Here is a 288,358-nt window from a genome sequence, read left to right on the forward strand (position 1 = left end):
AATTCCTCACAATGATGGGTTGCAAAGAACTGAACTAAATAGTGTGTGATAATTTTTTTTTTATTTTTTATTTTACCTTTATTTAACCAGGCAAGTCAGTTAAGAACAAATTCTTATTTTCAATGACGGCCTGGGAACAGTGGGTTAACTGCCTGTTCAGGGGCAGAACGACAGATTTGTACCTTGTCAGCTCGGGGGTTTGAACTCACAACCTTCCGGTTACTAGTCCAACGCTCTAACCACTAGGCTACCCTGCCGCGAAATATCCAATAATGACATACAGGTGATCAGAATTCAGGTGATTGGGATCTGGAGAGTGAGCTGCGTTCAGGGGATCTACAGTGCCTTGCGAAAGTATTCGGCCCCCTTGAACTTTGCGACCTTTTGCCACATTTCAGGCTTCAAACATAAAGATATAAAACTGTATTTTTTTGTGAAGAATCAACAACAAGTGGGACACAATCATGAAGTGGAATGACATTTATTGGATATTTCAAACTTTTTTAACAAATCAAAAACTGAAAAATTGGGCGTGCAAAAGTATTCAGCCCCTTTACTTTCAGTGCAGCAAACTCTCTCCAGAAGTTCAGTGAGGATCTCTGAATGATCCAATGTTGACCTAAATGACTAATGATGATAAATACAATCCACCTGTGTGTAATCAGGTCTCCGTATAAATGCACCTGCACTGTGATAGTCTCAGAGGTCCGTTAAAAGCGCAGAGAGCATCATGAAGAACAAGGAACACACCAGGCAGGTCCGAGATACTGTTGTGAAGAAGTTTAAAGCCGGATTTGGATACAAACAGATTTCCCAAGCTTTAAACATCCCAAGGAGCACTGTGCAAGCGATAATATTGAAATGGAAGGAGTATCAGACCACTGCAAATCTACCAAGACCTGGCCGTCCCTCTAAACTTTCAGCTCATACAAGGAGAAGACTGATCAGAGATGCAGCCAAGAGGCCCATGATCACTCTGGATGAACTGCAGAGATCTACAGCTGAGGTGGGAGACTCTGTCCATAGGACAACAATCAGTCGTATATTGCACAAATCTGGCCTTTATGGAAGAGTGGCAAGAAGAAAGCCATTTCTTAAAGATATCCATAAAAAGTGTCGTTTAAAGTTTGCCACAAGCCACCTGGGAGACACACCAAACATGTGGAAGAAGGTGCTCTGGTCAGATGAAACCAAAATTGAACTTTTTGGCAACAATGCAAAACGTTATGTTTGGCGTAAAAGCAACACAGCTGAACACACCATCCCCACTGTCAAACATGGTGGTGGCAGCATCATGGTTTGGGCCTGCTTTTCTTCAGCAGGGACAGGGAAGATGGTTAAAATTGATGAGAAGATGGATGGAGCCAAATACAGGACCATTCTGGAAGAAAACCTTATGGAGTCTGCAAAAGACCTGAGACTGGGACGGAGATTTGTCTTCCAACAAGACAATGATCCAAAACATAAAGCAAAATCTACAATGGAATGGTTGAAAAATAAACATATCCAGGTGTTAGAATGGCCAAGTCAAAGTCCAGACCTGAATCCAATCGAGAATCTGTGGAAAGAACTGAAAACTTCAGTTCACAAATGCTCTCCATCCAACCTCACTGAGCTCGAGCTGTTTTGCAAGGAGGAATGGGAAAAAATGTCGGTCTCTCGATGTGCAAAACTGATAGAGACATACCCCAAGCGACTTACAGCTGTAATCGCAGCAAAAGGTGGCGCTACAAAGTATTAACTTAAGGGGGCTGAATAATTTTGCACGCACCATTTTTCAGTTTTTGATTTGATTTGTAAAAAAAGTTTGAAATATCCAATAAATGTCGTTCCACTTCATGATTGTGTCCCACTTGTTGTTGATTCTTCACAAAAAAATACAGTTTTATATCTTTATGTTTGAAGCCTGAAATGTGGCAAAAGGTCGCAAAGTTCAAGAGGGCCGAATACTTTCGCAAGGCACTGTATGTGTTTGAGAGTGTGAGCTGGAAAGTGAGCTGGAAAGTGAGCTACATTCAGGGGATCTACAGTACGTGTTTGAGACTGAGTTGGAAGCAGACGTTACAACAGTATAGCTGCAGATGGTTGGTTCGGTTCACAGGTAGAATATTGTAATTTACCAATTTACAAATTTACCATGACAACTCATCTTGCCTCAACAAGGCCACTGGGCTGTGCATCAGATGAGAACAGCCTACTCATAGCTCTGAAAAGAAATCTGCATGGGGTGATTACTTCACAGTGGAGATGGGTAGATTATTTTAATTTACCAAGATGGCAGGTTCATCTTGCCTCAGTGAGGACACCGGGCAGTGAGTAAATGGTAAATAAGACTACTCATAGTTCTGAGAAGAGATCTCGGTATGTTGCAATGCAGTTTTGGGCCTCCCGAGTGGCGCAGCAGTCTACGGCACTGCATCACAGTGTTTGAGGTGTCACTACAGACCAGGGTACTATTCCAGGCTGTGTCACAGCTGGCCATGACCAGGAGACCCAAGACCCAGGTAATTGGACCAGCATTGTCTGGGTTAGGGGAGGTCCTTGTCCCATTGCGCTCTAGTGACTCCTTGTGGTGGGCCGGGCGCCTGCAAGCTAAGCTGGATGGTATTTCCTCCGACACATTGGTGCGGCTGGCTTCTGGTTTAAGCTTCTGGCTTAAGCAAGCAGTGCGGCTTGGGGTCATGTTTTGGTGGACGCTTGGCTCTCGATCTTTGCCTCTCCCGAGTCTGTGGGGGAGTTGCAGCGATGGGATAAAACTGTAACTACTTGGATATCATGAAATTGGCGAGAAAAAGGGGTTAGAGTACAAAAACAAATTATATCTATAAACATTTCCCATTTACCAATATGGCAGGTTCATCTTACCTCACCGAGGCCACCGGGCAGTGAGTAACATGGGAAATAAGCCTACTGCGGATTTCTGAGAAGCTGTTTCAGAAACAGGCTGACTAGAAAGGGCACACACTAGATAGCTTGCTGTTGCTAGCTAATTTGTCCTGGGATATAAACATTGGGGTTTTACTATACCAAAAATGCACAAGGTCATTTTTTTCTGGATCTTTGTAGAATTTTGACCCATTTTGAGTCGCACAAAATTGTGTGTTCTTTTCTCTGACAATTAATACACAGATGAAAGGGGAAGCCTAATTAGTTTCTTGTAATCTCTCCTCCTTCAGTATTCTTCTTCTGTGGACTTTAGATGACGGTTGGCAACCACCTTTAAGGTGCATTCTGCCATCAACTGACCTTGTCTAGAAAAAAACGTGTATCTTGACAACAAAAAAACACTCACAGAGTGTTCCCTGGTCAGATGTTATTGTTAGGGAAAACTCATGCCCCTAACCATTCTCAATTTCTGGATTAATGTGTTGCAGCTATACAATAGGATCTACAGTAGAGTCTAAGTCTGAGAGAACAGGTTGTTACTTATATCCTGAGGCTATGTCTCTGTCCTGGAATCAGAGTGGACCTACTTTTCTAAAGGAACACAACAATAGTAAAGGGGGCAGGATTGGAGGGTTTTTGTTCTGGGTAAGAAAGTAGCACCCTGTCACTTTGAGGGAAGCCTTTTGTTTGTGTCATTCCTATTGTACACACCCAGGCATGTGCGCACGTACATGAGCATAAGAGGTTGGTGGCACCTTAATTGTGGAGGACGGGCTCGTGGTAATGGCTGGAACGGAATAGGTGGAATGGTTTCCATGTGTTTGATGCCATTCCATTTACTCTATTCCAGATGTTATTATGAGTCGTCCTCCCTTCAGCAGCCTCCACTGATTCCAGGTGTTTTCAGATGGGATGGGAGGATGTTACAAAGTATTCCCTTGGAGAACTATTAAAATCACTGTGTGAGGTCAATTGTTAGCTGAGTGATGGTGGTGATGTGATGTGTGTGCATAATGGTGGTTTCATTGGTGTGCTGTAGAGATAGAGGAAATAAGAGTTGGTGATGTAACTGTGAGGAGACACATGCACACCCACACTGGCATATTGTACTGGTATTGGATTTTCTCTCTATCATGGTCCCTCCACACTATCTGTCCAAGTATTCAGAGCTGGCCAGCTTCATATCGCCTATGTTTTTCATCCAAACATTCCACCTCGTCAGACCACCACTTAGAATGAAAGAGAACTGTCTGCTTTATTTTACCAAGCATTATACCATACCAACATGATATTTCACACTGTGCTCTGGATTTCATTGCCAGCAGATTTTTACAAATCATACTTGATAGTCTGTGTAGTCTCAGTTATTTCTGGTTATAGCCTTTTATGGTGAACAATACAATGGAGGTTCGTAAAAGGTTGTTGGCAAACTTTCCCCTTGACACTGCAGCAGTCCAACTCAGCAGAGATAACCTACTGCATCCACTCACAGGGTATTCAGGGTTTGGCTCCTTTGTCTCCTCACATACAAACACCTGATATCAGACACTGAAGTGTGTTATTCATGTAGACCTCTCACAAACTCTAATCTGTGGATTAGAACCCAAACTAACACACTCCTCAGTATCTCCTCTGCAAATACAAAAGCGATATACAGATCCTAAAACAAATGAATATGAAGGAGAATGACTCCGGTTGATGCTTGATGGAAATTTGTGTCAGGAACATGCTGATTATGTTTTTGTTCACACCTACAGAGCTGCCTAACTTGGTGTCCCTGCCAAGGCGAGCTGAGCTGTCTGCCTGTTTCTGTAGCAGAGCTGATTCTGCGTTTCAAATGGCATCCTATGCCTTACATAATGCACTACTTTGGCTCTGGTCAAACATAGTGCACTATATAGGGAATAGGGTGCCATTTGCGACTCATGTGAAGTCTCCTTAATCAAGCATTGCCTGGGACCTGCGATAGTTATAGGATATCAGCTTTCCAATCTCTCTCTATTCTTGCCCTCAGATAAAGTAGGTAGGAAGGTGTGTTCTTTGAATATAAAACCATTTAGGCTGGATTACAGTCCATTTCAGACAGAACACAGAAAAGAGGTTACATGCACACACACAGATGTAAAGGCACAAATAAATACAGACTAGGGCTGTGACTGTCATGAAATTTAGGATGTTCGATTATTTTTCTGCCAAATAACTGCGGTCACCGTCATAACCGTTCAAATAGCAAATCAATTAAATTACAACAAAGGCTCACATGTTCTTCCCTCCTCAGCTCCTGACTGTCACAGTGTGCACTGTTTTTGGTAAGCCATTGGATGCATGTATTTCATGATACACCATGCTGAAACAAGGAGATACAAAGTCCATGTTACCATGAAAACGGACAGCTGCAGGAGTCTTCAGTCAGCTACTTCTTCCACAACACAAAACTGGCTAGTTGTATCTTCTCTCATCTCTTCTTATATCGGTGGTTGGAGGTGAACCAGGCTTACTTTTACTTTCCTGCTTTTGGGTAAAGTTTGTCAATTTGAAAATGAAGTTCAAAACAAGGAAAGTTGTAATTAGGTCATGGCGGTCTTCATACATTTTTGTCGGTTACAAGTTTATACAATTTCGGTGCCTTAAAAACCTCTTGAAGCTAGGGGGCAGTATTTTGATGTTTGGATAAAAAACATTCCCAAAGTAAACTGCCTATTTCTCAGGCCCAGAAACTAGAATACGCATATAATTGGCAGATTAGGTGTCACGAGTCCGACCGAGGGTGGCTTCCCTTCCCGGTCGGGTGGCGCTCGGCGGTCGTCGTCACCGGCCTATTAGCTGCCACTGATTGTCTTTCCTCCCCCTCCTTGTATGTTTATTGGTAGCACCTGTTTGTGAATGATTAGTTGGGCTTTATTAGACAGCCGGCTCGCCTGTTTTTTGTGCGGGATAAATTCTTGTGACCTTCGGTTCTGTAGTAGAGGAACGTGTTTGTTCCTGGTCGTGTATTTCAGTTGTACATTTTTCGTCCCCCGTGTTTGGGGCCGTTATTGTTGTGAGCACCCTGTGGTGCGTTTGTGCATTAAAGAGCACAGCATTGCACTCTCTGTTTCCTGCGTCTGACTCCACACCCACGACAACACTCTAAAGTAAAAAAATGTCAAAATATTGTCTGTGAGTACAACAGAACTGATATTGCAGGCGAAAACCATTTAAAGGGATATCAACCAGATTCCCTTCCCTATGGCTTCCACAGGGTGTGAACAGTCTTTAGACATAGTTTCAGGCTTTTATTCTGAAAAACGAGTGAGAATGATCACATTGCGTCAGTGGATAGCCAGATGTCCTTAGATTTGTTCATGCGCGTGCCTCTGGAGAGAGACCTTTTCTTTCTCTCTTGTATTAAAAAGTTTACCGTCCGGTTGAAATATTATCGATTATTTATTGTAAAAACAACCCGAGGATTGATTATAGAAAAACATTTGACTTGTTTCTACAAACTTTACGGATACTATTTGGAATTTTCGTCTGCCTGTTGTGACCTGCACGAGCCTGTGGATTGCTAAACAAATTGCGCCAAAAAAATTGAGGTTTATGGATATATAGAGAATCTTTATGGAACAAAACAAACATTTATTGTGTAACTGGGAGTCTCGTGAGTGCAAACATACGAAGATCATTAAAGGTAAGTGATTAATTTGATTGGTCACAAAAGTCAGAAAAGCAATCTATTTTGCTGCTAGCTGTTTGTAATGTTTTGTCTGTTGAGAGCTGTCCTCACATAATCGCATGGTTTGCTTTCACCATAAAGCGTTTTGGAAATCTGACATGCCAGGTGGATTAACAACAAGCTAAGCTGTGTTTTGATATATTGCACTTGTGATTTCATGAAAATGTAATATTTTTAGTAATTTAATTTGAATTTGGCGCTCTGCAATTCACCGGATATTGACGAAAATGATCCCGCTAAAGGGATCGGTGCGCCAAGAGGTTAATTAACCAGTTGGATTTAGGGGGCGCTATTTAAATTTTTGGATGAAAAACGTTCCCGTTTTAAACAAGATATTTTGTCACGAAAAGATGCTCAACCATGCATATAATTGACAGCTTTGGAAAGAAGACACTCTGACGTTTCCAAAACTGCAAAGATATTCTGAGTGCCACAGAACTGATGTTACAGGCGAAACCCAGATAAAAATCCAATCAGGAAGTGCCGCATTTTTTGAAACCGCCTCATGTCAATGACTCCTTATATGGCTGTGAATGAGCTGCGAATGAGCTCACGTTTTCCACATTTTCCCCAAGGTGTCTACAGCATTGTGACGTCTTTTTAGGCATTTCCCTTGAAGAATGGCTGTAAGGGACCACATATGGCATGTGGTCACATGGTGTCTCCCGCAGAAAACCTTGCGTAAAATACTGAGGTAGCCACTTTTCCAATCGCTTCTTTTGAGAAACCAACTGCCTCGACGGATATATTATTGAATGTAATTGTTAAAAACACCTTGAAGATGGATCCTAAACAACGTTTGCCGTGTTTCTGTCGATATTATGGAGCAAATTTTGAAAAAAGTTTGCCGTTAATAGTTGTAGCATTTTAGGGTCGGTTTCTCAGCCAAGCATGATGAACAAACGGGAGCTATTTCGCCTACAAAAATAAGATTTTTGGAAAAAAGGAACATTTGCTATCTAACTGGGAGTCTCCTGAGTGAAAGCATCTGAAGTTCTTCAAAGGTAAATTATTTAATTTGGTTGCTTTTCTTATTTTCGTGAAAATGTTGCCTGCTGCCAGCAGAGCCTAGCATAGCATTATACCATGATAAACTTACACAAATGCTTGTCTAGCGTTGGCTGTAACGTATATTTTGTTGTTAACAAAAGGCTAAGCTTGTGTTTGAATATATTTATTTCATTTGCAATTTTCATGAATAGGAAAAGTTTATAGGGATATTTATGTCCGTTGCGTTATGCTAATGCATTTGAGGCTATGATTACGCTCCCGGATACGGGTTTGCTCGTCGCAAAAGGTTAATAGAAATTGCCAAATTGTGCATGTGGACAGACAGACAAACGGTCAGACAGACAGATGGTGAATCTTTTGTCTGTGTGAAATTAGTATACAATATAAAGTTGTGTATTTCTACCCTGCTCTAGGTTTGTGATGATAGCCAGTGCCGTCATTATAACTGGACTTCCGCGGCTTCAGCCCCCGATGGTCTTGATCCAGCCCCGAACATTTGATGGTCCAATAATTTAAGAAAAATTATGTATAAATATACTTTCTTTTCAGTATGATATGAGTTTTAATAACCAAGCATCACTTGCGCTATGCAGTATGCTGTACGTATAGTTGAAGTTGAAAGTTTGCACACACTTAGGTGGTAGTCATTAAAACTAGTTTTTCAACCACTCCACAAATTTCTTGTTAACAAACCATAGTTTTGGCAAGTCGGTTAGGACATCTACTTTGTGCATGACAGAAGTAATTTTTCCAACAATTGTTTATAGACAGATTATTTCACTAATAACTCGCTGTATCACAATTCCAGTGGGTCAGAAGTTTACATATAACAAGTTGTCTGTGCCTTTAAACAGCTTAGAAAATTCCAGAAAATGATGTCATGGCTTTAGACATTTCTGATAGGCTCATTTACATAATTTGAGTCATTTGGTGGTGTACCTGTGGATGTACTTCAAGGCCCACCTTCAAACTCAGTGCCTCTATGCTTGACATTATGGGAAAATCAAAAGAAATCAGCCAAGACCTCAGAAAAAAATTGTAGACCTCCACAAGTCTGGTTCATCCTTGGGAGCAATTTCCAAACGCCTGGAGGTACCACTTTCATCTGTACAAACAATAGTATGCAAGTATAAACACCATGGGACCATGCAGCCCTCATACCGCTCAGGAAGGAGACGCGTTCTGTTTCCTAGACATGAACGTACTTTGGTGCGAAAAGTGCAAATCAATCCCAGAACAACATCAAAGGACCTTGTGAAGATGCTGGAGGAAACAGGTACAAAAGTATCTATATCCACAGTAAAACAAGTCTTATATCGACATAACCTGGAAGGCCCCTCAGCAAGGGGGCTGCTCCAAAACCGCCATATAAAAGTTTGCAACTGCACATTGGGACAAAGGTCATACTTTTTGGAGAAATGTCCTCTGGTCTGATGAAACAAAAATATAACTGTTTGCAAGCCTCCCGCTTTTTCCTCCAAACATAACGATGGCCATAATGACCATCGTTATGTCTGGAGGAAAAAGCGGGAGGCTTGCAAGCCGAAGAACATCATCCCAACCGTGAAGCACGAGGGTGGCAGCATCATGTTGTGGGGGTGCTTTGCTGCAGGAGAGACTGGTGCACTTCACAAAATATATGGCATCATGTGACAGGAAAATTATGTGGATATACTGAAGCAACATCTCAAGACATCAGTCAGGAAGTTAAAGCTGTGTCACAAATGGGTCTTCCAAATGGACAATGACCCCAAGCATACTTCCAAAGTAGTAGATAAAATGGCTTAAGGACAACAAAGTCAAGGTATTGGAGTGGCCATCACAAAGCCCTGACCACATTCCCATAGATCATTTGTGGGCAGAACTGAAAAAGCGGGTGCGAACAAGGAGTCCTACAAACCTGACTCAGTTACACCAGCTCTGTCAGGAGGAATGGGCCAAAATTCACCCAACTTATTGTGGGAAGCTTGTGGAAGGCAACCCAAAATGTTTGACCCAAGTTAAACAATTCAAAGGCAATGCTATCAAATACTAATTGATTGCATGTAAACTTCTGACCCACTGGGAATGTGATGAAAGAAAAGAAATCTGAAATAGATAATTCCCTTTAATATTATTCTGACATTTCACATTCTTAAAATAATATAGAATAAAGTGATGTCAGGAATTGTGAAAAACTGAGTTTCAATTTATTTGACTAAGGTGTATGTAAACTTCCGACTTCAACTGTATATATTTTTTTTACTGACCCATTTTTATGTCAGAAATAAACAGTACAACATGTTCTGTTGGCCTCTCAATGGGCCTCAGGATCTCATCACTCATTGTGCATTCAAATTGCCAATCGATAAAATGCAATTGTGTTCGTTGTCCATAACTTATGCCTGCATATATACCGTACCAAAGCTCCACCGCACTCTGTTCATAACGTTAACGTCAGCAAACCGCTCGCCCACACAACGCCATACACATGGTCTGAGGTTGTGAGGCCAGTTGGTCTTACTGCCAAATTCTCTAAAATGACCTTGGAGGCGGCTTTCACTGGCAGCTGCTCTATGGATTCTAATTACTGCAGTGTGGGTGTGGGTGTTTTGGTACTATTGTAGTGAAGTCATTTTTGATATGGGTACATTATATTTACCTCACATGTGACCCATAATAAAACTATGCAATTAGCCTATTAAAATGTTTATCTGACTCCGTAAGACGATTGAGCAATACGCAAAAGACTATGGTTGAGTTACAGTAATAGGCAATCAAGAAATGTCTGAGACTGTCATTTTAAATACATGTGTATTTAGTTACTTTGTAAAATGAATGGATTCACATACAAGGCATAAAGCTTACGTTACAAAGCATTAACAAGCGTTACAATGTAAAACTTTAGGCATGATCAGAGAGAGAGAGAAAGTCAAAGCCCAAAGCTCATGGGAGAGATAGAAAGAGAGAGTGTATCTCACCACAGCAGGTCATGAACAAAAAAAGAAAAAGAGACAATGAATCTAAAACCTTTTATAAGCATCTGAATTGTTTGGATTCAAAATTTGTTGACAAACAGCATTACAGTAAAGTTACCCTCCAATCAGATTTTCTCAGAGGCGTGACAATGGGGGTTGGTAAGATAACACAGAGAATGCTTGCATATTATATTCAACATCATTTCTACACCTCTACACTGTGGGATTCTTTAATCAGTTTGTCTCACTGGACATATCAGTGTCTATGTTCAAAATTGTTGAGTGGTATGGAGGTTTTTGGCAATACCCTGTACAGTAGATGTAGGTTTTCCAGAGTAGAGAGTAGAGAGTGTTCCAGAGTAGAGAGACCCACAGTAGCTACTGTAATTGAGTACTGGCAGTGTCTGCTGTGGCAGGTGCGAAGGTGCGAAGGTGCAAGTGAACTGAAAAATATTTAATCTCTCAATGTTCTAATCTCTCAACGTTAATCTCAAAGTCCACCAAATTCATGCATTTAGCAGTGGAAATTCCTTTTTTGGGGGCCGAGGGCGGTGCCCCAAGACCCCCCTACTAGCTTTCGCTTAAGCTGCTAATGTCTTCATATGCCTCTGACGATAACCTGTAGTCCTTACCAAAATCGATTGATTTAACACTGGCTGTATCCACCTCCATTTCCCCCTCAATTTACCGTAACTAACCAGTAGGTGGAAGCATTTGACACCAACTGAAATAACCACCAGACTCCAGATCAGCACCATGGTGGTGGGTGACTATTCATACACTACAACCCTCTGGAGCGGCTATCTACAGGCAGGCAGACTGGCACATTGGCAGTCCCATGGGAGCGACACACAGAGCAGGTGAAGTGTTAGGGCCCAGACGGTGATATGGACACAAGCCATCTGTCCCCATGACTGTCCCCACCTTGGGGAGGCTACTGTACTACCAGATAGGTGAATTTCAAATAGAGGAGCAAGAGGATGTGTCATGACAGCCAGTCTGTTAGTTACAGCTCACACTTTCAACTGTCACCTTCCATAATGTTTCAAGGCAGAATTCTATAAAACGTTATTCTACGTTATTGAAGATACTTTTTGGACACTGTCTTGTGTTCATTGAAACAGGTGTACAATGAAGAAATTGTCTACTGTAGTACTTTTCCTACCACTACTTCCATCCCAGTAGTACATCACTGTATCGCCCATTTCACACCAGCACAACAGGCATGGCCCTGTAGCTGACATTCTTCTGAACAATACGGGGAGGGAAAAACAATACTGACTTTAGATCAGTGACTGTGGTAGCCTGATGACTCACACTAAATTCTTCCACTGCTCTGTTGTTCTGCTACATACTTTAGTCTGAGACTGCCATCGTTGAAGATGTTTGTGGTGATGAGCGGTACGAGGGCCATTGTACAAATCAAACTCATCAGTAGGGCTGTGGCATTTTGTCATGACATTTTGTCAGCCGTTGATTGTCAAGCATTAATCTGCCGGTTTCATGGTAATTGATTGTTAATTAACATAAACATATTTAGCATCTCCTGGCTTCCATGCATAGCCTACAAGCCACTGATGCAGATCTTTGGAACATCTACATTTTAAAAAGTTGAATAAATCCATGTAATATGTGACTTTCAGGAAACTAGGCGTACAGTATGTCGCGGGTCACTACTTCACAAGAGAGCCATTTGAATGTAAACTTGTTTTTTTTATCAAAGTGCATTTTTTTGGCAGAAATGCCTTATGGAACATGTTAACTTTCATGTGCCCTAATAACAAACTTGTATGCCATCTGTAAATACGAATAAAATTGTTACATTTTAAAAGCCTAGTTGATTTAGCCACAGAAAAAGTGAGCAACCTTCCCGCTAGCCATGATTGGCTGAGATAATGAGTGGGTTTGATATGCCGAGAGATGAGTTCGGATTGGTTTGCCATGTAGCACACATCTGTCTATTTGAGCTGGTCAGTATGTGTAGGTAATCCTGTCTCCACTTCCCGGAAAACCGAGTTTTGAAATCAGTGGAATTAGAGTATGATAGCTAAGGAAATGGAGAAAACACCTGTCTCCGGATTACATCTTCAAACTAAGTATTGGTCAACCATGGTATCTGTGACAGGGATAATCATCCATTTCATGTATACAGGTAAGATAGTCTAGCTAGCTACCATTGCAGATATTACACATTTGTAATTTTGCCAGAAAGTAGTTTTCATTTCAAGTTAAAGTTGTGGGTTCGCTAGCTAACGTTACATTTATGATCTGTGTAGTAATATTATTCGTATCTCAGAGCCATTTGCTTTGCTAGTTATAGCCTAATATTAGCTAGCAAACATTGAACATGGTTGGTTAGCTACCTGCAGATTCATGCAGGGTAGTAACGTCATGAGTTGGGATTATGGTTCATTGTTTAACTAGCTAGCAACATGTCTTAACAAAAGACTCCACTGTGTATGTAAACATTTTCGAACTGTAGATAGACATAGCTGGTAAATTCCTTCTGGCTATCTACTCCAATTTCAGAGCACTCTCGTCTGAGTGTGCCAGAGAGCAGAATAACTGACAAGTTTACGAACGCTCAACAACCATTGAATATGGCTGATGTCAGTAAACTCTGGCAAAAAAGTGTAAATTGTTGCCAGCAGCACAGTTGCAGTCACCAACGCTCCGGATAACATAAAAACAGCCTAACCAGCTCCGCTAGGGCGAATAAAATGGTCAGTGAGCTGTTCTCTTATTTGTGTCTGGAAGTAGCTAGCAAGCTAGCCAACGTTAGCCTGTTAGGTTGCATGCTTGACTGCTGTTGTTAGGACAGAATGCTCAGATCGATCATTAAAGAGATGGGTGCGGCTAAATTAAGAGGATGTGAACAATGGTGAATGAGTGTAGACAAAGAAGAGCTCTCCAGTAGGTACTAAAACACTCAAAAGCCATTTTCGCAAAAGTGAGGATACGAGTTTATCAACTTTCAAAGCAGAATTACTTCTCCATTGTTCCTCAGCTGTAGTGTATGATATACCATTTTCTAGTATTTAATTTTATCCAACGTAAAAAAAACACCACTTCGAATTTTGCTACATAAGACCAAATCGAGCCAGTCGGTCACATAAATCCATCATTTATTTTAGACAGGTCTAAAGAAACATGATATGAAGAAAATGTAGTCTATTTCAGAAGAAGAAAATAGCATACTCTGAGTTGTCCTTATGTTAAGTCCTGATGGAGCCAAAGAGGTTGGTTGACATTTTACAAGCTCCTACCCAACTGTGCTATTTTGTTCGTTTTTTTGCGTTGTTTTTTAAACTTATTTTGTACATTATGTTGCTGCTACCATCTCTTATGACCGAAAATAACTTCTGGACATCAGAACAGCGATTACTCACCACAAACTGGAAGAAGCTTTTTCCTTTAACGAGTACGTTGAGAAGGATATACTGCTTTCCCGGGAACAGGCCCAAATCCCTGTAATTTGCATGAAGAAATTATTAAGGAAAAGGGGGTGCAGGTCAGGCTGCCTTCTGAGAATCAGTAGGTGAGTGAGTAAACTCCGTCTGCCATCAGTTCTACTGACTAACATTCAATAATTGGAAAATAAAATTGATGACCTATGATTATCCTACCAACGGAACATTAGAAACTGTAATATCTTATGTTTCACCGAGTCGTGGCTGAACGACGACGCGGATAATATAGAGCTGTCAGGATTTTCCATGCACCTGCAGAACAGAGAATAACCTATGTCTGGTAAGATGAGGGGTGGGGATGTGTGTCTTTTTGTCACAGCTTGTGCGCAACATCTAATATTAAAGAAGTCTTGTGGTATTGCTTGCCTGGGGTAGAATACCTTATGATAAGCTGTAGACCACACTACCTACCAGGAGAGATCTCATCTATATTATTCGTAGCCGTCTATTGAACCCCACAGACCGATGCTGGCACTAAGACCACACTCAACCAACTCTTTAAGTCCATACGCAAACAAGAAAATTCAGAACTCATCCAGAAGCAGTGCTCCTAGTGGCCAGGGACTTCAATTCAGACAAAATTAAATCAGTTTTACCAAATTTTTACCAGCATGTTACATGTGCAACCAGAGGGAAAAAAAACTCCAGACCACCTTCACTCCAAACACAGAGATGCAAACAAAGCTCTCCCGACCTCCATTTGGCAAATCTGACCATAATTCTATTCTCTTGATTCCTGCTTACAAGCAAAAATACCAGTGTACCAGTGACCTGCTCAATATGGAATTGGTCAGATGACGCGGATGCAACGCTACAGGATTGTTTTGCTAGCACAGACTGGAATATGTTCCGGGATTCATCCAATGGCATTGAGGAGTATATCACCTCAGTCATCGGCTTCATCAATAAGTGCATTGACGAAATCGTCCACACAGTGACAGTATGTACATATCCCAACCAGAAGCCATGGATTACAGGCAACACCCGCATCGAGCTAAAGGCTAGAGCTGCCGCTTTCAAGGAGCGGGACACTAATTTGGATGCTTATAAGAAATCCCGTTATGCCCTCAGACAAACCGTCAAACAAGCAAAGCGTCAAAACAGGATTAAGATTGAATCCTACTACACCGGCTATAATGTTAGTCGGATGTGGCAGGGCTTGAAAACTATTACGGACTACAAAGGGAAACACAGACGCTAGCTGCCCAGTGACCCGAGCCTACCAGACGAGGCGAGCAACACTGAAGCATGCACGGGAGCTCCAGCTGTTTTGGATGACTGTGTGATAACGCTCTTGGTAGCCAATGTGAGCAAGACCTTTAAACAGGTCAACACTCACAAAGCCGCAAGGCCAGATGGATTACCAGGATGTGTACTCAAAGCATGCGTGGACCAACTGGCAAGTGTCTTCACTGACTTTTTCAACCTCTCCCTGACCGAGTCTGTAATACCTACATGTTTCAAGTGGACCACTATAGTGCCTGTACCAAAGGAATCGAAGGTAACCTACCGAAATGATTACCGCTCTGTAGCACTCACATCGGTATCCTTGAAGTGCTTTGAAAGGCTGGTCATGACTCACATAAACACCATCCTCCCGGATACCCAAGACCCACTCCAAGTTGCACACCGCCCCAACAGATACAAATCTCAATCGCACTCCACACTGCCCTTTCCCACCTGGACAAAAGGAACACCTACAGTTGAAGTCGGAAGTTTACATACACTTAGGGTCATTAAAGTTTGTTTTTCAACCACTCCACACATTTCTTGTGAACTAACTGTAGTTTTGGCAAGTCGGTTAGGACATTTACTTTGTGCACGACACTTTTACTTTGTGCATGACACAAGTCATTTTTCCAACAATTGTTTACAGATTATTTCACTTATAATTCACTGTATCACAATTCCAGTGGGTCAGAACCACGCAGGACCACGCAGCCATCATACCACTCAGGAAGGAGACGCATTCTGTCTCCTAGAGGTGAACGTACTTTGATGCGAAAAGTGCAAATCAATCACAGAACAACAGCAAAGGACCTTGTGAAGATGCTAAGAAACAGGTCCAAAAGTATCTATATCCACAGTAAAACGAGTCCTATATCGACATAACCTGAAAGGTCACTCAGCAAGGTAGAAGCCACTGCTCCAAAACTGCCATGAAAAAGCCAGACTATAGTTTGCAACTGCACATGAAGGCAAAGATCTTACTTTTTGGAGAAATGTCCTCTGGTCTGATGAAACAAAAATATAACTGTTTGGCCATAATGACCACTGTTATGTTTGGATTAAAAAGGGGGAGGTGTGCAAGCTGAAGAACACCATCCCTACCATGAAGCACGGGGGTGGCAGCATCATGTTGAGGGGGTGCTTTGCTGCAGGAGGGACTGGTGCACTTCACAAAATAGATGGCTTCATGAGGTAGGAAAATTATGTGGATATATTGAAGCAACATCTCAAGACATAAGTCAGGAAGTTAAAGCTTGGTCGCAAATGGGTCTTCCAAATGGACAATGACCCCAAGCATATTTCCAAAATTGTGGCAAAATGGCTTAAGGACAACAAAGTCAAGGTATTGGAGTGGCCATCACAAAGCCCTCACCACCTTCCTATAAAAAATTTGTGGGCAGAACTGAAAAAGTGTGTTCAAACAAGGAGGCCTACAAACCTTACTCAGTTACACAAGCTCTGTCAGGAGGAATGGGTCAAAATCCACCCAACTTATTGTGGGAAGCTTGTGGAAGGCTATTCGAAATGTTGACCTAAGTTAAACAGTTTAAAGGCAATGCTACCAAATACTAATTGAGTGTATGTAAACTTCTGACCCACTGGGAATGTGAAGAAATAAATAAATGAGTCATTCTCATAAATAAATAAATCATTCTCTCAACTATTTTTCAGACATTTCACATTCGTAAAATAAAGTGGTGATCTTAATTGACGTAATACAGGGAATTTTTGCTGGGATTAAATGTCAGGTATTGTGGAAAACTGAGTTTAAATGTAGTTGGCTAAGTTATATGTAAACTTCAGAATTCAACTGTATGTAGCCTAATGGTGGTGTGGGCATGAGAGGATGTAACCAAAATCCATATAATCTCTACAACACTTTTACATGTCGGCTAATTATTTATGTAGATACTGTATATGCATAACACATTTAAAAGTTGGCCTTTTTAGAGGCATTTTTTTAAAGTGAATTTCTGGCTCAGTTGACAGCCTGTTAGCCTTTTCAATCAATGTGAATGACCTAGGTCCTAGAGTAGACCCATGTCTAAAAACATAAAGAAAATTCACAGGAGAGAAAGAGAGTGGCGTGAGGACAGAGAGGAACTGACTAACTTCGTTACTGACTATCAAATTATAATAGTAGTGATTGATTGATTAAAAGTAGAATAAACTCTCTTGATGTACTGGACTCATAATGGATCTCCTCACTCTCGTGCCTTTCTATTTTGCTCCAGCGGGATGGATGACTGGGTCATCAGGCTGCCTGCAGCCACACATGAATTGACATGTTTTCATGAATTGACATGTTTTATAAATTAAAAGAAACCAAAACACAAATGGTTCATAATCCAGTTGAAAATAAGATTATTTTAGAGCAATGTGAGTTGTATTAAGACTATTTCACAATGTTTAACATTGTGTTAACATCATTTCATAATAATGTTTTCAGAAAAAAAATACATGTTAACCATTCACTATCAATCACTTCTATAGATCAGATTAAATCATTTGGTGTGATGAACCAATAACAAAGGGAGAAATTTAGAGAACAAAGTAAAGCAATTTTACCAGTTAAATTTAGATTGGCATTATGGAGACACCTAAATGTGGCAACTCCTCTCTTGCTGCAAAATGAAAACACATTTTTGGGCACGTTTTCAGGCCCTGTGGGCGGGTTTGAGTCGGGCTAAATATTTTAGCTAGACATGGCAACCCTGCCCCTGAAAAACATACTCCCTGATCCATCTGCGTCTTATCATGGCATTGTATCTATGCTTAATGATGTACAATATTTGTGTGGATGGGTGGATGTACTTTCTACAAGGCTGCTTGTGAAAATTAAGTTAAGTAAGATGAATTATTTTAAAGGGAATTATTTTAATATGTAACCCCTTTGAGAGGGCACTAAACTACTTCCATATATACTGTAATGCTTTGTATTCAGAAGAAAAAGTGTATTTCTTCGACACATTTTTTGCAGTATTACTTATGTTCCTTGTTGCAAACAGGATGCATATTTTGGAATATTTGTATTCTTTACAGGCCTCCTTCTTTTTACTCTGTCGTTTAGATTAGTATTGTGGAGTAACTACAATGTTGTTTTCTCATACAGTGGCTTGCAAAATTATTCAGCCCCCTTGGCATTTTTTCTATTTTGTTGCCTTACAACCTGGAATTAAAATATATATTTTTGGGGGGGTTGTATCATTTTATTTACACAACATGCCTACCACTTTGAAGATGCAACAATTTTTTTATGTGTGAAACAAACTTGAGCGTGCATAACCATTCACACCCCCCAAAGTCAATACTTTGTAGAGTCACCTTTTGCAGCAATTACAGCTGAAAGTCTCCTGGGGTATGTCTCTATAAGCTTGGCACATCTAGTCACTGGGATTTTTGCCCTTTCAAGGCAAAACTGCTCCAGCTCATTCAAGTTGGATGGGATCCGCTGATGTACAGCAATCTTTAAGTCATACCACAGAATCTCAATTGGATTGAGGTCTGGGCTTTGACTAGGTCATTCCAAGACATTTAAATGTTTCCCCTTAAACCATTCAAAACCGTGTTGCTTTAGCACTATGCTTAGGGTCATTGTCCTGCTGGAAGGTGAACCTCTTTTCCAGTCTCAAATCTCTGGAAGACTGAAACAGGTTACCCCTCAAGAATTACCTTGAGGAAGTTGAGGGTTGGTATGTGGAATTGGAGACAAGTGGGAGTGGAGTTGGTCAAAAGATAAAGGGGGAAAAAAGTAAAAATATAACATAATAAAAGTTCATTTGAATGACACTGAGTGGCAGTATTTTAACAACTAATGCCGGTTTGCCTGAAGCTGATGCCGTGCAGGTGTTTGTACACACGCATATACACACACTCTCATTCAAATTAACACATACAAGAACACACACATACATGTAATAGCCAGACATGCACACAAACATATACAGTTGGCATTGCTGTTGTGATTTCAGTTGTCCTTGTTGTCCTTTGTTTTAAATGTATTATTTTTTATATATATTTTTGCATTGTTGTTTGCTGTTTTCTTCTGTCTTATCCTTTTTTCTCTTAAGTTCATTCTCTTGGTTGTTGGTGCATTCGGGGCTTCTTGGAGGTGGGGAATGGAATTAAATGTATTTTTTTCTTCCGGGTGGGGGGAGGGACACTGTGGGAGGGACTGGAATTGGGAAATGTGGGGGGATCTTGGAAGGTTTGGGTTTCACAAGATTGTGATCATGAAAAAGGAAACTATGACATATATTTTATATCACTATCATGCACACACACCCTCACACATAAGGATGGCTCTGTTGCAGAAAGACTGATATATGTTTGATAGTGTCTTGATGCTGTTTTGTTTGTCCTTCATGTTCTAATACTTTGATGTTACCCCTTCCTTGTGTTTTTGTAATAAATAATAAAACATAAATAGAATTTCCCTGTATTTTGCGCCATCGATCATTCCTTCAATTCTGACCAGTTTCCCAGTCCCTGCCGATGAAAAACATCCCCACAGCATGATGCCAACACCAACATGCTTCATTGTGGGGATGGTATTCTGTGGGGGTGATGAGAGGTGTTTAATTTGCGCCAGAAATAGCGTTTTCCTTGATGGCCAAAAAGCTACATTTTTGTCTCATCTGACCAGAGTACCTTCTTATGTTTGGGGAGTCTCCTACATGCCTTTTGGCGAACACCAAACGTGTTTGCTTATTTTTTCTTTAAAACTTCTTCAGGATCGGTGTCCCTTCCACTGGACGGTTGAGCTAACGTAGGCTAATGCGATTAGCATGAGGTTGTAAGTAACATCAAAATTTCCCTGGACAAAGACATATCTGATTTTGGCAGAAAGCTTAAATTCATGTTAATCTAACTGCACTGTCCAATTTACAGTAGCGATTATAGTGAAAGAATACCATGCTATTGTTTGAGGAGAGTGCACAATTTAGAACATGGAAAATTATTCATAAACAAATTAGGCACATTTGGGCAGTCTTGATACAACATTTTGAACAGAAATACAATGGTTCATAGGATCAGTCTAAAACTTTGCACATACACTGATGCCATCTAGTGGCCAAAATCTAAACTGCACCTGGGCTGGAATAATACATTATGGCCTTTCTCTTGTATTTCAAAGAAGATGGTACAAAAAATATTCAAATGAACGGTTGTTTTTTTCTTTGTATTATCTTTTACCAGATCTATTGTGTTATATTCCTTTCACATTTCCATAAATGTCAGTGTTTCCTTTCAAATGGAACAAAGAATATGTGTATCCTTGCTTCAGGGCCTGAGCTACAGGCAGTTAGATTTGGGTATGTCATTTTAGGCAAAAAAAATTCTAAAGTGGCTAATCCTTATTAAGCAATGGCTTTTTTTCTGCCCACTCTTCTGTATAGCCCAGCTGTGTAGAGTGTACGGCTTAAAGTGGTCCTATGGACAGATACTCCAATCTCCGCTGTGGAGCTTTGCAGCTCCTTCAGGGTTATCTTTGGTCTCTTTGTTGCCTCTGTGATTAATGCCCTCCTTGCCTGGTCCGTGAGTTTTGGTGGGCCCCCTCTTGGCAGGTTTGTTGTGGTGCAATATTCTTTCCATTTTTTAATAATGGATTTAATGGTGCTCAGTTGAATGTTCAAAGTTTCTGATATTGTTTTAAAACCCAACCCTGAGCTGTCCTTCTCCACAACTTTGTCCCTGACCTGTTTGGAGAGCTCATTCGTCTTCAAGGTGCCGCTTGCTTGGTGGTGCCCCTTGCTTAGTGATGTTGCATACTCTGGGGCCTTTCAGAACAGGTGTATATATACTGAGATCATGTGACAGATTATGTGACACTTAGATTGCACACATGTGGACTTTATTTAACTAATTGTGTGACATCTGAAGGCAATTGGTTGCACCACATCTTATTTAGGAGCTTCATAGCAAAGGGGGTGAAGACATATGTCATAGTTTCCTTTTTCATGCATTTTCCGTTTAGAATTTTTTTGAAAAAAATATTTTTCCCATTTCACTTCACCAATTTAAACTATTTTGTGTAGGTCCATTACATTAAATCCAAATAAAAACCTAATTAAATTACAGGTTGTAATGCAACAAAATAGGAAAAATGCCAAGGGGGATGAATACTTTTGCCAGGCACTGTATCACAATCATTAAACTCTGCAACTGTTTTAAATTCAACATTGGCCTCATGATGAAATCCTTGAGCAGTTTCCTTCATCTCCGGCAACTGAGTTAAGAAGGACGGCTGTATTTTTGTACTGACTGGGTACTGTGCTTAAAATAAGTCAGATGTCTCCAACTCGATTATAGATAACAGCCTGTATGGCTGCTATATTAGCGTCAGCTTGGCCATACCATCATCCGATAAGGAGAAATTATATAGTGTCAATGCCCTCTCAGCCAATAAATAGTTGTATCATGTTGTTCGCAGTTAATAAATCAACTGTAGCAGCTAGAAAGAGAAGATACTTGAAGTATCGGTTCATATTGGGGTCGGTGTGCATGTATCCTGATGCAAACTGTAGAATTGACCAAGTTCCATGAAGGGCAATAGGGGTAAAATGGTGTATAGATACACTATCCAAAGTGTAATTAATAACTTCACCATGCTCAATGTGACATTCAGCATCTGCTTAAAAAAAAAAAAATCCACATCTACCAATAGGTGCTCTTCTTTGAGAGGCATTGAAAAACATCCCTGGTCTTTGTCTTCTGTGCTTGAAATTCACTATTTTACTGAGGGACCTTATATACTGAACAAAAATGTAAATGCAAAATGTAAAGTTGGTCCCATGTTTCATAAACTGAAATAAAAGATCCCAGAGATTTTCCATATGCACAAAAAGCTTATTTCTCAAAAATGTTGTTCACAAATTAATTTACATCCCTATTAGTGAGCATTTCTCCTGATAGGTAATAGGCTATCCTTATACCTGATAGGTGTGGCATATCAAGAAGATATTTAAATAGCATGATCATTACACAGGTGGACCTTGTGCTGGAGACAATAAATGGCCACTCTAAAATGTGCAGTTTTGTCACACAACACAATGCCACAGACGCCTCAAGTTCTGAGGGAGCCTGCAATTGGCATGGTGACTGCAGGAATGTCCACCAGAACTGTTTGTCAGAGAACTGAATGTTAATTTCTCTACCAAAAACCATCTCCAACGTCGTTTTAGAGAATTTGGCAGTACGTCCAACAGGCCTCCAAACCACAGACCATGTGTAACCATGCCAGCCAAGGACCTCCTCTTCCGGCTTCTTCACCTGCGGGATCGGTTGAGACCAGCCACCCGGACAGCTGATGAAATTGAGGAGTATTTCTGTCTGTAAGAGGAGCCAATTGAATCCATTACTGACTATCAAATTATAATAGTAGTGATTGATAGTAGACTAAAACTATCTTGATATACTGGACTCATGTCATGATGGATCTCCTCATTCTCTTTCCTTTCCATCTTGCTCCAGAGGGATTGATAATTGGGACATCAGGCTGCCTGCAGCCACACATCATTTGACATTTTTTTTAATGAAATTAAACAATCCAAAAAACAAACTGTTCATAATCCAGTTGAAAATAAGATTATTTTAGAGCAAAGTGACTTGTATTAAGACTATTTCACAATGTTTAACATTGTGTTAACACCATTTCACAATAATGTTTACTGAAAAAAACATACTTCTTAACCATTCAGTATCAATCACTTCTATAGTTTAGATTAAATAATTTGGTGTGATGAACCAATAACAAAGGGGGAAATACAGAGAACAAAGTAAAGGGATTTTACCAGTTGTCATTATGGAGACACCTATTGGATAAATGTGGCACCTCCTCTCTTGCTGCGAAGAAAACAAACATTTTTGGGCTAATTTTCAGGCCTTGTGGGTGAGTTTTGAGTGGTCATTGGGTTCAAAAATGTTGCTAGACCTGGCAACCCTGCCCCTAACAGACACACTCCCTGGTCCATGCAAAACCGACCTTAGATCAATGTTTAGGGAAAACTCTCTTCCCCCTTTTACACTCCCTGATCCATCTGTGTCCAAGCAAGACCTGCTACCATGGTGACGCCATTATCACTGCTGAGTTGCTTAAGACAAAGAAAAGGAGAGCCGGACACTCTAGGAGCTCAGATTAAATAATTTAATAACAAAGTTTAGACTGTCAAGCTGTCTTCATCAGCTTGACAAAAAAAAAATGTTCCCTTGGCTTTCTTTAGCCGGTGTTAGTAATATTGGCTGTATGATTAAAAAAGGTTTGATTTTCATTGGCATGTACAGGTCTAGGATCTTAATCCTAACAGCAAAATAATACTGCAGCTACAGGATTTGAACGTTTAGTCCATAATGTTGCTTGATCGGTGGTTAGGCTATTAGCTGCCCAACAGTAGGCTACATAAAAAGTGCAATACTGTTAATTTAACCATGTGTTAATGTGGATTTTCAGTGAATTTATGTAAATCACAAAGCTCATCTTTATTTTCTGTGGTTCAGAAAAATTCTCAGCAACAAAATAGTGATCAAATTATGATCCGACATCTGTAGCAATGAAAATCATAGTGACCTTTGTTTTTCTGAGAGCTCAATCATGAATACTGCAGTGTGTCCTTGCAATAATTTCCCTCTGTAACTGGCTGTGTAATAATGTGAAGACAAAAGGTCAAGGCAGATGTATCTCCCTCTTGCTGTGTGTGTGTGTGTGTGTGTGTGTGTGTGTGTGTGTGTGTGTGTGTGTGTGTGTGTGTGGTGTGTGTGTGTGTGTGTGTGTACTGTACTGTAGACTTACATGTTGTTCATGTGGATTTGTTCTGTGTTTCATTGCACTGCATGCATTGTATGTTGTATATCATAGGTGTTCCTTATTGATTATTTTGTAAGAGTTGCGAGTGAGTGCATGTGTATGTTATGTGTGTGAGAGAGTGTGTGAGATGGAGTGAAGCTTAAGAACTGTTGCCCTGATTAATGTTTATTAGAGTTAGTGGCTATTGAGTGCTGCATCACAGCCCATATGACAAACACACACGCACTGATTAATTCGCAACTTTCAACATACTTTTTCTACTTGCAATACAAAAGTCCCCAATGTGATCCAACATCCATGAAATTACTATCCAACAAAGCGCCTATTTAATGATTGTAGAATTACTCTTCACTTCATAATGCACATACACTGACAATGGACTTCATGAGTGGATAAATGAAGAAAGAGTTTATTTAAAAAATGCCATACCCACCAATTTTTCACATTTGTGTTTCTTCATTAGAAATGATTGCTTATGGGTACTTTTATACAGAGGCACAACTTTGGTTTTAGAAGTGTGTGGGGGGGGGGGGGGCATAATCATTATTATTTTAAAAATAATCCAGTCAGATAAACATTCCAAACAGCCTACCCAACTGCTCGGAGGCGTCCGCATGGTCCTAAAGCACACTTGTATATTTTACTGTGATATGTGGTTGTCTCCCTTTGCTATCTTAAGATGAATGCACTTACTGTATGTCGCTCTGGATAAGAGCATCTGCTAAATGACTAAAATGTCAAATTTAAATGTTTTAGATACAGATGATATATTACTATATACAATTTGTACATATATATATATATATATATATATATATACATATATATATATATATATATGGGATTTGTTACATTTGACCATGTAAAACCTAGCAGCATAGCTTATCTCTCTGCGAGGTGAGGCAGATATAAAGCATTTTGCAAAAAAATGATTATCTGTCTCTGAAACCATCAAGTGATAGATTTTAAACAAAATAAAGTACATGCCTTTCATTTTCAGGACACAACCCCATGCCAGGATTAGATAGTGAAAAAACACACCAAGCCCTTTTATAATTTTATTAAACAATAAAAGCTAATTCACCAACATTTCTGAAAATGGATATATAGCGTTTAGGAATGAAACTCTTCAAATATTGACTGTATTTCATGCTTTGGTTTCTTCTCAGGAGTTGACACATTGTTGAATTTCATTGTGATCTCGGTCACATGTCGATTTTACAGTACAATGGAAGATGAGTGAATGGTTTTGATATTCTATCAAGCATGTAACATTGTGATGACTCCATTGTGTACAAGAATGAAAATGAACAATTATGTAATTTCACAGAAGCCGCAAACACACATACATGCATGAACACGCACCCACGCACAAGCACGCACACACACAAACATAGCTGTAGCTCCCCTAACTGTGCAAATGTTACTTCTAAAAGGTGCAAAGAAAGCTGAAGAATGCACCTACATGTCAAATCAAATCAAACCTTCCGGTTCGAGAGGAGGCCATTGCAAGTCGTCAAGACCTATCAAAACCTAGTCAATGGGACTATTGACAGAACTGTGTAGAGATCTCCAGTCCAATAATTACTACTAGAAGGCATGTGGAGCGTTGTTTTTCATTGACCCTACTGAGAAAGACTATGCATTCAAATAAACCTTTGTTGAATCGTATGAATGGTAGTTCTTGGTACCTTGTGTATTGGTCTTGGCACTTTCATTCAAAATTAACACAAGGGGGTGGGGGGTTACAATTGTAATTCCATGGATCATATTGCTATTTGATATAGAATTTTAGGACCCCTATAAGTGTAAAACAAGTACAGTGCCTTGCGAAAGTATTCGGCCCCCTTGAACTTTGCGACCTTTTGCCACATTTCAGGCTTCAAACATAAAGATATAAAACTGTATTTTTTTTGTGAAGAATCAACAACAAGTGGGACACAATCATGAAGTGGAACGACATTTATTGGATATTTCAAAATTTTTTAACAGATCAAAAACTGAAAAATTGGGCGTGCAAAATTATTCAGCCCCTTTACTTTCAGTGCAGCAAACTCTCTCCAGAAGTTCAGTGAGGATCTCTGAATGATCCAATGTTGACCTAAATGACTAATGATGATAAATACAATCCACCTGTGTGTAATCAAGTCTCCGTATAAATGCACCTGCACTGTGATAGTCTCAGAGGTCCGTTAAAAGCGCAGAGAGCATCATGAAGAACAAGGAACACACCAGGCAGGTCCGAGATACTGTTGTGAAGAAGTTTAAAGCCGGATTTGGATACCAAAAGATTTCTCAAGCTTTAAACATCCCAAGGAGCACTGTGCAAGCAATAATATTGAAATGGAAGGAGTATCAGACCATTGCAAATCTACCAAGACCTGGCCGTCCCTCTAAACTTTCAGCTCATACAAGGAGAAGACTGATCAGAGATGCAGCCAAGAGGCCCATGATCACTCTGGATGAACTGCAGAGATCTACAGCTGAGGTGGAAGACTCTGTCCATAGGACAACAATCAGTCGTATATTGCACAAATCTGGCCTTTATGGAAGAGTTGCAAGAAGAAAGCCTTTTCTTAAAGATATCCATAAAAAGTGTTGTTTAAATTTTGCCACAAGCCACCTGGGAGACACACCAAACATGTGGAAGAAGGTGCTCTGGTCAGATGAAACCAAAATTGAACTTTTTGGCAACAATGCAAAACGTTATGTTTGGCGTAAAAGCAACACAGCACATCACCCTGAACACACCATCCCCACTGTCAAACATGGTGGTGGCAGCATCATGGTTTGGGCCTGCTTTTCTTCAGCAGGGACAGGGAAGATGGTTAAAATTGATGGGAAGATGGATGGAGCCAAATACAGGACCATTCTGGAAGAAAACCTGATGGAGTCTGCAAAAGACCTGAGACTGGGACGGAGATTTGTCTTCCAACAAGACAATGATCCAAAACATAAAGCAAAATCTACAATGGAATAGCTCAAAAATAAACATATCCAGGTGTTAGAATGGCCAAGTCAAAGTCCAGACCTGAATTGAATCGAGAATCTGTGGAAAGAAAAACTGCTGTTCACAAATGCTCTCCATCCAACCTCACTGAGCTTGGGCTGTTTTGCAAGGAGGAATGGGAAAAAATGTCAGTCTCTCGATGTGCAAAACTGATAGAGACATACCCCAAGCGTCTTACAGCTGTAATCGCAGCAAAAGATGGCGCTACAAAGTATTAATAACCTGTTGGATCTATAGGGGCGCTATTTCATTTTTGGATAAAAAACGTTCCCGTTTTAAGCGCAATATTTTGTCACGAAAATATGCTCGACTATGCATATTATTGACAGTTTTGGAAAGAAAACACTCTGAAGTTTCAGAATCTGCAAAGATATTGTCTGTGAGTGCCCCAGAACTCATTCTACAGGCGAAACCAAGATGAAACGTCAAACAGGAAATGAGCAGAATTTCTGAAGCTCTGTTTTCTAATGTCTCCTTATATGGCTGTGAATGCGACAGGAATAGGCTTAGACCTTCTGCCGTTTCCCCAAGATGTCGGCAGCATTGTGACGTATTTGTAGGCATATCATTGGAAGATTGACCATAAGAGACTACATTTTCCAAGTGTCCGCCTGGTGTCCTGCGTCGAAATTGGTGCGCAACGCCAGGTGCAAGTATTTTTCCATTTGATAGAGAGGAGAAACCATGCTTCCACGAACGATATATCATCGAAGAGATATGTGAAAAACACCTTGAGGATTGATTCTAAACAACGTTTGCCATGTTTTCAGTCGATATTATGGAGTTAATTTGGAAAAAAGTTCGCATTTTGAGGACTGAATTTTCGTTTTTTTTTTGGTAGCCAAATGTGATGTACAAAACGGAGCTATTTCTAATACACAAATAATCTTTTTGGAAAAACTGAGCATTTGCTATCTAACTGAGAGTCTCCTCATTGAAAACATCCGAAGTTCTTCAAAGGTAAATGATTTTATTTGAAGGCTTTTATGTTTTTGTTGAAATGTTGCCTGCTGGATGCTAACGCTAATGCTAAATGCTACGCTAGCTAGCTACTTTTACACAAATTATTGTTTTCCTATGGTTGAGAAGCATATTTTGAAAATCTGAGATGACAGTGTTGTTTACAAAAGGCTAAGCTTGAGAGATGGCATATTTATTTCATTTCATTTGCGATTTTCATGAATAGTTAACGTTGCGTTATGGTAATGAGCTTGAGTCTGTATTCACGATCCCGGATCCGGGATGGGGAGATCAGAGAGGCTTAAGGGGGCTGAATAATTTAGCACGCCCAATTTTTCAGTTTTTGATTTGTTAAAAACGTTTGAAATATCCAATAAATGTCGTTCCACTTCATGATTGTGTCCCACTTGTTGTTGATTCTTCACAAAAAAATACAGTTTTATATCTTTATGTTTGAAGCCTGAAATGTGGCAAAAGGTCGCAAAGTTCAAAGGGGCCGAATACTTTCGCAAGGCACTGTATTTGATCTAACATTGAATTTGGCCTTACTGCTATTAGACCATAGAAATGCATTGAATAACATATTCATATATGGCAAAACAGATAGTCACATTTTTTAAAAATTGAAGCGTCTTCATGAAAATCTCAGCTTTTGTTGTTTGGGTCATATTATTGTAGCCCAAACAGTTAGAAGGCTACAGACAGAAGTTGGCAGAACAGCGGTTTCGACTTCTGACGAGTCCTGTGATCTTGCGGGGGTTGTAGAGCAAAACAGTTAAGAGAAAACACCGCTGTAGCTCTGCCACCTTGTAACGGTTTTGACTTGAGGTTATTATTTATAGGGGTGCCAGGTAGGTTGTGCCTACCAGAGAAAGCATTGGTTTCTCCTTTTGGTTTGGGAGGGAATGAGTCCCATCTGGTCCGTCAAGTCTACACCAATACAAAGGACTTATGTAAAAGTCAGGATGGAAATAAACTTTTCATAAACCCTTAAAACATTGGAAAGAACTTCAAAAACAACTGTATTATTTTGCGTGGGTTGTATTACCAACAAATAAATAAATAAATAAAGGAGTTCAAGGAACTCAAGTGACCTTAGTCATGCAACGTTTGTCCGTTCATTCAAGTGTAGCGTAAACCCAGTATTAATCATACAATCAATCTAACAATTATTTTACCACAGAACTTTAAAGCGTATCAACTCTTACTAAGTCCTCAACAACAACTAACTACATAAATCATCACAGTATACATCACATCAAAACAAATGAAAGACCGTATACAAAAAGGTTGTGGTCAGTCAGACAATCCAATCCGCTAACAGATCTCCAGCGAGAAAGTCTACGAAGAACAGAGAGGTGTAGTCCACGGAAGCAAAGAGTGGATCCGATCCTGGGTAAACTCTATCAGGCTACAAAACACAAATTTAAACGTAACAAAACATACGGAATAGAGAAGCTTCGGGAACTGAGGGTTGAACACATCCTCATTCACGTCTCCATCACAACCCCACTTTTGGGCAGCTGATGCTGGCTATTTAATTGGGAATTAAAGGGAAAGCACCCTATTGGAAGGAGAAGCACTGAGACGGTTCAGAAAAAAAATCAGGGCTTTCACAACCTTCCACCGCATATGTGGAAGGCTGACATCGGTGGTGGTGGTGGATTGAGACACAGCCCATGCAAAATATATATTTCTAGTTTAAACAGACGGATTTTGATGGGGATTTTAAAAATCTTGCTAATTAGATATCCGCGCAGGTGCGGAGATTGATTCTAGGGATGATATTATATATCCTGTATTTCATTAAATATGTCTCACAACAACCAAAACGTACATATGGGATGTAAAAATATAAGATTATGTTGCCCAGGTAGCCAAACAGTGTTTGCTATAGTCAGGGCTGCCCTAGCCTATTGGGGGCCCTGAGCAAGATTTTGTCAGGGGGTCCCACCAACCCATTGGCAAAACACATTTTTTGTTTTAAAGTTAACTTCCTGCAATTCTACACATTTTACCAAGTGACGGAGAGAACATTTTGCAATTGTATAATTTACTTCATGCAATTATACTCATTTTGGCATGGGGCAGAGATAAATTTTACCCATTTTGCCAAGGGGTGGAGACATTTCTGCAGTTTAAAAGCTATTTTCCCACAATTCTACACATTTTGCCACGACTTATGCCATGTTAATATAGCATCTGAGTGATAGTGAATAACAAAGTCAAGGGTCTCCCTGGAGGTCAGGGCCACGGAGCACGTTCCCTGTGTGCCCGGTCAATAATTTGGTCATCATTACTACAAGGTATCGATAGCTTGCTAGACTAATTTATCAATCCATATATTTTTTTGCTGACATGGGCTAATTGAGTGACTGTCATTGGCTGACATAGCAAGAGAAAACCTGCTGATGCACAACCAAATTTCGAAATTGCACTTTGTTCATTCTACTATTCTAACTCTCAACAATACGTTCAGATCCCAACTGAGATCCACATTTTTTTATGTGGCTTATGACCAGGGCCGGCCCTGCTATAGTCCATGAGAGCCACAGGGTGTGAAGGTTTTTGTGCCTGGTCTGCCCGAACACACCTGCTTAACCAATCAACTAATGACTAAGATCTTGATTAGCTTATTTAGATCTTGTTTATTAGTTGATTGGTTTAATCAGCTGTGTTAAGGCTGTCCTGGCACAAAAGCCTGCACACCCTGTGGCTCATAAGGGCGAAATCCAACACATTGTTGAACAGAATCTCATATTTTTTTTGTCACATCAATGTTTTGGTTGTTTATTGTTTGCACTGAAAACCATGACATATTTACATGTAGTAACTGTAGATAAGGCTGCAATATCAGATACTCCACAAACCTATGGAGAAATAGGGAATTTGATAATCATTCTAGGACTGAGAACCAAACTGTCACACCCTGATCTGTTTTGTGCTTGTCTCCACCCCCTTCCAGGTGTCGCCCATTTCCCCCTGTGCATTTATACCTGTGTTTTCTGATTGTCTGTTGCCAGTTCATTTGTCACGCCTACCAGCGTGTTTTTTCATACTCCTGTTCACTTTAGTTCTGTTTTCTAGTTATTCCGTTTTTGAACATTCTCCCTGACTCTGAGCCTGCCTGCCGTTCTGTACCTTACGGATTCTGCCCTGGGTTACCGACCTCTGCCTGCCCTTGACCTGTCGTTTGCTTGCCCTCTGTCCTGTAAATAAACTTCTGTGATTTGAACGGTCTGCATCTGGGTCTTATCCTGAGTTCTGATAGTATGAACTGGTCATGACTGACCCAGCAGACTCGGACCAGCTCTGCAACGCCGTCTCCCAAGGGGCCACCAACACGTTCCCCCACGGATTATCGGAGGAGGTTAAAGACAAGCTCACAGCCTGACAGCTGCCTACAGACCTCGACTCGCTCATCGCCTTAACCATCCGGATCGATGGGCGGCTACAGGAACGTAGGAGGGGTTTTAGGTCTGATTCTGGTCCCACTTGCTCACCCAAGGATCCCACTTCGCCTCAGAGGAATCCCGGAAGTCTCCAGCGTCTACGTTTCCGAGAGAATCCGCGGTTGTCCAAGTGTCCCCGAGTTTCTCCGAGGTCTACCGACTCGCCTCTTCCGGAGCCGAAGCAACTCGGCAGAGCTAGGTTGTCTCCAACCGATGATTACACAGACCTAACACCAAGAGTTGTTTGTATTGCGGGACTACCGGTCATTACATGTCTACCTGTTCATTAAAAGACCAGGCTCATTAGTAGGTATGAGTACTCTGGTGGGCCATACGGATCATTTTCCTTCTCCTGTTACTCGTACCCCTCACCATGTCATCCTACTTTGGGGCGACCAGTTGAAATCTCTCCTGGTACTCATTGACTCTGGGGCCGATGAGAGTTTCATGGACACTACCATGGTGTCAGAGCTCACCACAGTGAGACTATGCAGTTCATGCTCACCAAGACTACTCGGGTACCCGTGGTATTGGGGTTTTCATGGCTCCAGGGTCACAATCCCCTCATCGACTGGACTGCTGGTGCTATCATGGGCTGGAGCACGTTCTACCCCACTCCTTGCCTGAAGTCGGCACAGCCTGCACAGGGACGTCTTACCGTGGGCTCGGAAGAAGTCCCGCCTCCAGTGGGAATCTCATGTGGCTTTGGCCTTCGGGATATGTGAACCAAGTGGTGAATGTACCCTAACAATAGAAAAACTGTTTCCAGATATGATAATCCAGACAATCTCAATTGATTGGATATCATCATCTCAGTCAATTGAATAAGTTAAATTGTCGAACATACCTTAAGGTTCTTCCAATTAAATGAGACATTTTTAAACTTTCCAATAGTAACCTAGATGAACCAACTCAGGTTAATTCAAGTTTAATTCCCAGACAGCCTATCTGTAATGGCCGTTGGTGGTGGAAGACGAGGAGGAGCAAGGTGCAGCGTGGTATGCGTCCATATTTATTAAATTAACAAGGAAATAACAAGAAAAACAAAGAGAACGACCGAAAACAGTTCTGGCTGATGCAGACACACAACAGAAAACAATCACCCACAACTCAAAAGTGAAACCAGGATACCTAAGTATGGTTCTCAATCAGGGACAACGGTTGACAGCTGCCTCTGATTGAGAACCATACCAGGCCAAACACAGAAATTCCAAAACATAGAAAAAGGAACATAGATATTACGGCTTTCTCCTACTGAAAGAGAGGCGGACCAAAATGCAGCGTGGTTATTTTGATTCATGGTTCTTTAATAAAGAAACTACACATGAACAAACTAACAAAACAAGAAACGTGCCGTGAAACCCTAAACAGCTTTATCTGGTGCAAACAAACACTGAGACAGGAACAATCACCCACGAAACACTCAAAGAATATGGCTCCCTAAATATGGTTCCTAATCAGAGACAACGATAAACACCTGCCTCTAACCCCACTATACCACAATCCCAATAACTACAAAAACCCCAAGACAAAACACACCACATAACAAACCCATGTCACACCCTGGCCTAAGCAAAATAATAAAGAAAACACAAAATACTAAGACCAGGGCGTGACAATAGACAACCCACCCAACTCACGCCCTGACCATACCAAAACAAAGACATAAGAAAAGAACTAAGGTCAGAACGTGACACTATCCAGGTATGATTAATCATTATCATTGACTAATCAATTCAATTTGCTTTTGCAAATTCATTCACGTCCAACTCACACATTACTGGTACAGTACTGATGGTTCATTAATGTCTATAAATAGATTAAAATCGTCTTTGCAGCTTCCAAAGTATTCCAAAACCAAACTTTGGAAAATGTTTCCTTTCAAATGTTCTAATAATGTGCAAGCTATCAGAGGGAGTAGTCCCCACTCGCCCGCTAATTAGTGAACCTCCATCCATAAATGGATTGATCTCTGACCTCAGAAGCAATACCAACCCTAATTGTGCCATTAGCGGAAAAACAACAGAAATGGCAAACAACGCTCTCCAAAAATCAACCATCTGGCGCAGGCCATGTAAAGGTTCTCTCCAGTCTAGCCCTGATGTCTGGCCATTGGCATCGAGCAATACCGCAGTGCACAGCTGAAGCAAGAGCAAGTAACGGTCGACATAAAGGGACAGGTGGAGAGAATCGGGAAAACTGATGACAAATGCAGTAAAGGGAAAAATTCTGCTAGCTATGGAACTGCGTTTGAAAACTGAACAATTTAATGTAGATGCAAAAACGTATGATGATGAACGAGCACAAACTCTTCAACAAAATCGCCTTCTACTGGAACAACTCGATTTAGCCAAAACTAAATACGATGATGTCCATGCCAAACTGGATAAATCTGATGAGTTAAACAATCTATAAACAGGCCAGTTCAACTTGATGACATGCTGTTTTGTTGAACGTTACTCAAAGTAACACTGTTCTACTTCAAATGCTGCAGACCAAAGACAATCAGTTATTAAGAAACTATAGTTTTGGAAAGTCGGTTATGACGTCTACTTTGTGCATGACACAAGTATTTTTTCCAACAATTGTGTACAGACAGAGTGAATGAATTTATCACAATTCCAGTGGGACAGAAGTTTACATACACTTAAGTTGACTGTGCCTTTAAACAGCTTGGAAAATTCCAGAAAATTATGTCATGGCTTTAGAAGCTTAGTAGTGTAAGTGAGTGTTTGCGTGCATAAATGTGATAATGAGAGATGTTGAAAGGTGCCAACACAAACAAACAAACAAACAAAACGGCCACAAAAATGCCACAACCAAAATCTATAAGTGTGTCTGCATGGAGAGTCTCCTCAGTGAATGGGGAAGTGGTGCATTTATCCTTGGACACACCCAGGCCCAGGTGTGTCCCAGGTCGCTGACGACCCTCCCGGCTCCGCCCACCGGAATCCTAACAAGGAAAACAAGAGCAAAGAGAAAGAATACGGTAGATAGAGTGGGAGAATCGTCACAGTTAGGACATTTACTTTGTGCATGACACAAGTAATTTTTCCAACAATTGTTAACAGACACATTTGTTCACTTATTGTGTGCCTTTAAACAGCTTGGAAAAGTCCAGAAAATGATGTCATGCTTTAGAAACTTCTGATAGGCTAATTGAAATCATTTGAGTCAATTGTAGGTGTACCTGTGGATGTATTTCAAGGCCTACCTTCAAACTCATTGCCTCTTCGCTTGACATCATGGGAAAATCAAAAGAAATCAGCCAAGACCTCAGAAAAACAATTGTTGACCTCCACAAGTCTGGTTCATCCTTGGGAGCAATTTCCAAACACCTGAAGGTACCACGTTCATCTGTAGAAACATTGGAATGCAAATATAAACACCATGGGACCCCGCAGCCATCATACCGCTCAGGAAGGAGACGTGTTCTGTCTCCTAGAGATTAACGTACTTTGGTGCGAAAGGTTCCAATCAATCCCAGAACAACAGCAAAGGTACAAACGTATCTATATCCACAGTAAAACAAATCCTATATCGACATGACCTGAAAGGCCGCTCAGCAAGGAAGAAGCCACTGCTCCAAAACCGCCATGAAAAAGCCAGACTACGGTTTGCAATTGCACATTGGGACAAATATCGTACTTTTTGGAGAAATGTCCTCTGGTCTGATGAAACAAAAATAGAACTGTTTGGTCAAAATGACAATCGTTATGTTTGGAGGGAAAAGGGGGAGGCTTGCAAACCGAAGAACACCATCCCAAACCTGAAGCACGGTGGTGGCAGCAGACTCAGTTACACCAGCTCTGTCAGGAGGAATGGGCCGAAATTCACCCAACTTATTGTGGGAAGCTTGTGGAAGGCTACCTGAAACATTTGACCCAAGTTAAACAATTGAAAGGCAATGCTACCAAATACTAGTTGAGTGTATGTAAACTTCTGACTCACTGGGAATGTGATGAAAGAAATTAAAGCTGAAATAAATCAATCATTCTCTCTACTATTATTCTGACATTTCACATTCTTAAAATGAAGTGGTGATCCTAATTGAACTAAGGCAGGGAATTATTACTAGGATTACATTTCAGGAATTGTGAAAAACTGAGTTAATGTATTTGGCTAAGGTGTATGTAAACTTCTGACTTCAACTGTATGTAGAATACAGTCCAATTAGATGATTTTGGTGTGATAACTATATTTGGTATATCTTCTGTTTATGCTTTCATTCCTTTTCGGTTCAGTTCCTTTGACACGTAGGAAGTGATAGAGCATTAACAAAATCCCCATACAACCATCACTTAGTACCACAACAACGGGCAGTATCTTGACGTCCGGATGAAAAGCGTTCCCAAAGTAAACTGCCTCTTACTCAGGCCCAGAAGCTAGGACATGCATTTAATTGGTAGACTTGGATTGAAATCACTCTAAAGTTTCTACACCTGTTAAAATAATGTCTGTAACTATAACAGAACTGATATGGCAGGTGAAACCCCAAGGACCAACCAACCCCTACAAAAAATAAGTTTTGGGAAAAATGACCCAGAAATTGTAGTTTTTCTTGGTGGCTCCCATTTTGGCTGTAGTGTTTCCAAGCACGTGGAAGAGAGCGCGTTCTTTGGTATTTTTCTCAGGTAAAGACAATAACGATTCTGTCTTAAAATGTATCGTTTATTTACGTATTAGGGTACCTAAGGTTTGATTATAAACGTTATTTGACTTCTTTGGAAAAGTTTATTAGTAACGTTTGGGATTCATTTTGTAAGCATTTTGATGGAGGGAAACTGGAAACTGGGTGGATTATTGACAGCTAAACTGAGTTTTTATGGATTTAAAGAAGGACATTATCGAACAAAAGGACCATTTGTGATATAACTGGGACCTTTTGGAGTGCCAATAGAAGAAGATCATCAAAGGTAAGGCATTTTTTTACATTGTTATTTCTGACTGTCTCACCCGCATGGTTGAAATATGTTTTTCATGTGTTTGTTAAATAGTTATAATACTGTAGTTTGAATTTCGCGCCCTGCAATTTCACTGGATGTTGGCCAGATGGGACGCTACCGTCCCACCTGCCCATAAAAAGTTCAAGAAATTTACATGATTGGTTTAATTGCATGATAATAATAATAGAGAATTGATTTGATAAAATAACATTCTTCATATTTAATGATACTAAAGACATGACACCACTGAGCTCATGAACATGTTCTCCTTGTCCGACAAGTCTTTCCGTGTCTCCTGGAGAACCATCTTTTTGTGACAGCAGAAAAATGTGAATTAATTCACTCCACCGTCTCCTTCCTTGGATATATCATTGCTGCTGGTAATGTGCAGATGGATCCGGGAAAGGTGAGAGCTGTAGTGGATTGGCTCCAACCCATGTCCAGAGAGCAGATGCAATGCTTCCTGGGATTTGCCCATTTCCATCGACATTTTATCTGGGGTTACAGCACCCTGGCTTTCCCCCTTTCAGCACTCACCTCTCCCAAGGTCCCGCTCACGTGATCCTCAGCTGCTGACAGGGCATTCCTTTCCTGGACCTTAAGAACCTCTTTCCCACAGCTCACATATTAATTCATCCGGACCATATCCGTTAGTTCGTGGTGGAGTTCGATGCTTCAGACGTCGGATTCGGGGCTGTCCTGTCTCAGCGGTCTGCCCTGGACCTTAAGATGCGTCCTTGCGCCTTCTTCTCCCGTCGTCTTATTGCCACAGAGAGGAATTATTTTACATGTGAATAAAGCAGTAAATAAATAAATAATTACCACACAAAACATTTTCTGATAGTGATTTATTGATACATTTATTTAACTACACAAGTCAGTTTAGAACAAATTCTTATTTACAATGACAGCCTCCCGGGGAACAGTGGGTTAATTGCCTTGTTCAGGGGCAGAACAACAGATATTTTTTTTACCTTGTCAGCACAGGGATTCAATCCAGCAACCTTTCAGTTACTGGTCCAACGCTCAAACCACTTGGCTACCTGTCAATCTAATGGAAGCAGATCGACAGTGGATCCAGTACAGGAGTCCTGTGGTAGCTGGAAGGCCCCCGGCCATTTCACCCATCCTAGCCCTGCTGTTTGCTTTGATGAGTCCCATACTGGAGTGCAAAGCCCCTTGCCATTTCCCTCTGATGCAGAGTGCTTCAAGCTGTTTCTGACAGAGGAGCTGGTGAGAGATATAGCGGAGGAGAACTATCACTATGCCTTGGAGCTACAGGAGTAGAGAGAGTCATGAGTAAGGGGGAAACTCCCTAAGTGGGTGACAACCACAATTAGAGCAACGTATACCTTTCTGGTGACAGTCCTTCTTATGGGGATAGTAAAGAAGAACTCCATAAGAGAATATTGGAGCACAGATCCTATGTTTGCAACTTACTTCTTTGCCACCCTCTTTTTCCAAAACTGCTTCCTAGTTCTGCTGCGATGCCTGCATTTCGTCAACAATGCTACCTCCAACCTAAATGACCCGTTACACAAAATAAGAAATGTTCTTATCAGCCTGAAATCAGCAATTGGTCGGGTCTTTGTGGCATACAAGGACCTATGCATTGATGAGGCCCTGATGTTATGGAAAGTTAAGCTGGCGTTCCGTCAATATATTCCCTCCAAAAGGCACAGGCTGGGGTCAAGTTCTTTGTCATGTACGACGTGAAGACAAGATTTGTCCAGGACATTATAGTCTACACAGGGTCCACCACTGACATCCAACATTATGAGGGGTTTGAGGACACGCTTTGTACGTGGAAAATTGGTACAGCATTCACATACTCTTCCAGCATAGTGAGGTTGTGAGGTCAAACAGGAAGAGGATGCCGGCATTCGGATGCAGGAAGATGCAGCGATGGGAGGTGGAGTTCAAGGAGAACGGTCAACAGCTGGCAGTAAAGTGACATGACAAACGAAACATCCATGTCCTCTCCACTGTCCATACAGCAATCATGTCGGCCACCTGACTGGAAGGTGGACCACCTGACGGGAGAGAGAAAGATCAAACCAGACTGTGTGCATGACAATAACCTCAAAATGGGAGCAGTGGATAAGGCGGGCATGATAAACAGCTTTGTGGAATGCACTCGGAAAACTACCAAGTTGTATAAGAATACTGCTGCACTCAATAGCCACATAATTCACCACCAACTAACAGGCGAGATGATTACCGAACAAGGTATTTCTTTGTAATTGGACGTACAGTTCACATACAAATCACATACGGTCACTATAATTGCATAATGGAACTGTATCTCACCCACCTACCTACTGCCTCATCATCCTCTCCCTTCCCTCATCCTCCCCACAGGTAAAGTAATTACCTACCAAAAGTACAGCAAAAACCTCACGAGAGAGCTGCTGGAGGAGCCCCCACCCCTCGATGCCCATCCACTGGGGGCCGTCCTGCTGCAGACTATCCCCTACGCCTCACTGCATGGCATTTTCCCTGCAAAGTCCCTCAAACTGCTGCTCAAGGTAGTCGCACACGGAAGCACTGCAAAGTCTGCCTGTCTGGAACCAGGGTAGGAAGCAGAGGAGGTTGACAAAGTACCAGTGTTTAGCTTGTGACACGCCTCTATGTGTTTCATCATGCTTTGGGCAGTATCATATGCTCAAGCACTATTGATCTGCAGCAATTAGTGACTGACTGACCTGACAGGTGACTTGACAGGTGACCTGCCATGATACTCTGCCTTTAGAGGTGGGGGGGTGGAAATGCAGTTGTTGTTCAGTCGCTGCATGAATATGAAATATAGGTAAAAACACGTTTTTGTTGTTCAACCACCACCAATACTGCAATAAGATAGACGACTATTACATATTGGCCTATGTGTTTTCTCGCTGTTTTTTCTTCCAGTGAAACTGTTAAGGAGTGTACACTAGCATACAAAAATCTCCATCTTCAGCTCCAAACATGTCCAGTTCCAGTTAAGATATTGGTAAATACTGTTTGTGGTTTCTGAATAAAATAATACAGAATAAAGAATACAGAATAAAGAGGAATGATTAGTAATTAGAATACAATATCAGGATATAGCAACAAAACAATATTACAAAGAAGTAACATAATAAACACTGCTACAAAAATAATATATTACATTGACAAAATCACAAATATGAGATAACTGCAAGAAACAGTAACTGTTGAGCTCCACAATGGCAGGGCAGAGCAGAACAGAGCTATGCTAAATAGGCCACATGAAAACCAACCATGGTCATAAGGCCTGGGTAGCTTCAATATACACCACAAGCTAATACTTCACTGACGCAATTAGCATTGTTTTACAGAGCTGATAGAATAATGTAGTTTATTTGATCTTGCTTACGTAGCTATAACACCATAAAGGTTATATGAAATTAATAACGTTACCTTGCGTGTCCGCGGTTATAAGGAATACACACAAATATATTATACACCATACAGACAGTGAGCTACAGTAGTAACAACATAACACGACACACAGGAACTATTGTAACGTAATAAGACACTTACTTTGATATAAACACACATTTCCAAAGTTATTATCATGTAGTAATGAAAACAACAATGAATGCGATGCGGGCACCAGACGGAAAATGTGAACACGTGTCTGCAGGTCTTGATTTGACTGGAGATGCACACATTTCTACAGACTTGATTTGCGGAAACAATTGGTGTGTGGAAAAGTTTGTCCAGGTTAGTAATGCCTAACAAAATAAATTGTCTGCAAAAGTGAAATGGCCTACTTTTATGTGAATTAATGATGAGGCGGAACACACCTCAATTCAAACTGTTGTTAGAAAATTAAAACTTGTTAGAAAATAATTTGAAATTGACAAATTGAAATAAAAAACAAGCAGTGTGCCTTGGTTTTGTTGCGTAACAACCACATTTTGGAACAGTGAGCGCATTCTGACATCACGTGCATAAAAACGACCATTTGAGATATTTGGAACTCACATGTGGAAAGGTTAACCCCAGCTGCAAGGCCAAGTTCGCTTTAGGTAATTAGCGTCTTCGTACACATAAAAGCTCCCTTCCTCACATAAAAGCTCCCGGATCCCTGAGTTGACAAGGTAAAAATCTGCTGTTCTGCCACTGAACAAGCCAGTTAACCCAATGCTCCTAGGATGTTATTGTAAATAATAACTTGTTCTTAACTGACTTGCCTAGTTAAATAAAATTTAAAAAATGTCACACTCCTAATCCTATCACCCAGCAATACTGTAGCCTACCCATACTGTCAAGGCTTATCGTCTATTTACATTCAAGCACTCTTGGCTATTGAAGGAGCAATTGATACTTTATATGGTTGCCTACTATTTGTTGTGTAACATAAATCATTTAAACCAGTTATGTCAGGAAAGGAGAGATGTCCTTAAATATGATTATTATTTAGGCCTATATATTAAAAGTGAAATAAACATATTAAAATGACATGCTGCTATGCGAACTCCTTATCAAAGGATAATGCATCTGTTTTATCATTAGGCCTATGTTTTAATGTTTTTATTAGCCATTATTATAATTCACATGCATCAAACACCTCTCATTTCCCACAAACAAACAATAAGCCTATTTGCTTGCAATACAGTTGATCAACCTTCTAGCAGTTGTGCGCTTGAGATTTGCGTGGAGATAGGCACACTTTCCCTTCAAGTTCAAAATGGATAAATACCAGCCTCTGCAGGAAAACGGACATCATTACGGATGCAGGGGGAACCCCTGCTGCATGTCGGAACACTGCTATTTAGAGGTGCATTGGCCATGCAGCATTTACAGTGATAGGGCCTCTGCGGAAGCGGAGTAGGAAGTTGTCAAGGAAGTGAGTTTGTGTGTACACAGGACCTTCCGGCCCCAACCTACCTTCAACCAATCATGTGAATGCGGAACTATACGGAACCCTCCACATTGTTACAACATTTGGGTACAGAGCTCAATTTGGCCTCTGCACTCCTCCGGAGGCTCCCGCAATTACGTCACACCACCCATACAGAGCTTCCAACCACATTTTCAGATCGAGCATAAATTGCCTCTTAACTGACTGCTACATCCCCTGGGCAGTGTATATTCATTCCCTTGTTATGCCTCGATCACACCGATAGTGGTTGTATTTTGTGACACCAGATGTACATTCATTGCCAATGCAATGCTGCATTTGCCTTGCAGCATTGCGTTCCAGAGGTAGTTGCAGTGCGTTCTGTGTAAATCAATTGGATTTATCGAACATATGCATCAAACTGTATGCGTAGACCAGCTTGACAGAAATTGTATCAGAAGGTGAATGTTGAACCTTTGTTGCACACATATCCAGATGATGCTGAGAACCATTTTGTGCAATGACACTGTCGGTGTGATCGAGGCGTTATGCACCATCGATTGCATTGCGCACTGCCAACATGTTAGGCAGTGAGCTCTCTGTCCATCTTACTCACTCTCTCTCTGTCGGTCCTCCCCGGAGCAGCTCAATACTGTCTGTATTCCTGGCTTACCATTCACATTTAATTAACCTGGGATCCCAGTCCTTCAGTCGATATGCAGATCAGGGCCGACAAGGAAAATAACAAGAGAAACTGTCACCGGTTGACAGTGTTGTGAGGCGTTGGTTTGAGTTTGTTTTTTTGTGCAACAACAACAACAACAAGAACCTTGATTTATGACAAGGCATGAAGCAATATGTTGGGTGATGATTGTGAAAGAGTTGACTTGATGCCACAGGCTATCAGACATCATTTCTTCATCAGGGGACCAATCATGATATTATCACCGGTCTCTTCTAGTCAATAGTGAGCTGAAGTACTGACATGATTGCAGATAATTAGATGTAAATTTAAATTGAATGCTGGTGTTGTCTGTTGTTGCTTCAGGACATGTGGTATCTGAAGACCATTGTCCTCCTATATATTCGTTTTTCTGTGTATTGAGGCAAACATAACAGAACAACTATTTTTGCAAGCAGACATACAGTAGATGCATCTTCCCACATTGCACCTTTGCCTCTGACATCTGTTGGCCATACAAAATGTTTTAGCTTCACTGGACAAATAAATGTGTAGGGGAGTGTAACATGATGTGTGATGAGTTTACAGTGTTATCTTCCCTCTGCACACAAACACATACTACAGCTGAGTCTCAGACTGTACAGTGGCTTGCGAAAGTCTTCACTCCCTTTGGCATTTTTCATATTTTGTTGCCTTACAACCTGGAATTCAAATAGATTTTTTGAAGGTTTGTAACATTTGATTTACACAACATGCCTACCACTTTGAAGATGCAAAATATTTTTTATTGTGAAACAAACAAGAAATAAGACAAAAAACGGAAAACTTGAGTGTGCATAACTATACACCCCCCCCCTCCCCCAAAGGCAATACTTTGTAGAGCCACCTTTTGCAGCAATTACAGCTGCAAGTCTCTTGGGGTATGTCTCTATAAGCTTGGCACATCTAACCAGTAGGATCTTTGCCCATTCTGCTCCAAATCCTTAAAGTTGGATGGGTTCCGCTGATGTACAGCAATTTTAAATCATACCACAGATTCTCAGTTGGATTGAGGTCCTGGGCTTTGACTAGGCCAATCCAAAACAATTAAATGTTTCCCCTTAAACCACTCAAGTGTTGTTTTAGCACTATGCTGAGGGCCATTGTCCTGCTGGAAGGTGAACCTCCGTCCCAGTCTCAAATCTCTGGAAGACTGAAACAGGTTTCCCTCAAGAATTTCCCTATACTTAGCCCCATCCATCATTCCTTCCATTCTGACCAGTTTCCCAGTCCCTGCCGATGAAAAACACCCCCACAGCATGATGCTGCCACCACCATGCTTCACTGTGGGGATGGTGTTCTCGGGGTGATGGGAGGTGTTGGGTTTGCACCAGACATAGTATTTTCCTTGATGGCCAAAAAGCTCGATTTTAGTCTCATCTGACCAGAGTACCTTCTTCCATATGTTTGTGGAGGCTCACATGTCTTTTGTCAAAACCAAACGTGTTTTGCTTATTTTTTTCTTTAAGCAATGGCTTTTATATGGCCACTCTACTGTAAAGCCCAGCTTTCTGGAGTGTCAGGCTTAAAGTGGTCCTATGGACAGATACTCCAATCTCCGCTGTGAAGCTTTGCAGCTCCTTCAGGGTTATCCTTCAGGGTTATCTTTGGTCTCTTTGTTGCCTCTCTGATTAATGCCCACCTTGCCTGGTCCGTGAGTTTTGGTGGGCGGCCCTCTCTTGGCAGCTTTGTTGTGGTGCCATATTCTTTCCATTTTTTAATAATGGATTTAATGGTGCTCCGTGGGATGTTCAACGTTTTAGATATTTTTTTATAACCTAACCCTGATCTGTACTTCTTCACAACTTAGTCCCTGACCTGTTTGGAGAGCTCCTTGGTCTTCATGGTGCCGCTTCTTGGTGGTAACCCTTCCTTAATGGTGTTGCAGACTCTGGGGCTTTTCAGAACATATACTGAGATCATGTGACACTTAGATTGCACACAGGTGGATAATATTTATCTAATTACAGTGGGGCAAAAAATTATTTAGTCAGCCACCAATTGTGAAAGTTCTCCCACTTAAAAAGATGAGAGAGGCCTGTAATTTTCATCATCGGTACACTTCAACTATGACAGACAATTATTTATTTTTTTATCCAGAAAATCACATTGTAGGATTTTTAATTAATTAATTTGCAAATTATGGTGGAAAATAAGTATTTGGTCAATAACAAAAGTTTATCTCAATACTTTGTTATATACCCTTTGTTGGCAATGACAGAGGTCAAACGTTTTCTGTAAGTCTTCACAAGGTTTTCACACACTGTTGCTGGTATTTTGGCCCATTCCTCCATGCAGATCTCCTCTAGAGCAGTGATGTTTTGGGGATGTTGCTGGGTAACACGGACTTTCAACTCCCTCCAAAGATTTTCTATGGGGTTGAGATCTGGAGACTTGCTCCCACTCCAGGACCTTGAAATGCTTCTTACGAAGCCACTCCTTCATTGCCCGGGCGGTGTGTTTGGGATCATTGTCATGCTGAAAGACCCAGCCACATTTAATCTTCAATGCCCTTGCTGATGGAAGGACGGTTTCACTCAAAATCTCACGATACATGGCCCCATTCATTCTTTCCTTTACACGGATCAGTCGTCCTGGTCCCTTTGCAGAAAAACAGCCCCAAAGCATGATGTTTCCACCACCATGCTTCACAGTAGGTATGGTGTTCTTTGGATGCAACTCAGCATTCTTTGTACACCAAACACGACGAGTTGAGTTTTTACCAAAAAGTTATATTTTGGTTTCATCTGACCATATGACATTCTCCCAATCTTCTTCTGGATCATCCAAATGCTCTCTAGCAAACTTCAGACAGGCCTGGACATGTACTGGCTTAAGCAGGGGGACACGTCTGGCACTGCAGGATTTGAGTCCCTGGTGGCGTAGTGTGTTACTGACGGTAGGCTTTGTTACTTTGGTGCCAGCTCTCTGCAGGTCATTCACTAGGTCCCCCCGTGTGGTTCTGGGATTTTTGCTGATCATTTTGACCCCACGGGGTGGTCAGTGGTCTTGTATGTCTTCCATTTCCTAATAATTGCTCCCACAGCTGATTTCTTCAAACCAGGCTGCTTACCTATTGCAGATTCAGTCTTCCCAGTCTGGTGCAGGTTTACAATTTTGTTTCTGGTGTCCTTTGACAGCCCTTTGGTCTTGGCCATAGTGGAGTTTGGAGTGTGACTGTTTGAAGTTGTGGACAGGTGTCTTTTATACTGATAACAAGTACAAACAGGTGCCATTAATACAGGTAACGAGTGGAGGACAGAGGAACCTCTTAAAGAAGAAGTTACAGGTCTGTGAGAGCCAGAAATCTTGTTTGTAGGTGACCAAATACTTATTTTCCACCATAATTTGCAAATAAATTCATTAAAAATCCTACAATGTGATTTTCTGGATTTTTTTCTCTCATTTTGTCTGTCATAGTTGAAGTGTACCTATGATGACAATTACAGGCCTCTCTCATCTTTTTAAGTGGGAGAACTCGCACAATTGGTGGCTGACTAAATACTTTTTTGCCCCACTGTATGTACTTCTGAAGGTAATTGGTTGCACCAGATCTTATTTAGGGGCTTCATAGCAAAGGGGGTGAATACATATGCACACACCACTTTTCAGTTTTTTTTTCTCATCACCGATTTGGACTATTTTGTTCATTACATAAAATCCAAATAAAAATCAATTTATTTACAGGTTGTAATGCAACAAAAAAGGAAAAATGCCAAGGGGGATGAATACTTTTGTAACCACCTTTAATATGGACACACATCCCTACTTTCAAAGCTAATTGAATCACACATAATTTAAAATCACATTTCATAGTGAATGTTACAATCTGGACTATACAGTTGAAGTTGGAAGTTTACATACACCTTAGCCAAATACATTTCATCTCAGTTTTTCACAATTCCTGACATTTAATCCTAGTAAAACTTCCCTGTCTTAGGTCAGTTAGGATCACCACTTTATTTAAAAAATGTGAAATGTCAGAATAATAGTGGAGAGAATTACTTATTTCAGCTTTTATTTCATTCATCACATTCCAAGTGGGTCAGTAGTTTACATACACTCAAATAGAATTTGGTAGCATTTTTTTAAATAATTTAACTTGGGTCAAACATTTCAGGTAGCCTTCCACAAGCTTCCCACAATAAGTTGGGTGAATTTGGGCCCATTCCTCCTGACAGAGCTGGTGTAACTGAGTCAGGTTTGTAGGCCTCCTTTTCTCGCACACGTTTTTTCAGTTCTGACCATACATGTTCTATGGGATTGAGGTCAGGGCTTTGTGATGGCCACTCAAATGCCATTAGTAGATGCCCTAACCGACTTGCCAAAACTATAGTTGGTTAACAAACAATGTGTGGAGTGGTTGAAAAACGAGTTTTAATGAATCCAACCTAAGTGTATGTTAACTTCTGACTTCATCTGTGTGTAGTAACCTACTGGGTAATTGGGTCTAAATAGGCGTTTGGTAGTCTATATTCAGTGAATTTGACTTTAACTGATATTTCTCAGTCTCAAAAGCATCTGCATTCCCCATTGTTTGTGTGGTAATCCTTAGAAGTGTTCTCTAGAAATATACATAGGGAAATGTTGTCATTTTTATTCTAGAAAACATTTTCTTTAGTATTTTACAGATAGAAAGATTAAAAAAGTCTATATCCACAATCTTCTATGTATACAGTAAGTCCGGTCTTGGAGTGTCAAAATGAAACCAAAATATTTAGGCTAACTTCATCCCGTTTCCAGAATTTTGTGTGTGTGCGATATACAAGTACACACACATTTTAATGAGATATCAATTCAAATTTGCATATTTTCATACAATATTTTATTGTAATACAAAAAAAATATTTTATTTGTGTCCACATTCAACTGGTAAAAGTTGATTCTGATATGATTAAGGTATTAGGGTGTGGTTCCTGGAAATAGTCCCAAAATGTTTTGTTCCTGGAAATAGTCCCAAGATGTGTGTTTTCAAGATATATAACTTTCAAAAAAACATAAATGATCCCTGTATGATGCATTTTGACTGTTACATATCTTGAAAACTTGATTGCTGACGAGCAATGACAAGCAAAACATTTTGGGAATATGTCTAAAGATACAATGGACTAATGATACAAATACCAAAAGAGAGTTTTTGGGTGGAATTTCATTTAATACTGCTGTATAGTTTTCTGTATAGGCATGCTGTTTACCCAAACATGGTGAGCTGCTAACCCTTGGGTCATAAGGTTATGGACAAAATAATATTTTCTTTATCACAAATGTTATTTTGTCTTATTGAGCTCCCAAGGTGGACATTACATTGTTGTGATCCACTCTCTAGGGTCACAATCCACCATAAAACAATATGAAAAGGATTGACCATTATTAGATTTTGATAAAAAAAAAAAAAAAGAAGGTTTATCCAGTAAGCACACAGGTTATATCTGGGGGGATTTTCCAACCATCCCTAACCCCTATGGACTATTATGAGATCCTTGCTCCCAGCTGCAGACGGCTACCAATCATACCGTCAGGCCATTCATAATGGGATTCCTGATACGAGATCCGGCGCAATTCATTACAGATTAGGCGGAGAGCGATGGTTATCGAAGACCTCTGTCTGCATTCAGAAGAGCCTGAAGGGGGAGGAGGATAACAAGGGACTTGGGACAGAAGTGCTTGTTGCTGGTCTTCATTTTAGTCTGTAGCTCTATATACTCAACCTAGTTCAGCGCAGAAAAAAAGGGTAATTAACTACAATGACCCTAACACATTGAGCCTGTTTTTACTGACTTGGAAAGAGGCGGATGTACAAAGACCTCATGAGAGAGGAATAAACCCCACAACGAGAGGGATAGAGACAGTTTGTGACTTAGCTCTACCCAATTGATAGTTGTAGTAGTTGGTAATAAGCAGTCTTGAACGTGTGCTTTATCTACTTTGAAGAACTACTAAATGTATTTCCTCAGATAGCTCTTCAGCACAGCTACTAGCCTAGCCAGCAGATCTGACAAGCTTCCTTACAGCTGCATTAGGGTTGGACATGTTTCCTGTGCAGATTAACCACAGAGCAGGCGCGAGATGTGGCAATTTTTTTTTACCTCAATCCAGGGATGAGAAATTCACAGTTCTCCGAATTGTCCATTGTCCCAACTGTTACATCGAGAAGATTGAACGACTGTTAACCTAAAAGTAGTCTTTTACTCTTCAGTCTTCTCGCTGTAACAGTTGGGATAATGGGACAATTTGTATTACAACACATTTATCATCCCTGGATTAGAGGTATGTTTTCCGAGCCATATGTCACGCCGGCTCCGCAGTGACTTAACCTCTACGGGATCGTTGTCCCCCCGCGGGATGGTTGAGCTAACGTAGGCTAATGTGATTAGCATGAGGTTGTAAGTAACAAACAAAAAAATCCCAGGACATAGACATATCTGATATGGGCAGAAAAATTACATTCCTGTTAATCTAACTGCACTGTCCAATTTACAGTAGCTATTACAGTGAAAAAATACCATGCTATTGTTTGAGGAAATTGCACAATTACAAACTTGAAAATGTATTAATAAACCCATTAGGCACATTTGACATACAACATTTTGAACAGACATGCAATGGTTCATTGGATCAGTCTAAAACTTTGCACATGCACTGCTGCCATCTAGTGGCCAGAATTTAAATTTCGCCTGGGCTGGAATAATACATTATGGCCTTATGACGGTACAAAAAAAAGACAACAAAAAAACATGTTTTTTTCTTTGTATTATCTTTTACCAGATCTAATGTGTTATATTCTCCTACATTCATTTGACATTTCCACAAACTTCCAAGTATTTCCTTTCAAATGGTATCAATTTCAATCAAATGTATTTATAAAGCCCTTCTTACATCAGCTGATGTCACAAAGTGCTGTATAGAAACCCAGCCTAAAACCCCAAACATCAAGCAATGCAGTTGTAGAAGCAGGGTGGCTACGAAAAAACTCCAGAGAAAGGCCAGAACCTAGGAAGAAACCTAGAGAGGAACCAGGCTATGAGGGGTGGCCAGTCCTCTTCTGGCTGTGTCGGGTGGAGATTATAACAGAACATGGCCAAGATTTTCAAATGTTCATAGATGACCAGCAGGGTCAAATAATAATAATCACAGGTTGTCGAGGGTGAACAGGTCAGCACCTCAGGAGTAAATGTCAGTTACTGTTTATAGCCGATCATTCAGAGTATGTCTACTGCTCCTGCTGACTCTAGGCAGTTGAAAACAGCAGGTCTGGGACAGGTAGCACGTTCGGTGAACAGGTCAGGGTTCCAAAGTCGCAGGCAGAACAGTTGAAACTGGAGCAGCAGCATTACCAGGTGGACTAGGGACAGCAAGGAGTCATCAGGCCAGGTAGTCCTGAGGCATGGTCCTAGGGCTCAGGTCCTCAGAAAGAGAGAAAGAAAGAAAGAAAGAGAGAAAAAGCGAGAGAAAATTAGAGAGAGCATACTTAAATTCACACAGGACACCGGATAAGAGATTAAATACTCCAGATATAACAGACTGACCCTAGCCCCACGACACATAAAATACTAAACATTTTGAGAGGAATGGGAGATTCGATATAGGTATTTTTCAAGAGAGGCTTTATTACTGCCACTTTTAGTGACTTTGGTACACATCCGGTGGATAGAGAGCTGTTTATTATGTTCAACATAGGAGGGCCAAGCACAGGAAGCAGCTCTTTCAGTAGTTTAATTGGAATAGGGTCCAGTATTCACCTTGAAGGTTTAGAAGCCATAATTATTTTAATCAATGTGTCAATAACTATAGTTCTATTTATTTTTACCTTTATTTAACTAGGCAAGTCAGTTAAGAACCAATTCTTATTTTCAATGATGGCCTAGGAACACTGGGTTCCTGCCTGTTCAGGGGCAGAACGACAGATTTGTACCTTGTCAGCTCAAGGATTTTAACTTGCAACCTTCCGGTACCCTGCCGCCCCATAGTACTAAGGATCAAGAGGGTCTGCCTTGATCCTAGGTCCTGGCTGAGTTGTGAAGACTCAGGACAACTGAGCTTTGGAGGAATATACAGATTTAAAGAGGAGTCTGTAATTTGCTTTCTAATGATCATGATTTTTTCCTCAAAGAAGTTAATTAATTTCTCACTGATGAAGTGTAAGCCATCCTCTCTTGGGGAATGCTGCTTTTTAGTTAGCTTTGCGACAGTATCAACAACACATTTTGGATTGTTCTTATTTTCCTCAATTATGTTGGAAAAATAGGATGATCGAGCAGCAGTGAGGGCTCTTCGATACTGCACGGTACTGTCTTTCCAAGCTCGTCAGAAGACTTCCAGTTTGGTGTAGCGCCATTTCCGTTCCAATTTTCTGGAAGCTTGCTTCAGAGCTTGGGTATTTTCTGGTGGATATTGGGTATTTTCTGGCGAAGGGTGTCTGGAAGGGCATCTAGGAATCTTTGGGTTGTCTGAGAATTTATAGCACGACTTTTGATTACCCTTGGTTGGGGTCTGAGCAGATTATTTGTTGCGATTGCAAATGTAATAAAATGGTGGTCCGATAGTTCAGGATTATGAGGAAAAGCATTAAGATCCACAACAGTTATTCCACTGGACAAAACTAGGTCCATAGTATGACTGTGGCATTGAGTCGGTCTGGAGCCATGTTCGACAAAAGTCGATCATGGCTCCGAAAGCCTTTTGGAGTGGATCTGTGGACTTTTCCATGTGAATATTAAAGTCACCAAAAATGTGAATATTATCTGCCCTGATAGGAATTCCGTCCGATAGGAATTCAGGGAACTCAGTGAGGAACGCTGTATATGGCCCAGCAGGCCTGTAAACAGTAGCTATAAAAAGTGATTGAGTAGGCTGCATAGACTTCATGACTAGAAGCTCAAAAGATGAAAACATCAGTTTTTTTTGTAAATTGAAATTTGCTATGGTAAATGTTAGCAACACCTCCGCCTTTGCTGGATGTGCGGGCGATATGGTCACTAGTGTAACCAGGAGGAGAGGCCTCATTTAACACAGTAAATTCATCAGGCTTAAGCCATGTTTCAGTCAGGCCCATCACATCAAGATTATGATCAGTGATTAGTTCATTGACTATAACTGCCTTAGAAGTGAGGGATCTAACATTAAGTAGCCCTATTTTGAGATGTGAGGTGTCACAATCTCTTTCAATAATGGCAGTAATGAAGGAGGTGTCACCCCCTGACCTGAGAGAGCCTTTTTATGTCTCTATTTTGGTTTGGTCAGGGTGTGATTTGGGTGGGCATTCTATGTTTTGGTTTCTATGTTTCGTTATTTCTATGTTTTGGGACAGCTGTCTATCATTGTCTCTGATTGGGAATCGTGCATAGGTAGCCCTTTTTCCCTCCTTCAGTGTGGGAAGTACATTTTTTTTTTAGAGGCATCATAGCCCTGTTAAGCTTCACGGTCGGTTTGTATTTTATTGTTTTTGTTGACGACATTCTAGAAATAAAGGAATATGCACGCTCACAACGCTGCACTTTGGTCCACTTCTTACGACGCCCGTGAAAGGAGGTCTTTATTCCAGTGAGATTGCTAAGGCAAACACCGCCATGTTTAGTTTTGCCCAACCTAGGTCGAGGCACAGACACTGTCTCAATGGGGATAGCTGAGCTGACTACAGTGACTTTGCTAGTGGTATACTTCACTAATCTGTCAGGCTGGCTAACTGCCTGGCCTGCACCCTATCTCATTGTGGAGCTACGTGAGTTAGAGCCCTGTCTATGTTCGTAGATAAGATGGGAGCACCCATCCAGCTAGGTCGGAGTCCGTCACTCCTCAACAGGCCCGGCTTGGTCCGGTTTGTGGGTGAGTCCCAGAAAGAGGGCCAATTATCTACAAATTCTATCTTTTGGGAGGGGCAGAAAATAGTTTTCAACCAGTGATTGAGTTGTGAGACTGCTGTAGAGCTCATCACTCCCCCTAACTGGGACGGGCCCAGAGACAATTACTCAATGCCAACACATCTTTCTAGCTGATTTATACGCTGAAGCTATGTTGTACTTGGTGACCTCTGACTGTTTCATCCTAACATCGTTGGTGCCGACGTGGATAACAATATCCCTATACTCTCTACACTCGTCAGGTTTAGCTTTAGCCAGCACCATCTTCAGATCAGCCTAAAACTTTCTAGAACACCGTTCCGCTAGCGGAACCCCTCGCCAAAAGCCAATGAAATTGCAGGGCGCCAAATACAAATCAACAGAAATCTCATAAAATCATAAATTTCTCAAACATACAAGTATTAGGCACCATTTTAAAGATAAAATCCAGCCACAGTGTCTGATTTAAAAAATGCTTTATAGCAAAAGATCCACAAACGATTATGTTAGGTCACTTAGCTTCTCCCGTGACTGCCGCTGTTGAAGCTGAACAATTTGTTTGTGTGCTTAACAAAAGGCTAAGCTGTGTTCCAATATATTTCACTTGTGATTTTCATGAATATGAATATTTTCTAGGAAGATTTATGTCCGTTGCGTTATGCTAATTAGTGTCAGATGATGACAACGGTCCCGTTCACGGGATGGGGTGTCACCACAGGTTAACTCTGTCTGTAAACACGCTGGATGATTCAGAATCCATTGAAGAGCTTGAACGATTCAGTGACGAGAGATACTTACGAACTCAAAGAAACATGTCGCTGGTTTCGGAGGATTCAAGCATTGTTAAGGACAACCAACCAAATCAACAAAACAAAACCAGGTTGGCCAATAGGTATCAACGATGGAACCAAACCATCCCCAAGTAAGAGGGCACATGTGGCGAGTGGCGAGAGGTTTACTGATATGGATGTTGACTTGTTAAAATCCATCAATGAAAGGCTTACCAAACTTGATATATTACGAGAGGACATCAATGCATTATGTGCTAGTCTCAAATTCAGCCAATGTCAGATTGATGATATAAGGAAAGAGAACAATGCGCTGAAAGGTACTGTAGACTCTTCATAGCAATGTGGAGGTGGTGCAAAGGGAGAACAAACAACAAAGAAACCTTGCTTGATGTACAGTGTCGATCAATGCGGAACAATCTAATATTCTCAGGGGTACCGGAGAATGACAACAGCAGAGGCTGTGAGGACACTATGTCAACTCAACTAAACCTGCCCACTGATGTTGTGCGTAATGCCACTTTCTCCAGAGTCCATAGAATAGGTAAGGCCTCTGGAAATAGGCCACGGGCTATTATTGCATGTTTTGATCAATTTAAGCAAAAGGAAATGACGAAGAACATGGGCAGAGAACTCAGAAACACTGATTTTGGAATGAATGATCACTTCCCCACCGAGATCAATGATCCCATCATGAAGGAAAAGCGTTGCCTGAATCAACGAATCTCCATGGTGATGGATGAACTTTATATCAACGGGCAATTGTATCAGGACTCTAGAGTAACTCCCTTGTTGTTTAAATGTAATGTTTAAAACTGAGTTTGTGTGTTGTAGTGTATCATGACAACTTCAACTATAACGAATACATGCTATATTGATCTCCACTTGATAAGGAAAGGGCTGCATATAGCTAAGGTTAATGTATGTAGCCTTCCTAACAAAATACATGAGGTTGTTAACTTGGTCAACATAAATAATATTCACATTTTGGCTTTGACCGAAACGCATTTAGATGCATCTGTAAATTATGGGCAAATTAACATTCAAGGATATAGTCTACTGAGAACGGACAGGAATAGGAATGGTGGCGGTGTCGCACTGTATATTCAGAATCATATACCTTTTAATAAGAGGAGGGATGTCCTTAATGTAGGTCAAATAGAGGCACTATGGGCTCAAGTACATCTGCCTCACCAGGCACCCATATTGGTAGGATGTGTGTATAGACCTCCTAGCTCTAAGCTGTCCTATCTGGATGACTTATGTACTGGGTTTGACCAGGCCACAGATAGCAACAGAGTTGTATTTATCTTGGGTGATTGTAATATAAATTGGAAGGATCACAATAATTTGAATAGAACAAAATTGATGAGATATGCTAAGAACTGTGGTTTGAAACAAATGGTTAATGATTCTACTAGATCTTCAATTAAGTTGGGTCATCGTTCAGACACATGCATTGATCTGATTTTCTGTAATATACCATTGCAATGCTTAAAAGCCAGATCAATGCCAGTGGGCTGGACATACCATAATATTGTGACCATAACCATAAACACTAAGGTTCCAAAGAAACCCCCTAGGATTGTGGTCAAAATACATTTTTAAACATTTAATCATAAGTTATTTCTGAATGATTTGGCTGCTGTACCCTGGGAGCTGATTTATCTAGAGGATGATTTAAATCATGCTACAGAATGTTTTATTGATTTGCTCATGGAGGTAATGGACCATCATGCCCCTATAAGAAAGAGTACAGTTGGTGCCCGTCCATCTACATGGATTGATGATGAACTGGGTGAGGCTTTTTCTCAAAGAAAATGGCGAAAGTTTTAGCAGCCAAGTCAAAATGGGAAATTGACAAACAGAATTATAGAACATTACGTAATTATGCAGTTAAATTGAATCAAAAGAAAAAAAAGTGATTTTACAACAATGCTTTTATTGATTGTAAGAATGGTTCTAAAAAGGTATGGAGCACAGTTAAAAAATCTTGCTCCTACCTGAGACGCAGATGTCTCAACTAGACACCTGGAAATGCAAATGCGCTACGCTAAATGCTAAATGTACTCGTTAAAACTCAAACGTTCATTAAAACACACATGCAGGGTATTGAATTAAAGCTACACTCGTTGTGAATCTGGCCAACAAGTCAGATTTTTAAATTGCTTTTCGGCGAAAGCATGAGAAGCTATTATCTGATAGCATGCAACACCCCGAAATACCTGAAGGCGACGTAAACAAAAGAATTAGCGTAGCCGGCGCTACACAAATAGCAGAAATAAAATATAAAACATTCATTACCTTTGACGAGCTTCTTTGTTGGCACTCCTATATGCCCCATAAACATCACTATTGGGTCTTTTTTTCGATTAAATCGGTCCATATATACCCAAAATATCCATCTATGGAAACTGTGATTCAGAAAAAAACACAGTTTCAAAACGCAGCGTCATTTTTTTAAATTAAAAAAGTCGACGATAAACTTTCACCAAACACTTCGAAATACTTTTGTAATCCAACTTTAGGTATTAGTAAACGTTAATAATCTATCAAATTGAACACGGGGCGATGTGTATTCAATAGCTCCACGTCTTCAAATCATGTTTGGGAAATCTCTCTTCCAAGACGTCCTGTCGGAGACCGGATGGAATGGAATCTCTCTCCTTTGTTTGACCAAGAAATAACTCCCAGGAAATTTACAAGAATGGCGACATCGTGTGGAAGCTGTAGGAATTGCAATCTCAGCCCCATTTAATTTGGTGTCCCTTAAACAATACATGCAAGTGGCGCATGGATATTTTTTTCAGTTTTCAGTGACCAGTTTTTCTTGCGCTTTTCGATGAAACACACGCTCTGTTATAGTCACAGCCGTGATTTAACCAGTTTTAGAAACTTTAGAGTGTTTTCTATCAACACATACTAATCATATGCATATACTATATTCCTGGCATGAGTAGCAGGATACTGAAATGTTGCGCGATTTTTAACAGAATGTTCGAAAAAGGAGGGGGTAGACGGAAGAGGTTTTAACCTCTTGGGCTTACTTGGTACATCTATCTCATCATGCCCATCTAGTGTGGAGGTTGACGTGAGAATAATAACAAAACCAGTTGGTATTGCCATTCATTTTGCAGATTTTTTTACACAGAAAATGTAATTACTGAGCATCAATGTAGACATACATTCTTCCAAACAAGCTATTGGATTGATGATCATATTATGAGCAATAATACAAACGGTGTCAGTGGAGGAGGTGTTAAAACTATTGAAGTCATTACCTGATGGTAAATCTACAGGTTATGGTCCTATGGACAATTTTTTGCTTCGCTGTGCTGCTCCTCAGATTGCAGTTCCACTGAGATACATATTTAATTGGTCACTGGAAAAGGGGATGTTTGCAAATGTATGGAAGCATGCGAAACGGTGTCCTATTCCGAAAGACAGCAAAGAACCCATTACTCCTGCCAATAGTCGACCAATTAGTCTACTCCCTACACTCAGTAAGATATTGGAGGGTATTGTGCGTAGACAAATGTGGGAGTACATGGAAAAGAATGATCTGATTACAGCCAATCAGCATGCTTATCGCAAAAACCATTCCACTTCATTGGTTGACATGACTGACCAGTGGCTCAATGCTATGGATAATGGCAAACTTGTAGGTGTACTATTTTTAGATTACAGTGCAGCATTAGATTTTTTTAAACCTTTATTTAACTAGACAAGTCAGTTAAGAACAAATTCTTATTTTCAATGATGGCCTAGGAACAGTGGGTTAACTGCCTGTTCAGGGGCAGAACGGCAGATTTGTACCTTGTCAGCTCGGGGGTTTGAACTTGCAACCTTCCGGTTACTAGTCCAACACTCTAACCACTTGGCTACCCTGCCGCCCCAAGGGGATTTAGTGGATCATTAAATAATTTTGACAAAATTAATGCATTATGGTTTTAATGAGGTAGCATTGAATTGGGTACAGTCATATCTAACTGACAGGAAACAGTCCACCTATATCAATGGTTCATTTTCTTCCCCTAACGTGTTAAACTGTGGAATACCGCAGGGAAACTGCCTTGGGCCACTTCTTTATTTAATATATACCAACGACCTTCCCTATGCCTTGGTTGGAACTCAAGCTACTATATTTGCAGATGATACTACAATTTATGCAGCAACACAATCGGTTCAACAGGTACAGCAGGCTTTACAAGGAGATTTGGAGAATATCAGGAAGTGGGTTTGCCAAAACAAACTTGTTTTAAACACCAAGAAAACCAACTAGGAAAAGGCCAAAACAGCATGGGATACAATGGGAGGAGTACAAATTGAAGAATTGGCAGAAACCAAACTATTGGGCGTGCAACTAGACGACTGCTTATCATGGTCGTCTCAAATACAGTGGGGCAAAAAAGTATTTAGTCAGCCACCAATTGTGCAAGTTCTCCCACTTAAAAAGATGAGAGGCCTGTAATTTTCATCATAGCTACACTTCAACTGACAGACAAAATGAGAAGAAAAAAAAACAGAAAATCACATTGTAGGATTTTAATGAATATATTTGCAAATGATGGTGGAAAATAAGTATTTGGTCACCTACAAACAAGCAAGATTTCTGGCTCTCACAGACCTGTAACTTCTTCTTTAAGAGGCTCCTCTGTCCTCCACTCGTTCCCTGTATTAATGGCATCTGTTTGAACTTGTTATCAGTATAAAAGACAACTGTCCACAACCTCAAACAGTCACCTCAGATTTCCCTCTTCCTGTTTGGATTTTATCTCAGGGGTTTGCCTGCTATATGAATTATGTTATACTCACAGACATCATTCAAATAGTTTTAGAAACTTCAGAGTGTTTTCTATCCAATACTAATAATATGCTGCCCCCTATCCCAAATAAATGCTGCCCCCTATCCCATACAAGTTAATGGGGAGAACCGGTTGAATGTTTCTGTCGGCTGAATGAGCGACACCGGTTGCGCATTCCAACAGCATTTCCTTCCAGAAGCCATGAGAAAATGTTCCGGCTGCGGGGACTGTGCGAGGGGATATATACTACTATCTGTACTTGCTGATGGCACAGACACTGTTTCATACTTTCCTACACTTAAATTACCCTTGTGTCTGAAGCTGGGCTTGCAGCACAGCTATCCTCGCCATAAGGCGATCGTTCTCCAGTATATTATGAGTACAGCGACGGCAATTTGATGGCATCATGTTAATGCTACTACTTAGCTTCGGCTGGTGGAGCTCCTGACGAACCACGTCCTTAAGAGGTTCTACACAGGAAGCCTGTCCGACCCAAGAGCAGCTGTAATCAAGCAGGTCAGATCTGATGGCTGCTATTAGCCTAGCTACACCGAACAAAAATATAAACACAACATGCAACAATTTAACATACCTTGAAAAAAAGTAGGGGCGTGGATCAGAAACCAGTTATTATCTGGGTTGACCACCATTTGCCTAATGCAGGGCTGTTCACCTCACATATTTGAATGGGCTGTTGATTGTGGCCTGTGGAATGTTGTCCCACTCCTCTTCCATGGCTGTGCAAAGTTGCTGGATATTGGTGGGAACTGAAACACGCTGTCATACCCATCAATCCAGAGCATCCCACACATGCTCAATGGGTGACATGTATGCACATTTTCAGCTTCCAGTAATTGTGTACAGATCCTTGAGACATGGGGCAATGCATTATCATGCTGAAAGATGAGGTGATGGCGGGGGATGAACGGCACGAAAATGGGCCTCAGGATCTTGCCAAAGTATCTCTGTGCATTCAAATTTTAATTGCTAAACTGTAATTGTGTTCATTGTCCGTAGCTAATGCCTGCCCATACCATAACCCCACCTCCACCATGGGGCACTCTGTTAACAATGTTGACATCAGCAAACTGCTTGCCCACACAACGCCATACACGCTGTCTGCCTGGTACAGTTGAAACCGTGATTCATCCGTGAAGAGCACATTTCTCCAGCATGCAGTGGCCATCAAAGGTGAGCATTTGCCCACTGAAGTCTTTTACAATGCGGAACTGCTGATGAGCTTGCCTAAGACGATTTCTGACAGTTTGTGCAGAAATTCTTCAGTTGCGCAAACCCACAGTTTCATCAGCTCTCTGGATGGCTGGTCTCAGATGGTCCCATAGGTGAAGAAGCTGGATGTGGAGGTCCTGGGCTGGCGTGATTACACATGGTCTGTGGTTGAAAGGCCGGTTGGACGTACTGCCAAATTCTCCAAAACAATGTTGGAGGCGGCTTATAGTAGATAAATTAACTGTCACTCCTGCTCCAGCTCCTCTTCTCGTTGGACTCACTTGAATTCCATCACTTATTGATTGCCTACCCTCTGTTTTGTTTCATGTTAGTTATTTATTAAATATTCACTCCCTTTACTTGCTTCTCGTCTCCCAGCGTCTGTCCTCACAGAATGCTGACACCAATATTGGAAGCTACAGGGAGTTATTTGGTTCATGTTGGTGACGTCGGGTCCGGGTGCCGCTTCTGAAGGAACCGGGGGGGCCTCAGCTGGCTTGTCAGGCTTCCATGCTTTAGCTGGCTCGAGAGGTTTTCTTGTCACCATCTTTTTGCGCTTCAGCGCTTCATTGGACTCACCTGGACTCCATCACTTATCACTTATTGATTGCCTCCCCTATATCTGTCTATTCCTCAGTTTCATAGTTATTTATTAAATATTCACTCCCTGTACTTGCTTCTCGTCTCCCAGCGTCTGTCCTCACAATAACATTAAATTCTCTGGCAAAAGCTCTGGTGGACATTCTTGCAGTCAGCATGGCAATTGTACACTCCCTTAAAACTTGAGACATCTGTGGCATTGTGTTGTGTGACAAAACTGCACATTTTAAAGTGGCCTTTTATTGTACCAGCACAAGGTGCAGCTGTGTAATGATCAGCTTTTTGGTATGCCGCACCTGTCAGGTGGAGGGATTATCTTGGTAAATGAGAAATGCTCACTAACAGGGATGTAAACAAATTTGTGCATTTTTGAGAAATAAGCTTTTTGTGTGTAACATTTCTGGGATATTTTATTTCATCTCATGAAACATGGGACCAACACTTTACATTGTGCGTTTATATTTTTGTCTGACTGGCTGCTACCGCCTGAGCAGAGATGAGATGATGACTTTAAGTAATTCAATTATAAAGTCATCAAATAAAAACAAAGTAATATACACAACAGACATATTTTATTAAATTAAAGTAATATGAATAAATGATGGTTAATAAGTGATAACAAGTACAATAATGGCCAGTTACTACCATTGTGGGGGTTATTAATTGTTTTATTCTGTGCTGTTACAGCATACAACCCCAAAAATAACACAAAAAATATTTGAAACCTAAATCAGAAATCGTGATTTATTTCATAAAAACCTGTCTCTTACTTCAGGGGATGGCGTGATGGCTGTTCAACAGTCTGAAGGCCTGGAGATAGAAGCTGTTTTTCAATCTTTCAGTCCCGGCTTTGATGCACTTGTCCTGTTTCTGTCTGCTAGATGTTAAAGGAGTAAACAAACCGTGACTCGGGTGGCTGAGGTCCTTGATGATCTCCTTGGTGTCAAAGGAAGGCCAAGAAGATCATCAAGGACCTCAGCCACCCGAGTCACGGTCTGTTCACTCCGCTACCATCACACACAAAGACACGCACACACTTTAAACCCTCTATGCTCTTTTGAGACCCAACTTTCCAAGTCACTGTGATCTCTTGTTTTAGACATGGAAGCCAAAGTAATGAACAACTGAGCATTTTTATACAAGACCCTAAGCATGTTAATTGCTTGATTAGCTCCTGCTTTTGATATACTTTGTAACCCTAATTTACTCAAGTGTTTCCATTATTTTGGCAGTTACCTGTATATTCCATTGTTTTTGTCAAAATTGCTCTAGCTCTAAATCTGGTTGAGAATCATTGATGGACATTAATATTCAGAACTTGTTTCTGATTTGTTAAGCAGATTTAAGTCAACACCTCATGGAAAGCCATTCTGGTGTGTCTTTGTTATATACAAAAAATGTACTGTCCCGTAGAAAAATACAACTCTATCCCAGGGTTAGGTTTTCAGAAGACGGAGGCGGCTTTTCCTGCAACTTTATATCTGGGCTTTGGTCCTTTAATATTTTGTTTGTGTCACGTTCTGACCTTAGTTCCTTTTTTATGTCTTTGTGTTAGTTTGGTCAGGGCGTTAATTGGGGTGGGTAGTCTATGGTATAGTTCTCAATCCGAGGCAGCTGTCGATCGTTGTCTCTGATTGAGAATCATACTTAGGTAGCCTGTTTTCCCCATTTTGGTTGTGGGTGATTGTTTTCTGTACCTGTGTTTTCCATACAGAACTCTTTCGTTTTCATTTTGTGTAGTGGTCAGTTTTAATTAAAAAGATGACAAACACTTACCACGTTGCGTTTTGGTCCACCGATCCATCCTACTCCTCCTCAGAAGAGGAGGACGAAACGTTACAGTTTGATCCTAACAAAATCCCCAGTCCCAGTCGGTGACAAGCATTACCATAACAGGATGCTGCACCACAATACTTGAAAATACAAAGGGATCAACAACATTTAGTTCAATCCACATTACTGGCTTGTATGACAAATTGAAAAGAAGGAAGCCTGTGTTAAAGGACAACAACTTCTCCCTCGAAGTCAACAAGACAAAGAAGCTGATCATGGACTACAGGAAACGGAAGGGTGAGCACTCCCCCATCCACATCGATGGGACTGTAGTGGAACGGGTCGAGAGCTTCAAGTTCCTCGATGTCCACATCATTAAGGAATTAGCATGTCCACACACCCACACAGATGTGAAAAGGGCACGACAGCGCCTCTTCACCTCAGGAGGCTGAAAAGATTTGGCATGGGCCCTGAGATCATTAAAAAGTTCTACAGCTGCACCATTGAGAGCACCTTGACTGGCTGCATCACCGCTTGCAACGGCAACAGCAATTTTTACTTGTTATTATTCATTATTCCTCGTGTCACTTTCTATCCTTTTAAAAATAATGTTTCTATCTTAATCTTTAACTCAGCATTGTTGGAAAATTACACATAAGTAATAATTTCATCATTGACTTGAGTATCATGTAATGATGACTTGCCACTGACCAGCAGGAAATGCCGTGCAGGTTTTTCAGAACAAGTTGTGTTGTCCATCTTTCTTAAGACAATTTACAGACAAAAATGCTGTTTGGGCCAATAATGATAATGCTTACAACAAGTGAGAGGTGGAGGTAGAAAGAGGGGCCAAAACACAAAACTAGGAGTTTCCTTCCCTCCTTTTCTGTTTGTGCCAGGCCTGTGAGTGTTCTGCAGGAAGAGTCCTGAGGGAACAACACACACACACACACACACACACACACACACACACACACACACACACACACACACACACACACACACACACACACACACACACATCGATATTGTGTGCCAGGCAGGTTCCTGACCTTAGGAAGCACTTTAGAGAAAAGAAGGGTACCATCAGCATTCCAAACTCACATAAACCCCAACCCTTACTGATGGCTAGTGTGGGTCACTACTCTCTCCAAATGGTGCCTTTGAGCTTGCATTGTTTTTCTTCCTTGGATTTTGCTACTTCTCCTACACAGGTTCCATGGCACTCACAGGTAACCTTACATATCTAAAGTTACTTTCAGAGGATCTAGTCTTCAGTAGAACCTTTATTTAAAAATGGAAGCAATCGGGATTTTGAGTGGTGACCACTTGTCTTTGGATGGCACTTGGAAAAAGTCCCCAAAACAGATTTACTTGTCTGTATCCTATCTTGTCCATGATTTACACAGAAAACACATTTTCTTATTTTATTTTATAAGGATCACAATTAGCTAACAGCTAGTCTTACTGGGGTCTGACACATAATGAAAAAGACATTACAAAAGACTTTACAATTTACATAAACTCAGCAAACAAAGAAACGTCCTCTCACTGTCAACTGCGTTTATTTTCAGCAAACCATGTGTAAATATTTGTATGAACATAACAAGATTCAACAACGAAGAAAAAAAACTGAACAAGTTCCACAGACATGTGACTAACGGAAATTGAATAATGTGTCCCTGAACAAAAGAGGGGTCAAAATCAAACGTAGCAGTCAGTATCTGGTGTGGCTACCAGCTGCATTAAGTACTGCAGTGCATCTCCTCCTCATGGACTGCATCAGATTTGCCAGTTCTTGCTGTGACACGTTGGGTTTGTGCCCACAGGCGACATTGTTGCCGTTGATGTCTGGTGAGGACGTGCCTTACATCAGGCCTACAAGCCCTCAGTCCAGCCTCTCTCAGCCTATTGCGGACAGTCTGAGCACTGATGGAGGGATTGTGCATTCCTGGTGTAACTTGGGCAGGTGTTGTTGCCATCCTAAATCTGTCCAGCAGGTGTGATGTTCGGATGTACCAATTCTGTGCAGGTGTTGTTACACGTGGTCTGCCACTGCGAGGACAATCAACTGTTCATCCTGTCTCCCTGTAGCATTGTCTTAGATGTCTCACAGACATGGATAGAGATGGGCATTTGGATTTGTGGTTTTGACTTAATTCTCTGTACAGGCCAATGATTGTGACGGCGATTCTGATCAAACCATAAATGAACATGTTGTGCCACTGGCCTGAGACGATTTAAGTTCAATATGTAGCCTAGATGTAGCGCAGTAGGCTAACATTAAGTAGCTAGCTAACTTAGCTGGTTCATTGTTGCCCATGCCAGGAAGTTAGGCTAGCAAGCATTTTACCTAGGTAGCCTATGACAACAAAAACTAAAAGTGTACTGAATGAAAGTGCCACAGACCATTTTGCCAACATGAAAGAGAGGAGGATCACATTGATGTTCAACTAGTCTACAAGTAGGGTGAGTCAACATGTTTTGTTTTACTTGCGTGCGAAAGCACACACAGACAGAAATCTGTACTATGGGGAGCCACATGATATTTAGCAACATTGATTGAACTAAATAGTTTTTGGAATCTCGTACTACACTAAACATATATAGCCTTGTTAATTTGTAACTGTTTGTTACGTGCAATATTTGCTGTGTAGTTGAATTTATTTATTATATTATATTATTTATTTATTTATAGTCACTATGTGACTGTTGTCTTTTTGCTGTCACAGCCTTTCACTGGCTTGGCTTTGCTTCCTCAGTCAGTTTGCCTACGCACCACTACTGGTCATATACAGTATGTTTTGATAGTTGATAATTGCACAACGATGTAAATAGAAAGACAGCCACTGCAGTTCAACTCTAGTAGAATGCAATGATTATAACAAGTCACACTAGGGAAAATATTATTTTTGCACGGTGAAGTGAAACGTGTAAGTAAGAAACCTATCCATATCAATCCATGCACTGTATCTTCAAAATATTCCACTCTTTAGTCTCATCCCTGCAGGTCTGAGATGTCGTCGTGCAGTTGAAGGTCAAGACTTGCCTATCAGATCCTGCGATAAACCATGATGAAAAGAGAGAGCTGAGATTGCAATGCCTGTAATATTGGAATGTTACTGCTATGCTGCGTTCAGACTTCGATAGCAGTGTGTCTCCATTTATTTTGGGGCTTTGAAAGTCTGATAAGTTTAACAGTGATAAGTTGTGGGCATCATTTTATTCCCTATCAGGAATTCAGATGTAATAAAAAAAAGTTGCTCTTGTACGGCCTTTCATATACAGTTGAAGTCGGAAGTTTACATACACTTAGGTTGGAGTCATTAAAACTCGTTTTTCAACGACAAATTTTGGAAAGTCGGTTAGGACATCTACTTTGTGCATGACACAAGTATTATTCCAACATTTGTTTACAGACAGATTATTTCACTGTGCCTTTAAACAGCTTGGAAAATTCCAGAAAATTATGTCATGGCTTTAAAAGCTTATGATAGGCTAATTGACATAATTTGAGTCAATTGTAGGTGTACCTGTAGATGTATTTCAGGGCCTACGTTCAAACTCATTGCCTCTTTGCTGGACATCATAGGAAAATCAAAAGAAATCAGCCAAAACCTCAGAAAAAAATGTGTAGACCTCCACAAGTCTGGTTCATCCTCGGGGGGAATTTCCAAATTCCTGAAGGTACCACGTTCATCTGGACAAACAATTGTACGCAAATATAAACACTATTGGACCACGCAGCCATCATACCGCTCAGGAATGAGACGCATTCTGTCTCCTAGAGATGAATGTACTTTGGTGCGAAAAGTGAAAATCAATTCCAGAACAACAGCAAAGGACCTTGTGAAGATGCTGGAGGAAACAGGTACAAAAGTATCTATATCCACTGTAAAACAAGTCCTATATCAACATGACCTGAAAGGCCACACAGCAAGGAAGAAGCCACTGCTCCAGAACCGCCATAAAAAAGCCAGACTAAGGTTTGCAACTGCACATGGAGACAAATATTGTACTTTTTGGTGTAATGTCCTCTGGTCTGATGAAACAAAAAATATAACTGTTTGGCCATAATGACCATCGTTATGTTGGGAGGAAAAAAGGGGGATGCTTGCAAGCCGAAGAACACATTCCCAACCGTGAAGCACAGGGGTGGCAGCATCATGTTGTGGGGGGCTTTGCTGCAGTAGGGACTGGTGCACTTCACAAAATAGATGGCTTCATGAGACAGGAAAATTATGTGGATATATTGAAACAACATCTCAAGACATCAGTCAGGAATTTAAAGCTTGGTCGCAAATGGGTCTTCCAAATGGACAATGACCACAAGCATACTTCCAAAGCTGTGGTAAAATGGCTTAAGGACAACAAAGTCAAAGTATTGGAGTGGCCATCACAAAGCCCTGACCTCAATCCTATAGAAAATGTGTGGGCAGAACTGAAAAAGCATGTGCAAGCAAAGAGTCCTACAAACCTGACTCAGTTACACCAGCTCTGTCAGGAGGAATGAGGCCTACAAACCTGACTCAGTTACACCAGCTCTGTCAGGAGGAATGAGGCCTACAAACCTGACTCAGTTACACCAGCTCTGTCAGGAGGAATGGGCCAAAATTCACCCAATTTATTGTGGGAAGCTTGTGGAAGGCTACCGAAATGTTTGACCCAAGTTAAACAATTTAAAGGCAATGCTACCAAATTCTAATTGAGTGTGTGTAAACTTCTGACCCACTGGGATTGTGATGAAAGAAATAAAAGCTGAAATAAATCATTCTCTCTAATATTTTTCTGACATTTCACGTTCTTAAAATAAAGTGGTAACTGGTCAGTGATAACTGACCTGGTCAGTGATAACTGACCTAAGAAAGCAAATTTTTACTAGGATTAAATTACATTATAGTTTCTACTTTGAGAAACAGACGCCTCACAAGTCCTCAACTGGCAGCATCATTAAATAGTACCAGCAAAACACCAGTCTCAACGTCAACAGTGAAGAGGCAACTCTGGGATGCTGGCCTTCCAGGCAGAGTTTCTATGTCCAGTGTCTTGGTTCTTTTGTACATCTTAATCTTTTCTTTTTATTGGCCAGTTCGAGATTTGGCTTTTTCTTTGCAACTCTGCCTAGAAGACCAGCATCCCGGAGTCGCCTCTTCACTACAGCTGCCCACGTCCTCCTCCGACACCTTTTGGCAGGACAAAATGTTTTGGCATGACATGCCCTTCCCAAAAATGCAGAGGTTAAAATGTATGATGTGTAACAACATGATGTGCCAAATTGATCTGTGATTTAGTGCATTATTATAGCGTAAGCATTAGAATAAGCCCCCTCAATATTTATAGCCATCTCTCTGGGAGCTGATCCGTCATCAGCATAGTGGAATCATTCTGTTCGAAGGTAATATTCAAATGGAGAAAGTTGGTCAGAGAGCAGCGCTGCCTTTCTCTTTATCCTATCAGTATCAACACATGATAAAACGAGCGAACATTCTTTCTGCGTGGTGTTTTGGGAAACACGTTACATCTTCGGCCATTGTAAAATACTCGTAAGCCTAAATTCCATCGCTAACTGGACACCGGGGCCTGGGCTATTCATTATGCAAACATATAATTTACGACTTTGCAACTTTACAAGAAGAATATCATCTTTTGAATGAGATACTTTTCTTGTTTACTGTCTTGTTTACTGTATCATGTTGCAATCAAACACACAGTAATTGTGCATCATTTGCTGGGTGGTCAAGGCCATAGACCCATTTAGGAGGAGTTACATGCGTCATCAAACCTCAAGGGCCAATAATTGACTGTTTATACTGACAGAGAGGTCACAGCCTAGCACTGATGCAGTCTAATGTTATTCAACTTGACTAATGGAATATTCTTAAATGTCTTTTTACAGGATGATTGAAACAGTTAGATGAAGTGAATAATTTGTTTCTGTGCTGAAACAAATGTGAGATCTGCTTAACTAAACTTGATAGGTGTGTGGGTCTCGTAGAAGCCATCAATTACTCTGTTCATTGCAGTACAAACACATTTGACAATTTCAAGCAGCAAAATAAAACTCATAACAGCATTACTGAAACAAATTAGGCACTTTTAATGCTATTTTACATAATTAGATATGTTTAAGTTTACAAAAACTGCACGTTTTCACAGTGTTGTCATAACAACTAGGGGTATACCTACCAAAATGATATAAATGGATACCTGTACTACATTTTAGGCCAGGCAGCCTCATAGGAAGCTGTGTATGAAAACCTACATACTACAGAAAAATAGGGCATGATTGAGATTCTCACAAGCTACATCCCAGCTAGCACGTTTGGTTCCTTGGAAGTTGTGGGAACATATGTTTTGGTTTCACATTGGTTTTGTGAAAATGTTTAAACGTTCTGAGAAGAAAAGTTAACATTTTGCCTCTACTGGAAATGTTTATTTTTAGGTTGCAGAGAGCTTCTGAGAACTCTGCTTCCTTTAAATATGTCCTATGGGGTTTTATTAACGCTATGAAAATAGAAATTGTAGGTTATTTGTAGGTTTTTGAATAACTTCCTTAATACTGAATGTTTCAATATGACTTTAATAACACAACAAACGTATTTTGAGCTCCAAGCACAGACTGCACACATGTAAATTAATTCCCTTAGGCACATTTATTTTTTCTTGTGACACAGCATCAGTGAGATTCTAACCTCTCTATCCATGGAATTAGTCCACTGAGCCACCAGGATGGAGCTTTATGTTCTGAGAACGGAATGTATATGTTTTTAAATAACATTATTAGAAAGTTCTTTGAATGTTTCTAAAGTTTTCATTTGGTTTTGAGAACATCATTTAGTTTATTGATGTTAATGTGTACAGTTACTTTAATGTGCCTTAATAACAAACTTTTAGGCCATCTGTAAATACAAATACATTTGTTCAATTATGAGACAAGTTGGTTTAGCCAAAGAAAAAGTCAGGAACCTTCCCGCTCGCAATGATTGGCTGAGGTAATGGTGGGCTGCACATGCCGAGAGATGAGTTTCTGATTGGTCTGTGGTGTAGCATCTTGTGTCTTTAAAATGAGCTGCTCATTATGCGTAGATAATCGTTTATACTGCAGTTTTTTTATATATTTAATATATAATGTTGGCCATGCTCTCAATAACATTGCTGCCCTGGTCACTGGGAAAAAGTTGTGATTGACTACTTTCTGGAAGACGATCGTACCATGCTGACTCTGAAAATGAATCAGACGATGAGGAAATTCCTGATTTAGGTAAAAACATTCTCATCGAAGAAGACATTGTAGAGTCTTATGATGACGGTGATGGAGAAGAAACGTCGATCAACAGTGTTGCTGTCACAGAAGATGTTGACCGAGTTTTGAAATCAGTGGAATATCTGTACAAACTAAATGTAAACGACACAGGACGTCCCATTTAATGAAAAGGGTTGCAGTCTGTCGTGAAGCTTTCATTCATGTATACGGAAATATATATAGTATACGGTAAGAGTCTAGCTACAGTTTAATATATTATACAGTGCCTTGCGAAAGTATTCGGCCCCCTTGAACTTTGCGACCTTTTGCCACATTTCAGGCTTCAAACATAAAGATATAAAACTGTATTTTTTTGTGAAGAATCAACAACAAGTGGGACACAATCATGAAGTGGAACGACATTTATTGGTTATTTCAAACTTTTTTTTAAAAATCAAAAACTGAAAAATTGGGCGTGCAAAATTATTCAGCCCCTTTACTTTCAGTGCAGCAAACTCTCTCCAGAAGTTCAGTGAGGATCTCTGAATGATCCAATGTTGACCTAAATGACTAATGATGATAAATACAATCCACCTGTGTGTAATCAAGTCTCCGTATAAATGCACCTGCACTGTGATAGTCTCAGAGGTCCGTTAAAAGCGCAGAGAGCATCATGAAGAACAAGGAACACACCAGGCAGGTCCGAGATACTGTTGTGAAGAAGTGTAAAGCCGGATTTGGATACAAAAATATTTCCCAAGCTTTAAACATCCCAAGGAGCACTGTGCAAGCGATAATATTGAAATGGAAGGAGTATCAGACCACTGCAAATCTACCAAGACCTGGCCGTCCCTCTAAACTTTCAGCTCATACAAGGAGAAGACTGATCAGAGATGCAGCCAAGAGGCCCATGATCACTCTGGATGAACTGCAGAGATCTACAGCTGAGGTGGGAGACTCTGTCCATAGGACAACAATCAGTCGTATATTGCACAAATCTGGCATTTATTGAAGAGTGGCAAGAAGAAAGCCATTTCTTAAAGATATCCATAAAAAGTGTTGTTTAAAGTTTGCCACAAGCCACCTGGGAGACACACCAAACATGTGGAAGAAGGTGCTCTGGTCAGATGAAACCAAAATGTAACTTTTTGGCAACAATGCAAAAAGTTATGTTTGGCGTAAAAGCAACACAGCTCATCACACCATCCCCACTGTCAAACATGGTGGTGGCAGCATCATGGTTTGGGCCTGCTTTTCTTCAGCAGGGACAGGGAAGATGGTTAAAATTGATGGGAAGATGGATGGAGCCAAATGCAGGACCATTCTGGAAGAAAACCTGATGGAGTCTGCAAAAGACCTGAGACTGGGACGGAGATTTGTCTTCCAACAAGACAATGATTCAAAACATAAAGCAAAATCTACAATGGAATGGTTCAAAAATAAACATATCCAGGTGTTAGAATGGCCAAGTCAAAGTCCAGACCTGAATCCAATCGAGAATCTGTGGAAAGAACTGAAAACTGCTGTTCACAAATGCTCTCCATCCAACCTCACTGAGCTCGAGCTGTTTTGCAAGGAGGAATGGGAAAAAATGTCAGTCTCTCGATGTGCAAAACTGATTGAGACATACCCCAAGCGACTTACAGCTGTAATCACAGCAAAAGGTGGCGCTACAAAGTATTAACTTAAGGGGGCTGAATAATTTTGCACGCCCAATTTTTCAGTTTTTGATTTGTTAAAAAAGTTTGAAATATCCAATAAATGTCGTTCCACTTCATGATTGTGTCCCACTTGTTGTTGATTCACAAAAAAATACAGTTTTATATCTTTATGTTTGAAGCCTGAAATGTGGCAAAAGGTCGCAAAGTTCAAGTGGGCCGAATACTTTCGCAAGGCACTGTATATTTCTAATTTTGTCAGAAAGTTATTTTTATTGCAAGTTAAAGCTTGCTGTTAACTAGCCAGCTGAAGTTCAATAACTAACATTAAACCTATTTGGTTAACTTTAGCCAGCTATGACAATCGGTTTGTACTGGGATTATGGTTATTTGTTTAGCTGGCTAGCTAGCTAAACAAAAGACCCCAAGTTAAAGCTGGTTGTTAGCTAGCTAACGTTAGCTGACGTTCGATGGCTGGTAGCTAGCTAATAGCTAGCTACCAGCCATAGCTAGCTAATATTACGCGTATGAACTGTGTGTAACATTTAGTTATTTTTTTTCAGAATGCCATTTTGCATTGCTAGTTATAACCTAATGTTAACTAGATAACTATCTGACATTGAACCTATTTGGTTAGCTTTAGCTAATTATGACAATTGGTTTGTATTGCTAGTACTCTATGGATTGGGATTATGGTTCATTGCTTAGCTGGCTAGCTAGCTTCATGTCTAAACAAAATACCCCAAGTAAAAGCTTGCTGCTACCTAGCTAGCTGATCTTAGATGGCTGGCTGGCTTGCTGCTAACATTACATGTGTGAGCTGTGTGTAGTGATATCTCAGAATGCCATTTCGTATCTATTGTATAATAATGCTACAATATTCGTACCTGGAATTTGTCTTTCAGCATCAATAGAACACGCCTGACACTCCTCCACCAGTCATACAAGGATAATGGTCTAATGCCTTCCATCAAAAAGAGAGCTGGCCCATACAAGCACAGGTTACACTTGAAGCATGAGGACTTGCAGGGAGTGGTGAACTTCATCAACAACAACGCAGAAGATAATGCAATAGTATTACCATGAAGCCACCCAAGACACACACACTTTAGTGGAAAACTGCTGCCATCCCATGTGACAAAAGCAGCAGTGTGGTGTCTCTTCAAGGAATTGATGACAACACTTGGTATGTAAACCATGAAAATGTTTTGATTATTTAATTGACCTCAAACATGATTGGCACTACCTTTGTTTGTTCTCACAATATTTCTGTATATTCAGGTCTGTTCAACGCTGGTCCGACCAACCTGATTCCACGCTTCAAGACTGCTTCGATCACGTGGAATGGGATATGTTCCGCATTGCGTCCAACAACAACATTGACGAATACGCTGATTCGGTGGGCGAGTTCATTAGAAAGTGCATCGGCGATGTCGTACCCACAGCATCTATTAAAACATTCCCAAATCAGAAACCGTGGATTGATGGCAGCATTCGAGCGAAACTGAAAGCGTGAACCACTGCTTTTAACCAGGGCAAGGTGACCGGAAACATGACCGAATACAAACAGTGTAGCTATTCACTCCGCAAGGCAATCAAACAAGCTAAGGGTCAGTATAGAGACAAAGTAGAGTCACAATTCAACGGCTCAGACACAAGAGGTATGTGGCAGGGTCTACAGTCAATCACTGATTACAAAAAGAAAACCAGCCCCGTCGCAGACCAGGATGTCTTGCTCCCAGACAGACTAAATAACTTCTTTGCTCTCTTTGAGGACAATACAGTGCCATGGACACGGCACGCTACCAAAACCCGTGGACACTCCTTCACTGCGGCCGACGTGAGTAAAACATTTAAACGTGTTAACCCTCGCAAGGCTGCAGGCCCAGACAGCATCCCCAGTCCCGTCCTCAGAGCATGTGCAGACCAGCTGGCTGGTGTGTTTACGGACATATTCAATCAATACTTATCCCAGTCTGCTGTTCCCACATGCTTCAAGAGGGCCACCATTGTTCCTGTTCCCAAGAAATGTAAGGTAACTGAGCTAAACAACTACCGTCCCGTAGCACTCAGTTCCTTCATCATGAAGTGCTTTGAGAGACTAGTCAAGGACCATATCACCTCCACCCTACCTGACACCCTAGATCCAAATCCAATTTGCTTACCGCCCCAATAGGTCCACAGGCGACGCAATCGCAACCACACTGCACACTGCCCTAACCCATTTGGACAAGAGGATTACCTATGTGAGAATGCTGTTCATCGACTACAGCTCAGCATTTAACACCATAGTACCCTCCAAACTCGTCATCAAGCTCGAGACCCTGGGTCTCGACCCTGCCCTGTGCAACTGGGTACTGGACTTCCTGACGGGCCACCCCCAGGTGGTGAGGGTAGGTAACAACATCTCCACCCCGCTGATCCTCAACACTGGGGCCCCACAAGGGTGCGTTCTGAGCCCTCTTCTGTACTCCCTGTTCACCCACGACGGCGTGGCCACGCCTCCAACTCAATCATCAAGTTTGCGGGATGACACTACAGTGGTAGGCTTGATTACCAACAACGACGAGACGTGGCGTCGGAGTGTGGCGTCAGGAAAATAACCTCACACTCAACGTCAACAAAACAAAGGAGATGATCGTGGACTTCAGGAAACAGCAGAGGGAGCACCCCCCCTATCCACATCGACGGGACAGTAGTGGAGAGGGTAGTAAGTTTTAAGTTCCTCGGCGTACACATCACGGACAAACTAAATTGGTCCACCCACACAGACAGCGTTGTGAAGAAGGCGCAGCAGCGCCTCTTCAACCTCAGGAGGCTGGTGAAATTCGGGTTTGTCACCAAAAGCACTCACAAACTTCTACAGATGCACAATCGAGAGCATCCTGTCGGGCTGTATCACCGTATGGTACGCCAACTGCTCCGCCCACAACCATAAGGCTCTCCAGAGAGTAGTGAGGTCTGCACAACGCATCACCGGGGGCAAACTACCTGCCCTCCAGGACACCTACACCACCCGATGTCACAGGAAGGCCATAAAGATCATCAAGGACAACAACCACCCAAGCCACTGCCTGTTCACCCCGCTATCATCCAGAAGGCGAGGTCAGAACAGGTGCATCAAAGCAAGGACCAAGAGACTGAAAAACAGCTTCTATCTCAAGGCCATCAGACTGTTAAACAGCCACCACTAACATTGAGTGGCTGCTGCCAACGTACTGACTCAACTCCAGCTCGTTTCAATAATGGAAATTGATGGAAATTGGTGTAAAAAAAATTATCACTAGCCACTTTAAACAATGCCACTTAATATTACATTTACATACCTTACATTACTCATCTCATATGTATAGTATGTACTGTACTCGATACCATCTACTGCATCTTGCCTATGCCGTTCTGTACCATCACTCATCCATATATCTTTATGTACATATTCTTTATCCCTTTACACCTGTGTGTATAAGGTAGTAATTGTGGAATTGTTAGGTTAGATTACTCGTTGGTTATTACTGCATTGTCGGAACTAGAAGCACAAGCATTTCGTTACATTCGCATTAACATCTGCTAACCATGTGTATGTGACAAATGAAATTTGATTTGATTTATTTTCCAGAGGTACCTGTAGTAGGGCTGTCTTCCTCCAGGAATCTGTGGAGAAAATTGCTGCCCCACATCTCAAGCACTAAGCCCTGGACAGACCTGTGCTGACAGTGCCAGAAGAACAACTATCAGGTCTTCCAATCTGCCAATCTACCAGAAGCTGTTAAGTCAGCCAAGCTGAGGAAGCAAGAGCAGCATCTCCTTCTTGTTCAGAGTGAGCGGTCTGTCTACCAGAAGATGGTTGCTGACTGCAAGACCACCTGTCAAGACCTGCAGTTGTCTCTGGGGGCCCCTACTGAACCAACAAGCATAGACATCAGTGTGCATTACAGCTTTGATTTTGCTCAATAAGTTAGCAACATTTCCTTCTTTATGCTGATTAAGGACATAGATGGATAGATAGATATACTCACATTTATTTACATATGTACAGTGGGGAGAACAAGTATTTGATACCCTGCTTATTTTGCAGGTTTTCCTACTTACAAAGCATGTAGAGGTCTGTAATTTTTATCATAGGTACACTTCAACTATGAGAGACGGAATCTAAAACAAAAATCCAGAAAATCACATTGTATGATTTTTAAGTAATTAATTTGCATTTTATTGCATGACATAAGTATTTGATACATCAGAAAAGCAATTACAGAGATCATACGTTTCCTGTAGTTATTGACCAGGTTTGCACACACTGCAGCAGGGATTTTGGCCCACTACTCCATACAGACCTTCTCCAGATCCTTCAGGTTTCGGGGCTGTTGCTGGGCAATACGGACTTTCAGCTCCCTCCAAAGATTTTCTACTGGGTTCAGGTCTGGAGACTGGCTAGGTCACTCCAGGACCTTGAGATGCTTCTTACGGAGCCACTCCTTAGTTGCTCTGGCTGTGTGTTTTGGGTATTTGTCATGCTGGAAGACCCAGCCTCGACCCATCTTCAATGCTCTTACTGAGGGAAGGAGGTTGTTGGCCAAGATCTCGCGATACATGGCCCCATCCATCCTTCCCTCAATACAGTGCAGTCGTCCTGTCCCCTATGTAGAAAAGCAACCCCAAAGAATGGTGTTTCCACCTCCATGCTTCACGGTTGGGATGGTGTTCTTGGGGTTGTACTCATCCTTCTTCTTCCTCCAAACACGGTGAGTGGAGTTTAGACCAAAAAGCTCTATTTTTGTCTCATCAGACCACATGACATTCTCCCATTCATTCTCTGGATCATCCAGATGGTCATTGGCAAACTTCAGACGGGCCTGGACATGCGCTGGCTTGAGCAGAGGGACCTTGCGTGCGATGCAGGATTTTAATCCATGACGGCGTAGTGTGTTACTAATGGTTTTCTTTGAGACTGTGGTCCCAGCTCTCTTCAGGCCATTGACCAGGTCCTACCGTGTAGTTCTGGGCTGATCCCTCACCTTCCTCATGATCATTGATGCCCCACGCGGTGAGATCTTGCATGGAGCCCCAGACCGAGGGTGTTTGACCGTCATCTTGAACTTCTTCCATTTTCTAATAATTGAGCCAACAGTTGTTGCCTTCTCACCAAGCTGCTCGCCTATTGTCCTGTAGCCCATCCCAGCCTTGTGCAGGTCTACAATTTTATCCCTGATGTCCTTACACCCTCTCTGGTCTTGGCCATTGTGGAGAGGTTGGAGTCTGTTTGATTGAGTGTGTGGACAGGTGTCTTTTATACAGGTAACGAGTTCAAACAGGTGCAGTTAATACAGTGGAGAACAGGAGGGCTTCTCAAAGAAAAACTAACATACCTGTGAGAGCCGGAATTCTTACTGGTTGGTAGGTGATCAAATACTTATGTCATGCAATAAAATGCAAATTAATTAATTAAAAATCATACAATGTGATTTCCTGGATTTTTGTTTTAGATTCCGTCTCTCGCAGTTGAAGTGTACCTATAATAGAAATTACAGACCTCTACATGCTTTGTAAGTAGGAAAACCTGCAGAATCAGCAGTGTATCAAATACTTGTTCTCCCCACTGTATATATACACACCACTGTTAAAACATTTGGGGGTCACATAGAAATTTCCCTGTTTTTGAAATAATCACTAGAAAACCCTTATGCAATTATGTTAGCACTGCTGCAAACTATTGTACTGATTAAATAAGCAATAAAACTGGCCTTCTTTAGACTAGTTTGAGGATCTGGAGCATCAGCATTTGTGAGTTCAATTACAGCCTCAAAAAGGCCAGAAATAAAGAACTTTCTTCTGAAACTCATCAGTCTATTCTTGTTCTGAGGAATGAAGGCCATTCCATGCAAGAAATTGCTAAGAAACTGAAGATGTCATACAACGCTGTGTACGACTTCCTTCAGAGAACAGCGCAAACTGTCTCTAACCAGAATAGAAAGAGGAGTGGGAGGCCCCGGTGCACAACTGAGCAAGAGGACAAGTGCCTTAGAGTGTCTAGTTTGAGAAACAGATAAGTCCTCAACTGGCAGCTTCATTAAAAAGTACCAGCAAAACACCAGTCTCAACGTCAACAGTGAAAAGGCGACTCCAGGATGCTGGCCTTCTAGGCAGAGTTGCAAAGAAAAAGCCATATCTCAGACTGGCCAATAAAAAGAAAAGATTAAGATGGGCAAAAGAACCCAGACACTGGACAGAGGAAAAAATATCAAATTTTGCTACATAAGACCGATTTCAGACTGTCGGCCACATTAGGACAACCACGCTTTCTCCAATCTCTTAGAAGCACATGATTGTCAGAATGTTATGTGCTAGCTGGTAAAGGCTTACAATATTACATCATCATGTATTATAGACTCCAGTGTGGTATTATGCCTCAATGCATGAAATGGTATCTGGCAACATGTATAATAATTTTTTTAAACTACGCAATTCAGTTAAGAACAAATTCTTATTTACAATGACGGCCAAACCCAGACAACGCTGGGTCAATTGTGCACCACCATATGGGACACCATTTGGGACCAGGTATTGTAGTGATGCTTCTTGCACTGAGATGCAGTGCCCTAGACCGCTGCGCCACTCATGTTTAAGTTTACAAAAACTCTGCAAGTTTTCACAGTGTTGTCATGACAACTGGGGGTACACCTACCACAATTAGGTAATTGGTACCTGTACTGTATTTTAGGCAAGGCAGTCCCTCATTGCAAGTTGTGTGTGAAAACCTACATACTAGAGTGTCATTCAGTGGGGATGAGGAGAAGTATGTTGAAGGATTAATCTCAGAGGTCAGTGGGAATGTCATGATGTTTTCTTGTGGTGACTATCCATGCCAGATGGACTGGAGTGACCCTCTTCACAGTTCACAAAGTCCCCCAAGGGGAGATAGAATATTTATTTTTTCTATAGTGACGGTAGATAGAGAACTAGTGGGAACATATGTTTTTGGTTTCACATTGGGTGTGTGAAAGTTTTTTAAATGTTCTGAGAAGAGAAGTTAACATTTAGCCTGTTCTGGAAATGTTATTTATTAGGTTACAGAGAGGTTCTGAGAACGTTTTACTCTGATTCCTTTAAAGATTTCATAGGAGGTTTTATTAATGCTATGAAAACAGAAATGGTAGGTTATTTGGAGGTTTTTGAATAACTTCCTTAAAACTTTAACTGAATGTTTCAATACGACTTTAATAACAGCTCTAACTTATTTTGGATGACCTTTTTTGAGCTCCAAGCACAGAATGGACACATATATATGTTAATTTCTTTAGAAAAAGGTTAATTTCTTTTGGCATTAATCATGCAAACACATGCATTTTTTGTTGTGACACAGCATCAGTGAGATTCAAACCTCTCTATCCATGGGATTAGTCCACTGAGCCACCAGGATGGAGCTTCATGTTCTGAGAACGGAATGTATATGTTTTTAAATAACATTATTAGAACGTTCTTTGAAAGTTACTAAAGTTTTCTTTTGGTTTTGAGAACAGCATTTTGAGTTTATTGATGCTAATATGTACAATTATATTTGTTTATGTTCCCAGAATATTGCCAAGAACTGACATTAAAAAAGAACCGTACATGGTCTGAATGTTCTGAGGACATCGCTTAAGTTACTTAATTTATTTGAACGTTCCCAGAATGTAGTTAAAATATGAAAATAGAACCACATGGACATGTGTGTGGAATGTTCTGTGGAAGTACTGAAATTCCCACAGACTAACATGTTTTCTTAACGTTCTCGCAACAATATGAGAACATTCCCAATGTCAAACCAGTTGGAGAACATTCCTAGAACATTACCAAAATTTTAATTAAATGGAATCATGTTTAAACTTTTCGGAAACGCTCTATTAAATTCCTGAAATACCAAGTTCCTTAAATGTGCTGAGAATGTTCCAAAGCAAGCAACTTTTCTGCACCAATCCCAGAAATGTGTAGGAAGGTTGTATGTAATATAACCATAGGACAAACACGCTCTCACCAAGCTCTTAGAAACATATGGTTGTCAGAACGTTGTGTGCTAGCTTGTATAGGCTTACACAATTTCATCATCATGCATGAAACACTCCATTGTGGTGGTATTATGCCTCAATGCATGAAATTATGTCTGGCTATATCACATCACCTCTTAATCATGAGCTTCTATGTCAACCATTCCAAATCTATCCTAAAACTTGGCCCCAACGTCCCGTCTCCTCTCCACTGCTGCCTCAGTCTGGAAGGTGAAGACATGTCCTCATCCCTGGGTCGGATTACAGCAGCAGAACGCCTTATCGCTCGCCATACGACACATTTGTTCCTAACACTATACTATAGTCTGGTTACAAAGCTCAAGGTCGATGGGAGAGAGGCCATGTTGACATTTTATCTCTGTCCCGAGTACTTCTCACTGAAATCTGCATCATTCGATCTCCCTCTAATAGATCCCCGGCTCCTATCTCTCTAGATTAAAACGACTGATGGCTCCTCCAGCAGCATGTTATTGAGAGAAGAGAGCCTTTGGAGGAGGGGATGAGGAGGAGGAGGGAGGGAGGGGGGCGCCTTCCTCAGAGGGCTCTGGTGACAGGACAGAGAAAGAGAGAGCTCCATGTATCCCTGATAAAGTTACTAAAAGAGGGATGCAATGTATGGAAGGATGCCCTTCTTCTCATCTTGGACTACAGGCTCTTTGGTGGCAATAAAATGGATGTGTTAGATTAGAAAGAAGAGAGGGAAAGGGAAAAAGAAGGAGAAAAATACGTGGCTGTTGTTGAAATGGAGTAGGGAGGGCGAGGTGATACGCAGCAAGGGACCATGGGGGACTCTACTGTCCAGCAAGCTGCTGTCTGTCTGTCTGTCTGCTCCTTGTCTGGTGCCAAAGCATTTCAGAGGCAGACTGCATGGCAAAGAGATGAAACTGCCCCCTGGGGTTTCCTGCCTCTGTAATGGAAACCACCCCTGTACCACTGACACGGGGTTCGGTGTCATGTTAACAACAACACTTTATACTCCCCAAGCTGTAGCACACTAACCCTTGCCCTACCAAAAACCATGGCTTTGGTTGTGCAAGAGCGATACTTGATACTTAATACATGCTGTTGCCCTTCCTTTATTGGATTAATGAGTTGTTTGTGGTTGTATTTTTCATATCGCTCTCCTACCTCGCTTCACAACCCCTCTATCCCTGCTAATCACTCCAGGTCAACAGACCCACCATGTTTCCATGATGCCCTCTCCTCTGGCTCTTTCTCTCTCCATCTATCCATTTCTCCTCCCAATGACTCCTCTGTAGGTTAGTAATCCCCACCAGGATAGAGAGTGTCACTCCAGGGTTTGCTAAAGTAATGACTGTCCTCCACAGGGGAGTGTGTGTGTGTGTGTTTTTGCAGAAGTGTGTGTGTATGGGCGTATGTGGGTGCTTGTGTGCGTCTGTATTTGTTTGCAATGCATGTGTGTGCATTTGTGTGTGTAGACTCAGGCTAATTGGTCATCTGCACTCTGGTCAGCCATTCATTGTGAAGCTAAAGGAGCTTCATGCACCCTGACGGACAGCCAGCATAGCTATAGGGAGCTAAAGGAGGGTCATATAGCACACTTTCATTATACGGTGTGACACTATTTCAGGTCTCTCTGAAGGACACCTGCTCTGTGGTAGACTATCTGTGAGCTGTAGGGTAACCTTGTGGTCGATTTATGATTGTAGTACAGTGGAGTGGGCCTGACCAGCCATGTGGGTTACAGTTTGCAACTGTATTTAAAAAAATATATATGTTTTTTATATTTAAATAAAATGTTTAGATAGAACAGTGAAGTGAAGAGGAGACAGAAAAGGTAGGAGAGGTTGCGAGTCAGAAGGCAGTAACCACTGGACAACACTGGTCGCCACATTTCTCAGATGTAATGAGTGTTGTTCCTGTGATTGTTGTTGTTGCCTATGTATTGCTGCAGTGAGAAATTAACAGAACACCAACTTGTCAATGGTAGAAGAAGGAGATAGTTGTTTCTTTTTTAACTAGCTCTTCCAGAGCTGGCCTATCATTTCATATGACTGATTCTTAATGGAAATGCAGCTCAACAAGTTACCATTTAATGGGGAGACTTTATTTCCAGGTAATGTCAATGTGATAATAACATCTCGGAACACTTATTAGGCAAGTCAGTTAAGAACAAATTCTTATTTACAATGACGGCCTACTCCAGCAAAACCCGGACGATGCTGGGCCAATTGTGTAGCCACCCTATGGGACTCCTGATCACGGCCGGATCTGATACAGCCTGGAATCGAACCAGGTACTACAGTGGCGCCTCTTGCACTGAGATGCAGCACCAATCGGGAGCCCATTACTGAATTACCTGATAAATACATTGCTCTCATATCAGGGGCATCATGCACCCATTCTTTTAGAGGTAAGTAATTGAGCATGGAGGGAGTGGAATTCTTAGAATTTAGCATTTTTTTAAACACCTGAAACAGCTTTTTAAAATGTTTTTTTTTTGCAAATGTATTACAAATAAAACACCTAACCGGACCCGTTTTACTGCCGTTGCGGAGCCCCACCAGGCCTTCACGACTGGAATACCGACGTTATCTGCACGATGGAGTTATTCAACTGGCCCCTCCATCGCGACGTAACCTGAACGCCCATCTGCTAACTGCGGCCCGCTAATCGTTAGCTGTCTTGAGCATATCGGCTGCTATCTGAACAGGTGTATCGAACAATCTTCTTGGGCCATTATAACTATTTTGACAATTGGATTGGTCCCCTCTACCACACGGAACCAACTAATCTACCGACGGAAACGCATGGGGTGGCTAAAAACAGACCTCCATCTTCTGTTAGCTTGCTCGGCTTGGCTCGGCTGGCTGTCTGAATCGCTGTGACCCCAACCAACCTCACTACTCACTGGAACCTTATGATCACTCGGCTAAGCATGCCTCTCCTTAATGTCAATATGCCTTGTCCATTGCTGTTCTGGTTAGTGTTTATTGGCTTATTTCACTGTAGAGGCTCTAGCCCTGCTCATTATACCTTATCCAACCCTTCAGTTCCACCATCCACACATGCGATGACATCACCTGGTTTCAATTATGTTTCTAGAGACAATATCTCTTTCATCATCACTCAATGCCTAGGTTTACCTCCACTGTATTCACATCCTACCATACCTTTATCTGTACACTATACCTTGAATCTATTTTATTGCCCCCAGAAACCTGCTCCTTTTACTCTTTGTTCCGGACGTCCTAAACGTCCAATTCTCATGGCTTTTAGCCGTACCCTTATCCTACTCCTCCTCTGTTCCTCTGGCAATGTAGAGGTGAATCCAGGCCCTGCAGTGTCTAGCTCCACTCCTATTCCCCAGGCGCTCTCTTTTGATGACTTCTGTAACCGTAAAAGCCTTGGTTTCATGCACGTTAACATTAGAAGCCTCCCTAAGTTTGTTTTATTCACTGCTTTAGCACACTCTGCCAACCCGGATGTCTTAGCCGTGTCTGAATCCTGGCTTAGGAAATCTCCATCCCTAACTACAACATTTTCAGACAGGATAGAACGGCCAAAGGGGACGGTGTTGCAATCTACTGCAGCGATATCCTGCACAGTTCTGTCCGACTATCCAGGTCTGTACCCAAACAATTTTAACTTTTAGAAATCCACCTCTCTAGAAACAAGTCTCTCACCGTTGCTGCCTGATATAGACCACCCTCTGCCCTCAGCTGTGCTCTTGATACCATATGTGAACTGATTGCCACCCATCTACCTTCAGAGCTCGTGCTGCTATGTGACCTAAACTGTGACATGCTTAACACCCTGGCCATCCTACAATATAAACTTGATGCCCTCAATCTCACACAAATTATCATTGAACCCATCAGGTACAACCCCAAAGCCGTAAACACGGGCACTCTCATAGATATCATCCTAACCAACTTGCCCTCTAAATACACCTCTGCTGTTTTCAACCAAGATCTCAGCGATCACTGCCTCATTGCCTGCATCCGTAATGGGTCAGCGGTAAAACGACCTCCACTCATCACTATCAAACGCTCCCCAAAACACTTCAGCGAGCAGGCCTTTCAAATCGACCTGACCCAGGTATCCTGGATATATTAACCTCATCCCAATCGGAAGAGGATGCCTGGTTATGTTTTTTAAATGCCTTCCTCACCATCTTAAATAAGCATGCCCCATTCAAGAAATTTAGAACCAGGAACAGATATAGCCCTTGGTTCTCTCCAGACCTGACTGCCCTTAAACCAACACAAAAACATCCTGTGCGTTCTGCATTAGCATCGAACAGCCCCCGTGAAATGCAACTTTTAGGGAAGTTAGAAACCAATATACACAGGCAGTTATAAAAGCCAAGACTAGATTTTTCAAGCAGAAATTTGCTTCCTGCAACACAAACTCAAAAAAGTTCTGGGACATTGTAAAGTCCATGGACAATAAGAGCACCTCCTCCCAGCTGCCCACTTCACTGAGGATAGGAAACTCTGTCACCACCGATAAATCCACTATAATTGAGAATTTCAATAAGTATTTTTCTACGGCTGGCCATGCTTTCCACCTGGCCACCCCTACCCCAGTCAACAGCACTGCACCCCCCACAGCAACTCGCACAAGCCTTCTCCATTTCTCCTTCTCCCAAATCAAGTCAGCTGATGTTCTGAAAGAGCTGCAAAATGGTCTGCCGAAATTGTTGCAACCCCTATTACTAGCCTGTTCAACCTCTCTTTCGTGTCGTCTGAGATTACCAAAGATTGGAAAGCAGCTGCGGTTAACCCCTCTTCAAAGGGGGGGACACTCTTGACCCAAACTGCTACAGACCAAAATCTATCCTACCCGCCTTTCTAAGGTCTTCGAAAGCCAAGTTAACAAACAGATCACCAACCTTTTCGAATCCCACCGTACCTTCTCCGCTATGCAATCTGGTTTCAGAGCTGGTCATGGGTGCACCTCAGCCACACTCAAGGTTCTAAATGATATCTTTAACTGCCATCGATAAGAAACAATACTGTGCAGCCGTATTCATTGACCTGGCCAAGGCTTTCGACTCAATCAATCACCACATCCTCATCGGCAGACTCAACAGGCTTGGTTTCTCAAATGATTGCCTCACCTGGTTCACCAACTACTTCTCTGACAGAGTTCAGTGTGTCAAATCTGAGGGCCTGTTGTCCGGGCCTCTTGCAGTCTCTATTGGGGTGCCACAGGGTTAAATTCTTGGGCCGACTCTCTTCTCTGTATATATCAATGATGTCGCTCTTGTTGCTGGTGAGTCTCTGATCCACCTCTACGCAGACGACACCATTCTGTATACTTCTGGCCCTTCTTTGGACACTGTGTTAACAACCCTCCAGATGAGCTTCAATGCCATACAACTCTCCTTCCGTGGCCTCCAACTGCTCTTCAATACAAGTAAAACTAAATGCATGCTCTTCAACCGATCACTGCCTGCACTGGCCTGCCCGTCCAACATCACTACTCTGGACAGTTCTGATTTAGAATATGTAGACAACTACAAATACCTAGGTGTCTGGTTAGACTGTAAACTCTCCTTTCAGACTCACATAAAACATCTCCAATCCAAAGTTAAATCTAGAATTGGAATCCTTCACTCATGCTGCCAAACATACCCTCGTAAAACTGATCATCTTACCGATCCTCGGCTTTGGCGATGTCATTTACAAAATAACCTCCAACACCCTACTCAACAAATTGGATGCAGTCTATCACAGTGCCATCCGTGTTGTCACCAAAGCCCCATATACTACCCACCACTGCGACCTGTACACTCTCGTTGGCTGGCCCTCGCTTCATGCTCGTCGCCAAACCCACTCGCTCCAGGTCATCTACAAGACCCTGCTAGGTAAAGTCCCGCCTTAACACTGCTCACTGGTCACCATAGCTGCACCTACCCGTAGCATGCGTTCCAGCAGGTATATCTCACTTGTCACCCCCAAAGCCAATTCCTCTTTTGGCCGCCTCTCCTTCCAGTTCTCTGCTGCCAATGACTGGAACGAAGTACAACAATCTCTGAAACTGTAAACACTTATCTCCCTCACTAGCTTTAAGCACCAGCTGTCAGAGCAGCTCACAGATTACAGCACCTGTACATAGCCCATCTATAAATAGCCCAAACAACTACCTCTTCCCCTGCTGTATTTATTTATTTATTTTGCTCCTTTGCACCCCAGTATTTGTACTTTGCACACTCATCTATTGTCAAATCTACCATTCCAGTGTTTTAATTGCTATATTGTATTTACTTCGCCACCATGGCCTATTTATTGCCTTTACGTCACTTATCTCTTATCTATTTGCTAACATTGTATATAGACTTATTTTTCTACTGTATTATTGACTAAATGTTTGTTTTACTCCATGTGTAACTCTGTGTTGTTAAATGTGTCGAACTGCTTTGCTCTATCTTGGCCAGGTCGCAGTTGTAAATGAGAACTTGTTCTCAACTTGCCTACCTGGTTAAATAAAGGTCAAATAAATAAATAAAAAGCTCAATCAGGTTGGATGGGGAGCGTCGCTGAACAGCAATTTTCAGGTCATTCCTGAGATGTTAGATCGGGTTCAAGTTGGGGTTCTGGCTGGGCCACTCAAAGACATTCAGAGACTTGTCCAGAAGCCACTTTTGCGTTGTCTTGGCTGTGTGCTTAGCGCTCTGGAGCAGGTTTTCATCAAGGATCTCTCTGTACTTTGCTCTGTTCATCATTCCCTCGATCCTGACTAGTCTCCCAGTCCCTGCTGCTGAAGAACATGCCCACAGCATGAGGTTGCCACCACCATGCTTCACCGTAGGGATGGTGTCAGGTTTCCTCCAGATGTGATGCTTGGCATTCAGGCGAAAGAGTTTAATCTTGGTTTCATCACCAGAGAATCTTGTTTCTCATGGTCTGAGAGTACTTTAGGTGCCTTTTGGCAAACTCAATGTGGGCTGCCATGTGCCTTTTACTGAGGAGTGGCTCCACTCTACCATAAAGGTCTGATTTGTGGAGTGCTGCAGATATGGTTGTCGTTCTGGAAGGTTCTCCCATCTCCATAGAGGAACTCTGGACCTCTATCAGAGTGACCACCGGGTTCTTGATCACTTCCCTGACTAAGACCATTCTCCCCCTGATTGCGCACTATGGTCAGAAGGCCAGCTCTAGGAAGAGTTTTGGTGGTTCAAAACTTTAAAATTTAACAATTAACAATTTAATAATATCCTCTTAAGGATCCGACCCTTTTTTTCAATTTTGCCTAAAATGACATACCAAATCTAACTGCCTGTAGGTCAGGACCTGAAGCAAGAATATGCATATTCTTGAAACCATTTGAAAGGAAACACTTTGAAGTTTGTGGAAATGTTAAATGCATATAGGAGAATATAACACATTAGATCTGGTAAAAGATAATACAAAGAAAACACTTTTTTGTACCATCTTTGAAATGCAAGAGAAAGGCAACCTAGGCGCAATTTTGATTGTGGCCACTAGATGGCAGCAGTGTATGTGAAAAGTTTTAGGCTGATCCAATGAACCATTGCATTTCTGTTCAAAATGTTCTATCAATACTGCACAAATGTGCCTAATTGGTTTATTACTACATTTTCAAGTTCATAAATGTGCACTCTCCTCAAACAATAGCATGGTATTATTTCACTGTAATAGCTACTGTAAATTGGACAGTGCAATTAGATTGCCAAGAATTTAAGCTTTCTGCCAATATCAGATATGTCTATGTCTTGAGAAATGTTCTTGTTACTTACAACCTCATGCTAATCACATTAGCCTACGTTAGCTCAACCGTCCCGCAGGGGGCACACCAATCCTGTAGAGGAATGATGGAAGCCACGTGTTCTTGGGAACCTTCAATGATGCAGACATTTTTGGGTACCCTTTCCCAGATCTGTGCCTCGACAGAATCCTGTCTCTGAGCTCTATGAACAATTCCTTCTACCTCATGGTTTGGTTTTTGCTGACATGCACTGTCAACTGTGGGACCTTACATAGACAGATGTGTGCCTTTCCAAATCATGTCCAATCAATTGAATTTACCGCAGGTGGACTCCAGTCAGGTTGTAGAAACATCTCAAGAATGATCAATGGAATCAGGATGCACATGAGCTCAATTTCGAGTCTCATAGCAAATGGTCTGAATAGTTATGTAAATAAGGTATTTCTGTTTTTATTTTTAATAAATGTAACAAAATGTGAAAAAAGGGAAGGGGTCTGAATACTTTCCTATATGCACTGTGTTCTCATAACCCAAGGATTAAAGCAATGTTAGACTTTTCAGCGACAGTAGTTATACAAGCTACTCTAAAATGATTAATAGACTGAAATGGCTTGGTAACTAGTTATGAGGTTGGGAGACAGGGATACCTATCTAGCTGGCTAGCTAAAGCTAACTTAATAAAATTGGTAGGTGGCTAGTTTTACAGAGAAACAACAAAACATTTTCATTCAATAGGCTACACAGCTTGATCTGTAAAAATCACAGGTATGTTTACAAACATATCTCCTCCGGTCAGTGTGGTCCAGTCAGTGTGCCCCTTCTGCAAAATACCGCTGAGAGATCTTTTTTTAAATAAATAATTATAATAAAACGTGGGCTTAAAATCAAAATGTAGTAATTAATTAAGGATATATATATATATATTATTTAAACTGGGCATGACGCTTCTGAATGTAGTCGAGATCAATGGGATAATTTCCTGGTTATGAATATCATGGAGACGAGGCATGCGATGTCCTGGGACTGTATGGAGTAATTACAGATCTATTATGGTGTGGGTTGGTGGTACCTTAGTGTGAAAATGTTAATACACTCATAAGGATGGATGGTTGATTTACTAGTGAATGGTGGTGGTGGCGGCCATCTTGGAAGTTGCCCTGGCCTATATGACAATGGTTACACAAGATCCTTCCTGGAGAGATACGCTAACGTGGTCATCAGCAGCAGGGATGTTTTTGTGTATAATACAGAGGAGCCTGGGTGGTGAAAAATCATTCACAGCAGTGGTTTTTGTAGTGTTGTTATGTTTCAAGTTCACTAGGACGAGATCTCAAATACAGCAGTTAAACTTTTTTGTGATTACGTTTTGCTGGAGTACCTGAACCACCAAAAGTTTGAACAACATTCAAAAATCTACTTTTGATCAGTTCAGTCTGCATTGTTGTGCAGAATTCTCCACTAGACGCTGTTATGCAAGATTGTTCTGGTGACTGCTTGTAGATACTGAAGGCAAAGCCAGTAAAAGGTATGTCATCATTGCTAATTTACATGTTTTAGACTGCAAGCTGTTGATGATTTTCAACTTCTCTTCTCAGCAAACTTGTGAAAAACCCTAAAGGTAGCATTAAGGAGTTTCTTCTTGCCCTCATCTTGACTGGTTATGTTAGTCATATGTCCTTTAGGGCATAACAGTGGTTGGGCCAGACAGGGACAACTGTGCAAATGCCAACCAGGCTGGTTTCAGGATCAGTGATATTGATCACCTGAGCTCCTCTCTCCTAGTTTTCCCTCCTTCTCTACCATTGATCCCCCTCTATTGCCTAGTAACTCCCATCACTATGATGTTAAATATAGTTGTGTTCAACATATTATGTTCAAGCCCTGTCCTTACTCTTTGAAGATTCCATGTTACTCCCTGAAAGAGCAGAATAGTGGCAGTGCTACAGTGCAGTTTTAGTGAATTTAATTTAATTGACCAGCCAAAACTGAATATTTCTTGGTATTTCTAACAGTTCTAAGGATTGGGACACTGCCAGGCCATTCTCTATTTGTAGAGAGCCATGTCCCGTTAGCCCCTTAGCCTTTAGCGAAATTAGCACTAGACTACGGAAGGACCACTGAGTCATTCAGTCATTGAAATAATGATGGTCAATATTTCCACTTACCGCTAGACAGGCTACTGTTAGACAATAATGGAGAAGATCGATTGGGAGAATTATTTAAAGATATTCGGAAATCGATTTCACTTTCCATCTCCTTTTGTCTTTCCACTGTCATCAAGCTGTAATGATAGACATTTTAGAAAATTCAACATCTACTCTGTCTGCACAGCTTCCCAGGCAACCACCACAGCAGGAATACTGTGATACAAAATCTGTGATACAAAATCTGTTTCTTATTATTTGTGTTGTTGATACCAGGGTCAATTTACTTTAGGGGGAGTCAGCGTGCTAACAGTGCACTGTGCACCTGCCAACTTTCCTTTCCAATTTGCAAGAGTCTGAAACCAGAGATCTGCATATAATGACTAGATGCTCATGTCTCTGCCCTAACAATGGGAGTCATTATCCCAAAGGCGGGAAAGCAGGCGACAAGCTTAGGTCTGCAAATACTGCCCATACAGATTTTGGTGAGAGTGAGCCCTCTCTTGTCCTCTCTTCCTCTCTGCTAAAGAGCATTAAGCATTTGAGTGAGCGAAACAGTGCCTCTCTGTCTTACTACATGTAACCCATGTATCTGATGCTGTCTGGCCAGAAATAGTATGACATGCCATACTCTTTTGCCCTATACATACTGATACAGAGGGGAGCTCAGATTCTTTATCTGAGATTGATGTGTCTTTCTGTCAGTCAGTGTGCGTCTCGGTCAAATAAATTATCAATATTTAAATATTCTATTTGGACGGACAAGGAGGTATGGTAGGGTGGGGTGGGCCAGGCCCCTCTATAACACTGGTCCTGCTATGCGGAAGCACCTGCTTTCAATATACAGTACTTTGTATCCTTCATTTACTCATGCATTTCTATTATTTTGACAGTTACCCATGTAACTAGTTTAAGTAGTTATATCTCCATCAACATTAGCTGAATACGTTTTTTTTAAACAACTTCTATTGCTCCATTTCATTGCTGGAATATGTTCAGGGAATGTTATTAGAACCAGTATGTCATGTCACACTAAAGCTTTATGAGACCATTGTAGGAATATTCCCTTCTTGTATGTTATGGGTGTTGGGGAGTAACATATCCATCAACATTAGCAGAACGTTCCTGTAATGTTTCGTTAGAACCACTTCAATTGCTCTCCCATTTTGTTGCGGCAGTTTGTTCTAAGAACATTGTGTTATTACATTCTCTAGTAACCTCACGAGAACCTTCAGGGAATGTTCTGTGGTAGGTTTTACAGATGTTGTGAAAAACATTTTTGGAAATGTTAGGAGAACATTCTAAGGATATTATATTTTCAGATTTTTAAAAATATTTTGTGTGATGTTCTTTAGATAATTGCAACATTACCTAAAAAATTATGACAGAGAGACTGAAAGACCAACCGACTTAAAATCAAATCAAATCAAATTGAATTTGTCACATGTGCCAAATGCAACAGCTGTAGACCTTACAGTGAAATGCTTACTTACAAGCCCTTAACCAACAATGCAGTTTTAAGAAAAATATGTGTTCAGTAAAAATTAAGAAATAAAAGTTACAAATAATTAAAGAGCAGCAGTAAAATAACAATAGCGAGGATACAGTATATACGGGGGTATATATCGGTGAGTGAATAGGGAGTACAGGAGGGTAGGCTCGACATCGTGTCACTTGGAAGCTCGCGGCTGTGCTTCCCTTTGTAGTCTGTAATCGTTTGCAAGCCCTGCCACATCTGACAAGTGTTGGTGCCGGTGTAGTACGACTCAATCTTAGTCCTGTAATGGTGCTTTGCCTGTTTGATGGTCCGTCGGAGGGCATAGCGGGATTTCTTATAATCTTCCGGGTTAGAGTCCTGCTCCTTGAAAGCGGCAGGAGGATAGAATTATGGTCAGATTTGCCAAATGGAGGGAGAGGGAGAGCTTTGTACATGTCTCTGTGTGTGGAGTAAAGGTGGTCAAGAGATTTTTCCTCTAGTTGCACATTTAACATGCTGGTAGAAATGAGGTAAAACGGATTTAAGTTTCCCTGAATTAAAGTCCCCAGCCACTAGGTGCGCCGCCTCTGGATGAGCATTTTCCTGTTTGCTTATGGCCATATACAGTTCAATGAGTGCGGTCTTAGTGCCATCATCAGTTTGTTGTGGTAATTAAACAGCTACAAAAAATATAGATTGAAACTCTTGGTAAATAGTGTGGTCTACAGCTTATCATGAGATACTCTACTTCAGGCGAGCAAAACCTTGAGACTTCCTTAGATATCGTGCACCAGCTGTTGTTTACAAATGTACATAGACCGCCACCCCTTGTCTTACCAGAGGCTACTGTTCTATCCTGCCGACAGTGTATAACCCGCCAGCTGTATGTTATTCGGTGAAACATAAGATATTACAGTTTTTAATGTCCTGTTGGTAGAATATACGTGCTTGAGGTTTGTCTATTCAGTATCCAATGATTGTACATTGGCTAATAGGACTGACGGTAAAGGCAAATTACCAACTCGCCGCTGGATCCTCACAAGGCACCTCGACCTTCGTCCTCGGTATCTCTGTGTCTTTCTCCTGTGAATGATGGGGATGAGGGTCTTGTCGGGTGCCTGTAGTATATCCCTCTCGTCCGACTCACCAACTGGTAGAATATGTTTGACTGTAAATAGCTTTGTCAGTGCAAAAATGCAAAGACAACGACTATAACAATCACATAAACAACATTAAATCGAAATATTTAAAAGCACATTCAAAGCAATAAAGTAAGTCTAAAAACATTCAATTATACAGTACATTGTTCTATAGAGTATAGGACTCTTCTTCATTGTCAATTCACAGTAGAGCAGTAGCAGTACTATGGCCCTGACCCCACTTCTTGTGGCAATATCATACAGAAGTGTGCAGAAAATAATCACAGAAAGAACCCACAAAAAGCTCAAATGCAAAAAAAAGAGGTCAAACAGGAAAGGCCTATTGAATAATATTGCAAAATTTCACCTGAGGCTCTGGTATGATTTTTTCAAATTTTTGCCTGTTGGAGATGAGTAGGGCTTTAGAAAACCTTTCTCCTTTTATATGTGCATTAAGTAAACAACAAAAAACAGCCTTGAGCTATATAGTGGCGTGCAGCTGACCTCCATGAATGGGAGAGAAAGGAGTGAACTGTTAATCAGAAAATCCCTCTGTAAAACCACTCAGAAAAACAACATATACTCCCTGAACAGGAGCCGAGAAAAGGAACATTGTTGTTCAGTTGTGGAAAAAGTATCCAATTGTCATACTTGAGTAAAAGTAAATATACTTTAAAAGAAAATGACTCAAGTAAAAGTGAAAGTCACCCAGTAAAATACTACCTGAGTAAAAGTCTAAAAGTATTTGGTTTTAAATATATTTAAGTATCAAACATAAATGTAATCGCTAAAATATTCTTAAGTATCAGGAGTAAATGTAATTTCAAATTCTTTATATTAAGCAACCCAGGCGGCACGATTTTCTTGTGTTTTTTCTGTACGGATAGCCAGGGGCACCCTTCAACAGTCAGACATAATTTACAAATAAATAATTTGTGTTTGTGGGGGATCTCATAACAACAACAGTGGTGTAAATTACATTAGTAAAAGTACTTTAAAATACTACTTAAGTAGTTTTTTGGGGTAACTGTACTCTACTATTTATATTTTACAACTTTTATTTTTACTGCACTACATTCCTTAAGATAACAATAAACGTGTTGCTCCATACATTTTCCCTGACACACAAAAGTACTCATTACATTTTGAATGCTTAGCAGGACAGGAAAATCGTCCTATTCACACACTTATCAAGAGAACATCCCTGGTCATCCCTACTGCCTCTGATCTGGCAGACTCACACCAATTATGAGTCTTGCAGTGTGCCCCTGGCTATCAGTAAATAAAAAAAACAAGAAAATGGTGCCGTCTGGTTTGGTAAATATAAGAATATTTGATATTTAAGTATATTTAAAAACAAATAATTGTGCTGAAGTAGTATTGAACTGGGCAACTTTCACATTTTCGTCATTTTCTATTAGGTACACTATATATACAAAAGTATGTGGAAACCCCTTCAAATTAGTGGATTCAGCTACTTCAGCCACACCCGTTTCTGGCAGGTGTATAAAAGCGAGCACACAGCCATGCAATCTCCATAGACAACTATTGATAATAGAATGACCTTACTGAAGAGCTCAGTGACTTTCAAAGCGGCACTGTCATAAGATACTGCCTTTTCAACAAATCAGTTTGTCAAATTTCTGCCCTGCTAGAGCTGCCCCGGTTAACTGTAAGTGCTGTTATTGTGAAGTGGAAACATCTAGGAGCAATAACGGCTCAGCCGCGAAGTGGTAGGCCAAACAAGCTCACAGAACAGGACCGCCGGGTGTTGAAGCGCGTAGCACGTAAAAATCTTCTGCCTTGGATGCAACACTCACTACCGAGTTCCAAACTTCCTCTGGAAGCAACGTCAGCCCAAGAACTGTTTGTCTGGAGCTTCATGAAATGGGTTTCCATGGACGAGCAGCCGCACACGTCTAAGATCACCAGGCGCAATGCCAAGCGTCAGCTGGAGTGGTGTTACGCTTGCCACCATTGGACTCTGGAGCAGTGGAAATGTGTTCTCTGGATGATGAATCCCGCGTCACCATCTGGCAGTCCAATGGACAAATCTGGGTTTGCCGGATGCCAGGAGAACGCTACCTGCCCCAATGCATAATGCCATCTGAAAAGTTTGGTGGAGGTAGAGGAATAACGGTTTGGGACTGTTTTTCATGGTTTGGGCTAGACCCCTTAGTTACAGCAAGCAATGACATTCTAGACGATTCTGTGCTTCCAACTCTGTGTCAACAGTTTGGGGAAGGCCCTTTCCTGTTTCAGCATGACAATGTTCTCCGGAGTGATGAATCACGCTTCACCATGTGGCAGTCCAACGGACGAATCTGAGTTTGGCGAATGCCAGGAGAAAGCTACCTGGTCAAATGTATAGTGCCAACTGTAAAGTTTGGTGGAGGAGGAATAATGTCTAGGGCTGTTTTTCATGGTTTAGGCTAGGCCCCTTAGTTGCAGTGACGGGACATTTTAACACTACAGCATACAATTACATTCTAGATGATTCTGCGCTTCCAAGTTTGTGGAAACAGTTTGGGGAAGGCTCTTTACTGTTCCAACATGACAATGGCCCCGTGCACAAATCGAGGTCCATACAGAAATAGTTTGTCGAAATCAATGTGGAAGAACTTGACTGGCCTGCACAGAGCCTGAACTCAACCCCATCGAACACCTTTGGAACACTGACTGCGAGCCAGGCCTAATCACCCAACACCAGTGCCCGACTTCACTAATGCTCTTGTGGCTGAATTGAAGCAAGTCCCCACAGCAATGTTCCAAAATATAGTGGAAAGACTTCCCAGATGAGTGGAGGGCTGTTATCACAGCAAAGGGGGGACCAATTCCATATTAATCCCCATGATTTTGGAATGAGATGTTCAACTTGCACGTGTCCACATACTTTTGGTCATGTAGTGTATCTTTACTTTTACTCAAGTATGACATTTGGGTACTTTTCCAGCACTGGTGATCATATACTAGAGAAACATAGACAGTAGCTGCAGCAGTGTTGAACATCATGTATGGATTTGGAGATCCTCAGAATGATCTGTGTAGTGGGGTTAGAGCCCTTGAAATGTTGCCCTAATGTTTCAAAAGTGTTGTTGAACTGTTTTGGACTGTTTACTTTTTGAATGAGAGTTGTTGACTTGGCTAAATAAAGGTAAGATAAAAAAACACCCAGGCATAAACCCCTCCCCTCTTCTTTTGTTTTTGTCTGTCTCAGCGTGGTTGCAGAGAGATCGTCTCTCTCTTTATCTGCCCAGATTGGAGCCGACAGTGACTGATAGACACGGACGGATTCAGTTCTGGGATAAGTCACTCTCTCTCTCTCTCCTCTCTCTCTTTCTGTCTCTATCACTCTCTCTCTATGCATTTGAAGTGTTGCATCGGGGAGTCTCAGGCACCAGACTAGACAGGTAGGACAGATCCAAACCCCTCTTATTGACTTCACTTAGCAGCACGGATCTGTGCCGGTGCTGTGCTTGATCACTGGCAGACAGAGTCCTGACACAAAAAGACATACAGCTGCACTTAAATCATTTGGATGGGGTTTGGAGAGAGAGGTCAAACCGAGGCCTCTGTCCCTGGATGAACCTATTGCAGGCTGCGGCTACACATGAGGGAAGAACCCACCCTGTAATTAGGGCTGGATGGAATTGGTGTTCCTCAAAGGTGTTCTTAAGCCCCTTGATATCGGAAAAAAAATGTACCTTGATGACAACATACAAATGTGCATAAAAGCGAGAATGTGTACGATGCTGAACTGTATAAATGATTGGCTGACATGTCAACTCATTTGTTTGAATTTGTATGCATGTATGTTTTAACTTGACATTTCCATGAAATTCTCCAACATCTGGTGGATAGCAATACATGTTTACTTGAGGAGAAGGAGAGAGAGGGGGAGAAAGAACGGTCAGGGAAGAGGGTGTGTTCCCTTCCTAGAATGTTCCAAAAAGTTTCAAGTTAGCACAGCATTAAGTAGAACTCTAATTCAGTGTATATCTGTGCAAGTTAACCACTGAAAAATCAACATCTACATTCATAACAAAACAGTGTTTTGCAACACAATGAGTCCATGATGCCTACAGTGCAGTCTTATGATGCCCATACAGAATTGATGGACATAAATGCAGATTGTGTCTGGCACAGTGTGCCATATTTAATTGGTGCCAGTCACTATCGTACATGTCACACATCCAGGCAAGGTCCCCTGAGTGATGTTTACCTGTCATATGTGATCGACAGATGACCTAGCAATGTGTTTCGGAGAAAACAGGGGTGTCGACACTACATGTTCTACAACTCACCCACAACTCTATTGAGACACATTTATCTGCCCGCTTAATTTGTTCTGATTAGCATTTTGTTTTCAAGGCTGTTCTCTTCTCCATTTGTCATAACAGAGAATAACCTAATCTGCCTTTCAAATTGATGTTGTAAGATGTTTTCTCCACTCACAATTGTTAAAACTAAGAGGCCTCCCTTCTTATTATTATGTGGAGGCTGCTTGTTTGGCAAACTACCCTACCGTAGGACTTACTGAATAAACAGTAATATGGTCACAATTTGATAAATGACTCACTTTTTCCCGTCTCAGAGTCTCAGCCTCCTTTGACTCTGTGTAGACGGAGGTAGCATATGGCGCCATGTGTTGCTTTTTAACCTTTACCCTCAAAGCGCTGCAAAAATAATACTGTTTTTCTCCGTTCATGCTGAAGTTGCCGGGCGTCCGTTCCTACTTGCATGCGGTGTCAACGGGGTGACGGATAGCGTTCTGTTGTTGTTGTTGACAAGGACTGTCGCTTCCTCCCTCCATCCCACCACCTGCAGCATCTGTGCTCCCTCTGGTTTCACTGACTTCGCAAACAAGCTTTTAAGGTTGATAGGCCACAACACCTCCTACTTCCCTCCTGCTTTTCCAAACTCTGCAGTGATTTCTTCCTGTCCCCTCTCCTCAATTACAGTTCAGACTAAACAAACAACCCAGCTATCGACTAAGGTCCTGATAATTGAGGTCCCTACTTCTGAGGTCGGCTCTCCAACAACGGAGAATAGAAGTAGTCATTGAGATGATTTATAATGACCTTTATTCCTTTGTGTGACTGGTAACATACTGGCCTCATCATTTCATCCACCAGCTGCAAACACATATACACCATAGAGGTTTAATTCTATATTTCAATAAATTCTGGAAAAGAACAAGTTGTAAATCATGATGGGGGTAGCTGGACGGACCAAGGGTGTAGTGTGATTTATGGTTCCCGGGGTAGAAAGCCTTGTTCCACATGGCCCATCATGAATCTTCAGTACCCACCACCATCCACATACATTAGACCCCCCTATTCCCCTGCCCAAAGTTGTAATTCCTATTGCTCCTATTCAACCAAAGCAGGTGCATGTTATTCTAAAGGTGTTCACTTATCCATGACCAACCAGCAGGGGAGACCGTAAACCAGGGTTCCGCAACAAGCAGCGCAGTGATTTTACAGTGGCAAGAAAAAGTATGTGAACCCTATGCAATTACCTGTATTTCTGTATAAATTGGTCATAAAATTGGATCTGATCTTCATCTAAGTCATAACAATAGACAAACACTGTCTGCTTAAACTAATAACACACAAACAATTATACGGCTTCATGTCTTTATTGAACACACCGTGTAAACATTCACAGTGCAGGGTGGAATAAGTATGTGAACCTTTGGATTTAATAACAGGTTGACCCTCTTTTGGCAGCAATAGCCTCAAACAAATGTTTTCTGTAGTTTCGGATCAGACCTGCACAACGGTGAGGAGAAATTCTGGACCATTCCTCTTTGCAAAACTGTTTCAATTCAGCAATATTCTTGGGATGTCTGGTGTGAACTGCTCACTTGAGGTCATGCAACAGCATCTCAATCGAGTTGAGGTCAGAACTCTGACTGGGCCACTCCAAAAGGTGTATTTTCTTCTGTTGAAGCCATCATGTTGTTGATTTACTTCTGCGTTTTGGGTCATTGTCCTGTTGCATCACCCAACATTATCCAATTGGGGGACAGATCTCCTGCAAAATGTCTTGATAAACTTGGGAAATCTGACGACGATAGCAAGCTATCTAGGCCCAGAGGCAGCAAAGCAGCCCCAAAGCATGATGCTCCCTCCACCATACTTTACAGTTGAGATGAGGTTTTGATGTTGGTGTGCTGTGTCTTTTTTTCTCCAACACATAGTGTTGTGTGTTCCTTCCAACAACTCAACTTTAGTTTCATCTCTCCACAGAATATTTTGCCAGTAGTGCTGTGGAACATCCAGGTTCTCTTTTGAGAACTTCTTCTTCTTCTTAATAACAAACTTGTATGCCATCTGTAAATATGAAGAAAATTGTTAAATTACAAGCCTAGTTAGTTTAGGAAAACCACAGGAACCTTCCCGCTAGCCATGATTGGCTGAGGTAATAGATGGGCTGGACATGCCGAGAGATAAGTCTGCCATGTAGCATGCTTCTGTCTATAACATGAGCTGCTCAGTATATGTATAGTGAAATGCTTGTGCTTTTAGTTCTGACCATGCAGTAATATCTAACAAGTAATCTAACAATTTCACAATAACTACCTTTTACACACAAGTGTAATAAGAATATGTACATATAAATATATGGATGAGTGATGGCCGAACGGCATAGGAAAGATGCAGTAGATGGTATAGAGTACAGTATATACATATGAAATGAGTAATGTAGGGTATGTAAACATTATATAAAGTGCCATTGTTTAAAGTGACTAGTAATACATTTATTGCATCCAATTTAAATTATTAAAGTGGCTAGAGATTTGAGTCAGTATGTTGGCAGCAGCCACTCAATGTTAGTAATGGCCGTTTAACAGTCTGATGGCCTTGAGATAGAAGCTGTTTTTCAGTCTCTCAGTCCCAGTTTTGATGTACCTGTACTGACCTACCCGTCTGGATGTTGAGGGTCAGTGAAGTGGAGATGTTGTTTCCTACTTTCACCACCTGGGGGCGGCCTGTCAGAAAGTTCAGGACCCAGGTGCACAGGGCGGGGTTAAGACCCAGAATCTCGAGCTTAATGAAGAGTTTGGAGGGTACTATGCCTGTTGATGCCAGGAGTTCCTCTGGAGGAACACCCTCCCCCCCGTTCAGCTCAAACGGTGGCGCATGGAACGCAAAAATATTCTTAGAAATATTTAACCTCCACACATTAACAAGTCCAATAGCTCAAATGAAAGATAAACACCTTGTTGATCTACCCAGCATGTCAGATTTTTAAAATGTTTTACGGCGAAAACACACCACACATTTATATTAGACCACCACCGAAACAAAGACAAGCGGCAGCCATTTTGTCCCAGAAAATATAAAATTATAAAAGCAGGATTAAAAAATAAATCGCTCACTAACCTTTTGAAAATCTTCATCAGATGACAGTGATAGGACATGTTACACAGTACATTTTTTTTTTTCAATAATATGCCATATATATCCATAAATGTCCATTTACAGTGTACTCATGTTCAGAAATTACTCAAAAATGCCCGCAGGAAATCTAGGTAGCTCGGCAAGATAACGTAAATAGACATCATAAACTTTGGCTAAATATACATGTTCTACATATAGTTAGAAAGATACACTGCTTCTTTATGCAACCGCTGTGTTAGATTTATTTTTAACGTTACAGAAATCGCACACTATTTCATATGCTGAGACAGCGCTCAGTTCCAAGCTACATTTCCACGTAATGTTGGAGTCAACAGAAACACAGATTTAAGCATAAATATTCCCTTACCTTCGATGGTCTTCGTTCAGAATGTTCTGGAAGGGTTCATACTTACCCAATACATCGTTTGGTTTCAAGTCTTGCGTCTTTGTATTAGCTACTGCTAATAACATCAGCTGAAATGCACCCAAAACGTCCTCCGGTCCGGATAAGTTGCGCATCAAAACTTCAAAATTACACATTATATGTTGACTAAACAGGTCAAACTAAGTGCAGAAGCAAGCTTTATGATGTTTTAGACGTGCAAAACAAACTTCAATTCAACCGGGCATCGTTTGCTCTTCCCAGGAGTGCTGGAACAAAGGAATGGCTGTGACCAATTCGCGCCCTAACGCACAGGTTTTTTTATCGCGACACTTACTCCAATCACTCCTATAGGGCCAATTCTCGCGCGATTTGAACGATTGAACGCTCTAAAGAAAGAGGACATCTAGTGGAAGAGATGGAAAGTGTCCCCAGATCCATAAGTGGTCGGGAAGGGTGGGGGCCATGACGTCAAAGTTGCTCCAACTTTCATGGCCACAAAAACTAGTTTGGAAGAATACATGCCCTGTGAGTTCTGCTATACTTACAGACATAATTCCAACGGTTTTAGAAGCTTTAGAGTGTTTTCTATCCAATAATAATTATTATATGCATATATTAGCAATTTTTGATGTTTTTTTTTTCAGTTTACTAGGGGTACCCAATTTCTCCAAAGGGGGCGTAAATCTGCCATGCCCTCAAAAGGATATATGCTGAGCTGTAGTCACTTTAATTATACATTCATGTACATACTACCTCAATTTGGCCGACCAACCAGTGCTCCCGCACATTGGCTAACCGGGCTATCTGTATTGTGTCCGAACCACCACCCGCCAACCCCTCTTTTACACTACTGTTTCTCTCTGTTCATCATATATGCATAGTCACTTTAACCATATCTACATGTACGTACTACCTCAATCAGCCTGACTAACCAGTGTCTGTATGTAGCCTCGCCACTTTCATAGCCTCGCTACTGTATATAGCCTGTCTGTACTGTTTTTTCTATTTCTTAACCTACCTATTGTTCACCTAATACCGTTTTTGCACTATTGGATAGAGCCTGTAAGTAAGCATTTCACTGTAAGGTTGTACCTGTTGTATTCAACGCATGTGACAAATAAACTTTGATTTGATTTGAACAGCATTCTTACATAGGTTTTCCTCTTGTCCAGATGGGTTAGGGCAGTGTGCAGTGTGATTGCGATTGCGTCATCTGTGGACCTATTGGGGCGGTAAGCATATTGGAGTGGGTCTAGGGTGTCAGGTAGGGTGGAGGTGATATGATCCTTGACTAGTCTCTCAAAGCACTTCATGATGATGGAAGTGAGTGCTACGGGGCGATAGTCATTTAGCTCAGTTACCTTGGCTTTCATGGGAACAGGAACAATGGTGGCCCTCTTGAAGCATGCTTTGAGGACGCGGCTAGGGATGCCGTCTATAGGCTGGGAATAACAAAATGGAGTCGGAGAGTACTATGGTATACAGGTAAGAGAGTCTAGCTAGCTGTATTTTCAGATATTATACGTTTCTAATTGTCTAATTCTAGCTAGCTAACGTTGAACCTAGTTGGTTAGCTTCAGCTACCTGTAGATTCATGCAGAGTAGTAACGTTTTGAGTTGGGATAAAGGTTCATTGTTTAGCTAGCTAGCTACATTTCTAGACAAAAGATTCCACTATGCAAGTAACCATTTCACTGTACCGTTTACACCTTCAGTATGCTGTGGGTGTGCCAAATAAACTTTGATTTTATTTGATATAGTGTGTTTACCAGTGAAGGTAATGTGAAGAACAACATGACCTGCACCAAAGTCAAATTAGCATATAACGTTAGGTCAATGAGACCAAGTTCCAAAATTCTCCAGTAGAAAGACCTGCTTTTTTTTCATCACACTCACAGCAATAAGCTATTTTCTCTTTTACTTTTTGAGTTATTTAGCAGATGCTCTTATCCAGAGTGACTTACAGGAGCAATTAACGATAAGTTGTTTGCTCAAGGGCACATCGACAGATTTTTCACCTAGTTGGCTCTGGGACTTGAACCAGTGAGCAACGCTCTTAACCGCTAGGCTACCTGCCATCCTTTTTCTGTAATTAGCTCACCATTAACTTGTAAATAATGGTGTTATTGTGATTTTATTTTCCTGTAATAATGAATACAAATTAGCTAAAGTTAAGACATTGTCAGCTATATGATATGGTTATTATATGAACTGGCTAGCCAGCTAACTTGACTTTAGGTAGAGACGAACCAAAACAATGTTTAGAAGTATTATTTTAGTTGCCTGGTTTGCTAGATTGACATATACTAAATTCATTTTTATACAAATGGGTTTATTGGAGTTAAAATACACCAGTTATGCTATTTTGGACCACCAGTCTGCTGATGTCATGCAGCCTGTCATTTTTATGTTTATACTTTTTCATAACGTCAACCACAAGTTTTATGTCGGAGAACAAAACATTTTTCATGATGTCACTACGACAACTGTATACAGACATGTCCACAGACGTATTATAAACCAGCTTTTGTCTTGAAATCTTTGGCCTCACATGTGAATCCTTAAAGAGATGGGTGGGGCTTAAGAGGGTGCGAACGATATTGAATGGGTGTGGACAAAGAAGAGCTCTCCAGTAGGTGTACCAAAACATCCAAGGGCCATTTTCTCAATAGCAGAATTCCTTTCCCTTTGTTCCTCAACTGTAGTGTATAATATACCATTTTCTAGCTCTACTTTTATCCAATTTAAAAAACACCATTTCAAATGTTGCTACATTAGACCGAATGGAGCAGGTTGGTCACAAATGTAATTTGTAGAGTGCCTTTGTAACAACTATGAAACAGAAATGTGTTGGAACATGGAAAAGCTTTCTTTTATAATGACAAAATAAACCATTAAAACCCAACCACCAAAACGCACAGTCAAATTATAAAAACATCAGTAGCCTAAACATCGTTATAAGCGCCAAGTGGCCTTGATAAATAGTGGAACCCAGCACAAAAGCAGTAATGGCATTATAATGTATATAAGTGTCAATATGACATCAGTCAAAAGTAGTCAATTATTGCCAGCTCGTGCTTGTGTGTCTTCACGCAATGTCATCAGTTGGATTTAATTTAGCTGTTATCCCTTGTCCTAACTGTTCACACAATTGTCATAACTTTCACATGCTTGACACACCTTCATTTGGTTTTAGTGCATAATAGTTTTCTCTTTATTGTATCCCCATCATCTTTTCATTCTTCAGCACAGTTGTGAAGTACAATGGCTGTGCAGGTGCCTTATTTCACACACAGGGAGGGAGCTCCTGTCACTTTGTTCATGGTGCCAGCCAGACTTCTTTTATTTGCAAGCAACTTGTTCGCAAATGACAGTGAAGTGAAAAAATGTCCATGGGGACATTTCTCCCATTGCCAACATAAGGTTCCACAAGCCTCATCACCACATTTTCCAACCCCCACTCACCTGCTGCCCGATATGGATATTTTCCCAGATACTGAAAGCCGCTCAGCATGTACAATTACACCTAATCTAAGTAGGCCCGAGTAGACTGATAAGATGCTTTGATTTGGTGGACTGATATATGGTACATACCATTTTAAGATTATAATTAGAATGGATCAATACAATAGAATGGCCCACCCAGTTCTTTAATCACAATTGATGATTACATCATTATGCATTGTTCGCTTCCCCTCGATCATCAACTCACCCAACTCATCGTTTCTCCCCATCTGTTGTTAAATGTGTGAAATTAGATTCAGTATAGTTTAGGTTCAGTTTTGAGGCAATTATCGGGGTGAGTATAAGCTGGGTATTGCACTTTCAACTGTCGGAAGAAGGAGCGGAGCAGGCCCTACTATCAGGAGGAGCAACGGGGAGAAACCATTCTAAAAATCACGTCTTTAAACTGGTTATAACTCCAGTTCTGTTTCTGATTTTAGGAAAAGTCAAGGACGGAAGGGGGCATGCCTTAAAATAAAATAAATATAAATAATGAGCAGTCAATGTCTGTCTGCTTTAGCTTTTTTAGTGTTATTAAAGAGATTTTCAGAAGATGTGGTTTTCCTGCAAGAGTTACATTTCAAATAGGATAAATTGAATATTTAAAGAGGTTGATGAAGAATACACCCTTTTCCCTTATATCCCAGCACACAGACCAAGAAGACCGTTTTCTATTGTTGAATTGTACCTTACATATTGAAAAATACACATTGATTTCATTGTAAATTCCACCAGGGGCAAATCTGGTCATTTTTAGATAGAATGCAAGCTATATTAGATCAAATCCAGACAGGAACTATTATCTTAGCAGGAGACCTAAATCATATATTCGATAAGTTAGACAGACGTAGCAATAAAAAATAAAATTCAAGGAACCTCGAAATGTAATCTCTACAAATAATTTACAGGACACCTGAAGATTACTATTCCTACAAAATACTATTCCTTTTTTTTTTCTCAAAATAAGAAAAGCTATTCAATAACTGACTACATTTCTTTCCTCCAAAAATGCTCTGAACAATGCATGGCATAGTGATATCGGATCATTCTCCTGTATCATGATTAGTTACACCAACAGAAAATACACTTAGCAACAGAAGATGGAGTATGAACAGAGCACATCTTAAAGACCCAAAATGTATTAAATACATAAGTGAAAAAATGTAAACATTTACCATTACAAATATAGACATAGAGGACAGAGAAAATCCATCCCCCCAATATAATGATGTTTTTAAGGTGTACATTAGGGGTATGATAATCTCATACACCACAAAAATTCAATCTGATTTAGAAATTTAAATTACAGAAAAATAAATCACTATTTTCCAAAAAGCCCATTAAAAAATTACAAGGTAAAGAAGAAAATACAATTTCAGAATTTAAGCAGGAATATGATATTTTACTTTTGAAGAAAGCCAACAACTGCAGGTTAAACTCAGATGCAGCATACTATTTAATGGCAAATAAACCTGGAAAATATCTCGCAGGCCTCACAAATTCAATACACGCCAAACCAGTTATAATTTAAAAATATAAATATACAAATGTATTAATTAGAAACAACAACATGATTAATTAACATTTGTAAAGCTTCTATGAAAATATATATAAATCAGAATTAAACAACAGTTGGACTGCTCCTGAAGCCTTCTCACTCAAATCCGTACTTCCTAGTTCCATGTATCAGTTATTTAAATTGTTCTACATAGAAAACTAAAGGCATAGACACCGTAAATGACTTAATAATAGGAAATGCATGTATTTCATGACAGAATGAAAATGAATTTTACACTGACCAATGCTGGGCCTCAATGCAGTCTTTGGAACAGTAAACTCATAATGTGCTATTCTGATCATTTAAAATTAAAATAATTTCTCATAATGTTTCTTAAGACCTGCCTAAACAAAATCATAATATTTTTTGTGATGGCATATTTGTAACGGTTTTCTTCCGCTGAAGGAGAGGAGCACCAAAATGCAGCGTGGTTAGAGTTCATCATGTTTAATCAAGACCATACACGAGAACACTACAAAATACAAAACAACAAAACAACAAAAGTGAAAACCGAAACAGTCCTAGCTGGTGCAACGACAGAAGACACGGAAACAATCACCCACAAAGTACCCACAGAATATGGCTGCCTAAATATGGTTCCCAATCAGAGACAACGATAGACAGCTGCCTCTAATTGAGAACCAATCTAGGCAACCATAAACATACAAACTACCTAGAAAGTAAACAGCCCCATAAACATACAAAAACCCCTGACCTAACCAAAATAATAAAGAAAACAAAGATAACTAAGGCCAGGGCGTGACAGTATTAAATGGATTTATTAGCCTACGGATGTATACGTATTGAGGCAATTATGTCATTGTGCTTCTATGGTTATATGCACCATGACACTGCGTAATTCCTTTGTTCATTTACCAAACAAGACAACTCATAATCCAGTGCCTTAATCACAGTCAACACAGCTATATTTTATATTTTATAGTAGTAATATAACATCATTAAATAGAAAATGTATTTCTCCAATATGTATCGAACCTGTGGAACCATGATAATTAAAAAAATATTTATTTTTAAGCAATGCCCTTGTGCTCATATTTGAGAATTGTTTGGCAACTGTATGTGCATTATAAACCTGAGACTCTCTTCTATTAGATGTGTGTGATCGAGTACAGTCGCACACTAGTAAGGTAGCCTATGCTTTCAATGAATAATTTGAGTACTTACATTTTGACCCACACAATTTCTGACTAAGCCACTGGTAGTATGTAGCTGTTAATTAGCTAAAATACTAAAGTTGTCCATCATGTGATTCGAACACATATTAGGTTGCTAGACGTTCACGTTATACGTCCACACATCCTTCCCGACCAACCACCCTCCTATCGTTGCTTTCTTAAGTAACCTAATGCCTTTATCTGAGATTGAAATGCACATACTGCAAAAATATGTTTTTTTGTGTGCCTGTCACAAATTTGGCATAAGTCATTTTTGCAAAATTTTCACAATCATTTGTGATAGTGGGTTGGCTCTGCAGCACTCCCAACCCTGCAGAGACTCAAAATGCTATTGAGTCACATTCTGTTATAGGTCCCCAGAGCACACACATCCCTGGGTCGCTTAGTTTGCTGCAGCTAGCAACTGGAACGAGCTGCAAAAAACACTCAAACTGGACAATTTTATCTCTACATTCAAAGGCTCAAACGTGGACACTCAGAACTGATAGTTCTGGCTGCTTCAATTGATGTATTGTTGAATCTACCTTTTTTGCCCTTTGTGGCATTGTCTGTGCCTAACAATGTTTGGACCATGTTTGTGCTGCTACCACGTTGTGCTGCTGCCATGTTGTGTTGCTACCGTGTTGTTATGTTGTGTTGCTTCCATGCTGTTTTGTCATGTTGTTGTTCTGTTTGTGGTGTGGATGGAGGTGAATCCAGGCTGGAAGCAGGGCAAATTCTTCAAAAGGAGACTATTCCTAGAAGAGTTGGGGAAAGCCATGGTGTCACCCCTCATTCAAAGGCGCCAACACCTTCCTCCAACACCATCCTCTGCTGGATTGGTGAAAGATATACAAGGGCCAGAAGCTAGATTTACGGCTGCCAGAGACAGAAGAGACAAAAGAAAGGAGGTGCAATCTGTGTGCACCAAGAGATGTCAAAACGGGCATTAGGTGCCATAAATGAGGTGCATATATTTGCAAGGGACATGCAACAACCACCATCTATTGTCCAACATATGCATGAGAACACACAAAATGTAACCACCATTGATTGACAGATTGTGAACATTTTTATGTTTTTGTTAGTAATACTGTTATTGTTACTGTTGTTCTTTAATGTGTTCAGACATTCATTTTGTGAAATGGTAAAGTTTTAATGTGTAGTTTTCGGCCCATTTCCTTTCTTTACTAATACAATCATACCGGTCAGTTTTGACCGGGAACACAAAATATGTTATTTTGTGCCACTGTTAAAACATTTGAAGTGGTTTCAAAGCAAATGTCCTTGTTAAACTTTGACACAAAATAGTATGTGATAAATAGCACAATTGGTTTAATCTGAGTATTTCTTACAGTCAAAATAATCCATACATTATGTTTTTTTACACAAAAACTAGTTGTATGAGCTCAGGTCAATGAGACATACATGCCTTAAACAGCAAATATAGGTTCAAAACGTGTAATGTTCACAAGAACTTAAGTTGATACAAAATATCTAACACAACATTAGGTGATAATATATGTATTATGGATTTATAATCAGCTATAATGGGGCAGTCATTTTGGACCGGGAACACAGAAGTAATGAATCAAAACAAATGTATTTATATAGCCCTTCGTACATCAGCTGATATCTCAAAGTGCTGTACAGAAACGCAGCCTAAAACCCCAAACAGCAAGCAATGCAGGTGTAGAAGCACGGTGGCTAGGAAAAACTCCCTAGAAAGACCAAAACCTAGGAAGAAACCTAGAGAGGAACCAGGCTATGAGGGGTGGCCAGTCCTCTTCTGGCTGTGCCAGGTGGAGATTATAACAGAAAATGGCCAAGATGTTCAAACGTTCATAAATGACCAGCATGGTCAAATAATAATAATCACAGTAGTTGTCGAGCGTGCAGCAAGTCAGTACCTCAGGAGTAAATGTCAGTTGGCTTTTCATAGCCGATCATTAAGAGTATCTCTACCACTCCTGCTGTCTCTAGAGATTTGAAAACAGCAGGTATGGGACAGGTTGCACGTCCGGTGAACAGGTCAGGATTCCATAGCCGCAGGCAGAACAGTTGAAACTGGAGCAGCAGCACGGCCAGGTGGACATGAAACGAGAGTTCATTCTCTATGCAGGGGTCTCTCTTTTCATGATGTGTGTTTTGTCCTACATTCAACTTTTTAATCCCAGCCCTTGTCCCTGCAGGAAGCATTTTGCCTCTTGGTGGGAAGTCATTGTAAATAACGTGTTATTAATTGACTTGCCTAGTTAAATAAAATAAAAATTCCAGTAATTTCATCCATGCACAGCAGAGGCAGGGGTTGGGCTTGAGGGTACTGGTACGTGTGCAGGCTTTTGTTCCAGCTCAGCATGAACAAACATTATATTCTACATTGTCTAAATTGATTATGACTTAGTTAAAATCAGGTGTGTTAGTGCAGGGCTGGAACAAAAGCCTGCTCACACTGCTGTCCCTGTTGGCCTCTCCTGCAGTTGATACTGACTCCTTTTCCCTCCACTGCAGCAGGAGACTCAACCCCCTATACATGCACAGCCAAAATTAATCTGAATATATTAAAGACAATGTCATATTCCATTTTAGAAAGCTGCGCTCAGAATATGACATTTATTGCCACGAATTCTCGGCAGCCAAGCACACTGGCATTGAACGGATTTATGCTGCCAATGCCGGCGGTATCCATCACAAGGGGAAATTGGCGTTTTCCAAATGCCATTCACTTTCAAATCACTTTCCTTTTCCTAAACGCCAGGGGGAGAGAGAGCGGGAAACATTCCTGAAAAGTGCAACTTTACTAATTACATCCCATTAGCAATGTGTCTTTCTTCTCCCACGCTATACTAGCCCTGCTATTGTAATGGCCATGCCCGGATGACTGACACATAATGTATGATGGCCTGAGCAAAAAAAACTGAATTAAGTTTGAATTGAATTATCCTCAAAGCTTTAGCAAGGCGTTTGACATTTCCTGTTGATGCCAATAGAAGGCTTCACCCTTTGCGGGTTCCTGGGAAACTGACAGGCATGCAACAAGACCCTGGGTAGTGTGTATGTGTGCTGCTGTGCACACTGATACCACAACAACAGACAGACAGGTTTCTTCATTTGATTTCTATGCATGATTGAGAGATGGTTTGACGGAACCTGAGACACACGAACGCACACACAAACACGCGCCTTAATTGACTGCTCGTCTTGGATCAGGTCTCATGGGACATAACACTTCACATTTGTGGGACTTTTTGGACGTATATGGATGTTTCACACAGAAGAAATATGAGAACTATATGCATAACCATGGTAGTAATTGAAAGGGAACACTTTGGAGATTATGGGGAAATTATCAGACAAATGGGAGGACACGACAGTTCACCTGACACAAAACTGAATCCAAACATTATACTGTTGATTTTATGTGCATTTTACATTTACTGTACTTTATTTTTTCAGCATTTGTTGATCACTAAATCTTAAAATACTATGGATACATTCAGTAACATAATAAGAATATTCATAAAAAATGTGGGGTTGGTGCAACATAAGACAAAAACATTTTTGATACTGTAAGTGACATGAGTTTTATTATATGGAAATGTAAAATGCACGTTTGACTCATTATGATATCAAAGCGGTATTTATTATAATCCTAAATGTTTAATCTTTCAGAACAGACCAAGTCTGCTTGATTTAAAGCATACGCCTCTCTCATACAACAAATAAATTGCAAAAGTAGACTGTAAGGGAGGCCGTGGAGGTGTCATTGATGCAACAATGCAGAGCTGACTTTCTTGCGAGGCTTTTTAATGGTAAAGTGAGGATAAATAAAGAGTGAAATGTACAGTATATAGACATAAACATAACAGGACATAGAAAAAAAGGTTGACCTAATAAATTATTGAATCACATACAGTGCTTTGTAACTTAAAACCTCTATGTGGGACGCTAGTGTCCCATCTGGCCAACATCCAGTGAGATTGCAGAGCGCCAAATTCAAATTTAGAAAACGAAACTTATTTCACATAGGTTTAAAGATTCACTTCTTGTGAATCCAACCACGGTGTCAGATTTTTTTAAATGCTTTAGGGCGAAAGCATACCTTACGATTATTTGAGAACATAGCCCAGTTGACAAATTATTACAAACAGTAACCAGCCAAGCAGAAGCGTTACAAAACTCATAAATAGAGATACAATTAATTCCTTACCTTTGATGATCTTCATATGGTTGCACTCAGAAGACATTAATTTACTCAATAAATGTTCATTTTGTTCGATAAAGTCTCTTCATCCAAAAACCGTTTTGTTTGCGTGTTTTTTTCAGTAATCCACAGGCTCAAACGAAGTCAAAACAGGCAGACAAAAAATCCAAATTGTATCCGTAAAGTTCATAGAAACATGTCAAACTATGTTTATATTCTACCCTCAGGTTGTTTTTAGCCTAAATGATCTATAATATTTCAACCAGACAATAACGTCCTCAATATAAAAGGTAAACAAGAAATACACTCTCTCGCGATTGCGCATGAAAAAGCTCTGTGACATGTCAGGGTCAACTCATTCAGACTGGTCTTACTCCCTCATTTATAAGAATACAAGCCTGAAACCATTTATAAAGACTGTTAAAAAAGTTTGAAATATCCAATAAATGTCGTTCCACTTCATGATTGTGTCCCACTTGTTGTTGATTCTTCACAAAAAAATACAGTTTTATATCTTTATGTTTGAAGCCTGAAATGTGGCAAAAGGTCGCAAAGTTCAAGGGGGCCGAATACTTTCGCAAGGCACTGTATATGGACGGAATTAATCAAACAAAAGGACCAATTGTGATGTTTATGGACATATTGGAGTGCCAACAAAAGAAGCTTGTCAAAGGTAAGGCATGTTTTATATTTTATTTATATATTTTGTGTAGCACCTGCAGGGTTGAAATATGCTACCCTCTTTGTTTACTGTGCTATCATCAGATAATAGCTTCTTATGCTTTCGCCGAAAAGCCTTTTTAAAATCTGACATGTTGTGACGGTTCTCTTGGGGTGAAGTAGAGGCGGACCAAAACACAGCGTGGTTGTTATTCATTGTACTTTAATAAAGAAACTGTACATGAATAAACTAACAAAACAACAAACGTGCGAAAACCTAAAACAGTCCTATCTGGTGCAAACACAGAGACAGGAACAATCACCCACAAACATACAGTGAAACCCAGGCTACCTAAGTATGATTCTCAATCAGAGACAACTAATGACACCTGCCTCTGATTGAGAACCAACGAGGCCGAAACATAGAAATACCCAAAACATAGAAAAACAAACATAGACTGCCCACCCCAACTCACGCCCTGACCATACTAAATAATGACAAAACAAAGGAAATAAAGGTCAGAACGTGACAGTACCCCCCCCCCCCCCAAAGGTGCGGCCTTCGGCCGCAAAGCCTTAACCTATAGAGTAGGGTCTGGGTAGGCGTCTGTCCGCGGTGTCGGCTCTGGCGCGGGACGCGGACCCCACTTCATCGTTGTCTTAGTCCGCCTTATTGTCTGCTTCCGTGGCCTCCTAACCACGGCGACCCTTCTAAATGACCCCACTGGACCGAGGGGCGGAAGCTCTGGACAGAGGGGTGGAAGCTCTGGACAGAGGGGCGGAAGCTCTTGGCTGAGGGGCTCTGACGCCTCTGGGCTGAGGGGCTCTGGCGCCTCTGGGCTGAAGGGCTCTGGCGCCTCTGGGCTGAAGGGCACTGGCGGCCCCTGGCTGACTGGCGGCACTGGCGGCCCCTGGCTGACTGGCGGCACTGGCGGCCCCTGGCTGACTGGTGGCACTGGCGGCCCCTGGCTGAATGGCGGCCCCTGGCTGACTGGCGGCACTGGCGGCCCCTGGCTGACTGGCGGCACTGGCGGCCCCTGGCTGACTGGCGGCCCCTGGCTGACTGGCGGCACTGGCGGCTCTGGGCAGACTGGCGGCACTGGCGGCGCTGGGCAGACGGGTGGCTCAGGCGGTGCTGGGCAGACGGGTGGCTCAGGCGGCGCTGGGCAGATGGGTGGCTCAGGCGGCGCTGGGCAGACGGGTAGCTCAGATGGTGCTGGGCAGACTGGTAGCTCAGATGGTGCTGGGCAGACGGGAAGCTCTGGCAACGCTGGAGAGGAAGGCTCTGGCAGCGCTGGACTGAGTAGCTCTGGTGCCTCTGGAATGAGGGGCGGGAGCTCTGGTAGCGCCGAACAGGCGGGAGACTCCGGCTGCGCTGGAGAGGAGGAAGGCTCTGGCAGCGCTGGAGAGGCGGGAGACTCCGACAGCGCTGGAGAGAAGGAAGGCTCCAGCAGCGCTGGACAGGCGGGAGCCCCTGTAAGGATGAGCCGGAGAGACAGCCTGGTGCGGGGGGCTGCCACCGGAGGGCTGGTGCGTGGAGGTGGTGACGGATAGACCGGACCGTGCAGGCGCACTGGAGCTCTTGAGCACCGAGCCTGCCCAACCCTACCTGGTTGCATGCTCCCGGTCGCCCTGCCAGTGCGGCGAGGTGGAATAGCCCGCACTGGGCTATGCAGGCGAACCGGGGACACCATGCGCAAAGCTGGTGCCATGTAAGCTGGCCCAAGGAGATCCACTGGAGACCAGATGCGTAGAGCCGGCTTCATGGCACTTGGCTCGATGCCCACTCTAGCCCGGCCATACGCGGAGCTGGAATGTACCGCACCGGGCTATGCACCCGCACTGGGGACACAGTGCGCTTCACAGCATAACACGGTGCCTGCCTGGTCTCTCCAGCCCCCCGGTAGGCACAGGAAGTCACTCTTGGCATTCTCTCAACCAGTTTCATGAGGTATTCACCTGGAATGCATTTCAATTAACAGGTGTGCCTTGTTAAAAGTTTATTTGTGGAATTTCTTTCCATCTTAGTAAGTTTGAGCCAATCAGTTGTGTTGTGACAAGGTAGGGTGGGTATACAGAAGATAGACCTATTTGGTAAAACACTTTTTTTGGTTACTTTTTTTAACACTTTTTTTAACACTTTTTTTGGTTACTACATGATTCCGTATGTGTTATTTCATAGTTTTGATGTCTTCATTATTATTCTACAATGTAGGAAAAAATAAAAACAAAGAAAAAAACCTTGAAAACCATCAAGCGCTATGATGAAACTGGCTCTCATGGGGACCACCATAGCAAAGGAAGACCCAGAGTTACCTCTGCTTCAGAGGATAAGTTCATTGGAGTTACCTGCCTCAGAAATTGCAGCCCAAATAAGTGCTTCACAGAGTTCAAGTAACAGACATCTCAACATCAACTGTTCAGAGGAGACCTCGTGAATCAGGCCTTCATGGTTCAATTTGATTGATGCAAATAAACCACTACAAAAGGACACCGATAAGAAGCAGAGACTTGCTTGATCCAAGAAACACAAGTAATGGACATTAGACCGGTGGAAATCTGTCCTTTTGTCTGATGAGTTAATTTGAGATGTTTGGTTCCAACTGCTGTGTCTTTGTGAGATACAATGTAGGTGAACAGATTATCTCTGTATGTGTGGTTCCCACTGTGAAGTATGGAGGAGGAGGTGTGATGGTGTGGGGGTACTTTGCTGGTGACACTGTCTGTGATTTATTTAGAAATCAAGGCACTCTTAACCAACATGGCTACCACAGCATTCTGCAGTGATATGCCATCCGGTTTGAGCTTAGTGGGACTATCATTTGTTTTTCAACAGGACAATGACCCAGAACACAGCTCCAGGCTGTGTAAGGGCTATTTGACCAAGAAGGAGAGTTATGGAGTGCTGCATCAGATGACCTGGCCTCCACAATCACCCGACCTCAACCCAATTGAGATGGTTTGGGATGAGTTGGACCGCAGAGTGAAGGAAAAGCAGCCAACAAGAGCTCAGCATGTGTGAACTCCTTCAAGACTGTTGGAAAAGCATTCCATGTAAAGCTGGTTGAGAGAATGCCAAGAGTTTGCAAAGCTGTCCAGGCAATGGGTGGCTAAGTTTGAACAATCTACAATATAAAATATATTTTGATTTGTTTAACAATTTTTTTGGTTTCTACATGCTTCCATTTGTGTAATTTCATAGTTTTGATGTCTTCACTATTATTCTACAATGTCGAAAATAGTACTACTAAAGAAAAACCCTTGAATAAGTAGGTGTCTAAACTTTCGACTGGTACTGTGTATGTATACACACCCCACAACCACACACACACCCACACACACACACACACACCCACACACACACACACACACACAAAGCAATTAGCCTATTCAAATGTTTATCTGACTCCATAAAGAAAAAATATATATACAAGCAAGCATTAGGCATTGAGTTGACGTTGACTATTAAGAATTGGTCTAACAATTGTCTAAATCAAAAGGCAGACATTTAATTAACATTGTACAATGAATGGATTCACATACAAGGCATAAAGCCTACGTTACAAAGCATTAACAAGACATAGACACACATAGATCCTAAGGTTAAAATAGAAGAAAATGCATGAACAAAGACATGCCTAAAAGGCCAGAGGCCTAGAAGCATAGGAAATGAAAATTGATCCTACAGCCTACCTCCATGGACTGGATACAGGATTTGGTATTTGATTAGGTTGCAAAAGGTAGCAGCTACTTTTTTATTTTATTTTTATTTCACCTTTATTTAACCAGGTAGGCAAGTTGAGAACAAGTTCTCATTTACCACTGCGACTTGGCCAAGATGAAGCAAAGCAGTGCGACAAACAACAACAGAGTTATATATGGGTTCCACAAACGTACAGTCAATAACACAATAGAAAAATATATATACAGTGTGTGCAAATGTAATAAGATTAGGGAGGTAAGGCAATAAATTGGCCATAGTGGCGAAACATTTACAATTTAGCATTAACACCAGAATGATAGATATGCAGATGATGATGGGCAAGTAGAGATACTGGGGTTCAAAAGAGCAAAAATAAATAACAATATGGGGATGAGGTAGTTGTGTGGGCTATTTACAGATGGGCTGTGTACAAGTGGAGTGAAAGGTAAGCTGTTCTGACAGCTAATGCTTAAAGTTAGTGAGGGAGATAGATATAAGTCTCCAGCTTACTCTTCCTGGGGTCCACAAATAACATGGAACATGACACAATACAGAACATTATTAGACAAGAAGAGCTCAAGGACAGAGCTACATAAGAGAGAGACCAAAGGCATTTCATTCAGTTTACAACATCTGAAGGTGTAACCTTTCAACCCAACGCCAACCACCATTGATCAATCAGTAACCTAAACACTCCCAGGCCCATTCTCCACAGGATGTAACAGCTTCTAAGAGCTTGTGTGAGGGATGAGACCAATGTAAATAAGACAGGATTCCAGAGAGGACCATACAACCTATTTGCACAGACTAATTCAGAGTTCACCCTGTACAGATTTAATAAGTTACCAAAGAGATAATACATCCATGTAGATAGCATCAGCGTTATACTCTGAACAAGTTTCAGATAGAATATATTATCCATGTTTGAAATCTATTACTCATTCAATAGTCAGTCCTCTGGATACTGTAACAGAGAGAGACATTTTGGACCCTCAGAGGGGGAAGGGCTGACTAGTCCTTGGACATTGTCCTTTGTGCTTTCCTTGTGTTCCTGGACCATTTGCCATGCAATCACAGGTGACAGAGAGCACATAAAGTAGGGCTGAGCCAACACTGTCATTTGGAACAAACTTAGACTTGCACTTTTTACAATGCTGAATTTAATGCAGAAAGGTGTCAATGAAATCTGATTAAAATATTTTGCCTGATAACGTAAGTGATTACTGTTAGATTTTTTTGTGTAATCAGATTACATGTCATTTATAACATGTAATCAGTTACTTCCCAGTCCTGAATATAAACATGTATGCGTCCCCGGGATAAACTATGACCGCATTACCTGTACAATGAATTAACCATGCGCTCGAAAGGGCCCCATTTGTCCGTCTATTCTCAGACCAGGAAATGAACAGCACCCTCTTCAATCAACGAGGAAAACCAAGGAAATAATTTACATTTCTTTAGATGAACCTTAACGTTTCATTTGTCAAACATCCTCACATTGTACTTCTACTTTCTGATCGATAAATACATGAACATAAAGAGTTATGTTCTGGGTGACACAAACCAATTTCCGCCGTACGACCAAATTGTAATATTCTGTACGTTTAATTTCTTCCACAGGTGATCAACAAACAAGACATTGAAATACATAGCTAGTCCCACATTATGTTGAATAAACACATACAGTATGTTTATTATAAACAGTTTTGTAAACAGTGTCTAGTCATTCAGGTAAGGCATAACTTTAGCATAGGTGACGGAGGACATAGGACAAACGTCAAATTAGCCTAATTAGCAAGAGGGATGGGGGCATCTTCGTTGGCATGGCGCTCACGTTTACAACGTCTGTCAGTTGAATACCATACAGTGCTGTAGAACTGAGACCCTGAGCTCTGACGTCATGTATAGCATGTTACTGCACAGCCACTGCGTTCCAATTTATCAGTGACCAAATCTGCCATTTTCATCCCGTATAAGGGTTGTGAGTGTAAAGAGCTACAAACCTTTAGGTTCTGCTTACAGTAGCCAGTCGCAGTAGATAATGGATTCCCTAACTCCCCTTTCCCATCTTCTTCTCTCCCAACCATCTACTGCTGCTGGAAGCCGTTCTCCCTGCATGCTTCCTCAACCCCTCCTCCCTCACCTAGCCACCACCACTGGCTGTGTAAGCAGGCCTGCTAATAGGGGAGTGAACACTGGGTGATCTCGGCAGTCCGACATGGCTTTGATAGTGTCATCATTAAAGACTCTAGCTGAGTGGTAGCATGCAGAAAAATCCCTCTATGGAGACAGCTATAGCTGCCATTCGTCACCAGGGATGTTTTAAAAGCCTTCATCACACCTCCCAGCAGACTCCATACTGGGGATTCTGCAGAGAGGAGATAGGCCTGACTCACCACTGGGTAGCACACCATGGGTAGACATGCAGAACTCACAGGCTGCCTGGTGTCAGCTACAGGGCACTGCAATGGAACTCAAGGCTGGTGGATAATTGATCTGTGTAGGGAATTAGAAGTAAGACATTCTATGTAGTGTGAGTAGATTTGGTCCTGGGCTACAGTTTGCAGTCCTATTACACAGAACAGCAGAGGGAAGGGAATAGGAAAAAAACACATGAAAGGCTTTGAGATATTTACACACAGATATGCAGAGGTGGGACCAAGTCATTGTTTTACAAGTCACAAGTAAGTCTCAAGGCTTAGCACTCAAGTCCCAAGTCAAGTCCCAAGTCAAGACAGGCAAGTCCAAGTCAAGTCTCAAGTCAAAACAAGACCGACAAGTCCTTTGAGTTCTGAGTCTTAAACAAGTCATAATGTGCTCTTCACCAAATGTAATACCATTTCATATTTTTAACAAGAGTAATAGTTAGTACATTAACTTTACGCAAATGAAATGCTTTTAAACATGTATATATTTATTACTTTCCAAATAAACTTTATTTTTCAATGGGTAGTCATGAGAAAGACAAAACAAAAACTAAATATTGTAGTGTTCTCTTTCTCTCTAGATATACTCTAGACACCTAAAAAAATCCTTCCATAAAGTTACAATCGTGTGTGTGTGTGTGTGTGTGTGTGTGTGTGTGTGTGTGTGTGTGTGTGTGTGTGTGTGTGTGTAATGCATAAACAGTTTAATTTGTACTCTTATCTCAGGGCCCTATGATGCATTGCATTTGCAAAAGACAAAATTCGATAAAAGTCTGTCAGTCATTTGCGCACGATAAGGCCGCAGTATGATGCCACCATGGCTGAAGACACGCTCCACCAGAGCACTGGAGGCATTGCACTTGGAGGCAATTCATATTCATTGCCCAGAACAAGAGGGTATTCTGTCCTTCGCATATGTCAAGGTAGTGACTTAGCTGTAGTGCTGGAGAGGTCCCAACAGCTTTCTTCTGCCTCTAACAGTATGCTTGCAAACAGCCCTTCTTCATGTCCAAGACTATGGCCCTCTCACAGCTTGCTCAGTCCCTGCAGCATCTTGCAGAATTAGTTCTGGCAAAACATGTAAAAGCAGAAACAAAAAGTCCGGTATTAGAGTATTGGTGATGCACTGGGTTAAACTGAAAAAGTGTTATTGTTGCAGTCAAATGGAAAAATTAGTTACATTAAACTCAATCATATTTACCTTTCACTCTTTGTGCCACCTCCTCCTTGACCTCCTCCTTGACCAGCACATGGTGCTCCACCCACATCAGAGAAAAAGACAGATCCAAGGCAGCTGCTTTGAGGTAGACTGGATCTGAAAATGGGGCAGTGATTAGATCTTGTGTCCTGGCCATTTTCACATTGATGAAGATTCAAAGAAATGGTTTGTTTAGGGATGCCTGGAGACATCTGACCAGGCCGCTCAGGAAATGGTCTTGAGGCTTCTGCTGCTCTAGGTGGTGATTCAGGGACAGGACAGAGAGAACAACATAACTGATTGTGACTATCTTCTCCCCCTGTGTCAAATCTGTTGCCAAATGGCTTCATGATGTCCACTAACTCCTTCAACTTATTCCCCTCCCGTACTGTGAAAAACAACTCCTTGTCCCCAACCTTTTCTAGAACATGACAGAGCTTTAGATGGTCTCATTGGAAATCAGCCTTCACTTGTCGAGTTCCATCTTGTGTTGGCAGCAGCAGAGATGCCTCGTTCCCCAAATTCAACCTCAAACACCTCTTTGGTGCTTGTATGCAGCAGTGAGCTGATTTTTGCTAACTTTGAAAGAGTCAGTCATCACTTTTGTTTCTGTCAAGCCATCTCCCACCACCAGCTGGCGAGTTTGGGCAAAACACACCAAACACAGTTTTTTTTGCATTAGCAGCATCCACTGGCTGCTGGTCTTCCAGGGTTAGGTCATTCCAGAACTCTAGGTCATCAGTGTGATCTTCGTCATGTACTTCATCTTCTTGTCCAATGGGGAAGCACACAGTGAATGCTTTTCTCATGTTGGCAGCATTGTCACTAATGATGTAGTCAAATGTATCTTTAATGCTGTACTCATCACATATGGCCTCAAATTGCTCACAGATTCTTTTGGCCGTGTGTGGGCTTTTGAAGCGGTCACAGGCCAATGGGACTTGAGCTGTATCCTCTCTCCATCTTTCTCCATACAGTGCACAGCGACACCAAGGAACCACCTCATCTTTTGGTTGGACCAACTGTCCACTGTGACTGAAACATTGTCTGTGTTGGTCAACTGAGTTTTCAGTTTTGAACATCTCTCTGTAGTGAGGTTCTCTACTTTTGATGTCAATGTTCTATGACACACTAGGCTGTACTTACAGTCAACCACTGACAGAAAGTGACAGAAACTCTTGTTTTCCTCAATAGACAGAGGCGAGGTGCAATCAATAACCTAGTCGTACAGTAATGCATTGTTGATAGCTTTCTGCTGTGGATGATTCATGCTGTACTGCCCTACACAGGTCTCCATGAACTGTGAGATTGGACACTGTTTTGGTTCACTTGTGACACTTTTGTTAATTTGGTAATGTTCAAATCTGTAAGAGGTAAGCATATTAAAACAGATATCGGAAGAAAAATAATAATAATTGAGCAGAGGCAGTAGCACCGCACCCCCCCAATAGCGATCGACTATTGAGGATCGCAATCGGCGATGTAGGCTTGTACACAATCTCCCAACCTTAACTTCTTATGGTATAGGGGACGCTTGCATCCCACTTGGCCAATTGCCAGGGAAAATGCAGAGCGACAAATTCAAATAAATTGATATAAAAATCAAACTTGAATTAAATCACACATGTAAGATACTAAATTAAAGCTACACTCGTTTTGAATCCAGCCAACATGTCAGATTTTAAAAAGGCTTTTCGGCGAAAGCATAAGAAGCTATTATCTGATGATAGCACAACAGTAAACAAAGAGGGTAGCATATTTCAACCCTGCAGGCGCTACCTAAAACGCAGAAATAGAATATAAAACATGCCTTACCTTTGACGAGCTTCTTTTGTTGGCACTCCGATATGTCCCATAAACATCACAATTGGTCCTTTTGATTGATTAATTCCATCCATATATATCCAAAATGTCCATTTATTTGGCTTGTTTAATCCAGAAAACAACAGCTTCCAAATTGCGCAACGTCACTACAAAATATTTCAAAAGTTGCCTGTAAACTTTGCCAAAACATTTCAAACTACTTTTGTAATACAACTTTAGGTATTTTAAAACGTTAATAATCGATCAAATTGAAGACGAGTCTATCTGTGTTCAATACAGGAAGACAACAAACCAAGCTACTTTTCAAGTCTTGTGCAACTCTCAACACTGTTACGCAGTTCCCAGATGGCCCTACTTCATTGCACAAATGAATAACCTCAACCAAATTCCAAAGACTGGTGACATCCAGTGGAAGCGGTAGAAATTGAAAACAAGTTCCTAAGAAATATCGTTTCCCAATGAGAACTCAGTGAACAGACAGAGACCTCAACAAAGAAAAAATTCTGAATGGTTAGTCCTCTGGGTTTTGCCTGCTAGATAAGTTCTGTTATACTCACAGACATGATTCAAATAGATTTAGAAACTTCAGAGTGTTTTCTATCCAAATCTACTAATACTATGCATATCTTATATTATTGGCATGAGTAGCAGGAAGTTGAAATTGGGCACGCTATTTATCCAAAAGTGAAAATGCTGCACCCTATACCTTACGAAGTTAACACACACACGCTCTCTGTGTGTGGTGACAGTAGGCTAACGTATGTCAATGGTTTTAGGAACAGCAGCACCATCAGGCAGGATTTAGGCTACCAACTACCTAGCCAGTTGTAGCTCAATCTTGGGTGCAAAGATCACGTTCCCATACTGACTGACTGTGTGGAGGCTCATTGATTTAACGTTACATTAGCCTACATGTTACACTAGTAAATGTATATATAGCTGTCGGCTATATTAGCCACGACTTACCATTCTTTGTGCAGCTTCAAATGTCAAATAAAGTTGGAAATTGTTGCGCCTCTCTCTGTAATTGTCTTCCCGCATGTTTTGCAAGATGTAATCCATTTTTTGTTGACTACAGCGTAGTCTTTATAGCCAAGGGCTTTGTCTGAATTCACCCACCAACGTTCCTCTGCACTGCCATGTGCAACCTTTCCTGAGGTGGCACAATTTCATTGGCTGCTGTCCAATTCAAACTGTAATCCGTTAAATGAAGAGTTGATGCACACTTTTTTTAATGGCATACATTTTTTATATTTGGGCTTGGGGAGTCTGTCATGTCTTTGGCTATGCCGGATTAAGTGATATGACATGCTATTCTATTAAATAATTTCTCCATAATTAATATTACCTGATTAAGCTAATCATGTAAATGTAATTAACTAGAGAGTCGGGCACCACAAAATAATATTTATAGAGCAGTTATCTTCCAAATAAACTCTTAAAGACCTAGTAATATTTTACATCAATAGAAGTCAATATTAATCATCATCTTAATTCAGTCTCATCTGAAAGTTGTAAATTCTTGGTTATCTTCATGAACCTTGGCTAAAACTTTGAATCAGCAATACAAAATTGGGTTTAATCATTTATTTACTAAATACCTAACTTCTCACTCAGAATTACACATACACATAATTAAATCATAACTTGATTACAAATTACGTCGTAAAGGAAAACGTCCCTAGCGGGCGGAACAGATATGACAGCTTGTTACACAAAAGAAAGGGGCTGGGTTTGAGTGAAGGAGCGGGAAGACTGAGGAACAAAGGCCGAAGCTGTGCTATCGTAAATACAGTATCTTATGCATTCTAAATTACCGCCCATTTGGAAAAGGAAAATGCAATAAATATTTACTCTGAGCTGCGCTTCGGTAGGTTGGTGGTAGATGGAAGGCCGTGTTGTCCAACCGAGTCCTTTGTCATTTGAAGAATGTTTCTGGTTGTCAATTGGATACGTTGTAGTAACGTCGTTGGGTGAAAGACGGGATACTCTGTCTGTTCCTTCCTAAACCTCATTTGCATCTGATTTTGCTAACTCAGCGGCTAGGAGGTATCACTTCTATAGTGAATAAGAGTTCAAAGTTCATACCATTCGCAACCAAAGCTCACGCTGATGTTGGCTTCTTTCTGTAGTTATTATCTGAACCATTCTGACATAGGACCGTCGTCCTCACATCCTCAGAACAGGAGGTTATATTGTCGTCAAGGCTTTATATAGGAAGGGTGTTACGGTGCGTGAATGAGGACCCAAAAGCGAATTAACTTAAACAGAGCTTCTTTAATTACCAAACATAGGTAGGCTCAGACGGACCGGCAGATTCCGACAGGACAAGACAAGGTTACAGCAAACATGACGACAGTCTGGTTCAGGCATGAAACACAACAAACAAGAATCCGACAAGGACAGGAACAAAAACAGAGAGAGATATAGGGGACTAATCAGAGGGAAAAAGGGAACAGGTGGGAAAAGGGGTGACGAGGTGGTTAGGAGGAGACAAGGCACAGCTGGGGGAAAGAGGGGGTGGAAAGGTAACCTAACAACGACCAGCAGAGGGAGACAGGGTGAAGGGAAAGGACAGAGACAAGACACAACATGACAGTACATGACAGTACCCCCCCACTCACCGAGCGCCTCCTGGCGCACTCGAGGAGGAAACCTGGCGGCAACGGAGGAAATCCTCGATCAGCGCACGGTCCAGCACGTCCCGAGAGGGAACCCAACTCCTCTCCTCAGGACCGTACCCCTCCCAATCTACGAGGTACTGGTGACCACGGCCCCGAGGACGCATGTCCAAAATTCTACGGACCCTGTAGATGGGTGCGCCCTCGACAAGGATGGGGGGGGGGGGGGGAAGACGAGCGGGGGCGCGAAGGACGGGCTTGATGCAGGAGACATGGAAGACCGGGTGGACGCGACGAAGGTATCGCGGAAGAAGAAGTCGAACTGCGACAGGATTAATGACCCGAGAAATACGGAACGGACCAATGAACCGCGGGGTCAACTTGCGAGAAGCCGTCTTAAGGGGAAGGTTCTGAGTGGAGAGCCAAACTCTCTGACCGCGACAATATCTAGGACTCTTAGTTCTACGCTTATTAGCAGCCCTCACAGTCTGCGTCCTATAACGGCAAAGTGCAGACCTGACCCTCTTCCAGGTGCGCTCGCAACGTTGGACAATAGCCTGAGCGGAGGGGACGCTGGACTCGGCGAACTGAGATGAGAACAGCGGAGGCTGGTACCCGAGGCTACTCTGAAAAGGAGATAGCCCGGTCGCAGACGAAGGAAGCGAGTTGTGGGCGTATTCTGCCCAGGGGAGCTGTTCTGACCAAGACGCAGGGTTACGAAAAGAAAGACTGCGTAAGATGCGACCAATAGTCTGATTGGCCCGTTCTGCTTGACCGTTAGACTGGGGGTGAAAGCCGGAAGAGAGACTGACGGAAGCCCCAATCAAACGGCAAAACTCCCTCCAAAATTGAGACGTGAATTGCGGACCTCTGTCCGAAACGACGTCTGACGGAAGGCCATGAATTCTGAAAACATTCTCGATGATGATTTGTGCCGTCTCTTTAGCAGAAGGAAGCTTAGCAAGGGGAATGAAATGAGCCGCCTTAGAGAACCTATCGACAACCGTAAGAATAACAGTCTTCCCCGCTGACGAAGGCAGTCCGGTGACAAAATCTAAGGCGATGTGAGACCACGGTCGAGAAGGAATAGGAAGCGGCCTGAGACGGCCGGCAGGAGGAGAGTTACCGGACTTAGTCTGCGCGCAGACCGAACAAGCAGCCACGAAACGACGCGTGTCATGCTCCCGGGTGGGCCACCAAAAACGCTGGCGAATGGAAGCAAGCGTACCCCGAACGCCAGGGTGGCCGGCTAACTTGGCAGAGTGAGCCCACTGAAGAACGGCCAGACGAGTAGGAACGGGAACGAAAAGAAGGTTCCTAGGACAAGCGCGCGGCGACGGAGTGTGAGTGAGCGCTTGTTTTACCTGCCTCTCAATTCCCCAGACAGTCAGCCCGACAACACGCCCCTCAGGGAGAATCCCCTCGGGGTCAGTGGAGGCTACTGAAGAACTGAAGAGACGAGACAAAGCATCAGGCTTGGTGTTCTTAGAGCCCGGACGATAAGAAATCACGAACTCGAAACGAGCGAAAAACAGCGCCCAACGCGCCTGACGCGCATTAAGTCGTTTGGCAGAACGGATGTACTCAAGGTTCCTATGGTCAGTCCAAACGACAAAAGGAACGGTCGCCCCCTCCAACCACTGTCGCCATTCGCCTAGGGCTAACCGGATGGCGAGCAGTTCGCGGTTACCCACATCATAGTTACGTTCCGACGGCGACAGGCGATGAGAAAAATACGCGCATGGGTGGACCTTGTCGTCAGAGAGGGAGCGCTGAGAAAGAATGGCTCCCACGCCCACCTCTGACGCGTCAACCTCGACAACGAACTGTCTAGTGACGTCAGGTGTAACAAGGATAGGAGCGGATGTAAAACGATTCTTGAGGAGATCAAAAGCTCCCTGGGCGGAAACGGACCACTTAAAGCACGTCTTGACAGAAGTAAGGGCTGTGAGAGGAGCTGCCACCTGACCGAAATTACGGATGAAACGACGATTGAAGTTCGCGAAGCCGAGAAAGCGCTGCAGCTCGACGCGTGACTTAGGGACGGGCCAATCAATGACAGCTTGGACCTTAGCGGGATCCATCTTAATGCCTTCAGCGGAAATAACAGAACCAAGAAATGTGACGGAGGAGGCATGAAAAGTGCACTTCTCAGCCTTCACAAAAAGACAATTCTCTAAAAGGCGCTGGAGGACACGTCGAACGTGCTGAACATGAATCTGGAGTGACGGTGAAAAAATCAGGATATCGTCAAGGTAAACGAAAACAAAGATATTCAGCATGTCTCTCAGGACATCATTGACTAATGCCTGAAAGACAGCTGGAGCGTTAGCGAGGCCGAAAGGAAGAACCCGGTATTCAAAGTGCCCTAACGGAGTGTTAAACGCCGTCTTCCACTCGTCCCCCTCCCTGATGCGCACGAGATGGTAAGCGTTACGAAGGTCCAACTTAGTGAAAAGCCTGGCTCCCTGCAGGATCTCGAAGGCTGAAGACATAAGAGGAAGCGGATAACGATTCTTCACTGTTATGTCATTCAGCCCTCGATAATCTATGCAGGGGCGCAGAGACCCGTCCTTCTTCTTGACAAAAAAAAACCCCGCTCCGGCGGGAGAGGAGGAGAGGACTATGGTACCGGCGTCAAGAGCTACAGACAAATAATCTTCGAGAGCCTTACGTTCGGGAGCCGACAGAGAGTATAGTCTACCCCGGGGGGGGGTGGTTCCCGGAAGGAGATCAATACTACAATCATACGACCGGTGTGGAGGAAGAGAGGTGGCCCTGGACCGACTGAACACCGTGCGCAGATCGTGATATTCCTCCGGCACCCCTGTCAAATCACCAGGCTCCTCCTGTGAAGAAGAGACAGAGGAAACAGGAGGGATAGCAGACATTAAACATTTCACATGACAAGAGACGTTCCAGGAGAGGATAGAATTACTAGACCAATTAATGGAAGGATTATGACAAACTAGCCAGGGATTGCCCAAAACAACAGGTGTAAAAGGTGAACGAAAAATTAAAAAAGAAATGGTTTCACTATGATTACCAGAAACAGTGAGGGTTAAAGGTAGCGTCTCACGCTGAATCCTGGGGAGAGGACTACCATCCAGGGCGAACAAGGCCGTGGGCTCCTTTAACTGTCTGAGAGGAATGTCATGTTCCCGAGCCCAGGTCTCGTCCATAAAACAGCCCTCCGCCCCAGAGTCTATTAAGGCACTGCAGGAAGCTGACGAACCGGTCCAGCGTAGATGGACCGACAAGGTAGTGCAGGATCTTGAAGGAGAGACAGGAGTAGTAGCGCTCACCAGTAGCCCTCCGCTTACTGACGAGCTCTGGCCTTTTACTGGACATGAAGTGACAAAATGACCAGCGGAACCGCAATAGAGACAGAGGCGGTTGGTGATTCTCCGTTCCCTCTCCTTAGTCGAGATGCGGATACCTCCCAGCTGCATGGGCTCAGCACCCGAGCCGGCAGAGGAAGATGGTAGTGATGCGGAGAGGGGGGCGACGGAGAGCGCGAGCTCCTTTCCACGAGCTCGGTGACGAAGATCAACCCGTCGCTCAATGCGAATAGCGAGTTCAATCAAGGAATCCACGCTGGAAGGAACCTCCCGGGAGAGAATCTCATCCTTTACCTCTGCGCGGAGACCCTCCAGAAGACGAGCGAGCAAGGCCGGCTCGTTCCAGCCACTGGAGACAGCAAGAGTGCGAAACTCAATAGAGTAGTCTGTTATGGATCGATTGCCTTGACATAGGGAAGACAGGGCCCTGGAAGCCTCCTCCCCAAAAACAGATCGATCAAAAACCCGTATCATCTCCTCCTTAAAGTCCTGATACTGGTTAGTACACTCAGCCCTTGCCTCCCAGATTGCCGTGCCCCACTCACGAGCCCGTCCAATAAGGAGAGATATGACGTAGGCGACACGAGCAGTGCTCCTGAAGTAAGTGTTGGGCTGGAGAGAAAACACAATATCACACTGGGTGAGGAACGAGCGGCATTCAGTGGGCTCCCCAGAGTAACACGGCGGGTTATTGATTCTGGGCTCCGGAGATTCGAAAGCCCTGGAAGTGGCCGGTGGATCGAGGCGGAGATGGTGAACCTGTTCTGTGAGGTTGGAGACTTGGGTGGCCAGGGTCTCAACGGCATGTCGAGCAGCAGACACTTCCTGCTCGTGTCTGCCTAGCATCGCTCCCTGGATCCCGACGGCTGAGTGGAGAGGATCCGAAGTCGCTGGGTCCATTCTTGGTCGGATTCTTCTGTTACGGTGCGTGAATGAGGACCCAAAAGCGAATTAACTTAAACAGAGCTTCTTTAATTACCAAACATAGGTAGGCTCAGACGGACCGGCAGATTCCGACAGGACAAGACAAGGTTACAGCAAACATGACGACAGTCTGGTTCAGGCATGAAACACAACAAACAAGAATCCGACAAGGACAGGAACAAAAACAGAGAGAGATATAGGGGACTAATCAGAGGGAAAAAGGGAACAGGTGGGAAAAGGGGTGACGAGGTGGTTAGGAGGAGACAAGGCACAGCTGGGGGAAAGAGGGGGAGAAAAGGTAACCTAACAACGACCAGCAGAGGGAGACAGGGTGAAGGGAAAGGACAGAGACAAGACACAACATGACAGTACATGACAAAGGGAGAGGAGGGTGTGTTTGAAAAGTTTTATAGCCCATGTCCCTTCACAGGTGCGGGCCACTGATTGAGCAGAGCCCTATCTTATGAAAACCCAAATCTCACATTTTAGAAGCTAAAATCACATTTCATTCCATCACAAATAATTTCATATTCAAACATTGAAATTGAACAACAATTCCATGTGAATCCGATGACTCTGATGTGTAGACTTTCCACTGTAGAATTTATGTCATCTTATCATTGATGAGAATGTCTCAGATGACAACCTAACTGACATCATATTCATTAAGTACCACCGCATATGTTCCATTGGTCGGATTACTAGAATATAGTTCATTTCCCCCCACCTTCTGATATTCCCAGAATCTCTATGTTAACCAAGGGTTTTGCAAATGTAACCTCAGTAGGGTAGAGAGAGGAAAAAGGAGGTAAGAGGCCAATGTCATGACAAGTCATTGGTGTTAAAGTCAATGTCGAGTTGCATGTCTTTTTTGATTTTGTCAAGTCGAGTCTAAAATCATCATATTTGTGACTCGAGTCCAAGTCATGTGACTCAAGTCCACAGCTCTGCAGATATGTGCTTTCACCTTGATGTAACATTGCCCTGGCGACTGCTAACTGTGTCTCAGATAGTGCTTTCTTCCCAGGCCCTGTTAAACAGGCCAAGGCGAGTGTTATCGTTATCTGGGAGTAGTGTAATTAAGACGTTAGCATCTCCTGCCCAGCTCAGCACATTAGTGGGGAGGAAAATGGAAGATGGAGAGGAGTCTTTCAGGGGCTAATAAATGTTTAGACTTTTTTCTTGTATTTCTCTCACCCCCTGGCTTATGTTTTTTCCACCTGACTTTCGAAGCACAACACAGCATAAAACTCTCCCCTGCTAGCCTGGAGGGGAAGGAGAGGAAGAAAAATAAATAAATAGTGCCAGAAAAGAGTGATGTTACCATCTCAGCACCACATCAAAGAGAGTAAAGATTTTTCCTGGGCACCTGCTAGCATAGGAACCATCATACTGGTGTTGTTGTTGTTTTTGTCCGAGACTTAAAGGTTTTGAGCTCACGCTATCAAGCTATGGGAGAGAAACAATGGGATGTTAGAATTAACATAACAAAGGTAGCATGATGCTAATAACAGGAGACTAAAAAAGACAGATAGCAAAATGCCCAGCAAAGTACTAGTATAATGTTAAAGTCCTTCAAACAGATTCTGTTTGGACCGGAAAAAGAAGAGCGTGCTGCTATTTCGCAGAATTGACCCCCCACGGATTCACAGATATTTGAAAGGATTCAGATCTTCTTTCCCCAAAAATTTCTCCTCCAACTAATAATAAGGGCTGTTAAATTCGCTCGCAGTTGGCAGAACTCTAAACCCCTGGTTGGCTTACACAGGGAGCAAAATCTTCCAGCGTCTACTGCAGGGAGCAAACTCTTCCTCTTAAATGGATTAAAATGTTACAGGATAGTCGCATATAGGCCGGGTGAAACATAGGACACTGCTCTTTTCTTTCTTACATTGTACTGTATATTTACAGTGTTAGTTGGTTCTGAGAAAGAGCTCTGTTGCCCTTCTTGTGACCTGATTCACATCCACATACACGACCCTCAGAAGTGAACAGAAGTCACTCAAGGTAAGAGCATGCACTCGATGACTCAAATGTATTGTAATGAAGCTAAAAGTAAGCTTAAGTGGAGAGTCAATGTGGTGTATCACTCTGGTAGGAAGACAACATCACTTTGATATTCCAAATTAGACTTCTTCACTGTTGCGGTCCGGAGAGCTGTTTTTCACACCATTTGGTTAATTACCTGGTTAATTACCTGGGTTTGTCTTGCAGATTATTCCTCAGCAACAAAGAACTGTAGCTTCAGGCAGGATTTGCAGGCCACCTTCGCACAGTGCTTTAATAATTCAAGACACATGCTCATAATATATATATTTTATACTCCTGGGCTGGGATTTATAATGCATTATCTTGTGTGTTGTGTAAAGAGAATCAAAGGGCTCCTATATTGCTTTTTATAAAGCCAACGTGTGTAATGTGTTTCAGAGGGACCCATGCATGTTTATGAGGTGAGAGAAGATAGACAAAAGCCAAAGACAGAGATGAATTGGTATAATCTACCCCTGGAGCTATAATTTACATATCCATGTTTAACACTTGATGTCTTCTACCACCACCACCTCTGAATAAAATGAGTTAATATTACCGCTGGGCACTCTGCAGATTCACGGCAGATGCTGAAAAAATGTGTTTGTGTGTGTGCGTGGGTGCATATGCATGCTTGTAAGATTCAGTGTGTGTGTGTGTGTGTGTGTGTGTGTGTGTGTGTGAGTGTGCACGCATACACACTGTGGACTGTGGACAAAGCAGAGTGGCATTGCATCAGCCTAACATCAGGCTTACATTCATGAGGCAAGCTACAGTAATCAGTATTCCCAGGTAGGCTTGGTGATATGGCCTAAAATTCATCTCTCTTTTATTTTTCAAATGTATGGATGATTCACGATATATATCTACATTTCAAAAAAGTTATTATCTAAACAAGCTTTGTTTAACAATTAAAAACAACCTGAGGATTGATTATTAAAACTTTTGACATGTCTCTGTGGACATTACGGATACTATTTGGAATTTTCGTCTGAGATGTCGTGACCGCTCTTTCCTGTGGATTTCTGAACATAACGCGACAAACAAATGGAGGTATTTCGTATATAAAAATCATCTTTATGGAACAAAAACATTTATTGTGTAACTGGAAGTCTTGTGAGTGCAAACATCCGAAGATCATCAAAGGTAAGCGATTTAATCTATTGCTTTTCTGACTTTCGTGACCAATCTACTTGGCTGCTAGGTGTTTGTAATATTTTGTCTACTGAGAGAGATGTTCTTACATAAACGCTTGTTATGCTTTTGCCGAAAAGCTGTATTGAAATCTGACATGCCAGGTGGATTAACATCAAGCTAAGCTGTGTTTTGCTATATTGCACTTGTGATTTAATGAAAATTAAATATTTGTAGTAATTTAATTCCAATATGGCGCGCTGCAATTCAGCTGGTGTTGATGAAAATGATCCCGCTAACGGGATGGGTGCGTCAAGAAGTAAAAAAGGTCAATACATTTCAGTCAGGAATAATCTAATGAATTCAGGGCATGTAATATTATACCTAGGCTAAATGTAAGCCTTCCACACCCACAAATAATGTAATTATTTTATCAAAATAGTTTAACTTGTTATGGCTGCAATCCCGATATCGGGATAAGTGTCATCACTTGTCATTTTGAAATTATGCTTTACAGCGAAAGCAATCCAAGCGTTTGCGTAAGTTTATCGATCGCACGATAAAACATTAAGTACACTTAGCATCAGGTAGCTCGGTTACGAAAATCAGAAAAGCAATCAAATTAATTGTTTACCTTTGATGATCTTCGGATGTTTTCACTCACGAGACTCCCAGTTACACAACAAATGTTCCTTTTGTTCCATAAAGATTATTTTTAGATCCAAAATACCTCAGTTTGTTTGTCGCGTTATGTTCAGAAATCCACAGGAAAGAGCGGTCACGACAAAGCAGACGAAAATTCCAAATAGTTTCCATAATGTCCACAGAAACATGTCAGACGTTTTTTATAATCAATCCTCAGGTTGTTTTAAAAAGATATAATCAATAATATATCAACCGCAAATGTCTTTCACAGTAGGAGAGAGGAAAACAATGGCTGTCCAAATTCTGTTGCGCGAGCAAAACTCATGTAACCACTTGATGCAATGTTATCGTTCTGGCTCATTTTTCAAAATAAAAGCCTGAAACTATGTCTGAAGACTGTTGACACGTTGAGGAAGTGATAGGAAAAGGAATCTGGTTCATATCCCCTTAAATCCAGCAAAGGGAGGCTATGGAACATGGAGTTTTCAAAATAGAAGCCACTTCCTGTTTTGATTTTCCTCAGGGTTTCGCCTGCAATATCAGTTATGTTATGCTCACAGACAATATTTTGAAAGTTTTGGAAACTTTAGAGTGTTTGCTATCCAATACTAATAATAATATGCATATATTAGCAACTGAGACGGAGGAGCTGGCCGTTTACAATTGGCACCTTTTCATCCAAGCTACTCAATACTGCCCATGCAGCCATAAAAAGTTAACCTGCTTTTTTGCAATAATCACTGATCTTCCCTTTTTTGTTGCAAATCTGACCAGATGACCAATGCACATCCACTAACAATGACCAACTTCTTGTAGCAGGCATTATAGAAAATGACCACAGTCCTCATACACAATCTCTCAAGCAGACTAGCCACCTAATATTCATATTTCAGGTCTAGCCAACTTGGATCTATTTGGTTGCTAACAAGAAAGAACAGTTAAACTGTTATGAACAAACCCGTACAGTATATTAGTCCCCTGTACATCAAATCCACCATGCACTGTACAAAGTAATCTTGTCTTTTGGTTGTTTCAGCTAATTTTCCAAAGTCAATTCAATAAAACAACTTAAATTGTTAATTGTAATATATATATATATATATATATCTTATCATGCTGCTTTAATTTTAAGTCAAGTCAATGTGCTTCAATGTATTTTTGTTGTTGTTGTACTAACAAAGTACATTTTATGATACTGACAATATGATCATTTTACAGTAAATAATTACTGTATTACTATTTTTGCAATTACCGTTATTCTTATAGGATACTTCAGATGTGCTTGTGGCACACTGGTACACTTTGCCAAAAGTTGCTCAGTCAAGTCAATAATTGTCTGATTATCTAACAACACCAACCTAAAAATAGCAGTGCTCAGGGAAACTTGATGTAAAAGGAGCTCTCGTGATTTGAACTTGCAACCTATTGGTCACGGGTGCATCGATGTTTCTGCAGTGCCACCAGGTACACATTTAGCACCAAGAACATCCACACACTCTAATGAAATAAGGGTACAATTAGGTGACAGTGTTCCCTGGAGTACAAAAAGGTCAATGTACAGATAAGGTACCTTCAGAGGTCAACATATGAACTCATATGGTACTGTTTTGGGATCTTTTCGGGTACATGTGCAGATCATATAGTATAACGGTTCATTTTGACACAATATTTTGAATGTAAAGTCCAATCATCACGGCTGTCTGTCCTGCTGAGTTTTCACCAGACAAAGTCTTCACCAGACAAAGTCAAGTTAGGATGTGTCAGTTATCCTGTCAGAGCTATTGTCCTTAACCCTGGAGAGTAGAAGTGTCCGGTGAGAGAAAGGCAAGTCATGGTTGCCAGGGTCGGAGTAGTACAGAAGGTGTCGTATGCTGAGGCAGTGAATAGAGTTGTAGAGGAAGATGGGTCCACGGTGAGGGATCCTAAGCGGTTCCCTATAAATAGGCGAAGGCCAATAGAGAGTGATAGGAATAACAAGTGCTTCAGTAAGGTTGGCTTCTTAGCGTTCATAGACATGGTTATCAACTATATATGTTGTAGTGTACAAGATTTTTACTGCAGAGAAATTACAAGGTCTGTTGAACGATAGTGTCCCGTCCTTCCAGGCTGCCGGTCTGGTGTAGGATCAAATAGGGCCAAGTAGTGGAATAGTGGTGAAGTTCTAATGGGTGTAGGGTCATTCAATCCACATTTGTCCGTTTCACTTAGTATACTACGTTGAAGTAACTTTAGATTAGATTGGACTTAACTTTGAGGGAGCAGAGTTACAAAGTTTAAGTTGACTCAAAAAATATGATTTGACAGTGTGTCTATAGCTCCTCCTGGAGCACCCTGATACCAGAATCATGCAGTCTCCAGAGGAATAAGCATAAATAATACACCCGTCCCTATTATCCACAGGAGAAAATTAAAGAAGATGGATGAATAGATATGATGGGATGATAGAGCACAGTAGTGGCCTACTCATTGGATGAAGTCTGGTTATAGTTTGCAGGGATCATTTTCTCTGCACTGCGTTCTATCACCTGAACACAGCTGGTGTGCTGAGTGTTACTGCAGATGGAAGCAGGCCAGTAAAAGGATGAGTACTGTAAATTGGGATGCTGGGCATTCGTTTTGAAAATAGAGATGTCATCAAGAGTGTGTTCTGCTGTCTGCGTCGATGTTAGCCTCAAATATTTTATTCTAAGTGTTTTGGAAAACATGGTGTTTTAAACTAAAGTAATCACTTGGAAGCAGTCAGGAGGAGAACTGCATAAGTTTATGGCTGTCTCAAACGATGCCTTTACAAACTTGGTTGAAACTCTCCTTGACCATAATGGGTTCAATTAATATTTAAAGAGAAGGCGGGGAATGACACTGCAATTCACCACTATAGGTCTTCCTGAGGCAGCAAACGGCACCATATTAAAGAGATTCAGTTACTCTTTCCGCCCACCAATTTTATATGAAACCAACAAGGTTGTGGCTCTGTTTGAGAATCGGCCCGCGTCTATACAGACCTAGAAAATCCCCTCTGGATCCAAAATGGAGTCATAAATCCAGTACCAAGCATGGCCTCCATGGAGGGAAAAGTATATTTCACTCGGCTTCTCTTTATTGCCAAGTTGTTACTTTCCACTGAACAACTCTTTGTCATCCCTGGCCGTTTGTCAAAGGAGACTTTTCATGTTTTTTTCTCAATCGTTTAAACTTCTTATGGCTGGGGGCAGTATTGAGTAGCTTGGATGAATAAGGTGCCCAGAGGTGCCCAGAGTAAACTGCCTGCTACTCAGTCCCAGTTGCTAATATACAGTGCCTTGCGAAAGTATTCGGCCCCCTTGAACTTTGCGACCTTTTGCCACATTTCAGGCTTCAAACATAAAGATATAAAACTGTATTTTTTGTGAAGAATCAACAACAAGTGGGACACAATCATGAAGTGGAATGACATTTATTGGATATTTCAAACTTTTTTAACAAATCAAAAACTGAAAAATTGGGCGTGCAAAATTATTCAGCCCCTTTACTTTCAGTGCAGCAAACTCTCTCCAGAAGTTCAGTGAGGATCTCTGAATGATCCAATGTTGACCTAAATTACTAATGATGATAAATACAATCCACCTGTGTGTAATCAAGTCTCCGTATGAATGCACCTGCACTGTGATAGTCTCAGAGGTCCGTCAAAAGCGCAGAGAGCATCATGAAGAACAAGGAACACACCAGGCAGGTCCGAGATACTGTTGTGAAGAAGTTTAAAGCCGGATTTGGATACAAAAAGATTTCCCAAGCTTTAAACATCCCAATGAGCACTGTGCAAGCAAGATAATATTGAAATGGAAGGAGTATCAGACCACTGCAAATCTACCAAGACCTGGCCGTCCCTCTAAACTTTCAGCTCATACAAGGAGAAGACTGATCAGAGATGCAGCCAAGAGGCCCATGATCACTCTGGATGAACTGCAGAGATCTACAGCTGAGGTGGGAGACTTTGTCCATAGGACAACAATCAGTCGTATATTGCACAAATCTGGCCTTTATGGAAGAGTGGCAAGAAGAAAGCCATTTCTTAAAGATATCCATAAAAAGTGCCGTTTAAAGTTTGCCACAAGCCACCTGGGAGACACACCAAACATGTGGAAGAAGGTGCTCTGGTCAGATGAAACCAAAATTGAACTTTTTGGCAACAATGCAAAACGTTATGTTTGGCGTAAAAGCAACACAGCTCATCACCCTGAACACACCATCTCCACTGTCAAACATGGTGGTGGCAGCATCATGGTTTGGGCCTGCTTTTCTTCAGCAGGGACAGGGAAGATGGTTAAAATTGATGGGAAGATGGATGGAGCCAAATACAGGACCAGTCTGGAAGAAAACCTGATGGAGTCTGCAAAAGACCTGAGACTGGGACGGAGATTTGTCTTCCAACAAGACAATGATCCAAAACATAAAGCAAAATCTACAATGGAATGGTTCAAAAATAAACATATCCAGGTGTTAGAATGGCCAAGTCAAAGTCCAGACCTGAATCCAATCGAGAATCTGTGGAAAGAACTGAAAACTGCTGTTCACAAATGCTCTCCATCCAACCTCACTGAGCTCGAGCTGTTTTGCAAGGAGGAATGGGAAAAAATGTCAGTCTCTCGATGTGCAAAACTGATAGAGACATACCCCAAGCGACTTACAGCTGTAATCGCAGCAAAAGGTGGCGCTACAAAGTATTAACTTAAGGGGGCTGAATAATTTTGCACGCCCAATTCTTCTGTTTTTGATTTGTTAAAAACGTTTGAAATATCCAATAAATGTCGTTCCACTTCATGATTGTGTCCCACTTGTTGTTGATTCTTCACAAAAAAATACAGTTTTATATCTTTATGTTTGAAGCCTGAAATATGGCAAAAGGTTGCAAAGTTCAAGGGGGCCGAATACTTTCGCAAGGCACTGTATGCATATATAAAACTGTTTGAATGATGTCTGTGAGTATAACAGAACTCATATGGCAGGCAAAAACCTGAGAAAAAATCCAACCAGGAAGTGGGAAATCTGAGGTTGGTCGTTTTTCAACTCATCCTCTATTGAAGATACAGTGGGATATTCGTCATGTTGCACTTCCCGAAGGCTTCCACTAGATGTCAACAGTCTTTAGAACTTTATTTGATGCTTCTACTGTGAAGTGGGGCCGAATGAGAGGGGAATGAGTCAGAGGTCTGCCAGAATGCCGCTCGTTCATTTGAGAGCAAGCTCTGTTCCATCGCATTTCTACAGACAAAGGAATTCTCAGGTTGTAACATTATTGAAGATTTATGTTAAAAACATCCTAAAGATTGATTCTATACTTCGTTTGACATGTTTCTACAGACTGTAACAGAACTTTTTGACTTTTTGTCTGCTCGTGCGTCATGAAGTTGGATTACTGGGCTGAACGTGCTAACAACAAGGAAGAATTTGGACATAAATGATGGACATTATCGAACAAAACAAACGTTTATTGTGGAAGTTGGATTCCTTCGAGTGCATTCTGATGAAGATCATCAAAGGTAAGTGAATATTTATAATGTTATTATTGACTTCTGTTGACTGCACAATATGGCGGATATCTTTTTGCTTGTTTGGGATCTGAGCGCCGTACTCAAATTATTGCATGGTTTGCTTTTTCGGTAAAGCTTTTTTGAAATCTGACACAGCGGTTGCATTAAGGTTTACTGCTAACCTGCAAAGCATTACATGGACTTGCTCCTACCTATCTCTCCGATTTGGTCCTGCCATGCATACCTACACGTACGCTATGGTCACAAGACGCAGGCCTCCTTATTGTCCATAGAATTTCTAAGCAAACAGCCGGAGGCAGGGCTTTCTCCTACAGAGCTCAATTTTTATGGAATGGTCTGCCTATAAATGTGAGAGACAGACTGTCTCAATTTAAGTCTTCATTGAAGACTCATCTCTTCAGTAGGTCCTATGATTGAGTGTAGTCTGGCCCAGGGGTGTGAAGGTGAAGGGAAAGGCACTGGAGCAACGAACCGCCCGTGCTGTCTCTGCCTGGCCGGTTCCCCTCTCTCCAATGGGATTCTCTGCCTCTAACCCTATTATGGGGGCTGAGTCACTGGCTTACTGGTGCTCTTCAATCCCGTCACTTAAGTGGGTTTTGTTACTGACGTGATCTTCCTGTCCGAGTTTGGCGCCCCCTCGGGTTTGTGCCATGCGGGAGATTTTTGTGGGCTATACTCAGTCTTGTCTCAGGGTAGTACGTTGGTGGTTTGAAGAAATCCCTCTAGTGGTGTGGGGGCCGTGCTTTGGCAAAGTGGTTGGCGTTTTATCCTACCTGGTAGGCCCTGTCCGGGGGTATCGGTCAGTCGGGGCCACAGTGTCCCCCAACCCCTCCTGTCTCAGCCGCCAGTATTTATGCTGCAATAGTTTGTGTCAGGGGGCTAGGGTCAGTTTGATTTCTGGAGTATTTCTCCTGTCTTATCCGGTGTGAATTTAAGTACTCTCTCTCCTTCTCTCCCCCACGCCACTCCCGGAGGACCTGAGCCGTGGGACCATGCCTCAGGACTACTTGGCCCGACGACTCCTTGCTGTCCCTAGTCCACCTGGCCATGCTGCTGCTCCAGTTTGAACTGTTCTGCCTGCGGCCATGGAACCCTGACCTGTTCACCGGACGTGCAACCAGCAGGTCCCGGACCTGCTGTTTTAGACTCTCTCTCTCTCTACCACACCTGCTGTCTCTAACTCTGAATGCTCAGCTATGAAAAGCCAACTGACATTTACTCCTGAGGTGCTGACCTGTTGCACCCTCTACAACCACAGCGACTATTATTATTTGACCATGCTGGTCATCTATAAACATTTGAACATCTTGGCCATATACTTAGAATCTCAACCCGGCACCCTCTCAGAGCCTGGCTCCTCTCTGGGTTTCTTCCTAGTTTCCTGCCTTTCTAGGAAGTTCTTCCTAGCCACCGTTCTTCTACATCTGCATTGCTTGCTGTTTGGGGTTTTAGGCTGGGTTTCTTCATTTCACTTTGTGACGTTGGCTGAAAAAAAAGGGTTTTATAAATACATTTGATGGATTGATAATGATGAGGAGCAGTTAGTTTGCTTTTGCTACCACAGGGATTTTGCTGTCTACAAACTCTGGCTGCCCACAAACTTTCCATATTCCAAAAAGGAATTAGACACCCACCCCTGTTCCAGCTCAGTCAAATGGACAGTTATATGAATGATCACTTATCATAAAGCTAGCCATCAGAAGCTGGCCAGCTAATGAGCTATTAGCTATTTAGTCATCATTAGCCATTGCTAGTGGTCTTTACCTTTAGCTCAAACACCAGCCACTTTTGCCCGGATAGCCCAGATAATACCTGCCAGTCTGCCCTGAGCATATCTGACTGCTTTTTTCCACTACATCACTGGATTCCTGGCGCAAGCTCTGGACCATTACACCGGATCATCGCAGCTGGCTAGCTGCTACCGAGTGGCTATTGTGGCTAACGCCCTTGTCCAGAAGCAAGCACCAGTTAGCATCGAGCTAGCCTCGAGCTAGGCCCATCTCCCGGCTAGCAAACGAAGTACACCAACTACAATACATCTCTTGCCAATTGGCCTGGACCCTTTGTCGACACGGAGCCCCGCCAATCCATCACGACTGTTCTGCTGGTCTGCTGATGTAATTCAACCGATGTGGGCTCGACTGGCCTCTGCGTCGTGGATGTCGGTAAAGACCCTTCTGCTATCCCCAGCCGCTAGCTTCCTGAATGTCGTGTCTCCCGCTCGCCTAGCATAGTAATGACTACCGAACAGTTCCCTCTTTCATCTATTGCTGCTCATTGGACCCTATGATCACTCAGCTGATGCCTGCTGGACTGTTCATTAACACGATACTTCATTTTGTTTATCTGTCGGCTCCAGCCTTGAACTCAGGCCCTGTGTGTAGCTATCTGACCCTCTCTGCCCATTAATTGCCATTTGCCAGTTGTTGTTGTCTTAGCTGTTTACCCGTTGTTGTCTTACCCGTTGTTGTCTTTGCTCTCCCAATCAACACCTGTGATTGCTTTATTCCCCTCTCTAATGTCAATATGCCTTATATACTGTTGTTTAGGGTAGCTTTCATTGTTTTATTTTATTGCGGAGCCCCTAGTCCCACTCAACATGCCTCAGATAGCTCCTTTGCCCACCCCCCACAAATGTGAAGACCGCACCTAGCTTAACTGCTGAAGCAAACTCTCTCATCGTCATTCAATGCCTGTACATTATGCCCTGAATCTATCCTACCATGACCAGAAATCTGCTACTTTTATTCTCTGTTCCCAACGCACTAGACGACCAGTTCTTATAGTCTTTAGCCGTACCCTCATCCTACTCCTACTCTGTTCCTTTTGTGATGTAGAGGTTAACCCAGGTCCTGTGTGTCCCCAGGCGCTCTCATTTGTTGACATCTGTAACAGTAAAAGCCTTGGGTTCATGCATGTTAACATCAGAAGCCTCCTCACTAAGTTTGCTTTATTCACTGCTTCCGCCAACCCTGATGTCCTAGCCGTGTCTGAATCCTGGCTTAGGAAGGCCGCCAAACATTCTGAAATTTCCATCCCCAATAACAACATTTTCCGTCAAGATAGAAATTCTAACGGGGCGGGGTTTGAATCTACTGTAGAGATAGCCTGCAGAGTTCTGTCATACTATCCAAGTCTATGCCCAAACAGTTCGAGCTTCTACTTTTAAGAATCCATCTCTCCAGAAATAAGTCCCCTCACTGTTGCCGCTTGATATAGACCCCCCTCAGCTCCCAGCTGTGCCCTGGACACCATATGTGAATTGATTGCCCCTCATCTATCATCAGAATTCATACTGTTAGGTGACCTGAACTGGGATATGCTTAACACCCCAGCCATCCTACAATCTAAGCTAAATGTCCTCAATCTCACACAAATCATCAAGGAACCTACCAGATACAAACCTAAATCCGTAACATGGGCACCTTCATAGATATCATCCTGACCATCTTGCCCTCTAAATACACCTCTGCTGTCTTCAACCAGGATCTCACCAATCACTGCCTCGTCCCCTACGTCCGTTATGGGTCCGCGGGGAAAAAAACAACCCTCATCACTGTCAAACGCTCCCTAAAAATCTCTTCTGCGAGCAGGCCTTTCTAATCGACCTGGCCCGGGTATCCTAGAAGGATATTGACCTCATCCCGTCAGTAGAGGATGCCTGGTTGTTCTTTAAAAGTGCTTTCCTCACCATCTTAAATAAGCATGACCCTTTCAAAAAAATGTAGAACTAAGAACAGATATAGCCCTTGGTTCACTCCAGATTTGACTGCTAGTAATGCTAGTAAAATCAAATGCATGCTCTTCAACCGTTCAACCGTTCGCTGCACCAGTCCGCCCGGCTAGCATCACTAGTCTGGACGGTTCTGACTTAGAATATGTGGACAACTACAAATACCTAGGTGTCTGGTTAGACTGTAAACTCTCCTTCCAGACTCATATTAATCATCTCCAATCCAAAATTAAACCTATAATTGGCTTCCTATTTCGCAACAAAGCCTCCTTCACTCGTGCTGCCAAACATACCCTCGTAAAACTGACTATGCTAACAATCCTTGACTTCGGCGATGTCATTTACAAAATAGCCTTCAACACTCTATTCAGCAAATTGGATGCAGTCTATCACAGTGCCATCCATTTTGTCACCAAAGCCCAATATACTACCCACCACTGCGACCTGTATGCTCTTGTTGGCTGGTCCTTGCTAAATATTAGTCGCCAAACCAACTGGCTCCAGGCTATCTATAAGCCTCTGCTAGGTAAAGCTCCGCCTTATCTCAGCTCGCTGGTCACCATAGCAACACCCACTCGTAGCACTCACTCCAGCCAGTATATTTCACTGGTCATCCCCGAAGCCAAAACCTCCTTTGGCCGCATTTCCTTCCAATTCTCTGCTGCCAATGGCTGGAACGAATTACAAAAATCACTGAAGTTGGAGACATATCTCCCTCACTAACTTTAAGCATCAGCTGTCAGAGCAGATTACCAATTTCTGCAGCTGTACACAGCCCATCTGTAACCAACTACCTACCTCATCCCCATATTTGTTTTTGTTTTTCTGCTCTTTTGCAACCCAGTATTTCTACTTGCACATCCTCATCTGCACATTTATCACTCCATTGTTAATTGCTAACTTGTAATTACTTCGCCACTATGGCCTATTTATTGTCTTACCTCCTTACTTCATTTGCACACAATGTATACATATTTTTCTATTGTGTTATTGACTGTACGCTTGTTTGTCCCATGTGTAACTCTGTGTTGTTGTTTTTGTCGCACTGCTTTGCTTTATCTTGGCCAGGTCGCAGTTGTAAATGAGAACTTGTTCTCAACTGGCCTACCTGGTTAAATAAAGGTGAAATTATGATATATATTTTTTTAAATAACCCTTTATGAGCGGGACCTTTAGACAGTTTATGTTTTCATATTAACCCATAACACTATATAACCTATGTTCATGTATCACAATGATTTTGGGATATTCCAAATCTACAGTGCCTTGCGAAAGTATTCGGCCCCCTTGAACTTTGCGACCTTTTGCCACATTTCAGGCTTCAAACATAAAGATATAAAACTGTATTTTTTTGTGAAGAATCAACAACAAGTGGGACACAATCATGAAGTGGAACGACATTTATTCAGCCCCCTTACTCAGCCCCCTTAAGTTAATACTTTGTAGCGCCACCTTTTGCTGCGATTACAGCTGTAAGTCGCTTGGGGTATGTCTCTATCAGTTTTGCACATCGAGAGACTGACATTTTTTCCCATTCCTCCTTGCAAAACAGCTCGAGCTCAGTGAGGTTGGATGGAGAGCATTTGTGAACAGCAGTTTTCAGTTCTTTCCACAGATTCTCGATTGGATTCAGGTCTGGACTTTGACTTGGCCATTCTAACACCTGGATATGTTTATTTTTGAACCATTCCATTGTAGATCTTACTTTATGTTTTGGATCATTGTCTTGTTGGAAGACAAATCTCCGTCCCAGTCTCAGGTCTTTTGCAGACCCCATCAGGTTTTCTTCCAGAATGGTCCTGTATTTGGCTCCATCCATCTCCCCATCAATTTTAACCATCTTCCCTGTCCCTGCTGAAGAAAAGCAGGCCCAAACCATGATGCTGCCACCACCATGTTTGACAGTGGGGATGGTGTGTTCAGCTGTGTTGCTTTTACGCCAAACATAACGTTTCGCATTGTTGCCAAAAAGTTCAATTTTGGTTTCATCTGACCAGAGCACCTTCTTCCACATGTTTGGTGTGTCTCCCAGGTGGCGTGTGGCAAACTTTAAATGACACTTTTTATGGATATCTTTAAGAAATGGCTTTCTTCTTGCCACTCTTCCATAAAGGCCAGATTTGTGCAATATAAGACTGATTGTTGTCCTATGGACAGAGTCTCCCACCTCAGCTGTAGATCTCTGCAGTTCATCCAGAGTGATCATGGGCCTCTTGGCTGCATCTCTGATCAGTCTTCTCCTTGTATGAGCTGAAAGTTTAGAGGGACGGCCAGGTCTTGGTAGATTTGCAGTGGTCTGATACTCCTTCCATTTCAATATTATCTTGCTTGCACAGTGCTCATTGGGATGTTTAAAGCTTGGGAAATCTTTTTGTATCCAAATCCGGCTTTAAACTTCTTCACAACAGTATCTCGGACCTGCCTGGTGTGTTCCTTGTTCTTCATGATGCTCTCTGCGCTTTTAACGGACCTCTGAGACTATCACAGTGCAGGTGCATTTATACGGAGACTTGATTACACACAGGTGGATTGTATTTATCATCATTAGTCATTTAGGTCAACATTGGATCATTCAGAGATCCTCACTGAACTTCTGCAGAGAGTTTGCTGCACTGAAAGTAAAGGGGCTGAATAATTTTGCACGCCCAATTTTTCAGTTTTTGATTTGTTAAAAAAGTTTGAAATATCCAATAAATGTCGTTCCACTTCATGATTGTGTCCCACTTGTTGTTGATTCTTCACAAAAAATACAGTTTTATATCTTTATGTTTGAAGCCTGAAATGTGGAAAAAGGTCGCAAAGTTCAAGGGGGCCGAATACTTTCGCAAGGCACTGTATAATGTATGGTGACACAATGCCTATCGTCGCTCAAACCAGCCCCCATCTCATTCATAAAAACATAGGGCACATATGCTAACCTGTAGAGAACCTAGGCCTATATGTCTTCATGATATGGTGCATTGGTAATAACACAATAAGAACACCTTGACCTTCAAGAATCAGGCTAGGCTACTCACCTCTGCACACTTTGTCGCTTTCTATTCTCAAATGTGCCTTTTGTATTTTGGCACTGCGCCAGATCCAGTCCATGGAAATACAGTAGCAACAGCTGTATCTTTTAGTGTCCTTCGGGTTTTATGTCGCCATCATTTCAGATTGCATGTCTCATTCATATGCGTCATCGCTGAAGTGCTTGCTACACACATGCAGCGATGCAAGGTTGGCTGCAGGAGTATTTACATCATATTTACTATTTCTAATTGATGGTACATTTGGTGCTTTCTTCCCTTGATTTCATGTATAAAGTGCAGCCAGGGACTGAACACCAGCTCTCTTTCTGACTTCTCTTTTTCCACTTTGCATAACTAACTTTTCCTGCTTTGTGCCAAAAGCGAAACCAAACAGAGAGTCAACCGCATCATCATTTGTGTGCGAGAGTAGTCAAAATTCACATACACTGCGTAGCGTATGTCAACTTAATTGTCATGATAATCCATAATAAAACAGTTGCATTTGTTATGGTCGCTATCCTGTGCTCTAAATCAACAAAGGTAGGTATAAAGTTATAGTTTTTAATATGTATTGTTTGCACAGGCAGTGTGTGAAGACTTACAGAAAACGTTTGACCTCAGTCATTGCCAACAAAGGGTATATAACAAAGTATTGAGATAAACTTTTGTTATTGATACTTATTTTCCACCATAATTTGCAAATAAATTCATAAAAAGTCCTACAATGTGATTTTCTGGATTTTTTTTCTCATTTTGTCTGTCATAGTTGAAGTGTACCTATGATGAAAATTACAGGCTTCTCTCATCTTTTTAAGTGGGAGAACTTGCACAATTGGTGGCTGACTAAATACTTTTTTGCCCCATTGCATATTAACTGACAACAAAAAAACTTTTCTCAAAGAAAATGTTTACAAAATGTAAAATATTTGTAAATTATATCATAAATAGGACTGGTGGAATTGTCACACATGCAGATAACAAAAATATGACTCTCTTTCCTTGGTGAGGATCAAAGGTGCCAGATCAGTTCGGCACATGCCTGACAGATAGCCAAACCCCCCCCCCCCCCGTTCTCCTACCAGACGGGGGAGTTGGACCGGTTTTATGACTTAACAGCCAGTTGTAAACTTTCTCTCTCTTGCCCTGCAGTATGGGAAGGATGAAAATAGTTTGTTACACAGAGAGTCTTTTCCGACAAAACATCAAGCAATGGACACCGGGACAATATATTTCAACATTCGAATGATGGGAATGATGAAAGATGGAATATGGAAAATTAATCTCTATTTTGTGAATTCATTCAAATGATCAGAAAGACATTGTAACGAAAACATTGTAACTTTAAGAGCTTTCACACTGTGTGTTGGATTTACATCTTAATGTTGTAACAATTATATGATTAAATATGAAACCATTTTTGAAAAGATAGCAATGTGATTTTAGCCTTCTAACTGAGATAATGTATTGTCATATAAACCTGGCCCAGTCAGTAACCACGGCCACGTAGGCACAGACATTGTGTCAACATGTTGGAACACCCCTAAGACCAGAGTGCTTAAAAGGACTTGCTCACAAATTTACATCAGACCAAAACATCCCGAGTTGCAGCCGGCGTGTGAAGTGGTCATAGCTGTACCCTGAATAATCAACCATTGAGACCAGAGAACTTGAGGCCGTGGTCCACATGTTGAAATCGTGAGAAACTTTGTAAACTAGACCAAAACATGCACCATCTGCAGCTGTGCATGTGAAGTAGTCTAGAACATTTGACCAAAGTTGAGAGGGAAGAAAAGATCCCTCTGAACACTGTGTGGTACACCTGAAGTATAAATTCTAACGAACACTCCAGGACAAAAAGAAGCCTACAACTAAGAAGGACATTGTGACCTCTGGTGGACAACCAGAGTTACAACGAACCACTTCCCACAGATGGATCGAGTGATTTTCAACAGAGAGACGACAGAGAAAAACATCTATGCACAAATGTATATTGCATTTATTTTCCGAATGAGCGGTCGTTCATGTGCAAAGTATTCATATTCCCATGAGCGTAGCTTCCAAATGTATGTATGAGAAGTTGACTTAGTCTCTCCCTCTTCTTACATACCCTTTCCCTTTCCATTGCGTAACCACATGGTCATGCTTTTGTTAGTCCACTAGGGAACTGTTTTCATTGTATTTCATTGCTGAAAACTGTGGTGCTGATTAAATAAGCAATAAAACTAGCCTTCTTTAGACTCGTTGAGTATCTGGAGCATCAGCATTTGTGAGTTTGATTACAGGCTCAAAATGGCTAGAAACAAAGACCAGTCTCTGAAACTCGTCAGTCTATTCTTGTTCTGAGAAATTAAGGCTATTCCATGCGAGAAATTGCGAAAAAAAAACTGAAGATCTCATACAGCGCTGTGTACGGCTCCCTTCACAGAACAGCGCAAACTGTCTCTAACTAGAATAGAAAGAGGAGTGGGACGCCCCGATGCACAACTGAGCAAGAGAACAAGTACATTAGAGGATCTAGTTTGAGAAACAGACACCGCAGTCCTCAACTGGCAGCTTTATTAAATAGTACCCGCAAAACACCAGTCTCAACGCCAACAGTGAAGAGGCAACTCCGGGATGCTGGCCTTCTAGGCAAAGAAAAAGCCATATCTCAGACTGGCCAAGAAAAAGAAAAAGAAAGATTAAGATGGGCAAAAGAACACAGACACTGGACAGAGGAACTCTGCCTAGTAGGCCAGCATCCCAGAGTCGACTCTTCACTTTCAGATACATTAAAATCCGGACTATGTATTTACATAGTAAATCTGGTCGGACTTACCGTCTTCTTTGTAATTTCCTATATAGTAATTTTTTTTATTTGTATTTACCAATTAAAGTTGAGTCTATGGGGGCGCTATTTCATTATTGGATAAAAAACGTTCCCGTTTTAAGCGCAATATTTTGTCACGAAAAGATGCTCGACTATGCATATCATTGACAGTTTTGGAAAGAAAACACTCTGAAGTTTCAGAATCTGCAAAGATAGTCTGTGAGTGCCCCAGAACTCATTCTACAGGCGAAACCAAGATGAAACGTCAAACAGGAAATGAGCAGAATTTCTGAAGCTCTGTTTTCTAATGTCTCCTTATATGGCTGTGAATGCGACAGGAATAGGCTTAGACCTTCTGCCGTTCCCCCAAGATGTCGGCAGCATTGTGACGTATTTGTAGGCATATCATTGGAAGATTGACCATAAGAGACTACATTTTCCAAGTGTCCGCCTGGTGTCCTGCGTCGAAATTGGTGCGCAACGCCAGGTGCAAGTATTTTTCCATTTGATAGAGAGGAGAAACCAGGCTTCCACGAACGATATATCATCGAAGAGATATGTGACAAACACCTTGAGGATTGATTCTAAACGTTTGCCATGTTTTCAGTCGATATTATGGAGTTAATTTGGAAAAAAGTTCGCGTTTTGAGGACTGAATTTTCGGGGTTTTTTGGTAGCCAAATGTGATGTACAAAACGGAGCTATTTCTAATACACAAAGAATCTTTTTGGAAAAACTGAGCATTTGCTATCTAACTGAGTCTCCTCATTGAAAACATCCAAAGTTCTTCAAAGGTAAATAATTTTATTTGAAGGCTTTTCTTGTTTTTTGTTGAAATGTTGCCTGCTGGATGCTAACGCTAATGCTAACTCTAAATGCTATGCTAGCTAGCTACTGTTACACAAATGATTGTTTTCCTATGGTTGAGAAGCATATTTTGAAAATCTGAGATGACAGTGTTGTTTACAAAAGGCTAAGCTTGAGAGATGGCATATTTATTTAATTTAATTTGCGATTTTCATGAATAGTTAACGTTGCGTTATGGTAATGAGCTTGAGTCTGTATTCACGATCCCGGATCCGGGATGGCTAAGTGCTAGAGGTTAAGTATATACACTGCTTAAAAAAAATAAAGGGAATACTTAAACAACACAATGTAACTCCAAGTCAATCACACTTCTGTGAAATCAAACTGTCCACTTAGGAAACAACACTGATTGACAATAAATTTCACATGCTGTTGTGCAAATGGAATAGACAACAGGTGGAAATTATAGGCAATTAGCAAGACACCCCCAATAAAGGAGTGGTTCTTTAGGTGGTGACCACAGACCACTTCTCAGTTCCTATGCTTCCTGGCTGATGTTTTGGTCACTTTTGAATGCTGGCGGTGCTTTCACTCTAGTGGTAGCATGAGACTGAGTCTACAACCCACACAAGTGGCTCAGGTAGTGCAGCTCATCCAGGATGGCACATCAATGCGAGCTGTGGCAAGAAGTTTTGCTGTGTCTGTCAGCGTAGTGTCCAGAGCATGGAGGCGCTACCAGGAGACAGGCCAGGAGACGTGGAGGGCAACAACCCAGCAGCAGGACCGCTACCTCCACCTTTGTGCAAGGAGGAGCAGGAGGAGCACTGCCAGAGCCCTGCAAAATGACCAGCAGGCCACAAATGTGCATGTGTCTGCTCAAACGGTCAGAAACTCCATGGGGGTGGTATGAGGGCCCGGCGTCCACAGGTGGGGGTTGGGCTTACAGCCCAACACCGTGCAGGACGTTTGGCATTTGCCAGACTGTGCTCTTCACAGATGAAAGCAGGTTCACACTGAGCACATGTGACAGACGTGACAGAGTCTGGAGACGCCGTGGAGAATGTTCTGCTGCCTGCAACATCCTCCAGCATGACCGGTTTGGCGTTGGGTCAGTCATGGTGTGGGTTGGCATTTCTTTGGGGGGCCGCACAGCCCTCCATGTGCTCGCCAGAGGTAGCCTGACTGCCATTAGGTACCAAGATGAGATCCTCAGACCCCTTGTGAGACCATATGCTGGTGCGGTTGGCCCTGGGTTCCTCCTAATGCAAGACAATGCTAGACCTCATGTGGCTGGAGTGTGTCAGCAGTTCCTGCAAGAGGAAGGCATTGATGCTATGGACTGGCCCGCCCGTTCCCCAGACATGAATCCAATTGAGCACATCTGGGACATCATGTTTCGCTCCATCCACCAATGCCACGTTGCACCACAGACTGTCCAGGAGTTGGTGGATGCTTTAGTCCAGGTCTGGGAGGAGATCCCTCAGGAGACCATCCGCCACCTCATCAGGAGCATGCCCAGGTGTTGTAGGGAGGTCATATAGGCACGTGGAGGCCACACACACTACTGAGCCTCATTTTGACTTGTTTTAAGAACATTACATCAAAGTTGGATCAGCCTGTAGTGTGGTTTTCCACTTTAAATTTTGAGTGTGACTCCAAATCCAGACCTCCATGGGTTGATAAATTTGATTTCCAATGATAATGTTTGTGTGATTTTGTTGTCAGCACATTCAACTATGTAAAGAAAAAAGTATTTAATAAGAATATTTCATTCATTCAGATCTAGGATGTGTTATTTTAGTGTTCCCTTTATTTTTTTGAGCAGTGTAGTTCTTACTTTCTTCGTTCCTAGTATGTAAACGTAAGATAAAATTGTTCCTACGTATTAATGTTTCTTACTGCTCATTTACTTTTTTACCACATAATTACAGAGTAAATACCTTGTAATTAACGGGCTGTAATTTGAAGGGGTTACCATTTCACAATATTCTGTGATAGTGTGGTGGCACTCTTAGAACAGCGTGCAACTCAAGACTGATTTTAACTTCACCCTGGGTCGCTCTATAAAATGTCAGTGCTGCCAAACACTTAAAGCGAACCATGGCCATTAGAGCCCTCCTGCGTCTTGGCCACCCACTTATTATCAGAAAATATGAAAGGGGAGAAAGAACAGCCTGAAAAAAAGAACCATTCATCTGAAAAACATAGCCTTCTTAACTTCCTCTTTAGAAACATTGTTCTTCCTCTCTGTTGAACTCCTGAGCCATAATGAGTCAGGGACCATGATGGAATCCTGTTTTTCAGCTTTTTTTTTGCAGCAGTGAGGCTGCCTCTCACCCGTATCACCGTCTCTCTGCTCTCCCTCCGCTGAGAAAAGGGTATACAGTCTTCCAGTTGATGGTGAAACTCAAGACGCACTGCATTATTTCTGCCTCAAGCACCAATTCATGTTGGTATTCCTATGACCAAAGAAAAATAAATATTCCTTGATATTAAAAAAGATGCAAGCTTATCGGAACACTTCCCTATACTAATTCATTGCAGCTGCAGTACTTGTTGTAGCATGAGTGGAAGTAGGGATGAACATTTTATGGCTTATTGAACAGTGTTGACTGTGCTGAATAATGACTTAAACATGGTATTACATATAAAAATAGCAGCTGTATGTGTTGTCTCTCTCTAGTCATGGTTTTAAAAAGTTTTGAAATCTCACAGTATCAACTTTGCTGTGCGTTCCCGATCGACCGGTTAGTGACCACTGGACTAGACCCTATGGCTCTCTAGTCTAGAAAACACTGTTTTGTATTGTTCTGTCTTTAATTTAACAGTAGTTTATCAGAATTGTTATGCAACTGTTGATTTGGGATCTCTTCAAATACAGTATCAGTGAAATGTTTGGACGCACCTATTCATTCCAGGGTTTTTCTTCATTTTCACTATTTTCTACTTTGTAGAATAATAGTAAAGACATCAAAGCTATGAAATAATGCATATGGAATCATGTAGTAAGCAAAAAATAACTCAAATATATTTTATATTTGAGATTCTTCAAAGTAACCACCCTTTGCCTTGATGACAGCTTTGCACACTCTTGGCATTCTCTCAACCAGCTTCATTTGTCACCAGGAATGCATTTCAATGAACAGGTGTGCCTTGTTAAAAGTTAAAGAAGGAAAGAAATTCCACAAATTATGCCTTTGAGTCAATCAGTTGTTTTGTGATAAGGTAGGGGTGGTATACAGAAGATATCCCTATTTGGTAAGAGACCACTTCCATTTATGATAATAACAGCTCAAATAAGCAAAGAGAAAATACAGTCCATCATTACTTTAAGACATGAAGGTCAGTCAATGTGGAAAATAGTGCAGTCACAAACACCATCAAGCACTATGATAAAACTGGCTCTCATGAGGACCGCCACAGGAAAGGAAGACCCATAGTTACCTCTTCTGCAGAGGGTAAGTTCATTAGAGTTACTAGTCTCAGAAATTAAACGCAAATAAATGCTTCACAGAGTTCAAGTAACAGACATCTCAACATCAGCTGTTCAGGGGAGACATTGTGAATCAGGCCTTCATGGTTGAATTTCTGCAAAGAAAACACTACTAAAGGACATCAATAATAACATGAAACTTGCTTGGGCCAAGAAACACGAGCAAATGACATAGACCGGTGAAAATCTGTCCTTTGGTCTGATGAGTCCAAATTTGAGATTCTGTGTCTTTGTGAGACGCAGAATAGGCAAATGGATGATCTCCGCATGTATGGTTCCCAACGTGAAGCATGGGGGAGGAGGTGTGATGGTGTGGGTGTGATTTTCAGGTGACACTGTCAGTTATTTAGAATTCAATGCATTCTGCAGCAATACGCCATCCCATCTGGTTTGTGCTTAGTGGGACTATAATTTGTTTTTCAACAGTACAATGACCCATCACACCTTCAGGCTGTGTAAGGGCTATTTGACCAAGAAGGAGAGTGATGGAATGATGCATCAGATGACCTGGCCGCCACAATCACCTGACCTCAAGATGGTTTGGGATGAGTTGGACCTTAAGAGTGAAGTACGATGAGGATTCACATGCCCAATGGATGGAGTTATTTAAAAACCTCTCTGGGATAGGTGGGACGGCCAATAGCCAGTGAAAATAAAGAGCGCCAAATTCAAATAAATTATTATAAAAATCAGACTATCATGAAATCACACATGCAAGATACCAAATTAAAGCTACACCTGTTGTAAATTCAGCCAACATGTCAGATTTCAAAAAGGCATTTCGGCGAAAGCAAACAATGCTATTATTTGAGGATAGCACCATAGGAAACAAACACTGACAAGCATATTTCAACCCTCCAGGCGCGACACAAAATGCAGAAATAAAGATATAGTGGGGCAAAAAAGTATTTAGTCAGCAACCAATTGTGCAAGTTCTCCCACTTAAAAAGATGAGAGAGGCCTGTAATTTTCAACATAGGTACACTTCAACTATGACAGACAAAAGGAGAAAAAAAATCCAGAAAAACACATTGTAGGATTTTTAATGAATGTATTTGAAAATTATAGTGGAAAATATGTACTTGGTCAATAACAAAAGTTTATCTCAATACTTTGTTATATACCCTTTGTTGGCAATGACAGAGGTCAAATGTTTTCTGTGAGTCTTCACAATGTTTTCACACACGGTTGCTGGTATTTTGGCCCATTCCTCCATGCAGATCTTCTCTAGAGATGTTTTGGAGCTGTTGCTGGGCAACACAGACTTTCAACTCCCTCCAAAAATTGTCTATGGGGTTTAGATCTGGAGACTGGCTAGGCCACTCCAGGAGCTTGAAATGCTTCTTACGAAGCCACTCCTTCATTGCCCGGGCCGTGTGTTTGGGATCATTGTCATACTGAAAGACCCAGCCACGTTTAATCTTCAATGCCCTTGCTGATGGAAGGAGGTTTTCACTCAAAATCTCACGATACATGGCCCCATTTATTTTTTCCTTTACACGGATCAGTCGTCCTGGTTCCTTTGCAGAAAAACAGCCCCAAAGGATGATGTTTCCACCCCCATGCTTCACAGTAGGTATGGTGTTCTTTGGATGCAACTCAACATTCTTTGTACTCCAAACACGACGAGTTGAGTTTTTACCAAAAAGTTATATTTTTGTTTAATCTGACCATATGACATTCTCCCAATCTTCTTCTGGGTCATCCAAATGCTCTCTAGCAAACTTCAGACAGGCCTGTACATGTACTGGCTTAAGCAGGGGGACACGTCTGGCACTGCAGGATTTGAGTCCCTGGCGGCATAGTGTGTTACTGATGGTAGGCTTTGTTACTTTGGTCCCAGCTCTCTGCAGGTCATTCACTAGGTCCCCCCGTGTGGTTCTGGGATTTTTGCTCCCCGTTCTTGAGATCATTTTGACCCCACGCAGTGAGATCTTGGGTGGAGCCCCAGATCGAGGGAGATTATCAGTGGTCTTGTATGTCTTCCATTTCCTAATAATTGCTCCCACAGTTGATTTCTTCAAACCAAGCTGCTTACCTATTGCAGATTCAGTCTTCCCAGCCTGGTGCAGGTTCACAATTTTGTTTCTGGTGTCCTTTGACAGCTCTTTGGTCTTGGCCATAGTGGAGTTTGGAGTGTGACTGTTTGAGGTTGTGGACAGGTGTCTTTTATACTGATAACAAGTTCAAACAGGTGTCAGTAATACAGGTAACGAGTGGAGGACAGAGGAGCCTCTTAAAGAATAATTTACAGTTCTGTGAGAGCCAGAAATCTTGCTTGTTTGTAGGTGACCAAATACTTTTTTTCCACCATAATTTACCTTTGACAAGTTTCTTTTGTTGGCACTCCAATATGTCCCATAAACATCACAAATGGTCCTTTTGTCCGATTAATTCCATCGCTATATATCCAAAATGTCCATTTATTTGGCGCGTTTGATCCAGAAAAACACCGGTTCCAACTTGCGCAACATGATTACAAAATATCTCAAAAGTTACCTGTAAACTTTGCCAAAACATTTCAAACGACTTTTGTAATACAACTTTAGTATTTTTTAACATGAATAATTGATCAAATTGAAGATGGGATGATCTGTGTTCAATACAGGAGGAAAACAAACTGTAGCTAGCTTTCAGGTCACACGCCTCTAACAAAGAGTCCTCTTCACTCTAGTCTCGTTCTGAACAGTGTTACTTCTTCATTCCACAAAGGAAAAACCTCAACCAATTTCTAAAGACTGTTGATATCCAGTGGAAGCGGTAGGAACTGCAAGAACTCCTTAGAAATCTGGATTCCCAATGAAAACTCATTGAAAAGAGAGTGACCTCAAGAAAAGATCTGAATGGTTTGTCCTCAGGGTTTTGCCTGCTAAATAAGTTCTCTTATACTCACAGACATGATTCAAACAGTTTTTGAAACTTCAGAGTGTTTTCTATCCAGATCTACTAATAATTTGCATATCGTATCTTCTGGGGATGAGTACCAGGGAGTTGAATTTGGGCATGCTTTTCATCCAAAAATCCGAATGCTGCCCCCTATCCTAGAGAAGTTAACCACAATTGCTCCCTGTCTATAACTCGTGGACAGACGCACGTACACACATAAGCATGTGAACACAGACAAACACACACACACACACACAGAGAGTGTACCCACAGTCATGGCCTTTCTCTCTTGCAAGCTAACACACACATGAGTAGACACACAGTCACTCTTTATTTTGCAAGCACACACAATCCTGCGATTATATACTGCATTCATAATCGGTAGTTAATAAAGGCCTGCTTTCTCAGCAGCATGACAGTATTTATTTCAGCAGTGCTGCGCAGTGTTACCACTTTTTACTGCAGCAGAACATTTCACTCTCTAGCCTAACGAAGTGTGTTGATTGAGGATAGCAGATGCCTTGCTCTCACTTCCTGCTGATCATAAACATTGTGTGCAATTAGGATTTGTCTGCCAAGATCATTACAATAATTACACACGGTTGAAAATCAAATAAAGGGATCCGAATCCCGACTTTGAAGTTAACAGAGGAAGCAGATAAGCCGGGTCTTCTACACAAACTTTTATTCTCTGTCATTAAATGTTCCGCCGGGGATTTTATTTGCTGTCTAACTTAGGTCAGTCAATATATAAATATTGATCTCGTTGTCAATGTTTTCTCCAGGCCGTTTAACATGACAATGCATGTACTTCATATGGCCTTTCGAAATCTAAATTGTTAGGTACTACTGTTGACAGTATGTTCAGTTCTTACACTACAGTATCAATTAAGCCAGATTCAGTACTGTGAAATAAGGGTTACAGTCAATACTACCTCTCTGGTAGCTTTTATATGAATCATCGTCAGTTGCCCAACATAATAGGTGCTATAATAGGAGCTTCTCTACAGTTCCCGTATTTACATATGATGTGTAGACGTGATAAAGGAGAACCATCTCCCTGCGTGCCATTTATTTACAGAACATTGGCATAATCCCTCTAACCATCTGCAAAATCAATCCATTGCCGAGCTTTGGGTTGCAGATGGTAGCCTATGAAATAAGGGTCTTGCTCTGTCAGTCTCCCGAACATTGTCATAATCCCTCTAACCATCTGCAAAATCAATCAATTGCAGAGCTTTGGGTTGCAGATGGTAGCCTATGAAATAGGGGTCTTGCTCTGTCAGTCTCCCGAACATTGTCATAATCCCTCTAACCAGCTGCAAAATCAATCCACTGTCAAACTTTGGGTTGCAGGTGTTAGCCTATGAAATAGGGGTCTTGCTCTGTCAATCTCCCCCATTTAAACCCATTAGGGACAATGTGTTGAAATACGATGTGTTAGATGTAGATCATTATATTTTCATTACACAGGGACCATAGGGGGAGGCTGTGGAGCGGCTAGCTGCATGTTCATAATGACAGGGGTGAAGGGCCATTGTAAATCACACAGGAATTGGAAGGGGTAGGGAGAGGGTATCTAAACAGACTCTTCCATAGTGCATCTAAGATAGTAGAGATTATACAGGAAGAAGGGAGTTATTGTGTGTATCAGTATGAATAAAAGGCTAGAGGGTCAGAAGGAGAAGAGCTAGATACTTTTTTCCCCCACCTTTATTTAACCAGGTAGGCTAGTTGAGAACAAGTTCTCATTTGCAACTGCGACCTGGCCAAGATAAAGCGTAGCAATTCGACACATACAACAACACAGAGTTACAAATGGAATAAACAAAACATACAGTCAATAATACAGTAGAACAAAAGAAAACAAACAGTCTATATACAGTGAGTGCAAATGAGGAAGTTAAGGAAATAAATAGGCCATGGTGGCGAAGTAATTACATCACTTCATTTATGAAGCAGGTTTTATCGGTGGGCCTCACACATTGCTTTTTAAACGATGATGTTTAAGAAAATGTTGACAGGGAACTTAAAGGCTCTATTCAACCTATAATGCAGAAGTTCAACGTTATAGCAGGATTGACATTTAAAGGCAACGTTCCGGCTTTAGAGGAGATTGCATTCAAGACAAACGCTACATATCACATCTCAAATCGGAAATTACCTTTACATTCCTATCGCTCAATCGGTAACGTGATACACATTTAACAGAGCCCTTAAATAGGGAAATAGGCTAGTTAGTGAAGGATTCAATAGCAGTGTTATTGTTGGACAAATTGATGAATAGAACAGTTGAGCTTGTCCAGGAAACTACGGAGGAAAATCACTGTTACATCTCAGTACTTACTGCCTTATAGTATTGTTACTTTACAGCCTTATTCTAAAATTTCATCAATTTACACACTACACCCCATATGACAAAACAAAAACAGGTTTATACATTTTTGCAAATGTATAAAACATTTTAAACTGATTTATCACATTTACATAAGTATTTAGACCCTTTACTCAGTACTTTGTTGAAGCACCTTTGGCAGCGATTACAGTCTCAAGTCTTCTTTGGTATGATGCTTCAAACTTGGCACACCTGTATTTGTGAATTTTCTCTCATTCTTTTCTGCAGATCCTCTCAAGCAAAGTCAGGTTGGATGGGGAGCATCGCTGAACAGCTATTTTCAGGTATCTCCAGAGATGTTAGATCGGCTTCAAGTCCAGGCTCTAGTTGGGCCACTCAAGGACATTCAGAGACTTGTCCTGAAGCCACTCCTACATTGTCTTAGCTGTGTGCTTAGGGTCATTGTCATGTTGGAAGATGAACCGTCACCCCAGTCTGAGAACTGGAGCAAGATTTCATCAAGGATCTCTCTGTACTTTGCTCCATTCATCCTTTCCTCATTCCTGACTAGTCTCCCAGTCCATGCTGCTGAAAAACATCCCCACAGCATGATGCTGACACCACCATGCTTCACCGTAGGGTTGGCGCAAGGTTTCCTCCAGACGTGACGCTTGGCATTCAGGCCAAAGCGTCATCAGACCAGAGAATCTTGTTTCTCATGGTCTGAAAGTCCTTTAGGTGCCTTTCGGCAAACTCCAAGCGGGCTGTCATGTGCCTTTTCCTGAGTAGTGGCTTCTGTCTGGCCAATGGCCTCATTGGTGGAGTACTGCAGAGATATTTGTCCATCTGGAAGGTTCTCCCATCTCCACAGAAGAACTCTGGAGCTCTGTCAGATTGACCATCGGGTTCCTGGTCACCTCTCTGACCAAGGCCCTTCTCCCCTGATTGCTCAGTTTGGCCAGGCGGCCAGCTCTAGGAAGAGCTTTGGTGGTTCCTAACTTCTTCCATTTAAGAATGATGGAGGCCACTGTGTTCTTGGGGACCTTCAATTCTTCAGAAATGTTTTGGTACCTTTCCGAGATCTGTGCATAGCAAATTGTCTAAATACTTATGTAAATATGGTATCTGTTTATGAATTATACATTTGCAAACATTTCTAAAAACCTGTTTTCGCTTTGTCATTATGTGGTGTTGTGTACAGATTGATGAGGATTTTTATTTATTTAATCTAACGTAACAAAATGTGGAAAAAGTCAAGGGGTCTGAATACTTTCCGAATGCAATGTAAATGCAACTAAAATAGACATTCTTTGAAATACTTTCTTTTTTTACAATAAAATGAAAGTATTTCTCAGAAAAATTGAACTCAAGTGACCAATTAGATACCACCTTTTAGAACCTTTTAGAACCTCTAACCAAAATGCAGCATGGTGGTTATTCATGTTTAATTTATAAAGACACTATACATGGATAAACTAACAAAAACAATAAACGTGCGAAAACCTAAACAGCCCTATCTGGTGCAAACACAGAGACAGGAACAATCACCCACGAAAACCCAACACCAAACAGGCTACCTAAATATGGTTCCCAATCAGAGACAATGACTAACACCTGCCTCTGATTGAGAACCATACCAGGCAAAACATAGAACTAGACAAACTAGACATGTAACATAGAATGCCCACTCAGATCACACCCTGACCAACCAAAACATAGAAACATACAAAGCAAACTATGGTCAGGGTGTGACAGATAGACCTAACAACCAGAAATTGGCAGATGTTTTAGTAAGTGTGGTCACAGGATGCTTCCAAGTGTCCCTAAACCTCTACAAAGTGTTATGTGTCTGTAAATTAGATTATTCCAGTGCTATTACATATTTGCAATCCCTAAACGCCATTTGATCCGTATAAAAACACAATTTCTACCATATCAACCTCATTCAAACATTGTGGTGGTGTTTTGGGGTATCCAGTGTACATTCAAGTGTACTTTAAACCTCTCCAAGTGTCCAAAGGTGTTCTTTCACACTGGATGTGCATAAAAGTTATTGTTCATCATAAAAACTAAATTTCTACAACACCAACCTCTCTCAAACATTGTGGTGGTGTCGCAGGACAGGGGATATCTATGCATTTTTTTCAACCTCTCAAAGTGCCTGAACGTTTAGCCTAGACATATCCAATGAATTGGTCCCACATACAATTGAACTGTTTACAAAAACAACATAAAAGCAACATATGTACATTCAAAAATATATTTGGTGTCCTTCACAAAAAAAAAAGTGCAAAAATAGAAATAAGCTGAACTATTTACAAAGGGCATTCGTGTTCATTTTACCTCCCAGGTGTAGATGATTAGATTTCACTTTCAACATAGCTTGTGCATGTCCTGATAGTCTTTGAAGCAGTTCCTGTCTGCCATGAAACAAAAAGCGAACTGACATTTCAGACAGAAGGTCTGGAATTTCACCCTCTCCCCCCTCCCCCTGTGCTTTGTGAAATGCTTGCAATTCTTCCTTTTGTCTTTTGCCATGTGCGTTGGATAGTGGCGCTCACCTTGAATGGGGGGTCTTGTGATGGCTGGGAGGTTGTTTTGGGCACCCATTTCAGCCATTTTTGACACCAGCTGATCTCAAACGGGGGGAGAGAGATTTTGCTTTGGCCGTGGAGAATGAAAGCATTTACTGCAGCAATGTCGACAAAGTGGTAAAAACATCTTATACCACTTCCTGGTCTTGTGGAGAACCTGGTAGTAGCCTATCAGAGCATCAGAGAGGTCGACGCCGCCATGCTTGCATTGTTGTCCTTCACAGAAACGGGGACATTCTTCCTCACCCATGCCCCATTGGCATTTTTCACCCTCCTTGAATTATGGTCATTATTGAATGCCTTATGCTGTGTGGTGAGCATGGTTACTTCTCTAGTGTCCTTCCATTTCACAAAAATCAGCGTGTTGGTCCTGATCCAACGTATGGTCCCCCTCTCCACTGATTCTGTTAGGACAAATGGGCCTAAAAGCTGCTATTTTATTTTTTCAAGAGGTCTATGAAAAGAATGGGACTAGTATAAAAATGGTCCATAAAGAGCTTATACCCACTGCCAAGTAAGGGGAAGTCCATCAGCTGCATGACAGAGTCATAACTAAGGCCGTTCCCAGTGGGTGTGATCGTCTTGACTTCATAGATGAAAAAATGTCCACGTGTAGGCAGAGGTTGAATTGGCTAGCACAAAGAGCTTGTATTTTTCATATATTGCTTCAAGCCAATTCGAGCCTTTGAGGCAAACATGCGCTCATCTATAGATCGATTTTGAGCAGGCTGGTAGTAAGTTTTGCATGCCTCCACCATGTCATTATAAAGGGGATTGACACTTGCAAGACGATCATACCACGCAGTCCCCTTCTTCTGGTCATTGTCCTGATCCTTTTTTTGGGTCACTCATGTGAAGAGTACGGTTGATGGCCAAGAATCAGTTTTCACTCAATGATGGAGGTGGGGAACTCAAACCGATAGATTGGGGACTTGCTCCAGTTGTTAACTAGTCTTGATACCTTTACCAGTCCTAAATCACCAAGGAAATGTAGTTGAGCATGTCACCCATGGTGACAGGTTTCCAGGACATCTTCCTTCCCTCCTGCTGCTTCTTGTCCCCAATACGTGTCGGTATAACTAATTAGTGTTTCCAGTACAGAGGTGGTAAAGCAGGGCTGAAACAGCTGCAAGGGGGTGTATGTTTCATCACTAACCAACTGTGGGCCTTCAGGTCGTTTGTTCTGGCTCCTCATCATCTTCAAAGGGCTTTATACATAAATGTGATTGATTGAAGGACCGTATGCCACCTGTCCTCAGTTTCATCTCCCTCAGTTGTGCTGCTTCTACTGCCTCTTTCTCTCCCCTTTCTCTGTTGAGGCCTAGATCTCCTCCCTGCCCCCACACATCCAGATGAACTTGCAGAGAGGGGAGTGGTCCCAGGGCCTGCAGTGGGGGTGGTTGAAGAGGAGTGGGGTCTTTGCAGAGTAGTGGATGTAGAACGTCAGACTGGGTGATTGAAACTGCAGTGGGGGTGTTTGAAGCGGAGTGGGGTCTTTGTCAAGTGGTGGATGTAGAGCCATCAGATGGGGTGATTGACACAGCAGTGGGGGGTGAAGACCTTGACGGTGGGGGCGCTTGCTGGGGAGGGGTGGCTCCCAAACGTATCATATTGTTGTAAGACACAGAATTACAGTTGACTAAATTTACAAAACGACATTACTATAAAGTAAAAACACCAAGCCTAAACGTTATCTGTACAGTCACTCACATAGAAGGTGTGAAGCACACACACAATGCAAACAGTTACACTTTGGAGACAAAGGCAGAGGTGAAAACCACAAATAAACAATGGCCATGAGAGTTTAGTGGCCTCTCCAAAGTTGCAAGGATGAAACTTAGAACAGCAAACAGTGAACTAATATGAAACATAGACAATAACTACATAGAAAGTACTTGTTACATTGGCCTGTATAAACTAAATCCAAAGCACAAAAAGCAGACAACTTATAAAAAACAAAATACATAAAGTAAATTAGCTATATAAAGTCATGAAAATAATTTACTTACAGATCTTATAGTGAATTCTCCTACGGTATACTTATTCATAGCTGCCTTCTTTTTAGGTTCCTGTTCGATATTCTTAGTTTTTCTCCTCCTTGAGAAGCCTTCTTTTATGTGAAAGCGATGAAATTAAAGCTTTGAAATCTGTTTACATTGTAATGTAGTGTGCTCAGGGGGCGTCTCGTCTCAGATCCAGGTAGCAATAGTTCGTATTACACATAAAAGGTTCTAGGCCTTGCTTTGTCCCACCCAGGTCAAATGCATATCCCTGGAAAGCTTATCTCTTTGGCTACAAGACTGGCAATGTGCCATAGTAGCCAATCCCCTGTGTAATGGATGCCTACAGCGCATAAGCAGGCAACATCATTTTTTTGATTCGCAAAGATATAGTCACTCGGTGGACATTCGATGTTGCCATTAAGTCACACATCATCAGCTAGCATTGGCAATAGGCTAGATTGGTTCCTACCATCCTAATGATTAATTTCACACACCCGATGTAGCTCGAACACAGACCATATCAAAGATCACCTCATAAGATGTTTGAAGTTTGGAGAAAAATAAACATTTTGACTCTTGTGGCTGGTGATAAATAACGGTAGGTCACAGACAGACAAATAATATATCCTCATGATCTGTGGAGTCAGCTTTCGGTGTTTATCAACGTATCCGTGTTTATTTTGGTCATGCTTTACAACTCTAACCGGAATGTAGGTAGCAACCATCTTGAAATGAGGTCATTGGCTCAGCCTTCCCCTATACATTTGTATGCCCATACATGATAGTAAGTCACACCAAAGATTTGAAGGCACTGATCAATAGCCAAGATACTCAGCTTTCCACAGACACCCTGCTCCTGCAGTGTGAGAACAGGGCCCTGTTTTAGAAAGCGGGTTTAGTGAAAACTCAGAGTTAGTTGACTCAGAGTTGAAGGAAACTCTGGGTTTTCGGTTTCACAAAGCCAGTTATGGCTTAACTCTGAGTCAGTTACTATGGCAACATACTCCGTGAAGCTAACCTGCTCGCTGGCAGGTTTTCAACTAACCCTAAATTTCTCCTCCTCTCTAGCTGAAGCCTGCAGACTGAAGGAGGTGTCAGACATGGCATGTCCTTTTCTTGAAGAGCCAGTTGATATTGAAGCACAAATACTCCACAGAAATCTGTCAGGAAGAGGGTGATCAGACCCCGCTTGGATGTTTTCTCATTCCCTGATGATTATCTGTTTGAGCTTTTCTGTTTTTCTGCACAATCGATCATTCACCCGAACAGTATTCTGGCACTCATATTCCTATCACAGCTCCTTCAGTTAATGGAGATTATGTGAATAGGAAGTCTTTCCACAGCATTAATGTGCAGGTAGGCCTAAATAGTAGCCTTTAGCATTCCAAATGAAAGATACTTCACAGTACAGCTACTGCAGCTAATTACTGTTCTGCACTATGAAGATCATATGTGATGCAGCCCACGTCATCAGCAACGTGGAAGCTCAGTGGCCTAAGTCTGTGCATGACTCACACATTTTTTGTGAGTGTACACTGAGTGCTAGATTTGTCCATCGTGAGTTTATATATAGCTAGCTATATCTTATTATAATTAATATTTTGTTTCCTCCTATTGCAACTGAAACTGTATGGTCATATGGCCTTGGTTTCTCAAATGATTGCCTCGCCTGGTTCACCAACTACTTCTCTGATAGAGTTCAGTGTGTCAAATCGGAGGGTCTGTTGTCCGGACCTCTGGCAGTCTCTATGGGGGTGCCACAGGGTTCAATTCTTGGACCGACTCTCTTCTCTGTATACATCAATGAGGTCGCTCTTGCTGCTGGTAAGTCTCTGATCCACCTCTACGCAGACAACACCATTCTGTATACTTCCGGCCCTTCTTTGGACACTGTGTTAACAACCCTCCAGGCAAGCTTCAATGCCATACAACTCTCCTTCCGTGGCCTCCAATTGCTCTTAAATACAAGCCAAACTAAATGCATGCTCTTCAACCGATCGCTACCTGCACCTACCCGCCTGTCCAACATCACTACTCTGGACGGCTCTGACTTAGAATACGTGGACAACTACAAATACTTAGGTGTCTGGTTAGACTGTAAACTCTCCTTCCAGACCCATATCAAACATCTCCAATCCAAAGTTAAATCTAGAATTGGCTTCCTATTTCGCAACAAAGCATCCTTCACTCATGCTGCCAAACATACCCTTGTAAAACTGACCATCCTACCAATCCTCGACTTTGGCGATGTAATTTACAAAATAGCCTCCAATACCCTACTCAACAAATTGGATGCAGTCTATCACAGTGCAATCCGTTTTGTCACCAAAGCCCCATATACTACCCACCATTGCGACCTGTACGCTCTCGTTGGCTGGCCCTCGCTTCATACTCGTCGCCAAACCCACTGGCTCCATGTCATCTACAAGACCCTGCTAGGTAAAGTTCCCCCTTATCTCAGCTCGCTGGTCACCATAGCATCTCCCACCTGTAGCACACGCTCCAGCAGGTATATCTCTCTAGTCACCCCCAAAACCAATTCTTTCTTTGGCCGCCTCTCTTTCCAGTTCTCTGCTGCCAATGACTGGAACGAACTACAAAAATCTCTGAAACTGGAAACACTTATCTCTCTCACTAGCTTTAAGCACCAACTGTCAGAGCAGCTCACAGATTACTGCACCTGTACTTAGCCCACCTATAATTTAGCCCTATCAACTACCTCTTTCCCAACTGTGTTTAATTTATTTATTTATTTTGCTCCTTTGCACCCCATTATTTTTATTTCTACTTTACATTCTTCCATTGCAAAACTACCATTCCAGTGTTTTACTTCCTATATTGTATTTACCTTGCCACCAAGGCCTTTTTTGCCTTTACCTCCCTTCTCACCTCATTTGCTCACATTGTATATAGACTTGTTTATACTTTATTATTGACTGTATGTTTGTTTTACTCCATGTGTAACTCTGTGTTGTTGTATCTGTCGAACTGCTTTGCTTTATCTTGGCCAGGTCGCAATTGTAAATGAGAACTTGTTCTCAACTTGCCTACCTGGTTAAATAAAGGTAAAATAAAAAATAAATAAAAAATATCATAGGAGAGTTCAATGGTTGCCTGCTCGGTGACAGAGGGTACCCCTGCCAGCCCTATTTGCTGACCCCTTACCCTGATCCTGAGCCCAGCCCGCAGCAACGTTGTAACTTGGCTCACTGCAGGACACGAGCCAGTGGTTCCAGCGTCTTCGTGGGCTCAGGGTCACCCCAGAAAGGGCATGTGACATTATTGTGGCATGTGTGATTCTCCACAACATTGCCACAATTAGAGGAGAACAATGTCCTACTCAACCAGTGCACAATCCTGATAAAGATCCAGACCACCCCGCTGACGCATGAGATGGAAGAGCAGTCAGTGACACAATATGCTACCATCATTTCTGATTGACCCATCACCTCCCCAGTGTCAAATAAAGACAATACGCCTTTCTTTATTTCCTGCAAGTACAAATGCAGTACAGTAGTTTAAAAAAATATTATGTTGTTCAAACAAGTAATATCATCCACCTTTAACTGATGTTCCAGCAGTTATATTTCTATTTTTATAATCTGCATCTGCAGCCTTATGTGGTCAATTGATACATTATTTTTCAATTAGTTTCTCTAAGTACACCTTATACAGCTGTTTCACGGGGAACTATAGGAACGAAAAATAAATTACATTGAATTTCACAGTGCCAGGTCTGCTTAGTTTCATTGTAAGTCATGGTCCAATGCTGAACAACATCTTACTGAGGTAAGTTGTGCTGTGGAGGTGGATGGACCCTCTTCCTCATGGTAATTTCCAGCAATGCTCTGTTAGAGAAAAGGTGCAAGTTTTATTGTTGTACAACACTATAATCAACTGTTAGATGTTAATTTCAAAGTGTAAACCTCAACAGGCCTCACTGTATCTTCCTTCTCTGTGGCAGCTGACAAGGTGTCTTAATCATCCTCCAGTTATGAAAATTAACAATTTTGGTGTTATACTCTAACCCATTATGAAAAATCTGTAGAGTATTTAGAGTACATACGACTGCATGGAGGTCTGTTGTGGCAGAAGGCTCCACCAGACAGATTATACCATCATTAACTAGTAGAAGATGAAGATTAGATAGTTAAGTATAACTTTACCCAGAAAAGTGTCCCACCTAATTAGAACAGTATGCAGACCACATCACAATGTTTTTAAATATATAACTCTAAGTCACCTTAAACATGGATTATGATGCCTGAAGGACAACTAAGAATCTGAAAAAAGTAACAGTAGTCAATTACAAATAATTGTACCGCTACAAGAAAGTCAATGTGCCAAGTTGTGTCTAAGATGGATGGGTGGGCGTCACTGGCAAAAGGATGAATGTACATATGTCATTCATTTGAATAACTAACCTCTTATGTAGGACATTGTGTCGTGGGGGGTGGTTGGGTCAGTTGAGCTTCCTTCAGAGATGCCTTCAGCAATTTTGACTGAGGGCCATCTGTTTTGACTGAGGGCTATCTCTTCAGCCTCTGAGTGGACACCCACCTGTTTTTCAGCCCTCTATTGGCTATAATGGAGGTCAAATGTTATGTCCAGTAAGCACAAATTGAGACTTCTATGTATAAAGGCATTTAGATGTTACTTTCAAATAGACAATATTGAATACTGGCAGTGTTAGGAAGGCTGAAAAATGTACTTTTTTTGCTTAGAAAATTTCAAATATGTTGAATGTAGCCACTGAATGCAGTTTAGTTAGGTAGGGTAGGCTAAACAACAAATTATACTTTATCTGTTTGAAGTATATTTTTATATTTTATCTTCAGTTGCTGCCAAGTATGTTTTGTGCCTGTTGGGTTGCACCTTCATAAATATTAAACACGCACAAACACACACTATAGAAATGTTGAATCAGTGGAACACTCAAGATAAAACCTTTCTGTTTTTCAATTAATACGCACTCGGTCAACAATTTTCTGCCACGCCAGCTCACGGTCCTTTGCTGCTGCTGCTACTGTATTGCTTTTTTCCTTAAATATATACTCATATTCTGCATACGCGTTCATTAATATTTCTAACTCCACTGGGGAGAAGTAGGAGGTTCAAGCCTTTTTCTCCTGTTGCCATGATGAATCATGTTATCTGCGTTCTATTGATGAGGGCCTTTTATCTCCTCATGCACGTGCTTTACTCAGGGTTAACTTAACTCAGAGTTGATTGAACTAATTGTTATCACCTGTTCTGAAACCGAAAACCCTGAGTTTCTCAGCTCAGAGTTAGTTAACCCAGAGTTCAGGTTTAAACTCAGAGTGTGTTAAACCTGCTTTCTGAAACAGGGCCCAGGGCTACCGTTGTCATTCCTGACTAAAAAAAAATCAAATAGGGTCCCCAAATATGGGAACTTTACATTAAAGAGGTTCTTTGAAAAATAGAACTCAAGTGACCAATTATCTTTTAACAAAGAAACATTTGTATTTGAAATTACTTGACTGAATGAACACTAATACGTTGTAATTATACTATATATAGAAGTGCAATTATATTGACATTGATTCACTTCTGTTTCCTTTGTGCTTCAAGTGTTGTGGTGGGAACAGGCTGTGTTTTATGAAGAGGACTGCAGAAAGGAAAATGTGGAGAAGTACTTGACACCAAATGGACGTCAGAGGTAGGTGAGCAATCAGAAACAACTAATTACTAATAATTACTAATAAAGAACAATGCTATACAGTGAAGCAGTGGGACAGTCAAACAACAAGGCTTGTATTGGTCTCTTGGTAAACCTTAGATCAGCAGAGAGGTAGTCCAGAGCTAAACAGCTGAATAGAAGGAATGGAGTAATGCTTTAATACTGTAGCTACATCATTCGAACATTCCATTTCTGGTTAGTGTGTGTTTTCCTACCTACGTGTGTATGCTGAATCTCCATTCCTTCATCATGTACAGTTTTATCTGCAGTCATTTCAGCTGTCCAGTACAAGGATGAGCACCAAAGATGGAGATCTTAATTGTTTTCAGACTGCGGTGAACAAGGTGCATTTTAACCTTAGGGGGAATCACATTATCGGGCTTACCCTGAGTCATGCCATTGCTCTCGCGACACACTTACATTGAAGGGAGGATTCTATCATATCACTTGGTTGAGATAATACACTTCCCACTCACTGCACAGAGAGTGAGAGAGAGCAAGTGAGAGAGAAGAAGTAAAATGAGATTCTCCTGACACTTTCGTTAACCTTTCTGATCTCCCCATCCCGGATCCGGGATAGTGAATACAGACTCAAACTCATTACCATAACGCAACGTTAACTATTCATGAAAATCGCAAATGAAATGAAATAAATATGCCATCTCTCAAGCTTAGCCTTTTGTAAACAACACTGTCATCTCAGATTTTCAAAATATGCTTCTCAACCATAGGAAAACAATAATTTGTGTAAAAGTAGCTAGCTAGTGTAGCATTTAGCGTTAGCATTAGCGTTAGCATCCAGCACGCAACATTTCAACAAAAACATAAAAGCCTTCAAATAAAATAATTTACCTTTGAAGAACTTCGGATGTTTTCAATGAGGAGACTCAGTTAGATAGCAAATGCTCAGTTTTTCCAAAAAGATTCTTTGTGTATTAGAAATAGCTCCGTTTTGTACATCACATTTGGCTACCAAAAAAAAACGAAAATTCAGTCCTCAAAACGCAAACTTTTTTCCAAATGAACTTCATAATATCGACTGAAAACATGGCAAACGTTGTTTAGAATCAATCCTCAAGGTGTTTTTCACATATCTCTTCGATGATATATCGTTCGTGGAAGCATGGTTTCTCCTCTCAATCAAATGGAAAAATACTTGCACATGGCTTTGCGCACCAGTTTCGACGCAGGACACCAGGCGGACACTTGGAAAATGTAGTCTCTTATGGTCAATCTTACAATGATATGCCTACAAATACATCACAATGCTGCCGACATCTTGGGGAAACGGCAGAAGGTCTAAGCTTATTCCTGTCACATTCACAGCCATATAAGGAGACATTAGAAAACAGAGCTTCAGAAATTCTGCTCATTTCCTGTTTGACATATCATCTTGGTTTCGCCTGTAGAATGAGTTCTGGCGCACTTACAGACAAAATCTTTGCAGATTCTGAAACTTCAGAGTGTTTTCTTTCCAAAACTGTCAAGAATATGCATAGTCGAGCATCTTTTCGTGACAAAATATTGCGCTTAAAACCTGTTAAGGATATGGCAGACATACGCCCCCTTTGGAGAGATTGGGTACCCCTAGTAAACTGGAAAAAAAATCTGTCAAAAATTGCTAATATATGCAAATAAAAATTATTATTGGATAGAAAACACTCTAAAGATTCTAAAACCGTTGGAATTATGTCTGTAAGTATAGCAGAACTCACCGGGCAGGCATTCTTCCAAACTAGTTTTTGTGGCCATGAAAGTTGGAGCAACTTTGACGTCATGGCCCCCACCCTTCCCAACCAGTTATGATTCTGTGGACACTTTATATCTCTTCCGCTAGATGTCCTCTTTCAGTAGAGCTTTGAATCGTTCAAATCCCGTGAGAATTGACCCTACCTATGGGAGTGAAATTAGTGCGTGCCACGAGAGAATAGGCTGTGCGTATGGGCGCGAGTTGGTCCCAGCCATTCCTTTGTTTCCAGCACTCAAGAGAAGGGCAGACGATGGCCGATTGAATTGAAGTTTGTTTTGCACGTCTAAAACATCATAAAGCTTGCTTCTGCACTTAGTTTGACCTGTTTAGTCGACATATAATGTGTAATTTTGAAGTTTTGATGCGCAACTTATCCGGACCAGAGGACGTTTTGGGTGCATTTCAGCTGATGTTATTAGCAGTAGCTAATACAAAGACGCAAGACTTGAAACCAAACGATGTATTGGGTAAGTATGAAGCCTTCCAGAACATTCTGAACGAAGACCATCGAAGGTAAGGGAATATTTATGCTTAAATCTGTGTTTCTGTTGACTCCAACATTACGTGGAAATGTAGCTTGGAACTGAGCGCTGTCTCAGCATATGGAATAGTGTGCGATTTCTGTAACGTTAAAAATAAATCTAACACAGCGGTTGCATAAAGAAGCAGTGTATCTTTCTAACTATATGTAGAACATGTATATTTAGTCAAAGTTTATGATGTCTATTTACGTTATCTTGCCGCGCTACATAGATTTCCTGCGGGCATTTTTGAGTAATTTCTGAAGGTGAACTCACTGTAAATGGACATTTATGGATATAAATGGCATATTATTGAAAAAAAAAAATATGTACTATGTAATATGTCATATTACTGTCATCTGATGAAGATTTTCAAAAGGTTAGTGAGCGATTTATTTTTTAATCCTGCGTTTGTTGATTGCATGTTTTGGCTATTGAAATGAGCTGTGTCTGGTGGTGGTTTTACATATATATGTGCTATGTTTTCGCCGTAAAACATTTTAGAAATCTGACTTGCTGGCTAGATGAACAAGATGTTTATCTTTCATTTGAGCTATTGGACTTGTTAATGTGTGGAGGTTAAATATTTTTACGAATATTTTTGCGTTCCATGCGCCACCATTTCAGCTGAACGTGGGAGGGTTGATTCCCAATTGGGAACCAGTATCGTAGACAGGTTAAAACGGGAACGTTTTTTATCCAAAAATGAAATAGCGCCCCTAGAGATGCATCTGGTTAAAGAAATGAAACCAGCCTCAAAGAACGGCTGCCCGCCACTGACCTGCCGGTGATAGTACTCCGCTGTATTCATTAACTTAAGTCAACTTAGTGAGGGACAGAGTGAAGTGAATGTATCTCTCTCTTTCTGTCTCTCCCTCTATTTCTCTTTCAGTCTGTCTCTTACTCCTCTCTTCTATCTCTCCTCCACTTGTCTAGGTCTACTCATCCCTATCTTGGCGAGCATGAGTCAGAGATAAACACTCAAAGGTTAAAAGCAAGCGGGATGACTGCAGTGGATCCTCTGTCCAATCGCCAGCCAGTTAGTGGGTCTGTAATGAACGTATTCTCTACTCTTCAGCTTCCCTCTCTACTCTCTCCTTGTAATTTGGTGTTCTGCGTAACGCTGTAACTGGGATAAGTTATATACATTCCCCTCATTTATTTGGACAGTGACTCTAAAACATTTAATTTGGCTCTATACTTCAACAATTTGGATTGGATATCAAATGTTTTATGAGGCGACAGTACAGAATGTCACCTTTTATTTGAGGGTATTTTCTTACATATCTGTTTTACCAGTTAGAAATGAAAGCACTTTGTCTAGTCCCCCCATTTTGAAGGTGTCATAAGTATTTGGACAAATTAATTTGCAATTCCACAGCCTCCAGCATTAGAAACGATATCATGATGCCAGATAGCCAATATGTGACAGCAGCTGGCTTTGCTAATGTTTCTAGCTTGCTAGCAAGATATTTGAAGAATTTAATTCACCCTCACTATGCTGTAATGTACGTTAACCCATACTCCTGCCAGTGCCAGCCAGACGGAGCCATGTATTTAGCTTGCTGTCATTAACTAGCTAGCTAAATGGTTAGCATTAAGCTAGCTAGCTTAAGTTATATATTACTTGCTATGGCATTGACTATTAGCTAACCAAGCAAACCAGGTGACAGGTTTGATATGATGTAGCTAGCTAGCTAGCTAGCTTTCAATACGACTCAGCCAGCTAGCTAGCAATTTTTTTCAACTCTGATTTGCTAGCTAGCATTTGAGGGCTGATTGTTCTCATAAAAGTTTGTGTAGTGCAAAAATGACTGAAGTATCCAGCTATGGTGGTTATTTGTGTCATGTCTCACTACTGCAGTACTGCTTGTCCATGTGCTAGCTAACAGAAACAAGCCCAGATGAGCTAGCTAAACTTGTTAGCATCCAGCAGTGATTCATCTTGGTGGTTGCATAGTAATGGCGTCACCAGCCCGAATCCTAATCAAGCTGGCACCAGTTGTGAAACTGGGCTGCACTGGCCCATGTTTCCCTCGACCCAGCTTGCGTTTGAGAATTCCAATCGAGCAAGCTTGAATTTGGCCCCAATTAAAACCTGTTGAGGCGAGGCGTTCCCCTCAGGGAACTCCACCCCCCCTTCAGCTGAAAAGGTGGCGCAGGGAATTCAAAAATATTCTTTAGAAATATTTAACTTCCACACATTAACAAGTCCAATACCTCAGATGAAAGATAAACACCTTGTTCATCTACCCATCATGTCAGATTTTTAAAATGTTTTACAGCGAAAACACAACATACATTTGTTAGACCACCACCAAACCAAAGAAAAAACGTTGCCATTTTTTTAAATAAAAAAAAAGATAAAATCACAAAAGCAGGATTAGAAATAAAATCAATCACTAACCACTTGAAAATCTTCATCAGATGATAGTCATATGACATGTTACACAGTACATTTATGTTTTGTTCGATAATATGCATTTTATATCCACAAATCTCGGTTTACATTGACGCCATGTTCAGAAATGCCTCCAAAATATCCGGAGTAATTACAGAGAGCTACGCCAGATAACATAAATACTCATCATAAACTTTAACTAAAGATACATGTTCTACATATAATTAAAAAGATACACTGGTTCTTAATGCAACCGCTATGTCAGATTTCTTTTAAACGTTACAGAAAAAACCTAACATTGCAATAATTTGAGACGGCGCTCAGACGTAACAATATTTCTCCGCCATGTTGGAGTCAACAGAAATACAAAATTACAACATAAATATTCCCTTACCTTTGATGATCTTTCATCAGAATGTAGTGCAAGGAGTCCTAGTTCCACAATAAATCGTTTTGTTCCATAATGTCCAATACTAGTGTCCAAGTAGCAGCATTTGCTATCACTTTCAGCTCACGTGCCCAAAAACTGACTTCTGGTCCAGGATAACTTGCATGGAAACTTCCAAAATATATATTCCAGGTCGAAAAAACTGGTTAAACTAAGTACAGAATCAATCCTCAGGATGTTGTAATCATATATATCCAATAACGTTCCAACCTGATCATTCGTTTTCATCTGGGGCTGATTGGAACAGCCGTAGCACTCACAGAGAAATGCGCCACAGCAAAATGGCATTCTCTTGCGACACCGACTATTTTCCCCCCCATTAGGGCAAAGTTCACAGAAAATGCTCCATTACACTTTCTACTGAATGAGGACATCTAGTGGGAGGCGTAGGAAGTGTTTCCAGATCCATAACTTGTTGGGAAGGGAAGGGGTGATGACGTCAAAGTTGCCCCAACTTTCAGAATTTCAGAACTTGTTTGGAAGATTGCCTGCCCTATGAGTCCTGTTATACTCACAGACATAATTCAAACAGTTTTAGAAACGTCAGAGTGTTTTCTATCCAATAGTAATAATAATTTAGGACAGCAATTTAGGACAGAGTTTGATGCAGTTCACTATGGGCACGCAATTCATCCAAAGTGAAAACACTGCCCCCTATCTCCAACAGGTTTTAAAAGTGCCAGTGGAAACGGGGCTTTATAGCGAGTTACAGTAGTCAAAAGTGTATTATTTGGTCCCATATTCCTAGCACGCAATGAATACATCAAGCTTGTGACTCTACAAACTTGTTGAATGCATTTGCAGTTTGTTTTGGTTGTGTTTCGGGTTATGTTGTGCCCAATAGATTGTTGTGCCCAATAGATTGTTGTGCCCAATAGATTGTTGTGCCCAATAGATTGTTGTGCCCAATAGATTGTTGTGCCCAATAGATTGTTGTGCCCAATAGATTGTGTCATTGGAGTCACTTTTATAAACACTTCTAGTTCTACATTAATGTGGATGCTACCATGATTAAGATTAACTTCCTATGGCTGCAGGGGCAGTATTGAGTAGCTTGGATGAAAAGGTGCCCATAGTAAACGGCCAGCTCCTCGGTCTCAGTTGGTAATATATGCATATTATTAGTATTGGATAGCAAACACTCTAAAGTTTCCAAAACTATCAAAATATTGTCTGTGAGTATAACATAACTAATATTGCAGGTGAAACCCTGAGGAAAATCAATGCAGGAAGTGGCTTCTATTTTGAAAACTCCATGTTCCATAGCCTCCCATTGCTGGATTTAAAGGGATATGAACCAGATCGCTTCCACAAGGTGTCAACAGTCTTCAGACATAGTTTCAGGCATTTATTTTTAAAAATGAGCCAGAACGATAACATCGCGTCAAGTGGTCACATGAGTTTGCTTGCGCAACAGAATTTGGACAGCCATTGTTTTCCCCTCTCCTACTGTGAAAAGCATTTGAGGTTGATATATTATCGATTATATATTTAAAAAACAACCTGAGGATTGATTATAAAAAACATTTGACATGTTTCTGTGGACATAATGGAAACTATTTGGAATTTTCGTCTGAGTTGTCGTGACCGCTCTTTCCTGTGGATTTCTGAACATAACGCGACAAACAAACTGAGGTATTTTGGATCTAAAAATAATCTTTATGGAACAAACTGAACATTTGTTGTGTAACTGGGAGTCTCGTGAGTTAAACATCCGAAGATCATCAAAGGTAAACAATTAATTTGATTGCTTTTCTGATTTTCGTGACTGAGCTACCTGATGCTAAGTGTACTTAATGTTTTATCGTGCGATCGATAAACTTACACAAACGCTTGGATTGATTTCACTGTAAAGCATAATTTCAAAATCTGACACGACCGGTGGATTAACAAAAGGCTAAGCTGTGTTTTCCTATATTGCACTTGTGATTTCATGAATATAAATATTTATAGTAATATTTATTTTATGTAGCACTATGATATTCAGCGGTTGTTGATGACACTTATCCCGATAGGGGGATTGCAGCCATAACAGGTTAATTATGAATGAAACTCAAATAATAATGAGAGAGAAAGTTAGAGGCACAAAGATCATATCCCCAAAACATGCTAACCTCTCACCATTACGAATAACGGTAGGTTAACATGTCTTCGGGATATGATATTTATCCCTCTGTAACTTTTTCTCTAATCCTTATTCCCGATTCATTCATAAGTATAATCCACATTGTATGATTTTTTATGTGGTTTTCTGGATTTTTGTTTTAGATTCCGTCTCTCACAGTGTACCTATGATTAAAAATTACAGACCTTTACATGCTTTGTAAGTAGGAAAACCTGCAAAATCGGCAGTGTATCAAATACTTGTTCTCCCCACTGTAGGTATTCCTCTTGTTCAGATGGGTTAGGGCAGTGTGCAGTGTGATTGCAATTGCGTCGTCTGTGGACCTATTGGGGCGGTTAGCAAATTGGAGTGGGTCTAGGGTGTCAGGTAGGGTGGAGGATATATGGTCCTTTACTAGTCTCTCAAAGCACTTCATGATGATGGAAATGAGTGCTATGGGGCGGGGCGGTAGTCATTTAGCTCAGTTACCTTAGCTTTCTTGGGAACAGGAACAATGGTGACCCTCTTGAAGCATGTGGGAACAACTGACTGGGATAAGGATTGATTGAATATGTCCGTAAACACACCAGCCAGCTGATCTGCGCATGCTCTGAGGACGCGGCCGGGGATGCCGTCTGGGCCTGCACGCTTGCGAGGGTTAACACGTTAACACGTTAACCGTTTTACACATGATCCCTGTAGCTACGATCAAACCGGTGTGATTAGAAAGCTTATTTAGAATGCTTATTTAGAACGGTCAGTTTCGAATGACTCAACAATCACTATTTGAGCAGGCCACTGTTTTTTCATGAACATTTTGCACAAACACAGTCCTTACAAAGTTATGTCCAGAATGTGAGCAGTTTATTCTTGGATGCAATGTTCAGACATTCACATTAGTATCTACAGCATAACACAATCATCCAACCCGAAAAAATGTGGGCTACATTTGTCCTATCGCTAACTGATGAAAGACTGACATAACACAAGCGGTCATATTTTTGTAACTCTCGGCTGACATAAACGGCAATATGAATTAGCTAACAGTAATTACAATTATAATTAATCACATCACGGGTGAGCTCACCATTGATCGAAATAACTGAGTAAAACACTTTCTAGAAATCGAAAGTAATCCGAAGATGGGTAGTTTCTGTGCGCTGACATGCTTTGTTCTCTCACAGAAACCAAAGATAATAAGAGAAGACAAGATGAGTTTAGTCTGTTTACTGTATGCAAGGGTGTGTGTCGTCTACCATTGTTCACATCCCACCATTCACTTCCGGAAGTTCTCAAAAAATTTGTGAACCCTTACTCACCTCATTTTGTTGTAACATCTTTGGTCCGACAGACGATTATGTGACACCCAGAATGCATTGTATGTCAACAAACATAGCTCCACACATAGCTGGAATTAGCTTAGCTCATCAGAATCAGTACAACCTTCAAAAAAGTATTTTACACACATACAGTATGTGCCCATTACGATCTATGCAATAATCGGAATGCATGATTTGTCAATAGTACTTGAAAACATGTGAATAAAACAGTAAATATATAAATAATTACCGCACAAAACATTTTCTGATTGTGATTTATTGATAAAAGTGGTGCATGCTGGCAGTCAATCACGTAACCTCTCACTCTGAGCCATTCAGTGTTGTTGTTTATGTATGTAGCTTGTGAGATAAGCTGTAGCATTAGCAATGTCTTTCAAAAGGAGACAACTCACAAATTATGAAAGTCTGGAGATTTATTTAATTCTGACAATGAGTCTGAGTGTGAAAGTCAGGAATCAGATTCTGACAGTGACAGTGAGGAGCTGCCCCCCAACCTTGTAGCCATTGAGAACCCTGAATCTGAGGACTCCTTGTCCACTGACGATGTCCCAGGTCCCTCTGAAGATGCTGGTGGTGATGGAGGCAGACAGACAGTGGATGAAGTTCAGGAGTTATGTGGTAGCTGGAAGGCCGCCAGCCATTTCACCCCTCCTGGCCCTGCTGTTTGTTTTGATGAGTCCCATTCTTGAGTGCAACGCCCCTTGCCATTTCCATCTGAGGCAGAGTGCTTCAAGTTGTTTCTGACAGAGGAGCTGGTGGGAGACATAGTAGAGGAGACCAATCGCTATGTCTTGGAGCTACAGGAGAAGATGGAGCCAGGAGTGAGGGGGAAACTCGCTAAATGGGTGACAACCACAATTAGTGAAATGTGAAAAGCAAAATAAGAAATGTTGTTACCAGCCTGACATCAGCATTTGGTTGGGTCTTTGTGCCAAACAAGAACCTATGCATTGATGAGTCCCTGATGTTATGGAAAGGTAGGCTGGCATTCCATCAATATATTCCCTCCAAAAGGCACAGGTTTGGGGTCAAGTTCTTTGTCATGTGTGACGTGAAGACAGGATTTGTTCAGGACATTATAGTTTACACAGGGTCCCCCACTGACTTCCACCATTATGAGGGGTTTGGTGTCTGGGTCCATTGTGATGACCATGCTGGCTTCTCATCTCTTTGTATGTGGACAATTGTTACAGCAGCCCCACATTCTTCCTGCATATGCTCTCCAACAGCACAGGGGCCTGTGACACAGTCAGGTCAAACAGGAATGGGATGCATTCCGGGATGCCGGCTATTGCCGGGATGCCGGCAATAGGATGCAGTAGGTTTCAGAGAGGGAGGTGGAGTTCAAGGAGAACTTACAGTTCACATACAAATTACATACGGAAACTATAATAATGTAATAAGGGATTTAATTTGATAGAAACGCAGCCTGGATTTGAATCAGGGTGTCTGTAGGGACGCCTCTATCCCTGAGATGCTGTGCCTTAGACAGATGCGCCACTTGGGAGTCATAAGGTCAGGGTAGCTTCAAAATACAACACAAGCTAATACTTCTTTGATGCAATTAGCGTCAAATAGCTAATAGAATAATGTAGCTAGCTAAATATAACACCATAAAAGTTATGAAATGAGTAACGTTACCTCACGTGTCCGGGGTTATAAGGAATATACACAAATATATTTTGCTCCATACATACAGTGAGCTGCAGTAGAAACGACATAACACGACATACAAAAACTATTAGAATTTAATAAGGCACTTTGATAGAAAAGCACACATTTCCAAAGTTAGTATTGGTAATGAAAACAACAATGACTGCGATGCAGGCAAAAGACGGAAAATCTGAATACGTGTGTGCAGATCCTGTTCTGACAGGAGATGCACAAATGTCTGCACAAACAATTGGGAAGTGTTTGGGAAATTTTGTTTGGGTCAGAAATGTCTAAAAAAGTAATGTAAAAAGGGCTAATTTTACGTGAATGAATGAGGTTGGGGAACACACCTCAATTCAAACTGTTCTTAGAAAATAAAAACTTGTTAGAAAATCATTTAAAATTGAAAACAGCCTTTAAATAAAAACAGGCTTCGTGCCTTGGTTTGAGGGCAGCGCGGATTAAATGTACTGTTGCGTAACAATAACATTCTGGAATGGAGAGAACATTCTAACATCATGTGCATAAAAAAACACGCTAGGGCAACCGTTAGAGATATTTGGAATTCACGTATGAGAAGTTTAAATGTCTTACTCACTTCGACCACGGAGAAGGAGAGCCCACAGTCCTTGGTAGCGGGTCGCTTCGGTGGCACTGTGTTATCCTCGAAGCGGGCAAAGAACGTGTTAAGCTTGTCCTGAAGCAAGACGTCGGTGTCCGCGATGTGGCTGCTTGATTGCAACGTTTTGCCTGCTTGATTGCCTTGTGGAGGGAATGACTACTCTGTTTGTATTCTTCCATATTCACAGTCACCTAGCCATGTTTAAATGCGGTGGTTCACACTTTCAGTTTTGAGCGAATGATGCCATCTATCCAGAATTTCTGGTTAGGGTAGGTCTTAATAGTCCTATACGCTTCCGGATAAACTTAGTTATCGTTTCAGTGAATTCATCAATATTATTCTCAAAAGCTAACTGGAACATATCCCATATGACCAAAACAATCTTGAAGCATGAATTCCAATTGGTCAGACCAGCGTTGAATACTTCCTGTTTGAGTTTCTGCCTATAGGAATGGAGGAGCAAATGGAGTCATGGTCAGATTTTCCAAAAGGAGGGCGGGGGGGGGGGGGGGGGGGCTTGTATGCATCCTGGAAGTAGGCTCCCATCACCCATCATGCCTCAGCGGGCTCGTCGGGCTCCCATCCCACATCATACCTCAGCCAGCCCATCACGCTCTCACGCCTCAGCCGGCTCGTCAGGCTCTCACGCCTCAGTGGGATCGTCAGGCTTTCACTCCTCAGCCGGAACATCGGACTCCCACGCCTCAGCAAGCTCGTCGGACTCCTATGCCTCAGCCGGGTCATATGGCTTCTTTGCCTCAGCCAGCTAGTCCAGCGCCCATGCCTCGGCCAGCCTGTCAGATTCCCCAGGCGGAAAGCCAGGCTACCCTTCATTATGCACAACAGTCACCATCATTACGCGCATCTACGCAATATTGGACTCACCTGGACTCCATTACTTTGTTGATTGCCCCTGTATATCTGTCTGCTTCTCAGTTTGTTCCCCATGACATAATTGATGTCATTCATTTTTCTCCTGTCCAGGCATTCTCTTTGTTTGTTTCTGGTCTATTATCCATTAAATGTTCACTCCCTGTACTTGCTTCTCGTCTCCCAGCGGCGGTCATGACAGAATGCTGACACAACAATTTGAAGCATCATGGAATTTTCTGTTTTGTTGCTGACGTCGGGTCCAGGTGCTGCTATTAGAGAGTCCATGGGTGCCTTAGCTGGCTCATCGGGCTTCCATGCCTTAGCTGGCTCGAGAGGTTTCCTTGCCTCGGTGGGCTCGGCAGGTTCCCATCCCACGTCATGTCTCAGCCGGCTCATCGGGCTCCCATGCCTCAGTCAGCTCATCAGACTCCCTTCGTCATCACTCAGCCGGCCCGTCAGGCTCCCACACCTCAGCCGGCTCATCAGTCTCCCACGCCTCAGCGGGATCGTCAGGCTTTCACACCTCAGCCGGCACGTCGGGCTCCCCGGCCTCGGCCAGCTCATCAGGCTCGCCCAGGTGGGACGCCGGGTGGTGCCCTTAGAGGGGGGGGGGGGGGGGGTACTGTCACGCCTGCTCCCGATTCCCATCTCCGCATTAATGTCGTTATGTTTTCTTGTCCAGATGCTGTCGTGTCCTGTTTCATGCCCATTGTTAACTTCACTAGGGTAGGGGGCAGCATTCGGAAGTTTGGATGAAAAGCGTGCCCAAATTAAACTGCCTGCTACTCAGGCCCAGAAGAGACGATATGCATATAATTAGTAGATTTGGATAGCAAACACTCTACAGTTTCCAAAACTGTTACAATAATGTCTATGAGTATAACAGAACTGATATGCCAGGCAAAAACCAGAGGAAAATCCAACCAGGAAGTACTATTATTTTGAAGGGCTGTTTTTCCATTGAAAGCCTATCCACCATACAAAGACTTAGGATCCAGTTCACGGTCTCTATGGCTTCCTCTACATGTGGCTAGTCTTTAGGCATTGTTTCAGGCTTTTACTCTGAAAAATGAGGGAGAAACAGCACTTTCAATTAGTGGCCAGTGGAAATTTCCATTCATCAGCCATGCGCCTGATTGGGTACGCGCCTTTCTTGTTTCTCCTTTCCTATTGACGAAGCTTTTGAAATATTATTTATGACAAAAACAACTGGAGGATTGATTTTAAACATCGTTTGGCATGTTTCTACTAACTTTTATTGTACTTTTTAAAAACGTTTCGTCTGGACTTAGTGCACGTGCCTTAAGCATTCGGATTACTGGACAAAACGCTCGAACCAAAAGGAGGTATTTGGTCATAAAGAGGGACATTATCGAACAAAACATTTATTGTCTAACATGGAGACCTGGAAGTGCCACCAGATGAAGATCGTTAAAGGTAAGTGATTAATTTTAATGCTATTTCTGACTTTTGTGACTCTCCTTGGCTGGAAAATGGCTGTATGGGTTTCTGTGGCTAGGCGCAGACCTAACATAATCGCAAAGTGTGCTTTCTCCGTAAAGCCTCTTTGAAATCTGACACAGCGGTTGCATTAAGGAGAAGTCTATCTATATTCGTATGTTTAACACTTCTAGCGTTTATCCATGTTTATTATTTCTGCAATTTGATGTGGCTCTCTGCACTTTCATCAGATGTTTGTTTGAGACAATGCATTTCTGACCCTAACACGCCAATGTAAACTGAGATTTTTGGATATAAATATGAACTTTTTCGAACAAAACATACATGCATTGTGTAACATGAAGTCCTATGAGTGCCATCTAATGAAGATCATCAAAGGTTTGTGATTCATTTTATCTCTATTTCTGCTTTTTGTGACTCCTCTCTTTGGCTGGAAAAATGGCTGTATGGTTTTCTGTGACTAGGTGCTGACTTAACATAATCGCATGGTGTGCTTTCGCAGTAAAGCCGTTTTGAAATCGGACACTGGTTGGATTTACAAGAAGTTTATCTTTAAAATAATACTTGTATGCTTGAGGAATTTTCATTATGGGATTTCTGTTGTTTTGAATTTGGCGCCCTGCAATTTCACTGGCTGTTGTTGAGGTGGAACGCTAGAGGTTAATTAAATGTTCATTCCCTGTACTTGCTTCTCATCTCCAAGTGTCTATCGTTACACTTTGTTGGCGGCATTAGGGCTCTTCTCTATGCAGCTATTGCAAGAGTGCATTTTCACTGGCTGTCCACTGGTTTCAAAAACAGTGATTTGATAGGCAGCCATCCACAAAAAACACAATCTGTAAGGGGCAAATAGCCAAATGAGAGAGCAATGTGATTCACATAAATGCACTATGTAGATATCAATAATAAGTGACAGCCGTATCGCCGTAGACTACACAACTGATGTTATCCTTACATCCAAGTGTTTATTCATGTAAGATAATCTTTGGATGCCGACAGCAGTTTTACCATTGGAAGACATAGCTTGGACTTTAGCCCACAAAAGCCTATTCCTGCTCTTTTTCATGGATCCATCAAACACATTTGGTGTGTCATCATAGTGGTCTCTGACTTCTGGTCAGACTCGCTCAGGTGGAACAAACTTGAACAAAATCATCTCGTTTTTCAAAAGCATCTGTAATCTGATTACAAAATGTTTGCTGGTAACATAACGGAGTACAGTTACCGTTATTTTTCCCTTACATGTAATGGATACAACACATGTCCTTGTACAGGGAAATTATCTCACTCACCTCGAACAAAATTGCATACAATAGGCATGCACGCACGCAAGAATACACAAACAGAGTATGCAGACACAAGCACACACATACACAAACACATGGCACCATCATCAAATCAAATTTTATTAGTCACACACACACATTTAGCAGATGTTATTACGGGTGTAGCAAAATGCTACACCCGCAGTAACATCTGATTACTCCTATTCACACATGCCTATTGTGCATATTCCGGATCTGCAGAACGGCGATGGCCCTCTATCAATCTACTCCACAATAGCATGGAGCAGAATCTGTCATGCTGTGTCTAAACAGACTTTGGATTCCTCCCCATAATACAATGAACATTGCCATGAATCAGAGAGAGCTTTGTAAAATTATAATGTTGTCTTTATGCACGGGCGACAAAGAAAACCAAAACAGATTCATTGCTTTTAGAACAATACACATTAAGAACTATATAAACCCTGAGGGATCGGCTATCATTTCTGTACATTTGACTTTTTTTCTTCTCTCTTCACCACAACTAAGTGTCTTTGGCATTCAGCATGCAGCACAATGAACCAATGCACCAATAGACATTGGGAAATGATGAATGTGCGACGATGGGTTTTGGAGGGACAATTAGTTTGAGACATTTGTGCATGCTCTGTGTGAGTGCGTGATCGTTAGGTGGATAGATATTAAAAATACTATACAAGCTAGCAAACGGCATCATCTATCTGGTTCCCAGGATGGATGGCCTTGCGGTGATGACGGTGATGTTGACAGCATTAAAAAAAACTTTTTTAAGGTTAATCGCTTCCTCAACATTTCTCTGATGGGATGAAAGACAGCTGTAAGCAGTGCTAAATTACCCCGGTAAAATAAAATAAAAAGTCAGAAGAAAACAGGTGTTGGCTAACACTCGGGGAGGAGAATAGGACCTTGTAGGGTTTTCATTGACTGCGTGACTGAACATGTCATCGACATACAGCTGGTTGCGGCATGATTAGGCCTGGCCACTTTTCATTAAACATCACAGAGTAGGAGTGCTGATATAATCTTATTCATTGTGATCTAAACGACAAACAGATCCTAAACTAGCACTACCATTGCACCAGGGCCCAGTGAAGCCTTTACAGACGGGTCAGAGTGTTTTTCTATGCCAAATGTCAGGATGAGTCAGACTTTACATCTTGACATCCTCAATGGGGGACACAGTTGTCTGTCTGAATTCTGAGATGCAAACATGTATGTTGTACAGTGAATGGCTAAACATAAAATCATACTTTAAAAAATGCATTCTGCAATCACTTGCCAAGTTCTTTACGTTGAAGATCAGACAAAACACAACAACATCTACACTACCGTTCAAAAGTTAGGGGTCACGAAGAAATGTCCTTGTTTTTGAAAGAAAAGCTATTTTTTTTGTCCATTTAAAATAACATTAAAATGTATCAGAAGTACAGTATAGACATTGTTAATGTTGTAAATGACTATTGTAGCTCGAAACAATATCTACATAGGCGTACAGAGGCCCATTATCAGCAACCATCACTCCTGTGTTCCAAGAGCACGTTGTGTTAGCTATTCCAAGTTTATCCTTTTAAAAGGCTAATTGATCAATCGAAAACCCTTTTGCAATTATGTTAGCACAGCTGAAAACTGTTGTCCTGGTTAAAGAAGCAATAAAACTGGCCTTCTTTAGACTAGTTGAATATTTTCTAATGATCAATTAGCCTTTTTAAAATTATGAACTTGGATTAGCTAACACAATGTGTCATTGGAACACAGAATGGTGGTTGCTGGTAATGGGCCTCTGTACGCCTATGTAGATATTCTTATAAAAATCTGCCGTTTCCAGCTACCATAGTCATTTGCAACATCAACAATGTCTACACTGTGCTTCTGATCAATTTTATGTTATTTTAATGGACAAAAAAAATTTGCTTTTCTTTCAAAAACAAGGACATTTCTAAGTGACCCCAAATCTTTGAATGGTAGTGTAAATGAATGCTACATTAAGAGGTTTGTTCCTAGAATGCTACGGTTATGCTTGTGTTCTGGCCTTTTGTACTGTCTGCACCAATCAGCTTCTCTGAAGAACAGGTCTCGCAGTTTCTCCATTCTGGGTTTGTTCAATCAGAACAGGAGAGTGGGGCAAAAAAGGAATTCAGAGAAAGAGGATGGAATTCTAAGAAACAACATTCTTATAATTGCAATCAAGTTCTTGGGTTTGGCAGAAACACATGACATTGAGTCAAATGGATGTTCAATGCAAATGATGCCAAGTGTCTATTGGGATATTCAAGTTCAAAATCACCTGTGATTTGTCCAGAATCTAGAGCTCTCTGTTGTCCAAGTACTTAACTTGAACATCTCTGGCAGTTTCTCTTTCACTTACAGTGCATTCTGAAGTTTTCAGACCACTTCACTTTTTCCAAATGTTGTTACGTTTCAGCCTTATTTAAAATTGATTCAATCGTTTTTTTCCCTTATTATTCACAATACCCCAAGGACAAAGCAAAAACAGGTTTGTAGAAATGTTTTCACATTTAGATACAGTATATAAAAAAACTGAAATATGACATTTACTTAAAACCTGTTAAGGATATGGCAGACATACGCCCCCTTTGGAGAGATTGGGTACCCCTAGTAAACTGGAAAACAAATCTGTCAAAAATTGCTAATATATGCAAATAAAAATTATTATTGGATAGAAAAAACTCTAAAGATTCTAAAACCGTTGGAATTATGTCTGTAAGTATAGCAGAACTCACAGGGCAGGCATTCTTCCAAACTAGTTTTTGTGGCCATGAAAGTTGGAGCAACTTTGACGTCATAGCCCCCACCCTTCCCAACCAGTTATGATTCTGGGGACACTTTCTTTCTCTTCCGCTAGATGTCCTCTTTCATTAGAGCTTCAAATCATTCAAATCCCGCGAGAATTGACCCTATGGGAGTGAAATTAGTGCGTGCCACGAGAGAATAGGCTGTGCGTATGGGCGCGAATTGGTCCCAGCCATTCCTTTGTTTTCCAGCACTCAAGAGAAGGGCAGACGATGGCCGATTGAATTGAAGTTTGTTTTGCATGTCTAAAACATCATAAAGCTTGCTTCTGCACTTAGTTTGACCTGTTTAGTCGACATATAATGTGTAATTTTGAAGTTTTGATGCGCAACTTATCCGGACCAGAGGACGTTTTGGGTGCATTTCAGCTGATGTTATTAGCAGTAGCTAATACAAAGACGCAAGACTTGAAACCAAACGATGTATTGGGTAAGTATGAAGCCTTCCAGAACATTCTGAACGAAGACCATCGAAGGTAAGGGAATATTTATGCTTAAATCTGTGTTTCTGTTGACTCCAACATTACGTGGAAATGTAGCTTGGAACTGAGCGCTGTCTCAGCATATGGAATAGTGTGCGATTTCTGTAACGTTAAAAATAAATCTAACACAGCGGTTGCATAAAGAAGCAGTGTATCTTTCTAACTATATGTAGAACATGTATATTTAGTCAAAGTTTATGATGTCTATTTACGTTATCTTGCCGCGCTACATAGATTTCCTGCGGGCATTTTTGAGTAATTTCTGAAGGTGAACTCACTGTAAATGGACATTTATGGATATAAATGGCATATTATTGAAAAAAAAAATATGTACTGTGTAATATGTCATATTACTGTCATCTGATGAAGATTTTCAAAAGGTTAGTGAGCGATTTATTTTTTAATCCTGCGTTTGTTGATTGCATGTTTTGGCTATTGAAATGAGCTGTGTCTGGTGGTGGTTTTACATATATATGTGCTATGTTTTCGCCGTAAAACATTTTAGAAATCTGACTTGCTAGCTAGATGAACAAGATGTTTATCTTTCATTTGAGCTATTGGACTTGTTAATGTGTGGAGGTTAAATATTTTTAAGAATATTTTTGCGTTCCATGTGCCACCGTTTCAGCTGAACGTGGGAGGGTTGATTCCCAATTGGGAACCAGTATCGTAGACAGGTTAATGTGTGGAGGTTAAATATTTTTAAGAATATTTTTGCGTTCCATGCGCCACCGTTTCAGCTGAACGTGGGAGGGTTGATCCCCAATTGGGAACCAGTATCGTAGACAGGTTAAGTATTCATACCCTTTACTGAGAACTTTGTTGAAGCACCTTTGGCTGCAATTACAGCCTTGAGTCTTCTTGGTTATTATGCTATAAGCTTGACACAACTGTATTTGGGGAGTTTCTCCCATTCTTCTCTGCAGATCCTCTCAAGCTCTGCAGGTTGGAGGGGCGAGTCGCTGCAAAGCTATTTTCAGGTCTCTACAGAGATATTCGATTGGGTTCAAGTCGGGGCTCTGGCTGGGCCCCTCATGGTCTGAGAGTCCTTTAGGAGCCTTTTGGCTAAACTCCAAGTGGGCTGTCATGTGCCTTTTACTGAGGAGTGGCTTCCATCTGGCCACTCTACCATAAAGGCCTGATTGGTGGAGTGCTACAAAGCTGGTCGTCTTTCTGGAAGGTTCTCCCATCTCCACAGAGGAACTCTGGAGCTCTGTCAGAGTGACCATCGGGTTCATGGCCACCTCCCCCTATTTTTCAGTTTGGCCAGGTGACCAGCTCTAGGAAGAGTCTTGGTGGTTCCAAACGTCTTCTATTTAAGAATGATGGAGGCCACTGTGTTCTTGGGGACCTTCAATGCTGAGGAAAAATGTTGGTACCTTTCCCCAGATCTGTGCCTCGACACAATCCTGTCTCGGCCTTCTACTGACAATTCCTTCAACCTCATGGCTTGGTTTTTGCTCTGACATGCACTGTCAACTGACAGGTGTGTGCCTTTCCAAATCATGTCCAATCAACTGAATTTACCACAGATGGACTCCAAGTTTTAGAAACATCTCAAGGATGATCAATTGAAACAGGATGCACTTGAGCTCAATTTTGAATGTCATAGCAAAGGGACTGAATACTTCTCTAAATAAGTTATTTCTGTTTTTATTTGTAATAAATTAGCAACATTTCTGAAAACCTGTTTTAGCTTGGTCATTATGTGGAATTGTGTGTAGATTGATGAGAATTTCTTTTAAATCAATTTTAGAATAAGGCTGTAGCGTAACAAAATTTGGAAAAAGTGAAGGCATCTGAATACTTTATGAATGCCCTGTACGTCTCACACATGCAAACACACACGGGCGCACACACACACACGCACACACACGCACGTTCAAAATCTTCTGTATCCACGGACAGTCGATGATTGTTAAGGACAATCCAGAGACAATTATAACGTTTAAACGTTTGATATCACAACATGCATTATTAAATGGTAGCTCGTTAGGGTAGTTCTATTGAGTCTGCTGCTTGGTGCAGAAATGAGGGCGCTTTAGAGAAGTCTGTGAGAAGAGGCACGAGTCAAGTGGTATGACTTACATCATTAAGTCCCCGAGTAAATCGCATTCAATAAAGCACAACAAACTTTTACACCTCCGTTTGACAACAGACACGGCTCTGCATGCCTCAGAAAATCAATTTCTTTCACATAAAACTTTTCAGAACACAGCCTCATAAAAGAGATACTTGACACAATGAAGAAAAAATTATCTTCTAAACTACTGTAATTCAATCACAATCCTCTGCCGCATCAGAAAACAGCCTATTTTCTTCTTCTCGATCTCTCCCCAAGCCTTGTTGTTGTCTTTTTTTGACTGCCCTTTTCTTTGTGACCTTTAGTGCAGGCACCCCGTGGTGTTAGTTTCCTGGGTTTTGACTGGGATTGTGTGTGACTTGAATGTGATGTCTCTTGATATTTCTTTCCACAGGTTATGAGAAAGCAGGCTGGATAACAGACAGTTGGAATCCTTAGAGTGGATGGGGGCTTGACCTTCCTCTTGCCCTCCTTGCTCCCCTCAGCCAAACAGATGCATGCTGTGCACCAAGGTTATTATAGTGAACTAAAACTACAACTAAAACTAAAATCTTGATAAACTGAAATAAAATAATTAACAAACCATTTAAAAAAATATATAGATATTGAAACTAGTATCTTTGACTCCAAAAAACTAAGTCAAATAAAAACATAATGAGTTATGTTCTGTTTGAGTTTTTTCTTCTAAACTTTGGCCAAAACTCTATTGGGGTTTTCAAGCTTTTTGAGGGTTGTCAAGCCACTGAATCTGTCAGGTAAATGTGGCCAGGAGAAGGCGATGTTTCAAATAGGCTATTGCTAGCTAACGCAAACAAATAAAAAACATATTGGAAACATATTGGATTAGTGTAAAGATGGGCGAGAGAGAGTTTCCTTCTGTAATGGAGTTAAGAAGGTACTGTATGCTCACTCCACAGCTAGCTTGAAATGTCGCAGATGGAGCTATCGAATTAGATATCTTTCAATAGGTCAAACAGTTGGTATGTTGTGAAGTAGGGACGTCATGTGTGTTTGCAAGCAGAGGATCACTGTTTCGAGCCCGGTATGGGGACATGGACAGGTGAGGAAGCTTTATCTTTGCCTCAATCCTGACTAGTCTCCCAGTCCCTGCTGCTGAAAAACATCCCCACAACATGATGCTGCCACCACCATGAATCACCGTAGGGATGGTGCCAGGTTTCCTCCAGACGTGACACTTGGCATTTAGGAGTTCAATCTTAGTTTCATCAGACCAGAGAATCTTGTTTCTCATGGTCTGAGAGTCCTTTCGGTGCCTTTTGGCAAACTCAAAGCAGGCTGTCATGTGCCTTTTACTAATGAGTGGCTTCCATCTGGCCACGCTACAATAGAGGCCTGATTGGAGAGGCCTGATTGGTGGAGTGCTACAGATATGGTTGTCATTCTGGAAGGTTCTCCCATCTCCACAGAGGAACTCTAGAGCTCCAGTCAGCGTGACCATCAGGTTCTTGGTCACCTCCCTGACCAAGGCCCTTCTCCCCCGATTGCTCGGATTGGCCGGGCAGTCAGCTCTACGAAGAGTCTTTCTTGGTTCCAAACTTCTTCCATTTAAGAATGATGAAGGCCACTGTGTTCTTGGGGACCTTCAATGCTGCAGACATTGTTTGGTATCCTTCCCTAGATCAGTGAATTGACACAATCCTGTCTCGGAGCTCTACAGATAATTCCTTCAACCACATGGCTTGGTTTTTGTTCTGACATGCACTGTCAAACGTAGGACCTTATATAGACAGGTGTGTGCCTTTCCAAATCATGTCCAATCAATTGAATTTACCACAGGTGGACTCCACTCAAGTTGTAGAAACCTCTCAAGAATAATCAATGGAAACAGGATGCACCTGAGCTCAATTATAATTCTCATAGCAAAGGGTCTGAATACTTATGTAAATAAGGTATTTCTGTTTTTAGTTTTTAATACATTTGCAAAAATGTCTAAACCTGTTTTCGACTTTGTCATTGTGGGGTATTGTGTGCATACTGCTGAGTAATTTTTTTTTTTTTTTATAATCCATTTTAAAATATGGCTATAACGTAACAAAATGTAGAAAAAGTCAAGGGGTCTGAATACTTTCCCAATGCACTGTACATCACAGAAGACTGAAAAACAGAAACACACACACACACACACACACACACAGAGAAAGAGACATGCATACACACGCACGCACGCACACACACACATACAGTATATGAGAGGCTGCTGAGAGGAGGACGGCTCGTAATAGTGGGTGGAACGGAGCAAATGGAATGACATCAAACACATGGAAACAATGTGTTTGATGTGTTTGCTACCATTTCACTTATTCTGCTCCTGCCATTACCACGAGGCCGTCCTCCCCAATGAAGTTGCCACCAATCTCCTGTGAAACACACACTATTTATTTCTCTCTCTCACACACAAACAAACACACACTAGCACACAGCAGGCATTTCAGATGTATTAATTTGCCTTTGCCACAACACCAAATGATATGACGAAGGTTATCCAAGTCAGGCCCGCTGGCTTTGCCGTGATATTCACAATGCGAGTCACACTTGAAGACGAGTTGTGCGGTTGTAGTGTAACCTGTAGGGCATGTGACAGTGACGAACATAGGACAAGACAAGTACCTCCAGACAAAGTCTTTAGGTGTCATTGACAGAGACAGAGAGAGTGTAAAGACACTGTCCTCTCCTTATATAAGAGCACATGTACATCACTGTGTGTCTGCCCCCAGCCCCAGTGCTCTTCCACTGCTCTAAATTTCCACTGTTTGATGTGTGTATTCAGCAGACATCAAATTAATCTAGCCCCTCATGAATTTCAATTCTGACTTCCCACTTGAAACTAAATTGGGCCCGTTCAAGAAGTCTAACGATAATAGACACTAAATTGGCTTGCTCAATCAAAAAGACCATTGTCTCTGACCCTCTATTCAGTTCCACATTTAAAGCACACTCTTGAAGAGTTGAAGGGGTGAGAGAGAGAGACAGAGAGAGAAAAGAGGTAACTGACTTAATGTGATGTGGACCAATTGACGGTGCGGCTGTTGAAAAAGGGAAAACATTTCAGAGAATGGGTGAAATTAACAGTAATTAATGTTAAAAATGAAAGTCCAGAAAGAAAAGGCCATGGCAGGCCTTATTCTCATGAATCTTGACATAGAGGCAGCTTTGCAGATTGGTAACTAACTAGCACAGCCACAAAGTAATTAATTAAGACCAAAAAGTGTATTTGATGTTTTATAGCCAATTTTGGCTATAAATCTAGCGGAAATCACTCATTTTTGTCTCCATGACAAGATTCATGACTACAAACCTCAACCTGCAAGACTCTAGGAATATGAATGCATTTTCTCTTTTTTCCCCTCATGGAGGTTCTTTGTTTAATTCAATCAATACGCCAGAGGCACACAATGCACACTGCACACAATGCAAAGTGGTTCAGACAGAAATTGCAGCAAGCTTCACCTGCAGTCAAATCAAGAGAAAAGGGTAGAGAATGTCGGAATGCTCCCATCGCTGTGAAACGTCTTGATAACTTAATTTTAAGGGGTTCTTATTAGTGTAATTACACTGTAACAATAATTATTAATTGTAATAACTCATAGTTACACTGAAATAACACAAATGGTGGTAATTGCAGTCTGTAATTACAGAGGTGTAACAATAAATGCTTGTTACTATGCTTCTTACAAATGGGCACGTATCCACTAAATTCACCAATTTAGTGTTTAGTTTCTTCTCAGCCGCATCTGATTCAGTAATAACTGTCAAAAGGTTGTTATCTCTCGAGGACAGATGTGCTGGGTGTCCAAGATTACAAAGGTTCAAAATCTCAATGTTGTTGATAGCACTTGTCCCCAATAAGTGTACCATTCACAAAAATCAGATCAGATCAGATTTAGGTCAACCTCACTGACAGGGATCTACCATACAGGTGTCATCTCAGACTAGAATTGTGTGTGTATATGTTACCAATTATGATAACCTCAACCTTCTTGCCATCCAAGTGAGAGGATAAACCCACAAGTACACTATGGAGTACATGTAATATCAATGTAATTACGGGGTGTTACACTAGCTAGATAAAATGATGTGTATTTTGAGGGGTACTTACTTGTAAATAACCTGTACTTATATATTCATCCTGACAACAGTTATAAAATCATTTACACACCACAAAAACCACAAACACACACACACACACACACACAATGAGAAATTGAGATTGTGTGCTACTGATTGAACTCAGCCAGCAGCTCCTGAAGAGGAAGATCACCATGGTTAGCACAGTTAGAAAGAACAAGCCTGACTTCCCCCTGCACTCCTCACAACAAGGAGGAGAGAGGCCTTCTCATTAAAGTAAGTTTGCCTTTACCGCCACCACCACTCCAGTTTCTTACCTCCCAAAGAGGAACAAGAATGTGGTCCTCCTGAGCACACTGCACAAAACAGCTGAGATCAATGATTGTGAGGACAGGAAGCCAGTCATCATTCTGGACTGTATCCACAACAAAGGAGGCGTGGACAACCTGGAGAAGGTGATTGGAACTTACAGCTGCAGGAGGATGACTGCCCACTGGCCCCTGGTCATCTTCCATAACATCATTGATGTGTCCTCATACAATGCCTTTGTGATATGGAACAAGAGCATCCCTACCTGATAAGCGGAACAAGAGGAGGGTGATCCCAGAGCAGATGGGAAAGGCACTTGTAACGCCACACATTCAAAGAAGGGAGAGCCTCCCCCGCACAGCAGCCTCTGCAGCGCTTGTGAACGCAGTTCATGGGGCTGAATCTTGTCCTGATCCAACTGAGGCTGCAGCTGGGGCAGGAAAAAGGAGGATATGCAAATTCTGCCCCCCAAATAAGGACTGTAAAACAAATACTATGTGCTGCACATGTGTGAGATACATCTGAAAGGTCCGTGCACACACACTTGCATACTGTCCTACATGTGCTAATTGGAGTTGATTGATTTATGTTCTTCATGTCTTGTATCTATTATCTTATTTTATTCTTATTTATTGTTGTTGTTTATACACCTTGTGGGTGTGGGGCAATGGTTAAAGAAATGGGAGAAGACTAGTATTATGTAGAATTCCTCATTGCACAGTATATAAGAATATATCACTATGGTGTCAGAAAAAGTTCAAGACTGTTATAGTTTCCCCATCAATAAAATGCATTCAAAACTACTTTATGCATATTTCTGCTACTTTCTTAGGCTAAGACATGTGCATAAAAAAAATCATGTTTACACCTATGCAGTACCTTTAGTAATAATAATAAAAAACCTCTACTTTAGTAAAGAAAACAATTATGACAGGTGTGTTGTAATAAAAACCAGTGGTGTCCACTAATTAAATGCAGTCATTCTGCATTGTGAAGAGGGAAAACCCAGACAAACGTTTGTGATGAATGACAGGTTGTTTTCTTCATGCAAAACATATTTGGGGTTTAAAATCCAATTAAGATGCTTAATTTTAGGGGTTTAGTGAAGAAGATTCATTTTTTACCCTAAGGACAAGTGGAGTATGGAGAATGTTAAGACTACACAAGCTTAATCAGCACAACAGTTTTCAGCTGTGCTAACATAATTGCAAAAGGGTTTTCTAATGACCAATTAGCCTTTTAAAATGATAAACTTGGATTGGCTAACACAACGTGCCATTGGAACACAGGAGTGATGGTTGCTGATAATGGGCCTCTGTACGCCTATGTAGACATTCCATAAAAAAATCTGCCGTTTCCAGGTACAATAGTCATTTACAACATTAACAAATACTACACTGTATTTCTGATCAATTTGATGTTATTTTAAAGGACAAAAAATAGCTTTCAAAAACACGGGCATGTCTAAGTGACCCCAAACTTTTGAACGGTAGTGTGTGTATATACACTGCTCAAAAAAATAAAGGGAACACTAAAATAACATCCTAGATCTGAATGAATTAAATATTCTTATTAAATACTTTTTTCTTTACATAGTTGAATGTGCTGACAACAAAATCACACAAAAATGATCAATGGAAATCAAATTTATCAACCCATGGAGGTCTGGATTTGGAGTCACACTCAAAATTAAAGTGGAAAACCACACTACAGGTTGATCCAACTTTGATGTAATGTCCTTAAAACAAGTCAAAATGAGGCTCAGTAGTGTGTGTGCCTATATGACCTCTCTACAACGCCTGGGCATGCTCCTGATGAGGTGGCGGATGGTCTCCTGAGGGATCTCCTCCCAAACCTGGACAAAATCATCTGCCAACTCCTGGACAGTCTGTGGTGCACCGTGGTGTTAGTGGATGGAGCGAGACATGATGTCCCAGATGTGCTCAATTGGATTCAGGTCTGGGGAACCGGCGGGCCAGTCCATAGCATCAATGCCTTCCTCTTGCAGGAACTGCTGACACACTCCAGCCACATGAGGTCTTGCATTAGGAGGAACCCAGGGTCAACCGCACCAGCATATGGTCTCACAAGGGGTCTGAGGATCTCATCTCAGTACCTAATGGCAGTCAGGCTACCTCTGGCGAGAACATGGAGGGCTGTGGAAGCATAGGAACTGAGAAGTGGTCTGTGGTCACCACCTAAAGAACCACTCCTTTATTGGGGGTGTCTTGCTAATTGCCTATAATTTCCACCTGTTGTCTATTCCATTTGCACAACAGCATGTGAAATGTATTGTCAATCAGTGTTGCTTCCTAAAACAGCATGTGAAATTTATTGTCAATCAGTGTTGCTTCCTAAGTGGACAGTTTGATTTCACAGAAGTGTGATTGACTTGAAGTTACATTGTGTTGTTTAAGTGTTCCCTTTATTTGTTTTGAGCAGTGTGTGTGTGTGTGTGTGTGTGTGTATATATATATATATATATATATATATATATATATATATATATATATATATATATATATATATATATATATATATATATATATTTATTTATTTATTTGTTTATTTGTTTATTTATTTTTTTTCACCTTTATTTAACCAGGTAGGCCAGTTGAGAACAAGTACTCATTTGCAACTATGACCTGGCCAAGATAAAGAAAAGCAGTGTGACAAAAACAACAATACAGAGTTACACATAAACAAACGTACAGTCAATAACACAAAAAAAAGAAAAATAGAAAAATCTATGTACAGTGTGTGCAAATGTAGAAGAGTAGGGAGGTAGGCAATAATTAGGCCCTAAAGGCTAAAATAATTACAATTTAGCATTAATACTGGAGTGATAAATGTGCAGATGATGAATGTGCAAGTAGAGATACTGGGGTGCAAAAGAACAAGAGGGTAAGTCATAATATGGGGATGAGGTAGTCTGGTGTGCTATTTACAGATTGGCAGTGTACAGGTAAGCTGATCTGACAGCTAATGCTTAAAGTTAGGGAGGGAGATATTGTAAATTGTAATTTGTTCCAGTCATTGGCAGCAGAGAACTGGAAGGAACGGCGGCCAAAGAAGGTGTTGTCTTTGGGGATGACCAGTGCAATATACCTGCTGGAGCGCGTGCTACATGTGGGTGTTGCTATGGTGACCAGTTTGCTGAGATAAGGCGGCGCTTTACCTAGCAAAGACTTATAGATGACCTGGAGCCCGTGGGTTTGGTGAGGGCCAGCCAACAGGTCTCAGTGGTGGGTAGTATATGGGGCTTTGGTGATAAAATGGATGGCACTGGGATAGACTACATCCAGTTTGCTCAATAGAGTGTTGGGGCTCTTTTGTAAATGACATCGCCAAAGTCAAGGATTGGTAGGATAGTCAGTTTTACGAGGGTCTGTTTGGCGGCATGAGTGAAGGAGGCTTTGTTGTGAAGTAGGAAGCCGATTCTAGATTTGATTTTTGGATTGTATTGTTTGATGTGAGTCTGGAAGGAGAGTTTACAGTCTAACCATACACCTAGGTATTTGTAGTGGTCCACATATGGGTGTGGGCAGTAATGGGTTGAAAAAAATAGCGCAGGAAGAAATGGCAGCAGTTTTACGGGCGAACAACCAATTGTGCTATCATGTGTTTTTTTCGTGTTATATATATAACCTATTTTGTACAAAATGTTTCTGCAACCATATCTTACAGCAGAAAAGAGCTTCTGGACATCAGGGCGATCACTCACCTCGGATTAGACAAAGATTTTTCCTTCAACAAGCAAGACGAACAGGACATTCTTCAAACACCCTACAGGGCCAACATCCCCGTTATTTGCCAAAGGAAGCAACGCAGGTACAGAGGACAAAGAGCCGGATGCCTGGTCAGGACCCGAAAAAGGCGAGTGGGAAAGCTGCCATTACCGTCAATACTACTCGCCAACGTGCAATCATTGGACAATAAACTAGACGAGGTACGATCACGATTATCCTACTAATGGGACATCAAAAACTGAAATCTTCTATGTTTCACGGAATTGTGGCTGAATGACGACAAGATAGAACAGCACACTCGGGTAAGACGAGGGGGGGGGGGAGGGGGGGGGGGGTCTGTGCATATTTGTAAACAACAGCTGGTGCACCAAATCTAAGGAAGTCTCTAGATTTTGCTCGCCCGAAGTAGAGTATATTGTGATAAATTGCAGGCCAAACTACTTGCCTAGAGAGTTTTCAGCTATACTTTTCGTGGCTGTTTATTTACCACCACAGACAGATGCTGCACTCAGTCAGCTGTATAAGGAAATAAGCAAACAGGAAACCACTCACTCAGAAGCGACGCTCCTAGTGGCCAGAGACTTAAATGCAGGGAAATCAGTTCTACCAAATTTCCATCAACATGTTAAATGTGCAACCAGAGGGAAAAATATTCTTGATCACCTGTACTCCACACACAGATGCGTACGAAGCTATCTTCGCCCTCCATTTGGTAAATCCGACCACAACTCTATCATCCTGATTCCTGCGTACAAGAAAATTTACAGCAGGAAACATCAGTGACTCAGTCTATAAAAAAGTGGTCAGATGAAGCAGATGCTAAACTACAGGACTATTTTGCAATCACAGACAGGAACACGTTCTGGGATTCTTCCAATGGCATTGAGGAGTACACCACATCAGTCACTGGCTTTATCAATAAGTGCATCGAGGATGTCGTCCCCACAGTGACTGTACGTACATACCCCAACCAGAAGCCATGGATTACAGGCAACATTCGACACTGAGCTAAAGGGTAGAGCTGCGGCTTTCAAGGTGCGGGACTCTAACCCGGAAGCTTACAAGAAATCCTGCTATGCCCTGCAACAAACAATCAAACAGGCAAAGCGTCAATATGTGTGCTGACCATCTGGCAGGTGTCTTCACTGACATTTTCAACATGTCCCTGATTGAGTCTGTAATACCAACATGTTTCAAGCAGACCACCATAGTCCCTGTGCCCAAGAACACAAAGGCAACCTGCCTAAATGACTACAGACCCGTAGCACTCACGTCCAGAGCCATTATCCCAGAAACCCTAGACCCAATCCAATTTGCATACCGCCCAAACAGATCCACAGATGATGCACTCCACACTGCCCTTTCCCACCTGGACAAAAGGAACACGTATGTGAGATTGCTATTCAATGATGACAGCTCAGCGTTCAACACCATTGTACCCTCAAAACTCATCACTAAGGATCTTGGGACTAAACACCTCCCTCTTCAACTGGATCATGGACTTCCTGACGGGCCGCCCCAAGGTGGTGAGGGTAGGTAGCAACACATCTGCCACGCTGATCCTCAACACTGGAGCTCCCTACACAGGGCAGTGATTGGGGACACTGCCCTGTGTAGGGTGCCGTCTTTCGGATGGGACGTTAAACGGGTGTCCTGACTCTCTGATGTCATTAAAGATCCCATGGCACTTATCGTAAGAGTAGGGGTGTTAACCCCGGTGTCCTGGCTAAATTCCCAATCTGGCCCTCAAACCATCACGGTCACCTAATAATCCCCAGTTTACAATTGGCTCATTAATCCCCCTCCTCTCCCCTGTAACTATTCCCCAGGTCGTTGCTGCAAATGAGAATGTGTTCTCAGTTAACTTACCTGGTAAAATAACGGATAAATAAAATAAAATGGACAGGCACGACTCCAACACCATCATTAAGTTTGCAGACGACACAATAGTGGTAGACCTGATCACCGACAACGACAAGACAGCCTATAGGGAGGAGGTCAGAGACCTGGCTGGGTGGTGCCAGAATAACAACCTATCCGTCAACATAACCAAGACGAAGGAGATGATTGTGGACTACAGGAAAAGGAGGATCGAGCACGCCCCCATTCTCATCGACGGGGCTGTAGTGGAGCAGGTTGAGAGCTTCAAGTTCCTTGGTGTCCACATCAACAACAAACTAGAATGGTCCAAACACACCAAGACAGTCCTGAAGAGGGCACGACAAAGCCTATTCCACCTCAGGAAACTAAAAAGATTTGGCATGGGTCCTGAGATCCTCAAAAGGTTCTACAGCTGCAACATCGAGAGCATCCTGCCTGACTGGTTGCATCACTGCCTGATATGGAAATTGCTCGGCCTATGACCACAAGGCACTACAGAGTGTAGTGCGTACGGCCCAGTAAGTCACTGGGGCTAAGATTCCTGCCATCCAAGACCTTTACACCAGGCGATGTCAGAGGAAGGCCCTAAACATTTTGGGGCCAGAGGGGTGCCAGAGTGAAGGATTCTCTGTGGTGTCATTTCTGCTTGCATGTCATTTCCGGTCACAACTTGCAAACTTGTTTACGTGCTGCTAACCTTACTTTGATACCTGACAACTTTACGGTTTTTACTTTTTCATTAGCGTTTATATTTTTAGTTTTTCCCCTCACTCAACTTTTTTTCCATTCAACTTTTTCACTCCGGACGCTTTATCTGGACATGGTTCGTCAGGACCTCCAACAACCGAAGCTAAGTAGTAACATTAACATGATGCGTTCTAATTGCAGTCGCTGTACTCATAATATACAGGAGAACGATCGCCTTATGGCGAGGATAGCTATGCTGCAAGCCCAACTTCAGATGCAATCATTAGGCAAGGGTAATTTCAGTGTAGGAAAGGATGAAACAGCGTCTGTGCCACCAGTAAGTACAGATAGTAGTATAAATCCACTCCAACAGTCCCCGCAGCCGGACAACTTTCTCATGGCTTCTGGAGGGAAATGCTGTAGAAATGCTCAACTGGTGTCGCTCATTCAGCCGACAGAAACTTTCAACCGGTTCTCCCCATTAGCACTGGAGTAATATGATCATGTTTTTTGGTTCTAGTCAGGATTCTAGCAGCCGTAGAAGTCCGTAATTTGCTTTCTAATGATCACGATCCTTTCCTCAAAGAAGTTCATGAATTTATTACTGCTAAAGTGAAAGCCATCCTCTCTTGGGGAATGCTGCTTTTTAGTTAGCTTTGCGACAGTATCAAAAATACATTTTGGATTGTTCTAATTTCCTCAATTATGTTGGAAAAATAGGATGATCAAGCAGCAGTGAGGGCTCTTCGATACTGCACGGTACTGTGGGTATTGGGTATTGCGCAAGGTTAAATTGAGTTCCTCAGTTAGGTGGTTAACTGATTTTTGTCCACTGATGTCCTTGGGTAGGCAGAGGGAGTCTGGAAGGGCATCAAGGAATCTTTGGGTTGTCTGAGAATTTATAGCATGACTTTTGATGCTCCTCGGTTGGGGTCTGAGCAGATTATTTGTTGCGATTGCGAACGTAGTAAAATGGTGGTCTGATAGTCCAGGATTATGAGGAAAAGCATTAAGATCCACAACATTTATTCCATGGGAATACATTTTGGACAAAACCCACTAAGTCGATGATGGCTCCGAAAGCCTTTTGGAGTGGGTCTGTGGACTTTTCCATGTGAATATCGTAAATGTTAGCAACACTTCCGCCTTTGCGGGATGCGCGAGGGATGTGGTCACTAGTGTAACCAGGAGGAGAGGCCTCATTTAACACAGTAAATTCATCAAGCTTAAGCCATGTTTCAGTCAGGCCAATCACATCAATATTATGATCAGTGATTAGTTCATTGACTATAACTGCCTTGGAAGTGCGGGATCTAACATTAAGTAGCCCTATTTTGAGATGTGAGGTATCACGATCTCTTTCAATAATGGCAGGAAGGGAGGAGGTCTTTATTCTAGTGAGATTGCTAAGGCGAACACCGCCATGTTTAGTTTTGCCCAACCTAGGTCGAGGCACAGACACGGTCTCAATGGGGATAGCTGAGCTGACTATACTGACTGTGCTAGTGGCAGACTCCACTAAGCTGGCAGGCTGGCTAACAGCCTGCTGCCTGGCCTGCACCCTATTTCATTGTTGAGCTAGGGGAGTTGGAGCCCGGTCTATGTTCGTAGATAAGATCGGGGCACCCCTCCAGCTAGGATGGAGTCCGTCACCCCTCAACAGGCCAGGCTTGGTCCTGTTTGTGGGTGAGTCCCAGAAAGAGGACCAATTATCTACAAATTCTATTTTTTGGGAGGGGCAGAAAACAGTTTTCAACCAGCGATTGAATTGTGAGACTGCTGTAAAGCTCATCACTCCCCCTAACTGGGAGGGGGCCAGAGACAATTACTCGATGCTGACACATATTTCTAGCTGATTTACACACTGAAGCTATGTTGCACTTGGTGACCTCTGACGGTCTCATCCTAACATCGTTGGTGCCGACGTGGATAACAATATCCCTATACTCTCTACACTCGCCAGTTTTATCTTTAGCCAGCACCATCTTCAGATTAGCCTTAACGTCTGTAGCCCTGCCTCCTGGTAAACAGTGTATGATCGCTGGATGATTAGTTAAGTCTAATACTGTGGGTAATGGAGTCGCCAATGACTAGGGTTTTCAATTTGTAATCATAATCTAATGGTGGGAGGAGTAGAGACCAGAGAAGGCTCGGCCTCGGACTCCGAATCGCTGCTTAAACCTCTCTGATCTCCCCATCCCGGATCCGGTATCGTGAATACAGACTCAAGCTCATTACCATAACGCAACGTTAACTATTCATGAAAATCGCAAATGAAATGAAATAAATATGCCATCTCTCAAGTTTAGCCTTTTGTAAACAACACTGTCATCTCAGATTTTCAAAATATGCTTCTCAACCATAGGAAAACAAAATTTGTGTAAAAGTAGCTAGCTAGCGTAGCATTTAGCGTTAGCATTAGCGTTAGCATCCAGCACGCAACATTTCAACAAAAACATAAAATCCTTAAAATAAAATAATTTACCTTTGAAGAACTTCGGATGTTTTCAATGAGGAGACTCTCAGATAGCAAATGCTCAGTTTTTTCCAAAAAGATTCTTTGTGTATTAGAAATAGCTCCGTTTTGTACATCACATTTGGCTACAAAAAAAACGAAAATTCAGTCCTCAAAACGCGAACTTTTTTCCAAATTAACTCCATAATATCGACTGAAAACATGGCAAACGTGGTTTAGAATCAATCCTCAAGGTGTTTTTCACATATCTCTTCGATGATATATCGTTCGTGGAAGCATGGTTTCTCCTCTCAATCAAATGGAAAAATACTTGCACTTGGCTTTGCGCACCAATTTCGACGCAGGACACCAGGCGGACACTTGGAAAATGTAGTCTCTTATGGTCAATCTTCCAATGATATGCCTACAAATACGTCACAATGCTGCCGACATCTTGGGGAAACGGCAGAAGGTCTAAGTTTATTCCTGTCGCATTCACAGCCATATAAGGAGACATTAGAAAACAGAGCTTCAGAAATTCTGCTCATTTCCTGTTTGACGTTTCATCTTGGTTTCGCCTGTAGAATGAGTTATGGGGCACTTACAGACAATATCTTTGCAGATTCTGAAACTTCAGAGTGTTTTCTTTCAAAAACTGTCAAGAATATGCATAGTCGAGCATCTTTTCGTGACAAAATATTGCGCTTAAAACGGGAACGTTTTTTATCCAAAAATGAAATAGAGATAGAGATCCCCTAGAGATCCAACCCCTAGAGATCCAACAGGTTAACTTATTATGGCTAGGGGTTCACATCGGTTTACATTGACGCCATGTTCAGAAATGCCTCCAAAATATCCGGAGTAATTACAGAGAGCTACGCCAGATAACAGAAATACTCATAATAAACTTTGACTAAAGATACGTGTTTTACATATAATTAAAGATACACCGGTTCTTAATGCAACCGCTGTGTCAGATTTTTTTTTAACGTTACGAAAAAAGCATACCATCCAAAGTGAAAATGCTGCCCCCTATCCCTAACAGGTTTTAACTAGTAGCTTCTTAGGGCTAGGGGTTCCGCTAGCGGCACCCCTCGTCAACATTCCGCTGAAAAGGCAGCGCGCGAAATTCTAATATATTTTCTTGAAATATGTAACTTTCACACATTAACAAGTTCAATACACCAAATGAAAGATGAACTTCTTGTTAACTTCTTGCGTCGAGCAATCCCGTATCCGGGAGCGTAATCATAGCCTCAAGCTCATTACCATAACGCAACGTTAACTATTCATGAAAATTGCAAATGAAATGAAAGAAATATATTCACTCACAAGCTTAGCCTTTTGTTAGCAACACTGTCATCTCAGATTTTCAAAATATGCTTTTCAATCATAGCTACACAAGCATTTGTGTAAGAGTATTGATAGCTAGCATAGCATTAAGCCTAGCATTCAGCAGGCAACATTTTCACAAAAACAAGAAAAGCATTCAAATAAAATTATTTACCTTTGAAGAACTTCGGATGTTTTCAATGAGGAGACTCTCAGTTAGATAGCAAATGTTCAGTTTTTCCAAAAATATTATTTGTGTAGGAGAAATCGTTCCGTTTTGTTCGTCACGTTTGGCTAAGAAAAAAACAACAAATTCAGTCATTACAACGCCAAACTTTTTTCCAAATTAACTCCATAATATCGACGGAAACATGGCAAACGTTGTTTAGAATCCATCCTCAAGGTGTTTTTCATGATGATAAATCATTCGTGGCAGTTGGGTTTCTCCTCGGAAGCAAATGGAAAAATACACGCAGCTGGAGATTACGCAATAATTTCGACGGAGGACACCAAGCGAGCACCTGGTAAATGTAGTCTCTTATGGTCAATCTTCCAATGATATGCCTACAAATACGTCACAATGCTGCAGACACCTTGGGGAAACGACAGAAAGTGTAAGCTCATTCCTGGCGCATTCACAGCCATTTAAGGAGACATTGGAACACAGCGCCTTCAAAATCTGGGGCATTTCCTGTTTGAAATTTCATCTTGGTTTCACCTGTAGCATCAGTTCTGTGGCACTCACAGATAATATCTTTGCAGTTTTGGAAACGTCAGAGTGTTTTCTTTCCAAAGCTGTCAATTATATGCATAGTCGAGCATCTTTTCGTGACAAAATATCTTGTTTAAAACGGGAAAGTTTTTTTATCTAAAAATTAAAAGAGCGCCCCCTATATCGAATAAGTTAATCTACCCATCAAAAAGGCTTTACAGCGAAAGCACAACATATGATTATGTTAGGTTAAAGGCAAGTCACAAAAACACACACAGCCATTTTTCCAGCCAAAGATAGGATGCACAAAAAGCAGAAACATAGATGAAATGAATCACTAAACTTTGATGATCTTCATCAGATGACACTCATAGGACATAGTGTTACACAAGACATGTATGTTTTGTTTGATAATGTGCATATTTACGTGAAGTGATGTTTTGCTTCCAAAACATCCGGTGATTTTGCAAATAGCCACATCAAATCCCAGAAATACTCATAATAAACATTGATAAAAGATACAAGTGTTATTCTCAGAATTAAAGATAGACTTCTCCTTAATGCAACCGCTGTGTCAGATATCAACAAAAACTTTACGGAAAAAAGCCTAATCTCAGTACGGCGCTCAGAGCTCAATCCAGCCAAAGAAATATCCGCCATGTCGGAGTCAACAGAAGTCAGAAATAGCAGTATAAATATTCACATACCTTTGATGATCTTCATCAGAATTCACTCCCAGGAATCCCAGTTCGACAATAAATGTTTGATTTGTTCCATAAAGTTAATAATTTATGTCCAAATAGCCACTTGTTGTTAGCACAAGGTCCAGACAAAGTCGAAAAGTTCCGTTACAGTTCGTAGAAACATGTCAAACGATGTATGGAATCAATCTTTAGGATGTTTTTAACATAAAACTTCAATAATGTTCCATTGTCTGTAGAAATCAATGGAACGAGAGCTACCTCTCTCGTGACCGCGCATCAAAAGCCTGTGACCCTCTGCCAGACCACTGACTCAAAGAGCTCCCATTCCCCCCTCCTTATAAGTATAAGCCTGAAACAAGTTTCTAAAGACGGTGGACATCTAGTGGAAGTCTTAGGAAGTGCACTTTGACCTCATAGACACTGTGTATTCGGTAGGCCAAGCTTTGAAAAACTACAAACCTCAGATTTCCCACTTCCTGGTTGGATTTTCCTCAGGTTTTCACCTGCCAGATGAGTTCTGTTATACTCACAGACATCATTCAAACAGTTTTAGAAACTTCAGAGTGTTTTCCATCCAATACTACTAATAATATGTATATATTAGCATCTTGGACTGAGTAGGAGGCAGTTTACTCTGGGCAAGCTTTTCATCCAAAGGTGAAAATGCTGTCCCCTATCCCAAACAGGCTAGCCTCCCTACACTGGCTTCCAGTCAAGGCAAGGGCTGATTTCAAGGTCTTACTGATAACCTACGAAGCATGACATGGGCTTGCTCCTACCCATCTTCCGATTTGTTCCTGCCGTACATACCTACACGTACGCTATGGTCACAAGACGCAGTCCTCCTAATTGTCCCTAGAATTTTAAGCAAACAGCTGGTGGCAGGGCTTTCTCCTAAAGAGCTCCAGTTTAATGGAATGGTCTGCCTATCCATGTGAGAGACGCAGACTCGGTCTCAACCTTTAAGTCTTTATTGAAGACTCATCTCTTCAATAGGTCAAATGATTGAGTGTAGCCTGGCCCAGGAGTGTGAAAGTGAACGGAAAGGCACTGGAGCAACGAAACGCCCTTGCTGCTTCTGCCTGGCCGGTTATCCTCTCTCCACTGGGATTCTCTGCCTCTAACCCTTTTACAGGGGCTGAGTCACTGCATTACTGGTGCTCTTCCATGCCGTCCCTGGGAGGGGTGCGTCACTTGAGTGGTTTGAGTCTTCCTGTCTGGGCTGGCGCCTCCCCTTGGGTTGAGCTGTGGCGAAGTTCTTTGTGGGCTGTACTCGGCCTTGTCTCAGGATGGTAAATTGGTGGTTGAAGATATCCTTCTAGTGGTGTGGGGGCTGTGCTTTGGCAAAGTGGGTGCGGTTATATCCTGCCTGTTTGGCCCTGTCCGGGGGTATCATCAGATGGGGCCACAGTGTCTCCTGACCCCTCCTGTCTCAGCCTCCAGTATTTATGCTGCAGTAGTTTATGTGTCGGGGGGCTAGGGTCAGTCTGTTATATCTGGAGTATTTCTCCTGTCTTATCCTGTCTCCTGTCCTGTGTGAATTTAAAAATGCTCTCTCTAATTCTTTCTTTCTCTCTTTCCTTTCTCTCTCTCTCTCGGAGGACCTGAGCCCTAGGACCATGCCTCAGGGCTACCTGGCATGATGACTCCTTGTTGTCCCCAGTCCACCTGGCCGTGCTGCTGCTCCAGTTTCAACTGTTCTGCCTGCGGCTATGGAACCCTGTCCTGTTCACTGTGATTACTATTTGACCCTGCTGGAAATCTATGAACATTTGAATATCTTGGCCATGTTCTGTTATAATCTCCACCCGGCACAGGCAGAAGAGGACTGGCCACCCCTCATAGCCTGGATCCTCTCTAAGTTTCTCCCTAGGTTTTGGCCATTCTAGGGAGTTTTTCCTAGCCACAGTGCTTCTACTCCTGCATTGCTTGCTGTTTGGGGTTTTAGGCTGGGTTTCTGTACAGCACTTTGATATATCAGCTGATGTAAGAAGGGCTATATAAATACATTTGATTTGATTTGAATTGTCATAGACCCCAGCCACCCCAGTCATAGACTGTTCTCTCAACTACCGCATGGCAAGCGATACCGGAGTGCCAAGTCTAGGACAAAAAGTCTTCTCAGCAGTTTTTACCCCCTAGCCATAAGACTCCTGAACAGGTATTCAAATGGATACCCGGAATATTTGCATTGTGTGCATCCCCCAACCCCTCTTTTTAACTTGCTGCTACTCTCTGTTTATCATATACGCACAGTCACTTTAACTATTGTCGAGGTAATTTCCTGTATTACTAAACATTGAGAGAGCAAACCATACACAAGTCAGAGTTATATTATAAAGTCCATCTTTAATTATATATGAGCTTCACCATAGCCCCGTGACTCTCAGATCAAGTCAGTGTCTATAAATTAATTCTCTGAGAGTGCTTACAAAACAATTCTTAGTGTCATTTATAGCCAAGTGTTGGGGAATAATCAGAATTAGTTGGTAACATAGGTAAGATGTTTTATATTCATCAAGTTACTTCTCATCAGAATGTGTTTGTATAATACTGTGGCGGGGTTGCAGTATCTGGTCTCTGTCAAGACTAAGTTGCTTGGGCCGGAGAGAGGGGAGAGGTCAAGCGTGTATCTCTTGGCTCCACAATGTCTGTGGGCCAGTCAGTGTGTCTCTGTGATATTGTCAAGATAGGATGGATTTGATATATGGCTGTTGATATGGAGGATTTGTTTATGGTTCTGAGTTTGAGAAAAGTACATAGTTTAGGAGACAAAGCTGAACGATAAATTATGCCTATGCTGTCTGGACATTTGTGTCTTTGCTATAAAGGATCTCAGTTGCAATGTGTAAGAGCTCATAAAATTAAAGATGGACCTTGTGATAACTAACTCTGACTTGTGTGTGGTTTGCTCTCATGATTTGGCAAATAGAGGAAATTTCCACGACACAAGACACACCCCTCTCAACTCACATGACGAATAACAGATCTTAGGAACATTACAAAGGAAGACTTTTAATTGAGAGAGGAGTATCCCATAGCCAGACCGCATTAGCTGTAAATTATTGTTCAGTTTGGTCTCTTTAGACAAGATTCTAATCTCGTACCACTTAGGACCAAAACATTACCTCATCCAACGGCATATATAAATTGTCAATTATATATTCCCATCTCAAATACCTTCCCTCCTGGACAAGCTCATGGAGACAGTGAGCCTCTTAGGTCATATACTAGGTCAAGATAAGGGCAACCTCAGAGGGGACATACAATAGTTACAGACACATTCCCATAAGAAGACAAGCCTCCATTCTGTCCTTCTCCCCTTCTGATATTCTTCATAGCATCACATGGTTTAACAGATACATTAACATATGAAGACAAGCCTGACCTCTCCCCTCTCTGGGCCCCAAGTGACTGAGCCCTAGCTGAGAAGGGGCAACTGACAACAGTATAGCCGAAAATAAGACATTCTAATGACAATAAATAAGATAAAACAACTTATTTATCTATGTTACCTAACTAATTCTGATTCAGCCACGACACTATACATTCATGTACTTACTACCTCAATTAGCCTGACTAACCGGTGTCTGTATGTAGCCTCGCTTCTTGTATAGCCTCGCTACTGTATATAGCCTGTCTTTTTACTGTTTTTTTTATTTCTTTACCTACCTATTGTTCACCTAGTACCTTTTTTGCACTATTGGTTAGAGCTTGTACGTAAGCATTTCACACCTGTTGCACGTGACAAATAAACGTTGATTTGATTTGAAGAGCATGCACTTAGTTTTACTAGCATTTAAATGCAGTTGGAGGCAGTTGAAATTACATGTGACCCGTTTCAGGAAACAAACTTTTTTTTAAATCTAAACGCGTTTTTTGGCAGAAATGCCTTCTCGAACATGTCAACTTTCACGGTCCTTAATAAAAAACTTGTATGTCATCTGTAAATAAATAAATATTTATAAAAATTTAAAAAATACCAGCCAAGTTGGTTTAAATCCCTGTCTATCGCATGAAGAAGAGATGGAGATATTGGGGATGTAGGTCAGGGTGCCAAAGGCTCCTTACATCAGTCCTATTAGCCAATATGCAATCATTGGATAACAAAATGGATAAGTGCTGATCAAGACTACCCTACCAACAGGACATTAAAAAATGTCATATCTTATGTTTTACCGAGTCGTGGTTGAACGACGACATACAGTTGAAGTCGGAAGTTTACATACACTTAGGTTTGAGTTGTTAAAATTCATTTTTCAACTACTTCACAAATTTCTTGATAGCAAACAGTAGTTTTGGCGAGTCGGTTAGGACATCTACTTTGTGCATGACACATGTCATTTTTCCAACAATTGTTAACAGATCATTTCACTTATAATTCACTGTATCACAAATCCAGTGGGTCGGACGTTTACATACACTAAGTTGACTGTGCCTTCAACCTGTTGAGTATAGGGGGCAGAATTTTGATGTTTGGATGAAACACGTACCCAAATGAAACGGCCTATTTCTCAGGCCCAGAATCTAGAATATGAATAGAATTGACGGCTTAGGATAGGAAACACTCTAAAGTTGCCAAAACTGTCAAAATATTGTCTGTATAACAGAACAGATATTGCAGGTGAAAACCTGAGGAAAATCCAACCCGGAAGAGCTGTTTTTCCTGAAAGCTCTCTGTTCCATTGCCTGCTCTCTGTTCCATTGCCTGCTCCATTTAAAGGGATTTCAACCAGATTATTTTTCCTATGGCTTCCACATGCTGTGAACAGTCTTTAGAGTTTCAGGCTTTTATTTAGAAAAATTAGTGAGAAAGATCACATCATGTAATTGGATGAGTGGGTGCCAGCAGCGTTTTGCATGCACCAACAGAGTGGAGTAGACATTTTCTCTCTCTCTCCTATTGAAGAAGATATCGTCCGGTTGAAATATTATCGATTATATATTGTAAAAACAACCTGTGGATTGTTATAAAAAACGTTTGATATGTTTCTTCGAACTCTACGGATACCATTTGGCATTTTCTTCAGCCCGGTCGTGACCGCTCGAGCCTGTGGATTTCTGAACATAACGCGCCAACCAAATGGAGGTACAGTGCCTTGCGAATAATTTTGCACGCCCAATTTTTCCGTTTTTGATTTGTTAAAAAAGTTAGAAATATCCAATAAATGTCGTTCCACTTCATGATTGTGTCCCACTTGTTGTTGATTCTTCACAAAAAAATACAGTTTTATATCTTTATGTTTGAAGCCTGAAATGTGGCAAAAGGTCGCAAAGTTCAAGGGGGCCGAATACTTTCGCAAGGCACTGTATTTTGGATATAAAAATAATCTTTATGGAACAAAAATAACATTTATTGTGTAAATTGGAGTCTCGTGGGTGCAAACATCTGAAGAACATCAAAGGTAAGCAATTCATTCTATTGCTTTTCTGACTTTCGTGACCAATCTACTTGGCTGCTAGCTGTTTGTAATGTTTTGTCTGCTGAGAGAGATGTCCTTACATAAACGCTTGGTATGCTTTCGCCAAAAATATTTTTTAAAATCTGACACGCCAGGTGAATTAACAACAAGCTAAGATGTGTTTTGCTATATTGCACTTGTGATTTCATTAAAATTAAATATTTTTAGTAATTTCATTTGAATTTGGCGCTCTGCAATTCAGCGGATGTTGACGAAAATGATCCCTCTAACGGGATGGGTGCATCAAGAAGTTAAACATTTTGGAAAATTCCAGAAAATGATGTAATGGCTTTAGAAGCATCTGATAGGCTAATTGACATGATTCGAGTCAATTACCTGTACCTGTGGATGTATTTCAAACCCTACCTTCAAACTCGGTGCCTCTTTGCTTGACATCATGGGAAAATCAAAAGAAATCAGCCAAGACCACAGAAACAAAATTGTAGACCTCCACAAGTCTGGTTTATCCTTGGGAGCAATTTACAAATGCCTGAAGGTACCAAGTTAATCTGTACAAACAATAGTACGCTAGTATAAACACCATTGGACCATGCAGCCGTCACACCGCTCAGGTAGGAAAAAGACGCGCTCTGTCTCCTAGAGATGAACGTACTTTGGTGCGAAAAGTGCAAATCAATCCCAGAACAACAGCAAAGGACCTTGTGAAGATGCTGGAGGAAACAGGTATAAAAGTATCTATATCCACAGTAAAATGAGTCCTATATTGACATAACCTGAAAGGCCGCTCAGCAAGGAAGAAGCCACTGCTTCAAAACCGCGATAAAAAAACAGGCTACGGTTTGCAACTGCACATGGGGACAAAGATCGTACTTTCTGGTCCTCTGGTCTGATGAAACAAAAATAAAACTGTTTGGCCATAATGACCATCGTTATGTTTGGAAGGTAAAAGGGGGAGACTTGCAAGCCAAATAATACCATCCCAACCATGAAGCACAGGGGTGGCAGCATTATGTTGTGGGGGTGCTTTGCTGCAGGAGGGACTGGTGCTCTTCACAAAATAGATGGCATCACGAGGAAGTAAAATGATGTGGATATATTGAAGTAACATCTCAAGACATCAAGCTTGGTCACAAATGGGTCTTCCAAATGGACAATGACCCCAAGCATACTTCCAAAGTTGTGGCAAAAGGGCTTAAGGACGACAAAGTCAAGGTATTGGAGTGGCCATTAACAAAGCCCTGGCTTCAATCCCGTTGGAAATGTATGGGCAGAACTGAAAAAGCGTGTGCGAGCAAGGAGGCCTACAAAACTGATTCAGTTACACAAGCTCTGTCAGGAGGAATGGGCCAAAATTCACCCAATTTCTTGTGGGAAGCTTGTGGAAGGCTACGTTTGATCCAAGTTAAACAATTTAAAGGCAATGCTAGCAAATACTAATTGAGTGTATGTAAACTTCTGACTCACTGTGAATGTGATGAAATAAATCAAAGCTGAAATAAATTATTCTCTCTACTATTATTCTGACATTTCACTTTTCTTAAATGAAGTGGTGATCCTTACTGACCTGAGACAGGGACTTTTTACTAGGATTAAATGTCAGGAATTGTGAAAAACTCTGTTTAAATGTATTTGGCTAAGGTGTCGATGCTGGCACTAAAGATGGCACTGAACAAGCTGTATAAGGCCATGAGCAAACAAGAGGCGGAGCTCCTAGTGCCGGGGACTTTAATGCAGGGAAACTTTAATCCGTGTTATCTGAATTTCTACCAGCATGTTAAATGTGCAACCAGAGGAAAAAAAATCTCTCTAGACCACCTGTACTCCACACACAGAGACGCGTACAAAGCTCTCACTCAAATTCCATTTGGCAAATCTGAACATAACTCTATCTTCCTGATTCCTGCTTCAATTATAAACTTGTAATCAGGAAGTAGCAGTGACTCGCTAAATAAACAAGTGGTCAGATGACGCAGATGCTAAACTAGAGGACTGCTTTGGTAGCACAGACTGGAATATGTTCCGGGATATCTTCCGGGATGCTTCCGATGGCATTGAGGAGTACACCACATCAGTCACTGGCTTCATCAATAAGTGCATTGATGACATCATCCCCACAGTGACCGTAGGTACATACCCCAACCAGAAGCTATGGATTACAGGCAACATCCCCTCTGAGCCAACGGGTAGAGCTGCCGCTTTCAAGGAGCGGGACTCTAACCCAGACGCTCATAAGAAATCCTGCTATGCTCTCCGACAAACCATCAAACAGGCAAAGCGTCAATACAATGAATTGCTACGTCTTTATACGTGAGAGGGAAATCAGATCCTTATAGAACTGCACATAGTATAATTTTAATTATTGTACAGTGTGTATAAATGCTAATAGAAAGTTAAAGTTTTTATGTTGTTTCTTTAACTTGTTTACTTGTTGTTCACCACCCACTTCGAGAGAATATGGACATTGTTATGCAGTTGGATGAAATAAACAGTGCAGCTGATAATTGATAATAGGTACAGTATGTACAGGAGTATTATTTATGTTGGGAACATTGTTCTTTTGTACAGTGTACACTCTTGGAAAAAATTTTGCTATCTCCAACCTAAAAGCGTTCTTCGGCTGTCCCCATAGGAAAACCCTTTGATTCCAGGTAGACACACCCAGGCTGCTATGGGGACAGCTGAATATCCCTTTTGGAACCCTTTTTTTCTAAAACCGTATCACAGCTTCAGCATTTTAATGATACTATAGGAACATCAATGCTTATCCTTTTAGATATGACTGGTACCAAACTGATACTAAATTGTGTACTTTATCAGGGCTGATGGCATCGCATGTTCTTAGGACTGTGTCATCATGCCATTGAGTAGTGAGAAAAGCTGACATTTTACTTCAGCTGATGGTGGATGATTTCTCTAACCCTCCTCTCCATCCTCTCCGTTTCCCTGTGCCCATCTGGCTGGGTCAGTGAATTTCAGCCACCCTACTGTCTTCATCAGCGACCTTTTCAACTCTCGCCTGGCTCCAATTAACGCCCAGCTCCATAACAAGGCCCAGGTTGATAAGGATAAATGCCAAGTTATGAAAAGCAAAGACCTTTACACCCAAGATGTGACACCTCATGAATTTGATAGATTGTTAATGGGGAAAACGGTACTAGATTAGCTCTTGCAAAGATACAAAATGTTGTGACAAACATAAAGCACCTTTTTGTCATGTTTTCTTATAATGGTTGTTTCCCAATGACAAAATCTCTGATAATGTGTTGGAATTCATTCATGATGAATATAAGAGTACACATACCATATATAATCAAATAAAATTGTATATTTGTATGCGCTTCATAAGGACTGAATCCTGATTTCTGATTCCTTGATTTATCGGGATTCAGCACTTAAGTGTTTTACAGTATGTATTCCATTCTCTCAGGCATTACCAACAAATCGTATGGAGGGTCATTTGTTTTTGAGTATGGATTGAGCAGATCCCAGAGCAATCTCATTTTGTTGGAGGATTGATTGGATAGCAAATGGTTTGGTAAAAAGATCTGCTATTTCCTTGAGCTGAAGCTCAGTCCTCAAAGGACTATTCTCTCCTTCCTTGTCTTATTGATTTTTGTGTGTGTTTTTCTTTAGTTCAATGGGTTAAATGTACCATGCAATAGTTCCGACCTTTGTCGTCGAGGATGTGTGGTTGCCAGTGGCAGTTGGTGACGTTTTAGATGAGGGAGAATCATTTTTAGGGTGGGGGGGGGCATTTCTATTACAGCTCAATGTAACATCGATAGGTTTAGGATACTACATGATACTCAAATTCTCCCTGCACCCATCATGAGATTGCTACAACCTAGCATTCAGACCCATTTACTTTTTCCACATTTTGTTACGTTACAGCCTTATTCTAAAATGTATAATTTTTTTCTCCTCAATCTATACCCACTCCTCCATGCTTTACGGTGGGAAATACACATGTATTTCCCATCGCATCTCACAAAGACATGGCGGTTGTAACCAAAATTCTCCAATTTGGATTCTAGGCAAATCAATCAATCAATCAAATGTATTTATAAAGCCCATTTTACATCAGCTGATGTCACAAAGTGCTGTACAGAAACCCATCCTAAAACCCCAGACAGCAAGCAATGCAGGTGTAGAAGCACTGTGGCTAGGAACAATTCCATACAAAGGCGGGAATCTAGGAAGAAACCTAGAGAGGAACAAGGCTATGAGGGGTGACCAGTCCTCTTCTGAACATAACAGAACATGGCCAAGGTGTTCAAATGTTCATAGATGACCATCAGGTTCAGATAATAATAATCACAGTGGTTATAGAGGGTGCAACAGGTCAGCACCTGAGGAGTAAATGTCAGTTGGCTTTTCATAGCCGATCATTCAGAGTATCTCTACCGCACCTACTGTCTCTAGAGAGTTGAAGACAGCAGGTCTGGGACAAGGTAGCACGTCCGGTGAACAGTTCAGGGTTCCATAGCCGCATTGCGCATGGTGATCTTTAAACCCATCCTAAAACCCCAGACAGCAAGCAATGCAGGTGTAGAAGCACTGTGGCTAGGAACAATTCCATACAAAGGCGGGAATCTAGGAAGAAACCTAGAGAGGAACAAGGCTATGAGGGGTGACCAGTCCTCTTCTGAACATAACAGAACATGGCCAAGGTGTTCAAATGTTCATAGATGACCATCAGGTTCAGATAATAATAATCACAGTGGTTATAGAGGGTGCAACAGGTCAGCACCTGAGGAGTAAATGTCAGTTGGCTTTTCATAGCCGATCATTCAGAGTATCTCTACCGCACCTACTGTCTCTAGAGAGTTGAAGACAGCAGGTCTGGGACAAGGTAGCACGTCCGGTGAACAGTTCAGGGTTCCATAGCCGCATTGCGCATGGTGATCTTAGGCTTGAGTGCAGCTGCTCGGCCATGGAAACCCATTTCAGGAAGCTCCCGACAAAACAGTTGTTGTGCTGACTTTGCTTTCAGAGGCCGTTTGGCTTTGTGATTGATTTTATACACCTGTCAGCAATGGGTGTGGCTGAAATAACCGAATCCACTCATTTGAAGGAGTGTCAACATACTTTTGTATATATATAATGTACCTTGATAGTTGAGGCACATGCAAGCAGATGAGGAAATGTGGCTATATGGAAGAAACTAAATAGTAAAACCTGCAAAATGGGGAATGTAAACCAGGGGAAAAATGCACTCAAAAATCACTCAAACCTCCCCGAGAAAAATAAATGTTAGACAACACAATGTTGACACAGCCCATCACTGAATTTACATGTATCTTAAATGTTTAGGTACCTGATGTGTTACATGCTGTGCAGTGATTTATGAGCCTAACCTCACTGCTCTTCGTTAGGGCAGGTCTTCCCACCCAGACTGACAGCGCCAGGTTGACCACGAAGAACTAATCGATTTAGAATACTCTTCCAAAACGCTGTGGTTCCACCCTGATAAGCCCAACAACAATGCACAGATATGGAGAGTGGGAAGGAGGAGCGAGAGCAAGGTGGAGGTTTGAGAAATCTGGAACTGAGGAGAAAGGAGACGAATGACTGATCGAAGAGGAACAGTTAGTTCAGTTGGTGAGTAGTAGGATATAAGGAAAGAGATAAATCAATGCATTTGGCTGTGGTATCTGTGTGTGTGTGCGTGCTTGCTTGGGTATTACAGCGCATTATAATGCAAAGAGACGATGAGTCACATTTCGTTCGTCTCTATAGCTGAAGTAGTCATTATTTAATCCCAGTGTGTTGGTGGAGGTGATTTCTTGACACTGCTGCTCTGACTAGTGATCCTACGTCTCCCATTCATAAATCTTTGACTGTGGTGTAGAGGATCAACGGGTATAGATTGGAGACCATACACACACACAACCACACACGCATATGCACACACACACACGCATACTGTATGCACACAGACATTACACACCTACACACGCACACATGCACCATTTTTTTCCCCCTCTAAGAGTTTTTTGTGCACGTGTGCAGTGATGGATCTGACCGATTTAGAAGGCTGTGCAGATCAGGCATTTAGATAATCAGTCCAATGTGCTCGCTGTCATCTCAGCGCTTGGATCCGCCTGCACACGCAGGAATCCTAAATGAGAGAGAGAGAAAGAGAGAGAGAAACCACTACTACCACTTCCAGCTCAGCACAGTGGGGTGTACAGTATAGTAGAGCAAAACAGGACATGATGCCTTATAATTTAAGCAAGAAGGCACGAGGCGGTGTGGTATCTGAGCATTATACCACGACTAATGGCGGTTCTTACACACAGCCCTTAGCCGTGGTATATTGGCCATATATCACAAACCCATGTATTGCTATTTTAAACTGGTTACCAAAGTAAAAAATAAATGTTTTGTCATACCCGTGGTATACGGTCTGATATACCACGTCTTTCAGCCAATCATCATTCAGAGCTCGATCTTTCCAGTTTATAATAAGATATAAGATATCCAGCCAGTCTCTGGAAAGGCAATGAAAGCTGAATAGAGCAAACACTTCTTTATCATAACATATCTGCACATTTTGGAGCCTTTGCATGCTTTTATCAAGCTAGCCCAGGGGTGATAACTTCCATTGTACTCCAAGACAGGGGCAGACTGGGATCAGAACTTGAGGGCCCAACACCGGCCCATTTCTTTCCCTGAGGCCCCCATTTTTAGCCATATAATGATCATTTTGCATTTGCCCGAAATGCCAGATGGCCAGTCCACCCCTACTCCAAGAGGTGTCTTCAGATGTCCAATTTGCTCCTTAATTAATGCACTGCAGTTGGGCAGTAAGGTAAAGACAGTATTCTCTGTACAAAGGCCCTCTAAGCAGCATGGAGCCCTGGTGATTTTAACAACTTGGAATTGAAAGACTTGGGAGGAGGGTAAAGGACAAATGTCTGTGTTGTGTAGTGTGGTTCCCCAGTGGCCCATACTTATGACATTGATAAAGGCTTATGGAGATACAGTAGAGAGGGAGAAAGAGAGATTATTTTCTCTCTTCTTCTCGGGCCAGTGTGCTGACGGGGCAAGCTAGGTAAGCATCCCCCCCCCCCACACACACACCCCACCACAACCAGATCGACACACTGCCTATCTCACACACACATCAGGAGTGGGTGGACCTAGCGGGCGGTCAGGCCAGGCAAGGTTCTAGATAGAGGCCTGGAGACACACACACAAGCGGGCACTCACCTGCACTCACGCTCGCTCTCGCACACACAAGCATGCACACACTCGCGCACACTCGCGCACACACAAACACACACACACACTGAACCCAGAACAGACCTGTCTGTAAATCAAAACCTCCATTGAAATTCCTGGCCAGGGCCTTAGCTTTAAATAAGCGAGGAGGTGTAAGAAGTGCCAGAAAATCGCTGTCTCCTTTAAAGTTAGCAAAAACTTCACATCTTAAACCTCATTATGCTTATCCAGCCCCTTATCGCCGGCTTGGAATGACCCAATCAGCCCACATATATTGCCTTCCAATGCGGAAATAATAATACAAATGTCATAAAGTGCCCAGTGCAAATTTACAGACTCAGGCTGTCAGTGTGTTTATTAAGCCAGGCCTGTTCTCATTGAAGCATGCCTTTGGCTGTTTGCCATGACAACCTACCCTCCCATCCTCCTCCTCCCGTCATCGGGGTGTCTGTCTGTCTGCTTGGCTGAGGAGTTGGGACAGAGGGCGAGTCACGATTTAGGCTGCTATCATCCACCACCTGGGCTGTCCTTGGGGTAAATTAAGTTCTTCAGTTTGCTCAACTTGGTGTCTTTCCCTTATGGTTTCTTCATTCTACTTAAATGGAAGGATTACTGTGAAGATGTACAGTATACTACTGCTAATTGGTGTTTCACACCATGATGAACATTTCACAGAACTTATTGAGGATTCTCTGGAACCTACTTCACTACTTCTTATTTAGCAATATATATTGACACCTAACTGAAACTCCAAATGTACTGTAAGAAAATACTCTAAGAGAAGGAAATATGATAAGAGTAATTTTTCCATAAATGAGAGTGACTCTTCGCTAAGTATGGTATCAATGTTTTTATGGAAAATGTATGTTTTATTATACATAATGGTAAATGACTATGACTATGACCTATAGCTCGAATCACAGTACGAGAACCAAGACGTGCAAGATATACAGGGTTTGTGGAAAAATGGATTCCTGTATTTATATTTATATTTCTGCAAATGTACTTTATTTTTATTCCATTGGGCTTATTTAAATGTTTTATGTCTCATTGTGGAGCGTTAACCGGCAAGAAAGCATTTCATTGTACTGTGTACCATGTATATCCTGTGTACCATGTGTATCCTGTGGCTACTTCTTGTAGTTCTGAGCTGTGTATCAAATTGCTCGCTCTGACGCCTTGAACCTCATTTAAAACAGGAATAATGTTTACCATTAAATGCCAGAGCAATTGACAAAAATGTTGAGGTGAAGTGATAAAAAAAAAATAAAAAGAGAAAATAGCATTGATTTTATTCATGCTGTGAAATGTGGCCTGCGAGGTAGGCACGTTGCTCTACGGAATGTTAATATGGGAAAATACTTTTTAGCATCTGGGTTCGCAACCTCAGAAATCTCGTCCGAGCCTTAAATCAATTCCAATTTGTCACTGGAATATTCAAGGGTCACATTTCGCAGCACAAAATGGGAGCAATTTGTTAAGTTGGAGGGGGCCACAGAAGACCTCATTCTGGCTGTTACTCACATTTCTCCAGCCACCATGACAAGACAAGTAACACATGCTGTAGAGTACCAATTCACCTCCTGTACAACACATTGAGGGTATTGAAACTACTGTTGATTATTTATTATTTCATATGGTATACATACTGTGCATGAGTACTCTATTTGTAGACATTTGTAGATGAAGAGATAGGAAAATATGTACACTGCATTCTGAAAATATTCATTGACTTTTTCCACATTTCGTTACCTTACAGCCTTATTCTAAAATGTATTAAATAGTTTTTTTTTTAGCAACAACAAAAAACTGAAACATCACATTCACATAATTATTCAGACCCTTTACCCTTTACCCTTTGGAAGCAATGACAGCCTTGAGTCTTCTTGCGTATGACGCTACAAGCTTGGCACACCTATAGTTGGGGAGTTTCTCACATTCTTCTCTGCAGATCCTCTCCAGCTCTGTCAGTTTGGATGGGGAGTTTCGCTGAACAGCCATATTTCAGGTCTCTCCAGAGATGTTTGATTGGGTTCAGGCACGGGATCTGGCTGGGCCACTCAAGGACATTCAGAAACTTGTCCCGAAACCACTCCTACATTGTCTTTGTTGTGTGCTTAGGGTCATTGTCCTGTTAGAAGGTGAACCTTCAACCCAGTCTGAGATCCTGAGCGCTCTGGAGCAGGTTTTCATCAAGGATCTCTCTGTACGTCGCTCCATTCATCTTTCCCTCAATCCTGACTAGTCTCACAGTCCCTGCCGCTGAAAAACCTCCCCACAGCATGATGCTGCCACCACCATGCTTCACCATAGGGATGGTCCCAGGTTTCCTCCAGATATGAAGCTTGGCATTCAGGCCAAAAAGTTCAATCTTGGTTTCTTCAGACCAGAGAATCTTGTTTGTCATGGTCCAAGAGTCTTTAAGGTGTCTTTTAGCAAACTCCAAGCAAGCTGTCATGTGCCTTTTACTGAGTGACTTCCGTCTGGCCACCTTGAAGGCTTTATTGGTGGAGTGCTGCAGAGATGGTTGTCCTTCTGGAAGGTTCTCCCATCTCCACAGAGTAACTCTGGAGCTCTGTCAGAGTGACCATCAGGTTCTTGGTCACCTCCCTGACCAAAAACCTTCTCCCCTGATTGCTCAGTTTGGCCGGGCGGCCAGCTCTAGGAAGAGTATTGATGGTTCCAAACTTCTTCCATTTAAGAATGATGGAGGCCACTGTGTTCTTGTGGACCTTCAATGCTGCAGAATTATTTGGTACTGTACCCCAGATCTGTGTCTTGACACAATCCTGTTTATGGACAATTCCTTCAAACTCATGGCTTGGTTTTTGCTCTGACATGCGCTGTCCACTGTGAGACCTTATATAGACAGGTGTGTGCTTTTCCAAATCATGTCCAATCGATTGAATTTACCACAGGTAATCAATTTGTAGAAAGAACTCAAGGATGATCAATGGAAACAGGATGCACCTGAGGTTAATTTTGAGTCTCATAGCAAATGGTCTGAATACATATGTAAATTCGTTTTTATTTTATTTTATTTTAAATTCTACATTTCCTAACCTTTCTAATAACCTATTTTCACTTTGTCATTATGGGGTATTGTGTTTAGATTGATGAGGAATAAAATGCACTGAATACATTTTTGAATAAGGCTTTAATGTAACAACATGTGGAAAAGGTCAAGGGGTCTGAATACTTTCTGAATGCACTGTAAGACTTTGCAAGTGCATTGCTACTGTATTCACTCAAACCATTCTCATTTGCAAGAGTGTCTGTTACCTTACTTATGTCCTGAGCATTTAGTTTGAAGTTCAGGGTTTTACCAAGAATCGTTTTGATTAGAACAACCCCTTTTGGAAGATAAGGGTTCTTTGTAAGGCAAAGGTTTTTAACCTTTCTGATCTCCCCATCCCGGATCCGGGATCGTGAATACAGACTCAAGCTCATTACCATAACGCAAAGTTAACTATTCATGAAAATCGCAAATGAAATGAAATAAATATGCTAGCTCTCAAGCTTAGCCTTTTGTTAACAACACTGTCTTCTCAGATTTTCAAAATATGCTTCTCAACCATTGCAAAACAAGCACTTGTGTAACAGTATTGATGGCTAACGTAGCATTTAGCATTAGCATTCAGCTGGCAACATTTACACAAAAAAACAGAAAAGCATTCAAATAAAATCATTTACCTTTGAAGAACTTCAGATGTTTTCAATGAGGAGACTCAGATAGCAAATGTTCAGTTTTTCCTGAAAGATTATTTGTTTAGGACAAATCGCTCCGTTTTCTGCGTCACGTTTAGCTATGAAAAAACCCCCGTATCCAGGATTGTGTAAATCTATCAGCAAGCTCATTAGCATAACACAACGTTAACTATTCATGAAAATCGCAAATGAAATGAAATAAATATGCCATCTCTCAAGCTTAGCCTTTTGTAAACAACACTGTCATCTCAGATTTTCAAAATATGCTTCTCAACCATAGGAAAACAATCATTTGTGTAAAAGTAGCTAGCTAGCGTTAGCATTTAGTGTTAGCATTTAGCATTAGCATTAGCATTAGCATCCAGCACGCAACATTCCAACAAAAACATAAAAGCCTTCAAATAAAATCATTTACCTTTGAAGAACTTCTGATGTTTTCAATGAGGATACTCTCAGTTAGATAGCAGATGCTCAGTTTTTCCAAAAAGATTCTTTGTGTAATAGAAATAGCTCTGTTTTATACATCACATTTGGCTACCAAAAAAAATCCAAAAATTCAGTCCTCAAAACGCAAACTTTTTTCCAAATTAACTCCATAATATCGACTGAAAACATGGCAAACGTTGTTTAGAATCAATCATCAAGGTGTTTTTCACATATCTCTTCATTGATACATCGTTCTTGGACACATGGTTTCTCCCCTATATCAAATGGAAAAGTACGAGCAGCTGGCAATTGCGCACCGAATTCCACGCAGGACACCAGGCGGACACTTGGAAAATGTAGTCTCTTATGGTCAATCTTCCAATGATATGCCTACAAATACGTCACAATGCTGCTAAGACCTTGGGCGAACGACAGAAAGTGTAGGCTCATTCCTTGCGCAATCACAGCCATATAAGGAGACAATGGAAAACAGAGCTTCAGAAATTCTGCTAATTCCTGGTTGATGCATCATCTTGGTTTCGCCTGTAGAATGAGTTCTGGGGCACTTACAGACAAAATCTTTGCAGATTCTGAAACTTCAGAGTGTTTTCTTTGCAAAACTGTCAAGAATATGCATAGTCGAGCATCTTTTCATGACAAAATATCGCGCTTAAAACGGGAACGTTTTTTATCCAAAAATGAAATAGCGCCCCTAGAGATCTAACAGGTTAAAACCTGTTAAGGATATGGCAGACATACGCCCCCTTTGGAGAGATTGGGTACCCCTAGTAAACTGGAAAAAAAATCTGTCAAAAATTGCTAATATATGCAAATAAAAATTATTATTGGATAGAAAACACTCTAAAGATTCTAAAACCGTTGGAATTATGTCTGTAAGTATAGCAGAACTCACAGGGCAGGCATTCTTCCAAACTAGTTTTTGTGGCCATGAAAGTTGGAGCAACTTTGACGTCATGGCCCCCACCCTTCCCAACCAGTTATGATTCTGTGGACACTTTATATCTCTTCTGCTAGATGTCCTCTTTCAGTAGAGCTTTGAATCGTTCAAATCGCGCGAGAATTGACCCTATGGGAGTGAAATTAGTGCGTGCCACGAGAGAATAGGCTGTGCGTATGGGCGCGAATTGGTCCCAGCCATTCCTTTGTTCCAGCACTCAGGAGAAGGGCAGACGATGGCCGATTGAATTGAAGTTTGTTTTGCGTGTCTAAAACATCATAAAGCTTGCTTCTGCACTTAGTTTGACCTGTTTAGTCGACATATATGTAATTTTGAAGTTTTGATGCGCAACTTTTCCGGACCAGAGGACGTTTTGGGTGCATTTCAGCTGATGTTATTAGCAGTAGCTAATACAAAGACGCAAGACTTGAAACCAAACGATGTATTGGGTAAGTATGAAGCCTTCCAGAACATTTTGAACGAAGACCATCGAAGGTAAGGGAATATTTATGCTTAAATCTGTGTTTCTGTTGACTCCAACATTACGTAGAAATGTAGCTTGGAACTGAGCGCTGTCTCAGCATATGGAATAGTGTGCGATTTCTGTAATGTTAAAAATAAATCTAACACAGCGGTTGCATAAAGAAGCAGTGTCTCTTTCTAACTATATGTAGAACATGTATATTTAGTCAAAGTTTATGATGTCTATTTACGTTATCTTGCCGCGCTACATAGATTTCCTGCGGGCATTTTTGAGTAATTTCTGAACGTGAACTCACTGTAAATGGACATTTATGGATATAAATGGCATATTATTGAAAAAAAAAAAATGTACTGTGTAACATGTCATATTACTGTCATCTGATGAAGATTTTCAAAAGGTTAGTGAGCGATTTATTTTTTAATCCTGCGTTTGTTGATTGCATGTTTTGGCTATTCAAATGAGCTGTGTCTGGTGGTTTTACATATATATGTGCTATGTTTTCGCCGTAAAACATTTTAGAAATCTGACTTGCTGGCTAGATGAACAAGGTGTTTGTAACGATTCTCTTCTTGTGAAGTAGAGGCGGACCAAAGCGCAGCGTGGTGGTTGTTCATTGTAATTTATTGACGACACTATACATGAACAAACTAACGAAAAAACAAGAAACGTGAGAACTCAAAACAGCCCTGTCTGGTGCAAACACAAAAACAGGAACAATCACCCACAAACACACAGTGAAACCCAGGCTACCTAAATATGGTTCCCAATCAGAGACAATGACGAACACCTGCCTCTGATTGAGAACCATATCAGGCCGAACATAGAACTAGACAAACTAGACATGAAACATAGAATGCCCACTCAGATCACACCCTGACCAACCACAACATAGAAATATACAAAGTAAACTATGGTCAGGGTGTGACAGTGTTTATCTTTCATTTGAGCTATTGGACTTGTTAATGTGTGGAGGTTAAATATTTGTAAGAATATTTTTGCGTTCCATGCGCCACCGTTTCAGCTGAACGTGGGAGGGTTGATTCCCAATTGGGAACCAGTATCGTAGACAGGCTAAGCACCGTTTTTGGAAGATGATTCAAAATGATTCTTTGGAAGGCAAGAGGGGTTCTAAAGAGAACCATATATAACATTTCCCAGCATGCTCTATTGCAGGGATAATTTCAGAATTGTTTGCTTTACCGTAATATCTGTGTTTTTGCATGTACATTAATTGATTGATCAATTGTATGCTACATGAAAATAAATGACATACAGTTTTCTAAACTAATCCAATTTGTTAAAAAACGTATTTATTGCACCCTGAGATGGTTGTTCCAGTTCAGATGATTGGGATAGTCTCAGTATTCAGTCTTTCCTACCCTGCCAGTCATTCTCAATGCCGATTGCAGGTGAATAACAATTCCACTTGTTGAATATCCTAAATATGTTTGGATTCCATTAGGAACTAAACATCACTATGCAAGCCAGCAAAATGTGACTTGCAGGCCTGATGTGGCCTGTAAACCAGGAGATTCCTAACACCACTGTGTTAGGGTATAACTAGGCCCCCAAAGAAAAGCCTTATAATATACAGCACCAGTCAAAAGTTTGGACACGCGTACTCATTCAAGGGTTATTCTTTATTTGGACTATTTTCTACATTGTAGAATAATAGTGAAGGCATCAAAACTATGAAATAACACATATGGAATCATACAATAACCAAACCAGTGTCAAAACAAATAAAAAATAGATGTTATATTTGAGATTCTTCAAAGTAGCGACCCTTTGCCTGGATGACAATTCTCTGACAATTCTCTAAACCAGTTTCTCCTGGAATGCTTTTCCAACAGTCTTGAAGGAGTTCCCACATATGCAGAGCCCTGGTTGGCTGCTTTTCCTTCACTCCTTCAACTCATCCCAAACCATCTCAATTGGGTTGAGGTCGGGTGATTGTGGAGGCCAGGTCATCTGATACAGCACTCCATCACTCTCCTTCTTGGTCAAATAGCCCTTGGAGGTGTGTTGGGTCATTGTCCTGCTGAAAAACAAATTATAGTCCCATTAAGCGCAAACCAGATGGGATGGCGTATTGCTGTAGAATGCTGTGTTAGCCATGCCGGTTAAGTTTGCCTTAAATTCTAAATAAATCACAGCGTCACCGTCGAGGCACCCCCACACCATCACACCTCCTCCTCCATGCTTCACGGTGGGAATCACACATGCGGAGATCATCCGTTCACCTACTCTGCGTCTCACAAAGACTCAGTAGTGTGAACCAAAAATCTCAAATAAGGACTCATCAGACCAAAGGACAGATTTCCACTGGTCTAATGTCCATTGCTTGTATTTCTTGGCCCAAACAAGTCTCTTCTTCTTATTTGTCCTTTAGTAGTGATTTCTTTGCAACAATTAGACCATGAATGCCTGATTCACATAGATTCCTCTGAACATTTGATGTTGAGATGTGTCTTTTACTTGAACTCGGTGAAGCATTTATTGGGCTGCAATTTCTGAGGCTTTTCCTTCACTCTGCGGTCCAACTCATCCCAAACCATCCATCTCAATTGGGTTAAGGTCGGGTGATTGTGGGGTCTGATGATCTGATCTGATGCAGCACTCCATCACTCTCCTTGGTCAAATAGTCCTTACACAGCCTGGACATGTGTTTTGGGTCATTGTCCTGTTGAAAAACAAAAGATAGTGGGACTAAGCGCAAACCAGATGGGATGGCGTATCGCTGCAAAATTCTGGTTAAGTGTGCCTTTTTGAATTCTAAATAAGTCACAGACAGTGTGACTAGCAACGCACCATCACACCACCTCCGCCATGCTTCATGGTAGGAACCACACAGGCGGAGATCATCCGTTCACCTACTCTCTGTCTCACAAAGACACGGTGGTTGGAACCAAAAATCTGTAATTTGAACTCATCAGACCAAAGGACAGATTTCCACCGGTCTAATGTTCATTGCTCGTGTTTCTTGGCCCGAGCAAGTCTCTTCTTCTTATTGATGTCCTTTAGTAGTGGTTTCTTTGCAGTAATTTGACCATGAAGGTCTGATTCACAGTCTCCTCTGAACAGTTTATGTTGAGAGGTGTCTGTTACTTGAACTCTGTGAAGCATTTATCTGGGCTGAAATCTGAGGCTGATAACTCAAATGAACTTATCCTCGGCAGCAGAGGTAACGCTGGGTCTTCCATTCCTGTGGCAGTCCTCATGAGAGCCAGTTTTACCATAGCACGTGATGTTTTTGCGACTGCACTTGAAGAAACTTTCAAAGTTCTTGAAATGTTCCACATTGACTGACCTTCATGTTTTAAAGTAATGATGGACTGTAGATTCTCTTTGCTTAATTTGAGCTGTTCTTGCCATAATATGGACTTGGTCTTTTACCAAATAGGGATATTCTTCTGTATACCACCTCTACCTTGTCACAACACAACTGATTGGCTAAAACGCATTAAGAAGGAAAAAAAATCCACAAATGAACTTTTAACAAGACACACCTGTTAATTGAAATGCATTCCAGGTGACTACTTCATGAAGCTGGTTGAGAGAATGCCTAGAGCTGTCATCCAGGCAAAGGGTCGCTACTTTAATGAATCTCAAATATAAAATATATTGTTTTGGTTATTACATGGTTTCATACATGTTATTTCATAGTTTTGGTATCTTCACTATTATTATACAAAGTAGAAAATAGTTAAAAAAATAAAATTAAAAAAAACCCTTGAATGAGTAGGTGTATTGTCATAAATAATTTGATTATAAGGGCTAATAAGGCTGGTGGAACTGTTCATAGAGGGTTCTAGGAAGAACCCTCCAAAGATAAAAGGTTCTCGGTATAACCCTTTCGACAGCTCTAGGAAGAACCTTTATATGATAAAATTAGTATTGGTAGAACCCTTCATCCAGGGTTCTACATAGAACCATATACCGTGGGATCGTTAAGAAATCTACCCAGCACCAAAAAGGTTTCCCCTATGGGGACAAACTGAAGAAATCTGTTTCTAAAATTGCACCAAGGCAACATCATGTGATGTTCACAAGGTCAAATCACTACAACGAGGTCACGCTTCAAACAGGTACTGATCATCTGTCTGCACCAGCATTAATACAAACAAACACACACACACGCACACTTACCCGCAAACAAACAACGTTTTGCAGACACACACCGGCGCGTGGATTAAGGGTCCTCTGTGGATGCCTGCTTTTTTAATGGGGTCCTTATTATCCCTTAACCCTAATTAACCTAAGTGGATAGCCGGTTGGCTTGATTAATCCTGCACATTGTTGGCTCACCACGGGGCAGAAAGCAACATCCACCACTACACAACTCTGTAATCTGCTTCCTACCACTACACAATTTGGTAATCTGCTTCCTGCCATGCTACCACACACACACACACACACACACACACACACACACACACACACACACACACACACACACACACACACACACACACACACACACACACACACACACCCATACACAAACACACACACAACCACACCCTCTTTGTTTTCTCCAAACGGATGCAATTAAGGCCCATAAAAGCTATCAGCGGTAATTTAACAATACTCCACAAGGACACAGCGTTGTGAAAGGTTTGGAATGCCTCGTTAAAGAGAGAAACACATTTTATTGCACACTTCTCCTCTACAATACAAAGACACACCACAATCTCTCTCACTTCGTGCCAGTCGTTGTGCTATGAATTTCCCTGCATGGTAGGCAGTTTGTTGTCGTCTGTGAAACATTCAATCTCTTCTGTTTGAGGGCTTATCAACGAGAATCGCTTCGATGTCAGAAGGAAAACTCATATGTTGCCTGGCCATTCTCGCTGGTCTGTGCTTCAGTCTCAACTATTGAAGTTGCCCGGGTCTCTGTTTCAATGTGATTGTTTCAAGGAACCTATGCTTTATACTGTGGTTCCAGGCGGCTCCCTACTCCCACTTCGGTGGGCTAGGCAGAATTGTTTTTGTATTAGTTTCTAGTTGTGGGGTATTGGGTGCATACCATTGCCCTCAGGCTAAGTGAGGGACAGAAAATAAATATTCCCGAAATGACAAATGAATGTTTGTACGCCACTGCTCCCGCGAGCGAGAGAACATTGGGCAGAATTGCCTGTAAGACTTCTGGGGAAAGGAGTCAGAAATGAATCAGGATAGAGTGGATCAGGAGACTGACACCCCGGAGGACTGTGAAAAAGAGAGAAGTGAGAGAAAAGTGAAGGGAGAGAGAGAGAGAGACAGACATACAGAGAAAGAGAGAGTGCGAGAGAGAGAGAGAGTGCGAGAGAGAGAGAGCGCGAGAGAGAGAGAGAGAGAGAGACAGACATACATAGAGAGAGAGAGAGAGAGAGAGACATACATAGAGAGAGAGAGAGAGGGAGAGCGAGAGAGCGAGAGAGAGAGAGACAGAGAGACATACATAGAGAGAGAGAGAGAGAGAGAGGGAGAGCGAGAGAGCGAGAGAGGAGAGAGAGAGGAGAGAGAGAGAGAGACAGACATACATAGTAAGAGAGAGAGAGGCGAGAGAGGAGAGAGAGAGAGAGAGACAGACATAGAGAGAGAGAGAGAGAGAGACATACATAGAGAGAGAGAGAGAGAGAGACAGACATACATAGAGAGCGAGAGAGAGAGAGACAGACAGACAGACAGACAGACAGACAGACAGACAGACAGACAGACAGACAGACAGACAGACAGACATAGGGAGAGAGAGAGAGAGAGAGAGAGAGCGAGAGAGAGAGAGAGAGAGAGAGAGAGAGAGAGAGAGAGAGAGCGAGAGAGAGAGAGGGAGAGAGGGAGAGAGAGAGAGAGAGAGAGAGAGAGAGAGAGAGAGAGAGAGAGAGAGAGAGAGAGAGAGGAGAGAGAGAGAGAGAGAGAGAGAGAGAGAGAGAGAGTTAGACAGTTTTATGTATTTTGATTGAACTTCCCACAACATGTTTTTCTCTCTTTCTCTTTTTTGAGTGTAACCACAGTGGCAATGTCTTGGTATTGTATCATCAGTTGTTTGGTACAGGCATTTGCCATGCTGGTTCAGTTTAATATTCTTTATGCAGCCCAGGGCTTATCTGGTGAACAGCCTGCCTTGAGCTGGGAGACTGTCAGTTTCCATGGTACCATATAAAGAGGAATACAGTCAACACCTTGTTACTACATGAAAGATCATTAATTGCATGAATTATAAATAAAAATATCTGCAAATTAAGCTTCTAACCTCAAGCCGCTTATTAAGGTAAAGATGACCAAAACATGCTGTTGAACATGTTTACTTTGTTCATGTGAGATGAGTGTCCATGGAAATAGCTATATTTTTCAAATCATTTGTATGAACGTCCTGTGTACTAATATGCCTACAATGTAACAGGAATAACTTTCTTAAGTTAAAAGTTATCAATTAGTTTGAAGATGCCCTAAGTCCTTTGACAAATGAATATTGAGTGATAAGAAAATAGATATACATTTATTGTCCTGTATTATAAATGTGGAATAATGGGACTTTGAGGTTGAAGAAATAGCATTGATGTATTGTATTGTACATGTATAATGTATGTAAGAGATAGCTGTGTTGCGTACAGTAAGTCATACAGCACGGTATATGATCTCCTTACAGTAAGTCATGCTAAAAATAACTTTATTTTCTAGTCAGGGCAGCCATATCAGTTGGGGTGGGTGCTCTTCTTGTACCTGTCATGATGGAGGACAGTGGGTATGGGGTGATGATGATTCACTGGCCCTGTCAGACAGAGGGGGCGAGAGAAGAGGTGACACTGTCTGCAGCTCACCACCCACTTGGGTGCATTCCCTCCCACATGTTGTATATCACCAACTAACCAATACCCCACCCACCACCCCCATACATACACACAAACATTCTGTATTGAATACACACACACACAAAAGCGCACACACAAGCATGACAAATGCGTGCACACACACAGAGGCATAGAGACACAATGAAATCGAAAGTTAAGAGGTTTGACAGTTGAGAGACAGTCCTCTCTTTCTCTTTGTGTTCCTGTCTCTTTATTTTCTCTCTCTCTTGCCTCATTTCACCAGGTGTGTAAGGAATGACGCTGGAGAATAGCAGCAGGTACGGGGAGTTGACATTTAATTAGGAACGGACATGCGACAGGACAGGAACAGCGTCAGAACTGGGAAACACAAAGGCAGACGACAAACAATGCAGCAGCGGGGACCAGAGCTGGGAACTGACAAATATAGGGGAGGTAATGAACAGGGGATTGAGTGAGTCCAGGTGGGTCCACTATCGCTGAAGCACGTGTCGAGGGAGGCAGGTGTACGTACATGATGGTGGCAGGAGTGCGTAATGCAGGGCAGCCTGGTGCCCTCGAGTGCCAGGGGGGAAGAGTGGGAGCAGGCGTGACGAGGTGTTATAACATCATGGTTGGATGGGATTGATCCTTGTTGACAGATGTCACTATGTGACTCTTGATCCCCTCTTAATACTTTCTGTGTCATTTCCTCCCATCACTTCTCCCTCTTCACTTACCAGAGCAGAGAGAGAGAAAGAAACAGAGCAGAGAGAGAGAAATAAAGCGAGAGACAGAGAAAAAGAGAGATGGTGAAGGAAATAAAGCGAGACAAGACAGCCAGATTGAGAGAGAGAGGAGAGAGAGAGAGAGAGAGAGAGAGAGAGAGAGAGAGAGAGAGAGAGAGAGAGAGAAAGAGAAAGAGAAAGAGAGAGAGAGAGAGAGAGAGAGAGACTAACAGACAGACAGACAGACAGACACAGACAGACAGACAGACAGACAGACAGACAGACAGACAGACAGACAGACAGACAGACAGACAGACAGACAGACAGACAGAGAGGGTGAAATAAATAAACAAAGATATAAGTCAGCAAGAAAGAGAGATAGATAGATAGAGAGTGAGACACAAAGAGAGACAGACAGGGAGAGAGAGATAGAGAGAGGAAGAGATTAATAAAGAGAGAGAGGGAGACAGACAGAGAGAGAGAGAAAGAGAGAGAGAGAGAGAGAGAGAGAGAGAGAGAGAGAGAGAAAGTAGGAGTGAGACAGTCACACAAAGAGAAAAATACAGGGAGATAGAGAGGGAAAGATGAATAAAAAGAGAGTGAGAGAGAGAGAGAGAAAGAGCAAGAAAAAGAGAATAATGCAAGGTGAGTAGGATGGAAATAATGTGCCATTTCCCATAATGTGACCCTCATTGACGGATGCTCCTCTATGACAGAAGTGCTGATAGAACCCATTATTCCCATCACTTTTTCACGTGTTCGTCTCTTAGACGTATTGTCGGACATGACACTGAGACAGTTTTATCAACATGACTTAGCACCTTTCCTGTCAAAAGGTGTCATGACCATTCATAACCCTCACACAGCTTTTAAATATAAGTTCAGACACAATCTTCCATCATTCTAGTTGACACTAGACCAGATTTCTTCATTTTGATCTTCATCTGAGCAATTTTTAATTTTCTTCATCATACACGTAGTGTTCATGATTAGAGGCAAAGAGAACAAAAAATAAAGAAAAAGTTTGCAATGGAATCTTATTCTTCAACATAGTAGACGATATTTCCAAATAACTCATCCTCATTTGTGCAATTTTCTCTCAGCTTCTTCGTGAACCGCACTTGTTTAGCATTGGCATTCAAGCAAAACAGTGGAAAAGATGATATCGCAGCCTTATCAAGCACAGAGAAGATGACCTGCTTCCATCTATGTATGCACATGTAGGATCTTAATTTGATCACTCTGTTGTAGCTGAGGATTTTCCTGTTCCTCAGAAAATGAACATGTATGGTGTATTCAAGGTTTAAAAAGGTTTTAATTTTCACTTTAAAATGTCTGACTTGATTTGCCCTAATAAAAAAAGTATCAACTCCACAAAAAAATCCATTAATTATAATCCACATAATAATTCACATTTCCTGTTGCTGCAGGATTATTTTCTTGCTGTAGCAAAGTAGCTAAAATTAAGATCCTACCACTGTACGCTCTCAAATCAAATCAAATCAAATGTCATTTGTCACATGCATCGAATACAACAGGTCGAATACAACAACCTTACAGTGAAATGTTTACTTACAAGCCCTTAACCAACAATTCAGTTTTAAGAAAATACCCCCAAAAAAGTAAGTGACAAGAATAACAAATAATTAAAGAGCAACAGTAAACAACAATAACAGGGCTATATACAGGGGGTACCGGTACAGAGTCAACGTGCGGGGGCACCAGTGTCAAGGTAATAAAGGTAATATGTACATGTAGGTATTTTTGTTAAAGTCACTATGCATAGATAATAACAGAGAGTAGTAGCAACCTAAAAGGGGGGAAGGGGGGGGGGGGGCAATGCAAATAGTCTGGGTAGCCTAGTCATCTGATTAGTTGTTCAGGAGTCTTATGGCTTGGGGGTAGAAGCTGTTTAGAAGCCTCTTGGACCTAGACTTGGCACTCAGGTACCGCTGAGTGGCTACCCCAAATTACATGATAACAGTGCCCAAAACTAGTTGATTCATCACTACGGTCATTTCCTGTGGAGTATTTGGCTGCTCTAATAAGGCAGGAAAGACAACGGGAAAAATTATGTTTACAGATTCCCCGCAATGACGAAGTACCATTTGTGATACCAATGCGATAAGACTCAAGAACGGTTCACAAAGCAAAGAAAACTTTTTGCCTCTCAACATCCAGACAGCTGTCAGTGCAGGGTTTGCTACAATTGTTTCATCACTGGTAAGTCAAGTCTGATCAATTTAGAATTTAGTTTAGCTGTTATCTTCTTATGGCTGCAGGGGGCAGTATTGAGTAGTTTGGATGAAAGGTGTCCAGAGTAAACGGCCTGCTCTTCAGTTTCAGTTGCTAATATATACATATTATTATTAATATTGGATAGAAAACACTCTGAAGTTTCTAAAACTGTTTGAATGATGTCTGTGAATATAACATAACTCATATTGCAGGCAAAAACCTGAGAAGAAATCCAAACAGGAAGTGAGAAATCTGAGGTTGGTCGACTTTCAACCCAGGCCCTATTGAATTCACAGTGGGATATGAATGACGTTGCACTTCCTAGGGCTTCCACTAGGTGTCAACCGTCTTTAGAAACTTGAATGAAGCTTCTACAGTGTTGTGGGACTGAAGAAGAGCTGAATGAGTCAGGTTACTGGCAGAGAGCCATTTCCTGGTCACGCACATTCCACATGATATCGAGCTGCGTTCCATTGCTCCAATAGACACAAAGGAATTCTCCGGTTGGAACTTTAGTGAAGATTTATGATTAAAACATCCTAATGATTGATTCTATACTTCGTTTGAAATGTTTCTTCGACCTGTAATATAACTTTTTGAAGTTTTTGTCCAAAGTAATGCTCGACCTGCACGAGTGTTTGGATATGTGTACCTAACGCGTTAACAAAAGTAGCTACTTGGACATAAATAACGGACATTATCGAACAAATCAAGCATTTATTGTGGAACTAGGATTCCTGGGAGTGCATTCTGATGAAGATGATCAAAGGTAAGGGAATATTTATAATGTGATTTCTGGTTTCTGTTGCCTCCAACATGGCGGCTAATTTTATTATTTTTGTGAGTGCCGTCTCAGATTAAGTTTTTTTAAAATCTGACACAGCGGTTGCATTAAGGAGAGGTATATCTATAATTCCATGGGTATAACTTGTATTATCATCTACATTTATGATGAGTATTTATGTTGAATCGATGTGGCTATGCAAAATCACTGGATGTTTTTGGAACTAGTGAATGTAACGCACCATTTTTGGCTGGAAAAATGGCTGTGTTTATTCTGTGGCTTGGTGGTGACCTAACACCACACGTTTGTGGTGCTTTCGCTGTGAAGCATATTTGAAATCCGACACTGTGGTGGGATTAACAACAAGATTACCTTTAAAACGGTATAAGATGTATGTATGTATGTATGTTTGAGGAATTTTGATGAGATTTCTGTTGTTTTGAAATTGGCGCCCTGCACTTTCACTGGCTGTTGTCATTAACGGGATTGTTAACGGGATTGCAGCCTTAAGAAGTTTTAAGCTAACCAGGTGTTAACAACAATGCTGTCTAAGTTAATGAAAATTAGCTCGCTAGATAGCTTGTAGTCGCATGAGTTTCAAGTTTTGGGGAAGCAATCTTTTCACCGGAAAAAGGCACCTTTATAACAAAGGATTGCATGCCTCTATCATCGCATTTGCAGACTAATGTAAGCCAAACATTCCTAATATGGTGAGAACAATGGATAGTGATAATTTAAGCTATTAATAGGCGCGTAGTGTCATAGGCTTATAGGCTATATAAGAGACGTTTTTCTGCCATTGCTCAGGAAAAATGTGGCCTTTGATAAACATTTTATGCAATTCTACTACACTTTATATGACTGGAGATATTAGCGGAATCATTTTTAATACTTTGGTCGCCTAGGCCTACTCTACTGACACTGAGAAACAGTTCAATAAAAACAACCTTGTCTTGAATGCAACCATGTAATCTAGGCTGAAAAGGGTTCCTGGGGATCATGCTTTTGTCAAATACATTTTAGCTAACCCTAACCCTTTTCCTTACCTTAACCTAATTTTCCTAACCTGCTGCGTAAAGGCTCATTTGCTACGAAATTTAAAATATGACATTTATTTGACAAAAGCTGGATCCCTTCTAGCCATGGTCATAAAAAGGGAAGACGCAAATTGTATGATATGACGTTCATATAACCTGGAGGACATTATTGTCCAAAAAACGCCAGTGGCTATCATATATTCATGTAATAACCCAATGATAATTTGTTGGGAACTTTATTCATAAGGAGGGAAAATGTATGGACATAGAACAAAAGCTTCAATGGGATAGGACAACCTGCTGTGTTGACTATTGGTCTGTTCCAACCCGACAATAGATGTAATCTTTAGGACACTAAAACACCTGAATGAATTTAACACAACCAGACACGTAAGTCCCCTGATGGTTTTGGTGACCTGAAGAAGTGATATTGTAACATCAGTGTTTTTCATTTGTTTATGTGCTACTGTAGGTCCGCCAGCTCACTTCTATCAAGACACACATGTCGACTGGATTCCCACTGTGAAGATGAGCAATGCTGCAGCAGCATCAGATTCTACTTCTACTTCGTCATTTTCCAGATATGAAAGGAGACATCCTTCAGTTATACAGTATGTGATGGGTGTCATATGCTGTGCTTTGGACTATCTGAAGGATTATGTTGTGCCATTTGAGTAGAGAGCTCCTTGACGCTCCTGACAAAACCATATAAATACAGTGCCTTGCGAAAGTATTCGGCCCCCTTGAACTTTGCGACCTTTTGCCACATTTCAGGCTTCAAACATAAATATATAAAACTGTATTTTTTTGTGAAGAATCAACAACAAGTGGGACACAATCATGAAGTGGAACGACATTTATTGGATATTTCAAACTTTTTTAACAAATCAAAAACTGAAAAATTGGGCGTGCAAAATTATTCAGCCCCCTTAAGTTAATACTTTGTAGCGCCACCTTTTGCTGTGATTACAGCTGTAAGTCGCTTGGGGTATGTCTCTATCAGTTTTGCACATCGAGAGACTGAAATTTTTTCCCATTCCTCCTTGCAAAACAGCTCGAGCTCAGTGAGGTTGGATGGAGAGCATTTGTGAACAGCAGTTTTCAGTTCTTTCCACAGATTCTCGATTGGATTCAGGTCTGGACTTTGACTTGGCCATTCTAACACCTGGATATGTTTATTTTTGAACCATTCCATTGTAGATTTTGCTTTATGTTTTGGATCATTGTCTTGTTGGAAGACAAATCTCCGTCCCAGTCTCAGGTCTTTTGCAGACTCCATCAGGTTTTCTTCCAGAATGGTCCTGTATTTGGCTCCATCCATCTTCCCATCAATTTTAACAATCTTCCCTGTCCCTGCTGAAGAAAAGCAGGCCCAAACCATGATGCTGCCACCACCATGTTTGACAGTGGGGATGGTGTGTTCAGCTGTGTTGCTTTTACGCCAAACATAATGTTTTGCATTGTTGCCAAATTCATCTGACCAGAGCACCTTCTTCCACATGTTTGGTGTGTCTCCCAGGTGGCTTGTGGCAAACTTTAAACAACACTTTTTATGGATATCTTTAAGAAATGGCTTTCTTCTTGCCACTCTTCCATAAAGGCCAGATTTGTGCAATATACGACTGATTGTTGTCCTATGGACAGAGTCTCCCACCTCAGCTGTAGATCTCTGCAGTTCATCCAGAGTGATCATGGGCCTCTTGGCTGCATCTCTGATCAGTCTTCTCCTTGTATGAGCTGAAAGTTTAGAGGGACGGCCAGGTCTTGGTAGATTTGCAGTGGTCTGATACTCCTTCCATTTCAATATTATCGCTTGCACAGTGCTCCTTGGGATGTTTAAAGCTTGGGAAATCTTTTTGTATCCAAATCCGGCTTTAAACTTCTTCACAACAGTATCTCGGACATGCCTGGTGTGTTCCTTGTTCTTCATGATGCTCTCTGCGCTTTTAACGGACCTCTGAGACTATCACAGTGAAGGTGCATTTATACGGAGACTTGATTACACACAGGTGGATTGTATTTATCATCATTAGTCATTTAGGTCAACATTGGATCATTCAGAGATCCTCACTGAACTTCTGGAGAGAGTTTGCTGCACTGAAAGTAGAGGGGCTGAATAATTTTGCACGCCCAATTTTTCAGTTTTTGATTTGTTAAAAAAGTTTGAAATATCCAATAAATGTCGTTCCGCTTCATGATTGTGTCCCACTTGTTGTTGATTCTTCACAAAAAAATACAGTTTTATATCTTCATGTTTGAAGCCTGAAATGTGGCAAAAGGTCGCAAAGTTCAAGGGGGCCGAATACTTTCGCAAGGCACTGTATATAACATGTAATTTGAAAAGTGTAAAAGACTATTGTTTATGATATTGTAAACATACTATACTTTAATAATAGGCTATATTGTTGTACGGGTGAAATAAAAAATATTGTCATCTCTGCTTTGCCTAACCCCATTGAATAAAAACTATTTCTTATAGCCCAACTATTTTCTTTATTAGACAATGTAAACACATTTAGCGTAGACAGTGACATTGTTGTGACAGTCTTTGGCAAACCATCTTCATTATACAGTAGCACCTCCAAGTGCCACTCAGATCTTCTGGGAGAAAAGTATCTGGGATTGAACTTGGTGTTAGAAGTTTAAACTAATGAGTCCATCATCTCCTGCTTCCAGACATTTAACCACCTAGATCACAAGGGTAGGATTTGCTTTAAACAATTTCATGTAGGCACAAGATTAAGTCCCGCCAAAATCTGCCATGTCTGTCATTTTTACTTGGCCGGAAAGTTATTATCCCAGCCCTAAAACCCTACAGCTTTTTGGCAAACTCCCAGGTCCTCTGAGAATACTTATCCTGTGTGAATCGTCATCCCTGTGTTTTGAGGGACATTACAGAGTTCAACAGGTGCTGCACTGCACCCGGTTTGGGTAAGAACATCGGAAACAAATTGATGCTTAAAACAAAGTGCTATGCACATAGCCAACAGATGAATTAACTGTTTTGTCACATATCAACTTTCCAAATGACGTACTTTTCTTTTACAAAATTAAGTGGAGGATATTGTGCCAATGAATTGATACATTGACAAATACGTCAGGTAATTAAATGTCTGCATATGTTACAGTTCATGGTTGTTATTGATATGCTTTAATATTTGGACTTTCTCCCCGAACTGAAGGACATTAGGCCAATATTAGGCTATCCCTAGACGTGAAATACTGTATCACACCTAGAAGAGCCTCCAGGCTTCCATCATAACAGTTAGTTTTGAATTAGAATTTTATTTTTTATTACAGGGGCAGTTTGGTAAAACTAATCCCATTTGAAGTGTCCATGGGAAAAATGGACATGCTATGGTATAATTGTTTAACGACGTTCTATAGTACGACTAGTCCAGTGTGAATAGGGCATTGTTTCTCTGTTAGCGGCATTGTTTCTCTGTTAGCTGAATTGTTTCTCTGTTAGCTGCATTGTTTCTCTGTTAGCTGCATTGTTTCTCTGTTAGCGGCATTGTTTCTCTGTTAGCTGCATTGTTTCTCTGTTAGCTGCATTGTTTCTCTGTTAGCTGCATTGTTTCTCTGTTAGCTGCATTGTTTCTCTGTTAGCGGCATTGTTTCTCTGTTAGCTGCATTGTTTCTCTGTTAGCTGCATTGTTTCTCTGTTAGCTGCATTGTTTCTCTGTTAGCTGCATTGTTTCTCTGTTAGCGGCATTGATTCTCTGTTAGCGACATTGTTTCTCTGTTAGCTGCATTGTTTCTCTGTTAGCTGCATTGTTTCTCTGTTAGCTGCATTGTTTCTCTGTTAGCTGCATTGTTTCTCTGTTAGCTGCATTGTTTCTCTGTTAGCAGCATTGTTTCTCTGTTAGCTGCATTGTTTCTCTGTTAGCTGCATTGTTTCTCTGTTAGCTGCATTGTTTCTCTGTTAGCGGCATTGTTTCTCTGTTAGCTGCATTGTTTCTCTGTTTACGGCATTGGGTTTAGTGCTAACTGACCATTATAAAGTGCTAACACAAGTTCAATAGCTTTATCATCTATTTACTACAAAAATTGTAATTTGATTTTGGCTTCTAAACATGCACAACACATGAACTGTTTTGATGATGGAAGCACACTACCGTTATTCAATCTAACTCCACAGAAGACACCCGACTATCTTTGACATGCCACAGCTCCACAGCTCTCTGATTCCTGACACCTACATCTAATCATGTCGTCGAGAGGGAGGTGCCACAGGAGATATTTGAGGCGCAAAAAGCGGTTTAATTCGAAAGCAAACACTTTCCAATCACTGGCTGACATTATCAGGTCTCAGTGACTTGTAAGTCTGTTTGCAGTTGGCCTATCTGGCGGTGTGACGTCATATTGTGTCCCCAACCCCTATATCTATCTCTTCTTTGTTCCCCACTGTCAGCCGTGTGTGCCCAGACGTTGGTTGTTATGAAACATTGTGCCGTGCCTGGTTCAGAGCTGATAGGATAAATCATGACAGGGTGTTGGAAATGTGTGTGAGCGAGTTAACGTGCTAACTAACAGAAGAGCAGACTGGTGTATAATCTAAGTGGTGTTGCCTCACCTTGTGATTGGAGTTATCACTTTCACTGTGCCAACTTCATTTTTTGATGTAATGTGACCGCTGAAGATCTTTAATGTAGTAAATGTCAATTGTGGGAAAATTACCACTTAATTTGCTGTTCTGTTTTGTATCAAGCAAGTATGTTGCTGTGTGTGTTGCTAGCAAATGACCAGTCCTAGTTGTATTGCTAGTGACAGTATCATGCAGTGTTCAAAACAACTGGGACCTCGGAACTGGGAAATCTCTGACTTCAATGGGTTCAAGACAAATGAGGGAAAAAAAGCTCTGACTGAAGATTTTCTTTTTTTAACAGTCATCCAACTCAGAATTCCAAGTTGGGAACTCAGGCCTCTTTCTAGAGCCCAGACTTTGCAACTTGAAGATAAATGTCGTAACTTGACTCCATTACCTCCTTGATTACCTGCCCTCTATATGTCACTCCCTTTGGTTTCTTCCCCAGCCATCATTGTTCTTGTTTCAAATCGGTGAGTTGTTTGTGTTTCTTGTTTTGTTCATTTAAAAAATATATTCACTCCCTGAACTTGCTTCCCGACTCTCAGCGCACATCGTTACTGTAATAGTACTATACTGCAGTTAAGTACACCACCTATTCAGTAGGAATTATTTATACAGTGTCCACACTATAACACTTCTCCCCCCTTAATTTCAATCCCCCTGTGAGGAAAAGCCATGTATACAAGTAAACAACAACAGTGTTTCCTCTTCTTTTCCTCGCAAAACTTTAGAACTCGTGCTAGTGTTACTGTAGCTGTAAACAAACAAACAAAGATAACAGACGAATTGCAAAAATCGCTGAAGTTGGAGACTTTTATCTCCCTCACCAACTTTAAACATCTGCTATCTGAGCAGCTAACCGATCGCTGCAGCTGTACATAGTCCATCGGTAAATAGCCCACCCAATTTACCTACCTCATCCCCATACTGTTTTTATTGATTTACTTTCCTGCTCTTTTGCACACCAGTATCTCTACCTGCACATGACCATCTGATCATGTATCACTCCAGTGTTAATCTGCTCAATTGTAATTATTCGCCTACCTCCTCATGCCTTTTGCACACAACGTATATAGACTCTTTTTTTTCTTTTATTGACTTGTTAATTGTTTACTCCATGTGTAACTCTGTGTTGTCTGTTCACACTCTATGCTTTATCTTGGCCAGGTCACAGTTGTAAATGAGAACTTGTTCTCAACTAGCCTACCTGGTTAAATAAAGGTGATATAAAACAAAGACCTTATTCTTTTAACTAAGTCTGCTGTTCAAAAATTAACCCAAGGAGTCTCCTACTCTCAACGATAGAGTCAGTCTGTCAGGAGCCTTGTGACTACGCTGTGATCTGCGCCGTACTCCTGGTGTCCCTCTAGACACAGGTGAGGCGTGTCTCAGTGGAGCTGGGTCTGAGGGCACAGGAGTGGGTCGGGTGTTTGTAAGAGACAGTCAGACATCACCCTATCCTGGAGCTACTGAATATCCCTGTTCCTCAGACACTGTTCCCTGTGGTGTTTCAACTTGTGCACTCTCACCCACAGGTGTTTTGTCTGAAAACATAGTATTTACTTTGTGATAGTGCAGGCAGATGTGGTCCTGGTGTCTGCCATGACTCGACCATCAGTCAAATGAAAGTGGACCAGTCTGACTCAGAATGCTACCTAGGAACCAGCGTTGGCTACGTGTTATGTTGCGGATGTAGACAATGTCATGTGGTTTTAACTGTCTCTCCATTGTGTGATGGTCATTTCTCTCTTTTTGTTTCTCCTGCTTTCGTTCCACTTGTGCTTTGATGTCCAGATGCAGTAGGTCCAGTTGAGCTTTTGGCTTTCTGCCCATCAGCATCTCAGCTGGAGTCTGTCCTGTTGTTGTTTGTGGTGTAATGCCATGTCATTCATCCTTTTGAGCCCGTCTTTCAGTGTCTGCACAGCCCGCTCTGCTAAGCCGTTCGAGGAAGGGTGAAACAGAGCTCTGCGGACATGGCGAATCCTGTTTCTCCGCATGAATTCTTGAGACAAGTCAAAGGTGAAGGTTGTCGCATTGCCTGAACTAGAGAGTCACCTGGCTCAGCTTGTCAATGGTTGTTGTTGCTGTAATGTTGCTCATAATGGGAGTCTCCAGCCACTTGGAGTGCACGTCCGCCATGACAAGGAACATGTCATGGTGGACAGAGATGGCCGCCTCGCTTCGCGTTCCTAGGAAACTATGCAGTTTTTTGTTTTTTTACGTGTTATTTCTTACATTGGTACCCCAGGTCATCTTAGGTTTCATTACATACAGTCGAGAATAAATACTGAATATAAGAGCAGCGTCAACTCACCATCAGTACGACCAAGAATATGACTTTCGCGAAGCGGATCCTGTGTTCTGCCTTTCACCCAGGACAACGGAATGGATCCCAGCCGGCGACCGAAAAAAACTACTTTGTAAAAGAGGGAAACGAAGCGGTCTTCTGGTCAGTCTCCGGAGACGGGCACATTGCGCACCACTCCCTAGCATACTTCTCGTCAATGTCCAGTCTCTTGACAACAAGGTTGATGAAATCCGAGCAAGGGTAGCATTCCAGAGGGACATCAGAGACTGTAATGTTCTTTGCTTCACGGAAACATGGCTCACTCGAGAGACGCTATCGGAGTCGGTGCAGCCAGCTGGTTTTTCCACGCATCGCGCCGATAGAAACAAACATCTTTCTGGTAAGAAGAGGGGTGGGGGCGTATGCTTTATGGTTAACGAGACGTGGTGTGATCACAAAAACATACAGGAACTCAAGTCCTTCTGTTCACCTGATTTAGAATTCCTCACAATCAAATGCCGACCGCATTATCTACCAAGGGAATTCTCTTCGATTATAATTACAGCCGTATATATTCCACCCCAAGCAGACACATCGATGGCTCTGAACGAACTTTATTTGACTCTTTGCAAACTGGAATCCACATATCCTGAGGCTGCATTCATTGTAGCTGGGGATTTTAACAGTGCTAATCTGAAAACAAGACTCCCTAAATTGTATCAGCATATCGATTGCGCAACCAGGGCTGGTAAAACATTGGATCATTGCTATTCTAACTTCCGCGACGCATATAAGGCCCCCCCCCTCCTTTTGGAAAAGCTGACCACGACTCCATTTTGTTGCTCCCTGCCTACAGACAGAAGCTAAAACAAGAAGCTCCCGCGCTGAGGTCTGTTCAACGCTGGTCCGACCAATCTGATTCCACGCTCCAAGACTGCTTCCATCACGTGGACTGGGATATGTTTCGTATTGCGTCAAACAACAACATTGACGAATACGCTGATTCAGTGAGCGAGTTCATTAGAACGTGCGATGTCGTTCCCATAGCAACGATTAACTTCTTCGATATAGGGGGCGCTCTTTTAATTTTTGGATGAAAAACGTTCCCGTTTTTAACAAGATATTTTGTCACGGAAAGATGCTCGACTATGCATATAATTGACAGCTTTGGAAAGAAAACACTCTGACGTTTACAAAACTGCAAAGATATTGTCTGTGAGTGCCACAGAACTGATGTTACAGAAAAAACCCAGATAAAAATACAATCAGGAAGTGCCGCATTTTTTGAAACCGCCTCATGGCAATGACTCCTTATATGGCTGTGGAGGAGCTAGGAGTGAGCTTACCTTTTCCACGTTTTCCCCAAGGTGTCTGCAGCATTGTGACGTATTTGTAGGCATATCATTGGAAGATTGACCATAAGACACTACATCTACCAGGTGGTCGCTTGGTGTCCTCCGGCGCAATTATTGCGTAATCTCCAGCTGCAGTATTTTTCCGTTTGCCTCTGATGAGAAACCGACTGCCAGGAATGATTTTTCATCGAATAGAATTGTGAAAAACACCTTGAGGATGGATTCTAAACAATGTTTGCCATGTTTCTGTCGATATTATGGAGCTAATTTGGAAAAAAGTTTGGCGTTGTAGGTGACTGCATTTTTTTTTTTTTTTTTTGCCAAACATGATGAACAAAACGGAGCTATTTCTCTTAGACAAATAATATTTTTGGAAAAAATTAACATTTGCTATCTAACTGAGAGTCTCGTCATTGAAAACATCCGAAGTTCTTCAAAGGTAAATTATTTTATTTGAATGCTTTTCTTGTTTTTGTGCAAATGTTGCCTGCTGAATGCTAGGCTTAATGCTATGCTAGGCTATCAATACTCTTACACAAATGCTTGTGTAGCTTTGGTTAAAGCATATTTTGAAAATCTAAGATGACAGTGTTGTTAACAAAAGGCTAAGCTTGTGTTTCAATATATTTATTTAATTTAATTTGCGATTTTCATGAATAGGAAACGTTGCGTTATGGTAATGAGCTTGAGGCTATGATTACACTCCCAGATACGGGATTGCTCGACGCTAGAGGTTAAAACATTCCCAAACCAGAAACCATGGATTAATGGCAGCATTCGCGTGAAACTGAAAGCGCGAACCACTGCTTTTAATCAGGGAAGGTGACCGGAAACATGACCGAATACAAACAGTGTAGCTATTCCCTCCGCAAGGCAATCAAACAAGCTAAGCGTCAGTATAGAGACAAAGTAGAATCGCAATTCAACGGCTCAGACACAAGAGGTATGTGGCAGGGTCTACAGTCAATCACGGATTACAAAAAGAAAACCAGCCCAGTCACGGACCAGGATGTCTTGCTCCCAGGCAGACTAAATAACTTTTTTGCCCGCTTTGAGGACAATACAGTGCCACTGACACGGCCTGCAACAAAAACATGTGGACTCTCCTTCACTGTAGCCGAGGTGAGTAAAACATTTAAACGTGTTAACCCTCACAAGGCTGCAGGCCCAGACGGCATCCCCAGCCGCGCCCTCAGAGCATGCGCAGACCAGCTGGCTGGTGTGTTTACGGACATATTCAATCAATCCTTATCCCAGTCTGCTGTTCCCACATGCTTCAAGATGGCCACCATTGTTCCTGTTCCCAAGAAAGCTAAGGTAACTGAGCTAAAAGTCTAGCACTCACTTCCGTCATCATGAAGTGCTTTGAGAGACTAGTCAAGGACCATATCACCTCCACCCTACCTGACACCCTAGACCCACTCCAATTTGCTTACCGCCCAAATAGGTCCACAGACTACCCACTCCAATTTGCTTACCCTCCCCAATAGGTCCACAGACGACGCAATCGCAACCACACTGCACACTGCCCTAACCCATCTGGACAAGAGGAATACCTATGTGAGAATGCTGTTCATCGACTACAGCTCAGCATTTAACACCATATTACCCTCCAAACTCGTCATCAAGCTCGAGACCCTGGGTCTCGACCCCGCCCTGTGCAACTGGGTACTGGACTTCCTGACGGGCCGCCCCCAGGTGGTGAGGGTAGGTAACAACATCTCCACCCCGCTGATCCTCAACACTGGGGCCCCACAAGGGTGCGTTCTGAGCCCTCTCCTGTGCTCCCTGTTCACCCACGACTGCGCGGCCACGCACGCCTCCAACTCAATAATCAAGTTTGCGGACAACACAACAGTGGTCGTCACAGCCTCCAGTATTTATGCTGCAGTAGTTTATGTGTCGGGGGGGCTAGGGTCAGTTTGTTATATCTGGAGTACTTCTCCTGTCCTATTCGGTGTCCTGTGTGAATTTAAGTGTGCTCTCTCTAATTCTTTCTTTCTTTCTCTCTCTCGGAGGACCTGAGCCCTAGGACCATGCCTCAGGACTACCTGACATGATGACTCCTTGTTGTCCCCAGTCCACCTGGCTGTGCTGCTGCTCCAGTTTCAACTGTTCTGCCTTATTATTATTGGACCATGCTGGTCATTTATGAACATTTGAACATCTTGGCCATGTTCTGTTATAATCTCCACCCGGCACAGCCAGAAGAGGACTGGCTACCCCACATAGCCTGGTTCCTCTCTAGGTTTCTTCCTAGATTTTGGCCTTTCTAGGTGGTTTTTCCTAGCCACCGTGCTTCTACACCTGCATTGCTTGCTGTTTGGGGTTTTAGGCTGGGTTTCTGTACAGCACTTTGAGATATCAGCTGATGTACGAAATGCTATATAAATACATTTGATTTGATTTGATTTGGTAGGCTTGATTACCAACAACGACGAGACGGCCTACAGGGAGGAGGTGAGGGCCCTCGGAGTGTGGTGTCTCACACTCAACGTCAACAAAACTAAGGAGATGATTGTGGACTTCAGGAAACAGCAGAGGGAACACCCCCCTATCCACATCGATGGGACAGTAGTGGAGAGGGTAGTAAGTTTTAAGTTCCTCGACAAACTGAATTGGTCCACCCACACAGACACACAAAGCACTCACAAACTTCTACAGATGCACAATCGAGAGCATCCTGTCGGGCTGTATCACCGCCTGGTACGGCAACTGCTCCGCCCACAACCGTAAGGCTCTCCAGAGGGTAGTGAGTTCTGCACAATGCACCACCGGGGGCAAACTACCTGCCCTCCAGGACACCTACACCACCTGATGTCACAGGAAGGCCATAAAGATCATCAAGGACAACAACCACCCGAGCCACTGCCTGTTCACCCCGCTATCATCCAGAAGGCGAGGTCAGTACAGGTGCATCAAAGCTGGGACCGAGAGACTGAAAAACAGCTTCTATCTCAAGGCCATCAGCCTGTTAAACAGCCACCAATAACATTGAGTGGCTGCTGCCAACACACTGACTCAACTCCAGCCACTTTAATAATGGGAATTGATGGGAATTTATGTAAAATATATCACTAGCCACTTTAAACAATGCTACTTAATATAATGTTTACATACCCTACATTATTCATCTCATATGTATACATATATACTGTGCTCTATATCATCTACTGCATCTTTATGTAATACTAGCCACTTTAAACTATGCCACATTGTTTACATACCCTACATTACTCATCTCATATGTATATACTGTACTCGATACCATCTACTGCATCTTGCCTTAGCCGCTCTGTGCCATCACTCATTCATATATCTTTATGTACATATTCTTTATCCCTTTACACTTGTGTGTATAAGGTAGTAGTTTTGGAATTGTTAGTTAGATTACTCGTTGGTTATTACTGCATTGTCGGAACTAGAAGCACAAGCATTTCGCTACACTCGCATTAACATCTGCTAACCATGTGTATGTGACAAATACATTTGATTTGATTTGATTTGGCCTGCAAAGTCTATGTGCAGCCTGGGCCAATGGCGGTCAGGCCACTCCCACGGTTGTAGTGGCGTGGACGGAGCCATCTTCTTCGATTAGGCACTCAAAACAGAATTTAATGTTGTTTTCTAAGTATTGATCCATGTTAGGCCACCAGATACAGTTGAAGTCGAGAAGTTTACATACACTAAGTTGAAGGTGCCTTTAAACAGCTTGGAAAATTCCAGAAAAAATATGTCAATGCATTAGAAGCTTCTAATAAGCTAATTGACATAATTTGAGTCAATTGGAGGTGTACCTGTGGATGTATTTCAAGGCCTACGTTCAAACTCAGTGCCTCTTTCCTTGACATCATGGGGCAATCAAAAGAAATCAGCCAAGACCTCCGAAACAAAATTGTAGACCTCCACAAGTCTGGTTCATCCTTGGGAGCAATTTCCAAACGCCTGAAGGTACCACGTTCCTCTGTACAAACAATAGTACGCAAGTATAAACACCATGGGACAACGCAGACGTCACACCGCACAGGAAGGAAGGAGACACGTTCTGTCTCCTAGAGATGAACGTACTGTGGTGCGAAAAGTGCAAATTAATCCCAGAACAACAGCAAAGGACCTTGTGAAGATGCTGGAGGAAACAAGTACAAAAGTATCTATATCCACTGTAAAATGAATCCTATATCGACATAACCTGAAAGGCCGCTCAGCAAGGTAGAAGCCACTGCTCCAAAACCGCCATAAAAAAAGCCAGACTATGGTTTGCAACTGTACATGGGGACAAATATTGTACTTTTTGGAGAAATGTCCTCTGGCCTGATGAAATAGACTGTTTGGCCATTGTTATGTTTGGAGGAAAAAGGGAGAGGCTTGCAAGCCGAAGAACACCATCCCAACTGTGAAGCACGAGGGTGCCAGCATCATGTTGTGGAAGTGCTTTGCTGCAGGAGGAACTGGTGCACTTCACAAAATAGATGGCATCATGAGAGTGGAAAAATATGTGGATATATTGAAGCAACATCTCAAGACATCAGTCAGGAAGTTAAAGCTTGGTTGCAAATGTGTCTTCCAAATGGACAATGACCCCAAGCATACTTCCAATGGCAAAATGGCTTAAGGACAACAAAGGCAAGATATTGCCCTGACCTCAATCCCATAGAAAATATGTGGGCAGAACTGAAAAAGCGTGTGAGCAAGAAGGCCTACAATCCAGACTCAGTTACACCAGCTTTGTCAGGAGGAATGGGCCAAAATTCACCCAACTTATTGTGGGAAGCTTGTGGAAGGCTCCCCCCGATACGTTTGACCCAAGTTAAACAATTTAAAGGCAATGCTACCAAATACTAATTGAGTGTATGTAAACTTCTGACCCACTGGAAATGTGATAAAAGAAATAAAAGCTGAAATAAATCATTCTCTCTACTAATATTCTGACATTTCACATTCTTGAAATAAAGTGGTGATTCTCACTGACCTAAAACAGGGAATTTTTACTAGGGTTAAATGTTGTATTGGATATTGTATTAATTGTGAAAAACTGAGTTTAAATGTATTTGGCTAAGGTGTATGTAAACTTCCGACTTCAACTGTATAAGATCTGGCTCAACTTTTCATCCTGGAGGCACCCGGGTGAGCATCATGAACGTCGTCCCTGACTTGTGAACAGCCAGTCAAAAGTTTGGACAAACCTACTCATTCAAGGATTTTTCTTTATTTTTACTATTTTCTACATTGTAGTATAATAGTGAAGACGTTAAAACTTGAAATAACACATATGGAATCATGTAGTAACCAAACATTTGTAGTAACCTAAAATATTTGAGATTCTTCAAAGTAGCCTCCGTTTGCCTTGATGACAGCTTTGCATACTCTTGGCATTTTCTCAGCTTCATAAGGTCGTCACCTGGAATGCATTTCAATTAACAGGTATGCCTTGTTAAAAGTTGATTTGTGGACTTTCTTTCCTTCTTAATGCATTTGTGCCAATCAGTTGTGTTGGGACAAGGTAGTATACAGTGGTATACACAAGATAGCCCTATTTGGTGAAAGACCAAGTCCAGAATATGGCAAGAACAGCTCAAATAAGCAAAGTGAAAGAAACAGTACATCATTGCTTTAAGACTTAAAGGTCAGTCAATCCAGAAAATGTCAAGATCTTTGAAAGTTTCTTCAAGTGCATTCGCAAAAACCATCAAGCGCTATGATGAAAGTGGCTCTCATGAGGACCACCACAGGAAAGGAAGACCCAGCGCTACCTCTGCTGCAGAGGATAAGTTGATTAGAGTTAACTGCACCTCAAATTGCAGCCTTCACAGAGTTCAAGTAACAGACACATCTCAACATCAACTGTTCAGAGGAGACTACGTGAATCTGGCCTTCATGGTCGTATTGCTGCAAAGAAACCACAACTAAAGGACAAATAAGAGGAGACTTCCTTGGGCCAAGAAACATGAGCAATCGACATCAGACCGGTGGAAATCTGTCCTTTGGTGTGATGAGTCCAAATTAGAGATTTTTGGTTCCATCCGCCGTGTCTTTGTGAGAAGGAGAGTAGGTGAACAGATGATCTCTGCCTGTGTGGTTCCCATCGAGAAGCATGGAGGAGGAGGTGAGATGGTGTGGAGGTGCTTTGCTGGTGACACTGTCAGTGATTTATTTAGAATTCAAGGCACACCTAACCAGCATGGCTACCTCAGCATTCTACAGCGATACAGTACTGAAACTGGTGAAAACGTGGCACTGTGGTGTAGAACTAGCCCTATAAGTATATGCAAGACTTAGAGACAGAGAGAGGGACAGAGAGAGAGAAGTATAGAGAGAGGAATAGAGAGAGTGCTACGAAGAGAGATAATGCATGCAAAATAGACGTCTAGCTAATGCAGTTGTAAGCCTTCACTGGCTTATTGTTGGTGCATGTCCAATTTTCCAACTCAAGGCAACATGCTAAACAAATTATATATGTTTATTTTACAGCATTGCACAGAGCTGTGCTTTGTCATTTTCTTGCCATATGGGTAAAAATACATCAAGGCCACAGTGATGGGGAAGACACCTTCTTTACAACCTTACAACCACATGAACAGTCGACATGTTTTTCAATGACCTTGAGCACCCAATAAACAAACTGCTGTGAGGATCACATGGCATGTGATCACCGGTTATGAAAGGCTGATCAGAGGTTAAGCAATAACACTTGACCTATGTATATGATCACATGGGTTGTGGGATCACTGGAAGGCGAGATGGGATCACTCTGAGATTAATGCAATTGATGGTGTTAGCAAGATTGCAATGACTTTAAAAGATCAAACAAAAATACCTGATTGTTGAAATGTAATTGAATAGTAATTGAGTTTAAGAGTCCTACAGTACATGAATAGTCAACCCAGCACTATGCAATGCAAAGTGTTTCAGTTGGTTTTTACAGCAGGGAAAATCATTGACATTTTATTTGAGCATGGGAAAAAGAACAACAGCAGGCTTACATACTGCAAAATGATTACATTGAAATGTTTGTCTCGTTAGTTTCCATCCAAGAGCATTCAGTCACTTCTCAATCATCGAGAGTTGCTTAGAAGAAAAACACATTTTATAGTCGCGGGACCGAAAGCGAACGAAATGCTAAAAAAATGTATTGGGAATCAACTGCTGTCAGTAACACCTGGTAGTTGTTAGGTTGCACCTATCCTTTTGGTTGATCCTTATAAAGTGTTGCATCTTACACATTCAAACAATTTTACTCATCATCAAGACGCACTGATGTTAACTGGCATACAGTAAAACCATGGTCATGGCATACCTCCACAGCCATGACATCATACTACCACCAGTTGAACCGGTAAAGATGTGAGTGAATTGCATCAAACCGGACCAGGAGCTAACAATCTCCTAATATAATATCCATCAACCATCGGAGTCCCCAAAGCAGGGACACTTCTCTCTGATCCTAATGGTTCTGACTACCAGAGATCATTTACATAGTGGTTGTAGATTACATCAGCTTTTAGGACAGACAAAGGGGAAGGGAGGTGGGAGGGGAGAGAGAAAGAGAGGGAGAGAGAGATATAGAGAGAGCAAGAAGGAGATAGGGGAGAGAGAGACACACATAGGGCTCTTTCACATATCCCCCTGTATGATCCAGATCATAAAGAGTTTGGTACCCCGATTCACACTAAAAAGCATGTGTGAAATGCAAATAAACTCTGACTGAAACTATTCCTGGATCTGTGTGCGTAGCGGGAATTGTGACAGCGTGAGTTAAATGGACCTGAGTACCAGGTATTGTGATGGGCAGCGTGAGTTAAATGGACCTGAGTACCAGGTATTGTGATGGGCAGCTTGAGTTAAATGGACCTGAGTACCAGATATTGTGATGGGCAGCGTGAGTTAAATGGACCAGAGTAGTAGATATTGTGATGGGCAGCGTGAGTTAAATGGACCTGAGTACCAGTTATTGTGATGGGCAGCGTGAGTTAAATGGACCTGAGTACCAGATATTGTGATGGGCAGCGTGAGTTAAATGGACCTGAGTACCAGATATTGTGATGGGCAGCGTGAGTTAAATGGACCTGAGTACCAGATATTGTGATGGGCAGCGTGAGTTAAATGGACCTGAGTACCAGATATTGTGATGGGCAGCGTGAGTTAAATGGACCAGAGTACCAGATATTGTGATGGGCAGCGTGAGTTAAATGGACCTGAGTACCAGGTATTGTGATGGGCAGCGTGAGTTAAATGGACCTGAGTACCAGATATTCTGATGGGCAGCGTGAGTTAAATGGACCTGAGTACCAGGTATTGTGATGGGCAGCGTGAGTTAAATGGACCTGAGTACCAGATATTCTGATGGGCAGCGTGAGTTAAATGGACCTGAGTACCAGGTATTTTATGGGCAGCGTGAGTTGCATGGATATTTTTGCCCGTTATACACAAGCTAGCTTGCTGACGTCATGTGTGTCTCTTAAATCGCTTCCTGAAACTGTTATTTTCAGGTCTTGTGAATGCAAAAAAATATATATTTAGTTGAGTTTAAACAAACACTCGAGAAAACCGAACCATATGTGAAAACGCCCATAGTTTTCCTGATGACTAAATCAAATCAAATGTTATTGGTCACATGCAGATGTTAATGCAAGTGAAGTGAAATGCTTGTGCTTCTAGTTCTGACAGTGCAGTAATATCTAACAAGTAATCTAACAATTTCCCAACAACTACCTAATACAGACAAATCTAAAGTGGTGAATGAGATTATGTACATATAAGTATATGGATGAGCTGCGCAGGCAAGGTGCAATAGATGGTATAAAATACAGGATAAACATATGATATTAGTAATGTAAGATATGTAAACATTATTAAAGTGCCATTATTTAAAGTGTCATTGTTTAAAGTGACTAGTGATCCATTTATTAAAGTGGCCAGTGATTGGGTCTCAATGTAGGCAGCAGCCTCTCTGAGTTAGTGATTGCTGTTTAGCAGTCTGATGCCCTTGAGATAGAAGCTGTTTTTCAGTCTTTCATTCCCAGCTTTGATGCACCTGTACTGACCTAGGCTTCTGGATGTTGAGGGTCAGTGAAGTGGAGATGTTGTTTCCTACTTTCGCCACCTGGGGGCAGCCCATCAGAAAGTCCAGTCCACAGGGCAGGGTTGAGACCCAGGGCCTCCAGCTTGATGATGAGCTTGGAGGGTACAATGGTGTTGAATGCTGAGCTGTAGTCAATGACCAGCATTCTTACATAGGTAATCCTCTTGTCCAGATGGGATAGGGCAGTGTGCAGTGTGATGGCAATTTCATTGTCTGTGGACCTGTTGGGGCGGTATGCAAACTGAAGAGGGTCTAGGGTGGCCGGTATAGAGGTGATATGATCCTTGACTAGTCTCTCAAAGAACTTCATGATGACAGAAGTGAGTGCAATGGGGCGATAGTCATTCAGTTCAGTTACCTTAGCTTTGTTGGGTACAGGAACAATGGTGGCCATCTTGAAGCATGTGGGGACAGCAGACTGGGATAGGGAGTGATTGAATATGTCCGTAAACACACCAGTCAGCTGGTCTGCTCATGCTCTGAGGACGCGGCTAGGGATGCAGTCTGGGCCAGCAGCCTTGTGAGGGTTAACACGTTTTAATATTTTACTCACGTCGGCTACGGAGAATGGGAGGGGGGGCACAGTAATTATTAGTGGGCTGCGACGGTGGCACTGTATTATCCTCATAGGTGGCAAAGAAGGTGTTAAGTTTGTCTGGAAGTGTGACGTCATTGTCCGTGACATGGCTGGTTTTCTTTTTGTAGTCCGTGATTTCCTGTAGACCCTGCCACATACGTCTCGTTTCTGAGCCGTTAAATTGCGACTCCACTTTGTCCCTGTACTGGCATTTCGCTTGATTGATTGCCTAGTGGAGGGAATAACTACACTGTTTATATTCAGCCATATTCCCAGACCTCTTTCCATGGTTAAATGCAGAGTTTCGCGCTTTCAGTTTTGCGCGAATGAGTGACCAGGGAGTACTCCTGCGCTGTTTATCACCTCCCCACCCCCCCTTTCCTGAGATGAAAGTACTGTAATAGAGGAAACTAGCCAATGAGTACATCCCCAGCCTAGGTCTATGAGGAAAACAAACTGTTTCCAAAGGATTTTATTATTGTCCAAGGGATCATTATCACAATTTACATAGGCTCCTATTGGACAGAGAGAGACGGAGGGTCTGCCACAGTTGACCTGCATAATGAACAGTGTCGGGAACCAAAGCTAGACCATGTAGCCGAGGAGAGCAATGTTCCATCATCAGCTGACCTCAGGGAGTATAACCTCAGATTTTTTTAAAAGTGTCTAAAGGATTCCGTTATTGTCAAAGTAAAAGCCAGAATTTAGGAAATCAATCACATCAATAATCATACATTTAATCTACTCTCGGAGTAGCCTACATACGTCCTTATTGGATGTGGTCTGGTATGAGATAATCAGAGGAATATAAGTGGGCCCTGTGGCAGAGATGAAAGCGCTAAACACAGTAGAGAGGTTATCTGTTTTGCTTGGAACCCCTACAGAGACTTCCCATGTGGAAATGTGTCAATATACCGTAATCAACTTACACTGTGGGAAACCAACATGCAATACTTACAGTATCTGCATCTCATTGCACAAGGCATGGACATTATCATGAACATACCATTTATTCTAGATCTATTTTCCTGAACTACTGCCATTGTGTTTACTCCTGCACTGTTTATCACCCCCCCCCCCCCCCCCCCCGAGCTGAAAGTATTGTAATAGAGGAAACTGTTTTCATTTAAGTATTTCCTTCTTTTGTGTATAAATAAAGTGTCTCTGTAATTTCCTCCCTGGATCCATACAGAACACGAGAGGGATTTAATCAGAGCAAAGTGCTTGTGCTGCTGGTGCTAGGTGATTGTGGGGCTTGCACTGTTGCACTGGCAGCTGTAACACAGTCAAGTGATTTATAAAGTTGGTTGTGGACTCTGGAAAACAGTGTGAACGAACAATGGAGGGAACATGGGCCAGGGCCTGCTTTTAGATTAAGACCCTCTTCTCAACAGGCTACTGTGTGCTTCCCTTCACAAATCCCCACACAAATCTCTCTGGCTGGGAGGGAAGTTACAATGCTTCTGCACTCCACTTTTGTAGTATTGGTGCTGCACAGCACAGCACAGGCACTGGGCTACACACAGTACTTCTCACAAACACACATTCACACAGCACGCACTTCCACATGTTACAAGGGAAAGGGTGGTTGGGGAGTGAAAAATAGGATTTTTTTTCCGGACCAGCTTTCTCCCCCAGTCTTTATTTCAGGCTAATGGTACATGGAGGGAGGGGATCGTTAGGCTAACTCCTGGACTGTAGTAGCATCTATTACAGTGCTACAGGGTTGCTCTCTCCCAACGGGACCAGCACACTATCACCGCTTACCCCAAACCTTCCCGCAGAATGTCAGCCTTCTCTAAGGACTCATGACTCGAGTTGTAAGGAGAGGGAGATGGAGAAAATAGCACCTAGGGAGAGGTGGAAAGAGGGAAGGACAGAGAGAGAAAGAGAGAGAGAGAGAGAGAGAGAGAGAGAGAGAGAAAAGTGTGGAAGAAGAGGGTGAAGGAGAGATGGAGAGGAAGATGGAATTCAGAAAACAACCTCCAGAGAGAGAGAAAGGGAAATGAAAAGAGAGGAAATAAGAGAGAGAGAGATTAATGAATGTAGAAAAGAGGCTCCAGAGAGCAAAAGGGAGGGAAAGAAAGCAAGAGAGTGAAGGGGAGAAAGAGGGGAAGAAAATAGGTGAGGGTGAGTCAGATGGAGAAAATATCCTCCAGACAGAGAGCAGGAGAGAGAGGGAGGATTTACCTTAGGTAAAAGAAAAAAGAGGGTGAGTGGAAAGATGAAGAGAGGGAAGGAAGGCAAGACAGAGAAAGAAAGTGGAAGCGAGAGTGATGGAGAAAACCAGAGGAAGAAATGAAGAGGGTGAGTGAGAGAGAAGGAGATTAAGAGAGGAGAATGCCCTGAGGGACCTCAGTTCCTTGGCAGCTCCCCAGTGACACAAGGGCCTCAAAGGTCATTTGGGAGTCATTGTGAGGTTACCAGGGTTGATCTTCTTCATCTTTGGATGAACGTCTAATTCCGATGTGACACTGAGAGCTAGCTGAAATAACTACTAGCTAGCTGGAATCTTCCTTTTAGTTGAAAAAAAAAGACAAGTGTTTCAATAAGCAAGGAAGACAGAAGCAGATATTCAGATAGCGTGCCTTCAGAATCACCTGAGTTTTGATGGAGGTGTTAATTAATCTGTGAATTAAAAAATCGCTCAATATCTGCTGTTGTCACGACTTCTGCCGAAGTCGTTGCCTCTCCTTGTTCGGGCGGTGCTCGGCGTTCGACGTCACCGGTCTTCTAGCCATCATTGATCCATTTTTCATTTTCCATTGTTTTTTTCTTGTCTTCCCACACACCTGTTTTCAATCCCATTCATTACCTGTTGTGTATTTAACCCTCTGTTTCCCCTCATGACTTTGTCAGAGATTGTTTTATTGTTAGTGTTGTTTAGTTGTTGTGTTGGTGCGCGACGGGTCCTCGTACCCATGTTTTTTCATGTCTGTACGTTTTAGTGTTATGGAGCATGTTCTGTGGACATTTATTAAAATACTCCATTTACACTCCATTTTGACTCTCCTGCGCCTGACTTCCCTGCCACCTATACACACTATTAAAGGGAAACCATTTTTATACATCCAACTAATCGGCAATTGTCACAAGGCACACTTGCACCTTCATTAGAGTGTCCGTAGTAACTGAACAAGGGTGCACGGTTTCACACACACACGTCATTAACGATGAATTAGAATGGCTGTGACAGGTGGACAGATGCTTGTTAGTCAAGCTGTTAAAGCAAAATCACACACGAGCCATATCTCTTTACCATACACACATACATGCGTGTACACACACCACACACACACGCACACACACGCACACACACGCACACACACGCACACACACGCACACACACGCACACACACACACACACACACACACACACACACACACACACACACACACACACACACACACACAGTAATGTATGTATACAGCAAATACACAAATAAATAGAAAATCCTCAACTGGCAGCTTCATTAAATAGTGCCCACAAAACAACAGCCTCAATGTCAACAGTGAAGAGGCGACTCCGGGATGCTCGCCTTCTAGGCAGAGTTCCTCTGTCCAGTGTGTTCTGTTGCCCATTTTAATCTTTTATTTTTGTTGTTAAGTCTGAGTCATGGCTACTTTTTTAACTTTGCCTCTCTGCCTAAAAGGGCAGCATTCCAGAGTCACCTCTTCACTGCTGATGTTGAGACTGGTGTTTTGCGGGTACTATTTAATGAAGCTGCCTTGGGAGGTGTCTGTTTCTCAAACTAGACACTCTAATATACTTGTCCTCTTGCTCAGTTTTGCACCGGGGCCTCCCACCCCTCTTTCTATTCTAGTTAGAGACAGTTTGCGCTGTTCTGTGAAGGGAGTAGTACATAGCATTGCACGAGATCTTCAGATTCTTGGCAAATGCTCACATAGCCTTCATTTCTCAGAACAAGAATAGACTGACGAGTTTCAGAAGAAAGGTCTTTGTTTCTGGCCATTTTGAACCTGTAATCGAACCCACAAATGCCGAAGCTCTAGATACTCAACTAGACTCAAGAAGGACAGTTTTATTGCTTCTTTATTCAGGACAACATTTTTCAGCTCTGCTAACATAATTGCAAAAAGGTTTTCTAATGACCAATTAGCCTTTTAAAATGATCAACTTGGATTAGCTAACACAACGTGCCATTGGAACACAGGAGTGATGGCTGCTAAAAAAAAAAAGGTGTGACCCCAAACTTTTGAATGGTATATATATTTTATTTTTATTTATTTATTTGAACTTTTTGTATACTTTTTTTTCTTTACATTTTCGTACAGTCCATTTATATTTTCCAATGGGGCTATACATTTGGGTGATGTTTTATCTTGCCTTACTAGCCTCGTTTCACTGCCAGAAATAAAAAGAAACCATCTAGTGTTCAGCGAAATAACAACACCATGTCAAATACAGGTAGCCTAGTAAAATAATTAACATCCAATCACATTAACCGTTACTCTCTCACGGGAATTCCACTAATGGTCCGTATGGAACCAAACGTAGCTGCTGCTCATGTTGGTATCTGTACTGATGGCGCAAAAGCAATGACAGGGAGACATAGTGGAGTGGTAACGCACGTGCAAGCAGTTGCTCCCGACGCCACTTGAGTACACTGCAGCATCCACCGATTGGCTCTTGCTGCCAAGGGAATGCCTGACAGCTTGAAAGACGTTTTGGACACTACAGTGAAAATGATTCACTTTGATAAAGCAAGGACCCTGAACTCTCCTGTATTTTCTGCACTATGCAATGATATGGGCAGCGACCATTTAACGCTTTCACAACAGTACAGATACCAACATGTGTGCTGGTTATCAATTCTTTTAATTGAGAGAAGAGCTTGAAGTTGACTTTACTGACCATAATTTCACTTGTCTGACCGCTTGCAAGATGATGAGTTTCTCACACGACTGGCCTATCTGGGTGATGTTTTTTCTGAATCTATGTTTTTTCTGAATCTAGGATTACAGGTACTCTCCACAACTACATTCAATGTGCGGGACAGGTCTTTCCATCATTGTATGCTTTTTTTGTGTGCAAATAAACTCAAGCTTACGGACAATGTCAAATGAGATATAGCTAAGCACCTGAGTGAGTTGGGTGCTCAATTACGCAGGTACTTTCCCGAAATGGATGACACAAACTGGATTCGTTATCCCTTTCATGCCCTGCCTCCAGTCCACTTACTGATATCTGAACAAGAGAGCCTCATCTAAATTGCAACAAGCAGATCTGTAAAAATGTAATTTAATCAGAAGCCACTGCCAGATTTCTGTATTGGGCTGCGCTCAGAGTGTCCTGCCTCAGCAAATCGCGCTGTTAAGACCCTGATGCCCTTTGCAACCACGTACCTGTGTGAGAGTGGATTCTCAGCCCTCACTAGCATGAAAACTAAATACAGGCACAGACTGTGTGTGGAAAATGATTTAAGACTGAGACTCTCTCCAATACAACCCAACATTGCAGAGTTATGTGCATCCTTTCAAGCACACCCTTCTCATTAACCTGTGGTGAGTTATTCACAATTTTCCGTGAAAAAAAAGGTTTTAATTGTGAGATTGTTAAATAAAGAGCAAAATTATTGATTATTATTATTTGTGCCCTGGTCCTATAAGAGCTCTTTGTCACTTCCCACGAGCCGGGTTGTGACAACAACTCACACTCATTCTTATGTTTAATGAATAATTAGTATAGTGTTTGTGTGGGCCAGGCTTACGGTGATGGCATAAAACAACATTTGAGAGTGTGCTGACCCTGGTGCTAGAGGGGGTACGCACCTGGAGGTTGAATGTTTGAAGGGGTACAGGACTACAAAAAGTTTGGGAAACACTGCATTAGAACACAAATTAAAACACACCCACACATCGAAATGAATCGTATTTGTTATTTTTCACAGTTTTCGACACCAATTTATAAAAAGCTACAATAGAAAGGCAACAATGTTTTTGAGTCCCTTGGAGTAATTAAAAACTCTCCACGCCCACAATGTTCCAGCCAGTAATAATACAACCTCCATGCCCTCTTGGAGGTTAATGTGTGCACACAAACATAATATATGACTTTGTACAGTGCATTCAGAAATTATTCACATGAATTAACAATGAAACGCTGAAATGTCTTGAGTCAATAAGTATTCAACCCTACATATTATTTATTTATTTTACCCTTATTTTACCAGGTAAGTTGACTGAGAACATGACGAATGAGTTCAGGAGTAAAAATGTGCTTAGCAAGTCACATAGTAAGTAATATGGACTCTGTGTTCAATAATAGTGGTTCATATTATTTTTTAATTACTACCCCATCTCTGTACACCACACATACAGTTATCTGGAAGTCCCTCAGTCCAGCAGTGAATTTCAAACAAAGATTCAATCACAAACACCAGGGAGGTTTTCCAATGGTTCGCAAAGAAGGGCACTTTTTGATAGATTAGTAGTAAAAAAAAGAAAAGCTGACATTGAATATCCCTTTGAGCACGGTACAGTTATTAATTACACATTGGATGGTGTATCAACACACCCAGACACTACAAAGATACAGGCGTCCTTCCTAACTCAGTTGCTGAAGAGGAAGGAAACTGCTCAGGGATTTCACCATGAGACCAATGGTGATTTCAAAACTGTTACAGAGTTTAATGGCTGTGATAGGAGGTAACTGGGGATGGATCAACATTGTAGTTACTCCACAAAACTAACATAAATGACAGAGTGAAAAGAAGGAAGCCTGTACAGAGCTTGAAGAATACAGAGCTTGAATAATCTTTTAAAGAATAATAGGCAAATATTCTGTAATCCAAGTGTGCAAAGCTCTTAGAGACTTACACAGAAAGACTCACAGCTGTAATCACTGCCAAAGGTGATTCTAACATGTATTGACTCAGGGGGTTGAATACTTATCTAATCAAGATATATGAGTGTTTTTTTTTCAATATATATGAAACAAATATTTCTAATTCTTATTCTAAGAATTGTGTAGATAAAATAAATCAATTTTAATCGCATTTTGTAACACAATAAAATGTGGAAAAAGTCAAGGGGTGTGAATTATTTCCGAAGGCAATGTATTTTGTATATACTCATATACAGTGCTTTCGGAAAGTATTCAGACCCCTTGACTTTTTCCACATTTTGCTGAATTAGAGCCTTATTCTAAAATCGATTAAATTAAAAAAAAGTCCTTATCAATCTACACACAATACCCCATAATGACAAAGCGAAAACAGAAATACCCTATTTACATAAGTATTCAGACCCTTTGCTTTGAGCTCAGGTGCATCCTGTTTACATTGATCATCCTTGAGATGTTTCTAAAACTTGATTGGAGTCTACCTGTGGTAAATTCAATTGATTGGACATGATTTGGGAAGGCAAATAACTGTCTATATAAGGTTCAACAGTTGATAGTGCAAGTCAGAGCAAAAACCATGCCATGAGGTCTAAGGAATTATCTGTAGACAGGATTGTGTCGAGGCACAGATCTGGGGGAAGGGGACCAAAAAAAATCTGCAGCATTGAAGGTCAGCAAGAACATAGTATCACTCTATCACTCTTAAATGGAAGAAGTTTGGAACCACCAAGACTTCCTAGAGCTGGCCGTCCTTCCAAACTGAGCAAACAGGGGAGAAGGGCCTTGGTCAGGGAGGTGACCAAGAACCTGATGGTCCCTTTGACAGAGCTCCAGAGTTCCTCTGTGGAGATGGGAGAACCTTCTAGAACCATTCCTGCAGCACTCCACCAATCAGGCCTTTATGGTAGTGTGGCCACTCCTCAGTAAAAGGCACATGATAGCCTGCTTGGAGTTTACCAAAAGGCACCTATCTGGTCTGATGAAACCAAGATTGAACTTTTTGGCCTGAATGCCAAGCATCACGTCTCGAGGAAACCTGCCACCATCCTTACGGTGACGCATTGTTGTGGCAGCATCATGCTGTGGGAACTGTTTTCAGCGGCAAGGACTGGGAGACTAGTCCGGATCGAGGTAAAGATGAACGGAGCAAAGTACAGAAAGCTTCTTGATGAAAACCTTCTCCAGAGCACTCAGGACCTTAGACTGGGGTCACCTTCCAACAGGAAAGTGTGTGTGTGTTTGTGTGTGTCTTGTTTGTGTCTCAGGTAGAGACTGGTGCTTGCAATGCCAGGATAGTGAGTTCAGTTCCTACTGGGGATCAGTAGGAATTATGTATGCTCTCCCCACAGTAAGTCACTCTGGATAAGAGTGTCTGCTAAAAGACTACAAATAAAATGTATGTGAAAGAGAGCTCCTTAGGAAGACTGCATTGACTTCGGCATTCATTAAATATTTTCTAACAAAATGATGAACTTGGGTTGCAGTTGGCCTGGCTGAAAATCTCTATGCACCACCAAACCTCATGTACTCCTCTCTCTTGTGTAGGGCTTACAAGTGAACTGGCACTTAAAATCTCCCATAAAAATGTTGCGATGTTGTTTTGATTAATGTGACTGCTGCTCTTCAAATTATTAACTGTTTATAATTACCTGATTAAATCAATCAGGTAATTATTAAATCAGTAACCTGGGGCACCATGGGAAAGTTTTGGTTTTTATTAAGTTTCTATTTCCTAAATGAACTCAAAGAATATTATAATATCGATTTTACAGCAGTCGCTAACTGAATAATTTCCTCTCCAGTCTCATCCTGAAAATCGCATTATCTGTGATTCTGCACAAACCCGAGTCTCACTAAATAAGCCCATACCACACCAATTGAGTTGATTATTTATTTACCAACAAGCTACAATGATAATATAAGATACACACACACAAACACACAGTCTAGGGTATTGGTCAGAACTTAGTAAAACAGGTCCCTGGCGGACAAACACAATATGACACGTGTTACACACAATGGGAATTTCGAAAGCGAAAGTGCATGAGAGAAATGGTACACTTGGGTAAATTTATAAGCTATGCATAGTTTAACCCTAACCTTGCCACGAACTGCCGCTCTTATGTGTCAGAATATAATGATGTTTTTTTTTGTCGAAGGTCTCCGATGGGGTGTCTCTTTGTGGACCGGGTTCGCCTGCTCTGGTGACGGCACGTCTTCGGTTACCGGGTGTCACTCTGTTTATTCTCACGATGACAGTGTCCTTTCTCTTGGTGGTCTGTTTCCTCGCCCCTTGTTCTGAAAGAAAGGTAATCTCAGGACGGCTAATCAGCCGCGTAGATGGTTCCGGCATGGGAATGAAAGCAGCGTAGACACACGATTCCTTGGAGAGTGGTAACCTGTTGGTCCTGCTTGAATTCACGCTCTTAGACACAGCTACTCATATGTAGCATAGATTGTTAAAAGGTTCCTTTGTCTTCTTCAAACCTCTTGTTGTGTTTTGGGGTTACAGCTAATCGGACCTTGGCTGCAGCTCGGGTCTCTAGTCATCATGTTAATTCTTAACTCACATGTTTTATAGCCTCAGGCCAGAAATGGGCGTTTCCGCCTTTAGGGCAACTTCTCTGGGCATAACTAGTTACGAGGAAAGGTCTGGATTTTACTCAGATCCAATTTAGACAACTACAGTTGAAGTCGGAAGTTTACAAACACTTAGGTTGGAGTCATTATTTTCAACCACTCCACAAATTTCTTGTTAACAAACTATAGTTTTGGCAAGTCGGTTAGGACATCTACTTTGTGCATGACACAAGTCATTTTTACAACAATTGTTTACAGAAAGATTATTTTTCAATTATAATTCACTGTATAATACCAATAGTTTACATATACTAAGTTGACTGTGCCTTTAAACAGCTTGGAAAATTCCAGAAAATTATGTCATGGTTTTAGAAGCTTCAGATAGGCTAATTGACACAATTTAAGTCAATTGGAGGTGTAGCTGTGGATGTATTTCAACGCCTACCTTCAAACTCAGTGCCTTCCCTTGACATCATGGGAAAATCAGACATAAGAAACAAAATTGTAGACCTCCACAAGTCTGGTTCATCCTTGGGATGAACGCCTGAAGGTACCACGTTCATCTGTACAAACAATAGTATGGAAGTATAAACACCATGAGACCACGCAGCCATCATACCGCTCAGGAAGGAGACTCGTTCTGTCTCCTAGAGATGAACGTACTTTGGTGTGAAAAGTGCAAATCAATCCTAGAACAACAGCAAAGTACCTTGTGAAGATGCTGAAGGAAACAAGTACAAAAGTATCTATATCCACAGTAAAACGAGTCCTATATCGACATAACCTGAAAGGCAGCTCTGCAAGGAAGAAGCCACTGCTCCTAAATTGCCATAAAAAAGCCAGACTACGGTTTGCAACTGCACATGGGGACAAAGATCGTACTTTTTGGAGAAATGTCCTCTGGTCTGATGAAAATAAAATAGAACTGTTTGGCCATAATGACCATCATTATGTTTGGAGGAAAAGGGGGGCTGCTTGCAAGCCGAAGAACACCATCCCAACCGTGAAGCACGGGGGTGGCAGCATCATGTTGTGGGGGTGCTTTGCTGTAGGAGGGACTGGTGCACTTCACAAAATAGATGGCATCATGAGACAGGAAAATTATGTGGATACATTGAAGCAACATCTCAAGACATCAGTCAGGAAGTTAAAGCTTAGTCGCAAATGGGTCTTCCAAATGAACAATGACCCCAAGCATACTTCCAAAGTTGTGGCAAATTGGCTTAAGGACAACCAAGTCAACGTATTGGTGTGGCTATCACAAAGCCCTGTCCTCAATCCCATAGAACACTTTTAAGCAGAACTGAAAAGGAGTGTGCGAGCAAGGAGGCCTACAAACCTGACTCAGTTACACCAGCTCTGTCAGGAGGAATCGGCCAAAATCCACCCAACTTATTGTGGGATGCTTGTGGAAGGCTCCCCGAAACGTTTGATCCAAGTTAAACAATTTAAATGTAATGCTACCAAATACTAATTGAGTGTATGTAAACTTCTGACCCACTGGGAATGTGATGAACGGAATAAAAGCTGAAATAAATCATTCTCTCTACTATTATTCTGACATTTCACTTTCTTAAAATAAAGTGGTGATCCTAACTGACCTAAGACAGGGAATTTTTACTAGAATTAAATGTCAGGAATTGTGAAAATCTGAGTTTAAATGTATTTGGCTGAGGTGTATGTAAACTTCCGAATTCAACTGTAACTTCACGGAAACATTATCTTTGATATCGTTTTCCACACAACGTACAATATGCAGGTACTTCAGGTCCATCTTGTGAAGACTCTTCAAGTTACAATGTATTTGTTTTAATGTCCTCATTTCACTTGTAATAACAACATTCATTTATTTAACTAGGCTAGTCAGTTAAGAACAAACTCTTGTTTACAATGACGGCCTACGAACAGTGGGTTAACTGCCTTGTTCAGGAGCAGAACAACAGATTTATACCAGCTCGCAGATTCCCCAGCTCAGGGATTTGATCTAGCAACCTTTCGGTTAGTGGCCTAACGCGTTAACCACCAGGCTAGCTGGCACCCCGAAATATATTCATATTCCATCTATTACTATCATTTTGGCTGATGAAACTTGTTGTCCCAAAGTCCATTTATTGCATGTTACTGTTCAGAGGTAGGTTCTCCATATGCCCATCATACATTCCATTCCTCCATAATGAGAGGACAAAGCGATTTTGTCTGCTGCCTTAAGATTTACAATGGGTGGGAGGTGTCATAAAACCACCCCACCTCCATATCTCTCAATCTCTCCCCCGCTGGTTGGTGATATATATAAAAAAATATATATTTTTGAAGGGAAATCAGAGAAATAAGATACATTTTATCGGAGTTTATTGATTCTAAACTAAAGAACATTGTGAGAGTAATTGCATTTGAAAATTAAAAAATATGTATATCTTCTGTAATTTTCCAAAAGCTTTCCACATGACTTCCTCCAAGTGAAAAGACACGTCCCTACCAAGGTTGGTCGACATATACAGTCTCCGCCAATTTAAATGCATCTTGCACTTCTCCCTCAACGAGGCAGATTACAAAAACTGTTCTGTTGAAAATACATTTCCGACGCGGGGAACAACGCTCCCCGAGTGTCTAACAAGAGGAAAAACAAGCCATGGCTGAATTGATTGTCAATTATGATAAATTCTGTTAATTACACACAGATTCTCAAGAGGCCTCTTTAGTCTGAGACTGTGGCAGAGGCATCAGCAGAGAACACAGCAGATCTGAGTGCTGTGGAGAGGGGAAAGAGTGTGTACCGATGGGTCCTCTCTACTCGGGGCAGCACAGCTGGCTGAGACAGGAATGGAAAGGAGGGAAAGGAAGTATAGAAATCTCAGTGGGGGAGTGCTATTTATCAGAATAAAACTGCTGGACCAGAGAGGAGGAAAGGAGAGGAGGAGAAGGGAGTGGAGGAGGAGGAGAGGGGAGAAGAGTGGAGGAAAGAGGAAGAGGGGGAGAAGTGGAGATCACATGCTGATAGGATTTTTATTTTTTTATTATAGGCCAAACATAAATAAATAAATTAACAAATACATAGTACCGGTCAAAGGTTTGGACACACCTACTCATTCAAGGGCTTTTCTTTATTTTGACTATTTTCTACATTGTAGAATAATAGTGAAGAAATCAAAACTATAAAAAAAACACATATGGAATCATGTGGTAACCAGAAAGTGTTAAATAAATCAAAATATATTTTATATTTGAGGTTCTTCAAAGTAAACACCCTTTGCCTTGATGACAGCTTTGCACACTCTTGGCATTCTGTCAACCAGCTTCACCTGGAATGCTTTTCCAACCGTCTTGAAGGAGTTCCCACATATGCCGAGCACTTGTTGGCTGCCTTTCCTTGGAGGAGGCCAGGTCATCTGATGCAGCACTCCATCACTCTCCTTCTTGGTCAAACAGCCCTTACACAGCCTGGAGGGGTGTTGGGTCATTGTCCTGTTGAAAAACAAAATGATAGTCCCAGTAAGCGCAAACCAGATGGGATGGCGTGTCGCTGCAGAATGCTGTGGTGGCCATGCTTGTTAGGTGTGCCTTGAATTCTAAATAAATCACAGACAGTGTCACCAGAAAAGCACCCCCACACCATCACACCTTCTCTTCCATGCTTCACGGTGGGAACCACACATGCGGAGATCATCCATTCACCTTCTCTCCTGCTCACAAAGACACGGCGGTTGGTACCAAAAATCTCAAATTTGGTCTCATCAGACCAAAGGACAGATTTCCACCAGTCTAATGTCCATTGCTCATGTTTCAAGGCCCAAGCAAGTCTCTTATTTTTATTGGTGTCCTTTAGTAGTGGTTTCTTTGCAGCAATTCGACCATGAAGGCCTGATTCACGTAGTCTCCTCTGAACACTGTACGTTACTTGAACTCAAACTTGAATTTGGGCTGCAATCTGAAGCAATTATTCTAATGAATTTATCATCTGCAGCAGAGATAATTCTGGGTCTTGCTTTCCTGTGGCAGTCCTCATGAGAGCCAGTTTCATCATAGTGCACACACATACACACACACACACACGACACGACACAAAATTGTCCGTTTTTTCTATGTGACATGAAAGACAAATGTTTTAACAAAATGCTACAGTGAAAAAAGGAATGTAATTTTAAAATAATGTCAAATAAAATGTTATTGGTCGCATACACATGTTTGGCAGATGTTATTGCGGATGTAGCGACTTGCTTGTGTTCCTAGCTACAAGAGTGCAGTAATATCTAACAACACAATATTGACTAGAAAATGATTATACTGAATTATAGTACAGTACATATAAAGAAATCAGTCAATATAAATAAATTAATTAGGCCCTAATCTATTTTTTATTTTACTAGGCAAGTCAGTTAAGAACAAATTCTTATTTTCAATGAATGCCTAGGAACAGTGGGTTAACTGCCTGTTCAGGGGCAGAATGACAGATTTGTACCTTGTCAGCTCGGGTGAAATCCATGCTCATGTGAAATCCATGGGGCAGCAGGGTAGCGGCAGGGTGGGGCAGCAGGGTAGCGGCAGGGTAGCCCAGTGGTTAGAGTGTTGGACTAGTAACTGGAAGGTTGCAAGTTCAAACCCCAGAGCTGCCCTGGGTGAGCCTGGTAGGGCATAGGGCCACCCACTTGGCCCTGTTTAATCAGCTTGTTGATATGCTACACCTGTCAGGTGGATGGACCATCTTGGCAAAGGAGAAATACTCTCTAAAAAGGATGTAAACCAATTTGAGAGAAATACGTTTTTTGTGCGTATGGAACATTTCTAAAATATTTTACTTCAGCTCATGAAACACGGGACCAATACTTTACATGTTGCGTTTATATTTTTGTTCAGTATACACATATGAAGTGGGTAAAACAGTATGTAAACATTATTAAAGTGACCAGTGTTCCATGGCTATGTGCATAGGGTAGCAGCCTCTAAGGTGCAGGGTTAAGTAAGCGGGTGGTAGCCGGCTAGTGACAGTGACTAAGTTCAGGGCAGGGTACTGAGCGGGAACCGGCTAGTGGTGACTATTTAACAGTATAATGGCCTTGAGATAGAAGCTGTTTTTCAGTCTCTCGGTCCACAATCAGCTCCTTCGTTTTGTTGATGTTGAGGGAGAGGTTATTTTCCTGGCACCACTCCACCAGGGCCCTCATCTCCTCCCAGTAGTCTGTCTCGTCGTTGTTGGTAAGCAGGCCTACCACTGTTATGTCGTTTGCAAACTTGATCGAATTGGAGACGTTCGTGGCCATGCAGTCATGGGTGAACAGGGTGTACAGGAGGCGGCTGAACACAAACCCTTGTGGGGCCCCTGTGTTGAGCATCAGCGTAGTGAATGTGTTGTTGCCTACCTTCACCACCTGGGGGCGGCCCGTCAGGAAGACCAGGACCCAGTTGCACAGGGCAGGGTTCAGACCCAGCTTACTGAGCTTCATGAAGAGCTTGGAGGGTACAATGGTGTTGAAGGCTGTAGTCAATGAACAGCATTCTTACATTGGTATTAATCTTGTCCAGATGGGATAGGGCAGTGTGCAGTGCAATGGCGATTGTGTCATCTGTGAATCTATTGGGGCGGTATACAAATTGCAGTGCGTCTAGGGTGTTGGGTAAGGTGGAGATGATATGATCCTTGACTAGCCTCTCAAGGCACTTCATGATGACAACAGTGAGTGCTACAGGGTGATAGTCATTTAGTTCAGTTACCATCACTTTATTGATTACACTTTTAGAAAAATAAGTGATATCTAGATCCTAAAAGGGTTCTTCGGCCATTTGAGAACCCTTTTTGGTTCTGAGTAGAACCCTTTTTGATTCCAGGTAATACCTATTTTGCGTTCCATGTAAAAGCTCTACATGGAACTCAAAATAGTTATAACTGGAATCAAAAAGGGTTCTCCTATGGGGACAGCCGAAGAACCCATTTGGAACCCTTTTTAAATTTTTTTACAGGAATGATGGTGGACATCTTCAAGCAAGTGGGGACAACAGACTGGGATAGCGAGAGACTGAATATGTCCGTAAACACTCCAACCAGCTGGTCCGCGCATGCTCTAATGATGCGGCTAGGGATAGCATCTGGGCCGGCAGCCCTGCGAGGGTTACCACCCTTAAGTTCACAGTCCACGGGTGCGGTGGTGGCTAGCGTCGGCGGCACTGTATTTCCCCTCGAAGTGGGTGAAGAAGGTGATTAGCTAGTCCGGGAGAAAGACGTTGGTGTTGGCGACGTGGCAGGTTTTCCCTTTATAAATTCATGATTGTCTGGAGTCCATGCCACATACTTCTCGTGTCTGAGTTGTTGAATTTTGAGTCTGTCGATAAATTGGATGTAACACTGCAAGTCTGATGAGTGGCTGTGTCTAGTGAGAGAAAGAGGGGTAGAGAAAGAGGGAGAGAGAGAGGGGAGAGGGGAAGAGAGAGACAGAGACAGAGAGAAAGAGAGTAAAGAGAGTAAGAGAGAAGGGCAGTGGCTATGCATTGACGTGGCAGTGATTAGTGACAGTATTTGTACCGAGGGCAGAAGTTGCAGTTGCTGGGTATTGTTTTCAGGTGCAGTTACTCTGGATATTAATTAAGTTGGGACAGGTTTTTGATTTTTATTGAACCTTTGTTTAACCAGGCAAGTCAGTTAAGAACAAATTCTCATTTACAATGACGGCCTAGGAAGAGTGGGTTAACTGCCAAGTTGTGGCTGGGCAGTCAAACAAAGGATAATGGTGGTGGGGAAGAATTCAGGATATAGTGATAGTGGTATAGTGCAGGTGGGTGGGGTTACTGATGGTGCTTTCAAGACAACTGGGAATTTGGAAAAAAACAAGGTCAAATCATGACGTAAGTGATTGTTATAGTGTGGACACTATATTCGGAAAGTATTCAGACTCTTTCCACATGTTGTTACAGCCTTATTCTAAAATGTATTAAATTAATATTCCTCATCAATCTAAACTCAGCAACAAAAAAAAAAAATCCCTTTTCAGGACCCTGTCTATCAAAGATAATTCATAAAAATCCAAATAACCTCACAGATCTTCACTGTAAAGGGGTTTAAACACTGTTTCCCATGTTCAATGAACCATAAACAATTAATGAACATACACCTGTGGAACGGTCGTTAAGACACTAACAGCTTGGCAAGAGGCCTTTCTACTGACTCTGAAAAACACCAAAAGAAAGATGCCCAGGTCCCAACTCATCTGTGTGAATGTGCATTAGGCATGCTGCAAGGAAGCATGAGGATTGCAGATGTGGCCAAGGCATTAAATTGCAATGTCCATACTGTGAGACGCCTAAGACAGCGCTACAGGGAGACAGGACGGACAGCTGATCGTCCTCGCATTGTCAGACCACGTGTAACAACACCTGCATGGGATCGGTATGCATGTGGACCAAGAGTAACAAGAACTGTTGACCATAGTGACTCACAAAGGACTGTACAGGTACAGGGTCCGGAAGAACAAATGCGACAGTTCGGGGCTCCACAAGGCGACATCAAAGGTGAACGCCATCGCGGAAGCTCCATCCCCGCAGAACGTGAGTCAGCTGAGATCGTTCTTAGGACTAATGACGTACTATGCATAGTTTGTGCCGAACATGCTACCATGTTAAAGTCACTACATTAACTTTTGAACAAAACCAAAGAGTGGAAGTGGACAGATGTGAAAAGGGCTTCAAGAAAGTGAAAACAGCCTTAGATCAGTCAGAGGCCCTCATCCACTTCAACCCCAACTTGCAGTTGGCATCTGATGCATTGCCTTATGGCATTGGTGCTGTTGTCTCACATATCATGCCATCAGGTGAAGAAAGGCCAGTTTCTTTCGCATCACTGACCGAGATCATTTATGCACAGGTAGAGCAAGAACTGTCGATTCACACTACTGACAGACCATAGACCCCTCACCCCCATCTTTGGTCCCCACACCGGCATTCCAACGTTCGCAGCCAGCCGCATGCACCAATGGGCATCACTGTTATTACCTCACCAGTACGATATCAAGAACAGAAGGTCTGAGCAGCTTTGCAATGCAGACGGCCTCTCAAGGCTTCCCTTACCTGTCACACACACTGAGCACTCCCGAGCTGAAATCTTCTACTCCAAGGAAGTGACAAACGACCCCAGTAACATCTGTCAAAGTGAAAAAGTTCACCCACACTGATCGAGTGATGTCTGAGGCCCTGGACATTGTCACTCATGGGAAAGAAGGAGGGCTGTCGGACAGCCTAAAGCCTTGCCCGGTGAGGAGAAACGAGCTCACAGTTCAGTTTGGAAGCTTGCTATGGAGCTTTTGAGTCATCATACTGCTGCCACTGAGAAGGTAAGTGCATGAAGAACTCCATGCAGGGCACGGTGGCATGGTGCGAATGAAGGAGATTGCACGCAGCTACTTCTGGTGGCCAGGTTTGGACACAGCTATCGAAGACAGGGTCAAGTCATGTTCTGCATGGCAAAATATGAGGAACATGCCTCAGCTAGTGCCACTACATCCATGGGACTTCCAAGAATAGCCTTGGCAGTGAGTCCACATAAACTATGCAGGCCCACCGGAGGATCGTATATTCTTAGTCGTAGTCAAAGCACCCAGCAAATGGCAGGAGGTCACAGTGATGAAGAGCACCTCAGCGGAGAGAACCATCGAAGAGCTACGGTTGATCTTCAGTCGCTTCGGCTTGCCAACGCAACTCGTTAGTGATAATGACCCCCAACTGGTGTCTGAAGAGTTCTGGTCATTCATGGAAGCAAATGGAATTCAGCACATCAAGTCAGTGCCGTATCACCCTGCAACAAACGGCCTTGCTGAAAGATTTGTCCAGATGATGAAGCAAGCTTTACAATCATTTAAAGGGAACGGGTCCCTCAATAGGCGCCTAAACACCTTCCGGGTGACCGACAGAAACACCCCCCATGCTACAACCAAGTCGCACCTGCGTCATCCATGATGAAAAGACAGCTTTGCATGCGACTCGACATCCTGAGACCTCCAAAGACTAAACAAGTGGATAAACTGTTGCCAGGATCCAACTTTAGAGATGACCCATGTCAAGTGACAAACCAAGATCAGCTACTAGAGACCTACCATGACTATGATCCATCACCTAAACGTTCTGAACATGCAGCAACCTACAAATGTGGAAAGTGCTCCAGACTCACTTGAACCAGCCAGAGTGCCTACTCAGGGGTACTGTTGCACCCCAGTCTGGGCATACACCATCACCACTCAGACTCAGATACAATGTGACTGTAGACTCACTTGTATGTCATCATTAACCTGCAAGAGAAAGACGACCCCCTGAAAGGTTAAATATTTAGTTCCGACTAATCTCCGGTATTAGGGTAGAATACACCTGTCACATCAGCCTTCGCTTTGGCTCCCCCTCCTGTCCAGCTCAGGCGTTAGGCGTCGCCAGCCTTCTAGCTGCTGCCAAACCTGCTGCTGGCAAACGCCCTTCATTCATGAACCCCGGACTTGTCTCGTCATCATTACACACACCTGGATCCAATCCCCACTCTATCACTGTATATATACTCCCTCTGTCAATGTAAATGTTGCTTGTTTCCTGAGCGGAATCTCTCCTACAATTTCCTGTGTACTTTATTATTTTGCACTTTGAGTTTTATCCCACTTTTATATATATACAGTGTTTTAATAAACTCAGTAGTTCTAAAACTGTGACTGCCTCCTGCCTACTCCTCTCTACATTTGTGACAGCACCTCAGAGTTAAGTCTGGAAAATGAGGCAGTCTACGCTCTTTCCCTAGTTCAGAAAAGGTTATACTGAAAAGTTATTTTAATGACATTAAGATAACTGTTTTTTTTATATAAAATATGCAAAACAGTAAATATTTACTTTTCCTTATGAGGCATCAAAAGTAAAGGGAGAGGAATATGTTGTGCATTGATATTCTAGTTTGTCCCTTTAGGGCACCTGTAGTATCCCCTGCTAACGTACATAGGAATGATTGGAATGTTTTGTCCTGTGAAATGCATTTTGCAATAATGCAATAAGTATTTTGTTAAAGCAAATCAAGTCTGACATTTTAAAGTGGAAATTACAAACTTTAGAATCCTTTTAAAATATTGAATACAAGTGTGCAGCAACACAAGAGTGATCCAATGAAGATCCTACATCTGCACTGCGGAAAAATGATGGATGTCGAGTCACAAAAGCAGAAAATAGATAAAATAATGATTATACTGCTCTTGTCCAGGTGGGAGAGGGCAGTGTGGAGTGCAATTGAGATTGCATCATCTGTGGATCTGTTGGGGCGGTATGTGAATTGGAGTGGGTCCAAGGTGTCTAGGTTGATGGTGTTGATGTGAGCCATGACAAGCCTTTCAAAGCATTTTGTATCTACAGATGTGAGGGCGCTCGTCATTTAGACAGGTTGTCTTGCCGTTCTTGAGCACAGGGACTATAGTAGTCTGCTTTAAAAATGTAGGCATTACAGACTGGGTCAGAGAGAGGTTGAAAGAGTTTCACTGAAGACACTTGAAATTACCCTCCTCCCTATGGTAATGTATTCATATTATAGAAGACACAGAGGTCAACCGACAGAGAATGAGGGGTCAAGGGTCATTCACCTTTTTGGCTCATCTCATTGTTCCCATGGCCTGTCGCTGATCAGTCAATAGATTCAGCGATTACAGCTGACCCCATAATGGCTCCCAGATGCCGCAAGGGCACAAGATGGGGCACTATTATCAAACACCTTTGTAGACTGTGTGTGACTTAAATACAATATACTGCAATACATTCATTTGTCATTGTATGGATTTGCAATCATGGTGCTTAACTCTCCATGTAGACATGTAAATTCGCCATTTGTACTATTGCAGGACCTTGTGGAGAAGCTGATTGAATCTGACACAGTGGAAAATAAATGCCATTGTATTCCTATTGGCTGACTGTATCAGTGGCGGTCGGTGCCATTTATGATGAGGGAGAACATTCATAATTTTTATGAGCATGGCCTTATTTCTATTTCAGCATATTTGATGACTGTTATTTATATTGCATTCACCCAGCTAAATGTAACATTGCTAGGTTTAGGTTACTACATGATACTGGATTTTTCCCTATACCCATCATGAGGTTACTACAACCTAATCTACGAATTAAAGTTTACAATGCAAGTGCATAGGTCACGAGAAAAATGTGTAAAAAAGGTGATTGACAGTGACGCATTCAATACCGCCTTGCACACTTTTGCCTGCATTTAGCTGATCTAGGTTGGTATCATTTGTCCAGAAGTTGCAAATGAGAGTTTCTATTCAAGTATGTTTATCCCCGTTTCTTTCCATTTGCTTCCATTTAAGAAATGTTTTTCAACAGAATCACTGGAATGAATACACCCCTGATAACACGTAAACACAGTTCACTTTTTATAGCAGCAACATACAAACATGATCACTTTGCTCATTAATTCCTTCTCGCATCTACGCACTCTCTTCCTCCCACCTCAGTGCACAACACATCAGCTGTCTGTGACAAGGCGAAAAAAACACAACACACAGCTGGCATCGTAGTCACCATGTTAGCTAACGTCATAGTTAACATAGCCACCAGAACTAATGCGTTAGTAAACCCGCTACAATTATGCAGTACAGTGTACAATCAGTAAGCAGTTTAGCAATTACATCGGTCGGCCTGGTGGCAATAAATTAATAAAACCTAAAGCTTACCTTGACTTAGAAAAGTTCCAGTGTTGGATGACCATAGCCAGCTAGCTTACATGGTAGGCTAAAATGGTAGGCTTTTAGTAGGCTAAAATAGCTAACTGCATTTACTAGCTAAGTAAGGGAAAGTGAGAAGAAAACAAATATAGCTCTCTCTCTCTATCTCTTGCTTCTATTTAATTATGCAATAAATTAATTTGTTCAAAATTGTTAAATTATTGTCTTTCTCTGTCTTTGAGTCAACTACTCACCACATTTTATGCACAGTGGTTCTGCTAGTTGTAGCTTATGCTTTCAGTACTAGATTCATTCTCTGATCCTTCGATTGTGTATGTCTATGGAAGGGGGTGAGAACCATGCACACCTAATTTTTGTATTGAAGTCAATGTACCCAGAAGAGAACGGAAACAAGCTGTGCTCCGGCTACACTGTTGAGATTTTTGAAGACCTTCCTTGCAAAACAGTGTGTCTGAATAAATTATTTGGTGACGTGAATATATTTAGTATAGTTGTATCTAGAAAGGATTAATTAATGTTTAATGTTTCACTATTTTTAGTTGTATGAAATGCAACGAGGAGAATGGTCCTCCTCTGAGGAGCCTCCACTGGTCTCTATCCATAAACCTTCAATGGCCAATGGATTCGTCAATATCAAAACAAATGTTGTTGATTTTTAAATTAAGTGGGATTATTTCCTGCAAAACCAAACAATGGGGGTTCTCATGTTGTTCCAGAAGCATACTTTGGTAATAAGGTAATGTATTTAAGAGAAGACGACTTAATTGGGCTGTTTGGCTTCGGCTAGTTGTTAGAGTGAAGTAGCTGAAGAGTCTGCTGAAGAACTCATTGAAACAGAATATAATTGAATGACTATTGTCCATCCCAAAATGGAATCATACTTACGACAACATCTTAAATACATAACACATGGATCCCATCAATGTGTCTTTACCCTATACTTATTAGATGGATTATATACATGGTTATGGATTATACACATGGTTAAACTATATGACATAATCAAACGGATAGAAGGATGGAGAGATAAGTAATCTGGTGAAATAGAGAGAACCTCTCAGGGGTCAGAATTTACCCTCTCTCCCAATCCCTCAAACACACACAGTCCTGTTGTTTATGAATCTTTTATGGCCATGGTATTTTCTTCCCTCTGCTTTCCCATGCCACTTTGCACAGACTGCCACGAAGTGTTTTCATTCCCATCGCACGGAAGCCCAGCCAAGGCCAGATCGCCACGGCCGACCTTCACTGACAAAGCCACCTTGCCGTGAAATTCCCGCTGCTGCTGCCTTTTGAAGACATATGGTGTCAAACCCTGTCTTGTCAAACTACATTCATTGAAGTGCTTCTCTTTCAAGAGCTTCACAAGAGAGGCTGAAGGAAGACAGAAAGGGAAGAAAAGAGACAGAATATCTTAACGTTTGAAGCTTGTGTGACGCTGTGGCCCAAAGACAAGTATGGATTTGACACGGTTTTAGATACACAACCATTCAAAAGTTTGGGGTCACTTAGAAATGTCCCTGTTTTTCATAGAAAAGCACATTTTGTTGTCCATTAAAATAACATCAAATTGATCATAAATACAGTGTAAATGTTACGGTGAGTGAATGAGGACCCAAAAGCGAATTAACTTAAACAGAGCTTCTTTAATAACCAAACATAGGTAGGCTCAGATAGACCGGCAGATTCCGACAGGACAGGACAAGGTTACAGCAAACATGACGATAGTCTGGTTCAGGCATGAAACACAACAAACAAGAATCCGACAAAGACAGGAGCAGAAACAGAGAGAGATATAGGGACCTAATCAGAGGGAAAAAGGGAACAGGTGGGAAAAGGGGTGGATGAGGTAGTCAGAGGAGACAAGGAACAGCTGGGGGAAAGCGGGGGAGAAAAGGTAACCTAATACGACCAGCAGAGGGAGACAGGGTGAAAGGAAAGGACAGAAAGACACAACATGACAATACATGACAGTACCCCCCCACTCACCGAGCGCCTCCTGGCGCACTCGAGGAGGAAACCTGGCGGCAACGGAGGAAATCCTCGATCAGCGCACGGTCCAGCACGTCCCGAGAGGGAACCCAACTCCTCTCCTCAGGACCGTACCCCTCCCAATCTACGAGGTACTGGTGACCACGGCCCCGAGGACGCATGTCCAAAATCCTGCGGACCCTGTAGATGGGTGCGCCCTCGACAAGGATGGGGGGGGGGGGGGGAGACGAGCGGGGGCGCGAAGAACGGGCTTGATACAGGAGACATGGAAGACCGGGTGGACGCGACGAAGGTATCGCGGAAGAAGAAGTCGAACTGCGACAGGATTAATGACCCGAGAAATACGGAACGGACCAATGAACCGCGGGGTCAACTTGCGAGAAGCCGTCTTAAGGGGAAGGTTCTGAGTTGAGAGCCAAACTCTCTGACCGCGACAATATCTAGGACTCTTAGTTCTACGCTTATTAGCAGCCCTCACAGTCTGCGTCCTATAACGGCAAAGTGCAGACCTGACCCTCTTCCAGGTGCGCTCGCAACGTTGGACAAAAGCCTGAGCGGAGGGGACGCTGGACTCGGCGAACTGAGATGAGAACAGCGGAGGCTGGTACCCGAGGCTACTCTGAAAAGGAGATAGCCCGGTCGCAGACGAAGGAAGCGAGTTGTGGGCGTATTCTGCCCAGGGGAGCTGTTCTGACCAAGACGCAGGGTTGCGAAAAGAAAGACTGCGTAAGATGCGACCAATAGTCTGATTAGCCCGTTCTGCTTGACCGTTAGACTGGGGGTGAAAGCCGGAAGAGAGACTGACGGAAGCCCCAATCAAACGGCAAAACTCCCTCCAAAATTGAGACGTGAATTGCGGACCTCTGTCCGAAACGACGTCTGACGGAAGGCCATGAATTCTGAAAACATTCTCGATGATGATTTGTGCCGTCTCTTTAGCAGAAGGAAGCTTAGCAAGGGGAATGAAATGAGCCGCCTTAGAGAACCTATCGACAACCGTAAGAATAACAGTCTTCCCCGCTGACGAAGGCAGTCCGGTGACAAAATCTAAGGCGATGTGAGACCACGGTCGAGAGGGAATGGGAAGCGGCCTGAGACGGCCGGCAGGAGGGGAGTTACCGGACTTAGTCTGCGCGCAGACCGAACAAGCAGCCACGAAACGACGCGTGTCATGCTCCCGGGTGGGCCACCAAAAACGCTGGCGAATGGAAGCAAGCGTACCCCGAACGCCAGGGTGGCCGGCTAACTTGGCAGAGTGAGCCCACTGAAGAACGGCCAGACGAGTAGGAACGGGAACGAAAAGAAGGTTCCTAGGACAAGCGCGCGGCGACGGAGTGTGAGTGAGCGCTTGCTTTACCTGCCTCTCAATTCCCCAGACAGTCAACCCGACAACACGCCCCTCAGGGAGAATCCCCTCGGGGTCAGTGGAGGCTACTGAAGAACTGAAGAGACGAGATAAAGCATCAGGCTTGGTGTTCTTAGAGCCCGGACGATAAGAAATCACGAACTCGAAACGAGAGAAAAACAGCGCCCAACGCGCCTGACGCGCATTAAGTCGTTTGGCAGAACGGATGTACTCAAGGTTCCTATGGTCAGTCCAAACGACAAAAGGAACGGTCGCCCCCTCCAACCACTGTCGCCATTCGCCTAGGGCTAACCGGATGGCGAGCAGTTCGCGGTTTCCCACATCATAGTTACGTTCCGACGGCGACAGGCGATGAGAAAAATACGCGCATGGGTGGACCTTGTCGTCAGAGAGGGAGCGCTGAGAAAAAATGGCTCCCACGCCCACCTCTGACGCGTCAACCTCGACAACGAACTGTCTAGAGACGTCAGGTGTAACAAGGATAGGAGCGGATGTAAAACGATTCTTGAGGAGATCAAAAGCTCCCTGGGCGGAAACGGACCACTTAAAGCACGTCTTGACAGAAGTAAGGGCTGTGAGAGGAGCTGCCACCTGACCGAAATTACGGATGAAACGACGATAGAAGTTCGCGAAGCCGAGAAAGCGCTGCAGCTCGATGCGTGACTTAGGGGCGGGCCAATCAATGACAGCTTGGACCTTAGCGGGATCCATCTTAATGCCTTCAGCGGAAATAACAGAACCGAGAAATGTGACGGAGGAGGCATGAAAAGTGCACTTCTCAGCCTTCACAAAAAGACAATTCTCTAAAAGGCGCTGGAGGACACGTCGAACGTGCTGAACATGAATCTGGAGTGACGGTGAAAAAATCAGGATATCGTCAAGGTAAACGAAAACAAAGATGTTCAGCATGTCTCTCAGGACATCATTGACTAATGCCTGAAAGACAGCTGGAGCGTTAGCGAGGCCGAAAGGAAGAACCCGGTATTCAAAGTGCCCTAACGGAGTGTTAAACGCCGTCTTCCACTCGTCCCCCTCCCTGATGCGCACGAGATGGTAAGCGTTACGAAGGTCCAACTTAGTGAAAAACCTGGCTCCCTGCAGGATCTCGAAGGCTGAAGACATAAGAGGAAGCGGATAACGATTCTTCACTGTTATGTCATTCAGCCCTCGATAATCTATGCAGGGGCGCAGAGACCCGTCCTTCTTCTTGACAAAAAAAAAACCCCGCTCCGGCGGGAGAGGAGGAGGGGACTATGGTACCGGCGTCAAGAGCTACAGACAAATAATCCTCGAGAGCCTTACGTTCGGGAGCCGACAGAGAGTATAGTCTACCCCGGGGGGGAGTGGTTCCCGGAAGGAGATCAATACTACAATCATACGACCGGTGTGGAGGAAGAGAGGTGGCCCTGGACCGACTGAACACCGTGCGCAGATCGTGATATTCCTCCGGCACCCCTGTCAAATCACCAGGCTCCTCCTGTGAAGAAGAGACAGAGGAAACAGGAGGGATAGCAGACATTAAACATTTCACATGACAAGAGACGTTCCAGGAGAGGATAGAATTACTAGACCAATTAATGGAAGGATTATGACAAACTAGCCAGGGATGGCCCAAAACAACAGGTGTAAAAGGTGAACGAAAAATTAAAAAAGAAATGGTTTCGCTATGATTACCAGAAACAGTGAGGGTTAAAGGTAGCGTCTCACGCTGAATCCTGGGGAGAGGACTACCATCCAGGGCGAACAAGGCCGTGGACTCCCTTAACTGTCTGAGAGGAATGTCATGTTCCCGAGCCCAGGTCTCGTCCATAAAACAGCCCTCCGCCCCAGAGTCTATTAAGGCACTGCAGGAAGCTGACGAACCGGTCCAGCGTAGATGGACCGACAAGGTAGTGCAGGATCTTGAAGGAGAGACAGGAGTAGTAGCGCTCACCAGTAGCCCTCCGCTTACTGATGAGCTCTGGCTTTTACTGGACATGAAGTGACAAAATGACCAGCAGAACCGCAATAGAGACAGAGGCGGTTGGTGATTCTCCGTTCCCTCTCCTTAGTCGAGATGCGGATACCTCCCAGCTGCATAGGCTCAGCTCCCGAGCCGGCAGAGGAAGATGGTAGTGATGCGGAGAGGGGGGCAACGGAGAGCGCGAGCTCCTTTCCACGAGCTCGGTGACGAAGATCAACCCGTCGCTCAATGCGAATAGCGAGTTCAATCAAGGAATCCACGCTGGAAGGAACCTCCCGGGAGAGAATCTCATCCTTTACCTCTGCGCGGAGACCCTCCAGAAGACGAGCGAGCAAGGCCGGCTCGTTCCAGCCACTGGAGGCAGCAAGAGTGCGAAACTCAATAGAGTAGTCTGTTATGGATCGATTGCCTTGACATAGGGAAGACAGGGCCCTGGAAGCCTCCTCCCCAAAAACAGATCGATCAAAAACCCGTATCATCTCCTCCTTAAAGTCCTGATACTGGTTAGTACACTCAGCCCTTGCCTCCCAGATTGCCGTGCCCCACTCACGAGCCCGTCCAGTAAGGAGAGATATGACGTAGGCGACACGAGCAGTGCTCCTGGCGTAAGTGTTGGGCTGGAGAGAAAACACAATATCACACTGGGTGAGGAACGAGCGGCATTCAGTGGGCTCCCCAGAGTAACACGGCGGGTTATTGATTCTGGGCTCCGGAGATTCGAAAGCCCTGGAAGTGGCCGGTGGATCGAGGCGGAGATGGTGAACCTGTTCTGTGAGGTTGGAGACTTGGGTGGCCAGGGTCTCAACGGCATGTCGAGCAGCAGACAATTCCTGCTCGTGTCTGCCTAGCATCGCTCCCTGGATCCCGACGGCTGAGTGGAGAGGATCCGAAGTCGCTGGGTCCATTCTTGGTCGGATTCTTCTGTTACGGTGAGTGAATGAGGACCCAAAAGCGAATTAACTTAAACAGAGCTTCTTTAATAACCAAACATAGGTAGGCTCAGATAGACCGGCAGATTCCGACAGGACAGGACAAGGTTACAGCAAACATGACGATAGTCTGGTTCAGGCATGAAACACAACAAACAAGAATCCGACAAAGACAGGAGCAGAAACAGAGAGAGATATAGGGACCTAATCAGAGGGAAAAAGGGAACAGGTGGGAAAAGGGGTGGATGAGGTAGTCAGAGGAGACAAGGAACAGCTGGGGGAAAGCGGGGGAGAAAAGGTAACCTAATACGACCAGCAGAGGGAGACAGGGTGAAAGGAAAGGACAGAAAGACACAACATGACAATACATGACAGTAAACATTGTTAATGTTGTAAATGATTATTGTAGCGGGAAACAGATGATTTTTAATGCTTTAAAAATATATATATATATTTCACCTTTATTTTACCAGGTAGGCTAGTTGAGAACAAATTGTCATTTACAACTACTACCTGGCCAAGATAAGGCAAAGCAGTGTGACACAGACAGCAACACAGAGTTACACATGGAGTAAACAATAAACAAGCCAATAACACAATAAACAAGTCGATGACACAGTAGAAAAAAAGAAAATCTATATACATTGTGTGCAAAAGGCATGAGGAGGTAGGCAATAAATAGGCCATAGTAAAGAATAATTACAATTTAGAAGATTAACACTGGAGTGATAAATTAGCAGATTATGTGCAAGTAGAGATACTGGTGTGCAAAAGAGCAGAAAAGTAAATAAAATGAAAACAGTATGGGGATGAGGTAGGCAGATTGGGTCGGCTATTTACAGAGGGACTATGTACAGCTGCAGCGATCGGTTGGCTGTTCAGATAGCTGATGTAAAGTTGGTGAGGGAAATAAAAGTCTCCAACTTCAGCGATTTTTGCAATTCGTTCCAGTCACTGGCAACAGAGAACTGGAAGGAAAGGCGACCAAATGAGATGTTGGCTTTGGGGATGATCAGTGAGATATACCTGCTGGAACGGGTGCTACGGGTGGGTGCCGTTATCGTGACCAGTGAACTGAGATAAGGCGGAGCTTTACCTAGCATAGACTTATAGATGGGGCAGCAGGGTAGCCTAGTGGTTAGAGCGTTGAACTAGTAACTGAAAGGTTGCAAGTTCATATCCCCGAGCTGATAAGGTACAAATCTGTTGTTCTGCCCCTGAACAGGCAGTTAATCCACTGTTCCTAGCCCATCATCGAAAATGAAGATTTAGTTCTTAACTGACTTGCCTAGTTAAATAAAGGTAAACAAATAAAAATAGATGACCTGGAGCCAGTGGGTCTGGCGACGAATATGCAGCGAGGGCCAGCCAAGTAGAGCATACAGCTCGCAGTGGTGGGTGGTATAAGGTGATTTGGTAACAAAACGGATGGCCCTGTTATAGACTGCATCCAGTTTGCTGAGTAGAGTATTGAAAGCTATTTTGTAGATGACATCGCCGAAGTCGAGGATCGGAAGGATAGTCAGTTTTACTAGGGTAAGTTTGGCGGCGTGAGTGAAGGAGGCTTTGTAGCAAAATAGAAAGCAGATTCTAGATTTGATTTTGAATTGGAGATGTTCAATATGAGTCTGGAAGGAGAGTTTACAGTCTAACCAGATACCTAGGTATTTATAGTTGTCCACATATTCTAGGTCGGAACCGTCCAGGGTAGTGATGTTAGTCGGGCGGGCGGGTGCGGGCAGCGAACGGTTGAAAAGCATGCATTTAGTTTTACTAGCGTTTAAGAGCAGTTGGAGGCCACTGACGGAGTGTTGTATGGCATTGAAGCTCGTTTGGAGGTTAGTTAGCACAGTGTCCAAGGAAGGGCCAGAAGTATACAGAATGGTGTCGTCTGCGTAGAGATGGATCAGGGAATCACCCGCAGCAAGAGCGGCATCATTGATATATACAGAGAAAAGAGTCGGCCCGAGATTTGAACCCTGTGGTACCCCCATAGAGACTGCCAGAGGTCCGGACAACATGCCTTCCAATTTGACACACTGAACTCTGTCTGCAAAGTAGTTGGTGAAGCCCAAAGTAGTTGGTGAAGTAGATATAATTTTTTGGGGAAAAAAGCAGGTAGATGAGATTTTTAATGGTATACCTACATAGGCGTACAGAGGCCCATTATCAGCAACCATCACTTATGTGTTCCAATGGCACGTTGTGTTAGCTAATCCAAGTCGATCATTTTAAAAGGCTAATTGATCATTAGAAAACCATTTTGCAATTAAGTTAGCACAGCTGAAAACTGTTGTGCTAATTAGAAGCAATAAAACTGGACTTCTTTAGTATCTAGAGCATCGGCATTTGTGGGTTCGATTACAGGCTCAAAATGGCCAGAAACAAAGACCTTTCTTCTGAAACTCGTCAGTCCATTTTGGTTCTGAGAAATGAAGGCTATTCCATGCGAGAAATTGACAAGACACTGAAAATCTTGTACAACGCTGTGTACTACTCCCTTCACAGAACAGCGCAAACTGTCTCTAACCAGAATATAAAGAGGGGGAGGCCCCGGTGCACAACTGAGCAAGAGGACAAGTACATTAGAGTGTCTAGTTTGAAAAACAGACGCCTCACAAGTCCTCAACTGGCAGCTTCATTAAATAGTACCCGCAAAACACCAGTCTCAATGTCAGCGGTGACTCTGGGATGCTGGTCTTATTTTTTAATTAAGCTTAATTAAGCTTTTTTTTATTTTCTTTTTTACAATGACAGCTTACTAGGGAACAGTGGGTTAACTGTTCAGGGGCAAAACAACAGATTTTTACCTTGTCATCTTGGGGATTTGATCCAGCAACCTTTTGGGAACTGGCCCAATGCTCTAATCACTAGGATACCTGCTGCCGCATCTTCTAGGCAGAGTTGCAAAGAAAAAGCCATATCTCAAAGCTTAAGATGGGCGGGCAAAAGAACACAGACACTGGACAGAGGAATTCTGCCTAGAAGGCCAGCATCCCAGAGTTGCCACTTCACTGTTGACTTAGAGACTGATGTTTTGCGGGTGCTATTTATTTAACCTTTTAATGTATGCTGTAGCGAAAAGATTTACCTTCAATGGAACTAAGGGGACTAGCCCAAACCATGAAACACAGCCACAGATCATTATTACTCGTCCACCAAACCTTAAGGTTGATTCTATGCATTCAGGCAGGTAGCACTTTCCTGGCATGCGCCAAGCCTAGATTTGTCCGTTGGATTGCCAGATGGTGAAGCATGATTCATCACTCCAGAAAACACGTTTCCACTCTTCCAGAGTCCAATGGCGGCAAGCTTTACATCACTCCAGTCGACACTTGGCTTTGCACACGGTGATCTTCCATGAAGCTCCCGATGAACAGTCATTGTGCTGACATTGCTTCCAAAGGCAGTTTGGAACTCGGCAGTGTTTTAAGAACCGGATCGTACCCCGTAACAAAGAGGGAGACAATGCGGAGATAAAGGAATAACACAAATATTTTTGTTAAGTAAAGTAAACTTGTAGTCAGTAGTGGATGTGTGCATACATGGTGATAATGAGGGGTGTTAAAAGGTGCCAAAATAAACAAACAGAAAACAGGCCCAAAAACAAAAAGAACAGTGTGTCTGCGTGGAGAGAGTCTCGTTGATGTATGGGGGGGAAGGTGTGCCCCATTTAGCTGATGACCCTCCCAGCTCCACCCACCAACATCCTTTTAAGGAAAACAAGAGCAGAGAGAAGGATGGAGCAGAAAGAATCCTCCATAAAACCGGGGACCACCGAGGACCCCGGAACACCACACCAACCAGAAAACTGGAAAAGTATATTTCAAAAAAGATATGTACATCAACACAACCAAAATACTGCCCTGGTTAAAGCTGCCCTACTGCCCCAAACAACCTCGTCCTCCCCAGACCAGACTAACCTTTGCACACAGGAAAAAAAAAATGAGGACAGCAGGGAACAGATGGCAAGAGTGACAGGACAACACAAAACAACACAAAATAAACAGTGGCTGGGTCGTTCTGACTTGCATACGTCACAACACTCAGGCACAATGAGTATGAGAAAATGCGTGTTCACCAGTATCTGCATAAACCACCACGTCTTCCAGATAAACAGTGCTCCCGACAAGACCGGAAACAACCCTATTCATTAGCTGCTGAAAAGTGACAGGTGCTTTATGCAGGCCGAATCTCATAACCGGATACAAGTAGATACAGGAGGGCGCAGTAAAGGCAGAGATTTTGTGTGCCCTACACATCAGTGGCACCTCCAATAGCCCTTTAACAGGTCAAACGTTCTCACAACTTTCGCTGCTCCAACCTGATCAAAGCAGTCCTCTGTCCGAGGCTTAATGACACTGTTTACCTTATGGTAGTCTGTACAAAATCTGTTTGTCCCTTCTGGTTTACCAACCAAGATGCAGGGAGAAGCCCAGCTGGAGAAAGAAGGCTCTGCAATATCATTTTCCAGCATGTACATGATCTCAGCATCCAGACAACTACGTTTCTCTGAAGAAACTCTATAGAACCGTTGACAGATGGGTTCAGCAGTCCCATCATCAATATCATGTTCTATTAGGCGTAGGCGTGTAGGCGTATCAGAAAACAAAACTGGAAAACTCTGAATCAGACCGCCTGGCCTATCAGTAGGTAGATGAGTGAGAAAGCGATCCAAAACATCCAGTTGCTCTGAATTCTTCAATCTGCCCTGCAGTACACAATTGTTGGGACCAGAGACATCCTCCTCACCATGCACGGACACAGCATGAAAAAAAATCATTGATGTAACAGTAACAGCGTAACAGGGTATTTACATGGCCCAGTTGGTGCATTTTCTTCCGTTCCGGAGTGGCAATTAGATAGTTTTGCTCAGTGCACTGGTGGACAACCGTACATGGACCTTGACACTTGGCTTGAAAAGGAGAACCAACAATTGACAGCAGAGCAAGGCTCTGGTCACCTGGACTAAAATGATGAGGCTCAGCTCGCCGATCAAATATTCCTTCCATCCTCCCCTGTGACGATGAAAGCTTCTTTTTAGTCATCTCACCAGCGGCGTACAGGTGTCGCCGGAAATCACACACATGAGATAACAGAGACCTAGGTGGCTTGGGAGACTTCCAATCAACCTGGAGCACCGCTAGAAGCCCATACAAGCAATGTACAAACACTAGGTAATTTGAACTGAAACCTGTGCTCTCCTGTGAAACCTCCCTGGCGGCTAACTGTAACTATGGTAACCCCTCCTCCCAATCCTTATCCATCTCAGTACAATAAGCTCTCAACAAAGACTTGTGTTTGATGGAAACATTCCAGTGCTCCTTGACTCTGTGCATGATAGACTCTAGCCAAATTGTGTTTAATATGCAGCAGTTGGAGAACCTGACCAAAAAGATTAGAGGTGAAATTACAACCTTGATCACTTTGAATAACATTAGGGATTCCAAACAGCGAGATAAACCGAGGCAAAGAATTTAGCACAGACTTAGCCGTGAAACCCGGAGAAGATAGGCAGCAGGAAACCTAGCGGTCTGACACGTCAGAGTGAACAGGTAACTACTACCATTCTTAGAACGAGGCAGAGGACCAACAAATTCAACAATCAGATACTCAAAAGGTTGGCTGACTACAAGAATAGGAAACAGCGCTATTGGATTAATAGCTTGATTATGTTTACCCATTAATTGACAGATGTGACAGGTTTTGATGAACGCAGAAACATCCCTCTTTAATCTAGGCCAAAAGAAATGTCTCAGTATGCGATAGTAGGTTTTCCTCACGCCCAGATATCCAACAACATCGTTGTGGGAAGTTTTCAACACCAACTCACGAAACTTAACTGGTACAACAATCTGACTAATAGCCTCCCCCACAAAACAACTACCCATTTTCTCATCAGGACATTATCCTGCAGAAAATAGCCATGGGCAACATTTCCAAATTGTTCCATAGGCACAATTTGGTTACACAACTCTTCTAATGTGGGGTCAGCCCACTGCGCCTTGATTAGATCGGACTGGGGCACAGATAACGGGATAACAGGGAAAGTAGTGACAGGTTTCTTTGTAACATTATCGTTAGCCAGCGCAGTGACCAGGTCGCCAGAGAACTTAGGAAAATCTGTGCGCTCTCATTGGGAATCCCAACAAACGACGGCTTAATGGAAACCACTAGAGGTGGAGACACGACAGTCCATACGCTCACCAGCCAAGTTATTTCACAGTATGACGTTGATACCCTCAAAAGACAACAAAGGACGCACCCCTACAACAACCTTGCCTTTCACCAGAATCAAACATCAGTTTATGCAATAGAACTGACAGAGTGTTCAACCCCCAACACTATTCCCCAAATCAGTCTCAGCAGCGAAGGGTAACACAGACTCGTACGCAAATTACTCAGAGGCACCTGTGTCATTCAAACTAGCGGTTATGCTGCGTGCTATATATATTGTGTATTACCCGTGTCGGTCAACAAGGTTTATTCTTGTGCCATTGTTTGGTGTTTTTGTATACGTGTTTGTGTTGGGTGTATAAAAAATCCCCTACTGTGTATTCCTGTGACTGTCTCCAAAATCCTTTATACAGTTGAAGTCGGAAGTTTACATACACTTAGGTTGGAGTCATTAAAACTAGTTTTTCAACCACTCCACAAATTTCTTGTTAATTAACAAACTATAGTTTTGGCAAGTCGGTTAGGACATCTACCTTGTGCATGACGAGAGTCATTTTTCCAACAATTGTTTACAGACAGATTATTTCACTTATTATTTGATGTATCACAATACCAGTGGGTCAGAAGTGTACATACACTTGACAGTTGACTGTGCCTTTAAACAGCTTGGAAAATTCCAGAAAATTATGTCATGGCATTAGAAGCTTCTAATAGGCTAATTGACTACATTTGAGTCAATTGGAGGTGTACCTGTGGATGTATTTCAAGGCCTACCTTCAAACTCATTGCTTTGTTGCTTGACATCATGGGAAAATCAAAAGAAATCAGCAAAGACCTAAAATAAATGGTAGAACTCCACAAGTCTGGTTCATCCTTGGGAGAAATGTCCAAATGCCTGAAGGTACCATGTTCATCATGTACAAACAATAGTACTCAAGTATAAACACCATGGGACCATGCAGCCGTCCTACCGCTCACAAAGGAGATGCGTTCTGTCTCCTAAAGATGAACATACTTTGGTGTGAAAAGTGCAAATCAATCCCAGAACAACAGCAAAGGACCGTGTGAAGATGCTGGAGGAAACAGGTACAAAAGTATCTATATCCACAGTAAAATGAGTCCAGTATGACATAACCTGAAAGGCCGCTTAGCAAGGAAGAAGCCACTGCTCCAAAACCGCCATAAAAAAAGCCAGACTACGGTTTGCAACTGCACATGGGGACAAAGATTGTTCTTTTTGGAAAAATGTCCTCTGGTCTGATGAAACAACAATAGAACGGGTTGGCCATAATGACCATCATTATGTTTGGAGGATAAAGGGGGATGCTTGCAAGCCGAAGAACACCATCCCAACCATGAAGCATGGGGGTGTCAGTATCATGTTATGGGGGTGCTTTGCTGCAGGAGGGACAGGTGCACTTCACAAAATAGACGGTATCACGAGGAAAATATGTGGATATATTGAAGCAACATCTCAAGACATCAGTCAGGAAGTTAAAGCTTGGTCGCAAATGGATCTTCCAAATAGACAATGACCCCAAGCATACTTCCAAAGTTGTGGCAAAATGACCTAAGGACAACAAAGTCAAGGTATTGGAGTGGCCATCACAAAGCCCTGACCTCAATCCAAAACAAAATGTGTGGGCAGAACTGAAAATGCGAGCAAGGAGGCCTACAAACCTGACTCAGTTACACCAGCTCTGTCAGGAGAAATGGGCCAAAATTCACCCAACTTATTGTGGGAAGCATGTAGAAGGCTACTTGAATCGTTTGACCAAAGTTAAACAATTTAAAGGCAATGCTACCAAATACTAATTGAGTGTCTGTAAACTTCTGACCCACTGGGAATGTGATGAAAGAAATAAAAGCTTAAATAAATCGTTCTCTCTGCTTGTCATGTATTGTCATGTTGTGTCCTGTTCCTGTTCTTTCTCTTCACCCTGTCTCCCTCTGCTGGTCGTATTAGGTTACCTTTTCTTCCCCTCTTTCCCCCAGCTGTTCCTTGTCTTCTTTAACTACCTCGTTCACCCCTTTTCCCACCTGTTCCCTTTTTCCCTCTGATTAGGTCTCTATATCTCTCTCTGTTTCTGCTTCTGTCTTTGTCGGATTCTCGTTTGTGTTACTCATGCCTGAACCAGACTATCGTCGTGTTTGCTGCAACCTTGTCCTGTCCTGTCGGAATCTGCCTGTTCAGCTAACCTTGTCCTGTCCTGTCGGAATCTGCCTGTCCATCTGAGCCTACGTGTGTTTCGTCATTAAAGAAACTCTGTTTTGTTAATTCGCTTTTGGGTCCTCATTCACGCACCTGACACTGCTATTATTCTGACATTTCACATTCTTAAAATAAAGTGGTGATCCTAACTGGCCTAAGACGGGGAATTTTTACTTGAATTAAATGTCAGGAATTGTGAAAAACTGAGTTTAAATGTATTTGGCTAAGTTGTATGTAAACTTCTGACTTCAACTGTATGTATTGTAGGCAGGTCTACATTATTTGGACGTGTTAAACCCCCTCCATTGTGCTACATGTGTCCATGCTCATCATAAAACAGGATATGAGAACCTCTGTGAATACCGGCGAACCTCGTATTTCTACGTTTATTTTCTTGTAACAATGTTTTGTTTTCCGTTTCTTTCTTTTTTTAACCCCGTAGGCCTCCGTAGGCTACCCTTACCCTAGGCCTACTATACCCAAAGGCTGTTTCAACTGCAGTGAGTCATGTCTTTTTTTATCCTGACGATTTTACGATATCATTACATTTGACATTTATTTGTTGTTAAAACAAAAATAGATTGCTTGTTTTTCGTTTCATTTATTAAAACCAAACTTATGAGCATGAATTACCTTCCTGGTTTTATGGTGACTGTGTTTGTGGCGCACATACAATGCAACTTCTAGAGATGTGTGAATGCGATCAGATCTGTGAGATGGTTCCCATTATGTTCATAAATCTGGAGAGAAACATCCATCTGCTGAAGTCTAGAAAACATATTGCATGTAACAGACCGTTACATGACCTACAGCATGGTCAACCATGTTAGAGGAAACTGTCTTTCAGTATTTGTTTCATTAGTCTATTGTTGACACATTTTCCATTACGAAAACCCTGTCATGCACACACACACAAACACACACTGTAAAACAAGCATGCACACACACATACTGTATCAGGGTTCAGGTCAATTCGGAATTTCAACCCATGAATTTAATTTCAAATTATGAATTGTACTCAGACCACAGGAAGTAGAATTTGAATCCAAAGCAATAACAGTTTTTTCCAACTGCTTACACATAAAATCTTTTCATGTCACATGGTTTTTGAAACCTCTCACTTAAAGTGCAAAACTACACACCAAATATCCAAACCCATAAGCTATTTCTCAACCTTTGACTCAGTTGTCAATTGCATAAAACACTTTTTTCAAAACACTACACACAATTCTCTACCTAAAACACAAAAATCTAACAGAAAGGGACTTGCTTTCCTTTTCCAAAACACAACCAATCAAAATGCTACACTTATTCACCAGGTCACACACACACACTCCTCACATGTGCAAACACTAATAGCTTAACTGATCACTAACCAATCACTGCTTTACTGTAGTATAGGCCTATAAATATGTCAAAGGTCAGATTACCTGTTTTGAACAATGGATGCCAACAATGGACAGAGAGCAAGAGGAGTAGGAGGGAGAGGAAGAGGAAGAAGAGGATGAGGGCAAAGAAGAGAAGGAAGGAGAGCCATCTCTGATGAGATTAGGGCAACAATTGTTGATCATGTGATCAACCACTGTTTGACCATGAGAGAGGCTGGACTGAGAGTCCAGCCCAACTTGAGTCGATTTACAGTGGCGTCCATAATTCGACCCTTCAGAAATGAGAACAGGTATGCAACTATCTAATGACTATTTTAGCATTACAGTTATGTACTGTAAAATTCGTATGACTGCATAGTATTGCATAAACATTTGTAACTCTAAGCCATCCATTTACTGCACTGCATTGAATGAATGAGGTTGGTTATCATGCTGTACTAAATTTTTTTGTACATTGTTTACAGTTCCTATGCTGAACACATACTGTGTTTGAATTCTGTACAGAGTGGAAAGGCAAAGACATCATGGAGGATGAGGATGCTTGTTTACAGATGTACAAGAGACTGCAATTATAAATATGGTTTTGGCCAACAAGGCAAATTAGGATTCGAGAGATAAGAGAGCATATCTTGAAGAATGACACCATATTTAACAACATCAATGCTGTAAGCCTGTCGACCATACAACGCATCCTCCAACGGCACTGAGTGACGATGAAACAACTTTACAAGGTGCCATTTGAGAGAAACTCTGACAGTCAAGAATATGCGACATGACTTCCAGTACTTCAGACATACCATATTTACTCATCTGTACATCCTTTTGTCTGTTACAGAGAGTATTGGAGCTGGATGCCCATGTAATTCACCATGAATTTATTTATGTGGATGAGGTTGGCTTCAACCAACCTCACCAAAACCAGGCGCCGCGGAAGAAATGTAATAGGACAGAGGGCATTTACCAATGTCCCCGGACAGCGTGGGGGTAATATAACTGTGTGTGCTGCCATCACTCAAAATGGGGTCCTCCATCACAATGCCACACTGGGTCTGTACAACACCGGCCATATGCTCACTTTTCTGGATGCAATTTACACAATGCTTGTCCCTGATCCAGATCAGGAGCCTGCTAGATTAGTGGTTTTATGGGACAATGTTAGTTTTCACCGGGCTGTTCTGGTCCAAAACTGCTTTGCCACCCATCCGCAATTTGTAGTTTTGTACCTACCCCCATATTCACCTTTTCTAAATCCCATAGAGGAATTCTTCTTGTCACGGCACTGGAAAGTGTATGATCGCCAACCCTATGCCCGCATGCCGCTTTTCCAGGCAATGGAGGACGCATGTGGGGACATAGAGGTTGCCTCTGTCCAAGGTTGGATACGCCATGCTAGGAGATACTTCCCTCCATGTGGGGACATAGAGGTTGCCTCTGTCCAAGGTTGGATACGCCATGCTAGGAGATACTTCCCTCGATGTGGGGACATAGAGGTTGCCTCTGTCCAAGGTTGGATACGCCATGCTAGGAGATACTTCCCTCGATGTTTGGCAAGAGAAAACGTATCTTGTGATGTGGACAAAGTATTGTGGCCAGACCCAGGCCGGAGAAGAGATGAAGGGTAGTGGTGACTGCCCCCCCCCTACCAATTCCTGGACTGTCCCCCCGGGACCCCACACACACAATTGTGTTCTTTACTGTATTCTAAAGAACATACTTTTGGTTTGAATATGTTTATGGTTTTGTTGTATGCTACTGTATACAACAGTAATGTTTGGCCGAATAAATATTTTCTGTTTCTACATTGCATTGGTCTTTACAGTGTACTTGTTACCCCTCTCAGCAGATTACTTTCACTGTAGAACATTGTATTGGTGTTTACAGTGTACTTGTTACCCCTCTCAGCAGATTACTTTCACTGTAGAACATTGTATTGAAATGTAGATATAAGCCTATGAAAGACCAAAGAGCTTTAGATTTAGAACAGTGTTTACATGGTATATCCAAAAATGTACTATTATGAAAGCAGTGTTTGTCATTTGATGCAAATGCTTCATTCTGACATGTGTTTATGGCATTTTGAATGCAGTGTTACATTTTGAAGGAGATGAGGCATTTTGCATTAGCAGTTTTGGGAATTGTGTTTTGAAAAAAAAGGAGCGTTTTGAAAACGTGTGTAAGCAGTTGGAAAAAACCATCAAATAATTTCAGTCTCATTCCTTTGACAAATCTTTTAACAAAAGCATGTGCCACTTATTACTGTAAAGAATACAGATACCAATCCAAATATTATCTTGATAACATCTCAAACATGCCCCATAGTATTTGTTTTTAATTTTGGCATTACATTAGGTTGATCACTTCCATTTGGATTGCTTGATGCATTATGGGAAATGTATGTAGTTTCTTTCAAAGGTTTCAAAGTATCTTAGAATATATCCAGACTACTGTAATTTATTTAAAATTCATTTAAGGAGAAGATTTAAAAATAAAAATAAAAATCCTCCATATGTTAATAGTATTGATCACCATATGTCAAAATAAATGTGTGTAGAATATATTAACCATTTAAATGTAATTGTATTGTTTAATTAAATTGCTTCCTTAAATTGCTTCGCAACTCAATTCAGAAATGGCCCCAACCCTGACACATACACACACGTAATCCATAGGGTAAGCCTTGTGTCTCGTTGACCAGGTCTTATTTGGTCCTGCATTATTGAGTAGCTCTCAGTCCACGAGGTACTGTAGTAGGCCTGCAGTGGTGGAAAAAGTAACCAATTTTCATACTTGAGTAAAAGTAAAGATACCTTAGAAAATTACTCAAGTGAAAGTCACCCAGTAAAATACTTGAGTAAAAGTCTAAGGTTTTAAATGCACTTAAGTATCAAAAGTAGAAGTATAAATAATGTAATAATTAAATTGTTTAAGCACAATTTTGAAAACAGGGCACGGTTTGTCAAAACACTACACACAATTAGCACAACTGTACACCAAAGTAGCACAACACTTCAGATCATTTGCAAAATGGAACACTTGTCAAAACTATACACGACTTCATAAAAATAATATTTTGTTACCATACGAAACACACACTTCATATGACTTCAATCTTTTTGAACCAGTTACACACTGCTGTTGCTAACCTAAAACACTTTTAGCAAGTCTAATTGTCAGTGATTAGAGCACTGTAAATGAAGTATACAGAAAGTGCAACTACACAAACACTACACAAGACCAATGCTGCAGACTGACGAAAATATCATTTATTTCTCACCATGTACCCAAATCTGTCAACATGTCAACATGGAGAATCACAAAACATGTCCCAGCTTTCATGCTACTACAGTAGTGTGCATAACACTTAGCTCAGCAAACAGACAAACGTAAAATACTGTATCCAGTACAGGTTACAATTACAGTAAATAACATAAAAAAACAATCTGAAAAACTGACAATATTGTACAGAAAAAACTACAGTACACATACTATGCATTATCGCTTCGCCTAGCTGGATCTGGCCAGAGAATTTCATCAACATCAAGCAATATCGTCATTAGCAAGACAACACGGGAAGAACTGTCTTGAATGTCGAATCCATCCTTGCACAGCTGCGGCGTCTACTTGATCACAGGCGTCCTCCATGGCCTGAAT

At 41.9% G+C, this 288,358-nt stretch overlaps 1 long non-coding RNA gene and 1 pseudogene across 1 annotated transcript; both read right to left on the reverse strand.

Moving 5' to 3' along the window:
- Positions 1-48,745: 48,745 nt before the first annotated feature.
- On the reverse strand, positions 48,746-217,226 carry LOC149970426 (uncharacterized). The gene is made up of 3 exons (XR_016493351.1): positions 216,626-217,226; positions 216,196-216,255; positions 48,746-49,417 (listed from the first exon to the last, which is right to left on the reverse strand). It is a non-coding gene; the product is annotated as an uncharacterized LOC149970426 (long non-coding RNA).
- On the reverse strand, positions 115,954-117,417 carry LOC149970427 (uncharacterized; annotated as a pseudogene).
- Positions 217,227-288,358: the final 71,132 nt, after the last annotated feature.

This window comes from Oncorhynchus mykiss, chromosome 29, assembly GCF_057628025.1.
Source record: "Oncorhynchus mykiss isolate SJ-2025 chromosome 29, ASM5762802v1, whole genome shotgun sequence".
NCBI lineage: Eukaryota > Metazoa > Chordata > Actinopteri > Salmoniformes > Salmonidae > Oncorhynchus > Oncorhynchus mykiss.